This window comes from Atractosteus spatula, chromosome 9, assembly GCF_055471065.1.
Source record: "Atractosteus spatula isolate fAtrSpa1 chromosome 9, fAtrSpa1.hap1, whole genome shotgun sequence".
NCBI classification, from domain to species: domain Eukaryota; kingdom Metazoa; phylum Chordata; class Actinopteri; order Semionotiformes; family Lepisosteidae; genus Atractosteus; species Atractosteus spatula.
The window spans coordinates 8,812,484-9,083,065 of NC_142714.1; the positions used below are offsets into that span (position 1 = coordinate 8,812,484).

At 39.4% G+C, this 270,582-nt stretch overlaps 7 protein-coding genes and 1 pseudogene across 10 annotated transcripts; 6 read left to right on the top strand and 2 right to left on the bottom strand.

Annotated features, from left to right (window-relative positions):
- Nucleotides 1-987: 987 nt before the first annotated feature.
- On the top strand, nt 988-10,892 carry batf (basic leucine zipper ATF-like transcription factor). The gene is made up of 3 exons (XM_088925920.1): nt 988-1,209; nt 4,120-4,224; nt 8,556-10,892. The coding sequence occupies exons 1-3, from the start codon at nt 1,144-1,146 to the stop codon at nt 8,757-8,759; spliced, it is 375 nt and encodes a 124-aa protein (XP_088782046.1). The 5' UTR covers nt 988-1,143; the 3' UTR covers nt 8,760-10,892.
- Nucleotides 10,893-12,402: 1,510 nt separating this feature from the next.
- On the top strand, nt 12,403-49,135 carry LOC148828094 (choline/ethanolamine transporter flvcr2a-like). Its single transcript, XM_088925917.1, is given in 12 exon segments — nt 12,403-13,308; nt 13,311-13,702; nt 25,133-25,274; nt 30,042-30,182; nt 33,809-33,876; nt 34,498-34,601; nt 38,257-38,367; nt 38,850-38,955; nt 40,813-40,924; nt 41,447-41,502; nt 43,665-43,782; nt 46,135-49,135. Coding segments are annotated over 11 exon segments (1,497 nt in total). The 5' UTR covers nt 12,403-13,118; the 3' UTR covers nt 43,740-43,782; nt 46,135-49,135.
- Nucleotides 16,721-20,467, top strand: LOC148828095 (choline/ethanolamine transporter flvcr2a pseudogene; annotated as a pseudogene). Its single transcript, XR_016091687.1, has one exon. The product of XR_016091687.1 is annotated as a choline/ethanolamine transporter flvcr2a pseudogene (transcript).
- Nucleotides 49,136-49,266: 131 nt separating the features above from the next.
- erg28 (ergosterol biosynthesis 28 homolog) lies at nt 49,267-55,612 on the bottom strand. Of its 2 annotated transcripts, XM_088925919.1 has the most exons (5): nt 55,522-55,612; nt 52,435-52,585; nt 51,545-51,635; nt 50,969-51,087; nt 49,267-49,903 (listed from the first exon to the last, which is right to left on the bottom strand). In XM_088925919.1, the coding sequence occupies exons 2-5, from the start codon at nt 52,565-52,567 to the stop codon at nt 49,815-49,817; spliced, it is 432 nt and encodes a 143-aa protein (XP_088782045.1). In that variant the 5' UTR covers nt 52,568-52,585; nt 55,522-55,612; the 3' UTR covers nt 49,267-49,814. The 2 variants fall into 2 exon arrangements, with proteins under 2 accessions (XP_088782045.1, XP_088782044.1); XM_088925918.1 differs by lacking the exon at nt 50,969-51,087.
- A 395-nt stretch (nt 55,613-56,007) lies between these two features.
- ttll5 (tubulin tyrosine ligase-like family, member 5) lies at nt 56,008-121,340 on the top strand. Its single transcript, XM_088925216.1, has 33 exons — nt 56,008-56,139; nt 58,344-58,509; nt 60,629-60,735; nt 61,020-61,102; nt 62,091-62,197; nt 62,779-62,909; nt 63,220-63,302; nt 64,388-64,457; nt 64,664-64,748; nt 66,526-66,627; nt 66,844-66,935; nt 67,255-67,362; nt 73,308-73,389; nt 74,401-74,462; nt 77,591-77,682; nt 78,397-78,438; nt 79,687-79,788; nt 80,084-80,175; nt 81,050-81,112; nt 81,966-81,998; nt 82,138-82,295; nt 82,748-83,066; nt 84,181-84,298; nt 84,939-85,085; nt 85,439-85,533; nt 85,804-85,946; nt 88,127-88,567; nt 89,163-89,335; nt 92,880-93,016; nt 103,711-103,903; nt 107,632-107,843; nt 113,764-113,846; nt 118,665-121,340. The coding sequence occupies exons 2-33, from the start codon at nt 58,451-58,453 to the stop codon at nt 118,715-118,717; spliced, it is 3,867 nt and encodes a 1,288-aa protein (XP_088781342.1). The 5' UTR covers nt 56,008-56,139; nt 58,344-58,450; the 3' UTR covers nt 118,718-121,340.
- Nucleotides 121,341-121,955: 615 nt separating this feature from the next.
- On the bottom strand, nt 121,956-137,429 carry tgfb3 (transforming growth factor, beta 3). Its single transcript, XM_088925217.1, has 7 exons — nt 136,528-137,429; nt 127,808-127,971; nt 126,232-126,361; nt 125,866-125,973; nt 124,275-124,446; nt 123,613-123,766; nt 121,956-123,024 (listed from the first exon to the last, which is right to left on the bottom strand). The coding sequence occupies exons 1-7, from the start codon at nt 136,871-136,873 to the stop codon at nt 122,866-122,868; spliced, it is 1,233 nt and encodes a 410-aa protein (XP_088781343.1). The 5' UTR covers nt 136,874-137,429; the 3' UTR covers nt 121,956-122,865.
- Nucleotides 137,430-141,535: 4,106 nt separating this feature from the next.
- Nucleotides 141,536-160,881, top strand: ift43 (intraflagellar transport 43 homolog (Chlamydomonas)). Of its 2 annotated transcripts, XM_088925769.1 has the most exons (10): nt 141,536-141,668; nt 142,554-142,652; nt 143,672-143,686; nt 146,308-146,372; nt 151,508-151,543; nt 152,319-152,365; nt 157,641-157,713; nt 159,154-159,229; nt 159,692-159,754; nt 159,973-160,881. In XM_088925769.1, exons 1-10 carry the CDS (start codon nt 141,624-141,626, stop codon nt 160,084-160,086), a joined length of 633 nt encoding a protein of 210 aa, XP_088781895.1. In that variant the 5' UTR covers nt 141,536-141,623; the 3' UTR covers nt 160,087-160,881. The 2 variants fall into 2 exon arrangements, with proteins under 2 accessions (XP_088781895.1, XP_088781896.1); XM_088925770.1 differs by lacking the exon at nt 143,672-143,686.
- Nucleotides 160,882-192,631: 31,750 nt separating this feature from the next.
- LOC148828100 (G patch domain-containing protein 2-like) lies at nt 192,632-221,824 on the top strand. The gene is made up of 10 exons (XM_088925531.1): nt 192,632-192,681; nt 193,921-194,604; nt 200,581-200,642; nt 201,885-202,061; nt 202,414-202,493; nt 203,152-203,219; nt 204,222-204,261; nt 204,911-204,996; nt 212,219-212,304; nt 216,417-221,824. Exons 2-10 carry the CDS (start codon nt 193,940-193,942, stop codon nt 216,590-216,592), a joined length of 1,440 nt encoding a protein of 479 aa, XP_088781657.1. The 5' UTR covers nt 192,632-192,681; nt 193,921-193,939; the 3' UTR covers nt 216,593-221,824.
- Nucleotides 221,825-270,582: the final 48,758 nt, after the last annotated feature.

The following is a 270,582-nucleotide window of genomic DNA, read 5'->3' on the forward strand; positions in this document are numbered from 1 at the left end:
CACTGTGTTAGTAAGTATTTTCTTAATGTAGCCCAAGCAGTCTTCCTCCTTAGCAGTTTGTTAAAAGCTCCGTGTCATTTCTTGTAACTGACATGAGGCTTGACTAATGAACTGTAGTCATTTTATTTGATTAAGCGTTATGTAAAAATACCGTAAGTAAAAAGCAAGGACTTTTGGTAGTGGAGAGCCCCTCGAGTTTTCCCTCCCCCACATCTTCGCATCTGGGATAAGAAACTGCACCTCAAGCCTTGCCCATTGCTTGCAGGTGTTAACACGACATGTTAGCAATGTGTTACACAAGACAAATCCCTGAAGTCTTCATAAAAACCTTCAGATGCAAAAAAAGAGACTTCATCTGATAACGATGAATTTACAGTAGTCTGTAAGGCTAGAGTCGTGTAAAACTCATCATCTTAAGGCGCACCTGTTGCTGTAAAAAGCACATTTACACCATTTGTGAAGTCAGATTATTGATATCTAGACATACAGTTGTGACCATGAACATTGTCATAAAATATCTGAGGCAAAGTCATTTATTAAGTTAGTACAGTAATTCTTTGTCAGTCATACATCCTGCAGTCTTGGAGGTATCTGAGATTTCACAGATCATCTAATTCTAACATTAGGGTCCCAAACTTACATCTGCAACTCTGTTCACATCTAACTGAATTACCTGAGAATCAGCTCTAATATCATTAGTGTTCATCATAATAATAGTGTTGTTTTTTAATTGGTTTATTGGTATGCTTTGTCTGTGTAAACAACTTCTTACATTGTGAAAACGCTCTTCATACTTTCACCTAGGCAGAGAGAGTAAGTGGGCTTTTTCTGGGGTTTTGAGGCAACTTTGTATTCCTGAATGTTTTTGTTAAAAGTTTCCACGTCATGTGACTTCCAGTTGCGAGTCACTTACATCGATCTTACCAGAAACCACATCAGACGCAGTGAAGACAACTGAGATAAAGTCTCACAGAGGCACAGAAGTGTAACAGAGGGAGAGGGAGAGAGAGCGAGAGAGAGCGAGAGAATTATTCATTAAGTGCAGCAGGCGAAGTGAGGCGGACGGGAGCAGTTCAGCACACACACAGACACAGAGAAAGCAGAAGTGGAGAGTTCTGTGAGCTTACAGAGACATAGTCTGCTATGGCACAGGGTTCTGACAGTAATGACACAAGTTTCACCAGATCACCGTCACCAGGCAGCAAGCAGGTAAAGAACACTCTTTTATTTCTATTATTGCTAGCAAACATATCGTAGCCAGAGCTTTCACCAGCATAGATGAAGGAAAACAGCTGTGCAAGTGGCTACAGGAGAACAGTTCCCTCAAGATACTAACGGAGAATTTAAGATGGTCTCTGTTATGCAGATGCTCTGTGTGTATCCATGCACAATAAACTTGTGTTGGAACAATTTTGAAAGTCTGAAAGAAACATTCTTTCTGTATCTTCCTTGTGAATGACGTATTTCAGCCACACTTAAGGTTTTCTTAATCCCGGTAGTGTTTCTGTTTTCAGAGACAGGTTCAACACAATGCTGTAGCAAAGACAGCCAGACATCCCCCTCTAAGTTTTATAGTCCTTTCAACACGTGTGGTGATCAGGCACTGGCAGGCTGTGTTATGTGTGCCAGTCAACTGTGTGCAGGATGTCCGCTCTCAAGGTTGAACACCCAGAGACTTTAACCCTTTTAAGGAAGAGAATGGTTCTCTGTCGTAGCGTCAACTCCAATGTCTGCAACTGACTGATAAGTTATTAATGGTGCTGAGTAAACGTTACAGTCAAATTTTATAGATGCAACAGTGATATGTCACTTTAAGTGTGTTGCACTTGCAAAAAGTGGTGTTCAGAGGTATGAAAAAGGATGCTTGTGTGTTTGTGATTGGTGAAGAGTTAATCCAGTGTATGGGAAGAGATGAGCGAACAAAGTTATAGAGGCCTCTTGGACATGATATTAGACATGGAGTTAATTAGAATGTAACTTCCTTGGGTATCGCCACATTGCACTTCAAGATGCAACATAGTTCGTACAGATTTTCCCTTTGCCTGGACTTTCCCCTGTCTTAAGGGGGCTGTTATGTTAACGTGAATGCAATACGTTCAACAGCCACTGTAAAAACACCGCATTACTTAATTCATTCCTGTCACTGTGTGTGTGGAGGGCATGTCTTGCATTTACATTTTTTTTAAGTTGCAGTCGGTGATCGAGTTATGTGGATCACATCTGGATGGAGTAAATGTTTCTCACTAATCTATGAAAGAAGACAAAATGCCACAGAGCAAGCACCTTTTGTGAGAAGAAACTCAAGTTTATTCATTTTGATACCTTTAAAACTGTAGCTTTCAGGACATGAAACAGGGTGTGTTCTGAGGAAATACTGATGAACTGGTAAAATCCCCTCATCATTAGCTGCTACCACAGAGCTGCGCAAGACACATGTGCACAAGCTCTCAGTGAATAACCGATCACTGACATAGAAAGTTGAACTCTGGATTGGTACTGGAAACAGAATTCACCCCCTTTAGTTTGAGAAAACTGCAAAACTGTGACCTCAGTACAAACCACCTTCAGCCCGTTTTTAATTGATGTAGTCAAAGCAGCTGAGACCTAATAACAAACTTGACTTAATGGGGATTATTTAAAATTTTTACATGTGGAGGAAGTGGAAATGTGCAGACAAAGGAACCAGTGAAACATTTTTATGTCTTCTGTCAAGCCTGAAAAGACTTTGTTAAAGTACTCCATGGGTAGCAGTGTCAAAACATGATTATTCTAAAAAACAGTAACAATAATATATAGAAATAGGTGTTACTCCCATGCTGAAAAGTAAAAAGAAACTTTACAGCTACAGGGATGGGGTATCCTTTTTCATTTTTAAGTGTCCTGTATCTGCATCTTTTTAAGTTGCATGCTATCACATCTCTTCTGTTCAGCCTCTTCATGATAAAAAAGACTGTTTGAATTTTACAGTTAGCAAATCTGAACAGTATGTATTATCATGAAGAGGTTGTGAAAAAGCATCTTAGCAACAGTATGTTAGTGAACTAAGCATCAGTAGAGATAACAATATCAACTGGGTGCACACATCCTATATTATAAATTATTAATGCTTTCATTTTCTTTTAGTGAATTAAACTTACCCATCTTTACATTTCTTAACCCAGTCCTTCCTACAGTTCTCCACTCTGCAGATTTTTTATCTTAGCACCACTTGACCCTTTCTGTGTTGTTCCTTTATTTCTGGTGGCTTTTTTCTGGAAGGATGGAGCTTGTTCTGGAAGTCTAGAGGGCTCCTACAATCACTGGTCCTGTCCTAGCAGTGGGTGATGAGCAGTACATTCTACATTGCCTGGAAGACTTCTGGGGTTCTTCAGATAGCCTGTTAGTAGAGGGGAATCATTTTAACAACCCCAAGTGCCTCACTTTGCATGAGGCTTGAGCTATTCTAATCTTCCCCATATTTATATATGAGTGTCTAAAAAAGCTCACACAAGGCTTTAGTTAAATTTCTCTTTGTCTTTCTTTCACTCAGCCTCATTCCAACGACTGGTGTATTACTCATTAACTGCTTTCAGGCACTCAACATAATCTGATAAGTGTTTTCTCTTTCATACAGTTGACTCAGTGTTATACAGAAATCCAATTTTCTTCTCTCAGCATGTATGGTAGAAATACAGCACTGTATTTTCTTTCTAAGAAACACAGTCTGTCCAGATCAGATCTTTTGAGGTGGCTAGATGCCTTTTTCAGTGTAAGGTTGCACAAGACAGGTTATGAAAATAGCCTTCTGCACTTTCCCTCCTATGCATAGTCACCATGTTTTGTGGCATGTACTGTATAGCCAAAAGTTTTAAATATCTTTTTAAGATTAATACAGAAATGATAAAAAAGTAGGGTTCTGATCATAGAAATAAGTGTTGTAGGATCTATTTTAGCTTGGGTATGTTTAAGTTGCTATTGACTTTAAACAATTTTGTCAAAGATAATGCAGGGCGTCCACATGTCAGCTTTCAACAGCAACACATCACAGATCAGCGACAAGATGCACTTGATTTCATTCCGTTCTTCACTTTAAGATTCAGCTCTCTCAGGGGATCTTTCATCTTTGACTCTGTCCTGCAGGACTCCTCCGACGATGTGAAGAAGGTGATCAGGAGGGAGAAGAATCGCATTGCAGCTCAAAAGAGCAGGATGAGACAGACACAGAAAGCAGACAGTTTGCATCTGGTGAGGAATTTAAGTGAATAGCTCCTTAACTGCAGCCCACATCTGGTCAGTCTTCTCAGCACCTCAGAGTGATAACATGCTAGGGTGGGTGAAACAATCCACACAGCCTTCGGGTCCCGAGGGATGTACGAAACACCACAGCGACTTGGTCATAATATTCCGAACTTACTGTGTGAATGCATAATCTATGAGTACATGTATCTTCTGAAACCACTGCATGTACACATGTGAATAGGCATGCAGATCACCCGCATGTGTAGTCTGTGGCACACCCCGCTAGGCATCTTTTAAATAGGTCGCAGTAAAGAGGTGGGGTCCATCCTGGTATACACACTCGGGAACCACAATGGGGTTTGTGCACATTGTGGGGAGATGGTACAGAAGATCATCACTCATTGGCAGAAGTCGTTACTTCAGGGTTGGAAGAAGATTAGGTCTGCTGAGCTTCACACTGGATTTCTGACTACGTCATGTAACTATTCCCCAAAATACTAAAGAGAAAATTAACCTTGATCAGACAGACTGCCCAGCGAAACAAAGTGGGCAAATCAGAAAGGACCTATGGGAAAATCTCAGCAAAAGCTAGGAGTGCAAGACATCATGCTGCGATGCATCATTCTGACAGCTCCTGTTGTGTTCTTAACTGGGAACAGATATTCTGTACTTACAGTATTCAACAGACTTTTGCATTAATTAATCAAGTGCGGGTGAGCTCATCACGAAGCACAAGCCGGAGGTAGAAGACATCAATTCTGAGAAGGCGTATGAAAAATAAGGGCGGCTCCGAAATAAGCAAAAATATATTTTTGTTTGTGATCATTTAAAATTGTAGATTTTGGCTGACTATGTAAATGTGACTGACCTGTGGACGTTAGTGAACAGGAAGCTGATGAATGATATGTGAATTCAGAAAAGAGAAATCAGTGCAGTGAAGAGCTGCAGCTGCAGTTAGCTATATGTGGATGAGCTCTGTAACTTCCTTGAGAGGATGGGAAAATTGTAATGTACTGTGTTTCTGGTAAGAATAGTGCACGCAGCAATAATATTGCCTAGCCAGGCCAGTGACAATGGTTGTGCTCAGTTTTAATTGCCGCCTGTTGACTTTCATTTAAAACTGTTGTGGCTGTTCATTGACGAGGTGCACAATTTAGCGGCTGTATAGTTCTGAGTCATCAACTTTCACAAGGAAGAAAATGAATTACGCAGAAAGAACTATTTCTGGTGTAGGCCTGATTAGAATTAATACTAACTGTACTGAAGGGAAATGAGCGTCTCCGCTCTTTAATTGACACGAAACTCTTGGAAGGGAAACCAGTAACCCAATGTGAGTTATTGCCTTAATTGACTTAAAAACAGATATCAGCAGTTAAGAAATCAGCTCAGGGAAATAATCTTATACTTGAACAATGCACTGCTACCTTAATGTAAAGACTGAAAGGTGTTCCATTTGTTTCTGTTACTGCAGTTTAGCATTGCCTAAAAATGTCAGAGTTTTCATATTGTTAAATTACTTGTGTTAAACATAGAAGCTGTATTCAAATAACTTCTTCCTATGAGCTTTTCCCTCGAGCCTGCAATACCTTCTTTAAGTCTCCAGTCAGAGATGAGGGAAGCATCATGCACATACTGTAGCTGTGTCCCTCCTAATTTACAATTTAAGGAGTATTACAGCAAGATGACGCTCACAATGTGTCCTTTCTGCAGTCTGCTTCAGTGAACAGAAATACTACATGAGTGTATAAAACAGTGGGTCTTTTTGACCATCTGATCTAAACCTTAAGCATCTCTTCAAGCCTCCTGCAGGCTGTCAGACACAGCAGATGACATTCCTGGGAGGGCCGAGAAAAGTTTATCTTCATTGCCAGTTTACCAGGTACACACCATCCCCACCAGTGAAAGAGATCACTGGTGATTTCAACAAAAATGTTGCAACAAGAATGTTAAAGCTATGCGAAAGGCTTAGCCTATTGCTTAAAGACCCAGAAAGCAACAGATGGGCTATTTAGTTCTAGCTATTTTCAGTTATGGTTACCACTGCCTACGAACCTGTTATGCTAGCATGGATGCAAGCAACCTTGCACTTTCATAAGCTGCTAAAAAATGTAAAAGTTCTGTTTTACTGTTTCTAGCTAAAAAGCCTTCATGCTTACTGAGACCATATGGCCTTCGACCATCGAATAACATCAGCAGGCCTTCTGTGAGGTCTGCTTTCTGCTCTATCCTCATGTGCCAGGCAAAGGGACAGCTCCACAGTCATGCTACTCTAAAGGAAAAACTTCTAACTGTACTGTGCTGTACTGATAGATACTGTGTGCTGAAATCCACACAACCAATTTTACATTTCCCGGTTGCAGAGAAGGGACATACAAATCCTCCAAATTATTTCAGTAGCTTTCAGTCCACATTAAGATCAGATCAGAAATTGACTTTAGAACAAACACGAAATGTATCAGTATTTTACATGAATTTTGGAAAGACTAATGGAGTGCATATAGGACTGATCTGAACAAAATTGATGTTAGTCAATGGACACATAAAATGAATAACAAAAGTGAGCTTTGCCAGTTATTTTAGCCATGGAATATTATAGTTTTTCTGTAGTGATATATCATACCTATTCCCTATAATGTAAAATACCATATCTGATATACCCGATATTCCACTAGTTCTTCTTTAAGAGTTATTCCTTGCCCGAGCACCACTGATAAATCTCATCTTTTACCCAAATAAATAGGCCTGCTTTTACACGTTAACGTCAATGTTCTCTTTTTAAACCCCTTTTCAGATTTCTCCTTGCCTGTGCCATTCAGCTTCAGAACATAAGAAAGGTAACAAACCAGAGGAGCCCAGTTAGCAGATAATTGCTCAGGGGATCTCATCTAGCAGCTTTTTGAAAGAAGCCAGGGCATCGGCTTCAACAACATGGCTGCATAGCCTTTTGCATACTACCACAATCCTTTTACGTCAAGAAGCGTCTTGTCTTCTCAAGCGTAAAAGCACTTCTGTGTAGTTTCCACGTATGACCTCTAGTTCTTGTTTCACTGAAGTATCTTGTAGATACCGAAGATGTCCGTTGGGTTGACTTCATCAGTGCCTGTGAGGATTCTGAACACTTGGATCACAGACCCTTGAGTTCTTCGCTGTTGGAGACCAAAAGGGTTCAGCGCTTCTGACCTGCCACTTAGCACTCTCTTCCATTCTGAAGGACTCCCCTGAATTTACGCTATCGTATCGTTGTCGAATGATCTCTGAACAGGCCACTCTAGAGCCAGTCTAATCTTTTGCTGGAAACGGCACTGCATATCGTCCCTAACCGTGTAGAAAAGTGGATGCAGGTCTTCCGTTAAGAAGCTGGGAAAGTAGTGCCTTTTCATATTATGAAACGGAGTGGACCAGCATTTGTCTGTTCACTCTAGTCTGTGGTTTCGGTTTCACCGCTGCACATGATAAACAGGAAGAACCCAGTCTGTTTTTTCCCTATCGGTGACACGTTTCCTGTCAGAACTGTGGTTTTTCTGCTTATTTTTTCTTCAATGAAAATACTCTTAATCTAGTAGTGGGCAGATCAGAATGTGAAGCTATCATTTCTGGTAACAAGCAAGCGACAGCTGCCTATTTAAACGAGTGACGTGTATGCAGTCTGTCAGCGGGGCTTGCCCTGGGCCTTGTTTACAGTAAGTCAGTGGTGTGGTACAGCCTTCCTGAGCTGTACTAGGCTACTGGCAGAGTACACTGGAACCTTTTTGTTTTTCCTACAGTTCAGGAGGAAAAATAACCACCAACATCCTCTGCATTGGCTGTGGTTGTGTGCAACAACTGATATTTGCCCCTAGAAATCTTCCATTCAGAGAGCATCATGCTGACCTATGGTGTAGAAGAGGCATTGCATCACCAATGAGAATACAGTTCTGCAAAAGTACTGCTGTTTTTATGACATTTTATTATTGTTGTTTCTATTTTAAGGAATCCCTTTTTATGATAATAAATAAAACAAACAAAAAAACATCCTGGTGAAAATTCATCTGATTACTAATACCTAAGCATTCTTGATGCACTGTCATCACCCAGATCCTGGATTTATGAAACACACAACAATGTAGCACAGGTGGACAGCAACACACACAGAATTACCTTGCAGTGCTTTAGTTCACCTCTCCAGTCTTTAATTGTAGGACAGGAAGTGATAGAAGATTTAGTCAGTAATGATAAACTCTTTATCCTCCTTTGTTCATCTCTCGGGGGCTTGTAACTGTAAATGAACTTCTGGAGGTCTTAAGGAGGCTTCAGCCATCTTTGATGGGGCCCCGCCATTGCTGTTTTTGTCTTTCCAGGAGAGCGAGAATCTGGAGAAGGAGAACGCGGCTCTGCGCAAGGAAGTGCAGAGGCTGACCGAAGAGGCCAAACATCTGTCCACGGTGCTGAGCAACCACGAGCCCTTCTGCTCCGCCCTGAGCTCCCAGCCCTCCGAAATACTCTACTCGCCCCACGGCGCCTTTCACCAACCCCACATCACCTCGCCGCGCTTTCAGCACTGACGGCGACTGAGGCGTGGGGGGTGGGGCTGTCGACCTGCTGTCCTGTTAAGGGTCGTTGTGAATGAAGATGTGTTGAGTATGTAGTTTGTGCCGACTATGCCGAGTCAATCCCCACCTGCCCCGTCCTCTTTCGTCTTAAATAGCCCGCGCCTCTTAATGGAGCTGAGCGCACCTCCGGAGCGCGTCCCTCAGGTTAGAAAAGGTGATCCCTAGCCTCGTCGTTTACAGCACGTTTTCGTGTAAATCTGTGCTAACGAGCCATGACTTTGTGCTTGAGGAAAAAAACAACCACAGGAAAGATGCTTATTGTCGTAATCCTTGACTTTAAAGGGCGATTATGAAACCGACTTTCCTAGGTACGGGTAAAAATGACAATATGAACCTACCTATATCTAGTATTTTGGTGTTGTTTTGTGTTCGTTTTTAAGTTAACACTTTATTCCAATCAAACGAGCAATAGCGACTTGACTGCTTAACATGTTACGGATTTTTAAATGTAACTGATCTTTCCTTGAAAATGAATGTATACAACGTTTTAACTGAGAGACCAACATGCGCTGTGCGTACTTCTTTCAAGATGTCACTGTTAGTAGTGTATTTGGATGTCGCCCGCTGTTGTTTATTTTTTTTGTACTCTGCCCCCTAGTGGTAGCATGTTTTCCGTTCTGGACTTTGAATCCGTTTAGTTTTGTAGTGAGGTAAACAAAGGTATTCAGTACCTTGAGAACAGTGAGCTATGGTACAGACCGGGGAAAATTCTCTTTGCGAGGGTGCACACATCCACACAGCTGACTGCCACGGTAATTCATTATGCCATAGATACTCCATACATGTAAGCTTTTTGTGTGTAAAATTTAAAAACGTAAACTGTGTCAGTGGACAGTTTGGACAGAGATCGTTTTTTTCTGAATGTTGCATTCATCATAAAAGAATGTTTGATAGAGAAACGTAATTTAAAATAATGTCGACTCATTCTATTTTTGAATACGCGACAGTAAATTTTAAGCTCTGCTAGTAAAGAAAATACTGTATTTTGTATTAAAGCCTACCTCTCCTCCATCCGTTGTAGGACAGAAAAGGTAAATATTGAGCTGCAGTTGTTACCTCTGAACGTAGAAAACTGCGGAAAGATTTTTGCGATACCTGGAATATTTTACGAGATGCGCGTTTTGATTTTGCAAAACTAACGTGAATAGCAGTATCCAGTTGGACATACAAGTCCTTGACATTTATATTACTTTTGTAGACCTCTATTTTTTTAGAAAAAACTTTTGTCACATGTTGTGTTTTATTCCTAGGGCTTGTGTCCATTAAGGACATGATGTCTGAGGTCTTGATATCATCGTGATACAGATGAAAACTAGACTGCTATCTTATCTACCAAATCGCCAGTACTTGGTCTTCACATTTTCCCCCATCAATAAGCGACTTACATTTGTTCAAAATCCAGAAAACTCGAAGTTTTCTTTAGCTAAGTATCGTAAGACCTGGAAAACATCACATCCTAAGGAGTAATATTCTGCTCACTTTTACAAACAAGGTCATTTTAAGATTTAAGTGTCATATTTATTTCGATGTCTGTATCCGCTCAAATGAATGTGGGAGTTGTAGTTTTACAGCCTTTTGTATATACACGCTTTTATTATTTTGTCCAGAAGATAATTGATTTTTATTTTTGTTAAAAGCAAACAAAAAAAAAGACTTTGGAATTTATTTTTTTTGTTTTGTTCTTTCTGTACAAAGCAGCATGTTTAAATATACTGCCACCACGACACAGTGGAGAAAATCCTTAATTTTTCTCTGAAAAATTTAAAATGCTGCTGCTTAGACATGGTTGCAAAAGTAGTTAAGAGGTTTATGTATACTGTATACTGAAAATGTATTTATAGAAAGCCCGTGATTGTTCGTCAGATGTCGCTCTATACCGTCAGGTGAACTCAGTGCCAGTATTCCGTTTTGATTGTCTAACAAATATGAATGTATTTTTATAGTGTTTATGAGCATAAAAATCTTTTATTTTGCTGAGGTAACATTTACGTTTAAATATTTCAAAACATTGTGATAAATGAAAACTAAATGACATTTTGTATTTGCGGCTTGTGGTTTTCAAAATAAAGCTGAAATAAAGGAAAACAGCTCCACCTGGAGGTTGATTTCAGTAGACCAAAACACGATTTCGTCGCAAGAGGAAAATTAGCTTAGCATTGATTAGCAAGGATTGAAAGACACTGTTTAAGCATTCTCTATTGATGAAACATTTTTCATCGGTTTTCTTTGAAAGCAGCGCTTTTCAGCATTGTCCTAGTCTTTTATTTTCACAACACCTGTCACTATCACGTGTGTCTCCCCTACATAGACACCTCAGGAGAAGAGAACAGCAATAGCACATTGATAAGGAAATGATCCACGTCGCTTTGGAAAATATTAAAATGTTTTTTACAATGATTAAAATGTATTTTGCTAGTAAGTCACCGATCTGACTGGTTATTGCTTGCTTGTCATAGGACCACCAGCCGCCACAGATGACTTAAAATCCCATTCGTTTGCTATGATAAGGTAAACCACGTGTTTCGATGACAATCTACTACTAAAAATGCAACTAAAGCGAGTTCTCTCACGTGTGCAGTGGCTATTAAAGTTCTTGCCACAGGAGAACTGTAGAAGGATTTAGAGGATAACAGCTATGGATGCCGCATGTGTTGATCATTTCTGTCTGGCGAACTGAATGCAGCGTTTCTCTAAATGGGCAAAGGCTGAACACAAATGGAAAAAAAAAGGGACAAAACAAACTTGACTTAATTGAATAAAATAGCAGGCCTGCCCTTTACCGGAACTGGGAAACAAAAAAACAACACAATTTTTCTGTGAAAATACCTCTTTAAATCTTTTTTTTTTACTTAAAAAAACACGTTTGCACATTTTGTTTTACACAATGTGTACTAGTCACCAGAGGAGTGTGACAAAGGACATTTTCAGATCATCGCCGCTTAATCTTCAGTTTCATAAGATAAAGTCTACCAAAGTACAGCAGCGGGATAGGCGCTGTAAGCAAATTCACCTCGAGGCAGTGAGCATGCCGACGAGGCAGCGCTTAACTTCATCATCTGAAAGAATGAAGTGAACTGACAGTGTGGTACAAACTGATGCGCAGGGTCTTATTTTAGCTTGATTTCCGAGATCCAGAATTTCAGTGCATTGGCGCGTTGGTTGGAGCTGTCGCGGTCTTCCTTCTGCAAATCGTCCCGAGTACTTAACTGCAAATGGGACCGAGCCCCCTGTAATTTGACGAAATTGACGAAAGTCTACGAGCTAACAAGTCAATGCATTCCATTAGTTCGGAGGGAATCATTTGAACGGACTACGAAAAGGAAAACAAGGCAATCTAATCTCCATTCGTTGAGATCTCTACAATTATTATTGAAATATATTTTCGATACACTGTGGATTTTTAGGATTTTGCAACTGCTCTCAGTGTAACCTATCTGTTGTACACAGTCTATTTTCCCTGTCTTGTATATTTGCCTAATGAAAAATCTATTCATTTCTAAGTATATTACAGATAAGGATAACTCCAGCTTCTGAGCTCAGAGCGACGTCTTTTAACAACTATTGGTTAAAGTTCGCAGGGTGGAGTCTGCACACCACGTGGTTGTAGGAAGCCGGCGTTTACATTGGAGGCCGGAGCAGGACCGCTCTGAAGTTTGAAGATTTATTTTTTTTTTTCTGACGGGATTTGGATTAGTAAGGCTGTGTCTTTTTGTTACTTTCAGTCCCTAAAAGGATCAGCATGGCGCAACACAACTGTAATGATGACTTACCATCATCATGTGGCTCCGATTTCTGCATTATAAGGAAGTCCTGAAAAGTTTCACCTTTGTCATAAAGTTGCCAAGCTGGTCCTTTTTTTAAGATTAGGTTTGCGTTTTTGGTAACAAAGTACGTACTGTTCTTCAAACAAACCGAACGTATTGTTTTTAAGCCGCAATATCGGGTAGCTAATATGTAAAAAAAACTCGTTATTTAGCCACAGAAGAAACTGAAGTGCACACGCACGTGACTTTTTTCCCCAAAAGGAGAACTGCTGGTTTTACTGAAGATCAAAGGATCTGACGGGTAACAAAACAACGAGTTTATCTTCGGGTTTATGTCGGACCTTGATTCTCACGACCGATATCTTCTTTCCCGTTTGCTCAACCGGTGTGCAGTAAAACGTCTAGCATGAGATAAATGTGTATCTCCTAACGGCCGTGGTGTTCTTTCTCAGAGAGACATTCATAGAAAATACTACGGGGCTCTTCCTGAAAAGGTTTCCGGGTCCCAGAAATCAAGGGAAAAAAAAAATCGAACTGACCGAGAAACATGAACGAGACGCCTGCCTTTAAGAGTGTCGAGATTAACGACGAGAAAGATGCTTCGGATCTGGAAAAAGCTAAAATCATGCATGACCCCAAACCTCCGGCTGAGATCCAGAAACTCCCCAATGGGAACGAGGACGGCTCCCTAGCTACCCACCTGTACCGAAGGCGATGGTTCATCGTCTGTCTGTTCATTCTTACTCTCTCTGCAATGCGTTCCAGTGGATCCAGTACGGCATCATCAACAACATCTTCATGAAGTTCTACAACGTGGACTCCTTCACCATCGACTGGATGTCCATGATCTACATGCTGACCTACATCCCTTTCATATTCCCCGTTACGTGGCTCTTGGATAAGAAGGGGCTGCGGGTCATAGCTCTGGCCGGGTCCGCCCTGAACTGCGTGGGGACGTGGATCAAGGTGGCGAGCGTCAGACCCGACCTGTTTGGGGTGACGATGTTGGGACAGTTCACCTGCTCGCTGGCCCAGGTCTTCATTCTCGGGATGCCGTCCCGGATTGCCTCGGTGTGGTTCGGCTCGCGTGAAGTCTCCACGGCGTGCTCCATCGGAGTCTTTGGAAACCAGGCAAGTACCCCCGAGAGACGACATAGGCAATTAAGTACCCTTGTATATCCTCCAGAATTGATTCTAAAAGTCGCAACCAACTTCATCTGAATACATCGTCAGAACCTCATTCTTAATTCTCGGTGTTCCTTCTTCACCGTAGGATAGCAGGTTGACGCTTAATGTGCATTAACAAGTTTCAGTATTGCAGTTTCAAAACACGCTTTCTCTGCCACTGCAAGTTGTGTTATTGATTTTCTTTGAAAAACAACAACTCATTGCTTCTTATTTGTGCTACACGTAACATAACCGAAATCGAGGGTTCGTGGGGGTGTAGTCACAGTGAAGAAATGTATGATTAACATTGGACGGTTTATTAAATGTGGACTGTGAAGGCGATTTAAACTGCTCGATTTTCAAAAGCAGAGACAGGTAATATGTTTTTTTCTGTTTAGTGCAGATACGCAAAGGAGTTATCTAAGAGCACGGTGACTTGATATTCATTGTTAATATTAACACGAATCTCCAGAAGGTTTGGAGTGCCAATGTTTCAAATTAATTTAGGGAATGGGCTGATGCAGGGTACTGGTGTTAAGAACTCTACTGAATTTCTGTAAAGTAATGTTTTGCTTTTGAAGGAAATTTAAGGCTTTAATGAAAGACTGTGATGGATTTCATTCAGACCTGGTTTAGGGTTAGGGTTAGGATTTCTTGGAGATGAGGTTTTGTTATGGTTATGTTTCAAATGGTTTAAATGACTGAGTGTTTGAGGCCTATTGGCCACTGTTTGGCTTGATTCAGCATTCTGGTGATTGTTAGGCCTTTTACTAACTTACAGTATATAAAACATAAGGCCACAAGTAGGCATAGGGCAGCACAAAACTGTAACTCCATCTGAATTTTTAATCTATCTTAAAATGTAGCCATGATGTTAGCTGAAGTTAAATTTAAGGGGCACTCTAACCCAAAACTAAACAGTAGCCCAACGCTGTGTCAGCTGCCTGGAACCTACCTTACCCCCAGCCTCGAAATGGACCTGGAACTACTGTAGATGCCACAGTTTAGCTGAAAATGTCTGACCTGTTAGCCCCCAGGAGCTGAAAAGTCATCTCCACTTCATCCCCACGTCTACAGTCGTCTCTAATTGACTTTAAGTCAGAATTAAGTTTTGGTCCGACTCTTTATACCCTCCCTGACAGCGACAGGGCTGCAAGTATTGGCTACTGACACCTTTGTACTGAAAGCTCCTTTGAAACTTAAAAATATATCGCACTCAATTAACTGTCCTGTGATTCTCTAACGGTAATGTACTTTCTTCCTCTCGCCGTCTTTTTGTCTAGCCAGAATTCCTAATTACATGTGCCTTGTCTTAAGGAAGCCTGTTAGTCCTGCTTGTGTATGGTTTATGTCGAATGTGTTTGCAGCACCAAGTATACCGGAGTATATTCCTTGTGCATGACATGTACGTGGTGAGTGCAGATGACTCTGATTCTGGTTTCCAAATCGCACTCACACACTGTCAAAATCAAACTATACTCGGAGTGTAGGGCTGCACTGGGAGTAAAGCTTGGGTACATGCGTTACGAGCATCTATGTAAATCATTTAATTTATTTTGCCTCCGTGAAGGACAGCGGCAACAAAGTACAGTTAGTGCAGGGAGTCAGGTTCCCGCCAGCTCCTCTTAAATTAGCAGCTCTGTGCTCCGGGGGCTGTCCACTTCCGCATGGCTGCCGTCTCTCATTGGCTGCCTCTCTCCGGACGCCGCTGTCAGGATTTTACGTCGGCTCTCTTAAAGGGGAAAGCGGTCCTCAGCTTCACCACGTTGACAATCGTGGCAGTGAAACTCGCGGAAATCCATCAATTTTGTAAAAGCAAAATCCAAGTTACTGGCAGGCCCGTGGCACGATGTGCTTAGTGTCGTTTGTGGGATTTCTGCACACCGCTGCGAACCCAAAGCGGCAAAACAAGCTACAAAGTCCTTATTCATTGTAGTGAGATTTAAGTCTTTGAGGAATGTTTTTCTAGTTTTAATCTGTTTTGGCAGTTTAAATCCTACCCAGCCATACGTGCTGTATTGCGTCCGGGAGGATCTTCTATTTGAATCTTTCCCCAAAGGTATTAGGGTTGGCACTGGAGAAGTATATATTATAGTGACAACAATTTTCTCGAAAAGAGTAGGGATGTTAATCCTGATGTCCTGGTCAAATTGCCCCCTGGCCTCTTAATAATCCCCATCTCTGAACTGGCTTCATTACTCTGTTCTCCTCCTCACTGAGAGCTGGTGTGTGGGGAGAGTACTGGTGCACTTTGGCTCCTATCGCATCATCCAGGTGGGGCTGCACACTGGTGGGGGTGGAGGGGAGTCCCCATGACCTGTAAAGTGCTTTGAGTGGAGTGTCCAGAAAAGTGCTGTATAAGAATAAGGATTTATTATTAGACAACGGTCTGTGATTGACTTATGTTGTACTGTAGTTTGTCAGAGAGCCTGACAGAAAGTAGATCACCACAAAAACCAGCAAGCAAATTATTGACTCTCAGAAGAGCATGGACCCAGAATTGACCAGGAAGGGTCATTCCGTAAATATCTTGTCATAAAATGGTCTCTTTTCCTGATGTGAGTCTGGATTGTTTTTATATAACAATAATTGAAGAATGGATTAATTATTGGACAGGTTTCCTAATGAGAACTAAAGAAACCAAATAATTGGGTAAAAGCAGGTAAAAATATGGACTTGCATGGCCTCTCAGTCCCTGGAATGTCTGTGCCTGTGTTCTCCTGTGCTGCTCCTGCTGTAGCAGAGAAGTGCTTCTTTTAAAGCAAGCAGGGTTGGAAAGGAAGATATCAAAACTGCTTTTCTTTCGATAACACGCTTTATAGCATAACAGGAAAATTGTCACGGCAACCTGCATAGAGAACTTCAATATAGGTTTGCAACGTAATTGATTTTCATCTTTGATTTTGTTGTTTGGTTATTGTAAGGACTTAGATCAATATTACGTACTGTATATCCCACTCACTGGTCTGCCTTGGGCCAGATAGTCATTTTCCCCATGGATATTTGCACTTGCGCTGGATTTAAAGGAGCAATCTATGCCACCTGTATTTTCTTTTATTCCGTTGCTTTCTTGCTCCACGTTCTGATAGGTGATTTTATTTTTTAGGCTGAGTCAGAAACCTTGAAAGGAACGGAAGCTGTACATCTACAGTAGCCATGAGGCACTATCTCCAACTCCTAAACCCTTGAGTCCTGGTGTCGCCTGGCCACAGGCTGAAGGGTGAAAATGGAGATGCAGAAGGTCTTCTGTGGTGTCAGATTCTGAAGAGAGCTGTTGTAATGTGATCTTGTACTCAGTCCCTCCATTCATACTCCGTAACTGTGTGCTTCACTTGTGTGGTGCCTGTTTCTACATACTTCAGACATGCTGAAAAAGCTTATTTAGGTAGTTAATAATGGACTTTGATTAAAAAAAAAGCTCTTTAACGAAGGTTTCTTGAACTTAATTATATTACGTAAAATAGCTGCAAAGTGGTGTAACTGCAGAATAAATGAAAGGAAAGGCGTCGTGCGTAGTTCTGCTGTGCAGGTACTGTATTTAGCTGATTGGGCACTCAAAGCCCTTAATCCTCATATTTTTGGGCTTTTTTTTTTAGTTTCTTTGAGCCAGCATTTTTGTTGATCATTAGTTGTGTGACTTGGTAAATGCAATGTTGAGATTAGCATGTGGTATTAAAGAAGGAATTTATGGTGGAACATTATATTGTACGGTATAACAATGAAACGTCATCAGCAGCTACAGAAAGGTACGGGTTATTTGCCTTATGATAAGGGTTGCAGTTCTCACGCCTTAGGTAAAAGACTGACTGCTAACTGTACACATGCCCACCCCATAGCCAGTACAATTCCAATGTTTTGTTAGACACAGAAATACTAATGTGTCCAACAATAGGAAGGGAGTTATTTCTGCTCTGTATTTCAGGATCAGTAAGAATTGTACATCTCATCTTCAAGCATTTTTCAGGTTTTGCACTTTGTGTTCTTTGCTCTGACTGCTCTTTGGCCTGACTGATTAGATCCCTTGGCACTGGCTGATTTCCCCTGTGGGGTTGTACATGTCCGTTTTCTCTGAAGTTCCCCCATAATTCAATGGGTGAAGCAACCTCTCACTGCTCACCCTGATCTCCAGTGCACTAGGGCCTCTGGTGCAGAATGGCTGCTGTATATTTAGGGTGACCAGACGTCCTCTTTTTCCCAGACATGTCCTCTATTTGAAACCTAAAATATTGGTCTGATCGGGATTTATAAAATTCCAAGAATTGTCAGGATTTTGTTTTGCTCGTTATTCAGACTGTGTAAACAAACAAAGGCCTACATATTTTCGTTCATTCTATGCATTACCGGTAGATGTTTTGAACTTGTATGCAGTGTACGCAGCGTAGCTTGAAAAGGGTTTTTGTGTGTGTGTGTGGCTGTTTTTAAGGCTATGAGAAATAACAATGTTTAACTTGTTTCATTATATTTTAAAATGTTTAGTTAAAATTGATAATTTTTGCAACCAATGAGGACGTCTCCTAAGTTATGATGTCTTCATTTTTTCCTCCGATGTAAAGACTTTTGTTGTGTTAAAATGAAAAAATAACTAAGTTTAAAATTTTTTATTTTTCCTTGTTTGCCAGTATGGAAGAGAAATAGCAACCCTGCAACTTTTTAAAAGCTTGCTAAGAAGTTAAATAAAAACTAGAGAGTTTAAGCTGATTTTTGGTTTAGAAAAAGTAATAAAGATTCATTACTTTGGAGGCGTGTGTCGAGTGTCGATTATCCCCTCCACCCCCCTGTCCTCTTTTTTGAAAACCAAACTATGGTCACCCTAGTACATCACCTGGAGGGCTGCACTTCACAGCTCCATAAAATCAGCCCTCCTATGTTTAAAGTGCTTTGGGGATTCTTCTGGTTGAAAAGCTCTTCATAAGTAAGAGAAATTATTATTATTTTCTCTGAGATAAACCTCCAGCTCTGTTACTTTTGAGTGAGCTGAATTTCTGTTGCTCTTCCTGTAAAACGCACTGAAAAAGTCCAATAAAAATAATGTCAAATTGCACCGATATTGTACCCTTGAGCAAGGTGCTTCACTCAAATTGCATCTGTAGAATGCCCAGCTATATAAATGTAAGCCATTATGGATAAAAGCAACAGCCAAGTAAATCAATTATTATTAATGCTAATTATCCATTCATGTTTAATTATCATTAACAGCATTTTCCTTGGGGAAGAACGCTTGCATTGTTTGCAAGTGACAAAAAGAAACATTGCAGCACTACAGACGAAATCCTCAGGCAGCCATCATTTCAGTGTCTCTCACACTTTCAGAGTCAGATTTGAATGGTGGAGGTGTTTATTGCTAATGCGTAAAGACTTTCTCAAGTACACCACAGCACTGCCTTTTAACTGAAATTTTGAATTATTACAGAATTGGAGCATCACTGAAATGTTGTATATGTAGATGCCTACCCCCACGAAGCATAAAAGCTTTTATATGTCAGGGTTTTAATATGGTTTTGCGAAATGCCGTGTGCTCGCTAGGAGGTAACTGAACCTGGAAGGAGGGTCAAAAGAGGAAAATCCTGAAACATCACATGACTTTGGAGGGCCGGTGCTAATAAATAGTGGAATACACACAAAGGGTTTGGGAAAAGGGGAACAGATCTGGAACTTTCAGCTAACTTATGAATCAGGTATTTTTCAGAGGTGTGTTTACTGTACCAGGGCAGCATGGCAGGGAGAATTAGGGTGAGAGTGCACTCTGTTTGTTTTACTTAGTATGGTTTTGAATTTTACGGAGAAAGGAATTTAAGAAGCTTGAAGAGAAGCTTGAAGAAAATAAAGAGCATCAAAGTTTCATACAGACCCCACTCCTAAGGTGCTGCAGGTTTTCCCTCCAGTTTCAACATGCAGCAGGAAGCGCAGGTGAATGGTGACATCAGTCTGGAGATGAGCAGGACTGGGCATGCAACCACAGAGGACACAGTGACAGCTGCAGGAAACACTGGCCCTGGCGCGGCTGGTCATGCAGGGCAGTCTTCTCCAGGCGATGGGAACCCAACGGAGGGAGGAACCCCCACTCCTGCTGATCCAGCAATTCATCCAGAAGCCCCAAGTTTGGCTGCAGCCCCTCCTGCAACCACTCATGTTTACAAGAGGCGGTGGGTGATACTTGTCCTCTTCAGCACGTACTCCATGTCCAACGCCTTCATGTGGCTTCAGTACGGCATCATCAGTAACATCTTCATGAGGTTTTACAGCGTAGACTCCTTCGCTATCAACTGGCTCTCCATGATCTACATGCTGACCTATATCCCCCTGATCTTCCCTGTCATGTGGCTCCTGGACAATCGGGGGCTCCGGGAAGTCCTCGTGGCCAGATCGGCTTTCAACTGCGCCGGCGCCTGGGTCAAAACGGGCAGCGTCGGCCCGCACCTCTTCGGGGTCGCCTTATTCGGCCAGTTGGTTTCCTCCGTGGCCACCGTGTTCATCCTGGGCATCCCTGCCCGCCTGGCCTCGCTCTGGTTCACTGAGAAGGAGGTCTCCACCGCCTGCGCCATCGGCGTCTTGGGAAACCAGGTCCGTGATCTGCCCGAAACAGGAGCTAGTTTTGTCGGCCAGGAGGTGTTTGTCTTTGGGGCCCGGGCATGGTTGTGTTTTCAGCTAGGTAATGGTGGGCGCAGGCGGAATTCACGTGCTCCTCTGGAGGTAATCTACTTGGCCTGCTCTCAACCTTAAATGGGAAAAAAAAAATTGCCATGTTTGTTTTGTTACCTGTGTAACTTGAATGGGGGTTCCCGAACGCATTCAGGCACAGGCAATCCAATTGTTTGCTTGGTGGTGAAAAGCAGCATCCCTCTGAAGTGTGACTTGTTTTTTGAGTGCACGCAATGTCTTCTGTTCCTGACGTTAAAGAAGCCAAAACCTAAAAAGTTTCTCTGTATTTACAATCCTTATCCTTTCCAATTCCTAATTTTTCCCAGCTCACAAGGATAGTGCAGCTCTGTCATTTGCTCTCCACACCATGTTTTGGATTTATTCGCTTTTCGTTTTCTTGAACGCTTTGAGTATGATTGAATGTTTTCTTTTTTTTTTCTACAAGCCAGTGTTTTTCCTAACTGTGAGGCAAACTCAAAAGGGTGGGACTGCCACGCCTACCCTGACCTCTGCAAAACTGTGGTTCATTTGAAAGGCAGTACAAACCGTGGCAGCTGTAGCAGAAGGCAGGTCTGTGCTGAAGCTCAGTGTGATGATGTGGGCGAAAGAGTACAAGACACTTTTTTGTTCTAAATAGTCTTGTGCAATGTGAGGCTGATGTTTTGTAAAAGGGCTGTTCAGATGGAAGTCTGGCTATTGGCTCCTGTGAGGAAGCTGTAGATTTCTGTGGGAATATGGTGAGCATGTTTGAGGGGTATAAGCCTGACAAATAAGAAGAAAAAGATTCAAAGCCTTACCTAGCACTTCCCTAAAAATGTTGATGAGCCTGATTGTAAAAACGTTGTATCCACGCAGACACAATTCTTGGGTGCCTGAAAGGACTGGTTTCCTGTATGTGCTTGTTTCTGTCTTGCTCTGTGGGGGAAAAAAAAAGACTCAAGTCACGCATACGGGATGTTAGATAGGGAGTTCCCCCAGAAATCGGACACACAAATATAGAAATGCCTTAGCAGGTGCACCGTTGCCAAGCTGAAGTGAAAGCTTGTCTGCGTCTCGGTGAGATATCAGAAGACCCAGGAAGAAACGACAAAACGAGTTTTGCTGAAACTTGAAAACAAAAGTTTTTTTTAACTAGCGTAACGTAGAAAGAGCTTCTAAGGTGACTTTTGTATCCAAGCAGTTTGCGTAGTCAAGTGCTTGATTGACAGGAGCAGTAGAAAGGCAGAACACTATTGCAGAGCCCTGCCCTGCCTGCAGTTCTAATTGCTTGTATACGGAGCAATAAATTAAATGCATCTGCTTTAAAGGTTCCAATACTTCTGGTTTCAATGCCTCTCAGTGTATTTGTATAGCGCTTTTCATCCTGAAGGATCCCAGAGTTTTTCACACAGAGGAGGCACCCCACCTGAGCCTCTGCTAAAGCTGCACACTTCCCTGGGGGACACACAGCAGGTCAGGGGGAGGAGTGGGAAATTACTCTAATTGAATTGAAGGGGAAATTTAAGCCAGACTTTGACATTTAGCTCAACTGTAACCCAAAGGGGAATTTAGCCAGGACATTGGGGTTTAACATCCCTATTCTTAAGAACAGTGCAGTGGGATCTTAGACAGCTCTGTAAGGACATACGCTGAGGACCAATGTCCTTCCTCTCTCTCGGCAGAGTGGTACCCTAGTTTGACTAAGAAAGACACAAAGATCTTATTTTTCCCGTGGGTCAAATAGTGAATCTTGACTGCAGTCCACTTTAAGTCAATAAGACAGATCTTTAGCTTACTGTTCCTTTAAAAATTGCATCGACAACGAGAATTTCTTCCACATGTGACACCTTGGAGTTTTGAACTGGCAAGTGATTGAATTAGTGTAGCTTTGGGGGGAAAAACAAACTTAAAGTTCAAAGTTTAGCTTTGAATTAGGCAAGCTGTACCTTTGCTGTTATTCCTTTATTCCACTGGGATATTATGAATATTTATAATCACCCAGGCAACGTTTGCTTCTCCTTAACAGTCCTGAACTTTTTGGGATAATCTGCACTGATGCTTGGCTGGAGAGGGAAACACAAATTTGAACATTTTAAATGGCCACATGTGTGTACTTGGTTCCCAAAGAACATGTTTGGAAAATTTAAAAAATAACCAGCCAGTCATAATTCAAATAAATTTGACTATCGCCTTGTGAAAAGGAAGGATTCGTACTTGAAAATGTTGAAGTCCTGTGATGGACTGGCGTCCCACCCAGGGTGTATCCCCCCTTGTGCCCGTTGCTTGCTGGGATGGACTCTGGTTCCCCCCGTGGCCCTGAAATGGATAAAGTGGTTTGAAAATGGATGGAAATGTTGGAGTCTGTATAATCTGAGAGCTTGATCTGCAAGTTGCTTAGCAGGAAATATCAGTTGTAGCATGAGAAGATTTTAAGAGATGGTTTATTTTTACTTTCTCTGCATTTACTACTTACAGAGATTTCAGTCGTAAAATACTCGACCAAGCAGTATTTTATTGCTAATTGGTGGGCAATTGCGCCGGTAGGGGAAATTTTTTCCCTCTGATGTTCCTCTGAGACCTCTTGCACGTTGACAGAAAATGGGTTACGGAAATTTGCAGATTCTTGTCTGGAGTTAGTTTCTTAGCGGGGGATTTTTTATTCTGCTGTTTTGCGATGCTCGTTTGTATGAGCATCGCAGTGAGACCCAGCCGTGCTCTGTGGGGAGTCTGAGGCTGGAGAGCGTGCCGGGTTATGCGTTTCCCAGAGCTGAAGCTTCATCTCGAAAGATTGAGCGCTGTCAAGAAAAGTCCCACCGTCAGTTCGTTGCGCCTGTGCATCTGTGTGGAGAGAAATCTAGGATTTTCCATGATGCCCACATGAAAGATATTGAATTCGTCTATTATCCTGACGATCAGGCATAACCTTCCCTTGCTGATCATAAACACCTTTGTTTCACCATAGAGTTCATAAGACAGTTTCGGTACCTCGTGTCTGAACAAACGAACACCGGTGTGATTTGGAAACCTTAGTTTCTTTCAAAAGGCTGTTGAACTGCCTGTGATTAAGTGTTCATATAAAATTAACGGTTTCTATAACCACAATGAAAAAGCTTAGGTTTCTTGGTGTATAAAATGCAAATCAAATTACAAAACTTGAGATGTTACTTATATCATAAACATTGCATAGATCTGACAGCAAGCACTTTTATCCCTCTTTCCTGTTGCATGCAAATCAAACTTTTCAGCTTTCCATTTACTTCGACAAAAGAATAAATAGGGGGTAGAATGGAATCTCTCCCTTTTCCTCATCCCTCTGGAAGCACAGCTGCAGCCCTGCAGTGCTGGGGGGGTCTGGCTGGATGTCTGCTGTCCAGCTCTACGGGCAGTGGCAGGAGGCAGAAGAGACGAGGGCTCTCTCCCTGGCTCGTGCGCCTGCGGGCACGTCCCTCTGGACCTGCGGCAGCAGCTTGCACAGGGTTCCAGGTGCTCCTTCTTTCCAGCGTGCGGCTGCCTCCGGCTCCGTGGGCAGTCCCAGGGTCCCAGGGCCCCCCCTAAGGGAGCTGAGCGATTGCACACCTTCTCGTCTCTCATTAAAATAAGCAACCCAGAGGCCTCCAGAGGCCATGCTGTTTATTTCATTTAGGTTTTCAAAGTGGGCTCCTAGAGCTGACTTGCTGAACAGTCTTCAGGGAACTAGGCTACATCCTGACGAATTGGGGAGCTCTTGAAAATGACTTGACCTTTCAACTCGCACACAGCAGCAGTTACTCAGTTAAATGGCGTTGCGGTTATTTTATAACAAAAGAGGTTTTAAACCCTTAAAATGGCTGTCACCCCACAGTTAAATAATTCTTGCTTTAAGGAAATATAGAAAATAAGTTCAGTGCTAACAAGTTTGTTTAGTGTCCGATGTTCCCCTCACCCTTTCCTTTTGTTTTTCAGGGATGTTTTTGGAGATTATGAGCAGATTTTCACACTTGGCACTAGACTGGACTGAGAATGTACGGAAGCAGTAGGATTCCTGGGCAAACGTACATGAAAATGCCAGTGATTTAAGCTACTGACGTTTTTAATTTCTTTGGGATTTAAGAGATTATTTCTTCATGGGAGCTGTAATCATTGTGTACTTTATGGTCAGTCTTTTGTCTGCTCAGAAAAGGCTCACAGTCCCAGTGCTGAAGACAGCCCCAGCCTGTGTTGGGCTGCCCTGCCAAGTCCCTGAGGCATTCTCTCCTATACTCCATTTCTGTGGGTTCTGTCCTCTTCTTTAACATCCTCTATTTCCTCGGCCCTTCAAGGTGTATTGTACTGAAACCCAACTGACTTTCGGACTTACTTGATAGGATGGTTAGGACAGTTGTTAGAACTACTGTAACCCTGCCAGTTAATTTTATTTTCCATATTCAAATACCCATGTATAAGCACAGATCTTAGCCCCTCTGCAGGCAGTTGAGTGAGGCGGCCTTGTCGCGCTTGAGCCTCGGACTGTGTTCCTGAATTTCAGTACGGTGTCAAATTGCTGCTATATATGCTGCCAACGATACACTTGACCGAAGATTGTATCCCCTACCCCTGTTGGGAATCATGGGAGCTCCTTTTCTTAGCATAAACAGCTGCTTGTGTAGGAATCGTTTGCGTTGTGCGCTAATGGTGGAAGATCCCAGCTGTGATGCTGTAGTCAGTCTTTCCAGGTGTCGAGAAGATTGCGCTTGAGGAGGTCAAGCGTGAGCTGCTCTCGGTGACTAATGCTGCCCTGTTCTCTGTGTGCTCTCTCAGCTTGGCATCGCTGTCGGGTTCCTGATTCCTCCTGTCGTGGTGCCCAACCTAGATGACCTGGACCAGTTGGCCCATCACATCAGCATCATGTTCTACGGGACGGCTGCTGTAGCGACACTTCTCTTCATCCTAGTGATCATTGGTAAGATAATAACAGCCCACTGGTTGGTTGGTTTTCAGCTCGGGGGGGAGCTGGGAATTAAGCAGCCTTGAGAATTTAAAACATCTTTCCATGTCTCTCTGCTGTCAGTGGCACGAACCGGCAGCCCCATATAGAAAAGATCCCCAAAATAGCTTTGTCTCTTAATGGGCCACTGCCATCCTTTCTTCAGATTTCACTTCTCCTGTCTCCCAGGGCTGTGAATTCTGCCTACACAGGGAAAGAAAAATGGTTGGAACGAAAAAGCGTGCTAGTAGTTAAGTGTGTGACCAAAGGTGAAATCCTGCGTCAAAATGGAACTCCATTTCAAATGTGGAGGCTCTCTTCAGCAAATAAATAGGATAATTGGTATGAGTGAAGAGTTACTGATGAATAAAAAGGAGCCTGGGAGGTTGATTTTGACAGCAAAATGGAGAGAGACGTTTGCTCAGTCTTTGTAATGTGGTGCAATGTCTGAAAATCTGTAATTAAAATCTCACTAACAATTTTTTTTATACAACATAATCGGCAAAGACTTCCTAATCGTGTTAAGCATTCTAAACAAAATTGTAGTTTTGATTCTTTATTTTCCCCCAACGGTTTGATGCGTCTTTAATTGAATGGAAAATCCAGAGCTCGTATTGGAAAAGAGCCTTGCTGCTAATTCGCTAATCTCAGAGGCAGAGGGCTGTTACAGTGCGAGGTCAGCCTGCTGCTTGTGCAGTTCATTCTTTGATTTCGGGATAAGTACAGTCCTCCCGAGTGTAGTCACAGGATGTGGGCAGATGTGAAGCTCACCACGACTGATGAGTCCTCCTCCTGCTCTGACTTTGCCATTTGTGAACTCCTGCTTGCCAGAACTTTGAAAACAGCTGCTGAACAAACACACAGTCCTATTTACAGTTCAGAACATCTGCACCCGGAGAGAAAGATTCACACAGCGCTTTCACAGAGGCGGCTTTGCAGAGCTCTTCCTGTGACTGTCCTTAAACTCCCAAGCTCTTCGGCTCCTACGTTTAGAAACTGACGAGGTATCGGTTACAGCCGCCTCTGTCTGCCAAGGTAGTGGCTGCCGGCTTTCACTCTCAAGTGAGTGGAGAGGACTTGGAAAGGGCGGAGCTGGGAATGTCTTGGTGCTCTTCAGCCCTCACTGCTCCATGCCTGTGAAACTAGAGCCCTGTACATGTGTGAGTGATGTAAATGCAGATACTGCCACAGCTCAGTTTTACTCTGTTTGCATTAGGGTTATGGTACTCCTGGGATGCTTGTGATCAAACCAAAAAGCTGTTATAAACACAATTGATTTGTACAGTTTGTACGGTATGCAATTTCCTGATTGATTGATCTTTGTGTTAGTGGTGTGTAAAAATAATCTAATTAAAGCAATAAGACACTTTGCTTTTCACAACTGAATCAGTGGCTGGAACAGGAAATGATCTGAGTGTTTCTCCTTGTTTTAGAGTTTTCCCACACATACACCAGGTGTTGTTTGACTGGTGATCATATATAAAGAATACCCTTACATTTGGAGTTTGTACATTATTTGCTTTCCTTAGATTCCTCTGTATTAAAACACTGCTACTGTTGGTTTCTGTGAAGATTTGATAGTATTTTTTAAAAAGTTTTGTTCACTATTAAAAGTTAGACATAGAGTCAATCTCAGCAATTGATAATCTGTAACTTTTATAATCAATTCTGATAAACTATAAGCCATATTAAGGAAGTGTTTCAACTGACAGTGTCTCTGTGGAGCCCTGTACGTGAGATGTTTAATTGTAAAGCTAGGTAATAGTGACACATTCAGTGGAGTGTGACAAAAATTATTACTGCACTCAGATTTTAGAATAAAGAGAAAGATAACAGGAAATAAGATATAATCCACAAATTGCAAACAGTTACCTTTTTTTCTTAATTTTTAAATATTATTATTGTATTTATTTAGAGGGGAACAGACACAATTTCTTAAACTGGCCATTAAATCTCGTAACAAAATAAGTTTATTGACGGTATTGCAAAATGTTACAATTTCCGAATTAGGCACAAAATTGTGAACTTTGTGAATGTCATGTATAGTTGTCATCTTGTCTCAAACCCCTGGTCTCACCACGGGTGATAGCAAAAGTCTGCGAGAATTGTGACATGAATTGGCCCTTCCTGCTCACTAGTCACTGTACTGACTAATGTAATGTGATGTATGAGCGAGTAAGTACAGGTTGTAAAGCAGACATTTCCCCACAGAAATGTTCCAACATGATCTGAATGCAGAGTTATCTAGTAAGTAGTATTTGTAAGCAAAACTGTGGTGAAGTCAAGAACAATATTTCTTTGGATGTATTCACAAGCCTGCTTGTTTACAATATAACAGGCCTGGTTCACCTCATTAGAAGTTTGGTTGTCTAGGTCTGAATCATAGAATATGGTGCTGCCTATACCTGGAAAGTTTGTCTAATTTGTGATGTAAATTGGTTGTTTTACAAATTACTATGTATATTTTACTTTCATTGTAGTTTGAAATGCCTATTCTTTCTAACCCCAAAATATAAAAATAGCATTGCATTTCCCCTTTATGGTAAGCAGAAAAAAGATCAGTTTAAATCTGTGAGTTATAAACCACTGAGGTAGTATTGTTCATTGCTTTATATTAAGGACATCTTCAATGAATACATGATTTCTGTATTGAGCAGTTTATGGCTGTGAAGGATGACTCATGCTGTGCGAATCTTAATCTGTTTATTAATGTTTATAAGTGGGGTTTTCCAGTTCTTGCCATGTAGTGATAATGCCTATGAAATGAGGCAAAGCCAAGCAGTTGACAGGGGTGTGTACAGTATGAGCGAATTCTGCCAGCGTGTCACTGAATCAGTGTTTGAAACGTTGTGCAGGTCTGTCTGAACTGTAGCCCTGTGAGGTGACTGCTCAACAGCGGTTGGACTTTGTCATTGCAGAGCAGAGCAGACACATGAATCACCGAATGTAGCACCGCAGCCACGTGGCTGTGTTTGCCCAGTGATCTGGATGCCCAGCTACTATACTACTATACACAGCGTACTGACGTTGACTCACAGCACACTAAGATAAATATATCTGCACCTTAAATGTCAGTCCTTCTGAGTCTTATCTCCTTTCTATATTTCCTTGACAAGTTACAGATGGCAATGTCTGGTCCAGTTGGAACTATGCAGGGGTCACACATACAGTAGGTCCATGTACTGTACAGTATAAATATCAGTGATAAATGATTTAGTAACAAATGGAAACAAATTGGAGAAAGTAAATACCTTTTGGATTCACAGACCACAGAGGCTAAACGAGAACTTTGGCTTAGAGAGACTCACTATTTAAATGTATGACAGAGTTTCCAACTGTACAGTGGGCTTGTCAACATCAGAAACAAATCTAATGTTTGTGACAGCCAGCTGTTTGTCCCAGCATGCTCACTGGCCAACAGCCAGGCTTTCTGACCTGTCCTGGACTGCCATGAACACCTACTGCGGCAGCTGTGCCTAAGTGTTCTTTGTACTTTGCAGGCAGTGGGCATTTCAAAAACTCTGTTACTCAGATGCAAGAGTGGTGAAAGAGAAATAAAAGCACTAACTGCAGAGATGAAAGCTCCATGGCAAATGTGAAAGACTGATCTATTTGGAAAGCTTGTCATAGGTCCTGATGTGTAAACAACCCCAGGGAGAAGTCTGGTGATTTGCAACTGCACATACTGACATCTGCCCTTATTTCACATCTGCTTGGATGTAGAGGCATTTAGGCATTTTGTGACACAAGTGCTTTTCTGTGAGGTCTGCTGTTCCTGCTGCTGTTTTATTGTATGAATGGGCATCTGTGTGCAAATGAGTGACAGGAGACAGCTGGCTTGTTTGTGTCCTCTATTTCATTGCTTGGAAAACGAAAGCAATGCTAGACCAGCTATTAGGAGAGTCTCACAGTCTATCGGGCCTAACTGAGCTTCCAGATCCGACAGCCCGTTGGCCACAAAACTGGGAGGTGGTGATCCTTTAATCGCTGAAATTCCCATTAGCCCTTACAGCATGATGCAAGTGGCCATTTCACATTAGAATGCATAGCACACCGATGAGCTTCCAAACTGTATTGTTTAGGCAGCTCACATGGTGATATGGAGTACAATAAAACTAGGCAAACATTCCGCTGATGCCTTGCAGAGAACAGGACCCATGTTGTATCAGAAGGTTCACCAGTCTTCAGACTAACTGCAGTATAAATCACCCTGGACAGTGATTTTATTGTCACTAATGACAGTTTGCCTCTGTCATTAGTGTGCATTCAGTGTAGACTGATAAAATTGATGGAAATAATAAGAATCCCGATGAAAAGAGAATGTTTTTTTTTCAATTATTTTGCAGCTTAATGAACAAACGTTAAAGGTATGTGCAAGTGACCATTAAAGGTTTGGTTCTTATTTCCATTTCTGTATTTACGTACAGAAACAGGCCATTTGGATTTGTTTAAGAATGTGATTGTCCTGTGTTTCCCTGCCTTCTCCTTTACATGGTCTTTAAAGCTCTAACACAAAGTGGCCATGTTTTTGTAGCATACCTGCAACCAATAATTGCAAGTGCAAGGAGTGTTTTTGAGCTAAAGCACAGTTACCCACAGTGTGATCTAGGTTGGCAAAATGGTGGGGAGGAGAACAGAATGAACAGAGAACATTTATGGATTCAAGAGACCTTTCTAGCCTGTTGAGCACCTGTGGTTCAGAGGGGTCTCTCTTGGGGCTGACACTGTCCTGCTGTCCTCAAGTGTTTCAGGAGAAGCCGGAGATTCCTCCTACGCAGGCTCAGGCTACCATCAGGAGCTGCCCCCCGGAGAACTATTCTTACATTCAGTCCATCCTGCGTCTCCTCAGCAACCGACCCTTCATCCTCCTCATCATCACCTACGGTATGTTTGCTCTCCTCCTGGGGTGGGTGGGGGAGCTGGGGGGTGTTTAGTACCCTAATAATCTGCAGCTCAAGAGAAATTGGTAAGAGAATCCCTTTGAGACTGAGGAGGCCTCAACCAGGTACAGAGGTTACAGTTAGAGGGGGTTATAACTGCCCACATAAACTGCTCAGATGCTGGATTTCTTCAGGTTTGCTTTGCAACTGATTGGAACAGGATCTTGGGTCCTGAATTTCATGGTTGGCTGTCGCTCAAAGCAGGCAGTTTCCCCTTGCCTCTGCGGCCTTTCCTTCCTCCTCTCGTGCTTTTTGGAGATGACATAGCTCCTGATGCAAATCGAGCATTTCCACTGCTGAAGGCAGTTAGCGCAGGGTAATAGGAGGGGGCTTCACAAACACGGCCTCGTGCTTCACTGTGCAGCCAAACATCTGGAGCCAGGCAGGAGCAAAACCAACAAGAACGTCATGAAAGATCTTTTAACTCCCAAGGAGAGAGTCCTGAAGGTAAACTCCCTCACCATGGTACATTAGCCATGTCCCTTTTATCCTTGAAGGAACCTTTGAGACAATATTAACCATTGTAAGACCCTCACTGTTATATAATTATGACTTTTTGAGGGAGCAATGCCAGCCATTGACATTGTTGCAAGACGTTAGGTAACTTGTTGGGGAAGATGAACAAAATCTGGTAGTGAAGTCCGCTGTCCCAGAGCTACAGCAGGGGATGGTCTGGCCTACGATGGATTCGTCACGTAGTCCAAGCAGTTTATTTTCAGGCTGTTTTGTTATGAGCCCACGCAATTCTGAATCACCAGCTGTCTCGGTGCAGGGTCCTCCTCTGTAGGCCAAGGTAGCTGCGCTGAGAGAGAAGGAAGAAGTGCAGGCAGACTCCCCCGACCTGTCCTTGGGAAAATAATATCATTTGCTCCAAATGTCATAGGCTTCATTGTTCGCTTTTTGTAACAGGCTGTTTCCAATATAGCAGGCAGGTCTTATCTTACTTTGGACCTCTGGGTATCAATGAGCCTGCTGTCATATTTTATGGAAGGAGAAGTCTGTAATCCAACTGGATTGAGTTTGTTCTCAATTCTCTGTGAATTGCCACCTGTGGGGGGGCAACGAAATCTCTAGTCTGTAATGTAGGTCGGTCCCACACATGAGCATCCTCCCCAACAGTGTAGAACAAACAGTGCAGGGCATTCCACTGATACCCCAGCCTGCAGCTTTCACTCTTCTTGAGATGTCCCTGTTCAGTCTCAAAATTCTTGTTCTCCTCAATCAAGACCCTTCTCTACTGTGGTTAGATGCTGTGGTTCTTAGAATACAGGACACAAAGACCATCAGGATTTAAAAAATGAAGGAAGACTCTGAAACACACATTGATCCCTTCATCAGTACAAAACAGGAGTAGAGGCCAGCTGGTAAATCATGGTTTTGCCAGAAACCAGGCTCTTCCACTGTGTTATACTGGCAAAGTGCATCACGTCAGGTGATTCAGCCACCATTAGGCCACAGTAAAGAATGTTGCTAAACTCCACGTAGGAGCCTTTAGCTGCTGAAACCAGAAGAGCACGGAATTCTTGGTTTATTTCTCAATGGCTCATGAAATTGCGGATGTGATCTCGGGTCTGTGGGAGAGTGTAGGAGCCAGCCATGCTCTGGAGCCCTACTCATGCACTAGAAAGATTTCAATCTAACTAGCCTGTTGTACTGTTGCAAAGCAGAGGTGGTCAAATCTTATTGGCCTGCCTTATTCATCAGTTTAAGACTTGTAACAGATGGATGTTTTTGACCAATTTAGCAGGTTGTTTGCTCAGGAGCTGACCTCTCTAGTCTTCCAGTGTTATCTCTCTAAAGGATCCCTAAATAACAGCACTAAACAGAAGATCTGCTTAAGTGGCAAATTACACCTTGTCTTCAAAAACTGATATATATATATACACAACACCCTGCTCTACCTGTCTGGGACAAGGATCAACAAACCCTGTAAAAACAACACCCTGAATACCGCAGCAGAGCTTAATCTTATCAATGCTATCAAGCAGTTATGCAAAATAGTTATGCAAAATCTACCGTGTCAGAGGAATTGAGATATTGTGCCAGAATTACCTAGTGCACAGCTGCTAGTAGTGACAGCACTGTTTTTTTTCTGCAAATAATTTATTAACCTGAACCCTGAGTGGAATTCTGTTGTGTTGTTGCTCAGAGGACCTGTGTATCGATTGAATTGTGCTATACCATGAGTCATTTTAAGACAAAATGTAGACAGTACAGAAGTCACTATTCCCATTAAGTCTTATTGGTACAAAGCTGTTACCTGTAGGTGTAATAAAGTGAAACTTTGTGCCAACATTTCATTTTACACTAGTGACAGTGTTATGCTAGTTTTTCATGCTTGTAAGTATGTTCATGACCAGAGAGTTCAAGGGTAAAGGGTTATTTAGCTGATGTTTGACAAAAATGAATTTCTAGTTAAATTAAACCTACAAAAACTTGAACATATGCCTAGTATCTTTTTTTTTTTTAGTTTGTTGTGGGATTAGACAAAGTCTAAAAACGATATTTTCCAAGCATGCCTTTCTTGGCCAAATAAATGCCTGTTTTGATCAGGTGTTTTACATTAAAGTTGCAGAGGAGGTCAAATGATGTCTGTCCTCTGTACACCTCTTGCTGAGTTTTGAAATGCAGTGCAGATGGATTTGGTGGTGTTGTCATGAGCTGCAAATCCCACAGTAATATTTGGATCCACACTATGAAGGCTGTTGTTATTTGAAAGGTGCAGTTTCCCAGACCTCTCAGCCATAATCCCCTGCGGTCTGCTTCTTGGCCTGGCTCAGAGTATGTTTTTATTGTGTTCTGAAGGCTGAATGCACTGTTCTTTTGCCATATACATCAAACAACTGTTTCAGAACAAATATCTATGTCAAGGTCAGTAGTGTGGCTGTATGACCCTTTACCCAGACACAGGGAAGGGAACAGTGTAAATCTGGATTAATGTCACTGGGAGAAGAGTCCTCGCATTTGTTGGACCCTTTTCTCCGCAAACCACAGGACTAAATCAAGCTAGAGATCTCTTTATTGCAATAAAGACAGGAGGACAGATGAAGTTAACAGGTTGACCTCATCTCTCGCTCACTTTCATTAGGACAGCAGCAGGCTTTTAATCTTGAGCAAAATTTCCATACAAAAACATACATTCTTTATGATGAGTCTGTCATGGGATGTTACCGTACCAGGTGTAAACAAGGTCAGAAAGTTAGGCAGTTAAGTCAGCCTTGGGCAATTAGCCAAGGACTCTGTTCTCTTTCATGTTGCTGAATTAAATATAGGGTACATGAGTTACACCTCCAAAAGTTAGGCCAGCTGGGAATGCACAAAATAGTAAAACAGTTCTTGAGGGCCTAATTGTTAACTCCTAACAGGCATAGGTTCCTTCACTATATAATTCTGCAGTTTATCTGGACAGCACCATATTAAAGTGCCTGGAAGCCGATGAAAGAAATACAGTAGCAAGGTTGTAGGGTTACTCAGTTGTATACAGTATATATGTGCATCTGTATGTGTATATTGTGCTAACTTGTAAAAGGAATACTTGCATCTAATCTTGCACATCTTTCATTCATACAGGATTAAACGTTGGCTGCTTTTATGCTGTATCCACGCTGCTGAACAGGATGATTATTGAGCACTACCCTGTAAGTCCGTGGATTCAAGTTTGTCTCACCTCTGCCTTCTGTGTTTTCCACACAGGGCAGTCAGAAAAGCCTCTTCTGGTGAGGAGTGAAGGGATTTAACCAGTGGGACTCAAATCAATCTCTGCCTATAGAGGGATTTTTATCCCAATAACGTCACATTGGTCCCATTGAATTCCAGTTCACACAAGCTCATAATTCTTTGAATTGTCTTGAATTGACTTTTTGTAGGCTTTTATAATATTTTTTTGTTCTTTGTTCACTTGGTTTTTCAGTGTTCATTTTCCTCTTTCAAGCATTCTACTGCCTGGATTTACACAAAGAACTCTTTGTGCAGGAAGCAAAGTTTTATTTATATGTTTTTCTTGCCGATTTTGTTTAGAATTTACCGATTAATTTCAGAGCTTCGGAGTTCCTGAAACCTGCACTACAAGATACCATAAGCTTTATTCGTGAACGTGTGCTATAAAAACCGGGTTTGTTTACAGCTTTACTTGTTTCATATCAATGAAAATGAGAAATTATGTAACTAGTAACCTGGAGTGTTAAGTTTTGCTTAAACATGTTTGCGAAAAAGCAGGTACTGAACTCTGGCTAAACATGAGCCTTGTGTTTGCTCCCCAGGGTGAGGAGGTGAATGCTGGGAGGATTGGCCTCACTTTAGTCATTGCTGGCATGGTGGGTTCTCTCATCTGTGGCATTTGGCTCGACAAAACCAAAACCTACAAGTAAGACTGCTTTTCCGATTGCCGCTCGAAACATCCGTTGCCTCTTGCAGAGAAATTCAATAACACTTCAGACTCCCGGAGAAAGGCAGTCAAAAGAAGTATGCTCAAATTATGATTTAACCAATATTACAAAATACAATCAATTATGAAGAAAAATGTAGCTTATCGCCAAATCATTAACAGATAGATAGACTGTAGGGGGCAAACACCGAAAGTAAAGGAAATGTAATATTTTATTTTAGCTCCAATAATTGGATAGTCTCAGACAGTATCCCACACTTCACTGTAATGGTCTAGTAACCAGGTGATGCAGGACAATTTAGCCTGAACAATCCCCAAGTCTTTGCTCTGTTTTTGCCTACGTCTGATAAAGAGTTACAGTTGCTTTGCCTGTTAAGCTGAAGCATTTGTCTTGTGTTGTGATTAAACGTGGAAAACTAATCTAGTTTTTGCAGTTTAAAGGAATGGGCTGATAAAATCTAGTTTATTAGTTAAGTCCCCTTTCTTCTGACAACCACCTTTACAAACTCCATCAAGTTGGTACCTGTTACCATGAGCAATGAGAATTTCTTACCTTATTTCTGATGATTTCTCTATAATACACTGCTAACACAGCAATGCAAATACATCAGAAAAAAACGACATATCAGTCATACGGAAATGGAATACATTTTCCCCATTGTCAGACCTTCACTGTTCTCACCAGCAACTGATATGTTTCATGCTGTTAAAATACACATCCCCATTATCAAGTTTTCTTGTGATGTCTACTCTACATCAGTGTACAGTATGCAAATAAGGAAAAAGGATTTATTAGAATGGGACTCACACTACCATAACAGATAGCAGCACCTTAAAAATGCTCCTTATTCATGAATTGGAAAAGGACAGCCTTTACCATTATTACAACCACACTTGTAGGATCGTACAGTAGATTGCGTGAATAGGTACAGCCACGTATACAAACGCTATTAAATTATGTAAACTCTATTAAAACAATCCGATATCCTGTTCTTATTTATTACTTTGATGTTCTTAATAGCCCAACCCTACCATAATAGTCATAATATGCAAATATTACCCAATATGTGCTACTGAGGTTCGTGCAATGGTGTTTGTATTCATTTGCCTTCTAATTCTCATTAAAGACTTGTTTCCACCATGGACTGAGGACTGTCGCTTCCCTCCAGTCAATAAGGCTCGTTGCCCTTGAATTGTCTTTAAAATCGCCTTTCCAAAGGCTCCCGGCTGGATGGATTGGAGAGGTTTTTTTTCCTAGTGCAAGCTTCTCGGAAGATCCCGAAAAACCGAGTGCCACATCCGATAGATTTTCATTCCAATAGAGGTTGACAGCTTTGATTCAAACAGCCTTCCGGCTAAATCCTTGGGTTACGAAGCGGGGAAAACTCATGGAGAAGTACAGAATTTTTTTCCATTGTGGATTTAGCTAGGGATTATAGGAAGTTTTATTTGGCTTGGATTTCGTAAATGCCGGATGGTCACCTTCTTAATTAGGTGGTTGCTTATCCTCCGTGAGCGAGCCGATATTGAATTCTTACCAAGATTTGTTTTTTTTTTTTGCTTTCTGTGTGTTGTTTTTGTGACATACTTTATATTCCTCCAGCAAGCCAATTAATACCGCTTTGTTACACAGAGCAGTGACCTAACAGGCTGTTAAAAATAGCAGCCTAATATTCAGTTCATTCAAATTCATTAGAAATATAAAGCAATAATGAGCTACTATTTTCCTATATAGTTAAATTAATTATACACTTAATATCTGATAAAAGGATTTGCTAATACTGGTACGGTGTTAATAATCATACCTAAGGCTTATTTAATAGTAAATCAATAGTAGATAAAGGACAAATTCTGTTTTTAGACTGGTACATTAGATATAAGCATTAGCAAGCAATATTTTCCTGGAATTCACATACTTGTTCTTGTAACACTTCTCTATACTGTATGATGAGTTTGGAAAAGGGTATTTGCTGATGTCCTGATCTGTATTTCACTTAAGATTATAGGACCTTCGAGATGTTTTTCTGAAATGTCCTTTACACCCACGAAAGCAAACACACTGAAAAAAACATCTGCAGGTGAAGCTCAGCCACTGGAAATGTGAAACAGAGTTGCTCTTGGACGTTTCTTTTTGCATATCTTCAAGAATTTTAGTGTTACGTGTTCAAGATGTTTTTAGACACCTTTTGGATTGCTGGTGTTAACAATTCCTTTTCATTAAAGGCAGGGATTTAATTTTTGGCATATCTTACATTGCCGTGCACTTCGCACAAACTATAGCCTTGACACAAATATGTTGGGAAAAACAATTAAATTGAACTGTTTTATTATCCACCTACTGTCGCACTCCTCCCCAACAGTCCATACAATAGGTCCACATTTAATTAGTCCGCAGCTGAAGAAATAAACAGAGTGTCACCTGTTAGGCAAGGGAAAGAACACAGAACCTTGATCTGGGGTTTCTGCTCATTGAGTCATTTGAAGGACTAATGGGGGGAAAAAAATCATTTTCACTAATTAGAACTAAAATAACCTGACAGCTATTACAGGAGAGAATCAATACATAAACTCTCCCCAGTGATTCATCTTTACCTCTTACAAACAATGGTTTCATGTAGCTCTGTAGTGTTTTACTCTGAAGACTTGTTGTCTTAGTAGTTTGCTTTTAGGGCTCCAAATGACTTCTTTTCAGTAGTTCTTGAGGGTTGGGGTTGATTATCCAGCTGCTTCATGCTGTCCTCAGGGTTCAGCTGTCTTTTTCCCCAGCATCTGTTCATTTGTGTGCTTGGGGAAAGCTTTATCCCAGACCATAAGTACATTCAAGTACGTTCTTGAGATTCTTTCTTTCTCGTTGGTACACATTCGTACATACAGGCCCGTAAAATACCCTTCCACAAAAAAAGAGCCACTTCTAGTTTTCATGTCTTTCATTTCCTGTTGAACAGCTATCAATGCAATACTGTTCTCCTGTATCCTCGTGGACAGCACTGTCAGTTTCTGTATAGTCTGACAAGGGTCTGTAGTTAAGAATTACCAGATGGCCGAGACTTTTTCGATTCCTATTTTACAGGTGTCTTCAGTAAAACGAATAAATTGCTGACCCTAGCAGTGATTAAGTTTGAAATGTCCACAGAGAAAGGTGTACATTTGACATTAACAAAATATCACTTCATATAGAAAATGTTCTCGTTCTCAAATAATAATAAAAATCATTGGAATGACCCCTATACTCCAGACAATACGGTAACAGGGCTGTTTACAACAGACCAGTGATAAGAATAGTTTAGGGTTTATAGAACTCGGCTAAGTCCTGTTTTCCTCTTCATGTGTGACTGTGTTGGCAGTGCTGATGAGGCCTGAAGTCTGTTTTCTTTGGGATTATCATCATTGTCACAGTTAGGCCTGCTCAAACTTTCAGAAGCTCTCCCCTGGCACTTTATTTCAATCCAGGGATCTAGTACTTTTCTGAAATTCTTCGCTTGTGCAATTTTATTGCTATTTATTTTGGGTTTGTTACAAACATACATCCATGAGGTTTTGACCTCTTGTGACGTGTACATAAACTGTACATAGACAGACTTGAATGGAAAAAATGCAACCACTCTTTTCTTTTTTTGGGGGGTTCCTTCTCCAGACAGACGACGCTGGCTGTATACCTGATGTCCTTCGTTGGGATGATCGTGTACGCTTTCACCCTTGGCCTGGGACACCTGTGGGTGGTGTTCATCACAGCCGCCTTGCTGGGGTAAGACCTGAGCCTTCCCTGAGGGGCAGATACTGTAATCCACCCTGCTTCCCTGCTCTACGGCAAAAGCCTTTCCAGTATCCCGAATGGAAAAGAAGGTCTGCTATAAGGTGGTGGCAGGATAATCCTGATCTCCCACAGTTCCTGTCACCATGTCACCTGCCTGTAGCAGAGGGGGATGTAGCCACCTCTTCCTCTGAATCCTCACTTAGACCAGCCATGCCCCACTGCTGTTCTAGTGGGCCTCACGATCGATCCTCTTTCTTTTCATTCTGTTTGTGATGGAATCATTTGGATTAGAAGGCAAATTCCCTCTTACTCTTGGGTCTTAATCGGTGTCTAACAGCAAAAAGCTGAAAGAATGCAAATGCCCGTCCCTTTTCCTGGTTGTAGCTGTCATTGAAAGAAAAACAGAACCGCAGTGGTTATTGCCCAGTGAAAGTGATGTGTGGGAGCTCAACCTGCTGCTGTTCTCCTTGTAGGTTCTTTATGACGGGGTACCTGCCGCTCGGTTTTGAGTTTGCGGTGGAGCTGACGTACCCGGAGTCTGAGGGCACATCCTCGGGCCTTCTCAATTGCTCAGCTCAGGTAACACACACACGTGAGGGGTGTGCCTCTCCCGGGCCCTGCTGGGGTTCGATCCCAGTCGCTCCGGTGCCCTTGCCTTGCCTTGCCAAGAGACCAGTCCTCTGCCGCAGGAGGACTGTACATACCGCCAGAGTGCTGTTCTGCTCTGATCCTGGCCAGGTTTTGCTCACGGTGACATATTCCACTGTGCCATAAAACTGCAAGCTCTGCCAGGGCTAGATTACAAAGGGCGATGATGTCACTTCTGTAACTGGCCCCAAGGACTGACCTCCACATAGAGTACCCTGTTACACACGTACTTAAGGTAGCCTGATTGTTTTGATCGCAGGATTTGCCGGTGTCGGTAAAAAATGGAGTGACTGAATTGTGCAATTGAAAACAAAATTGACATTCACAAAGCTTATTTTCCTTAAATTCATTTTACGCCAGCAGCAGACTGCCCTATGCATATAATTGTAATGTAATTCCTTGCCATACACAAATTTACATGGCGTGGTTTTGAATATTCATGTGGACCTTACGCGCCCCTCAGTTGTGAAGCACCCGTAAACTGCGATGTGTGAGAGGAAAAAGAGCGACTATATCGTCTGATCTCGTTCTTTCTCGGCCACCTCTGCGAGTGATAGTGTCCGCATTTCCTCTCGCATTGTGTTTTGCGCATATTAGTGTACAGTGTTGCACTGGGCTTTGATGGTTATTAGTATCTGATTTTACAAATAAGTGTCTGTGATAGTGATTTCCTAAATAAAAGAGGTTGATATTAGTTAATAATAAATTAATTCATGAATGATTAAATTAAAATGGCTCCTTAAGCGTATGAGAAAGGACGAAGAGTCCAGTGTTGCTGAGCAATATAGATCCATGATGAGCTTCATAGTGCTTAGTAAAGAACTACAGTAAGTAATAGTGCATGCCATCTGACCCAATCTACATGTGTCATCACAGCAATATAGGTAAAAAAACTATACGATATTATTTCTGTAATGTATGATGCTTTTCTTTACTCTGATATTATTGTCTTACTTTATTATAGATGGAAAAAATGTTTAAAGGATTTTAATAGGGTGAATAGTGCCTTCAGTTCCCTAACCCTATTTTGCAAATTTTGAAAATTTACCTTCCGTGAGAGAGTTTTCAGGAATGTAACCCTCTCGGGTTGACAAAGGATTACTGTATATCTCTATAAAGAACAGCCTATTCCAGAATCTCCGGCTTGGGCTATTTTTACCAGAGAACTTGAGAGTCTGATAAATATCTGACTACACTTTTCTGCCATAAGAATGTGCAGACTCGCGCAGAAATGTAAATGTTGCCTTTTTATTTTCTGTAGTGCACATACAGTATACACTCACTGAAAGCAAATACCTCTGTAAAGCTAAGGAGATAGTTGCCAACAAAAAAAAAATGGAATGAAAGCTACTCTTGAAGTAAAATTTTCCTTCTGCTGACTGGGTATCATTAACAGTTCTAGAATAGCTTTTTGATGTGCAGTGTCTGTTTGGACATGCTCTTGGTTCTGATAACAGTCACAAAGCAAACAGTGAGCTCTGTTTTTACTCCCTGTTTTTGCTCTTGTTGAGTCTGGTGACTTATCTGAATTCAGAGCTAGTTTTACATTTTTTTTTTATCTTTAACACTCTCTCTCACATTGTACCATTAATCAACCACTCATATCTAAGCACTAGATCTAAAATCAGGTGCCGGGGTTGAGAGAATAAGGCAGTACGTACCAGGCAGGAGAAGCTCGCCTGAAGGCCAGGATCGGGCTCAGGCTTTGGTGTCAGTGGGGTGATGGAATTGATGTAACTCATTGGCTCGCATGCAGCTTGGGCTCTCACTACGGCCCTCTCTTCCCAGGTGTTTGGCATCATCTTTACAATCGCCCAGGGGAAGATCATTGACCATTTCGGGACGTTAAAGGGAAACATTTTCCTTTGTGTGTTTCTGCTGATCGGGACCATTATTACAGGTGAGGGGGCTCCGTCTTAAGAACACGGAAAACACACGTTCACAACGTCTTCCTGGTAGTCTCGGCCATTTCCTCTCTCCTTACAGCAGTGCTGTAATGACGCTGACAGTTCATCCACTCTCAGAAATAAATTGTCAGAACAATAACTTCAAAGAATGCTTTTATATGCTGTATATTGAAGTATTGCTGAATGTATTGGATTCTTTCCACCAGACTCGATAGTGCCACAAAGCAATTGATTACAAGTCTCTCTGGCTTTCCTAGCGTAGTTTTCTTCACAGCAGTTTGTGCTCAGTGACAGCACTAGCTGTTGTGTAAAGTGTATCGCTGCACAACAGTGCCCTCTAGAGGAAGAAGCCCAGAACAGTTTTGTCAGTCTTCAGATGCTGTTTAGGCTTCTTAATAGAAACTTGGAATTAATCAGTTATTGTTAACACAGCTCCTCTGTTCATGGCTGTTTGAAAATATCTTGTTTTCCACCCACCTGCTGAACCCATACCTGCATTCTCTTCCTTTTTACAGGTTTGATAAAATCCGATCTTCGGAGACAGAAGGCAAATATGTCAGCCGCATCCCGTGTGAGTGAGCCCTGGCCCAGTACTGTATGTGTATGGTGAATGGGACGTGTGCTGGGGGTGTGTTGAGCATGTGGTGGCAGCTGTACTCTCTCCTGGATACCCTTGCACAGACAGGCCTTCACTGTAGGGATCTCTGGGTCTACACCAAATCTGCTCATCTTCAAGGACAAAACGAGCTGTTTTGTATTCAGTTGGTTCACTGAAAACTTTTTCCCCCTCCTTGAAGTCATGCTTGTCTCTGTGGGTTAACATTTTGTATCTTCACGGCTTTGTTTGCTTGATAGTCTTTTCTGTAATTTCAGCTTTCAGTAGTTTTTCAGCTCCAACATAGCATAAACTTTAATCTGTGAGATTTTAAAACTTGCTATTTATTCAATAGAAATTTCACCTCTCTGTGTTCTGGTCCTAGTTGTGAAAATACATTGTTTAACATTACTAATTAAAACAGGTGATTCTAAAATGCAGGTTAGGCATAAAATGGAACAGCATAGGAGTACAATAGCATATTCATGGAAAGTCAGAAACACTAACACTGATTGGTTTTACTGGTGTTAGGTGTGATTTTCAGCAAAGTTGTTCATCACTACATAGACATACCTTCAGTGGGGAGCTCATCAGTTTTATTTGACAGAATACAGATCCCTTGCTGGGTGTTTCTTCTTAGGGTCAGAGTGGTTAATCTGTCTAAACAGTGTTAATGCACTAATCTTTCAGATCTAGGCTCACAGAGATTTAAATCTGGTACCACATACAGTATAAGGAAAACTCCACCCATTCTTTAAAAACAATGATTAACGCGTCACCTTTTTCTTATTAGTTGCTTGTTAATGTTCTGAAAAGCTCACAGTAAAGTGGTACAGTGACTGCTTTAGTCAATCAAGTGAACGTAATTGAAATAATTGAATCCTGCAAACTCCCCATCTCCTCGGGAGACTGGCTGGTATGAAACGCAAGTAAAGTAACGTGGCCTGAGTAATCACTGAAATGGGCTGAGGCAGAGATTCTGTCTGTTCACTGATGAAAGCCTGCAGGGTGTTTCTTGCAGAGAAAAATCAAAGAAACAGATCAGCTATTCCTCGGGAACTGCTTGAAACTTGTTCTTCAACATTTCCATCAATAATCTTCATGTTCACTGCCGCTTAATTTCATTTTTCTGTTTCTTTAATGCTCTTGGTGGTGGAGGTGAAGCCGCAGTAGCAATTTTTATCTTTCATGGTAATCCCTGTGATTAATTCATGCCTCCGGGACTATTTCAGGTAGTACACTTTTCTGTTCCAAACACTGACTTTCAGGACTGCTGTCTGTGTCTCCTATAACATTCTGTGCCACCGCATTATGATCTATCAAAATGCAATTTAAATATCTGAAATTTAGAGAGGCAGTATCTGGGATATAAATGTCTAGAATCTTACCTCAACAGCACATGGTTTATATAACAAAAACATAATTATTCTCCCTTCCCAGAGAAATATTGAAAAGCACAACCCCAATTACAGGATGAACATTAAATGGACAAAAGTTAGTTTTCTGATGTAGGATTTGACTTTAACATAACTTTAGCATTTGAAAGCAAATTTCTAACAAGACGATTCACAAATGTCAAATGCCCTGCTCCATGGGCCTCATAATCACTCCAAAGGCCAGTACCTGGTCCGTCACCACTGAACAACACATAGTCTGTGAAGTATTTAAATCTTGAATCCTCCAGATTTAACACCATTCACTATGGCTCTTTACCAGTCGTGTTGTAGTTGACCTTAACAAAGAGCATTAATGCGAGGTTTCATCCATTCCTGTGCACTCTGTAGAAACTGGTATAGTGGGATGAGGAGCTTCTTTTGGCGTAGTCTTCAGTGCTGGTGGATTCAGATCCCTGTCAGGCTTGTGATAAAACCCAGTCACATGCTGAGGGATCAAGAGCTTCCGACTGAGGCGATCCTGCTTGCAAAATGCAAGTACAGCTGACATCTGAGAAAGTTTGGAAAAAGGGATCCCTCCTGAAGACAGCCTATCTATCGTCTTTAATACTGTGTCTTCTCTCGATTGGATTGACCTGGAGTTTTTAGCAGCACAGAATGTTACTGGAGACACGGGTGTCAGCGCGCAGGTGAAGACAGTCAGTGCCTTGTTGCTCCCGATCGTGACCCAGGCTGTCGTTCCAGGCGGCAGACTCGCACTCCCCACCTCTGGATTATGGTGCTGTCACTCCCATCAACCCCTTGCACCTCCAGCCCTGATCAGTAGCCCCACCACACTAAACACAAACGCAGGCTTGTCAAGGTAGGGTGATCAACTGCCACCTGCACCCAATCAGACACTTTTGTTTGATCTGATTTGTTTTTCTGTGATTTTTATAGTATTTCTAGATGCATCAGGCTTCTGGTTTTCCCTCTTTTTCCTGCTATGTGAGCTGAAATGGAGCACAGCTGATGGGAAAAGTTCAGATCAAGGACGGTTGCAAGCTTAGAGTCTAGTTATTAATTTACCTGCAAGTTACATGTGAGCCTTTAGTATTTTAGGTCTTAAAACACATCAGCCCTTCTAATTATGCAGTAATACAGCCAAATATGCAGATTTACACTCCTGAACATTTTTGGATAGTAATGTAACCTCTGGAGTGTTCATTTGACAAGTTAATGGATAATCCGAAGGACTGTAGGGCATGCTCAGCTGAGCCCAGCGATTAGCATAAAGCTGTTTATTATGATTGCTGAGGATCTGGCTTACACTAGGAGGTCTTCTTTTAAATTGGCTGCATCTGGAGTGTGCTGTTCACAAATCTTTTGGCAAAATCACCCTGTTAACTTGTCTCTTCTTACCACTAATTAGGCCCAGGCAGCTTTCTAACATTAACTTACTTGAGCTGAGACCACCTTTTAGGATGCTAAAGCGTCTGGATTCCAGACTGTGGAGGATCTTCTGGCACATCAGCACATTGCACTGTCTTTATTGTAGTATTGTAGTACCAGCACCGCAGTGAGGTGTTCCTACAGCAGTGCCCCAGGAGGAGCTGTCATCGCATGCTTGAGTGCGGCCTTGTCTCAGGGTGACAAGACTGCCTTTAAAGAGAAATGAACAACTTTATTTTATAGGTCCGATTGCATAACATTTTTTTAGTACTTCAGATAGAGCTCTGAAAAGTTTTTTTTATTTATGTCTGTTTGGAGTTAAAGACCAGGTATTATCACTTATAATTTTTAAGTAATAGCTTTGTGGTCTATACAAAAGGAGGTAGCATTTTTGTTTTTACAAACTTTGCTTCGTGGGTGCGGATAGTGAAATGTATCTGCCTGGTCTTGGTAAATAAAAATGACTGCATGGAAAAGTGGCTTTTTATGTTGACAGATGCAGGTTCTGATACATATGTACACGCACACAAACACTCCCATAAGTACATCATAAAGATTAGAGACATTGTGTAGACACGTCGCTAGAAACTGGGCTGTTGTAGGACCAAAAAAATACTCTACGTGTTTCAGGACTTGAAAATCAACAGACAGGCCTCTACAATTTTAAAGAAGTGTTGCAGGAGCCAGTTGAACTTGACTAACTATTGTTCATATGTATGTAGTGTATGTGTCTATCAACATTTTTAATGTTCTGTATATGTACAAAGATGTGCATTTGTCCTGGTTACTATATATGTATGTTATGAGCATCATCAGTTTACTCAAAGCTTCCACTGGTTTCCACTAGATCGATTCTGAGTGTTATTAAAGGTGCTCTCTGACTAACATGAAGCTTATGTTCCGTACAATCTTAGTAAGCTGAATTTTATGTCGGAACACACTCTTCTATGTAGACGTTTGTACTTACAGCTATTATCATTATTGTTATTATTACAGTAATACAAATTATACTCTTACAATGTAATTATTGTACAGTACTAATTTTAAAACTGTACTCTTGTAGAGTAATTGTACAGGTATGTCACCTTTGCACAGAGACGAGCACCTTTCACATCAATTTGAATGCTTTTCAGTTACGTCTAACAGGGTAGCAGTGCAAACACACAGCTGAAAGCATTCCAGAAAATGCACAGATAAGAGAAGAACAAGTGTGTGAGGCACGGGCAGAGCAAGTCTGAACGTCTGAGGCCGTGCACAACTTTATACCTAAAGTGGGATTTTTGTCACTTGGATTTGCTCAAGACGGGAGTACCTGTACTGCAGCTTGGATGAGAACAGAGTCATTATAAAACATGATTAAAATGAGTCAAGAGAAACTATGCATGAGATACCGTTCTGTCAAAATAGACTTGAAAAACATTTAACTTTCCATTTGTGTACAGTGTGTAGTTACTGTGCTTAAAAAACAAATACATTTTTCTCCTGTAGTAAGATAGATAGTGAGATATAAGTCACATCATGCAACTGTTTCAAATAGAATGTTAGTTTTTGTTTTTAAATGGGCCATTATTAATTACATTCAGCTTCATCAACTGCTTAAGTCACTTTAAATGGACTGCTTTAGCTTGCTTCTGTAGTACCTTCAGGGTTGTGCCTAAATTTTTTTTATTTTGGTATTAAGACAACACAATCTGCAAAATAAAGTGTTCTAAGTCACCTGTGGGCGCCTGTTGTTGCCCACTGAGGCAAGTGCTTATTGTTTCTTCTTTTCTTTAATAAACAGAATTTAGTAGATGATGCGGAAAGATCCATCTCTTGTCCGGTAATTGTGGAAGAGTCCAAGCTGTAGAGCACCGGAGGAGGGACAGCCCGGCACTCAGTCACTGTCCTCAGCACAAGGACGGAGATGGGGAAGTACTATACATCCTTCCTCCTTCCCCTGGCCAGGCCTGTTGGAGGAAGGGGAGAGATAACTAGGTCTATGGGCTTCCAAACTGACTCGTCACGAGATGCACGGAAAAGAACTTGACAACAGGGTTTTTCTCTTTAATTTTGTTTACTGGACTGATCTGACATGTTTTTCTAACAGTATTTGATTTTTTTTAATTGACAGTTTTTATACAGCAGGCCCTCGTGCCGGCCACTCCTCAGCATGAAGAGACCTTAATTATCATTGAAGAAATGTGTGAAATACAGGCCTTGAGACTGGAATCATGCTTTGGCTGATAGGTGTTCACATGTTTTAATAAATTCTACCCTATGTGAATGGGGGAAAAAAAATCTGATTTGTTTTTAAGGCGGGATAATTAAAGGTAGGAAGCTTTTGGGATGTTATGCACAAACCGTATTAAAGGCTGCACACTCAGCAATTACCTCAGACAATAGCTTTTGTTAAGATTTGGACATTCTCTGCTGTTTCATTGGCTACATACTTTGAAAACCAATGTGCTTGGGATAAGTGTTTTTGGGAATCTGCTTAACCCAATTCCCCCCAGAATAGCTGAACTTTGCTGCTCATCTGTTGCTCAATGGAAAAGCTCCTGTTGCTTCCAGTGGTTAGCATCACTAGTCCTAAAGTGCATCAGTTACAGATTAATTGACTCCATTATGTATGCATTTTTATACACTGACACTCTTAAAAATATATATGTTATAATAGATTAAAAACAGTAACTGTAACTACTGTATAAGAGCAGATAAGGCCCGTAAGTTCCTGAAATATGCATTACAGTATATGATATTGTATATTTTAAATTAAAATGTGCGGATTAGGGTAAGATAGAAAGTTCAAATAAAAGGATTTGTGCAAAATCACTTTGTTTAAAGAAAAATATGTAAGGAGTTAAAGAATATTGTGTTATCATGTTTGTAAATTTGTAGTCTATTGTAGTTATTTTGCAAACCTTAGCCTCTGTAATGCTGGAAGCCTTGATTACTACTACAAAGTTATGTGCTTTGTATCTAGTGAAGTCTCAAAATATCATTGTGTCATAAAACTGCAAAATGCAAAACACTCATTTTTTTCTGTATTTTGAAAACATGACACTTTAAAGGCATATTTTGTGCTATAGTATTTGTTTTCTTCATAAAAATACTGTTGGTAGCATTCTGCATCCATAAATACATGATCACTGGGGCAAAGAACTAACTTGGGGATTAATACCTACTGTATAGGGACCATATACTGTATACGGCAGGGATCTCAAATTCGATTCCTGGAGTGCTTAGTATCTTCTGAGTTTTGTTCAACTAAAGCTATTAAACAGGGCCAAATGACTACCTGTTTGTAATTCTTCTTATGTTCTTTCAGTTACAGAGCTGATCTAGTTATTTTGTTAAATTCAAAACTGTAATACAGTACAACCAGGAGTAGGTAGGTAACTATATCTATGATTATTTGAATGTTTTGGGTCATGAGTTTCAAAATGCCTAAAGAAGAATCACGAATATGTGTAACTAAGAAAATAATTAGGTTCATTGACTACTCAGGTTAAGACAAAAACCATCAGGTACTCCAGGAATTGGATTTTGAGACTTACACAGTCTTATCTGTGGGAATTTGAGCTAAACTGAGAATAATGACTTTGTTGTTGAAAACTAAACATACTGTATCTACTTGTCTCTGTGAAACTAACTAAATGTATTACATCTACAGTTTTTTTCTGGAAACCTAATCTGTAATAAATGTGGTAAAATTTGTCACATTTGTAAAATGGTACAGAAATTTTTGAATTTTTCTGAAGTGCATAACTGAATTGAAGACTATAACTGATTTTTATTACTTAAAATGCTGTTTTAAAACATAATTGGAGATTTTTTAAACGTACAATATACAATATGCAAAGGAACAAGTAATAGGTTTATTCCATGTTGGAAAAAAAAGAAGAAAGCGAAGGAAGCAAAGATTAAAGATCTCTCCAAGCCCAGTTTCTCATTTCACCTCTGACGGCCATGACCACTCTAATCTCTCCGTCTGTGTTCTCCAAGACGGTTTTCCGAACTCATACATCAGAAAGACTACAGAAACCAAAATTATCCTGCAGCTATGATCACACCTCCCCCCTTCTCTTAACGACAGACTACTTTTCTTCTAAATTCTCTCTACACTTATCCTGACTTCACACCTCCTGATTGGCCTCTCTTTCTGTCCCCTGCTCCCGCCTCTCACTCCTCCTCTCTCCCAGCCTTTGTTCTCCCACTACTTTACCTGTGCCTACTGCTCTGTCTCTCTCACACCTGAAGAAGGCTCCACAGCCAAAACGTTGTGTTTTCTTTCTTCTTTTTTTTCAGCATGGAATAAACCTATGACTTGTTCCTTTGCAGCCTACGCATGCTAATGCAGTTACCCACCTGAACTATATACAATATGCTCTTGGTTACTGAATAAAGCTACATTAATAGCTTGTTTTCTACATCTTTGTAGATCAGGGGACCAGACAGGGAATCCATCTTGGAGTATTGTTTTGAAATGTCTAGTTTTTTTTAAGTCCATATTTAATTGTTTTATATTGTACTGTAATTATCACATAATTCTATGAGAAATATTTTATTACAGTGTTGACCCAAGCTGAGCTGTCTTTTTTATATCCTAAATTAAAAGATATAAATACCCAGTTCTATTTAACAATGGATATTATTGATGGAGATTGTTATAGTTTTGTAAAATTATTAGATACTTTATTGTCTGGTATTCAGTTGAGTACAATGTTAACTGATCTATCGGTGAAATAAAAGATTTCTTCTTTATGGTTTGGCTAATTCTGTTATCAGCAGCTTAGCAGTGCTCTTGCGTACTGGTAAAAATGAGCGTCTGGTACAAGTACAGTTTTTTTTCAGGATCTCAGGATTTAAAAAAAAACTTTTTTACATTTCAAAATTCTTTAAAGGCAAACTACTTTGGAATACCATATTTACTGCCACTAAATTCATCTTGCCTTTATTTAAATTTATTAAACCATAATCATTTTCTTCTTGTAGACCATAGTTCCATTTTCAGCAGCTGTCTTTCAGATGGTATGGATACAAGGCTTCACCAAAATTTACCAAGATCTTTTAAAGAGATTATGCAATGGTCATATATGGCACAAATTCAGGGGACAAAACACCAGTTGTTCAGTTTAAAACAAAACTCCTTTATAAAATGTAGGAGTGAAGAAAGACGTTTCTTTCTTCGCTGTATTAATGCTGCATTTCAATAACTACTGTATAATCCTGTCACCTGTACAAAGTAGGGGTGGCGTTTCTTTTCACCTTTTTTTAAAAAAAAAAACAGGCCTTCTGTAACAATAAATGCAGAAAAAGACTTGGCTATTAAACATTCTTATTTTAAAAAGGAAGCAGGTTTTAAACTTCTAAAAACATCAGCCGTGGTTGACAAATTCATGGACGTGTTTGCGTTCAGTTCCACGGCAGTCGCCCGGGGCCGCGCGGGCCCTCTGGCGCCGAGCGGGGCGGGCTGGTGGTTCAGTTGCGTTTCTTCGGGCGCGTCGCCATCACTTCCTGGGGCTCCGCCATGCACTGGAAACCGATCAACATCCCCGCGATGGAGAAGCCTGCCAAGAGAGGGGCAGAGCAGCGTGAGGCCATCAGGGCATTAGGAAACTGGCGCCCCACTCTGGCCAACCATTGGCTATGGACTCGGCCGTAGCATTATTTCGCTGTAACTGGCATTTTCTTCCTTTGCGATAGTGTTGTGGGCATACACGGGAGCCGTGAGCGCCCCGCACAATAAGCGCCCACAGAAACATCGCTAAACGGCCGTACTTCTTTCTAAAATAATGTTATATTTTATAATGATAATTAGATACTATAAAGCATTTGGGATCGCCACCCATGTTTCGCGTAACGAGAGACGAGTTTCCAACCACGAAGAAGAATTTCGAAACCTCTTCCAAATGGCGAGAGTGAAGCGGAAAGAAGTCATAGCACTTGTTTTCATAGTTGAGTGTTTGCATCACCTTCAACCAACTAACTCGTCTGGGTGAGAGTTGGCAGGAGACACGCGTGACATGGTTCACTATGTCTTCCTGTGTTGTTCGCTATTGCGGGCGCTCTCACTTTCATAAGAATATTTGGGTTTAAGATTTTACCATGGACCCAAAAGGTACTAAGAAAAAAATGAAAATTGTGTGTCATTACACAAAAAGCAAATGAACTGGTTACTGTATAGTACTGTACTTGGGTATGATTAAAGATGTCTAACTACAGCAGGTAATAAGCTGTGTTTTTATGACTAAACTACAGTATAAAGGATGAAATAATAATAAAGTTATTATTGTTTCTTTTGACATTTTTGGTGGGGGGGGAGTAAAAGCAGGAGCGACATTTTTTGGGGTCCAGAACGGATCGTAATTTTCCCCCAAAAGAAATAATTTTAATAGGTTTTTTTTTTAAAACAGTTCTGTACAAAATTGTATGTACAATATTACATTGGTGCGCCTGCTACAAAAAGGATATGGTAGCTTTGTGACTGTGCTGTACTTAGAAATGATAGGCTTCCTTTGACGCACAGTATATAAGAAAACCTCAGCGAAAGAAGTTTCAAAGATGAATGTGAAAATCAAATTTAAAAGTGTGATATTATACGCGGTGTCCATTCCGAACACTGCAATACTTACTTGCCACAATTAGTGGGGCCATGATGCCAATCGTCAGAAGGGCAGTTTTGTACACGAACACCTCGGACAGGAAGTGACCCAGAGCCACAACAAATGTCCAGAGTGTGATATGATAGAGCCTGCAAGACACGTCGTAGAGCTGCCGTTACATCGCAGTGGCAGCACGTACAGACCCAGGAGCAATGCGAAGCAGTGGCTTTGAAATGGTCAGGCGGCTGCAGAGATTGCGATCATGTCCATGAGCACTTTGTTTTAATTTGAAAAACAAAACGAATGATCGAACAAACGAACAAACAAACGGGTCAGACTGATGTACAGTACTGTATGTACAGCATATGACACGGATACACCCCTGCGTATAACAGGGATCTCAGCCGCCAGGCCTGAGGGAGTTCTCCTTTAGCTCAGCTGGCGAGTTCCCTGATGCGTGACGCCGGAGACCCGGGTTCACGCCCAGGCGGTGAGGGACGAACTGGCAGGGTAGGAGCGGCAAGGGCGGAGACCCCAAGAACCGGTACATATAACAGGTCCCAACTGAGAAACATCACTAAAAACCAAAAAGGTTTTTTTTCTTACGTTTTGTTCTGTATGTCGACGGCACAGGCACAGCGAATGATAGAAGACAGCAGGGTCCAGATTCCAAAGGTTCGAGCTTGAAGGCCATTTACTGAAAAGATCAATTTTAGGCAGCATAAAGGCACTTTGCTCTGATCTGTAATTGGTATGAACCCTCTGCTAATTAGTAGGCTTCAGTACTGCCCTCATTCAGGGGTGCTAGCTGAAATATTGCCAATTATTATGGAAAAACCCTGACTCATTGTGAGCGATCTTTATTCACCTATGTCTGTTACTCATCAGTGGATTACATATTAAGATCAATTTAGTCAGTTTTTAAGGAGTTAATTCTTAATTTGCAAGTTGAGGAGAGACTGCATAAAATTATTAACTGAAGATGTTGAAAATAATTTACTTTTGGTTATTTTTTAAACCAAGGACAGAGAGCAAAGGTCAGATGAGTGCCTGTTCTGATCTGCTTTGCTGGATCTGGTCTTCATTACAGTCTATAATGTGGTATAACCAGGGTGTGTCAGCATTGCTTCATCACAGAGCAAAGTGAGGAAAATCACCCACTGCTCTCCAGAAGAAAATGGAGTTTCGGTAAACAGCTTATTCCAGACTTGGCTGTTCCGAGAACTCAAGTGATTTAACCCACTTTTCCTTATCTAGTTTGTAAAAACACCTGAGAATCAAGAGCATGGGTCAAGTCCCTGCAATCATCTCAATAAGAAATCTAGAAAGCTTGAGATCTTCACATACTGTACTGTATGTGCAATGCTGTGATTCACCTAGTTACTCAGGATCCTGTGGTATTCACATTTTGTCAACTTGCTATGATGGATGCGCCCGTCTTTTCCTTCTCAATCATTCCATTTGAAACCTTAAGAGCAAGAAAGGTGAAGGCTCACCAAACTCTGGGGATCCAGTGTACAATTTCTCGGACAGAAAGCTGTGATCCCGAAAACTCTGCACGGTATTCCCCACGGCAATGACAGATACCATTACCAGCCAGCTCCGAAGCACATTGAGGAATCGACTCATTGCGGCACACCTCTGGTACTGAAAATAAAGGAGGAGGAAAGCGAGGCACAAATAAAAACAAAATAGCTTATTCAAATGAAACAGAACCCTACGTTTCCGAATAAAACACAAAGTCTGCTGCATCGCTTAGCAATTATACAGCACAACGCCTGTTCATCACCAGTTGACCTAATACAGTCTACATATTCAGATGTAACTGTCATGAACCATACTCCCGCGCGCACCTCCCGGCGTACACACCTGCGCCGCCGTTAGCTATAAGCACGGCACTCCCTGCTTTAACATATAAACCCCTTCACTCCTCGTTCACTGTTGAGATAGTCATAGCTTTTCTCTTGTGCGCATTTCTTCATTTATTGTTTACTGGATACCGACCTCGACTCCGTCTCTGTCTCGCGTCTCTTGAATTTGGATACCTCGCTGGCTCGACCTCTGGACTCCCGGCCCTGCTCTGTCTCCAACCTCGACTCCATCTCTGCCTCGCGTCTCTTGGTTTTGTTCACCTCGCTGGCTCGACCTCTGGACTCCCGGCCCTGCTCTGTCTCCGACCTCGACTCCGTCTCTGCCTCGCGTCTCTTGGTTTTGTTCACCTCGCTGGCTCGACCTCTGGACTCCCGGCCCTGCTCTGTCTCCGACCTCGACTCCGTCTCTGCCTCGCGTCTCTTGGTTTTGTTCACCTCGCTGGCTCGACCTCTGGACTCCCGGCCCTGCTCTGTCTCCGACCTCGACTCCGTCTCTGCCTCGCGTCTCTTGGTTTTGTTCACCTCGCTGGCTCGACCTCTGGACTCCCGGCCCTGCTCTGTCTCCGACCTCGACTCCGTCTCTGCCTCGCGTCTCTTGGTTTTGTTCACCTCGCTGGCTCGACCTCTGGACTCCCGGCCCTGCTCTGTCTCCGACCTCGACTCCGTCTCTGCCTCGCGTCTCTTGGTTTTGTTCACCTCGCTGGCTCGACCTCTGGACTCCCGGCCCTGCTCTGTCTCCGACCTCGACTCTGTCTCTGCCTCGCGTCTCTTGGTTTTGTTCACCTCGCTGGCTCGACCTCTGGACTCCCGGCCCTGCTCTGTCTCCGACCTCGACTCCGTCTCTGCCTCGCGTCTCTTGGTTTTGTTCACCTCGCTGGCTCGACCTCTGGACTCCTGGCCCTGCTCTGTCTCCGACCTCGACTCCGTCTCTGCCTCGCGTCTCTTGGTTTTGTTCACCTCGCTGGCTCGACCTCTGGACTCCCGGCCCTGCTCTGTCTCCGACCTCGACTCCGTCTCTGCCTCGTGTCTCTTGGATTTGGATACCTCGCTGTTTAGATCACTGGATTCCCGACCTAGCCTGGCTACCCCAACCTCGTCCCTTGGAAGTCTGACCTGTTTTCTTTTAGCACCGCATAGGGTCCGATCATCTATATCACTAGTCCACATTAATTACAATGTGACTGTGACAGTAACAGAAACACATTATGAAGTATTAAATGAGAAATGCTGCAGCCTTACGTTGGAATTGCCCACAAATCCGATCTACAGCTCGTTACAAACTGTACGAAGCCCTCGTGGAAGAGGATTGTGTATTAAAACATACTGTATACTGAATATCAGAATGAAGTGTCACTTATACCTTCAACAAATTCCAAACTTATTATCAGGAGCATAATAAGGTGCTCTGACATTTCACCAAACATACCTGGCATACGTAAGATTTCCCCATCAGCGCATTTGAAGAATAAGGGGCGTACTGTAAATGTCAAAGGTCATAGTAGCAGGCACGACCACCATTAGGAGCAATACAAGGTGTGCGTCTGCAGGGCATGCTTTGTGTCACAGTGCTGATGTGGTCTTGTGGCATTCTATCCCATTCGCCTCGCAAAGCCTCAAAGAACAGTTGTTGGTTCACCGGTCTCTACGCCCCTAGGTGCCACGTGTTGCCCCAGCTCATACTACAGAAGTTCAGCTGCACTTCGATCTGATGACTCGGCCATCCACAGCGTTGACTGTCTCATCCTCAGCTCTCCCCGCTGTTGTTACACAAGCGTGCAATGTGGTGCGGTGAGGGTGAGCCCACAGGAACAGCAGCAAGTGAGACCCTTGGACATGATCAGCGCTGGGCCGTGCAGTCGGATTCCGGTCAATTACTGTGGACTGGAATACAATGGACCTCTATAGTGACCTGACCTGGAAATTCCCATTGAGTGGTTTGTAATGCACAACAGCACATTGTTTCGCAGCACACGCTGATGTCTGTTGGGACGATCTACCCCAAGCCTTGATTCCTCACTGGAGCAGACTCCTGATACCCATGGCACTAAGGTGCTGTTTTCTTGCTAAACTGCGGACAATGCTTTCCAACTGTGGGTTTCTCGATTTTTACCAGACCTGACAATGAGCACGTTAAATCGCCTCTGCCCATCTCTCTCACTGATTTAATATTATAACAATGTCATATATTAGTTATCCAATTATATAGATTCTTCTTGAAGCCAGATCGTGCAACATTGACATATAGTAGATTTGTAAACTCTAAAACAAACCTCCCTTATATTAAACCGATGAGCTAGCCAACTGGAGAAATATGACCAACGTATATACTGTATAGACTCCATCATCTAACAATCAAATGTAAACCTCATATATATATGGATTTAATTAACGAATTCCTTCAGTCACTGATTGCAGCTACAAATTGCGCTTTGCTTTACACATCGTGCACTGTTCGTTAGTCCACTGAACAGACCATTTACTGTGAATACTTGAATAACAGATTACAAAGTCATACGTAGCTAGAACTGGTTTAAAACATACGACGAAGACTATCAGATATTAATTACGTGAATTAGGCTAAAATACTGTCATCATTACTGTCACCGATATCAGAATTTCCTTCTGTAATCAGGTAGCTAGATATAAGGCTGTAATGCAGTGTATCAATATGGATCATAATTCGTATTTACATACAAGGGTTTCTCTTCTTACCTCAGCACCGCAGCATTGTTAACATAGCATTATACACAGAAACCACCACCATTTTAATCTTTTTAGATATTTAATTGGTTGGATGTACAGGACCTCTCACACAAATAAGAGTCTTTTGGATGAGGGGGCTGTCACTCTGTCGTGATTGGGCTGACGGACATTTAACGTGGCCAATCAGAGGCCCCACGACCTGGTACCATCGAGTCGTGCGTTGATCTAGTGTGATCAAAAACCCCGCCCTCTTTCACTCACTCCACCAATCATAGCCTTGCTGGCTGCATTTTTTTTGTTCTTTAAGATTCCGCCTCACGCCTCCGGGTTGAAAACTCTGGAGCCATGCGATAGCTGCTGTGCTGTAGTCTGTACAAGGGTCGGTGGGAGGGGTCTTCGGTCGGCGCATGCTCAGATGCATTCTCGCGTGTTCAAACTGTGCGTCCTGAGGTAGGACGTCACGTCCATTCAGGTCTCGGCGGAAGCGCATGCTCCGTTCATTGGTTGCCGGTTAGTTGTTGTAGTTACGCCTGGAAACGAAACTGGAGCTGTGGATTAGATAATGGGATAATAACAATAATGAAATGACCCCGAACGTATTAATACAAAAATAATCACATAACAGAGGTAAGTAATACTGCAGTGCATAAATGTGATTTCCAGTGAGTTGTACTGAAATTGCAAACAAAAGTCTCCTTTGCAGATTAATTGGTAGTGATTAGAAAAGGTGAAGTAACAGCACCTGGTTACCTTGAATTACCCCCGAAAGAGAGAGTGTGAGGTGCAAGGACTGCTAGCTACCGGAACAGTGTGTTCTGAGATTACAAATGCATTTCTTTGCTTGCTTTCAGGGTGATTTCTGTGTCATAGCTCGACTGCTTTAAAAGGAGGAAGTGCGCATTCAGTTTGTTTCTTTGACACGCGTCAAAGGTGGAATGTATCGTTTTAATAAACCAAAATGAAAAACAAAAGTGCACCTTCCTAACTGTTTTGTCTACGTAACCGACTAACTGCGGAGAAAAACGGTAGAGACTAATCGATTTCCTGCGACCCTGTGATGATTTCAGTTTGTCTTTGCAACTTGTATTCAACTTTGTCATTAGCGTAAGATGACGAAAGCGACGATCGTTTCCTGGCGTCAGCGAAGTTGTGGAATATTGTATGTTTCTAAAAACAGGCACAAAACCAACTGTATTAACGTCATGTTTGCACTTACAAATGAGTAATGTACCAAGCTGGCCACAGACTTTTTTTTTTAACATTGCCACAGTGTTGACTGCAGTGTAGGGCTAGCCTACTGTCTGAGTAGCATCTTAACCAAAACAGATTTGGTGGTCATCTAAAGTTTCACTGTTGAAATGTGGTGCGTGGAGATTGTTGGCTCTGGGTGCTGCTCATTCTGAAAGCAAGGATTTCAGAATCCTTGAAAGCTGGCTTTGAAATTGTGTTGATAGTGTTTTCCTTGGTTTTTTCCAGAAAGGAACATAGCAAAGGGTTTAATTTAAACCCCAGTTACATACTATTTATTAAGAAGACTTGTTCAACAGCAGAAAAGAGACCTTAAGGAATGGTAGATCCTTTATTGTCAGGGGCTTGTGGAAACAGAAGAATCACAGTATGTGGTAAAAGGTCTGAATTTGACTCAAGTCGAGAAACACAGCCAAAGGGTTAAAGTGGAGGGCCGTGCACCCTTGGGTGAGGTGAGGCCGAGGGCAAATGGCCCTGCTGACCCCCCGTCTCATAGGGCCTGTTTGCAGGTGATTGGGTAAGAAACCTAATTAAGAGTACACATAAAGACATGGAGCGGTGGCACTGTGGCTGGAAGGTTGCCGGTTGAATCCCGCAGCCGGCAGAGGAATCCTACTCCGTTGGGCCCCTGAGCAAGACCCTTCACCCCAACTGCTCCAGGGGTGCCGTATAAATGGCTGACCCTGCACTCTGACCCCAGGCTTCTCTCTCCCTGTCTGTGTCTCATGGAGAGCAAGCTGGGGTATGCGAAAAGAAAAATTCCTAATGCAAGAAATTGTATATGGCTAATTAAGGGATCATATCATAAAAAAAAATCATAAAGACATGGGTCTGGAGGAGAGGATACTTGCGGACCTCAGAAGGAGGATGAAGCTAAATGGGGTTTCTCCACGGCAAGTGGGCGCTGGAAAGGACTGTGGGCCCTGGACAGGGACTGGTCTGATGGACAAAAGCAAGTGGTGGGGCTTGGAGGGACTCTTTCATTACGCAAATCCGGCCCCATCATCCAATTGCACAGATTGATAATGGACAGTCGCCCCCGTTCGGAAAGATTTTATTGCACGTGAAGTTCAGGAGAGAATGTTTACTGATTGTGAGGATGTTTCTATTGTGAGATGTTGCTTTTAGAAATAAAGTATATTTTGATAGATAAAGACATGTGTGGCATGGCAGCACAGTGCTTAGCATTGTTACCCTGGCCTCAGTCTTTGGGGTGCTGGCTATGTTGAGTGTGTGTGTCTTCCCTGTGTTTACTTGGGTTTCCTCTAGGTTCTCCGCTTTCCTCCCACAGTCTAAAGGGAAAATTGGCCCTGGTGTGAGCGTGTCTCTGTCTGCGAAGCAGGGCTGTCCCATTCAGGGTGCATCCTGCCTTGTGCCCATTGCTTGCCGAAATAAGCTCTGGCTTTGTATTGGATGAAATGTTGAGAAAATGAATTCATTAGCATTAACTTTCTCTTTACAGGGGAAAGAAAATGAGTGTAAGAGCTGAAATTCCAAAGGGATGTAGTGTCCGTAAGAGACATGTATTTGGATATGCTTTCTGTCTGACCTTTTGGTTTTCATGTTTTATTTTTTCTTTGCAGAAGAACGAAGACTTACCTGAGCTGGTGAGAGATGCCTGCACCCGTAACCTCTAAAAGCTGACACAAAGCAGATTGTATCAGGGGGCTGTGGCCTCTACATAGTGGAAATGCCAACCCTGATCCGGGATAAAGAGGATTCAGAATCATCCTCTGAAGATGAGCAAGAGTGAGTAGACGCAGTTATACAGTACTATGAAGTGTGTGCACTGCAGTAGGAGACAGGTGTTAGTTTGGATTAGTTTGACACTAAAAAAGCAGTTTGCAAATCCTGTGCCAATGTGTAAAACTACGGTTGTTGCTGCAGACATGATTAGAAGCTTCAAAAAAATCAAATAAAACGTATACAAAAACATGTTGTGTTGAAGTGCCTTGTTTTCATATGTGCTCTACAATACCCATGGGCCCAATTACTGTGTTTCTCTATTTTTGTAATCACCTGTGAACAGGTATTTGCATTATACAACATAATGTATTAGAGGCCCCGAACGCCAGAGCTGATCTACATCAGGAGATGGAGGAATTATTTATGAAGTGTTTTCTTAAGAACGGTTTCAAACACGTGGAAGTTCATCTGACTGATTGATGAAAGGCCTATCCAACTATTTCTTGAAAGGAGCCAGGATATCAGTTTCTGCAACATGGCTGGACAGCCTGCTACATGGTTCCTCTGCCCTTTTTGAAATGTGCCTCATGTTCTCTCCTTCACTTCAAGTGTAGTTTCCACACGAGTCTTCTGATTTGTATTTTACTGTAGATTGTGACTAAATCCATGAGACTGACAGATTTTGAATACTTAAATCATGTCTCCTCAATCTTCTCTTTTTAATGTTAAAAAGGTTCAGTTTTTGTAGCCTGTTAGTGCTTCAAGTTTTAAATAATCAAATTATAAATTTTAAAAGATCATTTTCAGTTTTCCACTATTAAGGATTCCACTATTATTTTATGCTGTGCAGGCTGATATATTGTATGTTTATTGTAGGCTTCGGTTATCAAAAGGCATTGTGTGAATTATTTCTCTCGGATGTTTTATCTAACTAGTAGATGACATGCTTTAAATACAATTATAGATAGATAGATAAAACTTTATTAATCCCGTAGGAAAATTGATAATTATGATATGAAATTGATAATTATGATAGAGATACAAATTATTAATCAGTTTAAAAATAATTTGAATAAATCACTAAAACAATTTGTAAATGACTGCAGTCTTTCAGAGCAGGACAGATGCATGGTATACTGAGCACTGATGTATAGCTCTAAACTCTGTGAGTAGCACTCCAGCATGTTCAGTACCTTTGCAAAGGACAGCCTGCTGCTTAAGAATAGTTAAGATGCTAATGTGATTCAGCAGGGCAGTTAGTTTAATTGAAATGCAGGAGAATTTACAGAGTTCTAGCCTGTGTTTATTACTATTTGACTTAACATTTATAGTGCATAAGCTGTAGTGCATAATATATTTACATTGAAATGTACTTTTAACCTGTGTTATTTCCCACACTCCAAACTTTTTTTGTTTATTTTTTAACGAAGACTGACTGGTACTGAAGGTTTAATCTTTCAGCAGTTTTCTGCTACACTTTGTTTCTGCACCCGAGGTGTGTGGTATATCCAGCTTGTGTTGATTAATCAAAGTGTAAATTGCCTAGCACTTTCGTACTGATTCTTCGTCTCCGCAGTCTGTTTTGGCTCTCCTGATTTAGCAAAGCAGTTTAAAACTGTAGTAATGTTAATGTCCCCCAGTTGACCTCGGAGGCTTTATAAAGTATAGTTAATGGTATTAAGCGAGACCTAGTGCATCATAGCAATGGATCACTTAGAAGCTTTCCATTTTGGATCTTACAGGTACGAATATCTTCCATATGAATAGAGAGTGCAAAGTTTTTTTTTTAGTCTGTTGCTTTTTGTGAACTGCTGTTAAAGATTATAGTGTGAACGATGTTCATAATTTAAATTTTCTTATAACATCCTAAGATAAAACAAATTAGCAAAAATGAGGCCTGCATTGAAAAATATTTGACAAAATTTGTGTTTAAGACCCTTAAAAGCAATAATAAAAAGAAAATAATTGCAGTCAAGTGACGTGCAACATGTAATAAATCTCGAATGTACATTCCTTGATTCTTTTTTCTTTTTTTTTAATTTGTTGGATTGATGTGATGAAATGTTTCTTGTGTCTTCCTATAGTGGAACATTCTCCCGGTTTGCAGTCCGTGCTGTGGGTTAGTTGGTTGGTTTGAGGTGTTGAGGTGACATTTCAAAACTCCAGTTTTGTGTGCCTATAGGGATCACCCTTGCATAGCTTGGAGTGGGAGCAGTAGGAAAATCCCAATCCTGGTTTTCCATGCAGAAGCAATAGTGACCAAAGATGGCAATATCCGATCTGTTGGAGGTAATGGAAAATAGACTAAATCATGCGTTTTTTACTCGTAAACCTTAAGGAAAAGTGTGTTTTAAAACTGTGTGTTTATGTAGTTTTTTCCCCTTAACTAATAAATAGCACTGAATCACAATGGAAAAAGCATGTCTTATTAGGGAAAAATAGGTTGATGAGTTTTTTTCTTCCATTGTTATAGTTGATTGTTATAGATTAGTATGTATCAGTTTAAAACGTCACTTTTGTGAAAGATCTAAACATACCTTTTCATGTTTACTCTGTTCTTTTTCTGTCTGAAGAACGGTATAATTTGGCTTACAAGATAGTCCGAACAGAGAGCCGCCTGGTTCGCAGCATTCTTACTGTTCATGGATTCCATGAGGTAATGTGGCTTCTATATATATATAACATATAAATGGATTAAGTAGCTATTTGTGTAATGGGTAAATTTATTCAAACATTTTTTGTATGTGTGCTTGTGTCATTCGTCTGACACGGTGTACCTCAGACTAGGAAAAGGAGAGGCAACTTAAGAAAATCTAAACTAAATTGGTCAGAAATAATAATACTCATGCAGATTTATATAGTGTCAATGACCAAATAATGTGTTTGTTAAAAAAACAAATAAGAATGGTTTCTGCCCCTTGATTGTGGGTTTGTGGGTTGATGACTGCTGTTTTTTTACACAGACTGTCGCTGTCAAAGCCAGTGATGTGTACACATTTTGGAAAAAGTAGGTTTTTAATGGGTTTATTGTGCCTCTGAAAAGAGACTCCAAACAAGCACTTACTATTAATTCCTTTTTATTTCATTTCAATGGTTCTTAACTCCTAATAAAATAATCATCAAAGAAAGGATAGTGTCTCCCACAGCATCCCGAAAGCCAAAGTTTAATAAGTCTCTATTGCAAACATCTGGCTTTTTCATAGTCACATACTCATGGTGCCAAATCAGCCTCTTCAGAAAGGGCATAACAGGGCGGGAATAAAACAAAACAGATTAAAGTAATATGATTGCGTTAAAAATAGCTGGTGAGTTGGCTTACCCACTGAAACAGTATGAAAAGGACTAGCTTTTACCAAATAAACAGCAGGGTATCAGATTTGAGCTGCAGTTATTCTTGCTGGAGCCAGGTTGTTAAAAATGATGTTCATTAACATAAGTTTTTTAAAGTTTCTTAAAGTGTGCGGCCATATAAATGAGGTTTCTGTTTTTAATAGTAATTTACATCTTGCTCAATAAGGTTTCTCTTTCCGTTGTTACGGTATGGTGTTTAGCCTTGTGGCAAGCCCGTGACGGTGGAGTTTTTTCAAGGCCTATCCAAGGGGTTATCTGTATCCTGCAAGTTGTATAAAAAGATCTTCTTGCAGGTCCATCCCAACAGCAATGATTTTAACCTGATGTGGACAGGATCTCACCTCAAGCCTTACCTCCTTCGCAACCTCCAGGACTTTCAGAAGGTCAACCACTTTCCCAGGTGTGAGGGTCTTCTAAGCTTAACTCCTGGGTGCTATAATGTACCACAAGAACGATTTCAGACCAACCAAGGAATATGCGACTTAATGGATAGGGCTTCTTCCCAATTTATATGACTGTCTTCTCCAGGTGTAACAGGCCTCCTCTAGTGCATGACTTGTTTGCTTCTATAAAACCATTACTTACGATTACAATGGGAATGTAAAGAAAATGGACTGTTTTGCCAATTGTTTTTTTAGTATAAAGATCCTCATGCTTGTGTTGCCTACTATGAAACATGTAAGGACCAAGAAATGATTTTCAGGGCATAAGGAAGCTTCACTGGTGGTGTAAGACACGATTAAGTTATTGCCACACTAAAATATTTTTTTCATCTGTAATGTTGTTACTATTATAAATCCTTTATACTGTTAATATTTTTAGTAGTACTCTTTACATGGGCTTATAGTTTAATTTATTGACGTTAAAATGTGTTTCTTTCTTGCTGTGAAATATCGGGAATATTCATATACATAACTTTTTCTGAACAAAGGTTTAGGCCAATGCCAACTAATATCTTGGGATCTTGCTTGTTTGTCCCAGGTCGTATGAACTGACACGAAAAGACAGGCTTTATAAAAACATACAACGCATGCAGCAAACCCATGGGTTTAAACATTTTCACATTGTCCCACAAACGTTTCTACTTCCATCTGAATACCAGGAGTTCTGTAGTAAGTACTTCTTGAAATCAAGTTATTATTAAAACATTTTTTAAAATTGTATGTAGCTTTTATTTTGTAGGGTTTTCCACCTTGGCTATGTCACAGTGATTCCTAGGACATGACATTTAGCTCCTAATTTTTTTAGTGATCTCTTGTGGCCATTGTCTGCAGGAAGATTGATCAATAATTTGCACATTTGCCTTTTATTGATTTGACAATAAATTATTTGTGTTGCACATTCCTCATTTGCTATTTTTACTTTACCTAAATTGCGTACTAGTAAGATACAAAAATGTTTATCACTGAACTATTTTTTTAGGTGCATATTCTAAAGATAAGGGACCATGGATTATAAAGCCTGTGGCGTCATCAAGAGGTCGTGGGATTTATCTTGTCAGCAATGTAAGTGAAGTAATGTGAAATTGAAAGATGTGGATTACCTGTAGCTGAAACGCCTTTTACAGTATATCGAGCTCTAAGATCTATCTGATCTATAATTCAAGACCTACGGGACTGGACTCCTTTTTTGCAGTAATGGGTGTGGTTGGAGTGGATATGATTCTACTGTGCAGTCAAGCAAGTATCCTCCTTTATCTGGTTACTGTTAATAAGTGGGTGAACAAAGGAAAGAGAACTCTGTTCATAAAATGAAACAATATGCTGGAGCCATGTTTCCCATTAAGTATTGCAGAGTAAATCATGTTCTTCAAGGCTTTCTGGAAGAACCTAGTAAGGTTTTCTGACTTGGAGATCATATAGAGGTTTTGAAGTTTTTATGAAACAGTGGAAAGAATGTTTGAGTGATATTTTGAAGCTGGGATTTTTCTTTAGTTTTTTTCTGTGAACTCCAGCCAGGTCTTAGAGTGCTGTCTCATCAGCACCACACCTGGAACCCATTTCTGCTGAATAAGAAACCTTTAGTTTGAAGCCAGAGGATTTTTCAGAAGCAGTTGTTCTAAACAAGGTTTATAGAGTGTTTTAAGCAGAAATTGCTGCGTTGTTTGAAGGAAACACTGACTAAGCACAATTTAAACAAGGGACTAAGGACTCATGCTCAAGTGCCTCTTTGTGTCATGGGCAAGGAGGATAAAATTTCCTGACTCGTGATCCTCAATCAAAATATATTAGTTCTTTGTCATGATTCATGTGTTGTTGACTTTACTGTAGTCAGCTTTGTGTTCTTTACAGTATATGGTTGCATCATGCATGTCCCCTTCTAATGCAATTGTGAAGGTAGTTCTATAAAAAATATATATATTGCACATGGTTAAAGAGGATGGTATATCTCTTGTCTGTCTTATACTGTATACTGAGTCTTTTTGACATCTTTGTGTGTGTCTGTCTCTTCAGATATGTAATCAGTTTTAGGATTTTATCATAATTTTGCAAGAAAAAGCCAATACATTTCTCAAGATGACCACACCAGGCACATTTAGTGCCCCATTTGTTACTTAGGTGTGTACCATAACTTTTTTTTCTTTTTGTAGCCAAACCAGATTCCTCTGGATGAAAACATTCTTGTTTCCCGTTACATCAGCAATCCATTACTGATTGATGGTATGTTTAATAAGAGCTAATCAAATGTTGGTCGATACAGCATTGTAGTATTGTAGTAAGCATTGTAGTAACATAACTTCCATTACTGTGATTGTTTTACTAGACAGATCTGTCCCCTTTTTCTGCAGCTGATTAAAGAAATATATATTTTTGGCAACCTTGACATCTAAATTGTAAACCTGACACTAAATCTCTCTTTCGTTTAGATTTCAAGTTTGATGTCCGGTTATATGTACTTGTAACTTCCTATGAACCACTGGTCATCTATCTGTATGAAGAAGGGCTTGCAAGGTAAACAGAAACGCTCCTTGGTTCGTTTCAGTCACAGGCAATGTTATATTTAGTTTTTGTAATTAAAGGCCTTATGTAGGTAAAAATCCCTTCCTACTATTATAACCTGCTTGATTAATTAAAATCCGATATCAGTATGAATTGTGCAATTTCTGCAGTACCAGTAATAAAAATGAATATATGCAAATAGTATATTATGTGTTAGAATAATGTATTCTGGCATTGATTTGTGGAATTACTACTGGAACACTAGATGGCAGCAAGAACTGTTCTGTGGGAGCTGTGAACATCAGTCGAAAGTTAAGCTAAACAAATTTAACAGTAGTACCTTTTTCTTTTGACATTTGAACCAAACCTTTTCCTTCTATTACTATGATATTGATGAAACTGATTGGAGTAATGTCATTTTGTTTTGTTGTTTATGTGTTGGTCTTTTCTTTTTCTTTTACTGTAGTGTCTTATGATAACACTTGCGCAATAGTTTGGAAGTGGTCAAAAGCTATTTGAGGTTGTGCAAAGCAGCCTGAATTTTCACTAAAATGAGCTCAAATGTTGCGTGCCTTTTTTTAGTGTGCCTTGGTTCCACGCTCTCCTTTTTACGGAAATCTGTTTTAAAGCTGTTTAATGTGTTAAATATGTATAGAAAATAAATCATTAAGGCAGTTCACACGGCTTGCAGAACGTTTCATTTTTAATTTCCCAAAAACATTTTGAAAAAAATGTCACTGCCTTTTATAAAGGAAATGTGAGTATATGAAAGTGCATACATCACCAAGACCCTACCCCGACTTCTCCAATTATTTAGCAATAAGGATTTTTAAAAAAAAATAACTTCTATTCTGTTTTTATTTTGCTTTGTGGAATATCAGCTGTGAGTAATAACTCTTGGCTCCACTCTGTTTTCCTCCTTTTATCTCTGACATTCCTGTGGCTTTGAAGGTATTCAGGTAGTCAGGCCATGCCAAGGAATTCTCATTACTTCACACACGGTGTCCATTCCAGTGAAATGCACAGTAGGGGGAAGATTGTTCCATGCCCAAGCCACCTCCCCAAGACTTTAATGCTATCATAGTTCGCTCTGGCATACTTTAAGTTTTTGACGCATTTCATCATTTCAGTGCACATTTTTTTTTGGGGTGGGGGATATTTTTCATTTGTGGCTTTAAAATGCAGCTGTATATTCAAACAGAACTTGTCTCTGAATCCTTGTTATTTTTATGAAAAAAAGCCTTCAGGCTGACAGGAAATGGCATAATTGGAACAAAATATCTATGCCAGGGTTGCTCACACAGTATAGTGGCAAGTGGCCTCAGTGGACTTGGTCATTTCACATTGTTTCCTCCAGCTCTGTTCTTGTTGCAAGCTTCTGTTCTGTTCTTGTTCTGTTTTGGAAGATTATTTTTAAATTTTAAAACTCACTTGTTATTAGTAAAACCTTTAACATTTGATGATGTATAAACTTATATTTCTTTCCAAAACGAAATATCAAAACCTACTGTTTTCACTGCTTGGGTGGGAGTGTTTTATTTGGGTGGGAGTTCATAAATGTATAAAAAACATTTTTCCGAAACATCAAATTATACAAAATAACATCAAAATACTCAACTATACATTTTATTGTGCTTTCATTCAATGTCCTGAATGACGCCATATAGAAACTGCCTACTGTATAGTGACACGGTGCACAACCTCTGCATGAATTGGGCGGGATCCTTTCTACAGTATATTTGAGTGAAAATGACCTGGGTTCTGCTTTAACAATGCTTGTGATCCACAGGTTTGCTACAGTTAAGTATGACCGAGCTACAAAGAACATCAAGAACCAATTCATGCACCTAACAAACTACAGTGTTAACAAAAAGAGCAGCGACTACGTCAGGTAATTCGTGAGTTTCTATGAAAATCGTGAATCTTGAAGCTGCTGAGATGTTTCAGAGATTTTCAAGACGAATAACATTTCCCTGTTACATTCTAGATTTAATTTAGAAAGTATATGTGTCTAGTGTTCTAGTCAAATTTTATGCTTAATACTACTGACCCCCTCCACTGCTCTGTGTTGGAACTGGTGCGTTTTTGATGCAGTGTTCATTTTTAGCTGTGATGATCCTGAAGTGGAGGACTATGGGAACAAATGGAGCATGAGTGCCATGCTGAGGTACTTGAAGCAAGAAGGCAAAGACACAACATGTGAGTAACTCTAAACACTGCGTTACGACACTAATATCATAAAAGTATGTGTTGAACACATTTTTAAAGGGTTGCAGTGAAAGAAAATTCTCAAGCGCTGGGGGAAAAGCCTTCTTCTACTGAAGCTTATAAAAGGTGCATATGTTACCCATGTGTTACCCTTTTCTTTAACTGGGGAGATGAGTACTTCTTTGTGGTTGTCGTATATGTTTCTCTGACAGATTGCTGCACTGTATATTTAATGTGATGCGTTTAATGTGTCCTTATGAAATCTAAATGTGGTGATCATGGAATTTACTCTGCTTTTTATATATTACAGCACTGATGAGCCAGATTGAAGACCTTGTCATTAAGGCATTATTGAGTGCTGAAATGCAGATCGCTACAGCCTGTAAAATGTTTGTTCCATACCGGAACAACTGCTTTGGTAAGAGTTTTGAGATGCACTGGAATCAACATCCCCACTATCTCTGAAAAATGTTTTATTTGATAAACTGCTGAGTGATATTTCTTTATCTCACTCTTTTTATCATGTGACGTTAAGTAAATATGTATGTATGGTTAAAAAATGAAGCGATAATAATCTTTAATTTTTTTTTTACCCTACTATCTTTTTATCAGTTTTTATCTAACTCCATACTGGTTTCTGTCTTCTTTCATTTCATACCTCAGTTCTAAAGGTGGATTTCCATTGCCTGCATTTCCCTTTATTATTGTCCCAATAATTTTCGTCTGAATGCTTTTGAAACAAATGCCTTTGAATTTAAATGCTTTCCTGTTAGCTGTAGCAAAAAGTCTGTTTTTTTAATATATAGGAGTCTCTGGGGTATATGCAGGTTTTGCCGCTTGGTAACAGTTTCTGTTATGGCCCAAGTCTCACTGATTAAAGCAATTACACTGGGAGGGATTTTGAGATGAGTTACACTGGTCTCTTATGAACTCCTTTCAAAGCCATTATTGCTGTTAGTGTTGGCACTAACTGCCACCTTTTTGGCAGTCTCTCAGAGACCTGGGTCTGTTTTATGAGGAAGGTAGATTTGAACCCCCTAGAGGGTGATCCTTAACATTGAAAAGGAGATGCACCATCTTTGAAGCTGTGAATGTTTAAAAGGTCTAGACAAAATAGGCCTGGGAATAATACATGTTTAGGCTGAATGAGCTGTATACCAGGGGTCTTGTGATATCTGAGAATCACCAGCATAAAGATTTAATCAGTCAGGGCATCACTTTTGAGTTTTATGATCTAGTACCCCACAGGAAGAAATACCAAACAAGGTATTCCACTGGTGTTTGAGACAAATCCATACTGTGTTATATGTACACATCAGTTTTATAATACAAGAGCATATCCATACTGTGCGCAGTACGTGTACAGTAAGTCTGACAGGATTGCAAAGGTCTTTTACCAAGGGTAAAAAGGGTTATAATTACTGAGTATCTTTGCCTCGAAAGGGTCTTTTTAAAGATTTCCCTGTGAAACACAGTGATTATTGGAGAATACAAGGAAGTGGAGTCTGTTTGATTTTTCAGAACAGTACAACAATACAGACAGATCAAAAGGAGTCATCCAGAATCCATAGTATGCTGTTTTTCTTAACCAGAACATGATTGTGATTGACAGCAAGGCTGACTTTTTTTGTTTCACGGCAGCCTAGTGCGTTTGAGTTTATCTCTCAATTGGCAGGTGGATTTTTATGTGAAAACAGAGCCTGTCTTTACAAAAGACCAGTAGCCGAGGGCTAGCAGAAAGAGCTCTGCAGATGAGCCTGTTGAACTTGTATGGCGGAGAACCCCCTGTTTATGTTGCCTACTTAATCAAGCAAAGATTGATGACGCTTCATCTCTTGGTGTGTGGACATAACTGCACACAGTAGTAAAGCCAGGTGTTTACTCTGGGACAGTATGTATAGACCTGAACTAAACAGACATAAACTGGATGAGTAAGGCAGCAGCCAGATGTAGGGATACACAGAAACACTACAGGTCAGCCAAAGAAAACACACTGTTTTGGTCAAGCAAGCAGGGACAGTTTATAAGAAGTTCACTCACAGTTTATCTTTTGTGCAGTTGCTTTCTGTATTGGTTTCGTCAGCCAGTGACATAAAACTCTTTCAGCTGCACAATGCTTTTCATTTAACGGGTGGAGCAGAAAACCTCATCTGGTTATAGCATGTGTTTACAGGCATATGGCAGCATTGTTAGTTTGTGTGATACTGCCATGAGTTTGTCAGATTTAATACCAGTGTTTCTGCATAATTCATGTGACACCTGGACGAAATGGTTTAAAAAATAAGTTATGACTTATATTGCAGCAGCTGGAATGTAAAAAGATCTATATATTAATATTACATTACTTAGCTTTTTACAGCTCAGTGTAACAAAAAGACACAAGCATTTCAAAAATGAATAATGCAGATACATTTTTGTTTGATGTGATGTTAAAATGAGAACTCCAACTCTAACGTCATTTCATGCATCCACCTGCCAGTAGTTTGGAATTAAGATGCAACCGACAAAAAATGTAGTCTTTAAAAAGCACAAAGGGTACGCTTTTCTGTATTTTACTTTTCATGTATTTTTTTTAAACTACATTTTTGGGAGTATATTCTGTACTGTAAACTTTATAGCATTTCAGTTTGCCACCAGTAGTTATAGTATGCCAGTTGGATCTGTAGTTTGTCCATTGTGTCATGCGGATAAAATTACACTTTAAAGAATGACAAATTAATGCTACAGAACTGTGAAAGAGTCATTCTTCAGACCACCTCCCCTGCAGACCCGTTCACGGCAGGCTGCCCTGAAATCTTATTCATTCCTAAATAACCCTGTGTGTCAGGAGGCATTTAGGAGCTAACTGTAAAACGTGATTGCTGGGAGGTTTGGCTGCTTTCCAAGGTGCTCTGGCTGGTACCATTACGTGCTTTATCCTCACTCACCAATAAAATAACCCAAGCGGCTGCAGCCCTCTGCTCTCCAGTCTCCTGTCCTGTCTGCTGCTCAATTCTTTTTACGTGCACAAGAAAAATTTAACCCTGGCGTTTCTAAAATGGTCCCTGTCTGCATTTCCGTGCACTACTTAAAGGCAAAAGCAGATGTACAAGGCAGTGTAATACAATAAATAAGGCATGCTGAGCTCCAAGTTATATGACTGGAAGTGCTGGAGGGTGTTAAAGACTATACCAGTGATAGCTTTGGAATTTGTATGGTGTAATTATAAAGTTATTAAATCTCTTTTAAAAAATCAGAAGCCTACTAATTGTTACAGTAGCAAAATGTTTTACTGTAATTTATTTTTATGTGGTTATGTTTGACGGAAAGAAAGCCGACATGAGCTACAGTACATCCAGGTTTTGACTTTTTCTGGAGAAACAATTGTACAGATTTGAAATGTAAAAGCGGAAAACTCCAGCCATGTTTTTTTTCCCCCATGTTTGTTCCACAATTAAAAGGTATCTTCTTTGTTAAGGTGCTGAAAATGATTGTTATTATTCTGAGATCACATGTACAAAGCCTCAAGCCAATTTTTGAAACACGTTATCGTGCATATTCAATCCACTATGCTCACGAAGTGTTACAATAATATGAAAAAATTGCTTTTTTAAGTTTGCCTGCATTAAATTGAAAACAAAGGAAAGGACTTCTGTTAAAATAACATCCTATACTTATTTATGTTTAGTTTGGACAGCTACTTTAGGTGAATTTTTTTCCCCTGAATTGTTTCTATCTGTAGTAATATGTTCTCAATATATTTAAGTATGGTTTGGCTTTATATTCGATACACTGTGCAAAACTGTTCAACTCCCTCGACATCAAGTCTGAACTGTAGAGTTTAACTTTATAGTTTGCGTGCCTTTTTTAAAAAAAAAAGATACTTACAATTCAATAACTTTGTTCTTAAGGGACATTTTAAAGCAACTAAATAGCAAACAAAACAAAAACAATTAGTCTTGCAAGTGCTGATTGTAGAGATCTGCTGTACTGGAAAAATAATTTTCAAATCTAAAGCTTAGAATCCAGACATTTTGTCTCTTTTAGCTGAGAAAAGATTGCCAGCGCCATCTAAATTAAGTTTTTCGGCTTATTTTCCTCTGGTTCTGATTTCTTAGTTTAAGGGTGTTGTGAATGCTTTGTGGCTGCATTAACAATGTTCTGCATTAAGTCGTTAAGCCACAGAACAAATGTGTCTATGAATGTCTCCACAGGCTCAGTGAAAACACTGCATCAACACTGTCTGTGAATAATAAGGAGTAAATGCAGAGCACATGGACTCCTGGCCTTAGGAAGTTGACTAGGTGTTCTTTATTTTGTTTGTTGTACTCTGTGGTTCAGTAAGACTTCAGTTGTTTATGATCATCTTTAGTAAAAGGGGAAAATAATACTGGAGATGGAAATTTTTTACTTTCTGCTTAACAACTACTGTTTTGGCTGTTGGTGTAGTAATCCTACCCACAGACAGATCAGACCTCTTTTCAGTGTTTGTGCATTGTCCAAGAATTGCATAAACATATCTCAGTTATGCAATATGAGTTCTCGATGAGCACTGTGACTCCAGCAAGTGGGTTTTCATACCTCCGTGCTTGGTAGGTATAAAGTAATTTCACCACTCACGGTCATTAATGGATAAAACATTTTAAAGATCTAAGATCTAAGATTAAAAATGACTGAAAATTAATATAGTTATTTGAAGTTAATTAACGACAAAGCACTTTTGTTTGTAAATCTTGTAAGTGAAATCCAATTACATGCTCTGATTTCCTTAAAAACTGAAAATATTCTATTAAAGGGCCTTTTTGTTCTCTGAGGCCTATGTAAATTCAGTGATAGCTATATCTATGTATATTATTTAGGTTTATTTTTTATATGCATTGTGTTTATTTCAAATAGTTGTTTAAATATTTTCTTTAAAATGTTTAAAAGAATATATATAACTTTTTCCTTTTATCATGTATTTTACCCTTGTTGACAATTAATATTGATTTTTTTTTCCCCAATAAACTATTTACTTGGTGCCAGTGAAGTGCTGAAAATGTTAACGTTGGGTACATTTTCTGTCTTCATTAAATTTTCAAATTGCATCGGGTCCAATTTTCTTTTTAATGTGCAAAGCCATTGTGTTTCCTGCATCCCCGTAAAGCTGTGGTTTACACAAGGCTGATATTATCAGCTCAGATTGGATGTGCTGTAGCTGTGAAGAAAACTGCTGTGAGCATGAGGCAAGCCCCCAAGGCGACAGGCCTGTTTAATGATAGGGAGGAGGGAGAGAGTGGCTGTGTTTGTACACAGGGAACTCCAGACTTTCAGTAAAAGGGGTTTATTGTTGAGCCTCCTGCCAAGCTTGGCTTTGGGGTGGAATATACAGGGGCTTGAAGGCGCCAAGTCTTCCTTACTCGGAAAATCCTCCCAAAACTTTCCAAACGTAGCTCTAGGAGCAAAGCTTGGCTGGATCAATGTTTGTGCTCTTTCTTGAGAAAAGCTGGATTTTTCCCTGAGTGTGGGTTGTAACTGTGAAAATGACCCCAGCTGGGGACTGAAATTATCTATAAAACAGAACATGCAAAAAGAACATCTTTTTTTGTGAATAGTTGCAATTTTAAAATACTTAGTGGGGGGGGGAATCTTGCAAACTCTCTTTTCTTGATCTTGCAAAATGTTGAATTTCTGTTTTGGTGTATAAATGGCTTTAATGCTGAGTAATATATGTGGGCCTCACACATGCTATTGCATTTCTGAAATGGATTGTGATGACTTTAAACATTCTCCGAGTAGCACAAGCTTGAAGGAGAGGAGTTGATGTTATGTGTATTCATTCAGTTGTTTGTTGTCTGTGACATTCATCAGTATCATCCACCAAATTTGTTTCTACTGAAGTTAGGTGTTTTTGGGCACTTTCTCAAAACTCTGACTGCAAGGTCTAATTACTCTCCTAGCTTCTAGCTGCTTGGAGTGTCATTTCTGACCAGAAGTGCTGCTGTTACAAAAAAATTGGCAGCTTGACAGATGTGTTCAGCTATTGAGTCACTGAGGGCAGGGTTGTGACTTAAGGTTTCACTTCTAAGTTAGGCTGCCAGTGGCTTTCTGATACTATAACATTTCTTAAAGGCACCTTGCAGGCCTTTGGAAAACACCTGGATAACATTTATACTGGCAGCTCTGATTTAGTGCACAAAATTAATACATTTGTGATAAAGAGAGTACACAGCAGAACAACTGTACAGTCTTCCAATTTACAACCAAACAGTTACATACCACAGAAATGCACAGAATGGTGACCTTTCAATGTCAGGTACTGAGAATATTAGACTCTCCTCGTATCACATAGTGAAGGTTTTGGGGTGTTCAATTTAAAATGTTATTTTTTCTTTCTCTCCGCAGAGCTGTATGGCTTTGATGTCCTTATTGATTCCAATCTCAAACCTTGGCTTTTGGAAGTGAACCTTTCTCCTTCTTTGGCATGGTAAGTGATAGGAGCATAAGACGTAAATACCCCAATGAGTGAATGTTATGCATTAGCACAGTATTATTTAATGGTTAAAAAATAATGGAAAGTGGGTGACATTGTAAGTTCTTGCAGGGATAGGGAACATTCAGGTCAGCTCTCAATTATGGAACAATGACAATGCAAATGGCAAAGGGGCAGGCTGAAAATATCAATAATGGTAATTAGGTAAACACTGTGAATGAAGAGGTATTCTACCCATATATCCATCATCTGTTTTAAGCTGAAGGACACTACTGGAATAATTCAAAATGTCAGTTAGTTGTTTGGAAAAAAAGGAATCATATCATAGTAGCAAGGATTTCAAACAGTGTGTAACAATAACATTTACATGTTCTCGCCAAGATGAACATGATTAATTCATTTGTATTTATTTTGATAGCAAAACTAGTAATGGTTGTAAACTAGTACATCAGAAAGAAAGCAGCAGAACAGAAATTCCAGTCTTGGTTGGTACGCCTTAGAAATCTGTTGGCCACACTTGTGGCAGCTCAGAATATGAAGTGGGATACTACAAAAAAGGCCCTTACAGAAAGTGTCAGCAATGTTATGCTGCATGTGAAGGTGGCGTGGCAGGGTTGGGACTACAGCAAAAACAGCTTGCGCTGTCATAACTGCATTTTTTGTACTTAAGCATATTGTTTTGTTTTAAAAATATGAACATCTTCTTGTTAGGTTCCTGCTTGTAATTGTCAAAATTACATGTAAGGAAATGGGCAGTCTCAGCATTTGTACTTCATTATGTTAATAGATACCACTCGGCCACACTTAACAGTATTTAGGTCATCATCCTTTGAAAAACAGCACGGTTTTTTTCTCATTGTTATAAATTCTTTGAATGAATCGTGACAGTAGCATTCATTTTAGTTCCCCAACCGAACATGGCAATAGTTCAGGAATCTAATAAAACATATTTTGGTTTGTTTTTTTTAAAATAACTTTGTAAAATGTTTTTTTTTTCCCCCCCAGTGATGCTCCTTTGGATCTGAAGATAAAAGCCAGTATGATTTCAGACATGTTTACTTTAGTGGGTGAGCATTGCCTTTTGTATTAGGCAACTGTTGATAACTTTAAATGGTTTTATGGGAACTGGAGAAATTCAGGGGTTAAACCTACTTTCATCAAGGTTGGCCAAAGAATATAAGAAAAACTACGACTGAGAGGAGGACATTCAGTGCACTGAGCCCAATTGGTAGTTATTATTTTATTGATTCCAGGATCTCTTCCTGCTTTTTCTTGAAGGAAGCCAAGGTACAGTTCCACACTCCTGTAACCCTTTAGGTAAAGAAGTGGCTCCTGTTCCTGGGATAGGATGCACTTCACTTAGTTTCCCCTTGGGTCCTCTGGTTTGTGTTTTACTTTTCATTCTGAAGACGTCCACTGACTACCTTTGTCGATGCTTTTGAGGATTTTGAATACTTGTGATGGGTACCCTCATAATCTTCTCCGTTCAAAACTAAAAAGAATCCATTCTTTCAGCCTGTCAGTGTAGGACATTCCCTTAATCCCCAGAATGCATCTGATTACTCTTCTCCAGACTGATTCCAGAGTATATAATACTATCTCCCAAATCACTTATGTATTCAGGATGCTGAATTGGAATAAAGTCCCAAACAGAAACTAGCTAAACATGGAGAGGTTTCATACTTTTGTATCTTCTGACAATTTACCAAGCTGCTAATGTATGTGGGCAAAGCAACTTACACAAATGCACACATTATATAACTGGCTATTTTAGCTGAGTACTCAAGGGTACAGCAGCAATGTCTCACTTGGTATTTGAAACCACAACCTTCCAGTTACAGGTTCAGAATCTTAACCACTGCTCCATGCTGCTCCCTACTGCAAACCAAAGCAAACAATACCTTCCCATAACTTACATGTGGCAAATGCCACAAGAGTAGGAACTTTCACTTCATGGTGAAACCCTGAAGTCTTGCATTTCTAAATACAGTATATGGTGATCATCTCAAGAATAGGAAGTCTCACTTCATAGTCGAGCTCTGGATTCTTGCATCTGAAGATCCAGTAGTGCAAATGCGCCCTTTAGAAGAACTAGAGCAGTATAATGAAATACAGATTTAATAAAGCTGCACATACAGTATGTTTTATGATGTAAAACCAGCATTTGTGTCTTCTTGCTTTGGTTAACTCACTTAGTGGCGTTCATTTAATACGTGATGATTTTAGTTTGCCTTTTGACCTAGAATAAATGAATGATGTCCCTTGGAAAACTAGGTTGATCCTTTAATCTGAGGTTCTCTTATTTACCTAGTTGGGCAATTTTGGAATTTAAACATATGTACAGTATATATTTTCTACTGTAAAAAAAATGAATAGATTCACTGTGTATCTTACACCCCATATTAAAGAATTATAATTTGAAGCTACTGTGGTGTATTTAGGGAAAAGTCATTACTTTGTTTCAGGACCTTTACATTTTTGTGACAATCTGTTACTCTTTCTTACATATTACTTACATAAGTGATAGACAGGAAACACAATACAGAATCCTTATCTTTTTCCTATGTTTTATGCAGATTATAATACAATGCTACCTGAAAATCTAAAGTTATTAAATTAACAGTGTTAAATTTGGAACTACTTGGCCCATATACCTTCAGACCTAACAGTTTTGCCTGAAGCAGGTTCCACTGTTTATTTTTAAATAGGGTGTTTCCCATTTATTAAAACTTGTCTGTAAATCAGAAAAAAAATCCTTTCTCTGAACTAAAGCCACTAATTGGCTATTCTGTTGCCTAGTGGTTTATGCCATGGAGACAGTCAGGCATTGTTTAACTTTTTAACTCGCACAGTACTTATTAAAAAACGTCTCTTGAGGTTAGTTTAAAAATAATGCAATAGGATAATAACATTTGAGAAACCACAAGCATTATTAATAATGTTTTCGAGACAACTCAACAAATAAAATAGACAACAGGAGACGTTCTTCTGAATATTTGTTTCCCAGATACTGTCAAAATCAGACATAATAGACCTAATTTAAATCAGTGAAATGGTATTACACAAAAACATACTCAAAACAAGTAGGTTGATTAATAGGGTTTAGAATTTGTACATCTTTACATGGAAAGCTGCTCATTTAATCCTTTTCAAATCAGATGGATGTTTCTTTGCACAGAGTTGATGTGTGAGTATTTGCGTTAGCTGAGGGTGTATACTGTAGTAATTTATGAAATAATCCTGTATCAGTGAGGCTAGATGTGCGCTGTCCCTTATACATGTATCCAGTTACTTTGGTGTTGTCTAGTGAGAATAAGTGTTTAAGCAGCAGTTTGCAAAATGTGTTGCAAGAGAGATTGTTCCTCTACATCAAAATCTGTACTTTTATTAAGCATGTCTACATTACTGTAGTGTAATATTTTTTTTAATTCTTCCCGTGTTCTCTAAAATATAATTATCATAAATTCAGTGTTCAAAAGTACTGCATTTGTGGCGTGTACAAGCTTTGTATGAGCTTACATTCTGAGTTGTTTTTGGCAGTTTCTTGAGAAAGTTTTTATTATGTTTAATTTTTTCAACATAACAAATAAAATGCACCCCTTTCCTCACCTGGCCAGTCGTTTCTTTGCATTACATCTAAACTGCCACATTACAGTCCGAAGGATCTTAAACAAAAAACATTTTGTGTGAATTGATTATTGCATGTTGTGTTTTATTAAACTAATATTACATTATTATGAGCAGTATTTTTCAAACATACTGCTTGAATTCAAATTCAATTGGTCATTTGATGAAATAAGGGAACTCTGAAGTGCTGGTTGCAGGATACATTAGTGTCATTTTGGATAACATGAGTAGTGACATATAGAACATACTCAATCTATTATTCACCCAACACATGGAGCATAGTTGGCTGATAATACTTAGTCCAGATCCCAGCTTTGTAAATAATGACAATATCCTGTTAGCATTAGTTTTTTATGCATAACTGTCATGAGCTAATCATGCTTGTTTGTAATAATTGCAGCACTTATACTTATCACCTGCTTCATGTGTACCTCATCTGATAGCTTCAATGAATACATACGAAGCACAGTAAATCCCTAGAATTTCAATTTTGCTAAGCAGTGATTTTTTTTCTCTGCAGATACCGTCTGAAGCGTGTATGATTACAAATTTTGTTATTTTCCTCCAGGCTTTGTTTGTCAAGATCCTTTGCAAAAACATCTTAGAACTGGTAGAGTCGCCCTTGAACCCAACTCACGATACCAGGCCCAGAAAGCCCAGGTAAATGGTATCACCTGCTTTCTCATTTGTCCACAGCGTCGTGTGCACAGCATACCATACTTAAGCTAATAAAGCTAATACTAGTAGCATTATTTGGTAAGTATTATAGGTTTAGAATTAATGGACCCTTTGAGAATGCACATTGTTTAAGTTATGCCAAAATTAAAATTCCCTTGCGACTACTTTCTCTGATGGTTATTACATCTGACAGACCTATTTTAATCCAGTACCCCAGTCAGCCTCGGGAACACTGCTTTTTTTAATAATGGCATTAATTTTGATTACTGTACACCATATGTGCTTGTTTTAGTTCTTTGTAGTGTTGGTCGTTTTATGGAAAATGGTTCTCATGAAAAACAACTACTAATGTAATTATACTGCTAAGTGACATCATCCTTAAAGCAGGGTTCTCTGTAAATTATTATTTTATCATTTTTAATCAAGTGACTAATGCTTTCACAAGGAACATTGCTTAATGATACCACAGCAGCTAATACATTTGGCTTATGTAAGTCTACTACTGAACTCAACTCTGCTTGGATCTATTGTGAAAGATGATCAAATAAGACATTTTCCTGCTCCGCCTTTATGTTCTAACATCTTAGATATTGTTACAGTAACCAGCTATGTACGTTGTTCATCCCTTCTGTCAAGTGAATAGTTAGTGCATGAACAGCTGATACACATCTGTTTGTGTCTTTCATGCTCCTTTAGCGACCTTTTTCTGCACAGCAGAGTACATCAAACACCAAATTGGTAAGTTGTAAACCCTTTAATATAAAATAATCATTTCATATGTTTTTTTCTCCTTTTTTTTCTTTTCTTATGCTTTGCAATCCTGGTATTTTTTTGGTTGGCATGGGTAAGAGATTATTTTTGTTCCTCTCATACCAGATTCATTGGCTGGAATGAATATGTGCTGGATAACAGGGCACAGAAGTCATTGTCTTCCAATATAATGGATCTGCTCCCATTCCCCTTTGCTTAGATTTTAACTGAGAGTAATGTAATTTGAAAACTACTACATATCACTAAGCTTTGCATTAAATAAAGTTTATTTTTTGACCTGGGTAAGCTTCTTTAGCATGCCTGCTTTTGAATTGATGTAAACTGCCCCTGTTAAGAACCTCCATGACAGTCTGGAGACCCCTGTGGGCAATCTTGCATTATTCCTCTCTTTTTGACTATATGGTAGCTTTGCTTGTGTTATGAGCACTGTTCTGTATTATCAGGGTGGATTAAGGCCTGCCAGTCTGGTTTAATATCTGCAAACCTTTTAGACAAAGATTTATCTCTTTAAAGATAATGGAATTATTCTGTTAAATATATAGAAAAATAGTTATCCAATGTCAATGGGCAACTCATTAAATTCTGGCTGTTTCTCAAACCCACTTGCCAGAATTGTCATCTATGGTATTATGTGTTATGGGAGAAAACTCAAGTGCCAGTAATGATATAAAATGTAACATTAATTTAGCTTTTTTTTAGGCAGTAGATATAAAATGCTTCTCTAGGGGAAAATGGAGATTATAAGCCCCTGGTAAAGCATCTACTAGTGTTGTTTCAAAGTTGGTAATATTTAAACAGCCCGATGGAATTGTCAAATTTTACTCATATAATTGTGCTTGTCTGAAAAACGTAAATAGACAAATTCAAAACGACCATTTTAAGTGAGGCTTTGTTCAAAAAAAGCTTTGGTAAGTAGGCTAAGTAAAAAAAAGGTTGGTTTGAGTCTAATTCAGAGGTGGATAGCTGTCCTTCAGGTTCTGTAGGTATTTTTTAATCAACCATGTAGCCTTGCTTAAATCGTTCATTTTAGCCACTAATGGTGCAATCAAGCAACCATGATGTTGGTAATTGGGAAGAAAACGGAAAACCTTCTGATCCTTAGGACCCACAATTTCCCACTCCAGAGCGCTTAAAGTGTTCCCTTCCTGTGCACATATTCTATGCTGACATTTTAATCTTGAAGTTGAATTCTGTTCTCTAAACCTATACCAACAGCAACAGCGACCCTCCTCAGCTAGTGAGGCTGACACCAATGGGCCGAAGGAGCCGCGGGCTGGAAAACACAATGGAAGCACTCTTGGGCTCACGACAGATGAGGTAACCAAAAACGAGCAGTGACTCACTGCAATATGGAGGTAAAACATCTTCCCAAATCACTTTTCTCATTTCTTTCTGGACGTTAAACAATGATGTCCTCAACTGGAATCAATGGAAAAGAGCCACACTCCAGTTTTCTTCCAGCCTGACATTTCCTGAAAGCTTTTGTACAAAAATAAAAATGTCCTTTTCCACATAATCGCATATAAATTTCAATTCGGGACTTTCTTCAGCGTCCCAGTCATTTTGTTTAATTTAAACGTTTCATTTCTGTCTGCATATGTGATTTTATCAGCTGAAAGTCCTTCGTCGCATAAAGGAGGAGCATGAAAGAAGAGGAGGATTTATTCGGATTTTCCCATCCGCAGAGACCTGGGAGCTGTATGGGTAAGAGGGGCAGTGTGACTTAAATTTGGGAAAAAGAAACACCCCTTGTTTTTTTTTTCCAGGACATACAGGGCACCACCCCACAAAGTAGTTTTGAAGTGATCATAAGGGTTTTGGGTGAGGGATTGAGTTAAAACAGCCTGCCCATGAAGATCGGGTGGTCAGGACTCCCATGTGAGATGAAGCCTGGCTGGTGGGCTTCTGCAAGGCAGTGAGGTTTGGCTTGGAGATAGGAGGGATGCTGGGAAGGAAAGTCTGATGTTCCATATTTCTACCTGTTTGAGAACGGATGATGGATAGGAGTTTGGGATTCTCTTCATCCTGAATTGGATTAAAAAATCTGAAATGCATAGAAGTTACTAGAATTCCTCTTCAGTGACTGAGCAATTTCTCTGTTTATAGGGTAGTTTGTCAGCCTGTAATAGCCCATTTTGGAGACTTTCAAAAGTGTTTTGAAATCTTTGTTTATGGTTTCATGGAGAGAAGGTTCCCAGTCTTCAGAATGAAGAGTTTTTAAAATTATTGTGATTTATTTATTTTTTGTTGTCTTGGCTTTCATCATTATGCGGAATTTGCTGAAAGAGTCTGTGGCGAAATCGGTTGTAATGTTAACATCCTGAAGAAGTTGTGATGGATTTGCTGCCTGATTAGTTTTGGATTTTTATTTGTGCTTATGATTTAGTCCTGCAGCATTCTTGGCAACTGCTGCAGTGCACGGCTGCTGCCACCACTGGAATATGACTGTAAAGAAGTGAAAGCAAATAACTTTTTTGAAATACATATTTTCTATTCTTGACGCAGCAGCTTCCAGTAGATTTTAAAAAAAAGGCTCAAAGACAAAGATTTCTGTTTAATTTATGTCTTAATTCCGTAGTGGCTATCTGGAGTACAAGACCTCAATGAATTACATGCTGGCAACAAGACTCTTCTCAGACAAGTAAGTATCTGTGTATTTGCCCTGATATGCTGGTTTTCTTAATTGTTGGATCTCCCCTTCATGTTCAAGCAAAGGCACAATCCACAGCATTGAAATAAATCACTCCTTTCAGGCGAATTTAGTTCTACTCCGAGTTAATGGCTTTTACAAACATAACATAACTTTGAATGAAATATTTTATGTTTTGCTTTGATGGAAGACAGCATTCAGTTATACTCTTTTGGTCACAATGTGGTGTTCAGGGGTTTTCACTAGCCTTGAAAAGAAACGAAAACAAGACATTATTTCAGAATTCACATTTATGTAATATTTTAAGTTATTAAAGTATTTTAAAAAGTAATTTAATATTTAACAGAAGAAAATTAAGTGTGGCTTTTATTTCTCAACTTTTTATACTTTTTAACTTTGATATTTTCACACTTCTTAATAAATACTAGAAATACTTTGAATAATATTACTACTTAAGTACAATTGTTACCTACAATTGTTTCAAGACAAAACATTTGGTTTGGTTACATCAAAAGAAAAGTAGTTTATACTTTCCGTTAGATTTCTATAGAAAGAGTTACCCATGGCACAAGTACAGTAGGTGTAGTTTGGAAGGGGATAAACTTGGACTGCTTTTGCAGATTCCAGTTACAGCAAAAAAAATTAAAATGTTCTCTACTTTCCAGAGAAATGTGAGCCTTGCCTCTCCAATTACGTTAGATTCAGACAGCAACCATATACATGTATGTTTTTGAGGCAACGTTATGTATTTCTTACACCTTATGTCAGTGTTGCACAATCTACCGTAGGGAGTATATTTCCAGTCTGCAACTTTATGATTTTTCCATTTCATTTCATTCTCCAGATCAAGTAAAGCAGCAGTCGCTTCAAGATCACGGTTGGTGTTCTGGCTCTGGCCTGTTCTCTTCTTTCTGTATCAAGAAGAACTTTGTTGAATTCTTATTTTTTTTTCCACCTCAAAACTTCCTTATCTGCTGAAAGTGTGAAAGAGGTTTTGGTGTTTGTTTCTTTTGAAGGAGTGGTTTGAACGGACATGTCGTAGTGAGAGCGGCCATGTTTCACGCGGAAGCTCAGCAGCACGTGATTCAGTACGAACGGAAACTTCTCTCACTGGAGGCGCGGAAACGGAGAAGACGCCACTTTGCCCTGCGGTCAACACTCGGAAAGAAAAAAAGTACGACTGTGATATTAATTTAGCCCGCTGATGGAGTGGAACTCAACATCCAGATCTTGTTTGGCTCGGGAAGATAGTGGAATTTTCCAAAAATATTTTATTTGTTCATTTTTTATTAGAAACTAGAAAATTCTGGCACTGCTGAGTATTTTAACCACTACAACGTACGTAGGTGCAAAACATCCTAAATAACAATGACTACTGAATTATTCTCAGCAGTATTTGCTCATACAGAGAATAGCACTGTTTTATCTTTTTTAGCTGCTCTGCACCCATCTTCTGTAGTTCTTCTGTGTCCATTTCCTTTAAAAATAGCCTCTCTGCTTTTGTGAAGTTAGCACTGATTGTTCAACATGCAGTGGGCCCAGGTGCTATATTAGGTAACCACCATCAGTAGCTGATGTTTTCAAGACTTTTCACAGGTGGAAATTGACACTTGGAATGTCTTCCAGGGTCTGTTAAGGGACACAAAGCCACGTCTCCCGAGAGTACAGACACTGAAGAAGAAGATTCTGGAGAAGAGCAAGACGAGGAGGATGAAGAAGAGCAGGAAAAGGAAGTAGGAGCAGCTCAGGGTTCTCTACAGAAACTCACCGTGCACATGGAAAAACCTGTCCAGTCTCAGCTGGCTGGTGCATCCTCCCCTTCTGCTGCACCTGAGAATCCTCTCAAGGGCTCCCAGCACAAAACCGCAGACAAGACGGCCAGACCAGCACAGCCAAAGCCCAGAATTAACCTCCTGCACATCCTGCAGCAGGGGTGGGACCTCAGGTTAGTAGGAGACGTGGTTTGCCGACTCTGAGACCAGACCAGACTGAACTTCATTTTGCACAGCAGAACAGTTTCTTGGCACCACTACTCCAGACAGAAGTCGAGATCAAAAAGTTAAGGTCAAGATTAATGTGGGGTCATTTTTATTTCAGCTGTAGTCCTTCTCATAGATGAGTATATTTTAATTGCTTAGAAGTCATGAGCGTAATGGAAAATGGAGCACTTCCTCAGAATGAATGTGTTTTGCAAATGTGATGAAATTCAGTGGGGAAAAAAAAAATCAAGCCAGAAGGATCAAACCAATGATTACCTTAATTCATTTCAGAGCAGTGGTGTGCTGATGTATTTTTAATTATGGGTTAATTGTATTTTCTTTTTTTTGTTTGACGTTTCTGGAAAGGCTTAAAACTGTACTGATGCCCTTTATTTAATAACAAACCTGCAAAAATATCTCTTTTTTTTTGCAGTGACATTAATGAATATTTCATACTGCTGTCAGACCTGTAACAAAGAATGTAGTCTACTATTGATTTTTAAAACACGTCTGAAATTCTGATTTGAGAGGAATTATAATAACATGTCTGAGTTTGTAGAAATTCCTTACAACATGCCAGGATTATTCAGGAGCGTGGGGCAATTATGTTACAGTATATCATTGTTTGCTTCTGACAGCTTTTCTCAAAACAATTCTTTTATATTTAATTGGCAGCATCTGTTACAGGCTTTTTCATGTGTGCACCCTGCTGAGAAATGGACATTCTGTGCTGGTATACAGCTGATGCAACAGATACATACTTGTCTTTTTGTTTAGTCCATTATATAAAGTAACAAGTAAGAAGATGCATCACAGATCGGGTTCACAATATTTGTTATCTTAGTCGTTATATTTTTTGTATTACCTGGTTTGAACAAAAGATGTCACATTTTCATAACTAATCTTTATCCTCTCCCATGTTTGGTTAGGCAGTCCAAGATTAATATTCCAGGGTGTGTTAAACCGTTCTCTCGTCTCTACAAATGGAGTATTTTTTTTCTATTTAATGCAATACAGAAGTCATTCTTTCTCAAATGAATTTGGCAGAATAACTTACACAGTATGTCTTCTCCTCTGCAGCAAAGTCCAGGCCCGGATCGCTTTTTCCTCCTACCTTCACAGAGTTCAGATGAGACTTCTGGCAGAGAGCAAAGGAAATGACAGCTCAGCCTGGCCAGAGAGGGATGATGAGCAAATGGTAACTGTTCAAATCAACATATACTGTGGAAATAAGGTTACAGAAAAAAAGCCTCAGCTTTTCTGCTGCTTTGCTAAGAGAATGTTTAAAACCAGTGTTAAAATACAGATGCGATCAGTCTTGTACTGACATTGAAGGAGGCATTAAGGGTAGCAGTGATATAATTGATTGATTGAAACTATTGTTGAATTAAAATGAATAAAATAGGCCCTAGTCTTTTATGCTGTCTGTCATATTCATACTTAACCAACACTGACTCTTTGAATTCACACTACTACATTTGGCAAATGTTTTATGTGGAAGTCTGTCAAGGTACTGTATGTTTTGTGATTAAACTCTGTTGAAACATGTCTTATCTGCAAAAGTGATGTACCGATTTAATAAGCAAGGCTATAATTTTAAAAGAACATAAGTTTTGAAGGGGGATATATTTATGTGCAAGAGAATGTAATTTAACCTGTATGAGTTTGTTTTACAGTCACCGTTGGCGATGTGGGGGGTACCTTTTCCTCTCCTCGTTTTCAATCTAAAAGCACACCGGCTGAAAAATAGGAATGAAGGGTATTTTGAGTCCTTCAAGGTAGTAAACCTTGTGAACATTGAGGAGGTCTTTGACAGTCCAGTGTTTTTTCGCCCCTAGGAGCTGGTGGGTCGATTCCTGAAGCGAGCTGCCAGCAACCTCCAGCAGGGCTTGAAGATGATGTTGCCAAGTCGGAGACTCCCCCTCGCTGATCGGCGCTGCATCCTCTCTCAGCAGCTCGGGGAGTTTATCCACTCCTACAACAAGGTGCTCAGCGGCACTGCTGAACTCATCAGCTCAGTGCTTTGCCTTAAACAGAGGCTGCAAAGGGATGTTTTCATCCTTTTCCTGAACATTTACACGATCAGTCTTTTGCACCCTGATATAAAATGTGTAACCATCACTTCTAGCGTTAATCTGTGCCTGCCATACTGACACATTTATGAAAGATTCATTCAGTTTTTCAGTGAAAACATGAAACACAAGATCAAATGATTGTAACATTTTGTGCACATCTTTAGCTCCCAATTTATTAGTTATTGGAGTTTCCAGCTGGACAAGGCTTTTTGTAAGAATGAAGCTATGGCCCCACTCAATTCTTTTTTTTTTTTCATTCTCAGGAGACAGAGCAGATGGTAAAAAAAATGGAGAAGCTAAAAGATGAGGAACACTGCATAAACCCTGATGTATTCCAGGAGTTTGTCACTGGCGCCAGGTCAGTAAAGCTGTACTGTCTTCTTTCATCTTAGTCACATACCATAAAAAATACAGAAGAAACCTGTGCTACCTACTTGTCTCTCAGGGGAAAGCAAAAAACCCCCTCATTAATCACATTTCATTTTATATGGGCATATTTTTTTTTCTCAGTGTTAATAACCGTCCTGCATGTAATTTATGTGAAGTATACTGAAGATTTAATTTCATTCTCTTAGTCAGGGGAATGAAAATGTTACTCAGTGGGTTTTATGTTTCGCTCCTATTTTAGTGAAAGTGATCTGGAAGAAGTCCTCACATATTACACGCACAAAAACAAATCCGCAAGTGTTTTTCTGGGGACAGGATGCAAGAGTGCCAAACCTGGCAGCAGCAAGACCTCTGTTGAAGAGGCTGAAAATAAGAGTCAGAAGGGTGAGTTCCTTTTTTCTTCAGAAACTCTTGTATTTTGAGATCCTTGAAAAACCAATACTTTGTGACTTCAAGGTGAGCCCCAGCAGCATGGGAACTGTACTTCAGAAATGTGCATTTCCTAAACTCCATTAAAGAGCTCATTTTGATGACGGGGGTTTTTATAAATGAAATGCTTTAAGTGATTTAGAAACCCTTGTTTGTTTTCGTTTACTTTGTTGATAGTCAGAATATGAGCAGTGGGCTTCTGTAAGTATTTTTTTATTCACCTGTGTAGTTGGACATGACGCTAGATTGCTAACTCTGTAGAACCGAAGCAACTGATTAGTCTCTTTCAGTATCTGCCACCAGCTTACAGGTCAACTTCACTGGCAGCATCCCACCCACTCTTTGTTTCCATAGCAGGGCTGTATAATTATCTTATAGAAAGTCTTATGACCCTGCCCCTAGTATTAAACCAAAGAATGGTGCCATACTGCATCCATCTGACTTTTGTTAGTTCCACAAGATTTCATGTTCGTTAGAAAACTACTCTATGATTCTGATTTGTATACTTGAAAAACATCCAGTTGGAGGTTTTTCCTGACTGTACTTGTTCTAGGCTTTGCCTTACACACATGATTTGGGACTTACAGTGGGATATGAACAGTTGTAACACTGGTAACATCCAATTATCCTGCTCTTCACACGGACATAAGCTCCCGGTGTTTGAAACTTTTATGTGCCGATGCTTCTCGTTTCAGCCTACAGGAAACCTACCAAAAAGTCCCTGGTTTGTAATTTGAGGTTGGCAGATGGTGGGAAATTTTGGCTTAATCTAGGCTCAGTTATGTTTATCCCAGGTTTTGTATGCCTGTTCTGTCTGGTTTAACTAGCAAGCATCGGCTCACATAAAATCACAAGGCAGAAAAGAGTTTTTATCCCATTACAGCTTTAAATTGCTGACATTCATATTGCGCTCCTGATGAACTAAGGGGTATGCTTTGTTTTTGTTCACGATAACACTAATGTCTAGTTAATGGAATGTTTAATGAAAGAAGCAGCGTTCCTTTCATGCTCTACTGAGTTTTTTTGTAATCCTTTTAAAGTCCACTGCACAGACTCTCTGCAATTTAAGTGCTGAAGACAAAGAGTGAAGTCTTCATCTTTCAGTTAAATAAATGAGACGAAAACCATTTTTATTCTTTTGTTTTTCTTTTCCGTATCTTATTGACTCTTCCCAAAAAGATGAGGAAAGAGTGGTCTGAACTAAACTGACTGTTTTACATTCCCCCTCTAGTGAACTTTCATGTGTGGGTGCAGGGAAGTGGGAAGAAACATGATCTCCAATAAATCCATTTAAATTGTTTATTACCAGATCTGAATAGCATTTTTTAGGTTAATTGCATCACAAATGATATAAAATTGTGATGTTACGAAGTTGATCAAACTCTCCCTGGTTTTCTGGAAGACCTGTAACGTGGTTTAATTTATAGGCAGAGTTTAGACTATCTTAATATTTATTTTAAGATCCCAGGTTTTGTACCAGCATGACCTGCAGCAAAATGGTAGGAAGACAGACTTACTGCAATTGGCTGATGACATTTAAAATAGTTCTTAAAGAGGAAGATTCTTGGCAGTCTGCATCTCTACTGACCATGGAGAGACAGAGAGGCAACCTCAGACTTTCTTTCCTTCAGTGCATTTGGATCATAAAGATCTCTCTGCAGCATCATTTCAAAAGCACGCCCACGCTCCTGCCCCAGTGTGTGTGGACAAGGTTACTCCCAGTCAGCCTTCAAACAAATGGCAGCTTGGCTTGGAGACTAGTGCTGCGCGCTGTGAGCCAGCAACATCTGTTATTATTACTGATGCTATTAAACTGAATGACCTAAAGTTGTTTTTAAATTTTCCTTTAGTGGGAGCTAGTGTAGGAACAGATGAAAAGAGATTTTTTGAAAAGGTATGTTTGCCTCCTGTTCACGTTTATTGAAGAGGTTGAAAAGTCTTTTTTTTCTTTTGCTGCACCTGTGAATGTTATTAATTCTGAATGAGGGATCTGGAGTGGAACGCAGTCTGAATGAGCATTTACTTCACACGCATTCCGGATCAATTCAATGGGAAATTGTGTTGCTTTGCACATAATTACTTTGGAATTACTGACACTTACTGTAAAGTGATACCATGTTTTCTTCACTGAACAGCGGTCAATGTGTCAAAGGAGGAGGAGTCGAGTGCCTCAGGGTCTTCGGGATCTGCTGTTAACCCAAGTGCTTCACAGCTGAAGAGCGCCGAGTCTCAGCTGTCCAGATCTCCCCCAGCAGCGTTGGACTGTAACCACATACACATCCAGCCCTGCGCTCCCTGTTCAGTGCCTCCCTCTAGCCAGCCCCCACTGCTAGCACCCTCTTCCTCTCAGAACATGGGTGCCTCTTCCCCCTCAGCCACCTTGCCCACTGCGTCCTGGCTGGCTAACAGGGCCAGATCTGCTACAGTGTCCACACAGCACAGTTCCACCTCTCAACCTTTGCAGAATAGCATGTCCAGCAGCTACAGCAATCAGGGCCACATCTCCGTGTCCTCTGTGCCCAGCGCAGTCCAGATTTACAGCCAGAAACTTTCCCGACCGATCTCGGCCCGGAATGGTAAGAGCATGTGTAGCCATGGAATTGTCTCTTTCTTCTTTCACTTTTGAAAAAGTAAGAATAGGAAATGCACACAAGGCCATGTCTTTTTTTTCCCCAAGAATGCTGGTGTCGGAGCCAGGATTGCACATGGACTTGCATGGTCTCACTGACTTTTTCACCCGCAGAAATTCTTTTGGCTGTAGTGTAATGATGCAATTCTTTTTTTCCCCCTGTAACGCATGAGAGCTCTGCTGCCACTCTGCCACCCCATCTCATCCTCAGAGTCATATCTTCCAGACGCATGATACTCCTTGCAGTTCACTGTAGCAGTGAGACCCATGTTTTGTCTTTATTTTGCTATTTACAGTATCTTTTAAGCCTTCCTAGGATGATGTATGTATCCATCTATCTCCATCTTTCACTATGGCCTGTGTTGGTTAGTAATTTAAAAAAAAAACAGACTTGATTATCTCTAAAGGTTTATGGCAAAATGCTTTGCAAAAACTAAACATAACATCATTGCCATTTAGAATTATATATAGGCGAACAGTAACCTCTGGACTATCCCAGTCATGCTGCTCAGGTTCACCTTGCGTCTTTGTCTGTTTTCCAGCTTCTCATCAGAGCAATCCTAATAGGCCTCGTCCGGGGTCTGCTGTGATTTCCAAAGAGCCCGACGCTCCCTCCAATCAGAAGGCTATTGCCACAGCACTGCAGAGACTGGCTGAGAAGCAGGCAGAGCGACAGTACTCTGCCTCGAGCCACATCAGCCTTCTCACTCAGCATGTAAGGAGAGTCACATGTTTTATTGTCAAACAAACTGAATCGGCTGTCACTTAATATCTGTCACTTAATAGCTCAACCATCACTAATATAAGAGATGTCCTGGAAATGGATGAATGTTCCTGATTTGAATTTCATTAATGGAGAGGTTACCTGTCCAATAGAATTTTAAGGCATGCTACCAGCTTCCTATGCACTCAGTTCAGATATTGCAGATTTAGATTTACGCAGTGGTTTATAAAGATTCGTTGCTGTTTTCAGTAGGCACTGTGCGAAGCAATCTTGCCATTATTGGCAATTTGGCTATGATCAGCTTTGGATTGTCATCCGCTGTTATTTACGTCTTAGAAGGTAAAATAATATTAATTAAAAGTGTTTTGTTTCAGTGTTTGAACAGCTAGAAGGTGATACTTGTCGCTGTGACATTGTTAGTGTACTGCACAGATGTGGAGAGCGCATTCTGAACAATTGTTTAAGCAGTCTCTAAGCTGCTTTTCGGCACCTAAGGGGACGCTGCATCTTTGAAAGGTGAAGCACTGTGTGAGGTCTCATTATTAGTTTCCCTGTGGGGGTGTTCTTTGTGTTGATATTTAACAGGCAGTAAGGTTTTTGTGGTAATTGATGCTTATAAATGGAAGAATGTAGTGAATTGGCACAGAATCTGAGTGACTCTGAGAGCCTGTTTGCACTGCCTCCGTCTCTGTGTGTGAAAAAGGTTTCTGTCATTCGCTATCGCTGGGAAGCCCATTCCTCCTCCCACCCCCACTCCTCCTGGGTTTTTAGTTATTGGATGGCACCAGACCACACAGACTGCCGTTTTATGATTTCCTCTCTTGCTGTTGAGTATTAAATTACGCTTGAAGGTGTTTTCATCACTTCCCAGGGAAGGTTAATCCTAACTGTGTAGTTTTTTTTTCTTCATTTTTTAGTTTTATGTTATATATTCTCTGTATAAATATGAAGTGAAATTTATGTGGTTGGCCTTCTTGTTTGTATTGGAAAGGATTTAAAGTCCTCTGACTGTTTAGTGGGTACTGTAGAATATTCTGTATCAAACATCTCATAAATTACTCTTGACCGTGAATTGAAAATGAAAACTTTTTAAACATATAAGAATTGTATTACTCCCTCATTAATGCTTGCATCAAAATGTGCGTGAGCCATAATGACAGATTTGGGGATGTTTTTGGCATTTACCAAACGTCTGTTGGCAAACTAACATTATTACAATGGACAGGTAAAATAAGCATTCCCTTAAGTTTAGTATATTTTGCATTTTAAAGTAATTTTATTTTGGTAGTAGAGAGTAGCTTTGAAAAAATGTGTATTAGAACTTAATCTTGCGTACGAGAAGAAGACCTATCTTTTGCCTTTGTATACAGTAAAAACAGTACGCCATGCTGTTGTCTTAGATTTCTATTTGTGGTACCCCAGTATCATTCCAGATCATCACAAAGCACATGTATTTCTTATAAGGGGGGATAAAACCTTAGACAAAACTGGGAATTCCTCCTTGTTGTTATCTTTGTCAATCAAGCAGTGCAATTTAAGAAGGATTATTATGTTTTGTTTCGATTCAGGCCATTTATTTCACCAGCACCTGAAATCATGCAGAAAATTAAGTCCTGAGATTTTTTTTTTCCATGCAGTACAATAGGCAGTGCATGGAGTCTAATCCCTTAATGATAGCTGTTTCCTTACACTTGCTTTAGAAATGTGGGCATGCTACGCAACTAAGAGCAGAATGTTATTTAAACTGTTCAGCGTAATCCAAGTTTTTGCAGATATGTATGGAATGCAGATAATAATAATACTTGTACATACTGATCTATTTAGATGTGCCAACATCGCCACAGTGAATGAGAGAAACAGACATCAGCACAAGGTTTTAGTCACTGTATTGGATGGCCACTTAAATGAAAGAAGAAATAAAACACCCCTTTTTTGTATTTCTATGAAACACAAAATACTTGGCCCTGTTTAAGTAGACATTTTTGTATGGATTTTCCATAATACCTATTATCGTGGATACCATGATATTTACTATGAAATGAGAGTTATTAGACATAGGTGGTGTATAGGTCATCAGATCTGTATTTATTCAGTAGAACTAATGGTAGGAAAAGTGAAAATTGTTTTCAAGTAATAACAGCATTTGATAATATGCCTTTGGTTAATAAAATGACCCAGTAAATTCATTTTTATTTAAATAACTTTTTTTGACCAGTTTCGCAATAGTCACTGCAAATCTGCAGCTAGACAATAACTGATTTTGATATTACTTTTCATGCCCTTTTAAGAATAAAATTCCTTAGAGTAAAATATAGAAAATATATTAAAATAGAGCACTAATTAGTCTTCTACTTCTGCTGTATTGTGGCAGTTCTTTCATTAATTTAAACACCTGTCCTGAAGGAATGTGTAACATTCTCCTTTCCCCTGCATTAGAGCCACCTAGATAATTCACTCACCTGCCCAGAAATATGAAATAGTGAACAGCATTCTGTAATTTAAAAATGTACAAAAATAAATTGATATTTGTTTTCTTAAATGTCTGAAAAATTAAATGTCATTAAAATGGATTACGTCTGATGTAAATGTAGAAAAATGTCTCTAGTATTGTTTTCTTTTATTTTAGAAACAGTTTAATTTTGTCCTGCACCCCAGGCACCCCAGGCATTTCATTATTAAAAAAAATACATTTGGAATCTAAAAATAGCATTTGAATAGACATCAGATAAAATGCTCTAATTGCTCTCTTTGTGGATAACAATAATGTGTATAATTATTTTTAATTTCCACTAAATTCCAGTTTAATAATTGCCTTCTGTATGTAACAGCACTGTTAAACCACAGCCAGAGAGGCTGTTTTTTCACTGTCTCACCAGCAGATGAGACAGTACATCAGTGCTAATTGGTCTGTTCCGGTTGTAAACAAATTTGACTGGTGAAAAATGATCATCATCCTCCTGGAGGTAGAGACCACCTGCCTTTAGAGGCAAGCGGAGCCTAGCTCCAAGTTGTTCTGTGTACATTTTACTGGATGATGGATAAATCAGTTGTACCACACAAGATATTACCAAATATGTCAGAACTAAAATATTAGCTGTGGCTTGTTCCAAGTTCATGAGTGTAAGCATCAAGAGATTTCATACAGTTTAAGGTTCAAATATGTATTAGTTCAACAGGTAATATAAAGATAATATAAAGTCTCCTACCAATAATTGGTATTCATGAATTGCTTTAGTGAAAGATATTTTCAAATCCAAATTCTCAAAATTCAGATTGGCATTTCAGATTCAGTTCAAGTAGGGAGCTGCATCCGCATGCGTAGGCTGCAAAGGAAGGAGTAAAGGTTTATTCCGGGCTGAAAAGAGAAGAAAAGCAACGCAACGTTTCGGCTGTGGAGTCTTCACACACCCGAAGAAGGCTCCACAGCCAAAATGTTGTGTTTCTTTTCTTCTCTTTTCAGCCCGGAATAAACCTTCAATTGTTCCACTTCAGATTCAGGTTCGTTTTTAAGAGTTTGTGTGTCTTTGGTTCACAGTTAAGCAACCTTAACCTCGCAAGTGGTGCTTCAGGCCGAGGAAGCTTTGCCTTGAATCCTGCAGTCCGTCCAGGTGTGGTCGCACCAGGGCCTCTGAGAGCTGTCCGTTCGGACACCACTCTCACCAGCGGGTTGAGGTAGGTTTCAACTACAAATCCAACCTGCACATCACTCGGCAGATGCATTCCCAACGTCTTAGAAGGTAGATGTTGGCTCTTTAAAACTCTGATTTTTTATTTTTGGCTCTTTGATTTTTGTGCGGCTGCAATTTTTTGTAGGGCTTTGTGCGGTGTTTCAGTGGCTCTGAATAACTTCTTCAATGGCAGTTGATCACTCGTCCAGGATGTCTAAAATGAACTGCTGTGGTCACATCTCACGATGCTGAAGCATGGATCCACAGGGCTGAGTTTATAAAGAGAAATGCTGTGCTTAAAACTTTGGATTACTGCCAGGGTAGTCATTATTAAGTGTAAGTAAAATAGGGGTCATGAAGCAGGTGCGCTGCTTCAGACATCTTTTGCAGAGAAAAGAGGGCCACCCTTGTGAAGGAATGGCGTTTTACTGATTGCGGGAAAGTTTTCTGTCATTCAATAAAATAACATAAAGGGCTTTCTGGAAGTTAGTAGTAAGAGAATGGGTGTGAGTGTGGTGGAGGTACTCTGTGTTTGAGAGAGCTATCATGAATTGCCCAGCAGGGCCTTGTATTGTACAGTCATGCCACCTCTTAGACTAATCTTTTCAGATATCAAAGTCTAGCTGCTTACCTCCTGGAATGCTTTTCAAGTACAATCAAGGGGTACTTTTGGTAGTTTTCTGCTTTTGCTCTACCACTGGGCCAAAATATTTAAACAGCAGTACATACAGCACACGTGATCCACAATTGAAATGAACAATGGTTCTGTTTTTCAGTCTTTTTCAGTGGAAAAGTGTTGCTAACTGCAGTGTTATAGCCCGTGCCGTTGCAAAACGACAGGAAAAAAACAAAGCAGTAAGTGCTTGATGGTACAACAGCCTCTTTCAGACAACGTTGCCCAGGGAATGGTTCATCCACATGTTTTCCACTCCAGTAGAAGCACCACAGCTGTTGCGTATATGAAGCAATAATGAATATACTTAACCACATTTCATTTGTCATTTGTTTAACGAAACTCCATTTATTGTATTCACGATTCAGTTATAAAAAAACTGGTCATGCCAATCTATGATAAAGTACACGAGAAAGGAAGCCTGTTCATTTTTTGTTTGAATCATTGGCATTCATCCAGGTTTGCACAGCTGTATTGCTGTGGCATTCGCATGGGCATGTCCTCCTGCTTCCTTGCTAAATGTGCTTTTGTCAACAAACAGACAAAATGCCAAGATGTCTCTTCTTTACAGAAAAGATGAGAAGCTGCAGTCATGTGGGAGTTTCACAAGTTAGCCGTCTGCAGAATCTGGAAGCAAAAAGATGCTTTTCAGCTAACAGGCAGCCAACTGAAACTATCTCAGTTTTTGGAAAAGTGTACTGTAGAATACATTGTTAATGTTAAATTCAAACATGTTAAATTCAAAGTTTGTGGTACTACAACAACTAATATTAACAAAAAAAGTTTGCTGTAATAACAATACTTTGTGTTGAGTATAACAATTTCCTGGTAAGGGACTCAGCAACCTGCAGTCTATAGCAGAAGAGAAAGGCACCAGATGGGACACCAGTCCATCACAGGGCACACACTCAGTCAAATTTATAGACACCAGCTGTCACATCTCACAAAAAAGCTGCTGATACAATAACATCATGAGAACATGCATTGGCCTGCTGGAATTTTGTCATGTCAGGATGGGCTCAGAGGCAAGTGAGGTGTCGGGACTTGATCAATGTAGCACCATGCTTTCAGGTTTGCCCTCATTTGAAGAGTTCTGTAATGACTGGACAATGCTCAGACTATGGTATTTGGATTTCAAATGGTTTGTTCTGCACAACAGTAAGTGCATCATGCTGAATGTCATGCTTGAATATCCATCAGTGGGCACTAAAAATTTGTGTAAACTTTTATTAACCTCTAAAGGGATTTTGGCTTCACTGCACGCAAGTCTATACTAAAAGATACAGATACTGTAGCCTCCAATGCACTGTTGGGACAAAGGCATTATGCATGGAATAATTGGTGCTTACTGGCTCATTTCTTGATTTTTACCAGAGCTGACCTTTAGCAGTTTAAATTGCCTCATCACCTGTGCCCAGGAGGTGATTTAGTGCTTATGCAACAGTCAAAATCACTGGAGTATATCACTGTCAAGAATGCTAAATTAATCAAAATAACACCAAAACATTTAAAGAATATCTACAACTATATTTTGTGCTTCAAACAATGATGCAGGAATAAAGCAAGAAGTTTCTTTTGACATTCAGTATATTTAAATTATCTTGTCAACTTTTCATGTTTTAAATTGTGCTTTAAGTAGTTTTTTTTTTTAATATGGTACCAAAATGCTGATGTTTAAAGTATGTTTTTCACAGGAAAAGACAGAAAGTAAAGAATGAGTATCCAACAAGTGTAAATTGTTGCTGGCCAATATCTGGTAACCTATTCGTGATGAATGTTCAAAATGAACAACCACCCTTATTAAACAGGCACAGAAAATGACGGCGTGATCCTGTGCTTTCAATGTCATGGGAGAAATCCGGGTTTAAAATGAAACAGCTGTCTCTCTCGTTTTTGAGCCTTTGCACAGTTACAGCAACTGTGTCCAGTAGTGCTCACTGGCTGCTACTGTCTACTGTGATAGGATCAGAAACCTTGGCTTTGCTGAGGAAGACATGTCCACTGTTTGAGACACTGAGTTCTGAATTGCCATGACGAGGCCCCAGCAGTTATGCAGTTATACATCAGTAAAACTATCCACAGATGAACATTTTACATTGAAGATTGTCCTTATCTATGGTGAAACTAATGGATGAGCTTCTTATGAATAAATGTTTTTCAGCATATAATCTGCCTAGTTATGGTCATCAAGACAGTGAATGAAAAGCCAGGGTTGTGATTGTAGCTTCAGGGATCTTTCAGCCTCCATTCCAGCTAGCTAGAAAAACAGTGTGACTAAATATATACCGATGCTTACAAAGATCATGAAGTTCTATGTTTGATTTTGATGTATCAGGAACTCAATTATGACAGTTGTCAGTCTCCTAATTTTGAAAGGGGAACCCCATCTGTACAGACAGCTATAAAAAGCAGAAGTATATTTCTGTTTGATTAATGCCAATCTGTTTATTTTAATGAAATATAACTTTGAACATAACAATCAAAGGAGGCTTCAAAGAACAGAAGTCTTTGGATGCCTACTGCTGCAACAATGCATTCTGTCTCCCACATAAAAAAAAAATCATATCAATCAGCTACATGTACATTCCCTTAAAAGACCTCTGTTTTTGTTTTCCTTTTTAATACAGTTCTTCATGTACAGTGTGGTATTTGCCCTCCAGAGTGCTCTAAGAGAATGGTGCATTGCTGTCTCCCCAGGGTTCACTTCCAAAGCAAACAGCCATTCTTCACCAAGAGAGACTGGAATCTGTGAAATGTAGGGCTGCTGCATATAATTGGGAAGAGCAAATTTGGTATAATACCAATATGCAAAGGATCACAGTGAACGCACAATGTTTTTCTCACAAAGGTTCTGTGTGGCATATTAACTGATGTACTAGACAGGCTTATCTCGGGATTAATTTCCGAATTTGGTCCATCCTTGTTTTTTAACAAAAAATTGTTGTGTTCCGCACCTGTAGAAACAAGTCTCTGCAGTACCTCACAACCTTGTAATTCCATCTTTTATAACATGCTGTAATTTACTGATCGATTATTTACAGTAGTTGATTTTGGAAAACGCCTTCATATAATTCTGAAAGATGATGGCTGAGTCTAATTGTAAAATTAGCCATCAGTTAACTGCATCATTAAGCTACCATGTAGTAAAGAGACGATTCTTCTACGTTATCTCAAAATAGCACTACATGCTGTCCAACAGATTAATTGCAGCACAATAATTGAAAGAGCACTGCTATACTAATGTATAGAAGTCAGATCTGCTGACTGGTATTATTATAAAATGCTTTATGTACAGATATTGCATTCTAGATGTTTCTCTGAGTTCTGTAAGCTATTATCGTTGGCAGAAAAATATATTGTTGCCTATTTGTGAAATTATATGATGTTTTCTGAATTTTGCTTCTTGTGCAGGCTTTTTCCAGCTATATAGAGTAAGTAAATTTAATTAAGTGCTTGCCACATGTTTCCTAGTACTGCTGGCATCTGCACTTCAGACATGTTTGGAGAAATTGGATTTTTGAAGTGTGCTTTATAAAAATACATGAAGTAGTCATTCTTTTACTTAGAGAGACAATGAAACAAAAGATCTTTGCTTTGCAGGAAACAAAAAAGCTTAACCTTGAATAGTTCACATGGGCCTAATTTGCTCTTGACAAGGATTAGTAATCCCAGTTTGCACAGGAATTGCTTTCTAAAGGCAAATTAACAATGAGAAGATTTTGTGTGTAATCAACTTTGTGCAATTTTATTGGTGCTTAGTTTGGGGTATTAGGTCACAGTCAATAAAAGTTAAGGGAGAGTTTAATAGTCTCTAAAGGATGTTTAAAGTAAAAATGAAAGTTTATATGGTCCTAGGAAAGGAGTATCCTAAATTGTAGAACTGTTGGATTTAGCAAGTACTTTTATTGTGTACTTTAAACATGTTTTTTTTCTTGAAGCGAGCAATCAAATGACTTATTTGATTGTTAATTTATAAAAAGGATATTTGGAAGAATAGGAAGGGAGTTGCCTGCAGATGCATTAGCACAGCTCACTGCTTTGTCTTCTGAAAAAAGTGCACACTTCAGTTCCAAATTTTTGCGTGGATATTTTGTCACATATTGTGTTTTCAATCATTTTGAGGAAGATGTGGTAAAACAAGCGTGCCAAAATCTTGGAAATGTACCTGTATAAGAGGATGGAAATACAAGTATATTTGTTTTGTTTTACTGTTTGACATTTACAAATATGACAGGTTGAGGGCAGTTTTCATTTGAAGTGGTCTATTAATGATCAAATGGACAGGGCTGGAAGGGTTAACTGCGTGCGGGTGCTCTCTATTTTTTCAGTGATACGTGAGTGACAGTGTCTCAGACAGTTTGGCCCAGATCTCCAATTTTATGTTTTTCCAGTCCAGCCCTTCCTTATGTATGGAACTGTCAGGGAATTCCTGGAATGTCTGGCTTTTTCCCTTTTTAGAATGTTTTTATTTCCAGAAAAGAGGGGAAAAAAGTTTTTTTTTATTAAAAGTATTTTTTTTTTTCAAAATGTATATTACAGGCAGGAAAAATGAACTGAATTTGCTGCAGGTATTATCAGATTTGTATAGACATAAGTGCACCTTCGTTTTGAAAGGAGAAGCAGAGTGACTTCCCGGAGGCCTAAATAGCCATTCTTGAAGAAGTGCCTGCTCTGTTCATTTTCCCTTCCCAAAATGCCGCATACATTTTAGTGTTTGTATTGTATTTCTTGATTCCAGTACTGTGTCAGGAAATGTCCAATTTATAACGCATATTGATTTTGCAAATGATTCCTAACCTCCACAGAGACACCAGCTTTAGTTTTTGACGTTTATTGCAGTTGTTAGTATAAGACTAAAATACTTAAGTGGATAGTAATAATCCATTCCATTTACTAAACACTTATTCCAGCCCTTTATTATTTTTAAAGGTAGAGGAACATCTTGAAAAGCAAGAGAGGAAATGTTGGCATTTCAAAAAGTGTCATTTTAGCAAATAACTGTGTCTACCAATATTCAGTCATTTGAAAAATTAAACTTGTACAAGGCCATTTTTATCTTTTTGGTAAGGAAATTGTGAAAGTAACAAAGGTAGCTGAAGATTATTCATCGGCTTTAATATGAACCATGCTTGTTAAATCTTACCACACACTGCAGATTTGTAGAAGTCTCTTTTGTTCATGTTAAGCTTACTCTTAATGTTAAGATAAACAAATTTAACAAATAAACCAGTGTTTCTGGATCCTTGTGTTGCCACACAGTGATCCCTTTTTGGACAAGAGTAGCCGCTGACTCCTTTTTTTCCCCCCACTCTCTGATAATAATCAGTAACAGTGACATAGCTTTCTGGATTTAACTCTGCATAGTTGCCTTTTTTCTGTGTCAAACAGTTTAACTGTTTCTGATGTAAATCTACCAGCTTATTATTATTATTATTGCTGTAATTGTAATTGTTATTGTACGAGATTTAAAATAATACTACATCTTTAATGAGATATAAGGTGCAGATGCTTTGATTTAGAAATGATACTGTTTCTTTAATGTATAATTTCCTGAGTCCCTGCGCTGGGGCCGGTGGTCTTTGCCAAACATACTGAAACCGTTAAGCGTACCGGCTCTTTAAGCAAACCACGGGGGTGTAGCGTGATGGGTTTCAAAGAGAAATGATCCCTTTGAAGTGTGTTTCCAGTATCTGCCAGGTATGCTGCCTCAGCGGTTTGAAAATGGTTCCTATGCTCAGTTTTTCATATAATCCTGTGAGAGTACAGTGGAATTTATAAAAACAGTCTATATTTATGACATTAACTCTTTGTGCGCTGTTTAGTGAACTGGAAATACTCTAGAAAGATCTGTTTCAATCCTGGCTGAGAAGTAAAAACAAAATGGCAGAATTACCCATGCCTAAAATACTGTGATTGCTGTAAACTAGATGCTTAAATCTATACTTCATTAGTTTGTGTGGCACTTTCTTTAGTGAGTTATTTGTCTGTAACACACGTATGCAATTGATTGAGCAAATAGAAATAAAATGACTTCGGACTACATTATTCTAGTCCGCTTGAGGCCAGAAGTAACTTGTTGCACATCTTCTAGGATGAATCCCTGTTTCTGTGTTGTACGCAGTGTGCCTCAAATCAGTCTATTACTTGTACATTTTCAGTGAGAATTCCATCGCTTTTCTGTTTACATCAGCTCTGTTTCCCAGCTGATCTCCTTGTTTTCCCCACTTTTCATACAGTAGATCACTGTCCAGGTACATAAATTAGCTGAGAAGCATTTGACTTCCTTGAATAGGCTGCCACATCAACCACACCAAGAGTATGGTATGTAAGAGTTGAGCTGAAAATAGTGGTAGACTGTTTTTGTTCACTGTAATATTTCTGCGTTTTCAAGACTCGCACTTAAATGGTAGATAAACTGATCAAAGCTGTTGGAATACTACATCAGCTGCTTTGCAGATCCAAGTAAGCCCATCTGAAAAGTAAAGAAAGGAAAATCTTAAGGCTGAATGGAAAAAGCAAGGAAAAGATTTTTTGTTTGATGTCCTCCTTTAATAAAAAGGTTTTTATTCACCTTAATTGGAACCAGATGTGATACTTTGCACCAGGCGTTCCCTGGGGTATGCACTAAAGAAATTCCACTACCAGATAATAAGAATGTGTTAATGAATGGACTGAGACATTGTAGTGGCAGCACTTACAGTTCTGATGGAGTTAACCTCTCGTTTTCCAGGGCTTGTCAGTCAGGCACATCCAAAATGGGCAGTCAAGCTGTCTCTCTCTGCCCAGTGATTCCACCATGGCTCTGAAGTATTCCTGCTGGCATTAAGTGTGTTAACAATACATTCTGTGTTGCATATCATTCACGGATATGCTTTTCAGTGCAGACACCAAGAAAGAAAATAAATCGATGATGGAAATTATGAAATGGTGACTTGGAGCTTTCCATATTGTTCCATATTGTATGTACTTTGAGGTATGGCGTAAGTTGAGTGTACTGATACCATTTTAAAATTATATTTTTGTAAATGCCCACGCCTTACATTGAAGTAAAGGATATCGATATGTGTTTCAGAATATACTGTATGCAAGAAGCAGGTCTTTTAAACAATTCACGTTAAAAGCTAATAGTAATGCATAGAATAATAATTTTATTGCGGGGCTTTAAACATACTGCACAGAAGGCTGCAAAGGCTAAGCAAATCTCACACACATTACTATTTATTAAGTATTGTAGTGTTGTTGTGTTTGTCCATGCAAGGCTTAACACATGAATGTTGAAGTGTTCTGGTCCATAAGAACATTTAATGAAATGGTCTTGTGAAATAGTTTACAGACATATTCTAATCACTATAGTTCTGCATTTACATGGGAAAGCTCAGCTGTACACGTATAGTTAGTTTGGAACAGGAATTCTTATAACAGTCTGGTACACGTATGTGCTGTATTTGTGGTCAGTCTTTCAATGCCTAAGAAGTAAAGCATAAGAAAGAGGTAAGCCATAACGCTTTTCAAGACCTTATCTATAATTTAGATGTAAAGGGAATATAAAGGCAGATCGAGTGTTGTGAAACTCTGCTTAATTAATTTAATGTTTTTGTAAATGCAATAAATAAGATGGAAACATTACTGTGCAAGCGACATAAAAATATAAAAAGACGCAGCAAAGATACAGGAAGAAGCAATAAAATGAGAAAGGAGTACCAGAGGTAAACAAAAGGTACAGGTATGCTGTGCACCCAGAAACTCAATTGACAGAGGGAAACCTCAACTATACCAGGCTCTATAGGTACTGAATCGTATGCTGTTGGAAGGAAGCTGCCCCTCTCCTATAGGCCTGTTGGATTCGGATCTTTAAATGGAAATAGCATTTGGATAATCTAATGACCAATTTTGCTTTGCCTGGCAGCCCTTCTTACCCAGTTTTTTGCAGTTTGGTTTGATTTATTTGTTTCTTTAAAAAATTGCCACTGTTTTCATAGTGTCTTTGGTTTGAAAAGAGACCGCTTTGTGTTTACATAATGACAAGCAAGTCAGTTCAGATGAAATTCTCACCATCCTCACTTGTAATTCTCTCTATAGTTATGACTAGCTATTGGTTAGCTGCTTGTTTTTTTCCAGTTAATCTGTTTATGGTTATGACGTTCCCAATTTAACCAAGTTAATTTAAATGTTTCCTTATTTCACAATAGTCTTAAACTTATTATTGCAGTTTTTTGTAGCTTTCATCTCAGTTTACATGTAGTGAAATTATGTCGCTTTTGCTATTAAATATTTTTGGAATATAATTTGATAGTTTTTATCTAAAATTACACCTGTACTGTTTTCCATTGCTAGCACCATCTGCAGTGTTACAAATGGTCAGAATTTTATTTTCCAACTGTTATTCATTTATTCATTTTTGTCTAATTTATAGCAAAATTTCATGAACACCTTCTACAGTAATAAAGGGCTTTATCAGCTCCCTGACCTCTTTTTTGAACAAGATAGTAGTTTGGCTGCTGGAGCTGTAAGATGTATTCATAAACCCGTGCAGGTGCCATCAACTCCATCTTCTAGTGGATAAAAACAGGGGGGTTAAAAAGAAATAGTCCCTTTGCTAATGGGAGATAAACTAGTCATAAACAATTAGAGCGGCTCAATTCTTTTTCCAGGTTGAGAATTTCTGACACAACATTCTCTTCGAACTGAAAAGTCTGGAGTTGGAGTTTTCAGGTGTGTTTTACTATCATGGGACAGACTGACTTTTCATTGGCAGGTGTGTTAAAATATTCTGACAGCCCAGCTCCACAGGTGATGGCCTCAGTATGGTTAGTTATTATGAGCCCTTACCATGATCTTGTTTTGCTGTGAATCACTGCAGGACATTGAGTTGGTAAATGGAGTATTAAATCTGCATAATGTCATATTTCACACTGAGTTACATGTTGAAAAAATCAAGACAGGGTGATTGTTAATACCCTTAAACTTCAGGTTAACACTGACAGTTTAAATTTCAGTCTAGATTATGGTATTAACTTTGTCTTAATACCCTTCTGCCTTACTTGCTGTTTTATTGCTGCCATTCAGATAAAGAAGCTAAAACGTCTGCCTTAATTGCTTTAGAATGCAATGTGACCTGGTGTACAGAGAAGCCAGGGCAAATCTCTAGAAATAGCTGAAACCTATTTGCTCTCTTACCCACTGTGGGCGAGATTTTGAAGTATCCTGACCAGGTGTCTGACTCGGTTATAGGAGGCAGACCTCTGCTGTCCTTTAACATGTAGTAATGTGACTACATTTATGTGGGCTAAGGGCAAATTAGTCTTAGTTTTAATTTATCTTGTTATTTTGATTCAAAAGACATTGCAGTGTTTGGATGACGATGATGTGAAATCCTCTTTTGTTTCCTGCTGTTGTGGTGTGTTATCTATCCTGACTGCTAAGATGGAGTGAGGCCTGAAAGCACCAAGTTCAAGGTTTCTTAGAGAAAAAGGAGAATCTATTCAGCCTGGAGCAGTGTGCCAATACAAACGGGCTGTGATGTGTGAGGGCCAGAGCCCAGGCTGTGGGCGCTGTGGGCTGTTGCTCTTCACAGAGAGATTATTTGGTGTGTTAACTGCTTCTGCCACGCGGTGCCTAGTTGGACGGAACTACTGAGCATTTCTGTTTGCTCTCTTATTTTTTTTTATTTGTTTATCATTCCAAAGAAAACTTTGTAGGATTCCTTTGCTGGTTAAAACCATTTTCACATGTCGTTCTTGCAGCTCCCCCCCCCCCCACTATATTAATGAGAAGCCTTTCCATGCATATGTTTCTGAGACAATCAAGGCAATTCCAACCAGATGAAAAATGAAGAAGGTACAGAAAAAATGAGAGATGAAAAAAGTGGGAGATTAGCCTTCATTAAATTTTGGAGGAGATTCACTGTGCAAAATCTCGTTTCGTGTAGATTGGGCCTTCGTGCTTCAGCAGCCTGTGTGTTTGTGGATCCTTTTGTGTTGAGTGCGGTTATATCTTGGCCAGCTATCATTAATACCTTCCTACAGCTCCTTAAAAGATGATGACAGCACATGGCAAGGAGAAACAGAGCATGCATACAGCATGGTCACGGGGGTCTCGCCACAGCAACGATACCAGCCTACCACTGGCAGCTACCAACTCCAGTTTGCAATCCAGCAACTCCAGCAGCAGAAGCTACAATCCCGCCAATTGCTGGACCACAGCCGAGCGCGGCACCAGGTACGACAACATGGTACTTTCTTCCTTTTCATGCGGAGGCGTTTCTGTACACCAAATGAAAATCTGAAAGAAAAGTGGTGTGAAGGGTGAGTAGAAAAATGCTCAATTTTACAGAGCTGGAGGAGGCTGAAGACAGCTGCATGTTCCAAACCCTGGGACTTCAATTGTGTTTCTGTGTCAAAAACATTTTAATACCAATCTTGATTTTCTTTGATTTAGGTTCAAAGAAATGCAAGAAGCTGTAATTTTTTTTCCCCCTGATGTTTAAACCTTATTCAAATAAAGCTTAGATGTAAACACTTAAGACTTCTAAGCACTATTAAATTATAAGACAGGAAAATTTGATTCTGCTGAGAAAAGTCAGGAAGCCTCTGGATTGAGGTCTTTTGTCTGCGGAATATCAATGTGTTGTTTTTTTAAACAATGATATTGTCCAAATCCCTGTTAAAAGCTTGCACACTGTCTAGCACTTTTAGGAAAATCTTCTGTTAACATTAGCAAAAAAAAATTCCGGGAATTTTTGCACAAACCACCAGCACAATGGAATCCAGCGGGAACATGGTTATAAGGCAAGGGATCTCATTCCTTGAAAGCAACTGTAATTTTTCAGAACCAGAATTTTCTTTCTACCTTTGCTCTCCTTTGTACAGCTTTAATGAGAGCGTAGTTTTGACATTTTGTCAGTCTGTTATTTCCCTTTGGCAAATATTGAACCTTGGGCCTGAAGGATGATGCACAGCCTAGGGGGTCTGTACATGACCTCACTAAAGGCCATCGTTTCAGGAGACAGAACGGAATGACAACGTTAATTTTCAAGATAATTTCTTCAAACAGATTTATTTGCTGAGCAAAAACCTTACATTATTAACACAAGTTGGGTCTGCCTTGTGGGTAGGACAAGGACATTTGTTTTTCTCACTGGTAAAAAATCAAAGCTAACAATACATTATTTTCTCCTGTTGGTTGCTGCTAGTGATTTTATTAGGGTTGTTTTTTGGTTAAAAAAACTTTGAATTTGGTCTTCTCTTCAGCAAATGTGCAAAGATAGTGTTTATTTGTTTCCTGTAGTAGCTCTGCACATGGCTGACAGTTGATATGGGATCATATGTCAAGTCTGTAATGGCCAAAAGACAAAAAAAACCTTTGGATCTAACTGTTAAATACAGTTATTTTAAAAAAATGCAGTTGTTTATGACGTCAGTATTTCTGCTGAGGTTTGGTCTAATTAATGTGAGTGAGGTGATGTTTTCTTTGGCAAAAGACTGAGTGGTTACGCAATAGTTTCTGTGAAAATGATCCTTGTAACCGCTATCCCCTCCCTCAGACTCTAATTGAAGAGAGTTCAGTGGTTCACAGAGCTCCACAAATCATCAGGGATTCCAAACCGTAAGTGGGTAGCAGGATTATTGACATTTGTCATTTTTCAAAGAATTAAAAGAAAAAAGAAGATTAAAGAAATTCTAAATGCATAATTTATTTTTTGTAATTTCAGTGTTTTTTTTTACTTCCTTACTTATTACAGGGCTTTCATCATACGGATCTTTTCAGTTTATTTTTTCTGTATCACCTTAAGATTGAAAGATGAAAGCTGACAAGTGTTAATTTTTTACATCATGCAGTGCCCTTCCAGTTCTGCGGGCAAAAAAGATCTCAAGTTTAAAATACACAATATTTAACATCAGTGTGTTTTTATTTGCACATTACACATTAATTTTAAAAAAGGACAGAGAAACAGGTCCATAGGAGAAAAAAACTTAAATTTCTCTATCACAATCAAACTATCAGTTATCTTTTATTTTAAGAATGTGGTATGAAAATTAATTTTATGGTTCCAGCGAGAATTTTTAAATACTGGCAGGCCTTTCCGACTCCCTGAAACTAGCCCAACATCCCAGACCTCCCTGGATTAAAGCTTTCTCCTCCTCAGTCTCCTGTTTATCTCTTTCCTCTCATTCCTCTTTTCCTTCTGTTCTTTTTTTCTGTTGATAAATGTTTTCTTTTCATTCACAGTTGCTTTATATTTCTTAAAATATTGTTTTTATCCTCTTTTATGTGGTCCTCTTTAAAGTCTACTTTCTGAATGCAGAAAATTCTACTTAGGGGTGGAAAAGAGCAGAGATTGTATAGTCTAGAGGAGCTGTGTACTATATTGTATTAACTAGAGCTTAATTTTATTCACCTTTTTAGGCTAGATATCATGAAAGAATAATTTAAATTCTTGAAAGAGCTGCTGTGAAATACCTCACCATGGGAATATTATACAGAGATATTGACACAATCTCTTGTGATTTTTGTACATTTTATGCTGTTTTATAATCATAAAGGCCATGTACAATTAAGCATTTTTCAAAATATGGTAATTAAATTACAATTTTCTTTTTGGCACTATGGAAGAGAGACATACAAATATATATTAAATGAAGTATTGAAGGTCAGCATTCAACACTAGTGGTGAAGTTTAAGAAATGCTTTTAAAGTGAACTAGAGGGTCATTCTATGCACTGTATTTAGTGGTTTTCATGGGAGATTAGAAAATAAGGATCTTATCCTGATTGCTTTCTGCCAGATGCACAGTTGGCTCCTAAATTTGAGGATTAATTGGCTTGTACTAACCTCAGTGGAGCATGTGTCATCTCCAGCCCCACCTCTTTACAGTTGAGAATGGCTGTAGAAAGAAAAAAACAATTGCCTCAGTGGGGTCAATTAAAAGGCTAATTTCTAAAGTCATTGGTTCATTAAGTCACTAAAAAATGCGGATGCACAGAAGAGTTCCGATTTGGACACAGATGTTTACAGATGTTTCTCGGAAAGCCGTTGCTGGAAGTGCACCACAATCCTAGATAAGACATGAAACAGCGGTTTCAGCAGTTTGAATCTTAGTCTTTGTGCATTGTTTTGAGAGCTGCAAGAAAACAGACACAGCATAAATCGTGTGCAAAGGTTTCTATGATGACAGCAGAGATTTTTTTTGAACTAACTGGATTTTAGCATTGCAATAAACACTGGGAGTCTGTGCCAGGGTGTTTCATTTTAAAATGTTGCATATACAAATGTGCTCAGATACCATTACAAGAAGCAAATGTGCAGTTCAGAACTCCTCTGCTGTTTTGTTTGTGCTGCGCTGGTGCTCTGGTCCTTGTTCCAGTTACTGGGTGCAGACTGTAAGGCTCCTTGCTAGTGCTGGCGTCTAGCCACCTGGCAGGCAAAGAAAGGTGCCCTTCCTGGCCCTGTTAAACTACTACATAGTTACGAACCTTCTGACTTAGAAATTTAGCATTTCATTTATCAACACATTAATAGTTTTAAAATATCTCATGTCATGCTGCAGTGCTTTCAAAATTCATTCTGGGAAAGAGGACAATGATTGGACTATAGATGTGTGAGTGTGTGCATGTATATTTTACTTCTGTTTTAAATTGAAAGCATATTGGTTCATAATCTTTACATGAAAGATTAGTTTACATTGTAAGTTTTTATTTGAGTTGCCTTTCCCCTATAAATATTATTCTTTAGTGCTGATGTGCTGAATTACAGAGATTAGCCGGAGTTTAAATAACTGCAGCCAATCTCTGAAACTTTTGTGTGAAAAGAGCTTAGCGGTGTGGGTCAGTGTCTGAAAGGACCACTGTATAAATTTATTTTTTTATGCACGTATGGAAAGAAAAAAAAAAGTGACGTTATATTCCAGAAACGTAATCACAAGGCATTCGTCTCTCCTGAACATCCAGGCAATCCTGGCAACACAGCCAGCACCCCCTAGTCCTGCAGCACCAACGTCACTGTCGACCAGGGCATCAAGTCAGTGGCAAGGGGGGCTCCGCAGCAGCTCTGCCTGGGCTGCCCACCCACCGAGGCTGAACCCGCCTCCTGTCCTGGCCCCGAAACCACCCATCAACAGGGAGGGCATCACCAGGAAAACAGCCACTCAGCGCCTCGTCAAGTAAGAGCCATTTCAGTTTTGAGCAGCCTGCTTGAAAGTCTGCTTTTCTTTTCTTACTGCTTTAAAAAGTACTGTTTGACCTTCTGCCATGTGGTCATTGAGTTTAGATCTCAGTAGATTTTATCACGGTGAAGCAAGACAATCCTGTCTTAGGAGTAAAATTTTAAATTTAACTAATGAGATGAGGGTTATGGCACCTGCTTGTACCTGTAATCTCACCGCACTCGCAAAATTAATTCTTGCGTGAGAGCAGGGTAAGAGCTAGGTGAGTTCCTTGGCTTTTATCTAAATTTTGCTGCAGGAAGGTTACGTTCTCTGCTTTAGACTTTGAGATTTGTGGAGGATCAGTAAACACCATACTGTTCAGCTGCAGGGGTCTGCTGGTAACCTTGTGGAGCTCTTATTTTGCTTGGAGATTAAAAAAAGAGAAAAAGTTAGCACAAACTGCCATCTGTTTCCCACGCTGCAGTATGACTTTATTACAGAACATCTGGCCAAATTACACAACAATCACACAAAATTCTGTGATAGCAACAGTTGTTTGTTTAAAGCACATGTCTTAAATGGAGGGCTGCTTTACCCAGTAAGTGAAAAGGCAGTTCATCCTGTGTGAGGCAAATCCATTCTGATCACTGTCAGTCCAGAGGATTTGAACTCACTGCCAAGTCCCGGTTCAGTGAAATTTTTGTGGTATGTATTAGCGTGTAGTAGGAAATGAAGTAGGACCGCCCATATTTATAAGACATTTTAAAGCTAGCACTGCAATGTTGCATAGCATTTAATAGTCATACACTTGTTTTTGTTTCATCATGTTATCAGCAGATTGTGGATTTATAACTATAACACAAACATGAAGTTATTGTGACTCTTCTGAGATCCTGACATTTTGAGAAAATACCCAGCCTGGTTCTCTCTCCCAGGCAGTGGATTATAGCTTTAATCACAGGTTGGCTTTTCAGGGGTTGTGCAGTTGGTGAAGAGTTAAGGAGGCTGGTAGGTGAAGTGTTTGCTCCTCTGTGTGCTTTCCTGGCAGTCAGAATGTTTACCCTCCTCATGCGGAATTCCAGGCCCCCTCACACACTCAACTGTCCTACATTTTTGTGGTTAGCCCTGTGTGACAGGGGAGAGTGTGGGAAAAATGGAAACCTTAAGACCAAAAATGCACCGAGAGAAATAAAAGGCTAGGATCTCTTCAGAAATAAAGAATTATTATCCAAAGGACACAGAAAAAGGAATGATGGGGAAGTTGTTTCCATGAAATAGAAACATATTCTTCTGGGAGTATTTTTTCCTATGATTTTATTCCAATTAATGTGGCATTATTCATTTCTCCACTACACCTTTAGTTTCTCCCCATGCAGCAGTTTTTCCTGAGTGCCTTAATTTAGGACCGTATATTAAAAGCTGTTTACAATTCCATTTTGTCCTCATAACAACCCTTTAAGCGTGTTCTCTTTGAAACAAAAACTACAATTGCAATTTTATGAGGTCTGCAAATGATAAACATATGCTTGTTCGCCTTATTCACACAAGAAAATCCCCTTACAAAAAATGTTGCTGCTGTTATAAGATATATGTTCTGTATTTGGTCATTGTGATTGCTGTTACTTTCTTTACAATATTGAATGGTTAAGTAAAGTAACAGCACTTGATTTGAGATTGCTATTGCATTTTATTTTAATTAACAGGACCTACAATGTCTTATTCAAATTTCATTGAGCTGGTCAGTGTAGGACACTAAAAAATACAGTGGGAAAAGTTACTTTCTTCTTCATATCAGAGTATGAGTTAACATTGCAGAACTTGACTTTTATCAGGTCAGTAAAATGGATCATCTGTGTTTCTGAGATATGTGGAACGTATTTTCTGCCTTGACTTTTACGTGCCCAGTTTTCACTGAGGACTTCTTGGCTTGCAAGGGGGTTAAAGAAAAGAGGTAAGAAGAGAAACTGGCTCATTGCACCGGCCGACAGGACGAGCTCATCAGTTTTTGTTTAGATAACATGTTCTGTATCATTACAATGAAGGCTAAAAAATAATAGACTTTGCATGCTTTTGGAGCTTGTCTGAAATTTCTAAACCTAAAAATTTTAAAATATATCCATCCATTATCGGAGCCTACCCAGCAGCATGGGGATCAAGTGAGCAAATGAGCCAGCACTGACAACCATCATGCCACTGTGCCAAACAGTGTGTATGTTTTAATATATATATGTATGCCATTCTTTGGCTAGCTTTTTTTTAAAAAGAGAAACATGAACAAAACATGGCCGGTTTGAAGGTAGTGAGGGATGCTGTTTCTTCGCAAAGGTTAGCCATCCATTTTTTCCTGTCACTTCTTTTCAGCCCCACTGTTGCCTACACATCCTGTGCCATCAAGCATCACTAGCCAGCCTTTTCTGTCAGAGGTTTCTTTCATCAAGCAGGGGACGTTCTTCTTTCATTGTCCTCTCCTTCAGATTGTTTCACTGCCACCTTTAGTGACCTTTCTTTTACAATCACCCTTTCCGAGAAAGTCTGCCTCTGTGTGTGTTGTGCAGTTTCAGAAACCTAAAGTTTTATATTAATGAGTGTATGTAACTGTGGTTGGATTGTTGTGTAATAGTGTATCAAATAATCTCAGGGAGGAACAGAGCAGTACCACTCTGCTTTTTTAAACTGGATATTTCGCTCTCTGAACTAAAAACGGCTATTTAAGCTCTCAACAGTGTACTCGTGTCCTGCTTCGTTGTTTTTGACTTAAGCAATCACTTACTCTCGACAGGACCTACAGCAGTCAATGGCCTTACAGAGCTGCCAACTGAAGGAGTCGTGAGGTCTCGCATTTAAGATGACTTAAGTTACAGATTTAGAAGAAGCACTTTGTAAAACAAATAAATGTGCGTGTTTTTCATTGCATTTGTGGAAGTCTGGCGAGTTCTGCTTACACTTGTTCCTTGGGCAACTGGGGTTTAAGTATCACATTACTAATAGCGTGACAATTACAGCAACACTGTAAACCTCTGAATGGTTTCTCTTTTTTTTTTAAAAGAAAAAATGCCAGTTTCAAGTCCTGCACTCAGTTCAGTGCAGGATTAAACAAATATGTTCTAAATCTGACCACTGTTATTTTAAGTAAAAATATATGCTACTACTTTGCATTACAGCATAATCACTAAATTTTAAGTGTGTTTTGCTCAGAGGTGTTTTTTCTGTGTTGTTGAAAAGCGTGAATTCAATTTTTTGGGTTAGTGAGATTATTTTTCTGAACTGAAAGCTGAACACAAGTATTGCTGTGATATACAGTGTAGTAGAGCAAGTTGCGTGATTTGGAGCATGTGAATGATCCAGAATTCCACGTATTTAATTTGCATGACTCTGTTACTATTAGGTTGCTGTCCTGGTAATTTCCAAATATAATGTGGGTATTTTTTTAGACTTCAAGGTAGATGCATGTGAAGTAAGGATTAAGTCTCTCTCTGGAAAATTGCAAACACTCGTTTAACTCCTTAGATGATTCTAAGCATTGAGTAATTGACCTATTTTCTTCATTACAACCTTTTTTGTTGTAAATGATTTAAATGAGGGGGCTGTGCAGCTTATACAAGGAAGCCCTGTCTGCCCTCATTAGCTCATTAGCACAGCTTTGGCAGGCTCTGGGGTTGTAGGTTAATGCCAGCTAAGCTTTATTTATTGTTTAAAAACTGGTTAGCACACTTAATATACAGCTTTGACTAAGACTTGCCACTACACTTTTTTTTGAGCATTCTGGAGCAATTTGTTTAGAGATAAAGGAGTGTTGTCCAAGTTCATTCACGGCCAGTGGCTTGATGAGTAATGAATACCTGCTGTGTGGGATCACTCTGAAAAGGCGGCCCCCTCATCCATCGGCCAGGTGATACATCAGCACGGGGCTCATGCTGGGAAGAACCTCCTCAAGCCCTTTACCCAGCTCCTCTTTGTCTCTGCCAGGAGGAATTAATGGGCCTGGATTTCAGCACCTTCCGACTGATTTTTCCAATTAAGTGTTTTATACATGTAATTTGGTTGAAAAAAGACAAAGAAATTAACCTTAAATTGCCAACGTTGCCCAGCCTCTATGGGAAAAGTGTAGTGCTCCTTCCTGAAAGTGTGATTTTCTCCCTGCTGTTATTAATCATGATTATCAGTGTGTCTTTTCATCCTTTTAAAGGAGTTCTTTTTATATCTTGTTGTGTAACATTAAAATCATAAAGAAAGTATCCACAGTAAAATGCTTATAATTTTCACACTGATAATGACACTGGTGATGATTTTTAAGCAATCAGCAGACGTATTGCACGGTCTGTTATAAGAAAGAATCATAACAATAATTAGAAATCATTTGCTGAAGAGCTGGATTTATCTAAATTAGTATTTGTGTTACACCCTGCCATTTCTATTTCATGCATTTCCATTTGTTGTGAATCTGTTTGTGCTCAATTGGTAATAATTTAGTTTGCCCTAAACCTAACTCCAAGCCTCACGTTTTAGGAATGAGTTTCAAACAATGACCGGTGAAGTCCTAAAGACTGAATGACTGAATGTGTGTGGCTGAGTCCCACCGGCATAAAAATAAGGATCCCTTTAAATCTGTGGTTTCAGAGAAAGAATCTTTGTTGCGTCTTTCCTACTTGAACGAAGAGCCACGTTGACATCCCCGAACCACAGGAGTCGAGACAGGGATGAAGACAGATGTGTCACTTTCAGACACCCTGTCAGCTCAGTCGTGCTGCTTCTGGCAGACGTGTTTGCAGAACAGTTCTCTCCAAAGCATGGTTAACCCGGTATAAATTGCTGCAAAGTTGGAATATTTCAAGAAAGTTACAGATGAGTCTAAAAAAGTTTTTACATCATCATACTCCTAGGAACCAAAACATATGAATAGGGTTTCTTGCTTCTGTGAATGCTCGGCCTTTATCTTGTTCTACTATTTGACGAGCTATTTTTCTATAAGCATGGAACTAACGACATCCTTAAGCAAAAAACAACAGAATAGCTAATTTTTCTTTAGATTTCTTCTCTTAGAATTTTGTACTGCCATGACCTTGCACAGATAAAAAAAAAAATACAGATATAGAACAAATATTCAAATACACACTGTTTGCACAGATATTGAGGTACGGCTATAGAAGAATGCGCCTCTGTCTCCTGCGAGGATGGTGAAGGAGAATGAAAGTCCTGCCAGCCCACGGGAAGAGTAGTGTGTAGGGAGCCCAGTGCCACAGTGACCCATACGCATTCTGTCTCCTGCAGGCTTCTCTGAAGCAACAAAAGCGCTGAGTAAACATTTTACTGAGGGAGCTCTGCTTTCCAGAGCCTGAAAATAGCGCCACAACCCCCACCCCCCTCTGCCGCCAGACCCTCCATTTAGAGGGGTGCATCTAAAATTACTCTGCCACACGCCACCTCATGGGCTGTCCCAGCTGCTTGGTCCAGGGGCCACCTTAGTACACTGTAGATGTGGCAGAGAAGAAGAAAAAAAACACCATTCATAGAAGTGTTGTGCACCCACAAACGTATCTTCATGTGCCCTTAAACTTTCATTATCACTTCGTGACTTTACCAGTCACCTCTGTGACCTTCCACGGTTAGCGGTTTAATTGTGTCCCTCTGCCACCATTAACATTGCTCATCTTATTAGGTTTGAAAAACCACGGCCTGATTTGCTTGTTTACATGGCTGGGATTTAGCGTTACAGCTCGTGATTGAACAAGGTGGATATTGTAGCATTTCAGACCTTTTGCCACTATGATCTGTTCTAACCAGGGGATGAACCAATAGAACAGAAAGTGAATATCCAAGGTACTGTCAAGGATTATTTCTAAGAATAATTAAAATGCGTCTTCTACTTTTATAAATATGTTGTGATTATTCCCCCTGTGTATTTGAATTACTGCAGTGTATTTTCTTCTTCTTACAGACTGACGTCTGCAGAGGGCCAAGCCAATGGAACTGCAGCCAGTGCTCACCATGTTGTCTATGAGCAAGTCTCTGGGAACTCAGGTAAGGGAGCTGAATTTCTGTCTTCCAAAACCAGTAAAAAGGAGATAAAGCCAAAATAAGTCAAGTTTTTTTTTAAACTTTTTCCAAAGTAGTTCTTGTAGAAGCTATTATATCCCACCAGAAAATGATATCTTTCTGAATTCAATATACAGTCCGTGGCAGAACTGTTCTTCAAAAGAGAGCAGATAATGTCTCATACTGTTTATCTATTGATGTTACTGTTGGAAAGGCAATTATATTAAAATTGCTGGTCATTTTCTCTGAAAGCCGAGGCCTGGATTTGAATCCCTGTGATAGCAGCCATGTCTTTGTTGTAGTTAAATATGGAGCATCGGGTATAATTGTAATTTTGTCTGTAGTTTTTTGTTACAATACGTCTCCTAAAATTGTAATATGGATCCTGTCATACAATGTCAGTTTGGAGAAGGAAAACACTGTGGATTTTTGTTAGACGTTACGCATGTTGTTAAAGAGGTACTGCCAGTTTTCAGAGTGAGATACTGAATACAGTCAGCTTGATATCTGATACTGAGAGTTGATCTATCTAAAGCTGCTTGTATTTTTCCAGTGCAGGTATCTATGGCACTTGTTCAAGCCATGCCCCCTCTATAGAGTGGGATCATGAGGTATTAGAGTGATAGCCATCTGCATTATAATCAGATATTGAGCTGTGACACAGAAAGATTCTGGAATTCCCAGCTGTCACAGTGCTGTAAGTTGTTTGCTGACAGTTACATTGTATACCAAGACATCCTTTGGGACTGGATTAAGACATTCTGACCATCTTGTGTCAAAATATATGGAACTTTTCAGTAGCAGCACCTTTAATAACAGCAAACAATTTCACTTTAAAGTGATATATATATATTTAAGTTTTGATCAAATGAAGCACAAATTCTATTTCAACAGCTGATAAATAAGCTTATTAATAATATACCATACTTCAGCAGTTTAGCACCTTAGTTACAAATAACTCATTCATTCATAGAAAATATTGGACTTCCATTTCTGAACACGATTTTCTCCATGGCGGTGTATTCTATAAATTTCCCTCCTTCATGCTTCTGAAATGTCACATCTATTGGATTTTACTGTTTTTTTTGGAAGAATTACACAGTGCTTCATGTCAACCCTGTTGTTTTCTCAGTTCAGAAGTCAGAAATGTCATCAGACAGTTTCTTTGAAACAACTCAAGATTATAAGATCACACTGTGATACTTTATTGGTATCACCGCAGGATCATAGCTCCATAGATTATGTAATATCATTCATTTACTTGAAAATATTGACTCTGTTTAGATAGAGACAGGGAAATATTAGGTCTGTTTGCTATTTTTTCCAGTGAATATGCTGGCCTCTTTCATTTAAGTATTCTTCCCAACATGAAGTTACACAACTCTTTCCATTCTGGAGGTGCAGGGCTAGAAGACCTGTTGATTTTATTGATGTAACAGTGATATTAAGCAGTTTACTACACATCTGTTAGGCTGATCAGGGAATCGGTCCAGTGGTACCTTTCCAAAGTTCTATACATTTATGTGTCACACCATTTATCATTCCTGTGTCTCAGAAGAGAAACACTATCTTAAATCTTGTGTTGATCTGTAAAAGCTAAACTCATAGAAGAATAAAACTTGGTGATTGTGAAGTTAATACTGAACAGACTGTTATTATTATGCCACTAAAGTAAGATTGTCCCTGCGCTTAAAAGTTAAATCGCATTGTAGCAAACAACTCACTATTGAGTTATGTCCATGAGAAGCTTACCATGTGAGCAATAATACATGTTTTGACATTTAACAACTTTTGCATTTTAGAGTTATATTTGCTGGAGGTTTTCTAGGCTACTAGCTTATGCTTTATTGAAGATGTTCATTGATGCATTATGAGGACTTGCAAGCTACTGCTCTTGCTGGTGTATTTAATGGGGCTGTTTTTAAAGTCTGCACAGCTTCTGAAGAGATTATACTTTGCTCATTTTGTTCTTGAAATGCTTCTGTCTTTTGTACTCAGATCAGTTTATTGAGATTCTTTGATTGATTTTGACAGGGAGTCACAGCAGATCCTTATAGACAACATTCTTTCTGATCAATTGTCAGACTACATCAATCACTATAATTCTCCTTTACATAGTAGCTGTCACTCTGCTGTCATAAACGTGGTGAAATGTGAGGGACTGTCAGCTTTTATAAAAATACTTTTAACACTTAATGCACAAGAGGGAGTACAGAGGCTGTTCTGGAAAATCTCTCTAAACCCTTAAGAAAGCAGCTGAGGGTAGATTTATTGCATGCTATTTAAAACTAAAGGAATGTTTGACTTGTAGTTTTTGTGAAAAATAATGTTAAGGTTACCACTCCAGGCTTATTCATCGGCTGTGCTGTGTGTTGCTTATTGTGGCAGAAACTTGAAGATGTGGCTGTTTTGAATTTGGACCATGTTTGTCTCGATGAGCGTCTTGCCTGGAAAAGGAAGGTAGAAGGCACACAGCTTAATGGGCAGGATTGCATAGGAATGCCAAAATGGGAGAATGTGAGATGCCAGTTTTTTTTTTTCTTTTCCTTTGTTTTTTTTTTAAGGCAACTTCTAAAAAAAAGTTGGCAGGATGATATGTGAATTTGCACTTTCTAGACTTAAAAATGCAAAATTAAACAAAGAACCGCCAAATTAGTCTTCCCTTTCGACTATTATTTCCATTTTGGCGATCAGAGATAGTAGCTTTTTCCAAACCAGAAAACCTCTCAGGACCCCATTTTATAAAGAACGTTGTTTATTTTTTGGGGTTTTGTTTCTCACCTATTTTTGAAATATTTTAATCCAACATGCTTTTCTTTTATAGGGCGATATTGATTTTTAAAATTCAATCGGAGCCGGGGGTGGGGGGGTGGATTGGGGTTGGGGGGGGGGAGATTAGTCTTTATTTCTTTTGCTGAGCTAGAAAAAAAGCTTCCAGCAGTCATGTCACCAGATTGGAAGTCAGGGAGATGTTTTCATTTTCCAGCTCTGTCAGCCCTCACACTGTAAAAGAGCACCAAAATAAACAGTGTCTGTGGAGAGGGAATGAAAGAGAATACTGTTTGGGAGTACAAACACTGCAGCCCCACTGCACTCGGAATTCCTTTTCTACAAGAGAGATGTGAGAGTGAGAGGACAGAGGGACAGGGCTGCTGACCAGCTGTTCGTTCCTGCTGATACCTGCGCAATTATAAATAACGCTTATTAGTTAATAACCCCTCGACTGCCTCTCTGAGGTATCAACATCTTTTACTTTACAGCTTTTGTCATTTGGGTTTTAAAAAATCCAGAATCCACTTAGAAGCGCAGAGAGGGAATGTGGTGCTGTTACTTTTGCCAGTTTGGTATTGTTGGTACCTGTAAAGATTGCTTTAGAAAGTGTTTCTTGGAGGGCAGCTGTTTCAGAACCGCGGCGTGTTGCTGCCGTTTGTCAGTTATTTTAAGCACAAAGTTACTGATGTGATGAATCCCCTGGCATGGGCAGTGCTATGTTTGTCCTGTAGCGTCATAAACCTTCAAGGTCTCGGGACTAGCTGCCTGTGCACCCTGCATACACCCCCCCCCCCCCATCCTGTTTTATCTGCTGTGAGCCGAAATGATCGAGACATCTCTGAGCTACTTCAAAACATTCCTCGATCCCGAATGTGTCTAAATTCTTCAAAACGATCTGCAGAATATGGACACAAGTGCACAAACTACACGGGGGACAAAGACAAGAGGAAACGGAGGAGGAAGCAATGGTGTTGATTATGTGGGGTGTGCGCTTTTAAGAACGTCGACTAGAAGTGATTAAGTTTGGATCTCTAACCAAAGGTGTGCGTCCAGTAACTTACCTGCTTGTTACCAATTGCATAGAAAACATTTACAAAAATGGTACTGAACATTTTGTTGTTTTTTATATTTTAAAATTAATATACCATTCCATGTTCTTTAATCTAATTTGAGGCTTGTTAGTCTATTATTTACTCTTAAATATTAAAACGGAACGCCTCTATGAAGGGAAGATGTAGGATCCCAGTGCTGGTTGTATTTCAAGGTGAATGCAATTTAAAAATACCTCCACACCACCATCTCTGCTGTCTAATCTGAGATATTCTGACTGCCTGGCTTTGCTAAAGTGAAATTTATTGTTAGCTTTAGCTCTGTCTGCTCCAACTGGAGAATCATGAAAATGGACATGTTAACACCCCAGATTAAGCACCACATTCATGTTTTTCTTGGAAATAGATGGTTTTCATGTTACTAAATGTCTACTGCTGTATTATTGTCTAAACATATGATGGAATTGATGTTATTGTTAAGATTCCTTTAAATCATATCATGAAAAAACCTCTGGGTTAATTAAATTAGTCTAAGAGCCATAGGAAAGAATAAGCCAGGAAGAGTTTTTCAAATAATGTGTGTCTCTTTTGTTTGTGAAGTTTGATAGGGGCATTAAGCTGTTTCAGAAAACATTCCCCCCCATTTTCCATTTTTACTAGCTACTGTCTCAGAGCTCTCCAGCTGTTTTATTGTTAAGGCCCTGCTACTTTGCAGTTGTGAGTATACCCCCTACTCTTTTTGCCACATTTGAGAAATTTGATGTACGTACAAAAGTAATTTAAAGGGTTATCTGTAAACCAGAAAAAAGAGATTCTTTGTTTTGCACGATAAAAGATGCTCATCTTTTTATTACATTTCTCGATTTCAGTATGCCTCATCTGGTTTACATTCTGAGAATCTAAATTCTGTACAATTGTCTCCCATATTCATGTTGTGCCTTGCCATCAGTTTTGTTTTAATTTGATCCTTGTATTTCTTTAGGTCATCCTGTTTTTAACAGGCTGTTTCAGAATCAAGCCTTGAACAACAGATGAAAGGATCTGTCTGTGCAGCTTGGCTGAGAGGCTCATGCTCATTGGAGAACTGAAGCTTGGAGGTCCACTGACTATTGCATCTGTCAGAGGAGGCAGAAGCCAACCTAAACAACCAGGATCATGACCGTACCTCTTGTACTGTGGAAACCAGGAGAAGTCCTGGAAATGAAGACATTACTTTCTTACTCACTTGCACTACTAGCACTGCAGGAAGTAATGGCACAAGACATCACCATATCTTACCAAAACCATTTCAGAATATTTTCTGAGTTTCCTATAAGATACAACTGAGGTTCACTACACAGATAGAAAATCTATAATTGAAAACTGAGAATCTTACATCTATTATTTCTTGTGTCAAGTGACCACCTACTTTATTGTAGCCCCTTGCTGATATTGTGTTGAATTGCCTTGTGCTATGATGCAGTGTGGTTAGATAGTCTGAGTTTGACAGCTGAGTAAGGAATCTTTCAGCTGGATAGAAGCTGATATCTGATGTGCTTTCCATGCCTTTCCAATTGCCTTTTCCCAATGCCCCTAGCAGTTGTCTGACAGAGTTCATAGATGTGATTGGCAGTGTAGAAAGACTCGGCTGACGGACATCTTTGAACAGCCGGTCCAAGGACCTTTATGGATACCAACGGTCCTGCAGAATGTGCAGTAATTATCCTGCCCACATGACAGTCATAGAGATCTGTCTTCAGTGTCCTGAAAGCTAACAATGGCTGTCTCTCCGAGCTGTTAGGACTGTGAGTCACATGATAAGACTGTGACATTCTGTATATTTAAGAAAGGATGTTTGTTGAAAACCATGGTTTCCCAGGTTACAGGAAAGAATCCAGGTAGTTCAGACATACAAGTACTCGTTGATCATTAGACCATTTATCACTTGGGGAACTCGGGATCAATGAGAGGCTTTGCTTTTAATTCTGCAATTCTTAGTTTAAATCTAAAGAAAAAATGCTCAATGCCTTTAATGATGGCAACAGTTATGACTCCTACATCACCTTCTATGTCATTGAATACTTTCATAGTTTTCTAAAAGATGTGATAGCTGTATATTTTATTTTTAAATTTTAATATTCAATGAATAAGGCTTAATTTAAAAAGGTTGAGAGCCTTTTTGAAACTCCACAAAATAAGAAAACCAAAGCAATATCTTAATAGTCCTCATTGAAATTTCTGAATGTCCTAAACACAAGAGTACATTGAGTAAGCAGACTGTTGTGATCCTGGTACAAGCTAACATCTTCCTAATCCATTTAATGGATGGGCTATTTTTGATAATGCCAAGAATCGCAGGCTGGCAAGATATTATTGTTTTTTATTTATGTTTTTATATAATAGAGAATATTTTATATTGCTTGAAAAATCATAACAAATTTAAGGCTGCTATTTTTAAGATTATAATACTTTAGAGACAAAAGAAAATACTCTTCCCTTTCAAGGGCAAAGCAAAGCAAGACATTCTCATTAAAATTCTTTGTTCTGAATTTAAATGTAATGAAATGGTTTTGTTGTTGGTTTCAAGAGGAGCCTGTTCCTCGTGGCTCCCCCTACTCTTTAAATATTTTGGGTCCATAAATTGATTTTTTAGTATTTGTTTGTCATACTAAACAAAATGCTTGAAAATTGCACTTTATATCTTTTACGTTTAACCCTAGCAATACATTGTGGTCTGAACTAGTCAACTACTTTTTCTATGTATGAATATAAAGTAAAAATATTGAAAGACTACATTTCCGATTTTCACCTGAAAAGATGAGCAGACCACTGGCACACTCTACCACCTAATCATTGTTATTATGTTGACGTTTTAATTGGCAAAATGTTTCGGCAATACCTTTTTTATTAAATGTTGCAAGTAAAGTGAAAGGCAAGCCAACATCCATTAATAAAGAAGAGTTGCAGATCCATCTCCTAAAATGTGGAAGAACATTAAGAAAATAAAGCTATGATCTCCTCTTGATATTATTTCTTACAACGATAGTTCCTAAACATGATTAAGAATTATTAAGAATAGCAAACATGAGGTTGCCTAATCCAGTTCCAGTTTATGCCTTAAAAGTATTGTGCACCCAGGTTTCCATATTCTTTCCCTATAAAGCTCCAGTCACTGGCCTTGCTCATGTATTATTGTGTTATACAGCTTCATGACTTTACAAACTTGTTGTACACACATTGAAATGAAGTGTTTGTCTAGTAGTTTGAAGAATGTCCTCCTTAGACATATTGTAGATTTTCATGTGCAGAGTCACTTAGACACTCAGGACACACCATTGTCCTCGAGTCTACTGAGCTGCAGAGTACAGACCATAATATTGGCAATTGCACTCCTTCATCCACCTGTGTAAATATTAATATTTTAATGTTTTAAGGCTCATTCCTGATCTCCTCTGTTGCTCTTCTTCAGTTGGTTTGACGTGGGTCTATCCAGAAATGAATGATTTCCCCCAGAGCAAGAATTGCCATTTTTAACCCAGGCTAAAGAAATTATTTTACAAACTGTTGTGAACCTGTTTTACAACAAATGTAAATTGTGTACATCCATGCATTTACAGTACATACAAGTGGATTTTGTGACGACAACTATTTTTCATAATAAAGTTCTTTTAAAGAAATCTATGCAAAGGCTTTGTTGAAATATGTGTTTACAGAATTTTACTGGGAGTCTTACATGTAATACCAACATGTCTTTTTAATATTTTTGTTTGCTTAGAATTTGCACTTACAGAGTGCAAACTTAAAATGCAAAAGTTCTGTGCTGTAGATTGTGTTTATTACAGTGGCTGACAAACTTTTTGTTTACTGACTGGATACAGATATTTCAACTGTCCTATGAGAATAAAATTCTTGCTTCTGTTACTCTTATTGCTTTAGTATTAAGCCCATAATCTGATCTTTATTAAATTGTCTATGTGAATGTCTTGTGTGTCTAGACCGTACGAGAACACTGTGAAATTTGAAATAATATTTTCAGGCACATTAAGTCTTTTTTACTTTTTACTTTTAAATATGTTAAACAATATGACTACAGTCTAGTCCCCCCCCCCCCCTTATTACTAAAACAGAACTAGATTTTACAGTCTTGTTTGCCAGTGTATTAGGCCTTTAGGAATGATGTTTAGCGGTTTTCCGATAGCTCTGATCTACTGTATATTTTAATTTTCAAGGAAGGAATTTTCACCCAATGAAAAATGCTGAATAACCACTCCCTTCAAATAAAAAAATCCATGTGTCCAAGACCGTTTTTTTTAATACAAAAAGTGTTTTCAGGAGTAATATTATGAACACATTAACAGTTTGTGATTTAGTGAAATTTTCACTAAGTGACATACATTGTACAATGGAAAATATTCACTTCCATTTATGAACAAAATGTCCCTAAATAAGTTCTTCTATTGCTGAAAAGAGGTAAACGTAACGATGGCGATTATTCTGGTTCTGACATAGTTCTTTTCCAGCGTGTGATTTTTCCTAAGTCTCTTTGAAATCCATCAGTATCTCTCCTAGCTCAACAGTGTAGGGCACTGAGATGCGCACAGCGCAGATTTCCAGCATGAATATCCTTATGTACTCATTTAAGTACATCAAGGTTTTAAGTTGGCATTCCCAAAAATACAGGTCGCTGCAGCTTCAGCCAAACAGTGCTTTGTTTTATTTTTATACCTTTGTGATTTTTCTCAAAATCCGACAGGCATTTTCAGAGTCTTCTGTTTCAACTGCAGCTACGTTCTCAAGTTGTTGTACCAAGCAGCTCTCCTTACAGGTCACGCAATAAGAAAGCTTTTGTCTGTCATTTTTATAAAAAGGAAATAGGTCTGAAATGCCCAGCTGTCAGAGGGGGGAAAAAGCCAGTTCAGTATGCTGAAAAAAAAAAAGTTTAAAGCTGAAAAACTGTCACTTCTAGGTCCATGGGTCTGACGTTCATCCTAACACAATGACATTACATGTTTAAGGGTGAGTTTTCTAGGCACGTTATGTCTTTAAGCAGAGTGACCAGTCATTCTTCTCCTTCTGCCAGATCCTCTGGTATGTAGCCAAGTTGGCGTTCTGTACAGAGGTATTTTTTAGGAAAAGGGTTGGGGGTTGGCAGGCAACTCAACTGGACACTCCTGCTGAATTGCACTTTGGACGTGCTGGTGGTCTCAGCTGCACTTGCAGGATTTTACAATCATGTTGGAGAGCTGCTCCACCTTGGGAGTCCGTCCGACATAATAGAGGATAGTCAGGGGCTCCAGATCCTGAGGGACGCAGCAGGGAGAGGGAGAGGCTTCAGGATTCAAAGTGCTGTACAGGCTTATTATCTGTGGGAGGACAGAAAGAGACCAGTGATACACTGGCAGCGGCTGTTGTAAAAAGTAAAATTCAACTCTGGCTTCACACTGCCTTTCCTTTGTAATCAAAATGCTTGTGTGCCTCAATGTATTTGGAACTGGATGTGATATATTTAATAATTTAATTCACTCGCTGATTCCGCATATTCATCGGACTGGCTGTTGTTCATGAAGTAAAAAGGTTCTGTCTTGTACTATTGTATTTCTGTCTGTGTAGTTCTGCGAGCAGGGTGTAGCGGAGGGAGACCCCCCCCAAAATTCCCCCAAATGTTTGGACAAAGAGGTGGGGAGACAGCTGCCACAGTTATGTAGACGAACTGCCTGGAGGCAATTAACACCTGACCAGCCATCTCTGGGAGGTGGAAACAAACCACCACAGTGCCTGACGAAGCCCACATGAGCACAGGGCAAACATGCAAACTCCACACAGACAGGAACCCAGGGCAGGAGTCTTAGCCAGTACTCTGGAGTTGTGAAATAGCTGTGCTCACCACAGTGCCCCTCCTGTGGCCTGTAAAGGCTGATAGCTGCGCATTTGCGAAGGTGTTTGTCTCTCACCTGGGCATGTGTAGTGTCCCCACTCCTGAGGTAAGGACAGGGGCCTGAGCAGAAGTTGGCGTAGTAGCCCTTGGGCTCATGGATCCACCTCCAGCCCAGGTCTTCGCGGAAGTCAATGTAGAGGGGGCGCACACAGCAGTTTTCTTCATAATTGCTACAGTTGCAAGAGAAGCAAAAGTGTCGGTAAGCGCCAGCTTATTTTTTTGTCCGTGATCACTCATTTAAGCTAGGTGTCTCTCTTCATTCGAACCCGTCGTTGCACGGGTGGCCAGTTTTCTGTTTTACTTTTGGGAATGTCCCTTAAGCATTGGCATTGCTGCAAACTTTGAAGGTGCTTTCCTAGTGGTCTTAATGCACACGGGACAGCAGGTATGCTGGAAATAGCCAAACTCTGGTCTATATCACCCAGATAGCTCACTTAGTGGAGTGGTGCAGTAGTAACCCAAGGGCGTGGTATTCAATACCTGCTGGAAGCAAGAATGGGGGGACTTTAGTCTTAGGACTGATTAGAGAAACTCTCTTATGTAAGTTACAGGGGATATTAAGGTTGCACCTCCATTGACACTGACTTTTTCTGTGCCTGGCTGATCTTCCGCGCTCTTGACGTTGCAGGTGTGTGTGTGTGTGTGTGGTGGGGGGTGGGGTGGGGCGGTAGCTCAAACCTGAAGCAGTAGTTGGTGTCCAGGGCCCGCTTGCGGCGGGCAGACGTGGAGTAGCTGTCCAGGCGGTGAGGGGGCAGCATCATGAGGATGAGATGAGGGAACAGCTGCTCCTTCTGCCTCCGGAGGCGGCCCAGATCCCAGCGGCCCTGCTCGTCAAACTCGTTCTCCACCCCTGCGGGAAGCGGGCGAGTCAGTCTCTGTCGGCGCGCTTCTCGGGACGGCTACGCTACCCATCACAGCCACAGCGAGCTGGCAGCAGCCCCTGCTCTTCGCCGGGGCGTTTCGTTTGCCTGCGCTGTCTGCTCCTATAATCTACACATGATAGCAGAAGCAGCGGGAATCCTTGGAGAGCCGACACACTGAATATCCACGATCCTCTTTTATTCCTTTCCAAGTGTCTTTGAGTCGCCAGCAGCACATTCCTTCTGGCTCAGACTCCAGCCATTCAAACGTCTTCCCTCCTCAAATCCCTGGGCCCACCTCTAAGTGAGATACCATTTGGAAACTCTTCTGATGTAGTACTTAAGCATTTCAAAAAGTAAAAAAATATATTTTATATGCAAGCCTTTCACACACGGTTATGGACCTGCAGTTGTGCCATTGAAAGAAAATTTATACCAAGCCTAATTTACTCATTTAAAGTATTCATTTAATGCTGTAATGAAATTTCCATTTACTGATAGACTTCAAGATTTATTCTGGGCCATGTGCTTTGCAAGTAAAAAATGAGCTGAGCAGGTACAAAAAAAAAGATCTGTTTTTTCACTCACACCAATCTTTCATTTCACTGTTTAGTAGTCCAGGATAAATTGTTGCACAAAAGTAAAAGGAACAAAATAGTTTATTAAAAAATAAACTTAAGTCAACACTGGGTTGTAAATGAGAAGCTCAATGGTTTTGGTCTTACTTGAATATAATTTTTTTGAAAAAAAAATACAGGGTTTTAGGTTTAGAGAAGCAAAATGCTTTGAATCTTTGCCTGTTATTGGTTGATGCAAAAAAATCCAGCAGTGGAACAGATAAGTGAAGGACTTGGCTTCACAGATTACTGGTTCAGATATGAGCTGTGTCATTAGCTGACTTTGACTTTGACCCACATTTTTCAAATCGCAACTGGCTGCCAGGCTGGGTGAGTTCATGGTTGGACTAGGGAGTCCTGATCTTGCTGCACAACTGTGACCCCTTTGACCTGCTGGGCACCTCTGAGCTTGCACTGGTGACAGGGAGGACTGCACTAAGTTTCCACTTGTTGCCTAACCCATAATGCACAGGGGCGTGCCCAGCGATAAGGAGCACCTGGTCTGACGGCAAACATACTTCGGAATACACAAGTAACTAAATCTGCCGTTCTTCAGACATAGGGGTAAAATGGGCAGGTCCACAGCTGTCATTTCCAAAAATAATTGAGAGGAATAATAAAAAAGAAAGCAATTCCATACTGAAGGATAAAAAGTGAGGACAGACACTAGAACAGGATTAAAAAATGCTAAGCAAACAACTCGGTTTCTTGAGACTGGTAGAAATATGCTATCCATGCATGAATTAATTTGATTATTTTCTTTCTTGTTTATTATCCGGAAGGTTTGCTTACCTTTGAACTTGACTTCCAGCAGCTCATTTCTGTTCTCCAGGATGTCGCCGTTGGTGTTAAAGGTGTGGCAGGGACAGTGCACGCTGATCTCCAGGCCCAGATTGGTCTCTGCGAAAACACCAGGACTCGGATTCAGGAATGGAAGAATCCTGGTAGTTCAGCTATTCGTTTCACTGTCCCTTGTTTTAGTTTTCGGCAGTGTAATTGGAACGAGGGCTGTTTGAATCGGAATCATGGCCTATCCTTCCAAGCACTGGAAACATTGGAGAGGCATGTCACAAGGCCCATTCCAGCATGCTTTTCAGAATTCAGCGGATAGGGTAGTTTAACCTTCAACTCCTTCAATTATGAAAGTCCGCAACTAACCTCTGTACATGAGCCACTCTCTGACCGTCTCCGTGACGTCAAAGGATATCCACTCGGGTAACCCCTTTGTCAAGACGTTTTTTCCCGCGATGTAGCGCTGCTTGGCTATATGTTCATCTGGCCTCAGAATCTGTGGCGGTGACACAAATCGGTGACTTTAGCCTTCAGAATTCACTTCAGACTGTCATGGTCATCGTGACACTCCTCCAAAAAGGAAAGCAGCCCTTTGGAGAGCAGGTTTTGCTTAAAATCAACTGGCCACCAAGTTTTCAGTGACAACGTTGTGGGAATGTGCTTTTAATATTAGTGCAGTACTGATGTGCCAAGAGAAACCAGCATGTCCATGGGGCACTTTGTGAATTTCAAGGAACACAAACTGAAGGGAAGTTACACCTGTCTGGGCTCACCTGGGACACAGGAGTTTTCATTCGTTGTGACTGAATGAGGCCAACCATTAAACGTTGCTGGGTTCAGAAATGAAATGAGTTGGAAGGTCTTGGTTTAGCTTTCAGTATTCCATATTTCGCTTTTTTGTTCTAAAAAAGGGTCTTTAAGCCCAGGCTCCTTTGATGAGGGTCAGGACTACACTGGGGACAGACTCCAGAGTACTGGGGCTGACCGAGTAACTGGACAGCGTTCACATTTCAGCACATCTCCTCTGACTGAGGCGGGCATTTATATGATACACCGCGGACCCCCAGCCCATTCAAACTCGTGGAGGCGAGTCCATTTGTGGGTTTGGTAGGTCACTTTTCTGGTGACCTCTCATGTCTTTTTTGAGCTCATGGTAGCAATCTACAGTCCTGACAGAATTATTTTAGTCTGGCTGTCGGTGCTGAAAATGGTATGCAGCTGAGAGTCTGTCGTCTCCAAAGCAGGAAATGATGGAACCTGATCACAGCTCCTTCTCTCATGGGGGATTATGGTAGAAAATAAGAGAAAATTTCCCCCAAAAGACAGGTGCAGACACTTCCGACTTAATATTACCAACATATTTTCTTTCACTTCATTTCACAATTAGGCCTGTATGTCTATGCATGGAAATGTTATATATGTTGCATGGAAAGCAACTGATATTTTACAATTCTTCCTTTGCTTTCAAGAATAAGCAGAACCATACAGCTGCACTTCATTTATATTTTTTAAAGTAGTGACATTAAAATGATATACTCATAGTGGCAGGGTTATGAAACCTACTGTATTTCTGGTCTTTCTTCAAACCTCTGATGTGCTGCACTGAAGAATTTTGTGATCCATTTAAACTGCTTTTTTAAGATCCTGCGTTTCGTAAAGTTATGGGAAGATTGTTCGCCATGTGAAATGTGGATACACCAACAACGGGTATGTCTTTTTTTTTTACAGAGGAGCATATCAATTCAGAACCGTGCATTCATTGCCTGAAGGAAAATACATTTTGCCCCTTTAAAAATTTTCAGTCTCTCTGAGCTGATTATGATCTGCTCTTTGAAAAGTTGAAAAACATCCCAAGCACAGAGTCTATGCCAAATTTCTGCTGAGTGCATTCCAGGCCATTTCTATTGTGGTAAAGAGACAAGGAAACGGTACCTTTACACACCTGGTAGAGTTCGATTCGCTGCTCGTTCTTCTTTGCGCTGGAGTTGGGCACTCGCAGGGCCCGGAACTCCGCCCTGAACAGGTGGGTAGCGTTCTTCTCCATGGCCGAGACGTTGAAACGGAACACCTTCGAGGTGACGCTCTTGAGGCAGTGCTGGAGGTCATCTGCCAGGCCACAGAGAGAGAACGAGGGCGACAGACCCTGGTTAAGGAGTGCTTTATTTTCTGGGCAGGCGTCTTCCGACGTGAGTCTCAGGTCAAAAGAGGAATAAAGACTTTTGTAGAGGATTGGAAAGTCAATGCAGACTTCACAAAATGAGGAATTCCTTTGCCCCACATTCAATCCTCCTACTCAGTCAATAAATGGGTATTGGTTAGGGGCAAAATGAAGGGGTGTTGTGCATTTATAAGGGCTCAGGGGGATTGTGGAAGGTGTAAACTCGCAGGTTCTGGTAAGCTGCGTGAGGTCCTGTAGGAGTGGTGTGTAATGACAATGTAGGGGTTAATGTCTTTTATGTAATGTTATATTTATGTTTAGTGTAATGTTTATTTGGACTGTTTCTCCATTTTGTGGAAGCCTCTGTGTGTGTAAAACACGGCTGCTGGAAAGCAAAACAAATTGCTGAGAAATCGGACAATAAAGTATTATTGTATCGTAAAAAGAAAACGCTAATGTGAAAGTAAGTTCAGAGTCTTCACGGAATGTATTTCCTCGACTTTGGAAGAGAACTCTTTTTTTTTTCAGCAGGGAAAAAAAAGTCACAAACTTTTGCCCATCTGTAAATGCTTCATGGATATGACTCCTAGTTAGCAACAAGTTGAAGTCATAAAATTAAAACCAAATGTCCCAAATCATGGAAGAAACCAGGCCGAGGAAATGAGTGTGTTACTCCCCTCCTCTTCCTTCTCATCAGCAGGTGCCTGAAGAGCCAGGACAGTTTTAATGATGCCCGGGGCCTGGAGCTGGGCCTCCCCGTCAGAGGAGAAACTTCACCGGTGATTGTGCACAATACATCAAGAATCTAGTTAACATTTATATTCGAGATGGCGGATATTCAGCCATGAATGCATTGGCTAGTGGAACTGCCGACATTTTCGTAATGTATAGATAGCCAAAAGAGAATGGAAAAAAAAAACTGATGCACTGAGTATACAGTTGCTTAAACTGAGAAAGTGAGTCTTACAGAACAACCCAGGAAGAGCCCCCAGGTCTCTTTCTTTCACCAAAAAACACAATTTATTCATTTATTATTTTAACCAGGAGTGCGCACGGCAAATGTCACAGAGGACCAGGAACACAGTTCCGCAAACTCAGCTCGCTGTATTCTGGCTGTTCATTTAGTAGGATCCCGGTTCTGCATTTATCCATGCCCACCTGTCACGTTTTGGGACCAGTTCGTTAAGAGAATGTTGCGGAAAAGTTGGTTCGTCTTGGAAGAAAAAAAGCGGAAGACAAAAAAAGAGCTTTTATCCCTAGACTTTTTTTTTTCGTGAGAGGACCTGAGGTTAATTTAAACTCCATAAGTTCAGCTGCTCACTCCTACCTTAGACATTATCTGATTGTTCCAAGGATTCCTGCCTATTTTTAGGTGACCTTTTCTAGCTTTATCCTTGGCCAAATAACTGAGGCCTGCTCTTTCCAGAGGTCTCAGACAGGCTGATAGGCCCTCTGTCTGTATGTGGAAGGTGGAAAGCCCCACATTTAGAGATTTGAAATTCTAATCAAGTCTTTAGTTTCCTTTTGGATGACCTCATTTTTCCTATTACGGTGGTTTTAGGTGGATTTCACATTATAGTTATTTTTGCCAGGGATCTGAAGGTAATTTGTTCCATGGCTGCGAGTGCTATGGATTGTTGGGATAATTGGAGTAAAATATAGCGGCTAATTTACTATCTTCTGTTATCAGATCTTTGTTATTGTGAGGCAATCCAGAAAGTTGAGATCAGCAGTTATCTTAACCTGGACACTCCAAAAAAAAAGCAGAACACGAAATTTTATTTTATGCTGATTTCATTAGTCATACGAGACCCACAATTTGCTTCTAAAAAATGTCCCCGTTTTCCGATGCGTCACGATTTTGTCGTTGAAATAGTTTTCTTCCGTGAGTCTTAGTGTTCAGAAAAAAAGATAGTTGTAAAAGAGCGGGTCTTGTTTGACGATTTGTATTTGTAAATTCCTTAATTATATTTCTGTTTTGCGGATACAGCTTAACCTGTCCATTGTCTCCACCGTGTAACAGAATAAATGTTTATAAGGGGAGTTTTCGAATCTGCCTGATAAAGAGAAGTACAGTATCTTAGGCATGAGACACAACTACTTTGAAAAATGTTGGATTTTTCGATATTGTTAAAATCTGAAATATTCCTGCTCATAAATGAACAGATGGGTGTAATCTGGAGCAGGTGGTCCCCAATCGTGGACCTGCGGAGCCCCACATCTGCTGTTTTGTGTTCCACCTGAGAGCTCAATTTAATAATTGAACCCTTAATGGTCAAAATAATAGGTTTAATTTGAAGTCTTTCATTGTTTTCAGTTCTTAAACATGTAACAGATTGCCTTTTAACTATTGTGTTTCTTCAGTAACTTAAGATCTCCAACCAACGAGCATAAAACAAAAACCTGGAAGGGTTCCAACCAAGCAGCCTGTTGGTTCCATTAAGATTTCATTGGAGTTAAGAGCTCAGCTGCAATGAAGACCAGCAGGTGTGGACGACCAGGACTGGGAACCCCTGTTCCAGCGCTCTAAAGAGTTTCCTAAACAAAAACACATTTCACACAGATTCTCCTGCAGTCCCGAACTGTAGCACTATAACGCCACCATAATATTCCTAGAAGTAAAATGACCTTTTTTCCACATTGCCACATTGTTCAACAGGCTGAGTTGCAGAGTGAAACAAGACACTGTGGCAGCAGCACAGGCACTGATCACTCCCTTAGCAGGTTATCCAGGCTGCAGGCCAAAAGATTGAAGCAATGGCATGAGGTATGCACTTCAAGAATAAGTGTAATCTCGGTTTTGAGAGACTGAAAATAGTAAGTATTCTTAGTAGTTCCCCTAAAATGATCAACACTACCTGAAGTTTGGAACTGACAGTATGCTATTCTGCTCAGCACTCTTTACTGTTGACTGTCTTCTACACTGAAACTCTTTACTTTTCCTTACTCTTTTTTATGTCCCATGTTTGACTGTGATGCACAGTGCAGCAGTCTCCAAACAGCTTTAGAAAGAATAGATTATGTGTGGGCTGCTGTAAGGACTTGTCCACTGAAGTGGACATGAAGTTGGCCACTTTTAAACTCAAAAGTACCGGAGCCATGGATGATCTCAGTCCTCAAAGCCAAAGGAAAAAAAAATTCTTTGGGGATTTTCCCAGTCGTTCTACAAGCCTCTCTGAGCACAGAGGTCTGAGCTCCAACACTAGCGGAGCTCAGCATTCAGAAGTGACTGCCTGGCAGTGCTGGATCTGTTCTTCAGAGCTTGAGGCTTTACACAGTGCATGACGTTACACCAGTGCTCCAAGAACAAAGACTACTTGGCTGTATAAGTTACTGCAGAGGTAAATTTTAACATCATCTGTTCCTTAAAAATTAAATTGGAAGGGACGTTTTCAAAGTTCTTTTCAATGACTTTATCAGTCTTGCACGTAAGTCATCTGACATCTCTCTGGGTACTTGTTATCCAAAGAAAACACAGCTCATGTTCCGTTTTGTTTTTATGACTCAGTAATGACAAAGAAAAGTGAAAATTACAGTTCACTAACAGATTTCTTATTCTCTCTACTACATACACAACTGTCAGCTGTAACCCCCATATCTTATGACAAAGGACTGTGAAACAATCAAAAAATTTACTTTACTTATGCTTTCTATCCAGACTCAAGCAGTTGTTCTTTTCTTAGAGTGCTACTTCCATCTCTAAATGAGGGGGAAATATCAGCTCAAAGGAGAAGGCCCAGTGAGATACTAGTCTCCTCATAGCTCAATGACTTCCCCTTACATCTCTGAATCTCACATATAAATCACTGCCTAAAGAACTCAGTGCATGAGATAATGTGATGAAGTTATCTGTTGAAGTAAGACAGCTTTTTTCCACTTGATTGAAGGAGAAAAAAAGCTGCTGGAGTAGGCCGGAGAGCTCTGTCTCTGTTTGGCTCTGGATGACATCACCTTTATACTGTTTCATATATCAGAAGAGTGAATGTCTTCTGATCTAATCCACACCAACCCCCTGCTGAATCCATGATTGCTGTATGCTAGATGCATTAAATGATTCTATAGATCAGCAATAAAAAGTAACTACTATATACTACTGTATATACTATATACTATAGACTGCTGTCTTCTAACTTTACACCTGTCCTAACAAGTACTAGAATACTAGAAAGACCAAGAAAGGCCTAAAAGTTGAGTGGTCTCTGATTTTTTTATCTTTTAATAGGGAAATCCTAGAGTATCTGTGGGTTTTGTGTTTTAATGTTAACCAAGATACATGCTGTTCCTTCTGCAGTTCTGCTCTTTTTGCCCAGAGAAGTGGGTTACACAGTCTTTTTACACTTTGACTGGATCACCACCATCAGTAGTTGACAGTATCTGAATGCCACAGATCTATGGGAGGACATGCTCACACTAATGTCATTCAGGCCTGAAATGCTGGAAAACGAAACTTCAGAAGGAGGGAGTCCTCTTTCAGGTTGGCATCTTTCTTTTTGACTTTTTCTCCTACTCTATTATGTACGTAACTCTGAATACAATCTGATTGGTGGGTTTCCTGAAAGCTATAGGCAGTAACGACTGTCAGTCAAGCACTTCTATCCTCTGTCTGCTAAGAGGTTCCGTTGTTGCTCAATTGGTTGGTTTGGATCAATTTCATTCTGAAATATTAGGCTGAGTCACCAGCCTACAATCACAAGGCACCACCTGCTATGCTATCTTGGGCGTTTATCTAGGTATGTTATTGCATTTAAGTTTCCTTCAACCATGCAAAGGATTTCAGTCCTTAAAGAAGCAGAGCAGAGTCACATCATGATGGAACTGGAGCTTTGCTTGGCTTTTTATCATGATTCTCCTTTCTGCTTCTTTAAGAGGTCTAATCCTAAATTATAAAGCCATCAACAGAACTTGACCAAAAAAACTATTTGTGTGCATTTTGATATACTATATGCAATCACATCCAACTACATTATATCCTGTGTGCTTTCTTGAAAAGAGGTTTGCGTTTTTGTCCTCAGCCATTGATGACTTGTTTGTTCAGATATTATTATACTGTTCTTTTATCACCTCAGGTTCCAGATTTTGTCAGATAGTCTGAAGGTCCTCGTCTGTTAGTCTAGGTTGACCTCTTCAAGATCTCTGTTAACACAACCTTTCTTCTCTTGTACTTCTCAATAACAGATCTTGCTGTGTTTTTGTGCCTTTATCCCTTGATTTGTGCCTTTTTGTCAGGTAAATATTAATTAACACTTCAACTTTTCAGTCACAACTTTCCAGGAGACTGGATTGTCTTATTACACTTCCTGTCAGGCTAGCAGTTAGCACTGTGGATAGCCATTTCCCCCTTTTTAGTAATAATCAGCATGCCATAAATAACTCTGACCAATGAAATGAATTAAATGATAAATTGTAGAATAAACACATTTTAGACATTGATTCTTGGTCTTGTGATTGGATAAAGAACTGGTTCATATTAATACTTATGCAACTGCTCTCCTGTAATCCCACCCAAAACTGGAAGGGTGATCATTGTAAAATGGGAGAGAGAGAACAATATGTAATTTTTAAGAGTTCGTTGGGAAGTGTGCTGTACCTTCATATTTAGAAAAAACGATATTTAGTAATGAGCCAGCAGTGGAGCCATTTCTAAAGTGTTTACAGTCCAGTATGATGTTGGAAGGTGAAGCAGTTCTTGTTGAAAAGGTTAGGTTGTCAAATTAGAGAAATATTTTCAAGAAAAAGTCAAAACATTGGAGCAATATGTCATTTAAAAAAAAAAAGACAGTAAGTAGTTCTGGGAGGACAGCCATTCTTACCCTGAGCTTCCTGTTGGGGCTAGTAATAGTGGAGGCTTTTTCTCTTTATATGTGCTAGTCAAATAAGTGTTTGGCACAAGAGCAAAGAATCAGAGAATTACAGCATTGAGGCCGCCATTCAGACTTCTGCTAGGTGCAGTGCTAGAATGTGGAAAAACAAACAGAAACCTGTCAGAGGATGAGCCCTCAAAGCAAGCAAGGGGAAAGGCTGAGCCTTAGTCAGCTGGAGGTCTTCCACAGTTGCAAAACAGCCACACTAAAAAAAATCATCAGTGCAAATCTGAAAATATTCCAGCTTGCTCTCTGCTTCCAAAAGAAATGTATGCAAAACTCATTAGTCCATCTCAATGGAATGAAAATATGCATTACAGTATTAACACAGTGTCAGACGTAATGCTTTTTACTAATGAAACAAGCAGTGCTGGATATGAAATTACATAATGTGGATTCAAGAAACGAAAAAGATGAAGTTTCGACAACAGTGATGGCTACTGGAGAACAAAATTCACCTTTGTTAATTTAAAGTGTGCAGTTATGCAATGAGGTTTTCAGATATTAGAACAGACAATAGATTTAGGAATTGTTCATGAAAGTCTTCAGACCATAGGGACTGAAATCTCAAAGCACATTTCCTGTTACCTTTAGCAACATTTTCCAGTTTTTTTGTTCTCTTCTGAATATGAGCATGAAGACATTGATTTGAGCTGCAGAATCTATGCCCCCTCTTCTCCCTGCTCAGATATAGTCTCACAACTCTCCTCCGTAGTGAAGCCCATGATTTTGATTGGATTTTTCAGAAGTTGAAACGGAGATAGCGTGAAGAAAAAGGAATTTTGTGCCAGTGCCAAATGAGCACTGCTTCATTTCTGCTTTGAATCAAACACCTGTTGATTTCAAAGGCTAGTATGATGCAATGACGCTGATGCAATGACTCTGACTTCAGCACTGTCTGCATCCAATTGTTTAACACAAGTTTTTCTTGTCTTTTTTCAGAAAATATGACTCAAATTTTGCACCTCAGCAGAAAGCTTTGATAATCATCACTGGGGAGCAGGTTATTCACATTGTGAGCTGCTGTTGCTGCAGTACCACCAATATGATGCTGTGGCAGTGTTCACTATTGTAGTGCCAAAGATTTAATCTAATAAGAAGTGGAAAAGTACTATGTCCCCTTGCTATTTTGTAAGTAAACACAATTAACCTTTAAAAGTGGTACTACATATTTCTTAGAATAAATGTACAAGCTGAACCTGCAAACATACCCTTTCATTATATACTGTGTATATTTAACTACTTACATTCGTTAAAAACAAAAGACTCGTGTTTGTAATTATTAAGATGACTCCAAATCCAAATCCAAGAAACATTCCAATGAAATGTGTCAGCTTGTCTGCTTTTGGCGGTAGCAGTAATCTTGTATCCTGAGTTCACTGAGAATCCTACTTTCAGTGTAATTAATCTCCTGTTTGCTTTTTCTATCAAAGCTCTCTTCAATGGCATGTGAGACACTGCCACGCTCAACTCTGCACACAAGCTCTCCAGTTTTGAACTTGCAGCCAATACTCTTGTCACATGAACTGAGGAAACGTTTTTTTCAGCCAAGCTAAAAGGAGGTCCTCACATTAGCCTAATTTGTTAACATTTCCTCTCTCTTTTTACAGCATCCCTGAGATGTATGCATACCCCTAATTCTTGATGTGCCAACAGTGAAATATGAGACTGAAGAGTTGATGAGTTAATGGAAAACTGAGAGTGTATGCAGCCACAAACATGTCTGCTACACTACACCTCAGTTCAGTTCAGGTGAGGATTAAGAGGGAAATATTATACCCAGTAACACAAGGCCTTGACGTCTGTCTTCATTCATGATCCTATTGAGATAAACATGGATTTTCTTGACACTTCAGACAGATAACCTTCACAACCTGCCTCTCTGTTCATTAGAAAAAGCCTACAATGTGGCTTTGGTAGATATGAAAGAATATTGGTTAAAGGCAACACAGTCAAACCAGCAGATCCAGTTGATAGCACAGTAGGTCAAAAGGTCAAGAGAACTAGTGAGGGATTAGTGTGAAATATCAAGGCAGATTATTTGTCTATAGAAAGCCTTTTCAACAAAAACTGCCATATCAACTATACAATATGTGTGACAGCGGGCAATATTAATGTATAATGCACTGTGTTTTTGTAGTTAAGTAACTTTCCACATATCATCAAAAGAAAAAAAAAGTTTTAGTTTGCCAACGAAATACATAGTACTTAGTGGAACGACCACAGAGGAATAGTTGCTGAAAGCTTTAGCATTGTCTTAATACAATTTGCAGAGGTTTCGTGCTTTCATCTGGAACAGCATTCTATTTTGATTGTAATAACAGAAGCACCGGCGGTAAGTGTTTAGGAGGGAACGGAACAGAGCCGCTCTGCTATTGCAATAAGGTACTTGACCCCCTCAAATTTTATTTGCAGGGCATCCTCATTCACTAATTTCCACGGCCAGCAAACAAAAGCAGCACAATATTAACTCTGTGCGCCCGCCAAGAAGTGTTGCTTGTCTAACACAGGAAAGTGCGGTATTTATCCTTCAGCCACTAGCAAAGGGGAAAAGGTCACTTAAAAACATAGTTATACGAAGATAACAACTTCCTAAAGTGTACGCAGTTGCTGATAAGCTTAAAATACAAACGGAGCGCTTACTGTTTTCCGGCGTCCCCTGAATCATGTTGAATTTGTATATTTCTTTGGCGTAGTACTCTGTCTCCGTATTGTCTTGAGCGCAGCTCTGATGCCTGTCTCTGCCCACCTCTTCCAGCAACTCCTTCGTGCTGTTGTACAGCGCCAGCACTTGGAAAGGGACCTGAGTCGGACCTACATCCTTGGGCACGCTCGTCAGTCTTAGCTTACTGAGGATCTGTCCCCGAATCGCCTCGACCCTCTTCTTCTTGATGTTGTGGATATCCACAGTGGTGCAAGTGGACAGTGTCAAAGTCATGGTCACAAAGTTCAAAAGCAGGAAAAACAAAAGTGCTTTACCCAGATACATCTTGGTTGGCTTTTCTTTTTTTTCCCCCCCAAATAGCGGTTATTCAATCAAAGGACCCAATTCCTCCCGAAAATGACTCCTAACAGGTACATACGTTTCACTGAGGGGTAAAAAAAAGAGATCTGGAATCTTCCTTTAAACTTTTGACACTTTTGTTTACAGATTTGTTTCTCTTGAGTTGATCTCTTTCTTCTCATTCAGTTGTTCATTGAGTCATTTGCCCCCATTGTGTGAAACGACGATTTACAAAGAAGTGGCCTTTCAGCGGAATCCGATTCTGTATTCCAAAAACACCGACTATCATAATTCAGCATTAATCTTACTGTTGGTAATACTTTATCAAACGTCCCCTTTCGTCTTCCTTCATTACTTTTATTAAAAGTACTGGCATCCTATTCGCTCCTCTCCTTGCGCAATCTATTTTTAACAAGTGTTAGATCCAGTTTCCCTGATAAGTTTATTTTTTCATCTCTGGCTGGTACGGACTTCTTATTTCTCCTTTGCCATTCGAACCCCTCTCTCCCTCTGCGTTTGCGACGAGTCTCGGACTCTGAACGGGCTTTTAGGCTCAGAGGATATTTTATATCGAGTTTTTTTCATGACGTTTTGCGGAGGAGGGACCGCAGGTTAAACGCATCTCTCGTGCGCTCCCTCGCTGTCTTTACTGCTTTATCCTGCTCTTTATTTTTTTTGTCATTTCTGTTGTGAAATAATGAGGATGTGTAGCTATGGTATTTTTCTAAAATTTCGGCTCCTTGTTTTTGTCAGGTTAAGGAAATGTCGGTTAATTGGCAGTTGGGGCAGATCCTTCTTTTCAGTCTTACTGACGCGAGATTCAAGATTTTGGGATGAAAGCAGGCTTGAACTAGGTGAAACTGCCGGGGGGTGTTGAATGGCGATTTTCTGAATCTTTAATATCTCTAGAATCGACTTATATGTGACACCGTCTTTTAATGTTTCCAGAGTCAATAGTCAATAGTCAATTTTTTTTTTGTATTAAAGTTGACTTTATAACCCGGTAACATCTATCCCAGATTGTACAAATCATTAAGCGATTGAACCTCTCTGCTATACGCAATCCAGCAAAATCCAAACTTTGGATATAGTGTAAATGCCTTATAATAAATCTAACTTGTAACCTTTTTAAGGACGTCATTAGCAATACGTTCCATTAACACTCCTTACATTTTGCAGAAATGAAAGCGCTCCCTCTGGTGGCGACTAGCAATCCTCTCACTCTTATTTTTCTCATTGACATAAACCAGAACTGCGAGCGCCGACGAGTTTCCTGTTTTCTTTAGTTCTTGCCAGTTACCATTTTTTTTGTTTAAATAATAATGTCGTTAGAACTGACTTAGTATTTTTTTTACAAAGTATCTTAATACCCGTGAGATATTTTATAGCATATTTCCTTTTTGTTTCAATCTGGTTTTTAATTCTAGAAAACGGTTGAAAAAGCAAAAGCAAAGTAGTTTCACTTAAAGCAATATTGTTAATAGTTCTATGGGCGGCAAAGCGGCGCTGTGCTGTCTCACAGGGCTCGTTCCCGGTGTTCAGGTCCGGACCTGGGGTGCTGTCTGCATGGAGTTTGTATGTTCTCTCCATGTTCATGTGGGTTTTCCCACAGTCCAAGAACACTCTTGGGTTCTGGGAAAACTGGCTTTGGTTTGTGTCTGTCTGCCCTGTGATAGACTGGCGTCTCAACTAGGGAGTACCCTGCCTTGCTCCCATTGCTTGCTGGGATAGGTTCTGTCTCCCTCTTGACCATGATTTGGAAGAAGCAGTTGGAAATGGATGGCTGGACATAGTTTGTAAACTTCATCATCTAGGGTTTTGTTCTGTTTTGCTTAATGAAAAACGAAACAGGTACTGTACATTAAGAAGTGAATTTGATATTTTTCCTCATGCTTATATAATTTATTAATGTAAGATTAAGAACCTATGTGCCTCTACATTGTTTTTATTGTCATCTGTTGCTTGTTATATATTAGGACGAGCTACTGACTTCAAGGTAAAATGTATGAACATAAGAATAGAAAGTCTGTTAGTATCTTCTCTGATCCCTTGCATGTTCTGTATGAAGAATATCAACTAATGCCTTCAAAGAGACAATTTAGAGTCCCTTAATACAGACTTAAGAAAATTAGGAATTCACTTACCCCACATTGAATCCGGCTATTCAATCAATAAAGGAGTATTGGTTTATGGGCAAGAGCAATTAGTAGTTATATGCAAAATGAAGGGGTATTGTGCAGTTATACGGGCTCAGGGGGATTGTGGAGGGAGTAAACATACAGGTTCTGGTAAGCTGTGTGAGTTCCTGTAGCAAGGATGTATAATGACAATGTATGGGTTAATGTCTTTTATGTAATGTAATATTTATTTTTAATGTACTGGATATTAGTACCATTTATACTGTTTTGTGTGTCTCTCTGTGTGTAAAACATAGCTGCAAAACAATTTGCTGAGAAATCTGACAATAAAGTACTAATGTATCGTATCATATCTTAAAAGTCACAAATGAGAGGAGGCCATACAGTCCATCTAAATGGTAGTATCTTATCTAATTGGTCTAAATCAATCGGTCCAGATATCTCATCCAGCTGTTTCTTGAAAGAAACCAGGAAATCTTCTTGTTTGGTAGATTATTCCACACTCCCACAACCCTTTGGGTGAAGAAAAGCTGGTGACTGTGCAACACCATTTGCTACTTTCATAGTGTGGAAGTTACAGTGGGTTTTGCCCTGAGATTCCAGCAGATTCCATTTTTAAATTATTATTTTTAAAATGGTGCCGAACAGCAGAAAGAGGCACAGTGGGTGGTGTTGAGATTGGATGGTTAAAGATATCCACACATGGGTTCCTGAAGTATGAAGGTGGAGGGTTAATTCAATTACTGTCTGCCTTTAAATCACTATCATGTTCATTGCACTGTACTGTAATCTGATGCTATTGCTTTTATCATAGGCCACTCAGATCTGTTCTTCATTTGATGGGAGACTTAGATCTTCTGTTGTCCACAATTAACTTACAACACTTTGGGGTTCTTAACCCTAGAAATCATACCACAGGACACTTCACTATGTTATCCTCAGCGCTTGTTCACTTTAGCTCAAGACATTCACTCGTGTCTTGGTGAATTAAGTTCCGCTGCCTCTCCTTTTCAGTTTGCGGGCGCTCCCAAAAACTATCTTGCTCTCCTCTACGGTCAGGCGTGACGCTCAAACCTGGACCAAACCATTTCTAGGAGGACAGGGAGGAGTCGGGGGTGACAGGATAACTGATCATAACTTTCATCGACTGAAAGGTTTCTCTTGTTGTAAGAGATGTACTGTATGTGATTGGCTGTGTCATTAGGTACTGTACCATGGAAACTACTCTTAATTCTTGAACTGCAGTGATGAATCTGTGGGGTTCTGTGCTAAAGTTTCTAATATTCCCTCTTAAAAGACACGATTGTGACTCTTCTGAACCGATCGCTATTGAAGCAAACCCACCTGGGAGATAAAAGAATGACAAGAGACTGCTGGCGTGCAAAGCCCTTCTGTAATTTTGCTGATCTGTGAGGGTGGGAATTGAAGATCTCTATATATGGCTTAAACTTTCATTGGCAGTAAAACAATACTAGGACCCTAAACTGCTGCAACACAATTGACTTAGAAAAATAAACCCCATGTTCCTATTAGATGCCATGAATTTCAAGTCACCACACTGTCAAGCCATATTTATATATTTTAATGGAAAACGTGCAGCATTCACTCACTTTGATCACAGGGGCTTACTGTGTGAATTCAATTTATGGCTGGGCTTGGCCTAATTATGTTTTTTTTTACGCTTTTTACAAATATAATTAAAGAATTTAGAAAGTTAATAATAAAACAGTAGCAGTAGTTCAACTTTTTGCTATTAATAATTTTTTGTCTTGGTATTTCGATTGGTTTGAATTTCTGATTGATTTAAAAAGGCAGCTGAGTGCAAAAAAAAAATGACTGGGGAGGAAACTGTCCCAGGAAATAATGACGATTATTTTTCTGCTCATCTCAATCCAGGCACTGAAAATGCGCCGTTACTGAACCGCAGGGATGCTGTCATTACTTGAGCCAGTCTTACCATAGTTGTGTAGATGACGTCATTGTATCACCCAGGCTGCCAAAGGAAAGACTTTTCCTAACAATTGTGGCAAAACATTTTCCCAAAACAAGTACTGTTGACGAAAATAATTGCATATATGATTTTGTGATTCAGGATCTCCTGTAACAGATATCACATGCTATATAATTAGGTGCGCACGTCTGTTTCAGTCAATTTGAAAGTGCGTTAAATGACGATGAATGTAATACATGTACTTAGACTTTTAAAAATACCCAGCTTGTGACCATAGGTAATGCAATGTACTTCTGTATGATTTTCACCAAATTCCTCTTCAAAGCAGTATCAAATAAACTTGGCGCAGAACTCACGATCGTGCAAAACTGGTAACTTCTGTTGGGAATATAGTATAACTCTGTGTGTTTTAATACGTGTTGTCTCTTTTCTATAAATATAGTTTGTGGTTGCGTTCCGCTAGACCCAATTTCTTTCGGAGTCTGTGGCATATTTTCTGCTATTTCAATATTTAGATCATGCATTAACAGTCCCTGGGCATGGAGTCAGAAAGGATATTAAGGGGTGTCTCCATGGAAACTGTTGCCACGGGACGCTGGCATTGGTCTCCAGGAAGTTGTTGAGATTGTCAACACGGAGATTAAAGATGGAGGATAGTCTGGAACTGGCGGAAAACGGTGCTAAAAAGAATGTAAGTAGGTTTTATTTCACTTTTTCACGTATAATTCAAGAAGTATTCTATCTGTTTAACAATATAAATACCGTAACGAAATGCGTAAATAACGTGAATAATTGCTTTTTTGTAATAATCCCGATTTGAATGCTGTGCGACAGTTAGCATCAGAACAGTAGAATAAGAATGAAATTCGAGATGAAACAAAATTTACACAAAGAAAATGACATGTGCTTCAGTTGCGTACATTTTCAGCAGTCTGAATAATTTGTATGCATTGCAGAAAAACGCTTAAGCAGAACTGGGTAAGCAGATAAATACTGGAACGTAAGACGTTAATTGCGAAACAACGTTATTGTTATCTGGCTTCACAAAATAGCTTATTGTAGTTACTCATGATCTTCGTGGGGTGTGAAAATATCACAGACTTAATATGTGATATTGATGTTTTGAGCCTTAATATTTGACGACTAGCAAGGTATACTGTAGTAATAAAATGCAGAACTTTTTAATTAAGTAAAAACGATTAGGTGTGCTGTTCTGAATAAAGGTATGATTGCTGTAGACACTTTATTTCTTTAAGGCTTTATTTGTTTCTGATTGGCTTGGATTGTGAATATAGCACATTAAGAGAGATGGTAATGTATTTGATGTACATTAGCAGCTTTTAATATTTTTTCACACCTTACAATCTTTGCTTTGAGATGAGTTACTGTACAAACCTATCTTAAGGCCCACTGACATTTTTGGTTTCTTCTCCCTTCGCTGCTATTTTACTGGTCACTGATACATTAAAGAACATTAATATAATGTAACTAATAGCACACAATGCCAAAGCAGATACTCATTCAATAACAGCAAGATACATAAATTAGCTTCTTGTGCTTGTGAACTTTTTCCTAGGCTGCTAAATCAGGGCGAAGAGCAAGGCAGTCAGTGGAGCAGATGTCAGACGAATCTCGACGCCTGAAGAAAAACTCTTCTTCAACCTCAGTGGGCGAGGTGAGGAATCAGCCATAGTAGACAGCTGTTCTCAGTCCAGAAAGACATGTTTTTGTTAAAAAAATGAACTACTGTTGTAATTCTTATAATTTGTTTTTGTTTTATCTGTTTTTCCCCTTTTTGTCTCTTGCATTACTGGATATCTTTATTGTTCAGGATGAAGAAGGGGAGAAGGAGGTGGGATATATAGTATGATTTGCATATACATAGGGATTTAAGACTTCATGATTTTAGTAAAACCTCAATCCAGTAAAAACAAACAAAACATTGGTTGGTCATTTATTTATCAGCTCTACAGGCTTATATTTGATGTGGTATTTAGCCCTGCCTCATAATGGGTCAGATTGGGTTAGATTCCAGGCTTGAGAGCCTTCTGTACAGAGATGACTTGTTCTTGTCCAAATTCATGTGAGTTTTCTCCAGGTCCTCTGGCTTCTTCCCCCCTCTCATGGCATGCTAGTTAAGTTAATTGGTGACTAGTTATTGGTTTGTGTGTGTTTCCTGTAATGGACTGCCCGCCTAGGGTAGTTCTGTCTTGCACCTTATGCTACCCAGATAGACTCCAGATTGCCACAACCCTTACTAGGAATAATCAGCTGTCTGATACTAAATGCATATTTTCATATAGTTCTGCGGTTTACCAGAGTGCAGTGTACTAGTGCAGTGCAGTGTACGAACATCCTTTGAGTTTTAAGGTTGATCAGATATTAAAAGGCCTGATCTTAAGCTTATCCCTAAAGCTCATGCGCACAATCAACATCATAATGAATGAGCATATGAGGTATTCTAGTTGTAGTCTGAGTTGGGATTTGACCTGTAGAATGCGTAACTACCAGTTTCTTCTAGGACAGTTAGTTTTTCTCTTATGAAAAGAAACACGGAGATGTAAACATCAAAACAAATGTATTGCACTGATGCACTTTACAGTAGCTAAACACATTTTAAACAAAAATCTTGTTACTCCAGTAATTTATGTAATGTGCAAAACTCTTTAACATATCTTTTGTGTTTGTTTGCAGCAGGATTCTGATCAGGTACTTGTGTTCACATTCTTGCTGTGCTAGTAGAGAATTGTAAAAACCTTTAGCTGTCTTTACAGTAGGGGGTGATTTTCTTTGGTTCTATGCCTATTTTGCTGTGTTTGATCTGATGCTCTGTGCATGATTGGCTTTTTCAAGGAAGTTTTACCTTTATTTTCACTAGCTGAACCATGGATCTGTAATCTTAATTATTTTACTCTATGCGCTGTGTACATTGTACTTACTGTACATATGATTTGTAAATTACATAAAAATGGTTCTTTTTATTTCAGTGATGGATTCAGTTGAAAATCCAGTCCCTTTTCTTTTTGCACTGTAGGCTTTCAATGGCTTTCATGAACAACGTACACTTAGTTCTTTTGATCTTGCAAATAGTCTCAAACCTGTAGAGCTATTACACAGGAAAGTGTGGGGCCAAATGTCTGCATCTTTGTTGTGTCAAACGTTTTTGTCTTTATTTATATTTGACATTGCTCATGGAGCTGTCTCTTATTGACTCTAAGAAAATAATTACACGCTTAATTGCTTTTAAGTAAAATTGGAAATGACATATGACAAAGTCATTTGTGTTTTTTTTTCTGAACATTGGCATTTGTGGAGTTGTCCCCAAGAGTGGTGAGCTATAAGCAAGCCAAATTCCCCAACAAGGAATTCCAGCAATGTTTTTGCAGTAATCTTCCCAAATTAGGCCAACTTCCCTAGTGTAACATCGGGATTCTCGCGCCCTCTGCGACCCAGCTTCCACATGAAATACATTTTTCCGAGGTGTCGTGCGACCGGTCGGTTTATTTTCAGTCTAGATATTTTATCGGTCAGTGAATTTTTTTTCTCCTTCTTCCTCCTTAAAATGTTTCCACTGATTGGTCACATTTTTCAGCCTTTTTTGTAGTTTTTAGATCAATTTGAACTGTGTGTGAACTCTGATAATGGGTGGTTTGTATTTAGCTATAAAATATTTTATTTATTAAGATACATAGCTTTCTAAATTTATGTTCATATATGGCTATACACTTTTCTAGATATCACATTGTTTTAAATTAATGGTTTAATACCTAACCGATAAAGTCATTGCTGAGGCAACCTTGATAAGTCTTTTAATTCTGACTCCATAATGAAATTGAGAAATATATAGAAGTATACAGTATATCAGTCAGAAACAAGGCTTTTTTCAAGGTAAAATCTGAAGTACTTATTCTACTTTCTAACATTGTATTAACATTCTAATCCTATGGGTACTTACCCCCCTCTTAGTCATCTATTGACAATCTTTAGATGAGAGACCATGATGAGGACTTCTGACAACAGAGTGATCAATACACAATTATTACTTCTGACCCTATGCAAAAGAGCTTTTCAGACATGACTTTTGAATGTATGCTGTCTTTTCGCAAATATACCATTCTTAAAGGAATGTCTTATGGGGTAATGTTTTTAATTCTGTACCGCTGAGATCTTTTTAAAGGAATACCAATAGATTTTCCTATCAAAGTGTAAAGCAGTATTTACCCAGAGGAGTCTTTCTGTATTGATAAACCACCACTTTTATCATTAATTTAGCCTATCTTGTCCTTGTCAAAATCCCACTTTTCACTTATTGCATGAAAGTACTTGGTACATCTTGAATATTCTATCTTTATGAAAACAAGAAACATCTTAAAACGAATCTGAAGCTGTATTATTTTGTTTGGTGACAGTGAGCAGGGTGATAAAGGGTATTTATCACTGAGTGATGGAAATCCTTTAAAGATCCTATGTCCCTTGCAGTCCCAATTTGGTAATGAGAATTTTTTCGATGTTATTATTTTTTCTTGTTTCTTCAAGTGTGTTCTGGAATTCTTTCATTCATGTTTGTCTCGGTGGTATGGTCACAATGCCGTGATCTCAGCTCATTTGTGCCCTGTGCTATTTTCAGCCCTAAAGAATGAGAGAGAGAGTAATTTTTCCCTTAGCTTAGCCTCTGGCAGCCCTCTATGCAGTTCCCACACTCAATTTTACACTCGTTTTAGTAAGTGTGTATCTTTTTAGGGAGATATTGGCTTGGGAAGAGGGTGAAAGCAATTGATGAGCAGTTAGTGATGTGCATAGTTTTGCCTTTATTTAGAGTTTACTTAATTTTTTTGGCAATGTTTTCTTGACATATATGGTAGGTATTCATGTAGAATTTCCTTAAGAGTAAATATGCTCACACGTCATATCATTTCTTCCATAGCCCTACAATACCAACCCTTGTGGTTCCCCTAAAGGCAATGGAAATTCTTGCCTGCCAGTGGGAGACGGCTTTGGATGAGGTGTTTCATATTTACAGGATCGTTGTGGGTCTCTGTTGATTTCTGCTTTTACGTCTTACCTTTAACATCGCAGCGCTGCTTTACATTTTAAATTTGGGTTTTTCCACATAAATCTGAATGGCATCTACGTGTTGTTTTTTTTCCACTCAGTCTGTGGTGAATTTGTTGTGTGTAAGTTTCCAAGACGTGAATGACATAGTCAAGGCTGCCACACCCAGTCGTGTAAGGGTATTATATAGATGTGTAATATTTTGACACTTATCCCATGATACTTTATCCCGAATTCTTATCGTTCTGCTCGTTTTGTTCTCACTTGTGCCCCTGCAGGGACCACCACCGAAACCCCCCCGGCGACAAGGAGGATGGGCAGACGAAACACCTGGCTCTGCCAAGTGAGTACCACCCCTTTCTGGCGGTAAACCATGTGTCTGCCCGTGGCGTCAGCTGAGATGCTCCAAGATATTTTACATCTGGTGCAGAGTCCACTGCGCCCGGGGGTGTGGTCCGGCCTCAGATTATAGTAGTTATAATCTGATTCAAAAACCAAAGCCTTGATTTGGTTAACATTTTTTTTACAAAGATGTGTTTGGGGGGGGCTGGGGGGGGGGGTTGTAATGGTACCGTGTTTGTTGGGAAGCTCTGGAAAAGAAGAAGTCAAATATTTTCTGTGTTATTTCTTTTGGTAAATATGGTGTTGCTCACCGTGCACATTTTTTTCCAGTGTCCCCTTTTTTGTGACATTCTTGATCTTTAGAAATTCTCATCTTTTTTTTCTCTGCCCCTTGAATCTTCCAAGTGTTTTAAGAAAAGTGCAGCTGGCCCATACTTTTGATAGTGTACCATTAACATGCGTTAAAAGTGTAGCCTTTTATATACACATTTAATTTTCAATAAAAATAACTGCCTCGTGCCTAAACAAACTCTTCCTTTTTCCAAGGCAGCAGTGTGGACTAGTGTTTAGGGCTGTGGACTCCGGCCCGGCAGGTTGTGGGTTCAGATCTCATGTGGGCGGTTGCAGTTGTACTGTACCCTTGAGCAAGGTACAGTACTTCACTCAGATTGCCCCGATAAATGTCCTTCTCAATCGACTTGTCTAGATAAAAAGTTGACATATTTAAAAAAGATATTAAATCAGTTAAGTTTGGTTAACTTCCTTCTCATTTTAATGTATTTTTGTTTCGTTCTTGTATTTAAGTACAAGTAGAATGGGAGCTTGTTATACAAAGGCTAAGATAACCTATGATTTTTAAAATTCTTGCTCTCTATTTAAGTGTTGTCTAGCTCCTTGTATCATCTTATTGATGCAAGCTGTGTTTTATTTATCATTTTACGTTTGCATACATTTCTTTAAAGGGCGGGAGCCTCGATGATGCTCAAACTAAGACATCAAAACCTATGCTGACTCAACAGGGTTTATTTGCAAGGTTTTCTGCGCCACTGGTGTAGGTAAAGAGGCTAGCAAACTCAATCTATCTCATGTAAAAAGGTCGAGGTGTCACTCTTTCGAGCTATTCTAACTCATGGCTTCTTGGCTGCGAAAGAAAAAAAGGTGTTAAGGCCTGTTCAGGCATTGATCCTTTTTGAAACAAGGTAAGTAATGGTCCCTGTGGAACCCCCAAGGACTTTTCCGCTCAATGTCACACATCACTCTCAATCATCGCCGCCCTCCTCCTGTTAATCCCAGTGAAGAAACGCCAGGATTTACCAATCTATCACTCCTAATTGACACTAAATGATCTGTCAGTTTATTGATGAACCTTTGGAGCTGGGTTGTCACAATATATTTTATCCCTAACAACTTTTTCTAGACAGTTTTACCATGTCCATCTTTTCTTGTTACATGAGTCTTAATCAAGAGCTCATAATGTGTGTTTAAACGTCCTCTTGTCTCGAAGAGTGACGCGTGTCAAGGGCAACAAGATGGCAGACGTTCTCCTCTGGCCGTTTTTTAAATCTTAGAATTTTAGGGAGACCAGGAGGCAAGGGAAAATGATGACAAAAAAAAAAGTTAGTTTTGTTTCCTTTGGTTTGGAGGACAGGAAGGAACGATACTAGAGCTGGAAGACAATCTGGCTTAAATAAATAAATCTTCCTGAATGCTTATCTCTGTGAAACCACATTCTTTTATTTCCATAATGACGATAATATTGTCATCTGGAAGTGGCTCAGTGAAAAGTTGCTGGTCGATTTCTTGAGCTGACACTCGACAGCGGACTGTGTTCCAGGGTCACCTCAGGAACGAGTGGCATGCTGAAGCGGAGTCGACAAGATCTGCCGCCTCTCTCCCCCTGGAGTGCTGCTGCCTGCGCTGTTGCCAGACTTAGCCGTCTGCTCATGCCAGTGGCTCATGCAGAGTTCTGAGAATTCAACAAAAATGGCTCAGGAAGCCATGACCTCCTGGAAAGAATGGTCAGGACAAATGCAGCAGTGCTTCCCAGCTACTGTATATTGTTGAGGCAGATACCCTGTCATTCAGAGAAACGGCTAGATGAGGTGCTCAGATCAATTAGCTGTTATAAACCGTATGAGCTATGACCTCTCTTCTGATGTTCTTATGCATCCTGGACAGCTAGAAACTAGAATACAGTAGGTGAAGAAATAGCCAATAGGTGAGACAGGCGATTATCTGAAATTCATCTGTCTGTAAGCCCTTTTATACATTTTGGGCAGTTGTACTTTTTCTTCTGTTGACAAACTTTTGTTTTTCAAGTTGTATGAAATGTATGCATTCATTATTATTATTATTAACTTAAAAAATCTGAATTAATATCACACAGTCGGCCAGATTTGGTGCTAACATATTTCTTAACCACAGCTTGTAAGGCTAATGTTTTAATACCTTCCAGAGAATAGTGCTCATGGATTCACGATGGCTCCATGGATTTTGGGAACTGACTAAAGAGCTTGGATACCTTAGTAAAATCTGTGCATTTCCGTAGCCTGAAGTAGAAATCTGACCTACATGTAGAAAGAGGGTTCTTTGGGATTGCTGTACCTTGGAAGGAAAATGAGAGGAAGAGAATGTTGGAGAGCGGAGAAAAAGGAGAAATTAATTAACAAGCTGAAAAACTGGCATCTCATTAGACTGCTACATTTTAGACCATTGCAATGAAAAAAAAACGATTCTGAGGAGTTAAATTTGAAATGGGAATAGATTTATTTATTACAGATGCCTTAGTTGTGACAAGAAAAATGCAGGGTCTTAACCAACTCAAAGTCATTATCTTGATGTGCATTTACTTTCTGTTCACAAGCATTTTAATTTTGTATGTCACAATGCAAATAACGTTGTAAAAATAATTATAACAGTGAGATATAGCTATTTAAAATATAAAGTGATGTGATTAAATTTCAGGATGTTGTTTGTTAGTGTTTCAAGTGATGTCATTTAAGGAGTTGTCATTCAGGAGCACAGATGACTAAAACACTTTCATGTGCTATACTTACATGACAAACAGTGTATTGTGCATTTAGTTTCCTAATTTTCTTCAAGAGGCTAACAAGTTGATTTGATCACTCATCTCAAATGGTAATATATGTACTGTATATACTATATATTCAAAGTCCTGCAGATTTTTGATAATTTACTATTTAAAATCCAGTCTATGTTAATTTTTTATTTTCACTGATAGAGGTTGACCATTTTTTAACTTTTTCAGCTTAATCAATATTTTTATTTGTTATTAAAAGACTATTAAAAAAATTCAAGTAGAACCTGATTCTACTATAATTGTACATTATTCGTGCTATAATTCTGGGAATTTTTTTAATTCCTGAGTTTAAAAAAAATAGCCAGTCCTAAATACAAGCCAATACTAAGCCAAATACTAGCCAATACTAAATACAAAATGGTACTGTAATGCTGTTATTTCTGAATAGGGCAGAATTTACATTTTCTCTGCATGATCAGCAGGTGGCACTACATAATAAGCAGAGAGACCAGCATAAAGGGAATGAATGATTGAGCTATTCTGTTGGAGAGACCAGTTTTATAACTAACAACCGAAAACAAATACAAATTGACTTTGGTTATGATAAACGCTGGTAGCCACTGTAATATTTGTAAATTTCTTTTCATGTTTAAGAGTACTCTGTTTTAATGAGAAATATCCAAAAACCCATGACATGCAGTGTAAATGTCTTAAGTCTGTAAACCTAACCAACTAACCTTTTTTGTTTGGATTTAGTTTGGAAATTGAAATAAGACATCAGTGCTGTTTATAGATTCTATGCATTGAGCCATTGTAAAATATTATGCAACACATTTGTGCTTAGTTTTTCCCCAATTATGATGGCATTCCACTGTTCTGAACAGTACAGTCATTGTATTTTGAAGGTGGCAAGAGCTTTGATATATTCAGTGAAGGTTTCAAGGCACTACAGTCCTCATTTTAATTTTTTTACACAGTAGTGTATGTGCACATTAATAAAGAATTAAAAAAAAAGTAAGACCTGTTCCTTGATCACTGATCACTATCCCAATGTTTTCACCTCTTAGGGTCATTTATATTTGATCTGTCAGTCCACTCTGTAGGGATGTATTTACCACAGTCAGAAACTAAAATGTTAGAACATCCCTATTTTTAAGACTTAGGGTAGGGAAAACAAAAGACACAATTATTTTCAAGTTGTGAAGAACTTCTGTTATGTTCATTCTACTTCAGTTCACAAGAAAAGATACAGTAGTGAGCTTAAGCTTGTTTCTTTAAATGAATGTATTAAGATACAAAATGCAATGATGCAGTGTTCAAGGTGTAATGGTCAGGCTGAGCTATGCTAATGGAATTGGTTCCTAAAATAGATCAGGAGACTGCTGATAGACCAGAGGAGGAAACGTAGCAATTGGCAGTAATATCAAGAGGGACTTGAAGTCTGTGGTCTTTAAAATGATTTGAAATAGTACTCAGAATAATTTGCTGGCACTATATTATGCACAAAAAGTATAAAATCAAGCCTGGCAAGATCCATGGAAAAACCTGCATTAATTCATACACGCACTGCTGTGGACTGTAAAAATAATAATAATGTATATGGAATTTACAGTAGTTGAGAAAGCAATCCTGTCAACATAATCAATCAATGTGTGTTGTTACTGATATTCTCCCTTTTAGCTTTTCAAGTGAGTGTTTAATTTAATTCTACATTTACAATGAGACCACTGTTTTTCACAGCCAGTTAGATGGATCTTACTTTGTATTACAAAGTACAGTCCACTTCAGGGAAGTAATTAAATAAAGCAGGTTGAAAGAGATGTGGTATTCAGAGTTTTTTTAAATATTAAAAAGACATTCTTTGCTTGTATATTTCTTTGTGTTGATCACAAATGATAAGGGTGTTATAAAGGTAACAGTAATTACATTAGCCTTTCAAACTGCTGTTTCAGCAACCTTCTGTTTTACATCAGTAATATTTCTGGGGTGATGCAGAATTAGCCCAGTGGGGCTTTTTTATTAAGGGACTGAAAAGGCTTAATCAAGCTGATTCTAAAGGTGATGTTAATTTCACTTGCCATATCCCCTATTTTTAGGTCTGGGAGAAGACCAGCAGCAGAGGAGGTGGAAGAGTGAGTTTTCATACTATATGTTTCTTTTCTAAGAAGTGATGCATCTGATGTAATTTTTGCTAGGTTCAGAATGTGAATAACGGGTAAAAAAGACTAAACGTTCCATACATTTAATTAGAATTAAAATATTTTTGTGGAAAAATGAGTGTTGCCCAAGTTCTGGTTATTTTGTTCTGTATGAATGGAGTTGTTTCCAATTACAATTTCATACTGAAGAGTTTACGTCTTAAGTACTGATATTGTTGTAATTATGAATTAGTAACTAGAAATTAAAATTTAAGGGAAAAAGATGAAAGGGAACATCATAACATGTTTTGTTCATCTGTAATTCGTCTGCTTTTTAGACTGTAATGTAAAATGGGAATGTTCTTCATTACAATTACGCTTATTTATTTTGCAAACTGTTCCTAGAGCCATTTAGGCATGTTGTTGAGACTACTCCTACTGATTAAATTATTAGTTCTTAAAAATATAATTATACAACTTGCAGAGTAAACAGAAATTGCCCTCTGTACAGTGAGCCTTGCATGAAAGAGCCAATGATACTATCGAATGCCAGGGAGTTTGGCAGCCATGATCCTCTGAGCCTGTAGAAAAAGAGAATGCCTGCAAATATTAAGTGAGCTTAATATCAAACCATCTGCAGCTTCACTTAGCTGGAAAAGGACCCAACATCAAAGTAATCCTCATCAGAAATACTCCCAATGATGACCTCACCGTTAGGCCAGATTGAAAGTATTAAATAATTCATTTTCTGTACTTCCTGTTTCTGCAGTAGACGCTTGAGACCACAAACCCCCGAGGGCTCGGATGATGAAGGAGGTGAGAGAGACTTGGAAACGTTCTTTTGCACTTCCCATGAGGCAGACGGGATACCTGCAGTCACAGACATTGTGGTAGCATGGAATGTATTTAATAGCGTCAAAAGCATTTATAGCAACTTAAAGGCAACTGATGATGTTAAGTAACTAGTTAGTAGGTCGAATCTAAAATCAGGTTTTAGAAAATCTCATTTAAGTAAAATGTTTTTGAAAAATAATCCAGTCTTTCAAATGTTACTGTAAAAACCTGTGTAAAAATGCCAAATGTTTTAAAATCGTGTGGCCTAATTCCCTTTCTTAGGAATATTATACAGTACTAGAATGTTTATCAAGAATTGTACGTTTACGTTTCTGGTAGCACTCAGACTTTGATAAGCTTGATCGTAGGTTTTTTAAGAAAAACAGATCTGTATGAAAACTTTAGAATTTAATTAAATTTTCACTATCTTTTGGTACTGTTCACATAAGAAGGAATTTGAAATATGAAAAATGAAAGATTGTCAGAAAAAATGCTTTGAACGCTGTCCTGTCTTTTGAGTCTCATTATACAAATAGTTCTTCTTTCAACATCTGAATACTCAGTCTTCAGTTGTATGACTAAGTTTTTTATAGTACTTCTCTGCTAAATGCCCCCCTTTGGTATTTTGAATTTTCTAATAGACGCATGTGGATTAATTTTTCTTTAAGTGACATTTTACTCTTACCTTTTTAACATTTTTACTTCCGTTATGAGTAAGGGTTCAAATGGGCAAGGTCTTTGCATATTGTCTAAATTCAATTAGCTGTTCAGACATTAATACATTTAAATAACTTCTAGGCAGCAGTTGTGGATGAGGCAGCAAGAGTGATTTATTCTTTTTTTTTAAATGTTTAATATATTAGGATTTACCAAATTCAGTGACCAAATCCACTCTGTTTTCCAAGAGGCTGCATGGTGACTAAGTCTGTCATGTAACAGAGTTCTATACCTCAGGGCTTGGTGGTCCTCATCAAAAACATTGTGAGGACAGAAGAAATTTGAACAAACCAGAGCCAGAGATAATTGTTCCATTTTTCAGCCCACAGTAGCTGGGGAAATACTGTTGAAATTGTTAGAGCATTCTCTTTAAAACTTCACCCACAGAGCGTACGTTCTGTTTGCACACACTGTTCTTTTGTTTTTATTACGATGTCATATACATATCAATGCTGTTTTTCTCAGGCAAGTGTTGTGGAAAAAGGAGTCACATTGTAAAAGATATTTAGCTGAGACTGGAGTATTGAAGCGAAATAAAACAGAAACAGCACAGTTAAGATCACTTTTTTGGCCATATACGATTTCTTGTATTAGGAATTTGTCTTTTCGCATACCCCAACTTGCTCTCCATGAGACACACAGCCACACAGACAGGGAGAGAAGCTTGGGGTCAGAGCACAGGTCAGCCTTTTATACGACGCCCCTGGAGCAGTTGGGGTTAAGGGCCTTGCTCAGGGGCCCAACGGAGTAGGATTCCTCTGCCGCCCGCGGGATATGAACCGACAACCTTCCAGCCACAGGCGCAGATCCATAGCCACAGAGCCACTGCACTTATTATATTATTATGTAAAAACACAACCCATTAATATAAGTATACATTAAGGAAAGTAAAACCAGTGTTTTCACAGCATCATTAACTTAATTTCACAGGTGGTTTTACTGTTTTATCAGTGTTAAAAAGATACCACAGATATTTGTCACCCAGTGCTACATTGTTTGACTTTGTAATTTTAGAAAATATTTAGTACAGGTTATAAACAGGCCACACTAAGCGGATAGACTTGGCAAAGCCCCAGATCGTACATAGAGTTTATCTGGAAGTCTGTCCACTAAGAATCATATTTCAAAACAGAGGCAGTAATGGCTTATTTTGTAAAATCTACTGGTTTGTTTTTTAATTGGTTTAGAAGGTAGCAAAGCTTTTATGTGAGTGAAACTTAAAAGATGATTACAGCGCAGAGGAGCCCTCTTTATACAGTGCCAGAGGCATGGACTTTGGAAATTGCAGCAGTCGAGGGTTAGTGAGATAGCTATACAGATCTTGATTATTTTATCGTCCCCCAGGACCTCTGGCTGACACAAGAGAAAGTGGCAGCTGGGCGCCCTCATCCATCATGTGCCAATCAGATTTCAAAAGACCGCGATCAAAACGGACGGCTGACAAAACTGTTTGTCTCGCCAAGCATCTCTCCCTTTTCCCCTTTTTCTAGAACATGTTCCCAACTTCAATTTAGCATGTGGCACTCTTATGAATTGCGTTTTTTACTTGAAGACTTCTAAAGGTTATGCAATATACAGTATATTATAATAAAATTCTGTGGTAAGAAAATATTGTGAAATAAGCTTCACAGCACGCAAAATTCCTTAATATCTCTTTTTATAAAGGCTAGCCCACTTTCCATGATCAGTAGCGTGAAAATTTTGAAAAGTGTTTTGAAGACTTTCCGATATTTGTAGATTAAGTGGGATATGCAGTACACATTCTGAACAAATTATTGTATTTCATGTTTTGTGTGGGTTAAGTTTTGAATTGGCCGCTATTGCATAATTATTATTGTTGTGGTTATTGTGGTTGCAACTAGACAAAGCAACCTTGACAGTTACACAAGTGGAAAATAAATGTTTAATGCTGGCTGTGAATGATATGAGGCGATTGCTTTTGAAAACTGATGAAGTTGCGCTTTCCTTCACAGGGAGGGGGTTGTGTGCACTTTCTATTAATCCTCTTGACCTCATCTAATAGGATGAATTCAAAGCACATTTTACTTGAAGCGTTTTTCCTCTTTACTTAGTAACAACGTATGCTTATATGGAACTTACCTAATGTTGGGTTACCCTTAGCACCAAGAAAAATTCTGTTGATTGTGCATTATTGTCAAGATCATAATGCTAAACCTCCAAGTCGTTTCTCTTCAGATGGAAAAAGCAGCCTATTAAAGTATTTGATAAGATCTAGATGCTTTAGCTTTTTGATGTCATTGTGCTAAGACCATTAAATTTGATTGGGGGTCCAGGGGGGCTCGAATTTGCTGAATGCTGTGCTTTCTAAATGAGAGGACAAAGTGTCAGAGGAATTCATGAATATGAAATAGCAGTGCCCGCATTTATTTTGATTTCGGAAACACAGATGAATCTTGTCATTTACTAACCAAGCTCAGTTTCTTTATTTTTTTAATGAAGAAAGTTGTATTTTTTGTTTTAAGACAGCCTCTTGTAATTACCTGCCGTAGCCTGACAGTTTCGTCTTGATTTTAAGTACAACTCAGTGTGCAAGTTAATTCCTTGAAAGTTCCTATGCTTACATTCAGAGAATAAACATTTTCTCAGGCAGACTGTTATTTGGCAGAACACATAAGGAGGAAGGTAGCTGGTGTTGATTTTATGTGGGCCTGCGATCACCATATACAGTATTCTAGTATTATCACAACTGCCTCCATATTGACTCAAATCAATGTACCGCACTGGCAGATTGCCACCCTTAATTGACTGAATTACTCTACAATGAGACTACAGTACCATTCATTAGATGCTTTTTTATGATTCTGTAACCAGGCTTAGTAACAATGTGGCTCAATAAGTTGTTTTCATCTGATGTCTTATTCGTAAGTAATAAAATAGTCTTGCGCAATAGCTGAGAACAAAACTTTTTTTACAAGAAAAGTTGATACATGTTCCATTACTTTTGGGTTATTCTAGTCATTTTCTGAGAGGGTGTGCCATTGTGGTAGGAAGCTAAAATTACAAATGTTCATGCCTCTCGTTCCATTTTCCAGGTCATGGAAGATTTTGAACTGGGATGTTAGGGAAATATGGCATCATTTCTAGCTGTCATTTACCAAAAAAGCATTTGTTTTAGGCAGATCTAAAGTGCTTGAATTTAAACAAAGATTAAATGCAGACCATGATCAGTCAGCTGAGATGTCTCCATACTGGGTGATCACATGTGTCCCCCAAGAATTTGGATCACTACAGCTGGAGTGCTTTTAGCCCCCTCATTCAGTCTAGACAGGAAGCCCGATCTTGCCAAACTGGGGATTTCAGCCTCACACCCTTCAGATATATAATATAACCCTCAGTCCACTGAGCCAACCACTTTCTTTTGTGACCAAAATCTCTTTCCAAAAATAGCATTAATTTAGTGTCGGAGTACATCACTTTTCTTTCTCCACTTTAAAAGAATTACCCCGTCCAATAAAAAGTACTGTCTTTGATTTTTTTTAAAGTAATCCTTGCAACTTCTTTGTTTATTATGTCTTTTCTTCTTCCCTTCTTTTGTTTTGTTTTGTTTTTTCCGCGTGCACGAAGTCCTTTTGAAAATGTGTTGAAAAACTCTCGAGTTCTCGCTGCCCTTCTTGGGAGTGGAGCCATATTCTGTCCTGTTGCTTTTTGCCAATTAAAGAGAATTCCTACTGTTTGACCAGTGTGCTCACGACTCCTGGCACAGCCGCCCCTGCCAAGGCACACAGTGACTTCCGACCTCACACAGATGGGCTCGTATAAAAATACTCTTGCACATCGCTGGATGCTGCCCTGGCCGCGTGCAGAGGAGGGATGTGGGGAGATGCGGAGTGGCAGAGTGGACATCAGGTTGAAGTGCTGCCCACTCTAGGTCCTCCGGGTGGGCGGCAGTGACAGGGTCCAAATGCTGGTGTAGCGGGAGTTCTTTCCGGGGAGCCCCTGGCCTGAGCCCCACTCTCAGCAGGAAGAACTGTGGCCCTGCTTCTTGAATATTCATAGCAGCCTGGCTAATGTGACAGGGCAGCTCCAAGGAGGATATTGGAAAGATAAAGTACAAAAATTGGATGCAAATTTACACACAAAAAAAAGTAAAGAGGCAGAGTCTTTTAATTCTGCAGAGTAAATGATCTCTTTCATAGGGACGCTCTGGTTTATTTGACATCTTGTTGAAAAAGTTCATGTGCATGCCTTCAGGCAACAGTCATAAGAATATTTGATTAGTAATATTTATGTTGTTTTAACATAGTTTAAGGCTGAGATTCTTAAGGCAAGCCAATATTTCAGTGATCATCGCAAATTTAGTAGCCTGTGAGTAGCAGTGATGGATATCTTGGTCTAAACCATGTGTACATGACTTGAATGTTTGAATGATCCTCACTTCTGCAGGAAGTTCTGCGGAAGGATTGTTACACCACAGTCATGACATTTTATATAGTGTGTTTCCGTTTCTTTCAAAATCATCTTCAATGAAGAAAGGGAGAACAGCTCAGGAGCTTTAACAACAATACTTTCATGTTTGCAGATATTCCCGTAATCCCTGACCTTGAAGAAGTACAGGAGGAAGACCTCACAATGCAGGTGGCAGCTCCACCCAGGTAATAATACCACTGATGTTCTGAAAGAAAATGGAGCATGTATGTGTCACATCGTACTTTTTAACTCATACTCGTTTTTTGTTTAGGTTTAATTTTTAAACTAGGTAAGTTATTTTTATCCCCATTTCAGATGGGCATTTTCAGATGTTTTCAATATCCATTCATCACTTCCCTATGCCAATTCAGTATTTTCTGTGTTATGGAAGAATGACAGTGACTTTGAGCTTTACATTACATATTTAAGTGATGGGAGCCTTTGCATTATTGTTCTGTTATGCAGAAATAACAGTAATAAATGATTTACACCCTGCATCCACTTTTTAGATTCACATGCTATATAATTTGATTTACAAGCCTGTGAGAGACACCTCGACACGTGTCGGCTATGTGGCAAAGCTATGACAATGGTATATGTTATTAAGCAGTCCCCGTCTCCATGTGAGATAATATCCACATTGAACTCATTGCAGGAGCAATGTAGCGTGTAATGTGCTGTAAGTAGGACTGGCATGCACTGCTAGGCCGACCGCTTCACAGACTTCTAATTCAAAATACAGATAAGCAGCTGGATTTCAGTTTGAACATCTGTAAACAGACTAATATCATGGTATTTGTGCTTTTTAGTGAAACCTTTAGGGCTAGACATATAAAGAATTTTGAAAGTCTCATTTGTGTTCTGAATTTTGTAATTCTGGGAAAATGTTATGAAGCAACATAAGTGGTGTTATTAGATATTGGAACAGAAACTGTGATGATTGTAGTTTTAGGTTTATTTATATTTATACATTATATATACATTTATATTACAGACACAGTATTCACTCCCTGACTTCAGAATGTATTCTGTGTTTCCTTTTGGTTTCCCCTTGGGTGTAGATTTCAGTCACACCTCAAGCAAAACTCTTAATAGGTCTGGTATTTAGTTTTATTTGGTAAACACGCAGCACACACTACTGGCAAGCATATTCAAATAGAAGACTTTCATGCCTGTCTTTGCAAACATTTTTTGACATGTCAGATTTTTACTTGTAATAAACCATGCTATACAATGATATAATGTCCTGTTCACAAATATAAACTCTGAATGTCGGGAAATCAAATTGATTTGGATTAAAACTGTCTGCTTCAGATTAATTTATTGTGCAAGTCCCAATTCCAATATCTAAACAGCCATAGGAGTAAAAACTACAGGAGAGGAAAACTGTATCCAGATGTTGTGTCAGTTGTGATGGGGTTTGCTTTTTTATTCTGTGTAATGTAACTCTAGTCATAGGTACAAATGCAGAAACATATTGTTTAACGTAAAAAGATAGAAACCTTAGTCCTCACCTCGACACATTTAACCTAATGCTTACCATTACATTAACACAAACCTTAATGTGTAATTGCATCTTTATCTACAGTTTCTGTTCATACCTATAGATTGAATTCTTCTTTCAGCATTCAGGTAAACAGAGTGATGACCTACAGAGACTTAGATAATGATCTTATGAAATACTCTGCATTTCAGACCCTGGTAAGTAATCGGTCCTACAGAAACATTTCAGTCCTTATGAAACTGAGGCAGTGTGTTCCCCTTATGTATGGTGGAGCTTCTACAAAAGTGGAATACCTTGTAAAAAGATGATGATAAAAATGCTAATGGACCGATTGCAAATTGGTCCCAAGACGCAGTTTAATTTTTTTCCATGTTATCTAGTATTGCTGATCTCTGAAAATATGTTCATTGACTTTTGGTCAGTAACATTTAGTCGTTTTTTAATGAAATACAAACTTTAATCAGAAAACAAATTGGCACTGAACTGTCTATGGCCATGTGATGGTGTTGCTGCTTTTTATTGTAAAACACACTTTAGTTTACTTAATAATCCACCTATACGCTTACTTTCTTATAATACTGCTTTCAAAAATAGTGTGTGTTATAATACGGGAAGTAAAATGAAGTGGTTTTATGTATTTTGATTCCTTGTTTTCACAGGACGGGGAGATTGACTTAAAATTACTTACGAAGGTGTTAGCTCCAGAGCAGGAAGTTAGAGAGGTGAGTGCTATTCTTCGAATATTGTAGAGGTCTTTCTGTTGCTACAAAGCTTATTTTTGGCTAAGTGTGTAGTGAGATTTCTCTACTGGAATTCTACAAGGGTCTAAAGGTGTGTCCATTTGTTTCATAAGGGGGAAAAAAGTTCATTATAATGTCTCTCTCTAGTAATTAAGATTTATTGAGTGCAGATTAACCATGACTGTTTTTGCTCTGTCCAGGAGGATGTTGGCTGGGACTGGGATCATTTATTCACTGAGGTTTCCTCTGAGCTGCTGACTGAATGGGATCAAGGAGATAAAGAGGACCAAAAGCAACTGCCATTAGTTACTTGAGTGGAGTTCTAAAACGGTTTATTTCGGCAAGAGTGCCACTAGTACTTTTTAGAGGTGCTGCAGCGAATGGATAGTTATCTGCACATTATGAGAAAGCCAGATATTTCTGGTTGGGGTTACATCAAGCCAGAGCCTACAGTTGTATGTCTTTTCAGTTTTAGACAAGCTCTGCAACTGCAAATATGTACATTTTAAATACAATGTGTGACACTTTACAATTAATGTCAGTATACAGTAGTCAGTGTACTTGCATATAAACTGACAGATGGTTATCTTACCTTTGTTCCTTTCTAAGTCATTATACCTACATCAAGCAATATTAATGTGTCAATACCCAAAAAGATACCTGTTTTGTTATATTATTGTTTTTTATAACATATTTTGTAGGATTGTTATATTAAATATTTATCAAATTATTTTTTAAATCATCAAAGTGTAAATGTCTTCTATGCTGATTTAGGGTAAAAACCTTACATATGAATATTCAACAAATGGGTTGAAATTAATTTTCCCACAAGAATGCAGATGCTCAGGATAACACAAACTTAACATGGCAAATACTGTTTTTGCAACTTGTCCTTTCATAATGTATTCACAGAAAAAGATGTTTGACAGTTTTGAGTATCTGAAGCACTATAATCAGTTAAGTTGAAATCCAGTTAATTGTTGTGCCATTATCTTTGCATCAAAGTGCAACCTTATTGTTTCTGACGGTGACTTTTATCTTCTTGTCTTTTGTAGATGCTCTTTTCTGCAACACTATTCAATTAATTAAACTGTCTTACTTTCTCCATACTGAGATTTGACATAATCTGTTTATTCTAGAACCCTATATGACACTGAAAAAAGATGTATGGAGTTTATATTTTTAGGGCAACCATTTATCTTATTAAAGGTAGCAATATGCTGATGCATTGTATGGACAAGATCAACAGTCCTCATTAGGGGGTTTGCAGCCCATTCTTTATGCAGAATTCCAGTAATTCTTTATTTGAATTTAAGGATCTGATTCTACGGGACCATTTCATAGGGATTGTTTAAGGATAAAGACTCATCCGTGTTGATTTGTTGCCATACTGTGGTCCCCGCCAAACTATTTGAAACTATTACTGAATTTAAACTTCGTTTCAGGATATTATGGTATATTATCCTTACTGCATTATAATAATAACACAGAATGGCATAAACAATGGTAATTAATGAATTATAATTACAACACAAAATATATCACTTATCGTTGTTGAATTGCAGGTACAGTACATAGTTCTACACCACTGTCATTACTGAATAATAAGCACAATGCAGCACATTTTGTGTATTGCATATTTCATTTGCAATATATATACCCAGAGAGTTATCATTCCATAAAATACTCTTCTATTTTAGTCCAGTCCATATTATCTGAATATCACGCAATGTCAATGCACAGAATATATTGCTCTTGTCTTGTATGACCTACTACTAGTCCTGATGTAAACAGCAACAACAAAATGAATGATGTGATGCTGTAGGATTATGAGTTTATTCACAATGAGAAAGTTGTAGAAGTTTAGAACTGTATCATTTTGTTGTCCATCTTTCTTTCTGCAATTGGCTTATTTCCAAACACTTAATTAATTCCACCCATATGTTGTGAGCAGCTGCTACTGCGCCCCTTCCTTCCTCACCCGCCGAGCTGCGAAGTCACCATCCATGTAGAGACAACCTCTAGCTGTCTCTCTTGAGGTAGCAGTGTTAGCAACTTTAATGCTGGCGTTTTACTAGGATTTTGTTCACTTTGAGGAAGATGATAGAGCTGTAGCGATTTAGATTATGCAATGAATGAAACCTTGTGATCAGAGTAATGGTGTGCCTTTGATGAACAGTCCCTGCTCCAGCCCTTTTTAACAGGGATTAAACTGAGCCACAATTTGGCATGTCCCCGATTCCAGCTCCTCTAACTGACCTCTCTTTCTGCTGCCTCTTGGTTGCTTCAGCACGGGGCTGTACAACTGCTATCCATGCAAGATTTGCAGTCCAAATTAACTTACCTGCCACTAGATATGGAAATCTTAATGACATCACATGAGCTAAATAGATTATTTCTCCTGAGATCGCAAAAAAAAATTAAACATCTAGTTCAATATCATGAGCTGCAATAAACACTTCTAATATTCAAACTGCAATTTAGCCTTACAAAAGCAAGCCTAGTTTCAAGATAAGCCATAAATCTGATGCATTTGTATTCCATACCTTTTGACAGTGACATCATTTCAGCACAATTTTTTTGTAAGTCACATGAATGAAGTCTTTAAATGAATTCCCCTATTTACATGATTATGCAGTTTAGACCAAGGAATTGAAAGAGGCTGCTCTTTCCCAACATCAGCTGCTTGTCCCCAGTATCTTCAGCATTTGCAGTTGATTGGAAGATCTCATCCAGATGTTTCTTGAAAGAAACCAGAGTATTGGATATGTAGTCAGCCTGGATGTCCTTATCTTAGTGCACATCAGTGTGTCCCCATTTGTTGCTGGGTGCCTGCAAACTTATTCAGGTACCATTTAGAGCAAGAGAGTCTGCATCAGTCCTCCTTCTGATGCTGAGTCTGCTGTTGGTGTTGTGGGCCTTATTAAGTATATTAAATATGTGGAAAAATCATGCAGGTCCACTAAGGTAAAAAAAAATAGAAAATTAGGCTAGGGTGGGATGGTAGTTAGTGTTGCCACATCACTGCTCCTGGGTCCTGGGTTTGATTTCAGATTGGGGTGCCTGCTGTGTCGTATAAGATTTTGTTCCCCAGTACTCACTGGTTTTCAGTCCGAGTGCTGTGTAAACTTAAGTGAACTGGAACAAAAGCAGTACACATATAGCGTGGATATAGAACAAAAACACCCTTGAGGAGTGTATTCCATGTTCTCAGTGAATAAATGTATTTGACAAGTTACACGGCCAGTTTGAGAACAGAAAACTGACAACATGGGTGCGGTGTGGAGGTACAAGGAGGTTTGCATCTGCAAGCTCAGTTAACAACCATTCCAGACTGCGTGTTAAAAAAACAATGGGCAATTCCACATTTTTACAATAAATAAAAATGGATCCAAGGTTTTAAATAAATTATATCACAAGCTTTATAACACCAGAGTAAAAAGAAACAGCCTTATTTCATTTGCTACTATTGGACGTTTAGGCAGAAATTATTTTTACTAACTACAGTAGTTTTACTAATTACTAACTTCTAGTGAAAAAATACCACCATGTATGACAAATATGTATTTTTTTATAAAAAATGTACACTGGCCTCTCACTTAACATTTTTCTTTGGAGGTTGGCAGACATGTTTTAATGTATTTTGATATGGAAAACTAATTAGGGTTAGGAAAAGGGATAATTTGTTTCTAGCTATTTTAATATGCTAAAGTGCTGACAGACATTATATATCTTATCTGGTCTTAATATCAAGCTTCCTTGTGGCCCTAAAGCAATACTTTGTGTTTAATTAAAAAAAATAAATCTTGAGATCTTTAGATATCCTGTGCTGATACAGGTCTCCACTAATAGACAGAGTGAGGTGTGTGGAAAGATGTGCAATGAACTCATGTTAAAGAGCTATTGTGCTCGACTGTCAGTTGTTGGGGAAAAGTAATGTCAGTTGCCTTGTTTTAAATTCTTGACCAAGAGTTACATAACCTAGAAGGTGCCACTACCTCTGCTGAAGCTTGCAACTAGAACTGTTTGAGTTTTTTAAGCATCCTCAGGGTGAAGGGTAAAGGGGCTGCCATTTTTTAAGATTCCTGATAAATACACAGTAAAAGGCTCCTCAGAAAAGAAGGTTATTTTAAAGGCCGGCAATTTACAGGACTGACTTTCAAGGATGATCATTTTACTACAGGTTTCTGTTTTACTTTTATTTACCCATTTCCATCTGGCTAAACTATGACAGCAAAGTTTTTCAATGGCGATGGCACTGTCTTTATTAAACAAGCAGTATGCAAATAATAATAGTATGCAAATAAGCAAATGTATGCCATACAATTTTTCAGTAATCTATTTTCTGTTTTTCATTGATGTTGATTACTAAAACCACTGCAAAATAAACAACATTTATAAAACAGCTATTTGCTACACAATTAAATATTCTTAAGGACATAACTTTAAATTAAAATGTCCTTAAATGTAACAAAAAAAATACAGTTTTTGTAGTAGCATTTAGTTTCAGTAAAATATGTGCACAGCAGGGAGTTTATCAGATTCCAGGCTTCAGTTTGCTGGGGAGCCATCTGTGTGAAGTATGCATGTTCCATGTCCAGTATATTTTCACCAGGTGCTGTTTCCTCTTGCCTCTCAAGGACAAGCTAGCTGGCTCCATCAGAGCCTCTGAACTTGGTGTGTAAGCAAGACTCTCTAATGTTTTTTTTTAATATTTAATCCAATATTAAAACTATATATATTTTGAAATACCATAGTTGGTGGCACTTAACAACAGCAGCTAAAATGAGCAAAGAAAATGATAAATTGCCAAAACAAGCTTCAAAACTCTTCAAATATCTCTTTAATTTCATGTTTTATTTGATATTTTATTTATAAAAGTTTGAGATTGAAACTAGTTCTTTCACCTTTTCTAATTTCAAAATAAAGCCCCAGCTGTAGCCCCAAGGTACAGAGATCAATATGATTCATCGATCAAAAAGGGAAATTGGTTTTGAAAGGTTCAGATCAAACAGAGAGATTTTGTGACTCTTGATTATGGAGAAAAAAACAACTATTGTGAACTGCTGTGGCCGCAACAATTCTTGGAAAAGGTCTTGGAAAAACAGGGGCCACTCCTGAGCTGAGCAGCTCCTGTTAAGAAGAGTGCAGGGAGACTTGCAAGTTGCTTCAGTTCAGTGAGGGTCTGCATGTTTTTTTTATTCCATTGCTTTTTTTTCCTTCCCCAGGTGGGCTGGGACATAAAATGACTGGGAAACTGGCAGACTGGAATGCCCCAGGGCATCTCAGTTTTTTCAGGTTGTCAAAGGGCTGGGGGATGGTGAGGTGCTGTTTTAGAGTACAAATTAACTGAAAAAAACTCATTATGTTTGTAACGCCAGCATTGCATAAATTCTTTTTTTTTTTGGTTAACATGAAATACTGGCGGTGGTGACATTTGTCATGTATTTTATTATTTTCTCTCTTCTCCCCTCAATCCCGCACAGGGCCCTTCATTTTTCACATGAGTGGTTTTCTTATCATTTCAGACCCTCTCTTGGCCTATGAGTGACTTAAAGGCAATAAAACACAAACATTCTGTAAAACATGCACTGGGCCTGTGGTGGAAGACCCTGCCCTGCCTGCTTGGAAAATGACGATAATAACTCAGCCATCCGCGGGCCTGGCCTGGTTGAAAGAGGGGAGTCATCGGGACAGGTCAAGGTGGCGGTGACAGTGGCTCATACCTCTGTTCATAAACGCCTCTGATCATGAAAATCTGTCCCACCGGTGCGAGGAAGCTTATACGTTGATGCCTGCGTTCCTTTTACAGCACGCAGTACCGCTTATTCAGGCTGTGAGCGGTACAGCTCTCAACACAATGGTTAAGTGAGGTTCACTCCAGTCTAGCTGCTGGTCAAATGGTCAAGGTTACAAACAATCTGTGTTTAGATGAAGGCATTGGCCTTTTACTGACTCCAATCAGTGCTTTACAGGTCATGGGGACTCCCCTCCACCACCACCAGTGTGCAGCCCCACCTGGATGATGTGACGGCAGCCATAGTGCGCCAGCAGACACACCACACATCAGCTCTCAGTGGGGAGTAGAGCAGAGTGGTGAAGCCAGTTCATAGATGGGGATTTTTAGGAGGTCATGATTGGCCAATGGGAAATTTGGCCAGGATGCCTGCTCTTCTCTAGAAACATCCTGGGATTTTTAATGACCACACAGAGTTAGGACCTTGGTTTTAGGTCTCATTCGAAAGAGGGTTGTCTTTTCACAGTATAGTGTCCCGTCATTAGGGGTGGAGTGGTGACACTGTGGCTAAGGATTTGTGCCGGTTGCTGGTTCAAATCCTGTGGCTGGCAGAGGAATCCTACTCTGGTGGGCCCCTGAGCAAGGCTCTTAACTCCAATTGCTCCAGGGGCGCTGTACAATGGCTGACCCTGCGCTCTGACCCCAAGCTTCTCTCCCTGTCTGTGTGTCTCATGGAGAGCAAGCTGGGGTGTGCAAAAAGATGAATTTCTAATGCAGGAAATTGTATATGACCAATAAAGTGATCTATTATACTGGGGCATTAGGACCCACACAGACCACAGGGTGAGCACCCCCTGCTGGGCCCATTAACACCTCTCTCAGCAGCAACCTTAGTTTTTCCCAGGAGGTCTCCCACCAAAGTACTGGCCAGGCTCACTCCTGCTGAGCTTCAGTGGGCTGCCAGTTGCAAGTCGCAGGGTGATAGAGCTGCTGGCTTCTGGAGACAGTGACCCATAAGGGGATGACAGTCTGATGCATCCGTCATATGATTTTTTTTTATCATATCTTTTACCTCATTTGCTTTAATTTGCTTCATTGAGTTTTGTTGTTTTTAATTCCCCCGAGGTCTGACGTTCCTGGTGCGAATGCGAGCCGATCCAAACTGCGGACTATCCAGTTCCCCCGGAGTCCCGCTTTCACAGGGGGCATGCAGCAGCTGTGTCCTAAACTGATGGTCCTCATGAGTGCGGAGTGTCAGCCTGATGCTCCTGCTTGAGCCCAGCAATGAGACGGTCATTCTTCTGGGGGCTGGAGGGGGGGGCAGGAGCTGGGCTTTTGGCTAAGTATCCTGGCCTTCCAGGTGCAGGAGGCAGTTGAACTGGGCCCGGACAGGGAGAGGAGGCATTTTGGCTCACAGCTGCTGTGGTCCAGCATCTCCCAGCAGGACTTCGCCAGACGCTTTTGCATCTTCTGGGCAAGAGGTTGCGTTCGTTCTCCTTATTTTATTTGGTATTTTTTTCCTGTGGGCCGCTCCTCCGCTCTCTTTCTCTTGACTCACTTTAAATGAAAACCTTCCATCTGCTGGGCAGTGGCGGTGGTTCCTCTCGCTGAGTAAGAAGGAAGGGCCCTCGAGCTTCGGAAGGGGTGCCACGGGGTCTCGCAGCAGAGTGCCAGCCCACAGATCGTGAGCCAGCTGTCTCCGGTCATTTGCATATATCTGTGCAAACGAATGAAGTTCATTCGGAGTGGCCGTGGACGTCTTGGAGAACTCGGGGCTAGTGAGGGATCATGGGATAGCTGGCAGGCAAAAGCTGTGGGGCGCAGAATGGGTGATTGGAGGCACAGCTGGTGTGGGTGCGTACACTGTAAAATGGAACAGACCTGATGCTTTGTATGCAGTGGGAAGCCCGATACATCTTAATGTGCAAACGAAGAGATGTTACCTTTGTGCAGCGTGAGGTTCCTTCTTAACAGCGCGATTCTTCATTTGCAGTGTTTTCACACTGACAAAATCCGATTTCGTGTTTCTAGTTCAGCAAGTACACTATTGCTAGAACTGCAGTCCGCTGTGAATTAGAAGTCCAAGGCTGCCAGGAACGCAGAGCGCAAGACCCTCTCGCTCTTTCCAAAGGATCCATCTTCTTGCTTTTCTAAATTCTTTTGTGTGCTACTAACTCTTGTTGCGTGGAGGATAATGTTCATGGTGACACACCTCCTTCCAAGGGCGGCTTTTGTTCCCTTTTACACCCGCTTTCAAGATCTGATCTCACTGCCTTTGCTTCTTCCTGGGGGGGCAACTAACCCAAAGTTATTTTGAGGCAAAATTGTGCAAGTGCTACTGTGTGCAGGAAAACATGAGACCTGAACTGTCTGTAATTTCCCTGTTGAAGTGTGTGTTTGTGGATAGTTAAGTTAAGAACATTCTTAAATACCTCATAGTCCCTTTGCTACACAAGTCTCAAAGGAAAAGAAAGCACAGGCAGCATAAAACTCGTGGTCCTTTTCCCCTTTCTGCCTGCTCGACTTGTTTTTAATTCCTGTTGCACACAGCTTGTGATCATAATACATGCAAATACATCAAATGGCTCTCCGCCACGGCTCTGTGAAAGGCTTTGGGTTCTTTTATTCTTTAAGTTTTGCATAATTGGCTGTATCAATCCACTTTAATCGGTTTCCTATTTGTGGTATTTACAGATATAAGAGGTAATTATCTAAATGGTAATGTCTTTGTGAAGCACTGAATGGCAAAGGTTTCATTATCTGTAGCAATCAAGGTGCAGAATGAATAGTTAGAATGTCTTTGAAGACTTGCACGCTGCTCATTTGATGGCCAATAAGACGAGAACAAAATGCAGTGGTTTGTGTATTGTTACAGCCTCTCTAAATGCTCATAATGGCGGGATCCCACTTAGGCAGCTACACAGTGAAGAAGGAATCAGAAAATGAAATAACCCCTGCAGGACCTGAGAGTTTAATACTACACTTTTGTCCGTTTAATAGCCTCTGGATCAGCTTACCACTTCCTTTAGTGTAGTTATTAAAAGGTAAAATATTATTGAAAGGAGGATGGATTGATATAGGAGAACACCCACTGAGACAGAGACAGGCTGGATCAAGGGTCACATTGCTCCTCGGGGGCACCAGAGCTCACTGAGATCAGTGCGATTAAGATAACTTTGTTGCAGAACTCGGGCAGAAACAGAGCTCAGGCACTCAAGACAGCAAGGCTGGTTCTTTCTTCGTAGCTTCTGTGTTCTTATTTGTTAAGGGTACTTGATTTCAATGTACAGAGCTGTTTTTAATCTCAAACAGAGCGAGATATACATGACCTCAGTACAGTATGTCATGGATGGACTTTCAAATATTTTGTAAGATTATTGTCAGAACATTATGAAATATAAGGTTTGTAAAGCCCAGCTGTGATATACAGTACTCTTGTTTATGCAGGCAGTCAAGCATGTAGGTAAATTTATGGTATTTTGTAAAGTTTTTAGATCATTTACTGAATTTAAAGGCATGTGCCACTATGATCATTTGATTAAAACTGCTTGACAGGAAGCTCTTAGAGATGAGATTTGTTTTAACATTAGGTTGGGTTTTTTTTTTCTAAAAGTGTAGCAATCACGTTTTCTCTGTCCTCCGGGGTGAGGATACTGCTCTCCAGTCGTTCTCCTGCTTCCAGTCTTCAGTCCGCCGGGCTGTGAAGAGCCTTCCCGCCCTGAGCCTGTCCTGTGTCACAGCTGTTGATTTCATCTTCCTGTGTTTAATGTTCCAGCTCGAGCTCAGTGAATTCAAAGGCAGACTTCAAAACACCGTCACCACATCTGACTATCTGGTTATCAGCACTCTGAAGCAAGCTGTTGCATTTTTATTTCAGTTTTAGTGTTCCTCAGGCACAAAGTAAAATAATAGACTAATGCGAAAGCTTTTGATTCTGACTGAAATGCGGTAGTCCATGACAGTAGTTGTTCTCTGCACCTTGCTGAAGTGAAACCCGAAGAGTAAGATCAGAATAAGTGCATTCTATGGCCAGAAAAGAGAAGATATCTTCTACCTGATGTGTGTGATAGCCTGATTTCTAAATGGATGGAATTGGATGGATGGAACCCCAAGAGTTATAAAAAGTGGTTGGCCAGTATAAGACGCTGTCTCTTAGTCGTGAACTATTGTGTTTACAATCAGGATAAAAACTATAGGGCTGCAGAATAACTGCTCTTTGTTATCTCCCTGGTATTAAATAGTGTTATCACATAGAATATTTCACAGATTCAGTATTAACTTACTGAATGGCCTGTCCAGTGGCAAACCAGGATATTTTCATAGTTTTAAACTTTTGTTAGCTTGGCCTTGTGATTTCTGGTGGTTAAGAGTTGGCTTTCAGGAGTACTAGTGGAGGCGTTGCGTGTTTGGCCAAGTGCATTTTCACAACAACGTTTACTGTATGCATACGTCTTCATGTTTGTTTTGTTCCGGAAGGTCAGAGAACCTGAACTGTGGTGCAGTGAACTTGGCCAGATTCCAGAACAGATTTCCTGTATTCAGGTTGCGTGTATATTCCACTGGCCTTGCTGCTGACACATTATCGAGCAGAACCATAATTAAGGCATACAGTGGCAGACTTCTCCAGAATTAATGGCTATCAATTGATGTTTTATTACAAACAATGGGGATTAAGCACATTAGCTGCTCAATCTCCGAAAAGCGCGTAGCAGTATTAAGTGAGATAATTGTCTCTTACATACAAAGCCTTGTTCTGGAGTTTTTAAAGCTTTTTTTCAGAATCAGAAAGAAGATGAATAGCTTCTCCTTTCTTTATTCGTACTTTAGAATTCCTACTACATACGGTTTTCTGAAACAAAATGTTTGACCCTACGCCATTTTTGTTTCTCTGAGTAACTGAGAAACACAAGGAGAAACACTCAAAAAGAACTTTTAACATTCTTTGGCAGAGAGAAGTTAAACCTCTCGGTTTTTGTGAACAATTCAGATAGATTTCCATTTTTTTTTAATTTTATGAGGTAAAATTGTATCTATATGTACTTGGCAAGAAGTTTTCCAGTGTAGTGCTGAGGCCCCTACACATTTATACCTGTTATAAGTCCTAGGAAAGGACATTATTTTTAACAGTTCAATCTGACATTGAACATCATTTTCTTAAACCACATGGAGTACATAAACCCAACAGGTCATTTGCTGGAGCTGAGACACTGGCAGAGGGGACTCCTGCCCCAGTCGAGTGACTTAGCTTCATCTACAAACTCGCAATAAATATCTGGCCATCATTTATTTTAATTCACTCCTTTCTCGCTCAGACGGAATGGATTCTTAACCTTGTAGGACAAGGACACCCGCGTGCTGCCTGCAATGCTGCTAAATTATTCTTCATTCTTCTGAGGGAATAAAAAAAAGTCCAGCATGAATATCGCAAACTGTCAGCCCCAATGAAAAGCTCAGTTGAAAACATTGTCACTGAAACTCTGGACATGGTGGTTGGAAAGGGAGGGGAAAAAAACTCCAGTGTGATTTATTTGCCAAATCAGAGCACAATGAGTCGATTATGAGTCCTCTAATAAGAGTGAGTGTTTGGGGACTCGCTAATTGGGAATGATTGAGTTGCAGGCTGGGAGAGAGTGAAAAGGGAGCCAGTCCACGGCTGTCATGCAATCATCAGCTAATCAGAGCTTTGAAATTAAAACTGCGTGTTCAGGTTGAAGAGGGGAGAGGCAGCGGAAGGCTATGCACAGTTCGTCCAGCCCTGGGATGGGGGGTGAGGAAAGGGAGGCGGCGGTGGGGAGGGGAGGGGGGGTTCACAGTGCTCAGGAGCAGCAAACAAGGAAAACAGGCCTTTTAGTTCAGCTTTTATCAGGATTGTCACATTGTCATCAGTCGTTGCTTTGCACTCACTTTGTCCTTATGTGAAAGAAAGACCCTACAGTCTTACCCTTTCATCTTTCGATGCCATGTAACCCACGAAGCATGGTTCCCTAGCTCTGGCACGAGACGGCCAGTCACACCTGATCTTTGGCATAGAGGGGACTGTTTTAGTTTTGGGTCTTTTTTTAACCTGCAGCCTGCATCGCTCTGCAATCAATGCCAAATCCGTGGTAAACTTGAAACGATTCTTAGAAATTGTAACTGTTTGGTTGTCACTGCTGACAATGTCAAACTCAGCAGTGTGAGTCTCACACCCCCGTTTTAAGAAAAGTCCATTAAACATTACGTAACTCAAAAATAAAGCAGCTGACCTGCCTCAAGACTCCCAGACCTTCACAGAGGCTCCCTGAATCTGCTTGGTAACAATGGGTGGAGGACATATTTGGTGGCTTACTCATTCATTGATGTCTCCCCATCAGGGTGGTGTTTCTCATCAAGAAAATACCTCGCTAGATCTTGATAGCTCTTAGAAAGGGGTTAAGATAATACTACAGTTCGGAAAAAAGGTTTTGTGACTGTTATATTTAAGCTGAGAGAGATGATTAACATCATGTAGTCTTCACTGAAGGAACTAGTTAGAACAAGCAAGTTAGAACAGCCAAATTATTTTTGGATCAATTCAAATTTCAGTTCTTTTGAGAATATCTTGCACAGGATGATGGGGACTGACAATGGGGCAACATCCTCATATCAGACATGTACATGTCACGTGTCTTGTTTCTTTTTGAGTGCCAGACCAGCAGGTAGATAAGATAAGTTCACTTTATTGGCCATATACAATTTCTTGCATTAGGAATTTGTGTTTTCGCATACCCCGACTTGCTCTCCATGAGACACACAGACAGGGAGAGAAGCTGGGGGTCAGAGCGCAGGGTCAGCCATTGTACAGCGCCCCTGGAGCAGTTGGAGGGGGCCAACAGAGTAGGATTCCTCTGCCGGCTGCAGGAAATGAACCGGCAACCTTCAAGCCAGAGGCGCTGATCCTTAGCCACAAAGCCATTGTACCACCCCAAGCTTGATGCATTGGTACTCTTCAAATATTTGGACAGGACCAAGTCTCTGTCAGGGCCTCAGCAATTAGCCCTGCCCAGATTGTGCTACTGTCTCCCAGTATCAGTACTGGGACTCTCCCTGAACCCCCTAGTGCAGAGTAACAGCCGGCTGTACCCAGAATTCACAACTGGAATGTGGACACATGACATCCCTACATGTCTTGCCTGGCTGCCAGCCGATGACTTCTGCCTCCAATCATTTCCATTTTAATTAGAACTTCTTCTTAAAGGTATTATGAGTCTCCACATAAGTGATGGTTATTTGCATATTTCAAACCCAGTAGATTAATTTAGCAAAAAAAAAAGAGTGGTGGCAGTTTTGGTAAAAGCTGAATGCTTCAACACTTTAGTCATAAATTAAAATATATTTATCTCGTGTAGCTGGGTTTTACTTCTGATACAGTAACTGCTTTTTAAGGCTAATGGCACTAAACAATCTCTTTCATATTATATGCCAGAAAAATAGACAGGAGATGAAATAATCTGGAAAAATATTGAATTTCCCCAAAGAAAATGCTATCCACCTTTCAAACACAGGAGAAAAGAAATGTATGAATTTAAACAATCCTGTTAGAAAGCAAATCCCCCCCCCCCGTGTGCCGACCTCTGTGAAAAAGCTATTTGTGTACTCATGATCTTCGTGTACAGTACACCTGCTGTTGCTTGTAGTATCACTAGGGGGCAGTGTTTCACTGCAATGCTGAAAGGTAAAGCACGGGGTTGCTGAATTTTTCGTAAGCTTGTTCCGGACAGACCTTGAGTTTTCGCAAATGTTAGCAGCACAAGCGTTTTGGTGTATCCCAAAACATATTTATAGTTAACCATAATTATGGCTGTAAAATACTTTTGCTTTAATACTCTGTGAAGAATGTGCGCAACAGTACAGCCGTTTGTGTATATATATATTAAATCGAAAACATAAATTATACATTTTTATGAATGTAAGAGGATTTCAGATACAAGGAATTGTCAAAATCATATTCTAAAATGAAGTGTGTCACGATTAGATGGGGGGTAAAAATGATTACAGTTTGATAACGGCTTTCAAAAGATGACAATTGTTCAAATGCTGTACCTCAACGATTAATATACTCCGAGTTTTTTTAAGTTCCACAATTTCTGTATTGATTTTAATTCTTTCAAACTCTTATTTCTTATCTCTTAATGCTTTCCTGACACCATCCTGTCATACAACTATAATAATCCGTTTCGAAAGTGTTAGAAACGTAAATTAACAATCAATAATCCAGTGTAAAATAGGGAGATAAAAGACTTGAGGCAAACCGTTTTGTGTATTTGGGTAAGATATTCATTCTGTAAAGGAATGGGTTATTGGAAAGAAAAACCTTTTAAATCATACTGTATATGTTACTAACATACAGAAAAAAAAACTTAACGACATTTCATTTTACTTTTAGAAAGACGGATTCAATACTTTTGAAAAAAGATGGGGTTACGTTTGTATAAAATTTCAAAGTAGAAACGTACGTAATTTAAATTTCCTTTGCGTTGAGCAGAAACTTCAGGTGAACTCCACTTGATAGAAGAAACGAACATTCACTTAACACCGGGCCAGGAGATCGCTTTAGACCTCGTAGGGAAAGTGTGTAGAGTTTACCTGTTTTCGCAAAATGTATACTTAATACTTTAACAAGAGGGGAATATATTGTATTAAGTTATGTTTGCCTTGCGGGTCTCGCGTTTTATTATTTTTATAGCTGTATTTAGCTTTTTCTTACAAGTTTTATTTTTTTCCACGTACGCAGTGTGCAAGAACATCTTGAATGCTTTGTATTTCTAATCCGAAATGCATCTAACATTGCATGAGCGCACCAGTTTAAAAATTCCAGGTAGGTTTAGGTCTAAATGCGATTAATTCCCAAAGACTGTCCTTTGCTCTTCCTTCTATAATTTCATTTGCAGGGAGTACAAAATGAATAGTAAAGCAGACTAGTGCAGCGTATGAGACTGCAGTGCAGGACATACAGTCAAGCCTTCAGGTTATGTTACCTTGATAATGTCATGAAGCTAAGAGGAGCGCGGTATATAGTACAGGACACAGAAAATCTAATTACGACCTCTTCTAATGTGTAGGAATTTTATTTTTGGGTGTGTGTGTGGTTTTATAGTTTGGAAAATTGTGCATCCTTCCCAAAAAAAAAAACCCGGTTCATTCAGTAGTCAGACCCGGTTATATGAAATGTCTTTATTCATCCAGCTACTCAAACGGCATCGATAAGGGACATTTGCGAATAAAACAAAGCAAAATGAGACTATTACTGTAACTGGCATTCTGGTAAAGCTTTTAATGATCAGATTAGACAACGAGAAAAATAGTTGTTGATCTACGGAAGAAATATATCCATCTGGCATGACCAATGAGTGATTTGCAAGTAGCCCATTTTAATATACAGAGGATCGGTGTTATGCAGAAGCTGTGTGAGTGATCAGGGCACAATTGTTGTTTGATTAATGGGTTGCCAGAGGCTGTCATTTCAGTAAATACCAGTGAATGTCCAAAGAGGCCTCAAGGAATGAACAACTTAAACCACAGCAAAACACCAATGCAGTTATCTTTGATAAAAAAATAATGAAAAATAAAAATATAAAATTAATAAAATCCAAATAAAATATATTATTAAGACATTTACATAACATATTTTGAAAATTAAGGTCTATATTGTAGTTGGAAACAAGGGCATCTTTACGTAAAATAACAGCACATCCAAAATATCAAGGAAATGTAGGTGATTTGAGCAAAATAGCCACATAAAATGTTGCTCAGTCTTCCTGGGGGTTCTGGTTATTTTGTTAAACCAGTTAGAAAAAAAAAAGAAAAAAGAAATGCACATAAAAATAAAACAAATCTTACAAACAAAGGCAAAGAGGCTGTGGTGAGAGTTCGGGGTTTCCCGTCTTCGAAGTGCTTGATTTTTGTAACGATCAGATCCGCTCTGGTCCCACCTGCTAACCCCTGACTGTTTTTGATTTAATTAAAAGGAAGACGGTGCATCAATTTCTCCGGCGTTGTGCGGAGATGACAGTACACAAATTGAAAGTGAGCCGAGCAGCAGGACTGGGAAGGAGCCAGTCCATCATTAACATGGAATACAATCCCGTGTGCCATGTAACAAGATTAGAAACATTATTATCATTCCACCCCCAGCCACAAAGAAGCGTGTCATTGGAAACTGGAAAACGGGGCGATGTAACCCACACCTCTAAGAGCTTGACCTCTGACCCCTGAGCTCAGAGCCATACAGCACTCTTCAAAGGATTTGGAACAGCAGAGATCTGTTTTTATTTGTGATCACGAAATTAATATGCCTGACAGTTACACTATAATGTAGATTTTATTTTTGCAGAGTTTCTTGTGTGTCGTTGCAGAGGTTGCTATACACTTCCAGGCTTTGACATTACCTTCAACATTAACTCACTTGGATGCACAAAGATGAGCAGGGAGAGTTTTCAAACAAAATTGTATGGATAGAGGAGACCATGTGAAACCTGCACTAAAGTAATGGAAAGGTTAAAGGGGAACTGCAGCACTATTTTTATGTTTCAGGTTTTAAAGAAGCATTGAGCATTGATGAGTGCATTTCAGACCACAATGAAAACAAAATGTACACAGCAGCATGTAAAATCTCCAATTTACATAACAAAACAGACAGTTTCCAGCTATGTGCAGCACCATATTCTGTGATTTTGAACAAGATAAAACTTCCTGTGACGTGAAGAGGCCCTATTACATTGTAAAGTAGCAGGCTTTTGAATTCATCTCTTTTAATCTGATAGAAATACTGCTCTCAACTTTGAGATGGTTTTCCAAACAGATACTACTTACTTGTTAACTCTGCATGCAGATCATGTTGGAACATTTATGCAGTGAAATATCAGGTGCACAACCTGTGCTTATTCACTCATACTCACATTACACTAGTCAGTATAGTGACTAGTGAGCAGGAAGGGCTGCTTCATGTTACCATTCCTAGGAACTCTCGCCCGTGACGAGACCAGGGGTTTGGGACAACATGGCGATTTACAGTACTTTCACAAAGTTCACGATTTTGCTCTTAATTCAAAAATTGGAATTTTTTTATGTCAATGAATTTATTTTGTTACCGAGATTTAATAACCAGTCTGTGAAACTGGAACTGTAGTTCCCCTTTAATGTGTGGAGAAAGAAAGGAACTGCAGACACACCTCCTCTGAAGCATGCCAGCCTCTGGGATGGACTCATCTGCCTTTTATCAGCAATGAAACTGACATTTTCAGAAACATTTGGTCTGCTGAAGTAGAGGCACATACTGTACTGTCCTGTTTCTTGGGCAGCATGACAATGAACCGAAACATACAGCCAATGCAACCAAGGAGTACATCAGGAGAAAAAAGAAGTGAAAAATCTCAGACTGAACTGCTGAGCTTGCTTTTTACACGCTGAGGAAAAACACCCCGTGTCAAGAAAAGGAAAGAAGTTAATAGTGGCTACAGAAAAGCATTTTAAACAATTACTCTACCACCTCTACCACCAAATGCTGACTTTTACACACTGAAATGTACTGTACTGTGAATGTGTATCATCAGTGGAAATCACTGGGAACACAAAGTAAGAACGTTATAGATAGAAAGTACTGATACATATACTGAAAGGCCTCAAAATTCAACATATGAGGAATTAGCATTTGTTGTGTTTTCAATGTGTCCGAGTACTATATATACAGTATACACTGTTTATATATCACAGGTTTGTACAGTATATAAAGACAGGCACACGTGGCAGTATTGAGCGACATGTTTGAAAGATCCAAGAAACCGACAAGAAGAAAACTAAACTAAAGCAAAAGTAACAACTAAGCAAAAAAAGAGGGTATGGTAAAAAATGCTTCAAACTGTGGTGAAGTCAAGTAAAATTCTGAAACCACAAAATTATGCAAGTGTACGTGATGAAGCACTGGTACAGATTTCTTTTAGTGCTGTAAATGCATATGATCCTGAAACATTTGGGAACATTTTCAATACTATTGCTATAGTTCCAGGACCCCCAAAACACTCTTATTCACTTAATCAAGTAAGGACATTTCAAATACAATAGTCACACGTTTCACAATGATACCCATGATTTCTCATTCTAGGTAGCTCAGTCTGCCATAGTGTCCTAACAAGCAGTGGTGGGGTAGAGGACCATATCACGGAGACCCTCTCACCTTCATGCTAAATTACAGCAAAAACATGAAGCAGAAGAATGTACAGTAGAAGCAGCCCAGAAATTCAAACATACTCAGACAAAACTCACGACTGGCTAGACATCTGATACAGACAAGTGAAGAGTATTACTTGCAGGTACCATTTTCATCTTCTTGAAAGGTTATGCTAAAATAGGACAATATACAGTATGACTGTCCTTAAGTAAAATGTTTTACAAACTTTTGGTGCTCTGGAATCAGTCCAAAGGAGAGTGATCGAGTGCAATCCTGAGTTCAAAGCACAGGATAGGATAAGCACAGCCAGGATAAAGGAACTGAACATTTCAGTCAAAAACAGAGACCTCACTGATTCTATTATCACTTAACTACTAAAAAACAAACTATGGGCCCAAATGACCTCTTTTGTTTTGCAAGAGTTCTCATAGTCTTAGTCAAGTATTCAAAATCTTCAAAAGCACTGGACAAAGTCAACCCCTGGAACTTCAGAATTAATAGCTTAACGCAAATCAGTGCACATTACAAAGCAGCACAATTAAAACTGTGAATAGAGGGCACTTCTTTACACAAACCTACCTACAGTATGGGTGTCACAACCTACCCAGCCACTTGTTGTCAAAGCCGAAGTCCAGGATTCTTTCAAGAAATGGCAGAATGAGATCCTCGGATCCTCAGATTAGTAACTAACTACCAAATAAACAAGCTTGTAACGTTTCTTATGTTCTTACACTCTTATTGCAGAGAGCCATTCATTGATCTGTAAGCCCTTGAACTGAAACAAATGAACACATAGCTCAAGATTTGTGATTGTGTTTAACTGCATTGTTTTAGATAGAATTGTTGGTTCAGATCCACCTTTGATTATCTGAATTTCCCCCTTTTACAGACAGGTTCATATCTTTGGCACTAGAAACAGCTGAACTCCCTAAGCTAGCGATCGGAGTCCTGGATTATCTGAACTCCTCCATTCTGGATGTGATTAAATCGCTTCACACACATTTAAACATGGCACTCAGTTATAACTAAACTGATATACTTGTCACTTTCAGGCTGAGTGAAATATTTCTTTTCAGTGAGGGATTCAGAAGGATTTTGAGGACTGAATTTTTCATGGTTCATCCACGCATAGCAAGAATGTGCAAAACCTTAAATCCTAAGGAACACGTTCTTTAGGGAAATTATGTCTCCTTACACAGAAAGTGTAAACCACAAACTACGGATAATTATTTACTTTTTGTTTGTTACTAATTTTTGTATGTTCTAAGCATTTTGAAACATATGTATAATTCAGAATTATTTGATTGAATAATGACTGAGGTAACAAATGCAGTACCAGAAAGGAATTTTGCCAGACCTCCATATCCTTACTGCCGTGATTTGTAATGTTTCTGCATCTTCAAAATCCATCAATCTCTGATGCTCTTCTGTTAGATTTATTTGGAATTGTTAAATTTTAATGAAACATAAGGAAGTTGCGTGTCCTGCTGAAAGATTGCTTTTTTTATTTATTGTCTGGAAAATTATTATTTATGATATGAAACATTGACACATTTTGTATTCAGGGCAGATTTTATGAAGGTACAGTTTAGCAGCTGAAAACGAAGTAAGTTCATTAACTAGGGCCGAGCAGTCTGATCGGGAGCAGTGTTAGATTAGTGGCCTAGACTGCTCTTGGATCTCTGTTTCTACAACAAAAAAAAAGCTGCTTTACTACTGTCTACAGACAACAATCACTTGCTTGTGTTTGATTCTCTTACCTTGACTTTCCTGTTTACTAGGTCATTTTGTAAGGTAGCAGGATCTGAAACAGTTAAAAGCCACTGGGATGCTTACTCTAGTGTGGTCAGATCATTTCCTTAGGATTTAAATGCAGCCTGTATATTTAACAGGGGGACATCATGTTTTACAGCAGGCCAGTGGGGACCATGTGGGTTCTGGCTGTATCCCATTCCACAAATTGACAGACGTGCAAACTCTTTCTGGGATATTATTAATCAAACATCTAACCCTGCAAGAGGTTTGGATAAAAGAAGGTGAGTGATGGATATAAAAGGCTGTGATGTATTAGAGAAGATGAGAATTGTCTTCAGCTGACAGATGACAGACACCCCATTTGACAGCTCTAGGAAAGTGTGCTTGTAACTTTCAATCTCATTTAATACAAAAAATGTGATTGACTTGCAGGATTTTTTTCCCTTTATTCTCTTTTTGGAAAAAGCCATAAAATGCCTTGGGCATGATGTCTGAAATGTGTGATGTGTATATGGTTTTTTAACCACACACACACAGTATATGTCTGTGTATACAGTATTTGCCTCTACTGTATGTATGCATATAGGCAATGTAATGCTAGAAAAGACGACTCATCATGAACAAAAACAAAATAAAGTGAAAGCATACAGTACATGTGTACAATAAAAAAGAAAAAAGTTTTTAGTTTTTTGTATATGAATACATTTACAATTTCAAGCGTAAATGTATTGCAAGAATTCAGCTCTACAAAGGCTACCTGTGCTTCTGCATGAATATAAAGGCTGCTTGAAATAAAACTCCTCCGCAAACCAACATAGATATTGAAGAAAGGGATCAGTGTCCCCATATTGTAGGTTTGTTTTCTCCATCACTCTCGGATATCTAGGCTATAGACTCTGTTTATGTTTGTCTGCATAACTGTCTGTCTTGCCATTTGTAAACAATTACTTCTGGCAGAATTTGCACCCTTTGTGTAGAAATATATGTAGTGCAATTTGCTCTTAGCACAGAAAATGACACACAACATACTGTAACGGCTACTTGTTGAAAGAAAGGAAGTGCTCTGGCACAGCTCTCAAAGACGGTCATCTTTTTCTTAGAAACATGTATCTGGGAAAGGTTTTTTTTTTCATTTTCATTTTCAGATGATTCATCCTAAACCCCACTGCACACTGTTTTAGAACTAATTTGAGAAAGTGGCTTCTTCGGTCCAATGGGAATTCAGTCGCTCTTGACAGCTGAAAGTAGAATCTACCTGAATCTACCTGTTGCTCAGGTGAGCTGTGCTTCCTTTTTATTCAGTACAACGTTATTGATGAAGTCATAGCTTTGCTTTAACAGATATCCTACAACAGAATGAATAAAAGCTGTTGCTTTTTGGAAAGACTGAAACAGCTGAAGGGGGTGGTGAATGTGTTATGTTCTTAAATGGAGAATGTTTTCCTCTCTTCCCTCTATAGAAAGGATTCCCGTTCCTATAGTTTTTCTTAACGCAACAGTAGCATTAAAGAATGTTCTTACAGTCTAAGTGATCATTAAAATTTATAGCAAGCTGATTTCATCCAGCTTGCTAAGCTTAGGTGACATAAGTCATCATTCTGCTGTGGCAGACTGTTACAGCTCTGTTGCTGGCCTGTCTACCAGGCCAGTTAAATGATGTAATTAGCCCGGTAAGAGGTGAACACTCTCGATTGGATAAGTTATTAAATGTTTGGATGAACCTTATTTCCATTTTCCTAACCACCTCTCTTCTCTCTGTAGGTCCATTAACAGAGTCATGTGATGCCATCTGCTTGGAACAAGGAAATGTGGGAACCTAAACTTGCTTTGACCTTGTCTTGCAAAAAGACCTGTGCTTGGGAAACAAGACAAAATGCTTGCCTGTACCATTGTTGGAAAGTAGAATGATGTTGAATGGCCTCTGCTGTAGAACAGACCTTTAATTCATTAAATGAGGCTCACACACATCGAAAGAGAGAGATTCTATGGCACAGGAATAACTAACTGTACATTAAGCTATGAATGTTAGGCCCATTAAATATATATTTTTAATATATCATTTACTACAGTCAAAAGGGGGAAATTTATACCAACAGTATGCTATTAAGTGCACAGTTTAAGACCTCAGTTAGAATATTGTGTACTACATAGATTCCAGGCTTATAGCGTTGATCTTCAGTGACAGGCTGAGAGAACTGAACCAAGAAGACTACAAGGGGAGCAGCTCAGAGTATAGAAAATCCTCAAAGGCATTGAGAAAGTCTGCCCAGTGGAAGTCTTCAGAATAAATAGTGAAACATGAACCAGAGGACTATGTGGAAACTATGCAGAAGTGCATTTAGAAATAGGAATGGGAGGCGTTTCTTTATGCGATGGTTTACAGGAGAGTGGAGCCAGCTAGCCAGTGAGCTGTTGAATCGGATACCCTGGCTTCTTTCAAGACGTGGCTGGATAAGATCCGTGGATCGATTATTTACTGACTATCAAACAAGCTAGATGGCCTGAATGACCTCCTCTTGCTCGAAACCTTTCTTATGCTCTTAAGAAGAGAGTCAGATCTTAAGTATGTTGATCTTTTTGCTAGTATGTTTCTCTTTTGGCTAGTTCATTCCAAAGGGACAATCTGCCCTTTTTGAATGCCTTTGGCAGTCCAGCATCAACAGAGGACCATGTAGTATCCTGCATTATCAGCATTGCCACTCACTGCTCCAGCTGTTCTGATTTGCACTCAACACCATATGACTTAGTGGTTATGGGACAGGCCAAAGTTTTTTTTTAAAGGGACCTACAAACAGAACCAGACATTTATTATTAAATGACATTATTACATTTATTTGCCAGCAGCCATATCACCCTGCAACTCACAATGGGCAGCCCACTGAAGCTCAGCAGGTGTGAGCCTGGCCAGTACCTGGATGGGAGACCTCCTGGGAAAAACTAAGGTTGCTGCTGGAAGAGGTGTTAGTGGGGCCAGCAGGGGGTGCTCACCCTGCGGTCCATGTGGGTCCTAATGCCCCAGTGTAGTGATGGGGACACTATACTGTAAACAGGTGCTGTCCTTCGGATGAGATGTAAAACTGAGGTCCTGACTCTCTGTGGTCACTTAAAATCCCACAGAGATTTTAAACATCAGCAGTGTGCTGATGCTTGTGTTGTCCGATTGTTCAAACATTTCATTTTCTTGCAAATGGCAATAGATGAAATTGTATGCAGTAGATCCTATGCAAAATTATATGGAAATTTTTGTGTAGAAAAAACGTTTCTTTTGCCCTGCAAAGTTCGCCAAAGGTTTGAACGCTAACGACGTAAGCACCACCTTTGGGATGCTATCGTTTGAGAGGTTGCTTTTGTTTGAAAGATTTTAGCCTTCTCAAATAAGGACACTCATGTTCCAATTGTACCTTCTCTGGTTCCGCCAGCATGGCTCAATTTGTCCCTAGTTATGTTCTAATAAAAGCAGCAGGGGGCTGCTATAGTGTGGCTGACACACTTTGTTCTGCCAGCCGTTGGCTCTGTCAGTTTGTGACACAGTCGCTCAGCGTGGGGAGATAGAGGGAGAACGTGGAGCGTGACTGTGTCTTATTCACATTGACGAGTACCGCTGTTAACTGTCACCTCTCATTTCTAAAGTAAATAAGCCCTAGAAAGGAGTGTGTTAGGACGGTTGGAGTCAACAAAGAGCATAGAGCTTAGTCAGTGTATGGATTGCTTAGGACTGGCCCACTGAGGATTAACGAATGGGCAGTCCCTTTGACTCCCAGGCCATGGGTTCGACTGAGGGAGAGAGTACGTTGCAGGAGTCTATCAAGACGCAACAGCAGACATAGACAGTAGATGCTGGATGTAAAGAACTATTTGTAAAAAATCAAAATCTCCTTTTTAAATCAACACTTAAATAATCACGCTTCATCTTCCAATTATTATTAAGATCCAAATGTTATTGCTATTAAGATTATTAAGACCTACGATATCATAACAAATAAAAATATTTACTGTAAATGTTCCTATTATTCTACCACCCAGTGTTCAGTGTTTTTCAGTCTTCAGCTATAGATTTGAGAGTAGTTCTAAAACAAGTCAGGATTTTTTTAGGCATATGGATCTAGTAACATTCAACTGTTAGTTAACAGTATCTGCTATTTGATCACTCATCAGATACTGTACAACACAAGGGTTAAACGTGCTACTTTAATACTCTACAGGACAGCTGTGTATCTGATTTAGTGAAGACTGACTGATAGAAAAGTTTCTGTGGTTTCCCCAAGGAACTTACTTGGCTCACCAGGGTTCCAGCAATTCCAAAAACTGATATCTTTCCAAACATTTCCGAAAAAGTATTGGTCGGGACAGTGCAAATTCCAAGTACCACCTCTGCTTATGAATGGTGCTTGAGATCGTGAAAATTGAAAAGATCAAAGTCTGTTCATTGCTCTATATCTTTGCCATGACAATAAGCACCAGACCTCTACAGAGCCTTAAGCTCAGAAGTCACTTCATCATCTCATTACAAGACATGAAATCCACATTTAAATCAAACTAATGTAAAGAACAGATTTGGTTTTGGTTGGAGTCTTGTGCTTAAAGAATCGCAGTGCTTCTATACCAGCACCGTTGGCTTCAGCTAGCTTTAAAACACGCAAATGCGAAGCCTCGTTGTGCTTCATCTTTCCAGTCTGTGAGATAGCAGTTATAGGCACATGCAACATTTACTAACTAATTGCTTGCATGTGTTCCACGCAAAAATGGGTGACAATTAATTTCAGGCAAGTTTTCCGCTGGCTACTTTTCATTCTTTGAAAGCTCACTTTTATATAATGAGCCATTCAGAGGCAATTTGAGCACTGACAATTTGCTGCTACTGGGTATTACTCGCAATTATTGCCAAGCAGCCGTAATAGGTTTCAGCACCACTTTACTGGTGGACAGCTCCCTACACAAACAGAGCGTAAGCAAGCTGTCAAGTCAAGCTTGCTGTTTCAGAAGTACTTTATTACATTCTAACTTGATACTATTCTTTGTAATGCTTTGTAGAAATGTACCCAACCGACGCAGAACACATTTGGTTCAACGGGATCAAATCTTGTGCACCTGGTAAAAAGTTGATCCCACAAATTACATTCGGTTATTAATGATTTTATTTTGTTTGTCTTAACACATGTTCAGAATTACATATAAGCTTCATATAACATAAGGCTGTTTAGATATAACAGTATGAAAGAATGTTTTAAGAGAATATCCTTTCCATCCCCATGATAATAATTATAACGCCACTTTTTTGCCCCATTGTTTTCCATGTGATTAAGGCTGGGAGTAAAGCTCACTGAGGCAGGTGCGTTGTCAGTAGCAGCCCTTGAGCAGGTTTGAAGTCAATTACTGCCTGATTGCTTGTCTGCTGGTTTCAGCTGTGTGGAGCCGCACAGCCATCATCATAGCTGTGATCACAGGCAGCAGCTCCCTCCCTCCTCTCCGCGTCTGCCTCCTGTGTGCTCCGTCCTCTCCCTCCCTTCCTCCCAGAGCCGGTCTCGCTGCCTGGCCCTCTGCCTGCTCTTCTGCTCAACCCCATGTTCGCAAATCACTTCTTCCCGTGTCAGCAGGTAAATTGTTTTGTCCTCCCATTCCCTGCTTTCATTACCTTGTGTAAATTAAGCGATATGTCGTCGCTGGTGCAAGCTGAGGCAACTACCGCAGCAACGCCAAAATCACGAGATTTGGCATAATAAATGAAGACAAAGTGGCGGCAGAAGTGCTCCTTCTCTGCGCCGACTTGCCTTCATTATTCGCTTAACTTGCCGGAGAAAATGACTTAACCCTGACCCGTGTATTAAGTCCCATATTCGCTCCAGACAAAAGCCTTTTTATAGCGAAGAACAATTTATATTCCGGCAAAGAGGCTGCTTTTCTCTGTCAGTTTTCCAATCTCAGCTCTTGAACACACATCATTAAACTTGTCGTGCCTTCCTGTATTTGTCCATCAGTCCTGCTTTTTACATAAAATCTGGCAGCATTACTCGGAGATTTGATGGCTCCCACTCATTTTTTCCCCTTGGAATGTTTGATTGGAAGAAATATTGCTGGCAATGCTATCTCCTTTCCCCTGGAATCAGGTGCTTGATGAAATAGTGTTCCTTCTGTAAGAATAATAAAAACAGACTTGTGCATTAGAGGGGACTCTCCATCTACCATCCATGGTGAGGAAAATCTCAGTCCTTTGACAGATTTTCGTAGTTATTCCTCCATATTAATGGTAAATGACAACTAGCCTGTTGGAGGCTTTATTGCTGTGATGCCAATACATGGAATCCTTTTTAGCCCCGATTGAAGGAGATGGCCTCACTTGCAAGATGTAAAGTCTGGGAGGGTGAGCTGCACATTTCGTTTGTCCTTCTGTAAGTTTGGTGGTGGTCTCTCAGATGAAGAGGAAAGTGAAATAGCCTACACAAAATATACATATATACATTTATAATGCAAGGGTACCAGTGACACTAAAACTCCAAGGAATACAGACATGCGAAATGGGCTAAAACATCTCATACTGTAGATGTGCCTTTCACTGTTTTTTTTATTTTAGACTTGCAAATTATGTACACGACAAGTCTTGCTATGTTCTGTTGCCTTTAAAAAGCTTGTTCATCGGGGTCTGTATTTTTTATACAAGAGCATCTGGTGTCAAATGCTGGGTTGTGTTCCCTGGAGTCTCAGAAGAAAAACGCTAGATCACGTTATTTTGCCTGCCTTTCCTTTGTCTTAGAGCTAAAATAGGAATAGTGGGAGAACAGGAGACAAAATACTGTACGTTTTGTTATATTGGTACTTGTTTCCCTAAATTAAATGATGTGGGAAGATTTTTCTAACCACAATCTTGGGACCTTCCTAACAGAATCATGAGGAATTCTAAAACCTTTTGAGACAGAGGAATTATATTAGGGAAAGAACAATATCAAGGAAAGGTTCAAATCAGGAAAAAAGCGGAGTTTCTGAGGCTGGAAAAAAGCGGAGCGGTGGCACTCTTGCTAAGGATCTGGGCCTGTGGCTGGGAGGTTGCCAGTTCAAATCCCACAGCTGGCAGAGGAATCCTATTCTGTTGGGCCCCTGAGCAAGGCCCTTACCCCCACCTGCACCAGGGGTGCTGTACAATGGCTGACCTTGTGCTCTGACCCCAAGCTTCTCTCTCTGTCTGTGTCTCAAGTAGCCCAAGCTGGGGTCTGTGAAAAGATGAATTCCTAATGCAAGAAATTGTATATGGCTAATAAAGTGATCTTATCTTATATTGATATTAGGGAAGGGGCTTTTCCTTGACAGAAATTGTCACTGGATGAGCATACTGTAAGTGTGCTGAGGCCTGTGAGCAGTTTGTTCTTGTGTCCAGCCTGGGCTAGTTGAACCAGTCTTGACAAAGCTGATTTGCAAAAGAGGTGACTCCCTGTGGCCAAAGATCTCCTCAAACTTTGCTCATGTCTGCTATGCACTGTATATCATCCACCTACAGTAAGTTAGATGACATTTTGAGCAAATATAAAAACCGAGCTCGGGGTTTCTGAAGGAAGGATAATTCAATCTGCTGTGATTACCCTGTTGAGGTTTTGCTCATTTTATTTTTATTTAATTTCCCTTGTTTTACTGAGTGTCTCATGTCTCCACAAAAGCCTCTCCACCGCTGCCCTCTGAAGAGCCCAAACCCGAAGCGAACAATTAATGCACATCAAAATAGAAGATCATAAAAAGTGTATGAAAAGACGCCAGTGGCTCTCTGTCTGCTCTGAATATACATGTTAACCTGCAGTCTTTAGGCAAGCTGACATCAGTTAACAATGCCTCAAAACAATGAATTTGGAATCTCAAGGTACCAGCCTAGAACAAACAGAGTTATTATTATTTCAGACACAAAGAAAACAATGCCGCCACTGTTTACAGGCTTGCTCGTTTGCAAATGATTGTGTTGTTATTAGCTTCTGTCGGCTGGGAGCCAGTAAACAACCCTTACTGAATCCTAATGAGAAAACGGAGTTTAGATTTTATGTTTGTTATTTCCCCTATCTTCGCAGGCTCCTCTATCCCCAGCTATTCCTAGCACTGGGGAAGCAGCTACAGCCATAGACCAAAGGATAAACAAATACTGCAAACAATCGCCAGACAACCTATTGTTCCACTTTTTTTTATTTTATTTGTTAGTAGTATTCAATCCAAATGAAAAGAAAATTATTTTATTGTAAGAGTATGGAAAACTAGGGATGCTCAGTAGCCCTTGTCAGTTTTGAAGGTTACAGATTGCATCCCTTTTTTAAGCCCATGTTGGGGGTTTCAAACTCAAAATGAAGGGTTAATATATATGGTATAAAGCATTGATTTCCAGTCCACTGAGTTTAATAAAGCTATTCTTTACCAGTGAGGTAATGTGAGGAAAAGCTTTAAGGTTAGTATGAACACTACTGTGTATCTATAGATCCTTTATTAGCATTATAGAGAAGCTCAGTTTACGGTTAATAGTTCTATGAAATTCTTATTTTTACAATTTTATTCTAAAATGATATCCAAGCGTGTAGTGTCGTGATAAGCAGGCTGAGTGGAACAGTGGTTAAGGTAAAAGGTGTATTACTAGTAGGTTTGTGCTGAACTACTGACTCACTTTGTGTTAAATAAGTCTTGAGCAACTTATTTAACCTATTTCAGCTCCATCTTTTAGATAGGATGTAAAACCTAGAAGAACTCGCATTGAATGTCTCTGCAGCAATAGCTGTTGAAAAATATCTCACCCCCTGGACTCTGTAAATCTCTTTTGATAAAAGTGTGAGTTAGATAACATTATTATTATTATTTACAGCTATTATTATAACTTCTTTATTCCATAAAGTGGGATTGCTGTATATCTAAAGAACTTCAGGTATCTTGCAGTGCTTGTGCCAGGGTTGTCAGATTTCCCCGTATTGCTACAGATGAGCTTTCAAGACGCAACTGAAAATCACCAGATGGAAAAAAAAGACTAGCTTATTAAACCAGCAACAAGCCTGGCACATTTATTACTGTATAAAAGTTATGCAAGGTCATTCAAGGAGTCATGTTAAACAATGCACAATTGCAGGTTTCTGTTGGATTCTGTAACCAAGTCTTTAGCGATCATTATTACCATACAAATAGACAGATCTATTTAACAACCCTTTCTTTATCACAGAACACTTATTCTTTAGCAATGCACTGGCATTGAAATGTGCCTTTTTTGTGTGTCAGAGGGTTGATAAAGGCAGGGAGCAATAGAAGGAGCAGAACTGACATCTTCTTAAAAGATGATAGCAGAGCCAAATCAAATAGGATGGAGCAGTCATTCTCGTTCTGCAGATAGGTAGCTCATTTCTGGTGTCTGTGAGTTTGCATCCCCTGTGACTCTCTGCCTAGGAAAGATAGCTCTTGGACTTCATTAATTATTTTCTCTTCTTCGTCTTAATGTTAATGTTATTTTTAATGAGACTCTTATTTTTCCTTTTCGATGAAAATCTTTATATTTTGGTTCTCAAAGCATAATGCGTAATGACATTTTTTTTTCATTAGCCTGTAAGAATTGAAAATCAATTATTTTCGTTGTAAGACAAAACGTTGGATTGCAAATGAACTGCAGGTACTGTATTCTGATACAGTGGCAGGTTGGTTGGTTAAGATAAAGGAGGTTTGTTATTTTCTATTTTGTAAGATAAGAGCCAACATGTGGTTTGGGTGATATTGCCATTTTTAACTTTCCTTAAAATATTCCTTTCTTCTTTAATTCCTACTTTATGCCTTTAAGCAATTTGCTTTCTGGTCAGCAGGAAGGCTTTTATAAAATTAGGACAACTCAAACAGATATCGCATTGATGAAATCTAACTGGTCAACACTTTTTTTCATCTGTATGTTTGTCTTTTCATTTATGAAAATCTGTTTGTTCTGCCCTGCCAAGAAATAGCGTGGCTTTCTTGCACAGAAATCACCCAGTTACACTTGAACGACGCTTCTCATGTCTGTAAGACTTGGATTTACTTACATTACAGAGAATGTCATTGCCCTTTCCAATTGTAAGTTAAAGCCAGGAGGAAATCCTCTTGATTTTAATGCAAAGCTTTGGCCAAAGAGATCCTACAGTAGTTATCTCTAAAGTGCCGAAAGTTGGACAGCTCTTGAACTGGAGATTTCTTTCACATCAGAAGTGTACTCATTAAAGGAGGAGGAATCAGAATTATACAAGTGGCTTTTATCACTGAAGGATCGCATTGGCCTCTGACACACCAACATGTCTGCATCCTAGCTGGCTTGCATTATGCTAATTAATATAGCTGGAGGTGAAAATTTTGCAAGAGAAGTCTTGATAACTGTCATTAACGGAGGATTAGACAGATGTTGATGCATTGTTCCTCTTTGAAGGGATTATTTACACTTCTCAATTACTAAGGCCCAGATGTCTGACGGAAAATAACCTCCATCAAAATTTAAAAACGCGGACTCCAATTTTCTAATTCCTAGAGATTTTCTAATTAATCTTTCTTCATAATTAGGAACATGAACTAATTGCCTGGCACTGTCATAGAGGGTGGTTTAGATCCAATGACTAGTAACATTGCTTACATTGCAATTTCTCATTTTGCTTAATGTCCTATTAATGTGACATGGTGCTGGCTTTAGGCTGCTGCGTTAGTTTTACAGGTGTTCTACCTTTTCATATCAGATCTTGCAGCGTTATTTCCACTTTACAGCATTTTACAACACACAGTATATACTGGAAACATCCTCCTCAGTTACATGTGCCCTGGAAATAACCTTACAGAGCATTTTTTACATTTCCGTGTTATTGTCAGAATCATGCTGCATTTCATACTAAAGCTCCATTCTTATTTTTTTGCAGGAGAAGAAAGTATCTCTTGATTTTGCAAACTTGAACCTCTTAACTTCAATATCCTTCAGGACCAGACTTTATATTTGAACGTTCGGGTAACTATGGGGCTCCTGATTAAGGACTGACACGCCTGACTTTAAAATCCCATTCTCACTGGTTCCAGAAACTTATTGCAAATGCAGGAAACGAGAGCCCACGTGACGTCTTTGATATTAGACTTCCAACTTAAAAACGACTTGAAGAGCACTTTGCTCTCGTGTCCTGTGCATCCTTAACAAATCCCTCGGAAAAGTATTTATAAAAATTAACTTCTCTTGCTGAGGACTCATTGAAAGGAAGAATTACACGAAAGATAAAACACTTTATCGTCAGTGAAAGACCGGACAATGCAAATCAAGAACTAGGGGAGATGGGAGAAACAATGAATATTAAGTGCTTTGGAATCTAAAGCTATCCTGCCAGCAAATTGAAACTGTATATCCTGGGGGGAAAAGGCTCCAAATTGCTAATTATTGCCTCTGAAAAGGGCTGTTTCTGATATGTTTGCTTCTGAAAGGCCAGCGCTTAATGAAGCAGTGCTGCCTTTTTTCTCTCTGCTGCCTTTCAATTCCCTCTCTGGACTCCCTCCCATGCCTTGAACAATGAGGGACTGGGAGCAGCCCGCTCCCACAGGCCTTGGCAGGAGTAGGCCAGGGGCAGCGTTCTGAGGGAGCCACAGAGCGCCGCGAAATATGGAGGGGAAAGATAAGGTGGTGGCAGCAGAGAGAGCCCCTTTCCCAGGGGCCGAGGGGGAATTTTGCAGTTATTAAGAGGAAGATGAGAGAGATTAAAAGCCTTTGTGCTCATTTCGCTGGCCTTTTATTGTGCGGCTTCATCTCTAAGATGAAAGGAGTTATAAATGACTTTTTCTCAATTCTGCTAGAAGCTGGTTCATGGCAAAGTTTCATTTATATGTTTCAATATAAATTCTGTATATTGCGCGCGCTGACTGCTATACGTACACTCACATAGTTTAATTTGTGTTGGCGGGCGTGGACTTCATGATGGCGAGTTATTGAGAAGTTTAGGATTTTAGAGCTAGAACATTGTTTCAACAGACAACAGCTGAGCAGCAGTGTGTGAACTTAGATTGTTCCAGAGACAAGAAAAGAAAGTGCCTCTTTAGAAAAACCCAACGGTATTAAATAGCGGGCTGATAAATGCTAGGGGACAATCCGAGACCACCGATTGCAGGCGTCTTCTAAGTAATGTCAGCATTGGCAACAACATGGTCACATGTTTTTATTCATTTGATACGCACTTGATTGCCAGTCAGGAGCAGTAACTGTATCGTCCGTGCCCGAGTGTTAAATTGTTTTTTTTAAATATACATTTTTGTCACTGTTTCTGTTCTGTTCCCGCAGCGGAAATTAAACTGTATCAAAATGCCAACATAATTCAGCAAATAAAAGAGCGCGACATGTCTCACTGCATTACTCTGTCGGCATCTCCTGCAGGTCTGGAAGAGGAATCCCGGAGCAACTCAATGAGTCTGAAGTATTATTTACAGTCAGGGAAAAAAATGGGTTAATCTTTTTTGTACCTAGTCAGAATTTGAGCCAATCAAGATGATATCGCTTGGTGTGGAAAGCTGAGAAGGAGTGCGTATTTTTCAGCATCACCAACATTGTTTTGTTCCAGGAACTGTCACTTCTGTTAATGAGGTCCGTATAAAAGGAACCGTAATTTTTTAAATAATAATAATGTACACTTTCTAACCATATTCTTCCTACTTACCCAATATCTGTATATTTCAAAGGAAATGAAAATAAATATTTGGCTCTACAATGCACAATGGATAACTTTGTGCTTTTAATTCCCAAATCCGAAATGAAATCTTTAATGAGTGTAATAGCTTTATCATTAAATACAGCGTTAGAAATAGGAGTTTAAGATTAGAACAATACATAACCTAACCACCTATGCGTTGATTAATTCTATATATTTATGAGCGCCGGCGCAGAGCGGTGATAATAGATTTTTCTTAATGAGAGCTTACTAAAACGTTCAGGTGAACCTCACGTTTTTACCTAGACTTCGCTCTGCGGTAGTTTTAAGTTTCGTGACGAGGCACGTAAGTCTTTTTTTGCTTTAGGTTATTATGTGTAAATGCAGTCAGTCATCAATCTAAGCGTATTTTAAAAATACATAAAACAGGATCCGATTTCAGTGCTCTTTCATCACGCTGGATTTGAAGAAAAGTTGGTTAGATATCGGATTTCTGCACGGCGAAACTGCCTGCCTTCTTCGGGGCGGAAATGCGTAGTCAGCTTCTCCTGCGGGGCGGAAGTACGTTCGAGGTATTTAGCTGCGAAAACAAAACAGGCAGGAACTGCGGCTGGTGAGTTTTGTATAACAACAGTACCATACCGAGGAAGAAAGATTTAATGCTGATTTCCGAAATGGCACATATGGCTTTAAGCGTTAATAAGTGGTTTGTAATATGCGACTTATCCTGTCGAAGCTCTGACACTATGTTTGTAACGAAAGGTAGTATACATGCCTGCTAAGGTCTGGACTAATAGGCAACCAGAAACCTGAACAAAAAAACCTGATATTACCAAAAAGAACAATTAATAAAACGGAGGAGACGAATCTCAATATGTTGTGCTTTTACTTAGACAGACCTGCAACGTTGAAGCCCCGTTTTCCAAGCGTGCCTGTTCTATCCGAATGCTCAATTCTTCAATACTCAAATTTTGCTACCTTTTGCGACGTAAAAATGGAGTAGAATTGAGTGCATGAAAGGCACGTGTACTTGTAAATGAAGAACCTCCGCGTTTTGCCACCGACCATCTGACATATGTGTCGAAATTGGCAGCGGACTCCGCATTGTCCTCGGTTTGACTCTTGTAAACACTGAAGGTATTTTCGAGGATGCGCGATGACGTCAGTGAAGTCGCAGCCAGCAGCACTATTAAAACTGCAGGTTTTGCGCTTTGCAGTGAACGCTGCCCTGACTGCGAGGAATCCAACAAGTGAAATTAAACGCTTGCAAGCTGCATTCAGAAGGGTTTTAAATGACTCACTTAATCAGTATTGACTTAGTACAGTATTGAGCGGTATGTCATTGCAGACAGTTTTGCACACAAGTGATTTGATTTGGGTTTGGACCCAAATTCACAAAGAAGCATACGTGTCTTTCCTTTCACCGTACGGCATATTACACTAAATGATTGCAGTGAATTGCGTTGTGCTGTTTAGAAGCGAACACAAGGCATTTCTGAGCATACATGAAAAGTGGATAGATTGTAGAATTGGATTTTAAGATGTACAGGCTGTAAATGCATAGTACCCAGGTGTCCAGAGCACAGATATAATATCAATTCACTCTCTCTGTAGAAATATTACAAAAACTCTCCTAGTTTCCCATTTTGCTTAATTAACCAGCATAACCTATTGCTACCTGCCTGATTGAATTTAATTAAGGTGGTCTCTTGGCGTTCCTTTGGTGATGCAGTTTCAGAGCAAACCTAGATTAGACCGCAGCATGTGTGATGTAAGTCACTCTTGATACTAGAGACCCCGCTCTCCTCTTTCCGTCTTTTTGTGATGCGCGCTGTTTTGTTTCCGTTGCCAGAGGGGGCGGCCGCGCTGTGATGGACGAGCTGGTGCACGACCTGGCGTCTGCGCTGGAGCAGACCTCGGAGCAGACCAAGCTGGAGGAGCTGTGGGAGGAGATGGTGCTGAGCCCCCTGCAGCAGAGGCGGCAGATCCGCCGGCGGCGCGGCCGGAAACGGCGCTGCGACTCCTCCCACTCCCTGGAGCACGCGCGCTGCTTCAGCGAGGCCTCCGAGTCCAGCCTGGACGAGGCCGCCAAGGACTGCCGCGAGAGCGCCAACGCCAACGCCAACGCCGCCAACTTCAGCGACTCCGACGACATGATCGTGGCCAAGAGGCGGCCCTCCTTCTCCTCCTCCCTGAAGAGCAAGCAGCACTCCTGGCCCGAGTCGGACTCCTTCACCGAGAACACGCCAGGGCGGCCCCTGAGGAGGCGGCGCAAGGTCAAGCGCATGACCTCGGACGTGACGGTCAGCCTCCAGGAGAAGCTCAAGGTGTCTGAGCTGGACAGCGAGAGGGCGGGCAGCCACAAGCTGGCCAAAAAGCAGCGCCTCTCGAAGGTGAAGAAGAGCGCCTGCCCCTGGGCCGGGGGTCCCGAGCCGGTGGGCAGCAGTGGGCTCGCCCACCAGGAAGGCTGGAAGGAGAAGATGATGTTTGAGTCTGAGGAGCAGAAGGAAGCCTCTGATGAAAACATGTCCGAATGGTAATATTCCCTTCAGGACCCTCTGTGGTTCAGCCCAGCCATAATGTCGGTGAAAACGAATCTCACGCCTAAAACTTAGTTGAGTGTAGGGTAACGAGACCAGCAGTTGAATAAGGACTAGGTCATTAATCTAATTTTTCTCTACAAACTATCAACAAGCTGTTATCTTTTTCTGACTACTTACATACTCTGGAGCCCCAAAACAGATTCTGATACTTGTGTTTTTCTCTCTCCAGTCTGTCACACTTAATCAACAGACAGAGTTGTGGTGCATGCCTGCCTCAAATATGTGGCCCAACAGTGACATGCCATGCATCATCAGTATATGAAATACATTCATTCCTCTGTCAATTAATTTGTAACTGTACGCTCCGGAAATGAACTGCATTGTGCATTCACAAGGAATTGATTTCTTGCATGGTATGATATAAAAGGAACACACATTATGACAGTTGGGCAGGCAGTAACAGGGAGCTTTTTGAAACCATGTTGAGAGATAATTTCTCAGGTTTTCCTTTAATATATAATATGCACAATTTAAAACAGGGCTAATCATGATACATAGCAGTACCAATGTTAGAATAGTGCAACAATCAAAAGAATTATATATTGTTTCACACAGGTTTTCTGTTTCAGAGAATGTGATATAGTAGAGTATAACTTTGGAGCACTTTGTTTAGGCTCCAGTTAAACCTAATAACTTTTTTTGTAAGTTCATATAATGGATATTTTTTCATTTAATGTGTATAATATATGTGTCAAAATGTTCCATAAAATAAGTTATATTGACTAGTCTGAATTCAAACTCAATTTTCGTACAGCCTAGATAATTAACAATTTCCGCTCTATTCCCTGAATGCTTCAGCTGCCCATCTGTTCCTGACATACTTCCTAGCCAGTGCAGGGTAGTTCCCATATGTTCCACGTAGACGTGGTGTAGAAATACACTTGTCCTTGCACCCAGCACTTTTTTTTTTACATCTAGCTTCCTCGTTTCTTTTGTGACATGTTCAGATGCCAGTGGTGTGCACTGACGTGCATCTGCCTAGAAGTAGTAGGGTTTTCCCTCTGGGGAGGTTTCCAGAGCAAAATAACCACCAGAAAACCCACAAAGATATCCTCACATTCAGCCTGGGCTTCTGAGGAAAATAATGCAGGTGTAGTCTGTTGTGGTTCTAAAGAGAAATGAGCTACGTAATTGACTCCAGCTTTTGTAATAATGTAGTAAGTTACAAAATCATGAGTGGTTCTGAGAGAACATTTTAGCATTTATTGGGGGGGCTCCTTGGGACTGTGGGACAACATTGTGCATCTTCAGACACCAAGGAAATGAAAGGGGTGTCATTTACCTCTGTAATAACAAAGCAATGTTCTCCCAAGAAACGCCCGAGAAATTCAAATCAGGACGTCTTCTGTTCTCTCTGCCTTACGGCTTCTTGGGCCGTTTTCTTTGAGGGTCTCGTTAACTGACGGGCTTTTTTCTTTAATAAAAAAAAAGAAACGTCTGGAGTAACCAACGGTATGGAGACGGAAAGCTGTACATCTTCTAGTTTAATTTGTGCTGACCTCTCTGGCCTCTCAATGGCGCTTGTTTTCTTATTTTATGGAAAAATCAATAGTCTTTCTGACAGAAAACTGCTCCAGAGAAGAAATAAATGGAAACAGCACAGCGTGCTGTCAATCATTTTTCACTTACAAAACGCTACATTTTAAACTGAGTTCAGCCAAAGTATTAAAGGCAACAGAATCATTGGATGTGATCTGTTTACACAAAAAAAACAGTAGAAGAAAAAAAAGTCTTGACAGGGCTAACGTGGTCGTACTTACGAGTTCAGGAATGCAGTAAATTTTTGGAGTAATCAATGCGCTGTAGTGAGTGTTGCATTTGCAACAGATTTCGGGCAGTTATTGTTAACAGTTTTTACTCATTGTACTTAAATGCTCTTGATTCTTTCCATTAGCCCCTGCCTATCACCTACCTAACCTTTTAGACATCTTTAGCCTCAAGGTCAAGGCTAGACGAGAACAGACTTCCCTTATGTTAAGTGAAGTGCATTCTAAGCAGATGTTCACAGCTACAGTTGGACTTCCCATCCTTGAGTAAGCCCACATTGGCCTAATGGCAAGGTTGCCACCCGGCAGCTGCAGTGGCACTGGAAGAGTTATTCACCTGTAGTAAACCAGAGAGCAGGTCTTTGTCATGGAACGTTTCAATAGATGCCTAACGAACTACTGTCTTCAGTCAGCAGCTGTGATAAAAAGTCATTTGAACATGGCTGACTTAGAAAGGTAGCTTATTTCACTTTTCGTATTTTCCCTTGCTTTGAAATTTGGAAACCATGAAGGGAGGCTTGGGAAATGCAGAATGCTGAAGTTCATTTAATAAATCTCTGCGACTAATCCAATTTGCCAAGTACTGGGAGGGTGGAATAACTTTTTAATCAGGCACCAGTAGAAAAGAGTTGGATTTAGGTTAGGCAGATTGATTGAAGACTGCTGGGTTCCCATTATCAGTATGCCTTTCTGCAGTCTTCCATTCTTTCTTCTCTTTTATTTTACTACTGGAATGAGGAGAAGCTCAATAAATCAGAAAATAATTCTGCAGCTTCATAATCTTTCTGCAAGCCAAACATCAGGTCTCTGGGGCAGGGGATTATTTCCTAATGATTGTTACTCATCTGGCTCTTGTGTCAGTTTCACCTCTCCAGCTTGTATAAATAAAAAGAAACCACATGGGAGCAGCTCACTATGAGAAAATAAGATCGGTTTGGGGGCGGTTTCCCTTTGCTTGAATTTTTAGGGCATTTGCAGTTAAAGTTCTTGGAATTGGGTCTCATAATTGTTTGAATAGATGTTGAACAGTCTGTTTCCAAAATTCCACAATGAAAAACGCCTTAGCAAAACTGGTTCTTATAGCTCCAACACAGAATGTTTAGAAATATTATCTGGTGTCAAGTATCCGAGCTTTCCTTGTGTATTCAACTATTTTGAATTTGTAGATGTTTTTAGTACACTGATTGTGAAATAGTTATAGGAGCAATGTTTTAATACATTATGCTACTATAGTTTAATTTCTCATTAAGTAAAACATTATTTTTTTAATTAACAGCAGAACAGTTTTTCAGGAGTATACATGCAAAATTATTTTTTTCAAAAAGTGAATGGGAAAGTAACAATGAAGGGAAAACAGACCACAGTCCACAGTACTGTAGTCCATAATAGTGATTTTAAAATATGAACTGGCCTAAATGCATAATCACTGTTTTTCATTTATAAAATGTTGCCTGTAATTATTATGTTTGCTGTTCTTCAAAACCTGACATAATAAGAAGCAGTGCAATACAGTGTCTAAATATGAACATTTCACACTTTGAGAACTGATGTAAGAGGGGAGAAAAATTATTTCATCAGCTGATTAGATTAGATATGTTTAAATTAGATAAGACTTTATTGATCCTGAAGGGAAATTGGTGAAAAAATAAAAATTAATTTTTAAAAAATTAAAAAATATATTTTAAGCTTTACTTGTAAAATATAGTTTAATATAATTTTAATAGCACTGGCACAAAACTTTGGATGGGCAATAGGTTGTGCTATATTACCCCTTAAAGACAAATTAATACTTAAGGCACATATCTGATTAATCGTTTAAACTTATTGTTTTTAACAGAAAGCTGAATTTCTCAGCTGTTCAGGGAGAGCTGTAGGGATTTTTCAGGTAAATAAAAGAGGGAAGAATGAGAATTGATGTGAATGGGATTGGAAAAAATGCATTCTTTGTCTTGCAACAAGTCACAGCAATGAGCATTGCACAGAAAGATAGATGTGAAAGGCTGAGATATAAACACTGCAGCCTCACAGTGGAGATTAATATTCATTAAAGAGGACAAGTGGGTGCCTGAATGTGCTAGGACATGTAGCACTGACAGTGGTGACTTGCCTCCTGCCCGTTTAATATTGAATCATTTGCTCTGTGGCAAAATCAAGAGGCAAGCCCTGCTTACAGAGGTGGGTAGACAGCTGAGAGCTGTGGTGGTGGCACGACTCCAGTCTTGCAGCAAATCCCCCAGGGAGCTCCCAGGCTGTACTGTATCCTCTCCACATCTGCTTCTCGCAGGGGTGTACGGGCCACGTTGGAGGCCATATGGCAAAAAAGAGGCAGCGAACAGGCTGGCAGTCTGGGATGCACGTCAGAGGGATGTGTAGGCAATATGGCAAACATTAAAGGCAAAATAAACCTGACCTCTCATTTCCAATGGAGTGGAAGCTCAGGGGTTTGAACTGTGGGATGGGCAGTGATGTCCTTGTATCCCCAAGAACGGGAGCCTATTGAACTCATAGAAATGAGAAGTTGTGCTTTTCGTGCTGCTGCTTCTTTCCTTTCCCCTTTATTGTGGGTTTAAAGCAATTGTTTTTTTTAAATGGTAAAAGTATTTACAGTAAAGTCATTAAATCATACTAAATGGAGTCTTTTAGAATTGTACCAGGAACTCACTGCTGCTCTGGTGTTTTTTTTGTGTTATGCACAGCTAGTAAAGAAATCCATCCATTGAGAACTGATGTACAAGTTGTACAAACATCAGCAGACAATAAAACCAACCACGAGCAACCCAAAAAGTCTTTGTATATCCCTGAACCAAAACCGCGGCATCCTTTTTGACGAAACAGCACTGGCAGAGTGACAGAGTGGCCTTTTCCACACATCCATCTTTTTCCACATTCAGAATGTTTCTGTTTTTCTTCTCTGAGACTTTCTCCATGTGGCTTCCTGTGCTGATTACTGTGTTAAAAGTTTGATGTTGCCGAATTTCTCAAATGCCCTTTAGGATTTGAAAGATCTCAGTCTAATCTTCCAGAAGCCACCTTTGTTGCGATCTGAGACGAGAAAGAAGCCCTTGGTTCTCGTAATCTTTTTTTTTTGCCCCAGATCATACCGATTGTCCCAAAGTGTATTGTCTAGTGGCATGGCAGAACTTGTTTTTTTTTCTCAGTTCAATGCAAATAACCTTAACTTTTGCACTCGCCTTGGATTTTGTGTTTGGCTAAATTTACTGTACCAAGTAGTCATTATCCAAAGTCTAACGTCTCTAGCACACAGGAGTGATCGGGCCTGTGGGGATGCGACCTCAGAGGAATAGAGCTCCCAGTGTTACTGCTCCCCCCTTTCCCCCCATGCCCGGGGGGGCTCCTCCAGCTTTAAATACGTGTCTGTGAACAGATGCCGGACAGTTGCCATATGCTGGAGTAGTAATCGGGGCCAGGCGAGGGCTTTTGCCAGCGTTATTTAAATTAACAGAAGGAGTGAACCAAGTAAATCTGGCGTGCTCGTGTTCAATGATGAAACATGACATAGAGGAGATTAGGTTTGACAGCACCGCTGATTTAAATTAAGTTTTGTGAATGTTACTTAGAAGATTCAATCACAGTTATTGTGGTGTCGTATTTATGGTCCTGCTGCTCTACAATCATGGAAACACAGTAGATATTTTGGAAAAGTCACTTTCAACGAGTCTTGGGTTAAATTTTCTCTAAACGGCATGTTTCTGTGTGATATCATTGTACTTAATACTTAAACTTAGAGCATGCAAAAGAAGCCTCATAAATATCACTCGCCTACATGACAAGCATTTAATTTTGATAACCAGCAAGCCTGAGCCATTTTTTTATTTCTTCATCGGTTAGCCGAAACTTGACTGTAATGAGGTGGAGATCTATGTAGAAAAGCTATGCAATGTAAGAATTAACTTGAGTAGTTTACTAACCAAGTATGCATAGAGGACTTCTGCCAATGCAAAGTCTGTCCCTTCATTATTACACTCCCTATAGAAAATATCACAGAATGTATATGATACAGCCTTCCTTTGTCTTAGTTTTGTGCATTGTATTTTTTGGCTTTTTGTGAAAAAAGGTCTGATATGTCATTAGTAAATGTACAATTAAATTATATACAATTATTTTTCTTTTCTCTCCTTCCAGTGAAACCAGCAGTGTATGTAGCAGTGACCCTGGCCTTTTTACTAATGATGAAGGGAGACAAGGTAAATTAAACTCCAGATGAAAGAGTTTAAAGACTTGCCTGTAGATGTGACAGCTTATGTGGCATATTTATTTCTGTTTCGTTTCAGATATTATGCATTTATGTTTTGATGTCTGGTAAAGCAAAGTTTGATGAGATCTAATGAATGTGATTACTGTCAAAATGTGTTCCTTTACGGGAGAGAAAACTTCCCACAAAACCTGTTATGTTCCCTAATTTACAAAACAGTGTTAAATTATCTGTTCAGTGAAACCATTGAAAATGCAAGAAATGCAAATGAATACATTTCAATTATTGTGGTTTACAGTGTGATCCCAGATGTTTTAAATGCTTTTTGTTACAGAAAAAGAGAGAGCAAAACAGGTTAAAACTTAGCCATTCTTAAATGGTGACATTTTCCAATCTTTGCAGCTGATAAGTGCTAATTAACGGGGTGTGTCTGTTTAGGTGCAATTATAGCTTAAATGCGTGCTTGCTTATCTTTCAAAAAGACCTGCGCTGAGCTGCATCTACAATGAAATGGCGCACAGCTTCAGACGGTGCTAATGAGAGGTTGTCAGGTTGTGTTAATGAGCGCTGAAAGCTTTGCTAATCACATTAGATCTGGCACTTTGAAGGCGCGCTCTGATTTAACAGTTGTCACTACACCTTGTCTGTGAGAGGCATGGCCTGCTGGTGTGGGTGACTGACAGGTCTGAGGAGAGGTCGTCTGTGGGGAACCAAGGGGGGACCGCTTCCTTTTGGCTGCTGTTAACCCTTCCATCACAGGGGAGGGGGGGGGCGGGTTTCTGAGAGCATGCCTCTCGATCAGGTGTTGGGGAAATCAGCTGCAGATCATTTCTGTTTAAAAATGTGTCCGCGCAGTGTACCTTCAGTGAGCTGCCCGTTCTCCTGCACAGCAAACACGTTCTCCTTCCGCAGCAATGTTACTGGAGAGAGTCCTGGTTCTGCTGGAGGAGGGAAAAGGTGTGCTGGGTTTTGCTCATTGTCATTGACACGAAAGTCAGTTAATAACACCGCTGTTTGTGAAGTTCTTCTTGGAAAGTGAAGTTTTAAGTATTCAGACCAAGAGCAAAGTAAAGAATCTTTGCTTGTTCATTTCTGTCTATTTGACATTCACAAGACCTTTTTTTTCCTTTCTAGAAAGGCTTAACTCCCTTTCAAAACCTGTAATTTGCCAGTTGTGTCTTTGCTTCATGTGGCGGCGGATTGTGTTTTTTTATGTTGTTCTGATTGGCCATAGGAGATGATGAACAGAGTGACTGGTTTTTCGAAGGCGAGTGTGGCCCTGGGATCGGAGTGCCTGGTTTCCTTCCCGGCTGGGAGACTGACTCTCAGCCAGAGCTCGAGACCCTGGAATGTGGCCTGGAGAAGCTCTCCTCCCCAACGTTTCTGCAGCCTGCCCGGCCTGCACAGAGAGGTGGGGAGTAGCAGCTTTAGGATCAGTAGACGTAGGAGTGGTCAATAGCATAAGAGTTCCTGTGGGTGTGTAGCATGCTTGCTGGCAGTAGTAAAGATGTTTTCTTCAAATCAATGTTAGTGCATAAGCATGTATGCATCGTGCATGATTATTTCCCATCATTAGATAGACATTCTTTATTTTTATCTGGGAAGGTTAAAAGTGTAACATAACAGTCACAACTAAATTCCAAATAAACTGGAACAAACCATGCAAGTCATTTTCTTATTATGCTTTAATAAAGGGTTAAACCCTTTCTCGTCAAAGCTGTTCATTATTATCCCAAACCTTCGACTTTTATGTGGTCCTACAGGTTATCACGCCCGTTTAAACCGTCTGCCGGGAGTGGCTGCTCGCTGCATCCGAAAGGGAAGGAGGAGACTCCCGGGAAAGGTGAGGGATGTCCTTTGCCCAGGGGTTATATTGCTGGATGTAATATAAGGATCACATTAGGACTTGTAGCACTTTACAAATGGCGCCTGGATGCTGATGTAGCTTTTCTTGGTCCTTTTCCCACCATGTGATTTCTACTTCCCATGGTATAATTATGTCCTATATTTTTTTTACCTATATATATTATTTACTAGTGTTGAATTTACCTTTTATCTACACAATCCTGAATTCTATCCAATTCTTCTTTTGTTGACCGAACAGTGTCTTGATTATTTGGATTCTCCCAAGCTTTTTTTCTTCGGCAATGATAACTCTTTTGTTACACACACCTTGATCAGTACAATGAATCTTCATACAAGGCACAGCAGGAGCCCCACTGTAGGGCCCTGTGGGACTCCTCTCGCACCTTGTCCATCCGATACACTGCCCTCCTTACTTTCCTCCACTGGAACCGGGCCCAGGTCCGGATCCATCTGCATGGTGCACCATGAATTTCCACATGTTTAAGTTGAAGAATAAGCTGCTCGTGCTTTCTTGGGTCTTTGCTCCTTCCTGACGTGTTTTGCTGCTTATCTTGGCTAAGGGGTAGAGTATCTGCATTTTTAAATAAAAGGAATAAATAAATTCTCTTTGCTTCTATTATTTTTTTGTATTGCAGGATAGCAGTGTGGCTTCCATGACCATGGAGAGAATGAGCCATTTTTCGCAAGATCCTTACCAGAAAGAGTAAGCTTCAGCCAGTTCAGCTGCCCATGCATTACAGATGATTGTCCTCAGTCTGCCCACATTTCTCATACCACTTTGAGTTTCTGTGAAACAGGATGGCTGATTGCTTTGGAATTTCTGTGAGAAAAAGACACCAGTTTGAAAAAAAAAACCAAACGTCAGGAGTCCCAATAGGAAAATGCAATTTAGTTCAGTAGAAAAAACACTGGTATAATGTAACTGAAACAAATTGATTTTCTGTGACTACGCTGTCTCATTTGCCAAAAAGTATAGTCTTTAAAGAGTCACAGTAACCCTTTTAACTCAACTGGGGTCAGTAGTTTAACTCTTGTATAATATATTTTTTAAATGTTGTCTTATATGTACCATAATTCTTGTTGTTCCTCAAAATTAAAATGCAAGGTGACTTGTTTTGTTTATTTGGACCGTTTTGACACATGCGTAGGTGTTTAAGAAAACATATAACTCAGTAAAAGAACATTTTGTCACTTTGACTCTTATTTTCTTTAATGAACTTTAAAAACAACCTGTACAGTATCTGATTAAATGTTCAACAGTTATATAATTATTAAACTGATCTCTATTTAAGTGCATACCATTTCTGGTAAAAGACAGTTACCAATGTCTTTTAAAAATCAGTGTCCTCTTAGGAGTTGATGGTGGTATTAATTTCATATAGTTTCCAGAGAGTGACATAGAAAATATCAAATGTCAATATCAAATTAATATCAAATGTTACATGTGCATCTCAATAAACCTGCTTCTGAACATGTTTTGCACAGTAGGGAGCAGTTGTCTTTTGAATCCCTTCTGTTCCACAGTGCGAGTTGTTCAATGAAACAAATGTGAAAGAGTCTCAGAAGCAGAACTGGAGTGATCTAAGAATGCCACACATGGTTTCAATATGAAAACATAAATTGTAGACTTCAAAATAACATATGCTTCTTATGTTGATATTGCAGCCTAATGCAAACTAAAGTTTAATCTTTCTTTTTTCTGAAGTTTTTGGTTGCCATCTATTGGAAAAAGAGACTGGCATCAGGTAAGATATAGCTTTTATCAGTGCTTTTAAAAATGGTTCCATAAGCTGTTCCTGTTATTAATTTGGATTGAAATTCATTTGGAAGTCCAGTAAAAAGGGCCATACCTTAAGTGAACTATTAATTTTAAGCAGAAAGATAGCAAGTAATGCTAATCTGGTTAAAATTAATACATTTTCCAGTATACAATGTGATATGTAATGTAAATTATAAGTGTATGAAAAACAGCTGTTTGGATTGCAGTTTCCTGGATCAGTATTGTGCTTTCCTGAACTGGTGCTACATTTGCGATGCTCCAATCTTTGGGTACCATTCCCATTCTGCCAGTTAAAATATCCTATCTAGCGGTCCCTCACATTCCTCATTTCCTTAAGCATGACTGGGAAAATCATCATAATATATACATACAATTTATTGGTGCATTGGGTAAGTATCCTCTCCGCGTGCCCTCCCCGGAGAAAGTCCATATTTAGATATTATTGTAACACTCTTGCTTTCCTGTACTGTAAAGCACAGTTAATAGTGAATTAAACTGTGCAGGTGGTACACAGTAAAAAGTTTTACTCCTAAAATACTGGCATCCTTAGGATTTTTGTTTTGGCTCGTTCTTGCAGCTGTCTGTAAGGCCAGACATGTTTCTGTATGTTTCAGTTCAACCCCTTGTCTCCACTCTATCCGGTGGATGTGGTTTCTGAAGGTTCACACAGGAGATGCTCTTCTTCACTGTGTAAAAACAGGTAAGAGCTCGCTTGTGCTTTTCCTTTGTAGAGCAGTTTTTTCCGATGTTCGGACTTGCTTTCCTGTACAGTCGTGGTCTGCTTTTGTAACGGAGATCAGCGCAGGAGGGCCGTCACCCCCTTGAAAATGAGTGCAGGACTCTACAGCGGCAGGGTACCTGGTCTTGAGGTTCAGAGGAGTTTGCCATGGTCTAGGAAATGGCACTGTGTAGCTCTGAGAACCTCGAGCGCAATCTGGTGATCAAGTCCCAGCAGAGGCAGAGCAGAGGTACACAGTGCCATTTCCTAGACCATGGCAAACTCCTCTGAACCTCAAGACCAGGTATCCTGCCGCTGCAGAGTCCTGCACTCAGTGCATTAGTGCCTTCGCTTGAATGTCACAGGCTAATGTCTATCAGTCACTGGGGAAACGGCGGTCGAGAGAGAGTGTGGCAGCGCTGGGTGCGCTGGGCATGTGCCAAGTGACTGAGCCCCGGCCCACTCGCTTGGAGGGCTGCACTCGTTCCACTTGCGCCGCTGCCGTCTCTTGCTGAAGGTAGTATCCCGCTGGCCTGAAAACAGTGGGCAGTGCTTATGCCTTAGTTACGCATGCCGGTATCTGATGAACAAATATGTGATTCATCTCCATTACTTTGAAAGGTTTGTTTGAAAAAAAATACCGATCCCCAGATCTTACTATAGTGAAATGGATGTTAACATGTTTTCTGATGTGAGGCTGTGTATTCAAAAGTAAGAGATAAATATGGCTTTAAATAGTAAAGACAATGCTTATTATAATGGTTTGTGAATTTTAATAATAATGAGTAAATTAAAATTACTGTCTTAAAAATGAATAAAATCTTTACTTTAAATTTGCCAGTTAACTCTTCAGGTTAGTTTCCTTGTATTTTGTTTAGGTTGCTCAGTAAGCTGTCATTCATTGTTGCTGTGTACTCTATACACTGTACACTACAGGAGTCTGATGTTTCCTTTTCCTTAGATTAATCTGTTTTTATTGGATTGTTTTTAATCAAAGATTTATTTGAAGTACAAAAAAGTGAACATGTATTGTGTTTGATACTCTCACCACCTGGTCTAGCCTTTCTACAAAAAGCAAGAGGGCTTCATAACTATGGAAGCAAATTTCTTTCAGGTGTTTTATATTAAGCAGATGTAAAGTAGACATGGCTTTTGCCCAATAATACCCAATAATACTGCAGTATTATTGCCCAATAATACTGCAACATTGCTTTGAAATACCATTATGTCATCCATTCTTTTAACCTTTGGCTAGACTCGAAAATTTCAGGAGGGAGATACAGTATTTCCAAGTAAGATGATTATTTTCCTGCTAGTTTCTGTCAGACTTTTAAAAGAAATTAAACAGCAAAGATAATAATGAAACAAATTTAACTGAGGCTTCCTGACCTTAGTGATCACGAACAAGAGTTAATGAAATCAATGTTGTGTTTGAAGAGCCGACTGTAAAGCTAAACCACACTGCTTTCCAAGACTGGATACCTTCATCAAGCCTGCCTCATGAGGGTCTTTGAAAACATGAGAAGATGATGGCACTCACCAGTCCATCAAGGACAAAGGATCTAAGGAATGAGTCTATCTCTTTGCAGTCCCGCTTCTGTCTCACTTCCGAAGGTGCTCTCAGTCAAGCTTTCCAATTCTTCAAGCAAAGGAAAATTTCCCATCTGTGATTTTGTCAACCTAACTGCAGCCACATACAGGGGTACTGGAAAAACTCAAGTAAAACTTACAATACATCACTTATTCCACTGGCTTCATCACTTCAGGAAACTCACTGATATTAGGGTAGGCTAGCTTACCTTGATCTAGTATTTTATTGATTATCTTATTTTGGGAAATATAGAGCACTATATTATTAAGCAGTAAACTAATCCGCTGCACTTATTTAAGAGAGTGTGGCCCTTTTTACGAATCTGTGTATCATCAATTGCACAAGCTCTGGGTAGCCATTTGAATTTAAATTGCATCACATTGGGTAAACATCCCATTATAATGTGCTCTTGAAATAGATTTTATTGTACATCCTTAATTTTATTTGAATACTTTACTCCTGGGATAACTCACAAAAAACTGCTTCAGGGAGGAGTGAAAAAAAAACAGTAAAGAAGAGACATTGTCTAGAAACAGGCATTTAAAAGTATCCCTTTCTTCTGCACCTGAAAGGTTTCTTCAGATTAAGTTTTAAGTATTCTGAATGCTAATTTTTATCTATTAACAGGTTCTCAAATCCTTACTATGCTTTCATTTAACAGAGGGTCTTAGGGGAATATTCTTAATTCCTTTATAGAGGAATTCAGTGCTCTTTACAGTTCTTCAAAAAGTATAAATCATACTCCCAAATGAAGAGGAAGGTTTCAATGGTCTTCATGTCTGATGTGTCCCACTGGAAGTACCCGCAGAATTTATCTCATGGAGCTTAGGTATGCACAGCACCTAGCATGCTGTCGCTGTGCCCTTTCTGCTTCATACCTTTAACGCGTCTGTTCATAGAACAAGCCTGAGTGATTGAGTAATTCTGCTTTGTCCTAGCAGCCTCTTTGATTAAAATCTTAAAGCTAAATTCAGCTTAGAACGTGTTTTGGAGTGCTGCTGTGAGCTAATATTCAGGTCCAAAATGATATACACATAAAAATATCATATCATCATGTGGTTTGCACATTTGTAAAAACCCTTCTATCCTGATAGCTTATGCATATTTATCTGAGAATCCAAAGAATTCTTTCAGAATTAATACGAATAAAACTAATTGGCGAACGCTTCCTGTAAGACTTTCTACTTTCATTCTGAATAATACTTTTTGTCAGCGGTGTTCAATGTGGTTTCTGTGCCTGGAGCTCTTTTTTAATTGTGACATTTGAACTAAAATATTCTCATTACATGAATTTCTAGACTGAATACATACAACATCATAGAAATAAAGTACCAAACTTACAATACACATAAATATTTTTTCTTTGCTAATATGCATTAGCAAAGTGGGAATATGAAGTGTGTGCGATTCATGTCTAGTACAAGGGGATAGTTGAGGTGTTAAAATGCATAACTTGTTCCCATCTGTCTCTAGTACACTCAAGTTTTTATATTGACTTATTTATTTCTAAATGACATTTGTGCAGCTAGATAAATCATAGTCTGATGCCACTCCTTTCTCAGTTTCATTTTAATTGTGAGATCTATGTGTCAGCAGTTAGTATATTGGTGTGAGTGGCCTATTGATTATTGATTTGCAAGCATTGATTGAACTCTCTGGGGACTCTAATCCTTTCTGATTCATTTGAATACCTCTATTCATCTTCAAATCCCTTTCATACCCCAAGTTATGTGTACCTAATGAAAATAGATTGAGATCTGGTGTCTTGTACATTTCTCTCTTTCTTGATTTATTTGTTTTAATTGATATATCTGCTTTTGGGTTTCAGTGCCAGAATTACAACTGACCCCTGTGTCAATGCAGTTTCATTGTTTTCATCTCTGGGACTTAGTGTGAAAGATTTCAAAGATTTTACTGTGAAACCAAGATGCCTTCTGCACTATGTAGAGCAGGTCACTCATTTGATTAGATATAAACCGGCAGGATCCGTCAACACCAGAGTTCAAAATCATCTTGATTGTTGTTTTTGGCAGATTTTGCAGTGCCTCATGCATGGCATGCACTATAAATTATTGCAGAACAAAATGCAAAATGTAGCATATAACCTGGTTTATTTTGCCACATTAGCTAGCAGCACAATTATGCCAGCTTCTTCCGTTTCTGCTATTTCATAAGCACAATGTTGTGCCGGAAAAAGGGGTTTGAACATCAGTGTAATCCTCTCATGAGACAAACCTTCAATCTGCGAACGCACTCTTATACAATGTTTTAAGTCAGTAATTGGAGTAAGATTGTTCGCTTATGTTCTCTCTCAAACAAAACATGTTTCATAGAGCTGGCCCCTTACAGTTACATCCAGGCACACGAGGGGGCCCTTTTCTTGTGATTAACTGTCCTATGAAAACAATCACTTTTCCTGTCACCAGCTGAACTTTGTAAAAGCTGACACCAGTGATTGGTGAAGGGTTTTACAGCACCTTGCCCAGTGATACTGAGGGATTTGCATGCATTTGAAGAAAGCACCGTGGACTCCTGCTAAACCAAGTGACACGGTGCTTGGATTAAGCCCGGTTGAATTCAACCATCCATGTGATCGCTACATGGGACTTTGTCAGCTCGACGCAAATTTAAAATGACTCCTCCAGGGCAAGTTCTCTTTGTTCCTAAGGGAGGAGTGAGCCCTACCTGCTTATCAATAAATGGGCATCAGAAACAGTGTTAGTTTCCCAGTCCAGGAGCTTCGCAAGCAGGAGAAATCTGGTGTTTGCTAGAGAAGGAAACAGCTGGGATTCACTGCTCACAGTTTAACAGTATGTAGGGAATAAACATAAGGATGGACTAAAACATTAAAAAATACATCTGTGTATTTATTTTAATCCTGCAGGCATGCTTTGTGGAATAATGCGGTGTTTAAATGCTGATCGATTTTGGAATTAAAAAGTTAGTTTGTTAAGATTTACAGTGGGGAGTTCAATGCTTGAGCTCTTTATCAGCCGTGCAAATGGCTGGTTATGTGCTGTCCAACAGAGGTACGATTGAGGGATCGATAGCCGCGTGATTTACTAACTGGAGTACAGGTAATCAATAAGTATAAAAGTAAATGAAATATGCATTACTGGGATTTTATTATAGAGAGGGATAGCAGGGAGAGAATAACGGTCAAGCCATTTATTTTTATAACTATTGATTATACAACATAGAGACTCTACTCCCCCCCCCCCCTCCCCCTTCACCCTCATCCTCTGATTTACGGGTTTTGAGGTCGCAGAAAACGTAGCTTGTTAAAAGCACAGCATGTCACAAGCCACATCTTTCTGTGTTTGGGAAGGGGCTTTGTATTACTGTTCAGACTGACCCACTTACAGGCCTCTGAGGCAGGCTTCACCTTAATTTATTTTTGTAAATATGTCATTTTTTTAAAAATATATTTTGTGCCTTATTTGAACATTTATATTGGCTGAGGAGCTAGGATAGAAAAGGCTTGTGACAGATCCATATTTCAAGACAGATCACACTGTACAGTAAGATATAAGTAAGAAAGGGGCTAAATTTCAGCTAAATTTAGGTAGATAAATTTTGAAGGACCAGACATTATAAAGTTTCAAATCTTTTAATATACAAAGCAAGAGAAAATCACTAATAATCACTCATAACTGCAACAGATTCACTAATGTACTATCAGGAAATTAATATTTTTTGTAGCAGCCGCACTGACATTTTATTGAACAGACATGACGTAGGTAAATTTATTATGCTGATTAACATTTGTCAACAACAGGGGAGCTGTGACAGTTGCAGCCTAGTAGCGCGTGTGACCACTGTTGGGAGCAGTACTGCTGCACATCCATGTTGCATGTTTTGCATCAGGTTGCAAATGCTATCTTGGTTGAATGTCTTACATTCCTCTCTTCTCATAGAGCCTGGACAAGCATGTGCTCGTTCACTGCTCTGTGGGCACTGGACACTACCTTGTCCCAGTCCGTCCCACAAATGTTCAGTCATCCCAAGTCTCACAGGCAGGGTATTCTAAGCATAAATGTCACATTCCCGTCTCTCCAGAGAACCGTCGCTATTCAAACAACATGAGGTCATGCAATGTCTTCCTCTTGACAAGATTCCAGCATGAGTCCACAGGAAGAGCAGCAAGTGTTGTCCCAGGATTGGATAAATGTAGCATCATACAATTAGGTTGCCTTCAATCACTGCCAGTGGAGTTCTGTAGTGACTTCACTCTCCAGCCCAAACCAAGCCTCTTGGACCTCTCCAACAATTGGTCTCTTGTACACTGGAATTAGTGTGCCATTCTGGTCATTTGCCCCATGCTCACTGGCACCTGTGGGCTACAGATAAACGTGATTCCTCACTAAAGTCTTGAAGTGTACCCGTGGCTCTTGTTGAGCAGGGCATTCTGTGTTATTTTCTTCTTCTGATTTTCCCTTTGCTTGACATTCAGCACGTTCAATCCCCTCATCACATGCACTAAATCAGCTCACACTAATGTGGCGATTTACTGGATGCTTGTAGTGTTTATACAGCAGCCAAAGTCCCTTGATTGTGTCACTGTAAGTCATGAGTGATAATATTAAAATAAAATAATACCATAAATATTTAATCAATATTCATGTACACTTTTTTGCTTAAAAATAAAGGTGGGATGCTCAGTTTCTTTAGGGACTTAAGATATAATTAGCCATTTAAGATATTTTAACTACATTATTTTTAGACTGTTTATGGTCCACTTCCTGAAATTATTTTCTTCCAAGATCATTACGTTCTTCCCAGAAAAAGTAGAGGAAATGTCTATTGTTACACAGAGGTAACAGAAATATTTTTTTATTTTGCAATCAATTTTTTGTTCCTTTTTCTTTTCCAGTTGTGCAGTGTATAATAAAGGTCTCATGAATGGCATGCATAATGCCCATTTTGTTCTTCCAAATTCGGGTTACAGTACTGCATTGCTAATGAACGGATCAGAGGATGAGCTCGGTGTGCTCTGTTGGAGAGAGCAGCCCTTGTGAGTGTGAGTGTGCGCCCACAGTCAATTCATCAGTCACACCATGTGCATGTAGCCGGTAGTCAATCCCTCTGCTTCACTGGCAGTCATAGTCAAAGAAAACCTTGACCTTAAGTTTACAACATAGTAATCAAGGGTCTGAGACAACTTCCCTCCACACCGACTTACGGCATGTAACCTGCAGGTCAAAGGAAAAGGTAATTTGTCCACCTGTGCCTGGAGGTGACAGAGACACATGACTTCCACACCTCCTTTTGCTGTGTGATATTTCTGTTAATATGAGGAAGCTAAATCATCAGCACTTACTGTTTCCTATTTCCCTCAGCCCCCTCAGCCTTTCCATGTCAGACTAAGGGCCTGTTTTGAGTTGATCGTGCTTATGGGTTATTTCATGCCATATGCAAATCAACAGCTTGGAATGAGAGAATGCAATATTTTTCCCTCTTTTGAGCCAGCCGTAGGCCTACCATAACTGCTGGCTGCTGAGAACTCACTAATTTCGCTAAAAAAAAAGAGACATGTGGGCCTTCTGTGATTTAAATGTCTACTCGTTTTCGATTCAGGAATTAAATATTCTTTAATGTTTTTTTTTTTAACAGACAGACAAGTGTGCACTTGGGATTACTTTGTACTGGAGACATCAAGAGAAGGAGAAAGACTACTGCTGTGCCCAGTTCAGCAGCAGGTACAGGATCACTTCCCAGACGGACACCAGTTGTGCCTAGAAGCAAAACTCAGATTAAGAAAGAAGCTTTGCTATTTGTTCTATTAAGTCACAACAGGTGTCTTTAGTGTCATTAGTCGAAAACCAAAAAAAAAAATGTAAATATGAGGGGTGACATTTTTCTAAAGCTGCAAGTTTCATTTTGAATGTAATATATTTGTGAGAAATAAAGCTCCCTAGGCTGTCTACTTGCAGTTTTTCTATCCTGGCAGAATAACTAAATTAGAAGTAATTGTCCTGTGGTTTGTGTTATTTTTTTTTCTGAAGTTTTTTTTTTTAAATGCCTTTTCTTTCTTAAATCACTTCAGTTTGGTCTGTTGATTTATTGGCCAGTGCTGTCCACGGACCAAAGGTGGTGAGAATAAAAGCCAACTACAGTTTCAGCACAATTGTGAGGCGTTTCAAGGAAGCATAAAGAAAAACAACTTTTATTGAAGATGCCACATAACTGCAGTCCTTTTGTCTGTTTGGGATGACACTGCTGTTGTTTTTCATTAGGCTGATGGTTCCTCTCGACGTCTTTGCAGGATTGAAATTTGAATTGGTTTGTCCAGCTCATTGCTAAAAGTCTCTGTGTCTTTGCTGTTTCTCCACTGTTGTTTGTCATTTAAATAACAAATGCTTGCAGTTACCTGATTTAGTGCAGGGTGCTGGCCTCTGATGTATATTAATACCACAGCGCAGTGCACTGTACGGAGGTTCATCATTCATTTGGATAAAAGAGGTGGAATTTAAAAACAGCCTATGTTTTACTGGGATACAGATCGCATTCATTTATTGTACTGAGTGATGGAACAGCCCATAACTCCGTCCTTCACCTCTGCATGCCACACAGGTTCTAATAAAACTAAAAAAAGAACCGTTAGTGGTCCCTTAAAATCATGATTCTTGGTGGCGAAAATACTGAACAGATGACAGAGTTCCAGCCTTCCAGAATGTAAACAAGCCTTGCCTTCATGTGTGTATTGTTCAAGGCATAAAAATACAATACAGAAGCGCGTAGGTCTCTACCAGTAGTGCTTGCTTTGTCCTCTTTTTGTTTAAATTACATTTTTTTCCCACTTTTGGTTGTTTTGTTTTTTGGTTTGTCAAGCTTGGCTGTAGATTTGTCACGTGTGAGACGTTAGTAAATGTCCCTGTTGTACAACTTGCAACTGCTTTGGATGAATCTCAGGCCTGTTCAGTTAGATTATCTTTGCCTTCTGAAGGCTTTGCCTTCTGATTTAATGCTTCAGTGACTTCAAGGTAATTTGCATTGCACAAAAAATATGCCACATGATGGTTAACATGTAATATTAAGTCCTGTATATTACTTGTTTGTGAGAAGAATTACTCGTATATTGCTATGGTTTTCAGTAATCGTCACATTCATTCTTCTGCGATTGAAAGGAGCAAATTGTGCCTTTGACTGTTGTGAATTCTACTATTTCAAGTGCTTGAGCTGCTTTATGTTTTTCGTTGTTTTTCTCCCTCGGCCATCATGAGAGCTGTAATAAAACGTGAAAATCCCTTGGTTATTCTCAAGTGGGCATTGTGTGAGGCAGACAGGTAGTGTCCCTGAGGAGCGCTCTTGGCTACCCTAGAACTGTACCCAGCTGTTGTTTAGTCTTGTTCCTTTACCCCATTAGCACTTGCCAGCCAGAAGTGAACTATTGGTGTTGAAGTGGGCTGTGAAGAACTTATCAATTCCTCCGTCTGTTTATATTAGCAGCCTTCTCAGCTGTGCCGGATTAAATTGGCCACACAGCGCGAGTTTGACTGGAATTTCCTACTATTAACCCCCCTCACTGCAGTTCCTCTGTATCTTTCTCTTTTCTGATTTCTAAACTGGGAAGAAAGTAAACTCTGACATACTTCTTAATTTGAGCTTCCACCTTTAAACAACTGAAGCTGTGGTTTATTGCACAATGGCTTTGCATGAAGCATTTAGTCACTGGTAATCAATCTGGCATACAATTTTGCTGGCATTAGGCAGTATTTCCATTATTTTTCTGCGTGATTAATCGATAGATTTCTTTTTTAAATGAACAAAATCTGATATCTGAGTCTCATACTTTTATTGGTGCTTGTGAAAACCAGATCTAACTTGGGGATGGGCCATCTGCCATGACATCAACATGTCATGGTGCATACCCTGAGTATAAAAGTGACAACACTTATGACAAGGGTATCAATTTTTGGACATTTTGATGTTGATGCCTGAACGGGTTTATAGGACCATTACAGTTAATCATTTTGTTAGTACAACTAATTTAGGATAAGGCATTTCTTTCTCCGGTATTATTGTGATTATATAGCATCCTGTATGTAAACCCCGTTGGTGTATTGTTTTCCTAATTTTTCTCATTAGAAGAGCCTGTGCTGTGAAAATTCAGGGGTAAATGCTTCGAGGAAGATTTCCATTTGTTATTTTCAAGCGTATTTCTTGTTCTTCTTCAGAAGCTCCTCCTCCAGCAGGAGATTTTGGTAGATTCGTTTTAAGAAACGCTCTACCTTTGCTTTGCTACGGTGGCCAGGTTGCTGACAGATCGCCCATGTCTGGTCCTCTTGGTTTTCCCCCAGTGGGCCAGCCCTCTCTCATTATCCCAGGCGCCAACTTGAGGGCCACATGGCAGCACAAGACGAATAACGGCACATTTCAGCAATCAGTTCTGCTGACAGAACTGCAGCCCACCGCAGAATTTCACCCTCTCTGGCTCCCTCTGATTGTCCTTCAAAATCCACAGCCTCTGCAAACGGAACTCCGGAAAAGTTTTAGGAAAGGGGCGTGGGGACACGTGCAGCTTGTTAATAAAGCCCAGGGAACTTTGGGGTTTTTCACATTCCATTTCCAAGAGCCACAGTGAAGAGGGCTGTACCTTATCATGGTAGTAGTTGCTTTGTCGGGTTGATCTTTCCTGGCATCTAAACTAGAAAGAAAATAAATTCTTCTGTCCTTCTTAATTTGAGCTTCCTCCTTCAAACAATTGCAACTCCCTCATCAGGTTTTTAAATTCTGGTTCCCCTCCTTATAATGGTAATTGACCCCAAAACGAAGACTAGGACAGAAGTCAAACAGACCAAGGCCTGCCACCTCTTAATCATTATTGAATAAAGCAAAAAGTATGCGACTACTAATTGAAATTATTCTGTAATACTTTTGTGTTTAGTCGTATTGTAGTATTGTATACTTATAAATGTTTAATGATTCTATTAATTTAAATATGTTGTCTTACTGTATCAAAACGTAAGGCTTAAGAACACTAAGAATATTGTATATTGCTTGTGGGGAGGGCAGGAAGACAGAGCTTTCTTTCAGGATGTGATTAGTAATTTTTTAAAAAATAATTTGCTTGAAAACCTTAGGAATCTAATTATCTATAGATAGTGGTGTACAGGTCATGAGGGGATGGGGTAGCATTCCTAACATGGACGTGTTTAACCTGATATAATTAAGTTTATGTTTAAAATGACCATCACACATCAGTCCCTCAAGAAATATTACTCAGTTATTCCCCCTCCTTAAACAGTTTATAAGGTAGCTCATCTGGTAGCTCATCTGGAAAGAAGAACATGTAGATATAATGGAGAATGCAAGAGGGACCAGTATTAGGTATTCATGGCTTTGTAAGCTGCCTGAAACACAACATTGCAGTGTTTAAGTTTTTAATGGAAATACATTAGGAAGAAAAAGACATATTAGGAGACATGTTTGATGATTATTTGTATTGCTATTAAAATTATGAAAAAACCTTTAACAAGTAGATTTGGAGTAACTTTGTCGTTACGTAGTTTTGTAGATCTTACAAGGAGCACCTTTTTGGTTTGGTGACTTTTTAAGAGCAAGCAGTTGCTATGAATTATTGGAGTGAATATTAATGATCTGTAACGCAGCATGTCTTTTTCACTTGTCAGCTATGCCATGCCGATGTTCCCTAATAAGGGCAAACAGCTGTGTTTGGCTTCTGACTTGACTTAATACCATATCTAAAAAGTGGAATAAGTTTTGTTGCACAGTTTTGCCCCCTAGCTATGGAGTGCTGAGTGCTAATGTTGTTTTCTGCAATATAAATATATTTCTCCCTCCTTTGTAGCTTGCATACCATTCCATGAGGATACTCTGGGAGAGGTGATAGAGGGCTCTCGGAGTGACACCCGTTCCTTAGGCAAGGGGTCGACAGGGGGAGGAGGACCTGTGGTACCCGAGAAGCAGGATTTCATCAAGCCAGAGAGCTTCTTTGACTCGCAGAAGGAGCAGGAAGAAGACTGAAACTAATACTCCAGTTCTCGGACATTTTCTGAAGGCACGCTGGAACAGGTGCACCAACTCTAACTTCAGTTGCCAGTAAATGAGGAAAAAAAGAGGCTGGAAATGTTTTACTGGGCTTTAAATTAAGTATGGGAAAAACGGAAGAGTAAAATTAAGAAACCCAGGGAATTAAATTGCAACTGTTCATAGACGGTGCTGAAACAGATTTTCTGTGCAGTGCTTAGAAAAAAATGTTAATGCAATCAGGCCTAATCACTTCACAGTCATTCTTTTAAACAGGACGTTTTAGAGGGCTGCTAAGCAAGTCTGTCTTTTGTTTTTGTGACTCAGGATTCAAAATGTTTGAGCCTTGAAGTCTCCCTAATAATCCTTCTTTGAACATTACACATCTGTCAGCAGGGATATTTGAATCATTTTTAAGAGCTGTATATTAAATAAACAGGAATCCAACACAATGGCAAACGTAACTGATAGCATCAGAAACCTTCAATGCTTCATGCCCTTTTAACTAATAGTCGCAGCCTCAAAAAATGAGCCATCCCAAAGAAGATATTTATCTGGGGGGGGGGGGTTCAGTATTAGCATTGATTTGAAAATGAATACATTGTAAAACTACTCGTTAGCACAATAAAAGCACTTTGTGTTTTTGGACCCTTAGGGGTATTCCTTTTGCTCAGTATACCTATTTAAATTTCAAACACTAAGGCAAATTAGAGTAAATACTTAAAATATATTTCCAGCATTAGAGATGGCATCGCTGTTTGGTGTCTTCAGATGTGTTACACACAAAGCTTTTGCTGTCTTTACCATTTAATTTTCATTTTGTCCCTTTGGGTGTAATTCTGTAGAGTGGTGACAATGTACCACTGTACTGCAGTAAGAAACTGTATTCTAAAGTCACTGGATTCTACACTGACATCGCAGTCAGCCCTAGCACCCACCTGGACCTTATATGGATGTCTCTTGTTTAAATAAAGAAGGGAGATTTTTATGTTACTGACCATTCAGAAAAATAACATTGCGCGTATCACAGAGATTTTTTGCTTCCACTTCTGTCACTTATCCCATGACCGCTATACCTGCAGAAGAAGAGGAGCAGGCAATTGTTCCAGAGACGCAGGGAGGAAAGTGTAGACAATCGCAGCAAGCAGGGAGATGCATGGAAAGGTTGAAAAACAGTGGCGAGACTGTTTTTGTTTAACATGCACGCATAAAATATTGGCAAAACCATATTAATAGGCAATTCAGAAACACGTTATTTATGCAGATATGTCTTGTCCAAACGTTTCTTTCAACATTGATACAATTGAATGGTAATCATGTTCTAGTCAGTTGGTAGTTTTTTGGTTTGCCTGACCTAAGGATGCTACTACTTGTTATGCATGACAATGCCAAGCGTTGTGACAAGAATTTTGGAACAAGATTTATTCAGTGATTTAGGGATTGTCGTGCTGTTTCCAGGACCAAAAGATTCTGGATCGTTTGTCCTTCTGTTGTTAACTTGATCACAATTTCCAATCTTGGTTCAACCAGAACAACTCCTGGATTACAATTCCAGAGGAGACACTGGACCACATGATACTGTATCCATATCTTTTTTGACAGTTATTGCAAAAATGAGGAAATGGGGATTCATCAATCTACTAAGGCAGTTACTAAACAAATATGTCCAAGTTATGACTTTATTTTAGAAGAACTTTCAATGGAGATAATTGCCATTGTAAATGTTTACCATCTTATTTCCTTTTCAAGAGATGAACATCTGGACGTCTTTTGATTTCACAGTTCCTTGCATTAATTCCCAAATCCACCCCACCAATCTGGTTAAAATGTAAGTTTCCCATTTTACGAGCTAAGAGGAAGCAGAGTTTCCTGCCAAGTTTAGTATGCAGGAATCTTGCCTTGTTAATTAACAGTCACGGTTGTGTGATGACTCTATTGGCTCAGCACCACCTGCATATTCAGAGGATGGATTTCCAATTGCCAGAATTGTGCAGGAAGTTGGAGAGTGTCACATGGGTGCAGTCAATTGCCCTGTTACAGTTAAGAAATCCAGCAGCCTGATAAAGCTCATATTTTATCCCGTGTAAGGATTACCTGTCAGGGGCAGAAGAGATGTATTGATCTGTTTTCCTTTTTAGAGCAGCAATCACCTGACAAAGGCACCTAGAAGTGCGTGACTGAGTGATGCCCACACCATAACCCACAGCGTAGGTGCTTCAAATGACCCAGAGACAATGAAAGATAATGTAGTCATAAACTCAGCATGAACTTGTGTGAGCCTTGCCTCCACCATTTTTTGAATAGTATTGGTTTGTTCGGTCAGAGGTCACGGAAAAGAGTGTTTTTTTATTTTAATTGAACAGTGTACTTGGAAAACAATAGAACAAAGTGCTCGAAACACTTTTCCTGTGATCAACTTTTCTGTTCTTGTGCAGCTGTGCAGAAAAAATAATTTATCTGTGAAAAAGACCTATTGAATGCCGTCCTTTTTAAAAACAGATTTTTTTCAGGAAGATGGTTTTACCTTTTGATCTATGATAAAATAACATGTCATAATAAAATATTATTGTACAATATAAGTAAAAGCAAAGCAAAATGTCAATGTCCTATTTCAGTGCTAATATTTGTTATCATAATTAACTTTTTATATATGTATCCTTGCTGACAAATGCTAAAAAATCCACTGCAAACAAATCATGTGTTACTCACTATAAGCAGCTATATCAACCATCTATGTACTAGTGACCAAAGTCTTTACAGTATGTTTATCTCAGCGATAACATATTGATTGTAGTTTGAAACAGTGTACGACTTTCCTTTTGCTTTTAATTGAACTTGGCAGTTTCTGTAAACAAAACCCTTATTGTGTGTCATTTAAAAAAGAACAATGAAGTTAGTGTCTGCCCTTGCTGGTCATTCGGTACTTATGAATTTTAAAATGGAGGTGCTAATATAACAATATGAACTTATTAAACTTCTAGACAAATTGAACCACCTTACACTTGTTCTACAGAGAAAACACAGTTGTGTGTGATGAAATGGAGGAAGGTGTGGTGCTCCACAGTCTTTTCAACTATAAAACAGAGTCCATTCAGTATTAAATGTAAGTCTTAAGTATTTCATCCCCATTATAATTCATCAGTAATAAATTATTAAGTATTAAACTGGAATCCTGGCTGTATTATTCTGTAGTAAAATCAAAAACAGATTGTGCTACACAGACTACCAAGTACTTAGTCAAGGGTGGTGAATACTTCTGCTGTTTAATACTTCATGTTAGAGCCAGAGCTGATATCAGGGTTCAAGGGCAGCTATTCTATGCAGTACAAAATTAGCAAAATCATATCTTGTTAGTTATCTTTTTAACTTTAGTAAAGAAAGCATGCATAATAACTATGGTGACTTAAGCTATTAAAAGAATGTCTCCTGCCTGGAATGCTTGCAGTTCATAGTAATCAGTGTTAAATATACAGTAGTACAGTGTTAGCTTGAGTAGAGAACCTGTTAATGTTTTCTAGGTATATGCTAGAATACAGTCACTTACAGACTTGATATCAATGTACAGTAAATTATCTTATAACCCTGATATAGGCTAAATAAAAAACAAACAATTATGATAGAATCCATCTTTTTACTTTGGTTGAGTTTAAAAGAGATTACAAAGACAAAAAAAATAGACAAAAAAAGATTTTTTTAAAAAGAATACAGAAAAGGAAAAGGTCTAGATTCAATTATCTTATTGTACTGGAACTTTTAATTGACTATTTTCTTACCAAATTAGCATATCTTCAGAGTTACTAGTTTAACAGTACTTCATAGTACCCAGAGTGTTGTGCCTGTAGGAATTGTAACAAAAAAACTCCCATTTGTATCTCTAGAATATTTATGGAATTGTATTACTTTTGTTTTTGAATGTTAATGTGTGTCCTTGATTAGCTGAAATGGATTGTTGCATAAAAAGCATTCCATCATCCCTGACACGTGGGTATACCTGTTGTATAGTAATAAATGTACAGTAGGTATGAAATATGAGTCTTTGTACAATATTTATCAAGGATATTTTCCATAATATTTAATTTGGAAACAGATCAATAAAAAATAGTAAAATAAAAAAATAAAAAATCGGTAAGCATGAACAACCCAATAGATGTTTATAGTTAGAACCTGTGGTCTTCATTTAAAAAAATCATGAATTAACCCCATTTTTAAAACAGTGTACATCTCGGAAATACCTTGATAAATATGTCCCCTTCCCTTTAAAGTGGCCACATGAAATCTTAGGTTATAAAAAAGCTTTTATGAACGATGATTTTAAAAATAAAAGTTTACGTATGTTCTGCAAGACTGCTATTATTGCAAGTTATTTGCTGGTCTGCAAATGTCCCCTGAATCATTGTATAAAAAAAGTTTCATCAATTTTTTGACTCCTCAGCTAAAACTGACTACAGTAGGCAGTGAATTTTAAATATATATTTTTTAAAGTTGAATTCTTTTAAAAAAATTCTGACTGGAAGGACACTATTTTGTAGAAACCTTGCAGTTAATATATTGTATAATGGATTAAATGTAGAAAATCTGTAATCTTTCCTTTAATTATTATACAAAAAAGGAAGCTGATGAAACCACTTACAAAATACCAGAGGGAACACATTCCATCCACACTGCTGAAAACTCAATAACATAATGCCTGACTGATGTTTTGGTAAATATCCTGGTATTGTACAGGTTTTTTTAATTGGATCTCATGCTTTTGAAATACTACAGTGAACTGGTTTCACAGATCCAAAATTTCTTGGCTCAAAGGGCATACATAATACTTATATGTACTGTACATTTACTGTTAGTATTTTGTCAGCTGAGAATAGAAAAGGGCCACCTGTTCCTGTTCCCTGCAGATTGAAGTTTTCTGTGGCCTTGTTCACTCACAGCGTGCTGATACTGTGCAAGTTGGATTTCAACAAAACACTTAGATGGGAGAAGTATAGGATCATAGGATAGCAAATTCCTTTTACTATCTTCATAAACATATCCACTCCAACTGTGGAAAACAAATAATTTTTAAAGAGTTTTGTTTTTCACATTTTTTAAATACTGTATGCTTGATATTTGCTCTTAATCTGTGGGTTTTAAAAGTTGTATTTTACTTATGAAGTCATGACTTCCCTATCTGGGGAAAAAAGTAAAAACAGTGCAAAGATGTATGATGTCAATAAACATTTTGATCCATAATCTGAGTTCTCTTTTTTCTTAAACTGAAGTACAAAGGAAAGAATACTGTATGTGCTGATGGTGTTAAAATGACAAGTAATTCAGTTTTCTAATTTTCTAATTATAGTTGGAATCAACTATAGAAGACGAGAGATTTGGTTGATATAGTAAAATAGTAAAACAGTAAAACTGGTATAAAAATGGTTTTGAGCACAGTCACATCTTCTTTTTAAAGTTCCTTATTTTTATACAATTGAGATACTATATTGTGTGATGTTTCAATCAGTAATTCAGTAAGTATTACAATAGTCATTCTTCTTTATTTTGTCTACTCCTTACTAATAAAATGAGGTTTGTGTTCTGTGCTGTACTTTGGCTGTAAACTGGTAGAAAAATATATTTTTTGCTTGACCAAATATCCCAATGGCGCACTATAGTATTACTTTCAGTGTAAAAATTATACGAATTGTTTGAAACGGCAACATGGCTGAAGAAGTTCATTCTGCATATGTGTGAAATACTGTATATCTGCAAAGGAATATCCTTAAAGATGGTCTCTTTCTGATGTGCGTATGTTTAACATATAGACCATTATATGGAACTTGAAGGAATAAACCACAGTTAAGGTCAGTAGCAAGGTGCACAGACTGGCAATGTGCAAGTAACAGTGGATGATCGCACCATTTTTTCCATATAAAACTGTTCAAATTACTGTTCATATGTTGGAGGTGACAATATGGGAAAAATCCTCTCCCCCAAGCATTAAACTTTGTAGGTGTGTATTCCAGCTGTTCAGCTGGGCCTCAGAATTGTCTTACTTGCATTGTCCAAAGCAGAAAATGACTCAGTGGAGACTTAAGCTTTAAGTGCTCAGCAGGGACTGAATTTACACTAACTTTCACCCTTGGGCAGTATTTGTACTAGTAAAGATCCAGGTCAAAGCGAAGGAATCTTTCCTGTGTTGTACATAACGTGAAGTGCACCAGCCTCCTTTTACTTCTTGTCTTGGAGGAGACTATAATACTGTACTGTACATCCCAGCATCACACAGGTAGTTCCCTTTTGAAGCACCACCTCCTACTACCAAGCTCATGTGAATTCACGCTTTCTGTATGTGTAGATGTACACCCTGTATGTGTGTATCACTTTTTCAGGAAAAAAAAAATAATAATAAAAGCTCATAAAACAAATGAAGCTAGGCAAATTCAAGGGAAAAAAAACGTTAATGTAACCAGCCTTATAAATTATAACCAGTCTTACAAATTATTGTGCTGATAACTAATTAATTACATATGGGGAGTTTAGTCAATAGATCCTCTGCAGTTAATCTTGTGGTCCGTGGGTGGGAGAACGGAACCCCCTCTGTAAGTGTTGAGAGCTGAGCAAATCACTCTTTGCGCCAGCAGTCAAGAGCTACAAATCGCATCTCTGGCTGTCTGTCTTTTTTTCCCCCGAACAGATTGATGGAGAAATGGAAGAAAAATCAATGGCTTCCTCTAGTCAGAAGGAGCGAGCTTTGTCATGTTTAAGAGTTTGATGTGCAGTCAGGGACTCGGTCACAAGGCCGGATTCTGCTACAAATCAGTCACTTTTCAGCCACTGTTTCACTAGTGATTCAGAGCAGGGAAATTAGGTTTTAGCCTGATTTACATCTGTGTTTTCTTTTCCCATTTATTCTGATCCATTCAGAGGCTGCCGCCTACTGCTTCAGGATGGAGGAATGGGCGCTGATAAGTGGCCCCCCTTTGATTTCAACCAAGTTGCAGAAACTTTTCTTTCTCGTCTTTCTTTTCATTTGCAGTTTCCTTGACTGGATTCGCCAGCTCGGCTTGGGCACACTGAGGAGCGTGTGCCAGTGTGCTGGGTGGCAGAAAGCATGTGGACCTTGCCCAGTAGGAATCTGGAGACTAGCCTGCAGAAGAGGGGACTCGGCTCAACAGTCTTTCACTCTCTTTCCTAGGGAAGGCAGGGATCTGTCCATGAGCTAACTGTATAACAGGCTACAATGCCACCCATCCCGACATCTTTATGGGCAGATGCTACATCCACTTACTATAAAGGAAAATGGGTGGGGGGAAAAATCAGTTCCCCAAACCCTGCTCTCTCACACCTGCCCACACACACACCTTCTGGGGAGATGGGACTCGAACTCCAGTGCTCCTCTTAAAGACCATCATTTTAGAACTTTGTCAGTCAGCCTCAGTTTTCTTGTTCAGTCTTCATTCGTTGTGAGATAAGCTTTTCTGACATTTTGGTGTTCAGTAAATTCAGTTTGATAAAAAGTAATACAAACGTTGTGATAGCAAACACATCCTTTATCCTTATAAAGCTGTCTTATAATCATATACTGGTGATGTACTTGTTTATTTTAATATAAACCTCCAAATAATTCAATCCTATATCCTCTGATGTGTAATATTTAGTGTGAATGATTTGTGGTGTGTATGACTCATTCATGCTATTTTATATAAGCTTTTAATGAAGATCTTTCTCACTGCCTGTAAGCATCAGTGTCTGCTCCATTGTTTTCCCTTGCATTAGAACAACAGCATCCCTTTTCATTTTTGTGGCATTTTTAATCAGTGCATTACGAGCCTCCCTGAATGAGGTACGTCCAAAGTTGGGTTTCCTGACAGCCAATAAAAACCTTATAATCTCTGTGATTCAAGCTGCCCATTTTAAAAATACTAACTAGTGCTATCACTCAGCCTTCTTCCTTTTAATGCCATTTTTTTTATTTAATATATAGCCCATGAAAAATGAGAGACTCACGGCTTGGCGTGTAGATATTTTGTTGCTGATGATGCGAGACGAATTTCCATCACAGCTTTGTTTCCACTTCGTGAGCGGATAATCTTTTACAGCGCACGGGAGAGAGCCGAACCCATCAATCTCTATGGCTTATGGCTCCCGTTCAGTCACATTACCCAACCAGAACACACTCCAAATAGAGAACCCAGGGAATTTGGGAGTCTTCATGCTGTGTATGTCATGGGAAGGCATTTCTGCAGTTCCTGAATAGGAATCCTCGCTTGTTCCAGAACTGCTGACATTGTCCCACGGGCAACATCACAGCCCGTGTCTCTTGAAGTTTAGCCATGGCTCTTAGTAGGAAATTGAAGTGCTGAGCTTTTGGTTCACCAGTTAAGTTTTTTTTTTTATACCATCATTTTTATACCTCTTTTTATGTTTTGCCAAATACAAGCACAAGCACTTGGATCGGGTGTGTACGTCAAATGTCTTCTCAGCAGATCTTAGTTTCTGAAGCATGACAGCCCAAAGTGCTCCGCTTACATGTAAGTTTACATTGTTTTATTTGCCGATTTAAAACATGCTGTACGCAGAGGAGAAAGATAAGATGTGGTAATGCCATCGTTGTTTCAAATAATTGTCAACCATCTGTGAAAACGACAAGTTACGTGAAAAACAAGCCATTAGCTTAGGCAGAATTAAAGATGATCACCAGCGTACAATTCCAAAGGTGTGTCTAAATTAAAACGAACCATCAGTTAGATTAGTAAAATCTGTGTCAAATGTTTGCTGGTCAGAACAAATACATTCTATTAGACTAAATTTGGTTTTAAGATCAGGCTCAGGTGTAAAACAACAATATATACTGACTCTTTGCTAAGTTCTTCAGGTAAAGCACAGAACTACTTTAAAATGGGTTTAATTATCAACGTATTTATAAAACCCCAGACAATTGTGTCTCTTCACCACAAGGGGCTGTCTGTGGCTCCCACATCATGACTATTGTTGGGAGATCACAGTGATTGACAGTAATGAGAACTGGCAGCATCAATCGAAGGTAAGTAAGGGGCACAATATCAGCTTCTGCTGGAATTCTGACCAACAAACCACGAGTTTTATGTCTCATGTCTTCGTGATGTCTTCCAACCCACTCTGTCACCTGTGAAACTGTACATGTCAAATGCAGGTGTAGGATTGAATTTTGGGGTGCACAAGCTGAGGCTCCAAGCAATAGGAGGGATATAACTTTGGGGCCCAAGAGCTGACAGAAGGAAAACTGTTGTACTCATAATCTGAGCGGAAAAAAACTCTTTCCTTTCAGAAAGTATAGACAAGTAGAGGTTAGAGCTCTGGACCTGTAACTAGAAGGTTGTGATTTTATATCCTGTTTGGGGCAGTGCTGTTGTACCCTTGAGAAATATTCTTCATGTAGAGTGTTTCAGTAAGGTGTCTAGCAGTATCAATGGGTGCAAAGGTACATCACTGTAAATAAAAGCGTAAATCAGATTTAATATTAAAACAGTCCCTGTTTTAAATGATAGATATCCTATTTCATTTTGAAGGAGAGCTGTTTTCTACATTGTCATTTCCAAGCCATTTGTGATAGTGTTGTTTTGTTTGTTTGTTTGTTTTTTTCCTGATTAAGTGATTGATATATGGTGGTGGATATATCACGATCCCAGCTGAGCCGTGTCTATCAATAATTCTCTGACATATTGGAGACAAAAGCAAAGGGAAGCCCATCCCTGACCTTGGGGTGCAGGAGGGGCTTTTCACTTCTAATTGATCCACAAAAATGCACATGAAGAAGATGTTAGAGCGAAATGAAGTCATAACAGTGAATTGAGACATTTATTAGGTCAGAAGAAAGGCTTTCAGAAACGTTGAAATTGTTTATTGATTTTTTGTTTTGGCTGGCTGCTCAGGAGTAATCGCCAGTGTTGCTGCTCAAAAAGGCTTGTTTAGTTAGTCTCTGCCAGCCAGGTGAGCATTGCTCCGCATTCCAAACTCTAATCGTTTAATTGCTTAATAAATGACAACTCGACCATTGTGATTAAGTCCTGCAGAGTGGGGTCTCAAGCAGTTGTCTTATAGTGCTCATCTTGTTGACAATGATGTACTGTATAAATACTGAAACAGCTGTGTGTGGCTTCATAGAATAAAATGAGCAAATAGGTACTTTCTCCTCTCTTTTTGATACCTTGAATTCTTGTTCTAAAACCTTTTCTGTGAGGCTCCTCAACAATAGCTCATTCATACTGCGATGCAGATTGAGTCTGATAGTCATCTGTGACAGGGGTTCCTCAAATCTGCAGCCTACAGCTGGCAAAAGGCACTGTGATTGGGAGTTTTTGGAAAGGCAGGAATATCCTTTCCTTGCAATGCTGATCTCCCCACCTTGCCTGTCAGCTGCGAACTTGCCAGTCTCTCATTTAGCTTATCACTCTTTTTCCGCAGCTTCCTGCGACGGCTGACTAAGAGATTTCCTCAGGGAAGTGCCTCGCATTGGCCCATCAGGAGTTTGGTACCTGTGAAATGTGTTGGTTGTAGATTTCGGTGTTAAAGTCAAGTTGATTGACAGTTGATTGTCTGTGGGTACATAAGGGAGTATAACTGATGATTCCAAAGACAGAAAGACACAGAAGAAAAGATGGGGAGAGACCGGGCTCCTGCCATAGTGTTGTAAGTCTTAGTCTGACAAAACAGTTTGCTGTATCACCCAAAGCCTTCTCTTAAAAAGAGCCAATGAACACTCAGGTGGTTTCCACCTTTTTTCAAACTTTTTGCATCCTGCCACATACAAGACAGTAGGAGATACTTTTCCATTGTAAACTAATATCTTGTGCGAATCAAAGAGCGTTATAAGCCCTTTCTCCATGACTACATGTTCATCACAGGCAGTTGGTTTCCAGTCAGTTACTAGGCATGCCAGCAGCTTCAAGACAGTTTCTCAAATAAATATCTACTGATACTTGTAACACTGCGATGATCTCTCTTCTTCATTAATCAGCTATCCGCTCAGTGCGTGGTTCTTGTCAGATAGATGATATGGTTTTCCGTATTTGATTCCTCTTTTATCCTGCAGGATCTGGACCTGCTGCAAGGTTTGTGACTGCCTTAAAATAAAGCTGAATTGTCTGCTGGTGGTGATCTGGATAAATAAAACAGTAAGCAATGTAGATGGGGAATTGTCATAGTAAACGACAAACACTTCACCAGACCCTCTGTCATGGGTTCACTGATACCCCAGCTGGGATGTTGTTTCAAATAATAAGCTATCTTTTAACAAAATTAGAGGGCAGTCTGAATACAAGGGGAGTGATATAAAGCAGAGGAAGTCTGAATGCAGTGCTCACAAGTTTGACAGCCTCTAGTCCACGGGACACTGATGAATGTGCTGAAATCTGTTGGGTAGCCTCGGCCAGAGTTCATGCGCATGTGATATTAATCTCAGTATAGTTTATTAGATGGAGCAGTGAGCTGTAACTGACTGCATTGTCCACTGATGGACTGAACCCAATGCAGGCTCCGGTCAGCCACCTGACAATACAATCAATAACCACACACTCATTATTGGAGGGAGAGTGACAGTCCCCATTCTGCAAAAAGCTCTGGTTACAGGAATTTTTTAATATAGATGTGGTACTGGTAGGTTTTTAGTTTACAGTATTCAGAAAAAAGCGTGGTCATGCTTACAATGAGCTGATCTGTGCTGAAAGCATATAAATGGTAGTGCCCTTTGCCTTGCCCATAAAATATAATAAAAGGGAATTATAAATCCTTCCAATTAGCTGTGTCCATCAGTTTCTTTAATTGGATTGTCTGCGGTTCATTTATAGATGACCTTGCTTGTCAAAGTAGGGAAAAATGCTAAGGTTGAGATTTGGGTAAGGCGATCACAAGACTGCATATACAGTACAGTGTCTCATTTGCTTGACTGTTCTGCGGAGAGCTGACCACTGTACCTTTTGTCTTATAGGCTTACCTCTTGCCATATGAGGTAACCTTAGAGGTTCAATTTTTGTCATTTATGAATGAAACTTTGAATCTTAATTGATTTTTGGCTGTTTCATTAGACTTTTTCTGATAACTCCGATTACATTGTTGTGTCAATGTATTATCCTTATATTTAATTTGAAGTATAAGTAAAATAGGATTTCACGCAGCATTTTGAATGCTTGAATCTTTTCAGTGCAAAACATATTTCTGATTAACTCTGTTCTACACAGTTAATTTTAGCAGAGGAAGGAGAAAGTCACAGAGAACAGAGAGAGAACTGGAATTTGTATTTTAGAATAATTCTTCTAAAAATGTGACAGCATGACTATTTTTGCTTATGTCAGCTGTTTTTTTTTTACTGCAAGTGAAGACAGATTTTAAGAAAGTACAAATTGCATTTCAAATTTATAATGACAATTTTACACTGGTACTGCAGGTTAAACGAGTTGATTACCATGCTTTTTTAACACTCTCCATGATCTTAAATTAACTGTTCTTCATTCACCTCAATCTCCACCTTTCTTCGTATGCACAGTTTCTTATTGCTTGTTAGTGGCACACCTCTTCCTGACACTTTACACCAATTTTCTGTTAGCCAATAAACTGTGTGCATCTTGTCCTTACAGCCCATGGACCAAATAAAACATTCCTTGTCTGCTTTTAAATGAAATATCAGGTTATGTTGTGAATAGAGAGCATTATTTTCTGTTTCAGACTAGCCTAGAGAGTAAAAGCGAGCCTGTTTAATTTGTTCCACAGAGCCTGCACTCCCTCTCATCTATCTTCATCAGGATTAAGAGAGAGTCACATTTAACTGGGCAATTGTAAGAGGAGTTAAGACTTTCCCTGGTATGTTGAGAGCTGCCACTACTTATTTCCTTCCCACAAGCTTCTCCAGAGATAATTCCATCGTCAGCCTTTGAACGCAGATAAGGAAGTAAAAAGAGGATCCCTGAGATGGTCTCTCCTTTTGTTCCTTGTCTGAGGAGAGGAAGAGAGAGGGAGGGAGTAGAGAATGGAGGAGTTACACAAACTGTGCACCTGCAATCAACCAGGAAGCCCTGAAAGCTCATGCGAGGGTCCTTCTGGGAATTCAGAAATTTTTGTGTCATGTCATGTGTGTCATGCTTCATAGCTCAGACACAGAAAGCTTTTTCCCAGAATGAATCCAACACTCTAGTTCCGAAAACAGAGTGGAATCCATTCAGACAAAGAGGATGTAGGATTTTACTGAGTTCTTGAGCACAGACTGAGTGTCTCAAATGTAATCATGACCCGACTGCACAGTGCGGTATAGGGACCAGTGGAGCAGCACTGTTAATTACTACTTAAATGTGTGTTTAACAAACCTGAAATGTATTTTGTTATGTTTTAAAGATACAGCCATTTGTTACTCTTCATGTAATAAAAAGTCCAATTTGAAGTACAAGGACTGGGGAAAAAAATGGTAAATTTTACTTTAAAATAGAGATGTGCTGCTTTCAGTGTGCTCTCTTACTACTCAAAGTAAAGCAGGCAGCTCAGGAAACAAGTGACGGGTACAGATTAGGGCTTGTTTTTTCATTGATATGTTTAACATGAAATTGCTGTATATTAAATCCACTAATAGTAATTGCTACAGTAAAACTGATATTTTATATAACAGAGGCAATATTTCTTAGATTATTTTAATGTGGGTTTATTGTGCTACTACACAAACTAACACTTGACGCGTGCATTTAAAAATGAAATTCAGTAAATGGCCCTATATGTTATTATCTCTCTAAGCTTTGAATATTGCTAGCTTTTTTCTCGTGGCAAATGGTGGAGAGGGGGGATTAATTTGTGCTAAATGTCTCACAAAGTTTTCTTTGTTTAGGAACAGCACGTGTTTCCCCGTACCTGCCAGGTGTTTCAGCCATAAAAATACCCCTCGCTATGGCAGGCTGTGTGATGACAGGCTCAGGTCTCCTATCAAAGGCTTCATTCAGGCTGGGCCTCGGCGAGGACAGAGGCCTACAGTGTCAGGCCTCGAAATGTGACACCCTTTCACACTCAGCCACATGGCCTGCTCGGGGGCTGCTGACAGCACCACGAAAGCAAATCCGTCACGGCGCTCATAGGCCTGCTTTCCATCCCTGCCATTGGAACAGAAGGAAGAGAACGGAACGCAGCGGGCCCGTGACCTCAGAGAAGCAGCAGATAAGGAACGGAGATAGCTGAACTTCAAACACCCAGCGGATACAAGAAGGAGCAGGTGTGGAGGGAACGAGGGGGACATACAGAGTGAAAACCCGAATGAAAACAGAGACCTGGGGCTGAGCGGGCCCAAACCGCTTCACTGGGTTGACTTTCTAGACTGCGAGTAAAAAGTCCAGCGCCGATTTTCCTTTGAGAGGCAGACTGGCCTCTCTAGGAATAAGTGCATTATTTAAGATCTGAAAAGTTGTCTGTGTAAGACCTGCTGCATTTTGACGTAGAGGCAGATGAAATTGAACTGAGCTGTATGATGCCAAGCAGAACACAAAGGACACATTTTCTTTTAATTCTACTACTTTTTTTTGGAAAAAGAACAGACATTTTGTTAATGTGGCTAAACGGTGTTAATGTGAAGTCACATTAGCCAAATCTGTTTACCTTTGATACTTTATGCAGCATATGTAGTATTGAATCCTTTTGAGAATTTATTTTTGTGTTAGTTATGTAATGCAAATTAATAGGGTAACATGTAACCTAAACTAATTGAATGGATTATTGATGTACTGCACAGAGGGCAGTAGAAACAGCCAGCACTTCTAACGTCTTTGTTCTTTGTGATATATTTCACAAGAGCTCACCTGTCTCAATCACTTGTTCAATTACAACCTGCTCTCTCCTCCAAATGTATTATCTTGCATGCTTTAGTATACAGTATAAGAACATAACACATTTTAAGAATCAGTGGAAGGCATATAGTATATTTCATATTAAAGTCATATAGTTTATAGTAGCTAATAGATCGGAGAATCTTATCCAGCTGTTTCTTGAATGAAGGTTTGATATCATTGGACAATATGGCTGAGTAGCTTTCTCCAGACTCCCACACCCCTTTGTGTGCATCTGGGGTCTTAAACACAGTTCCTGCAGGGCCTTGTGTCTCCTGAGTCACATGCTCTCTGGTCCAGTTAGCACTACAGAAACCAAGCTGAGCTCTGGTCCAGTGAGCTGCTGGGCGCTGGGGTGCATTTTATCATTTGTTTAACCTACTGGATAGGAAAAAAATCAGAGCGCTGTTTGCTTTGTGGAAATCCTCAGCCCTCCAGCCTCTAACTGCTTCTTCCAATTCAGGGTTGCAGGGGAGCCGGAGCCTATCCCAGCAGGCAACAGCCACAAGGCAGGGTCTACCCTGGACGGGACACCAGTCGAAAGCAGGTCAGACAGACACAAATACAGTCACATGCACACCAGGGCCAAATTTTCCAGACGCCAATTAACATATCAGTATGTTTTGGACTGATCCTCGGCACTCATTTATTTTAAAGTGATGCTGTGCATAAACATGAGAATATTATAATTTGCGTCATAAACTAATCACTCGAATGGGTCTGATATGGGCTGAGCTAGGATAGCGGAAGAAATGCAGACAGTATAAAGAAGAGCATATTACATTTCATTTGCTTCAAAGCAGATTTATGAACTCAGTGGCCCATATATCCAAATCATTTCCCTCTTGCTGCTAACTGATAAGAAACTTTAGCTATTTCTATGAATCCTATTTCATTGGAAAAAATGAAAACACTATAAAAAGGTGCCGAAATTAGCATAAACTAGGTCTCTTCTTGGATACAGTAGTCATCAAAGAACTCAAATAAGCATCACCTGTCTAGCAATAAAGAACGCACCTCATTAATCACTTCTTGTAAACACCGGACAGGCTATTCCATTGCCTGCCATTGGGCCTCAGCTGGTGTGTTTATAGAGAGAAGATGCACTATGGTTGCAAATCAGATAAAACTAATTTCTTTTAAAACATGTATACTACTCTTCATCTGCTTTGCAGGGCAATGTTTCAGAGGATATAATTCAGGAGCTACAGTATGTCAGATCTTCAGCCTGTTGTTCTCACTCCTCAGATTAGAAGGATTTTAATTTCCACAACTATTCACATCTTTGCTTTCAAATAAAGGATTCTTACAAACAGTATCATTTTGTTTACAGTTTTAAGTAAGAGAGAACCAACACAATGCTTTTTTAGGTGTTTCCTCAGATTGTTCACTTTGGCTACACTTTCAGTGAGGATTGCAGAATTTTCAAAGAAACAGGCAAAATCAATTAAAATCGCAAACCTTTCTTTAAAGGTCTGCAATACAGACACAATCTAATCTAAAAGAAATCAAAGGACTTTGAAAATGCAAGTATTCCTTGGAATGTTTTTTTACAACATTTGTTTAGCTCTGTTTGGGCTTAAAACATTTTATTTTTTAAATTTCCTCCCAGTCCTGCCTTGCATATTCATTGCGATAAATTTAAAATTAGAACCACAAAAACATTTTATAATGCATATCACAAATGACTTCCGTCTGTGGCTCTGCTCGTCCAGCGCTCTGTGGTACAAGCTGGGTGGCCATGCAGAACAACAGAATATTTATTGTACACTGGATAAAAACCTTTACACGGCTGTGCACGTATTTTAGCAACACAGCAAAAGATATTTTTGACTACTGCCCGTTGCTTTATAACAAGCTCTTGGAAGTGTGTAGAATTTATCTATTTCATTACCACGATGCAAAAAAAATAGAAGATGCTAGAACACGTTGCTGTTTTCACCCTCGTAAATTCTCTTACATTTAAGAGCGTAGTCCTGAGTTTCCATTCGCAAGCACGCGCATATGCCACCGACTGTGCCTGTACAGCACGTGACATTTACACACCTGCATGACCCACTTTTGGGGTGTCAAGCAGGCCCCGTTCGATCACATCCTTGATCATTTTGGTGGGCTGTTGTGTCACTCATTCTTGCGGTAAATTTCAAGACTCTGTGCTTTGAAGAGCAATCGGTCTTCACCTCCTTGCTGTATCTTTGGGGCTTGACCAAGTCGGGCACTTGTGGCGTTGCATGTACATTGATGTCAGCCATCGCAAATATCTTCCATGACCTGGCAGCTGCTTTTCTCATGGGGAGAACAGCCTAGTGCCACATGTTCAGTACCTCTGCCGTGTCCTCGGCATGCTAGTGTTCAAGATGATGAGGGACAGCCTGCCATAGGCATTGATGACTTCCACAGGATTACTGCACTCAGACGCACTGCGTGACCCATATTAAATCTGACTTTGGCACTCTGTTGTCAAATGCATATTTACAGTGAAATGATATCACAGCCCATATTTACAAAATCGAACATCACTTTCCTACCCATTCGTCATCTAAGGTAGAATTAGCAAAATGTTTGAGCCTGGTTTCTGTAAGCTTGGGTGAACATTTCTGTATATAGAAATCCCTGAAAAAAAAGTCTCAAGCAAATAAACACTAATGAGTTCAACACTTAAAGGCAGAATATTTAATGTATCAGGGGACCCTAGACAGTAGTTCAAATGCCTTTAAACTGGCAGCAGCAGAAACAACTTGTTTATTAAGAAAGAGAGGACAATCCCTACCATTTGTAAGAAATAAATCTGGAGCTTCTTCTTGGACAATTGTCTTCTGTAAAGTACACCTGAGCATGCTAATGTGATGCTGACTAGTAATGACGTGGAAAGGTGAATGTGATTTACAGTAGGAGCACTCTTGGGTTTGTTTTCCTTGCAAACACCTGATAGTTTAATTAATTAATAGGAGGTAATTAGTGTCTTCCAAAATGAAAGGTCTGCTACTTAAAGAGAATTATGAGATATTAAAATAGGAGGTGGAACTCCATTAGAGTTGACCTTTTCTTTTAAATTACTGATATTTGAGAGTTAATTCAGAATTCAATGAAAACTTCATTTTTATTCTTATGGCTGAGTCTTTTGTCTTTGACTCTGAAATGGGGTCTCCAGCAGGCTTTAGGTCATTAATTATGATCTTTATAAATTAAATTAAGAAGATGTCAGCAGGTGATTCTTTTAATTTTTTTTTTCCTCTGGGATTATCAGACTACCTGGCACACAGAGAGTTTTGGATGAAGTGGTCTCTCTAGTTCTTGGTTGAAAGTAAGTCTCATAAGGGTTTATAAATCTACGTGTTACTGTCATACAGCAGAACCTTTCTTTTATGAAAAATCAGACCTTCTGGTACAACTGAGAAGGAACGTAAGCTTGAAAATTGCAATATACATATACGTATAGTGTGTTAAGCTTTTTGTTTGTCTCATCTGACTAGCTCATTTTGTTTTCCTTGTTAGACTTTTATTTTCTAAACATGGTTTAACTTTGCCCTTTTAATTTAGTACACAAGGTGCAACGATTTTGAATAATAGAAGTTTTGACATAGCTAGTTCCTAAAGAAATGACATGCCCGTATGAGAGTCCTTTAATAATTTCTTCACCCTTTCAGGATTAAATTATGACTTTATACAACTTGGCAAGAGACACACAAGGAAATAAACAACAGTGGATAAACATTTAAATTCAGATAAGGAAACTAAATGAACAAACACCAAAATAGCCCCACGTTTGTGGCGAGTGTGACCAATTCTGCTTCATTTGCTTTGCTAAATGCTGATTACTCAGGGTATATGCTATCAGCTGTTTGGATACGAACCGCGGACCCCCACAACACCCCCCAAGCATTTATTTATTCTTTATATTTCCTAATTCTGTTTGATGAATGAGTGACAGGTTTGACACCTCATTCGGAGAGATTAATAGAACGACACAATATTTACGTCGCACGGACAGCCAATTACCCAACCATCTATCATTGAGATTATCTTTCTGATTGAAAACTACTCGTCCATGTAATCGGAATTATTTGGAATTAGAAGGGAATTTATGGCTCCTCGTGTCGCTTTTTTTCTGGAAGAAGGTAAATTAGAAATATTAGATACAGAAAGGGAGAGGAGAGAGGAGAGAGGAAAATAACCACATGAATGCCTTTCCTTTTTGTTTGTGTTTTTATTGGTGTTTGGGAGGGGGGGGTGGAAGAGTCGTGAGAGGATCATGCTGCAAATAACCTATCGCATGTTCTTTTCCTACCAAAGTTTTTCAGCAGCTTGGAATTCCTAGGAATATGGAATTGGAAATGGAAAGCCTTTCAAAGACCGGTTTGGGAATGAAGACCATGGTAAAGTATTACTGCATCCAGAAACCGAAGAATGTGGAGAGCTTCTGCGTTCTCCAAAACAAAGTGCAGAATGTACACTAGTGCCTAGACTACATAATCCTGTTTCATTTGCTGATTTAAAACAGCTGTTAAATGTTTTATTTTTATTTTTTACCAGTTGCTTTATTGTGGATGCTATATCTCGGGCCCCCCGGCACTCTCTCCCTCCCACTCCGGATATAAGCAGCTGCTGATGTTCTTCATGCAGCCGGAGGACAGGACAGCAGGCAGGCCCTGCTCACAGGGACATACAGTACTGCCGCATGGGCAGAAACACAGGACTCAGGGGATACAGCTAGGGCTCCTCGTGATCCCTTTATTAGCTCTAGAACTGAGCTGTAGGTTGCATGTTTTGCGGTAATCACATCACAAAACTGGCATCCCAGGATGGCTGTGCTCTTATTTTCAGTGTGCATTGCATGTTAATCATGTAACAGGAATTGTAGAGAACCTGGAGAGAGACTGAGATACCTTTTCTCCTGTTTGTTGAGATTCACAGAGTTGCACTGGAACACCTGCTGTTTTTTTTGAGTGGTTGACTGTGAAGTTTACACCACCCATCTAATACCATGGGTTTTCACATATTACACTGTACAGGGCCCTAATTTCCCCAGTGTGAATACTGTAGGCAAACAGCCCATCCATTGTTACCACTGAAAATGCAAACATTAATGATAATGTGATTTACTTGAAGTGAAGGGCCTTATTGGAAACAAAACGGCAGGAGAAAAGGTAAGACCAAGAACTCAGATACAAATTCAGGTTATAAGGACAAAAAATAGTTTTAAAAATAATTGGAGCCTGAGAAAAATATGCAAAAATGGCTAGCCAAGCATTGTAATCTTTCAACTGTGTGGAGTAGAAGGTGAAAGGTTCCGTGAGTTGCTCAGTCTAAGAGCAGTTTACTTCAGTCTCATTTATTATCTGCTTCGAAGATAAACTTCAGTATAAGCTTTCTTCTTGACTGTCTGGCTTCAGACTGAACCCCTTCAAATTCTAAATAAAACAAGGCAACTATTCCACAGACCCACTAAACCTTAACTCAGCCAGAACCCCGTGACAGTATTTACGACCTGTCAGTGTGACAGAGTTGAAACGTAGCTGAGCACATGTCATTAATAGCCCTGATTCGTGCTGTACTCATGCAAAAATTCAAGCCACATGTGAAGCAAAATCTCAGTAATATAGTATAGCATGTACAAAAACGTGCATTACATATTCCCATATCACTTCAGAAAACCTGGAAGTCACATTAGCTACATGTTAATGACTGTAGTTCTCAGAACAGTTTCTTGTTGTGTAAAAGACGTAAGAAAAAAATTTGAATTTTGTTGTAAAACAGCCTTTTCAGATGTGTTAAAGAGACATCCAAAAACACTCAGCAATGAAAAGGATGAACCCATTCTTATACTCATTATCTCCCTTGCTTTTCTACAGTTTTGTGAGATTTTGTGTCTATATCCATGTACTGTATGTACTCAAAATTGTGAATGTACATGTTCCAGATCCACAGATAGAGCATTCTGGGCTTGACTTTTTCCACAAACTGCACAGCAGCTTACTGAGACTTTTTTTTACATAAATAGTACAAAGCCATTTTTAGATTTCCTTTAATAATACAATTTGAAACATTACATGCTATCCATTTAACCATCTTGGCTTTCTAACACTCTGGGCTGAACATTTTTTTTGGTTTTAAAAATAGCACATATAATAGTATATAACTATATTGGCGTTGCTTAATGTCATTACACATCAACCCTTCTCAGGCGTTTGGTCATATATATAGGATTATACCATCCCCAATATAGTGCTTCAACAACTACCTGGTTTATTTTTATCCTCATATTAAGGGAGTTATATCCTTAAAGGGTGCCAAAATTATCCAGCAAAATGCTGACAATGAAAAATGAAAGGTCTCTGACGGTTATTATAAGCAATCTGCCTGCATTGTGTGCGGTGGGATTGCTGTGCTTGCTAGAGGAACAGGGTGACCTTAGGGACATGGAAAGGAGAGACATGCTGAATGTCACGGGTGGATGTGGAGAGAGAAACATCGGTGAAGAACTGCGAGTGTGAGCACCATTTGGCGATCATGCCTCAAGAAGAAACGAAAAACACGTTAGCAATTATCCATCCATGCTACAACTGCCTCATCCAATGCAGGGTCGCGGGGGAGCCAGAGCCTATCCTGGCAAGCAACGGGCACAAGGCAGGATACACCCTGGATGGGATGCCAGTCTATCACAGGGCTCACACAGAGTCAAACACACTCAAACCAGGGCCAGTTTTCCCAGAAGCTAATTAACCTACCGCTACGTTTTTGGACTGTGAGAGGAAACCGGAGCACCTAGAGGAAACCCACATAAGCACAGGGAGAACATCCAAACTCCACACAGACAGCACTCCAGGCCCAGCATTGAACCCAGGACACCAGTGCCATGAGGCAGCAATGCTAACTACTGCACCATCGTGCCACCCTTGTCTGTTAGCAATGATAAAATGTCTTACAGTACTGTATATGCTAACTGTATACAATGCAGGTCAAGAAGCCAGGGGCTTGTGTATGCACATGCAGAGGCAGTTCTCCGTACCTCCTTAGAGACTTAAAACTGTAATGGAAAGTTCTGTGCCTGTCTGTCCAATTCAATTTTAAAGTAAAAAGCAAATATGCCATCCTCTCATCTGGCTTGGAAAGGAATGAGAAGCGTTGAACTCTGCCATCAACTTTGCTCTTGTTATCACTTATCTGTTTAAAGAGAAGAGGATGGTTTACACAGACTAAAGGGAGTCGCAAGATTCCTGGATTGTGAGACATTTTACGCTTGTGCCATATGTCTAGTTTGAAGCTGACGTATTTCAATATTTATTTTTTAAGGGGACGAATAACAAGACTAATTCTGTGTTTCTGTCATGAACTGGGATTGTTGCAGTCGTGTATTCTAGGGATTTTAACACCGGGTGAGCTGAAGTACTGTACATGGAAATCAGTGAACACAAACTAGTTTAAAAAATTTAAAGAGAACCCTTGGGACGAAAGTAAACTGGAAACTTTTTGTTTACGGGATTAAAAAAACTCATGAATTCTTATCCATTCTACAAACTGAAGATGATCCGCATAGTTTTAAATCAGTTTTAGCCAACATAGGTGATTTTGTGTAGTGGTTTTTTTTGGCAGTGAAAACAACAGGTTCCTAAAATTCAGGAGTATGTAGTCTCACCTTTCTCCACATTACAGTTCTCAATGTTAATCACATTTCATTCTCACACCTCTTGGGAACAAATTAAGCAAGTCTGGGGCTTGATATTCTTGTAACCTTTTTGAATATAAATATATATTTTTTTTCTACTGGACCTTATTTTAAAAAGTGAAGGAAATTCAAATCTGCTAGACAGCAAATAGAGAATGTTTAAGGGGAAATGTCATAAGGCAATTCTCCAGCTTGCTGCTAGAAGTCTCCAGTGCAACTGAAACTTGGCTGTAGCTACAAGGCCATGACCTGCACATGCTGGATGTATTCAAAAGCTGGTTCAATTGACAGTGAAAGTCTGATGCTGAAACTAAATTTATGAGGTGGCAAAAGCAAGTTTATTAGGAAATTGTATGTCAGTAACACACACACACCTTCCTCTCCCTACCAATAAAGAAAAGCATATGGATATACTCTGTAGGCTACAATGAGCTTCTAAGGTAAATTGCAGTACCTGTGGAGCAGACAGTTGAGCAGAGAAGCTCTCTGGGGAGAACTCAGAAGATAGGAAGGCTGAGGCGATGGTCACAGATTGGTTAGTAAAGTTGCATTCGTCCCCCTTTTACTTGCTGTCTATGCAAGCAGGGACTTGATGGCTTGGAAAAGAAACTACCTGGCATGGTCATTAACTTCTTCCACAACTGTGACTTCTTTTCTCTGCAATCCAAAGAAAAAAAAGCACTAAAACCAAACAAAAAAAAAAAGCAAGAGTTTCCCATTTATAGGATGCTTTACTTTTAAAATTGCGGAGACACCTCTGCCTTTAATACATATGGCAGGGCTGCCTCAGTCTTCATGTGGTGGATATTACGAGCCTGGACACAGAAGTGTTAGTTCTAGATAAATAACTCTTTTAAGACATAAATCACATACAGTTGGAAATGTAAGTATTGTTACACTTTAGACTAAGTTAGAATATTCCCAAGAAGTTCTGAACTACATTTAACATGACTCAGTATTAAGGGCTCTGCAATCATTTTTTACAGTGCCTTGCAAAAGTATCTGGACCCTTCTTATAGTGTCCCATTTTGTGACATTACAAAATAATACATACACATTTTTTAAACCTAATATTTTATTTCAAACCCGAATGCTCAAACCAAAGACTTCTAAGTGCAACTTAAGCTTAAGTAAATATCAGCAAAAAATAGCAAAAACCTTGGCTATGTATTAAGATCCCTGAACTCAGTATTTGGTTGAAGCATCTTTGGCAGCAATTACAGCCCCAAGTCTTTTAGGGTACATCTCTACCAACTTTGCACACCAGCTGGGTGCGATTTGTGCCCATTATTTTTGGCACATTTGCTCACGCTCTCTCAAGTTGCTTGGAAATCACCTATGAACAGCAGTTTTCAAGTCTTTCCAAAGACCCTCAATAGGATTCAAGTCATGACTTTGACAGGGCGGCTCAAGAACATTCACTTTCTTCTCTGGGCCTGCTGAAAGGTTAAAGTTGAGTCCCAGTTTTAGGCCTGAAGCAGGGTTTCCTCTGCCATATACCAGTACCTTTATTTCCCTGCTGATAAGAAGCAGAACTATAACATAATACTACTACTACCATACCGGACAGCAGGAATGATGCTGACTGGGTGATGCACTATGTTGGGTTTGCCTTAGACGTACAGTAACGCTTTGCATTTTAAGCATTAAGTTCAATTTGTTTCTTGTCTGACCACAAAACCTTTTGCCATATGTTTGCTGTATCAATGAAATGCTTTGTCACAAACCCCATGTGGGATTTGAGATGGGTTTTCCACTCTGCCATTCAGGCCAGCTTTGAGGAAGGGCTGAGATATCGTTCACTCGTTCACATTTTCTCCCATCTCAGCCATTGAACTCGGCAGCTCTTTCAGTCATCGCTGCCCTCACTGTGGCATTCCTAAAGAATGTAACCTTTTTCCCAGCAACTAAGTTTGGAGAAACAGCTTAATCAAGGCGGTGACTGGGTGCTTTTCCCTTCTTAATGACCAATTTACATTGCTCAAAGAGTTATTAAGGGTTATTGAAATGTTTTTATACCCTTCTCCTGATCTGTGCCTTTATGCAATTCAGTTTTGGAAGCTCTGCTTCATGGTTTTTCATGGTTGAATCTTTGATTGAAATTCATTACCTGACTGAGGGACCTTACAGAGACAGACATATTTATCCTGAAATCATCTGAAACTCTATTATTGCACATGGCCTCAACTAATTGTTTGGTTCATTAAGGTAATTTTGTGCACTGAAATTAATTTAGATTTGCCACAGCGAAACCGTCGAATACTTATGCAATCATGACTTGTCCTTTTTTTCTTTCATATTAATTATTTATGTACTTCTTATTTGTTTTTTTACTATTGATGTGTTGATTAGGTTGTGTATATAACAAATATTCATTGCTATTTAAAACTGACATGACTGCGAGCTTTAAAGAGGCTGAATACTTTTGCAAGGCACTGTGTTTCCCTTGGGTGGCATGGTGGCACAATGGTTAAGCATTGCTGCCTCGCCACACTGGCGCTCTGGGATCTCTTTCTCCTTCTGGAGCACCATCCGCATGCATCCCAGTGCTTCTGGGAAAATTGTCCCTGGTGTGAGTGGGTGTGTGCATGCGTGTTTGTGTGCGTCTGCCCTGTGATTGACTGGAATCCTGTCCAGGGTGTACCCTGATTTGCACCTGTTGCTTGTCAGGATAGGCTCAGGCTCCCCTGCAACCCTGAACTGGATGAAGCAATTAGAACATGGATGGATGTAATTCACTTACAAAATTAGTCAATTTTTAGTAGTATCATCCAGGTGAGGGCTACACATTGGTGGGAGTGTCCAGAAAAGTGCTATAGAAATGTAAGGAATTATTATTAGTTATTGTTATTGATATTGCTATTATTATATGCTATTAGTAGGTGATTTATTTCATTTATGAGTTATTTAAAAATATAATTGCCGGGATGAAGACAATTTGGAAAACTGTTAAAGAGTATTTCTCCTCTAACATTTTCCCAGTGGGAAGATTTCCTAGTGCTTCCATTGCCTTTGAAATTGGATTTCTTGTCCAAAAGCTCCGCTTACGTAAACTCTGAATGAACACGTCTTTTGAGCTGTCGCTACATCCAGGCAAGACAGGCTGCTTTCAGGGGAGCAGAGAGAGTCACACCAAGGGTCATGGTCAGTGAGCAGATGGGGGACCAAAGTTGCGCTGAAGATTAATGACTACAGGAACGAAGTGGCTTGGAATGTGAACTTCACCACCTGAGACAGCCTTTGAACAATGAACCCTTGGAAGCCGTCCAACACTTAACCTACCGAGCTCTAGTGGGAGAAAGGTACAGTAGATGACTTAATGTATAATGGGCTGAAGCAGTGACTGAAAGGAATTGAATTACACTCAGTCACCTAACCCAGGCGACAAATACAAAATAAATACTATTCAAATCAAATGTAAGTAATCGCAGTAAATGCACTCTGGATTCTTAAAAAATGCCCCCCTTGAGAACATAAACAACAAGATATGCTTTTTAATATATTTTTCCTTTTTTTATATTTTGCTCAAAGGGACATTTTGAAATCAAAAATATATACCAACTAGTTGTGGATGCTAGGGCTGTTGTTAATAATAAGAAGGACGCAATGTTGTAGTGTCTTAGACAGGCTCTTGTATTAGACACAGACACACAGTTTCAGCTGCTGTGTTTATAGACTGGTAAGCTGTGACAGTGATCACACACTTAACACAATATGATGAAACGTTTGGCTAGTACTCAGAGAACTGAGGACTGTTTCTCTCCAGTTTCACTCAGATAAAACCAAACCCAAGGAAGAGGCCCCAGTAGATCAGTCACTCAGAACACGCCTTCATTAAATAACGTGTCAGTAGAAAATGGACAAGTGATTTGTTTAACCATCTCAATTGCTGTTTCTCAAAGCTGTTTGTAAATTGGTAAACGTGTGTTTTGGAACATGCATTCTTATAAACATTCAAAGAGACAAAAAGCAGCAGAGTGGAAGAGTGGCTTGGGCTCTGGACTCTGAGCTGGCAGGTTGGTGCTCTGCTTGACCCAGTGACAAGCCCAGCTGTATTAATGGGTGTACATGTAAGATTCGTTTCTCATCTTGATAAATAATAGTAACGTAATTATGAACTAAAATGTTGTTGTCTCATAATTCAATGCAGTTGTGATGATACCAGGTACTGAGAAAGCAGACAAATCTTCTGTTTTGACACCCAGCTTTCACAGAGTGCATTTTGCAAAGGCCTTGATTTAGTCCCTATACAAAACACATGAAACCACTTTCAAAAATAAGTTCAGATGTAACCCTGGTGATGCACTGCATCAAACAACAAAAAGGCGCACAGATTGTTTTACCATGGGCAAAAAGTAGACTAAGCTAGGGATGCAATTTGCGAATTCTTTTTTTTTAATTTATGATTTGCTTCTAAACTTTCCGATAGAGCTTTGTGACACTCCCAGGGCTGAGAATATGTTTTGTTACAAAAGCAATTGAAATGCTTAATGGACACATGCTTTTTAATGGCAAAACAGGTGTTTTCCTAACATTTGTTAAATATCCTTATCTTTCATCTGAATCAAGGTCCCATGAAAATGTACTTGTTCAAATGAAAATGAAAACTAAGCGGTACAAAAATGTGCTTCAGGCATTTATTTGTACCAGGTAATATTTTTTGCACTAGTTGTGGATGTTGTGTATTGACTGAACACGTACAATTGTTTCTGTTTAAATATTTCGTGTTAATACACAGTGCTAAAGATACAGCAATAGCGTTCATATAATAATAAAAATAATAATAAGAAAAGTTTGCCTTTCACCACAAAAAGCGGTTCTCTAAGGACTGCTAAATGTGAGCAGTCCATGTGTTGTACAGGTTCAGTTCCGCGAGTTAAGTTGCAGAGATTTTTTTTTCTTTTAGCCTGGGGATTCGCACTGGGTAAAAGGCTCATTTCCTCATCAAACACGAAGCGAGTGATTTGGAATATTTATGAGGATAAGAATTTAAGTTAAACATTTAACAAAAAGCATCCGATTAAAATTAAACAGCACAAAGAGTTAAATTCCCTGCGGGTAACCCAGGATAAAAATTAAACCGAGAACTCTGAGGTTGAGTTCAACAGCTAATTCAACGAAAGAATTCTGAAATTGTAAATGCAAAATAACCTTAACGTCTGTACACCGAAATTCCAAGCGCTTTTTAATGTATTGGTTACCGGGAAAGGGCAGCTCTACTTAGCTATGCAAGAATAAAAAGTGTAATGCATTTATTGTAAATAACTTATACTACTTTTTTAAAGAAATGTTGGGGGTTTTCTATCATTTCGCCGATTTTTTTTTATTTACGTATTTTAGAATACCCTAACATAAATATTCTTAATAATGTACGAAGACAGCGACTCTCAGTTGTTGGCGTTTTTGTTAGAAAAAGAAACTGAAAATTAAAAGGGAAGGCAATTACACCAGCTTTATTTGTGCTGTGCCTTTTGCTTTTGATATTTTAGTTGCTCCTGGACTGTAGTCCAGTTTTAAACAGCGCTGCTCTTGGAGGTTAATGCTATAAAGTCTGTGGAGTTTTTTGTGATGTCTGAAAAATAATTAATGTTAACCAGAACATTATGACAGATATTCACTGTGTCCGCCATCTCCCGTTTCGTCTGTTCACTGCACATTTTGCTTCACGTTCTCCCTTGTATCCCTTGTTATCTATGGAACAAGTAATAGGTTTATTCCATGCTGAAAAGACAAGAAAGAAAACACAACGTTTCGGCTGTGGAGTCTTCTTCGGGTGTAATTTTAGAAAAAAGTTAGGGACCAATTACAGTATCTATTACTACCAAAGGGCTCGATGGGCCCAATGGCCTCCACTTGTTTGACATCTCTTACGCTCTCATGTTTCAGAAGGTTTGTCAGTTCCTGTGTAAAATAAGTACTGTATTCCTCTTGTTCAGATGTGGAAACTGCATCAAGCTCCACCTGACATTTAATCATACACCCTGAGGGACCGAGAGAATTCATCAAGCAGGGAGGAAAAAGTTCAGCAGCTTTATATCATTTGAAGACAAAGAAATTCTGCAGTGGCGAGGTTCCTAATTTATTACTGATCACTGAGGCTCTGTTATGACAGGGGAGTGCTTGATGGAGGCTAACAGACATCCGTGGAGAGTTTTCAATGTATTTCAGTGGTTCTGGATTTATTGATCGAATTCCTTTATGGACTCCGAGTGAGTGTTCGCGGGTCCTGCAATCTGCGACATTACGGGATGCTTTGCCCTGACAGTTACCCTTGGGGCTGGACCTGTTCACGTTGTCTTCTCGTCTTTTAAACTGGCCCTCACAGACATGTGTGGCCAGTTAAGTTAAACACCCTGAGTTAAATATCCCCTTCTCTCTATCTGGAAGTTCGTCTTTGTTAGGGCGTAACACAAAACAGCAGAACAAGCTGACGTCATGCAGCCGAGTTAAGGGGAAAAGAATCTGATATAGGTACTTCAAGCATTTAATACGTTTTTAATGCAATAAATACCCGAGACTCGAAGTCTTCTTTCAGTCAGCAACTTTGGAAGTACATTGAATTGATTTAACTATTTACAGACATGATTTATTCATTGCTTTTTTTCCCGTTTCAAATAATTTTCTGCAGTACACAGATAAAACACTTCTCCTGGTAGATCTTTATTCATTTAATCAAAAATTAGCTTAAAACTTCCAGATATGTGTAGTTCTGTTGTGCCCAGGAGACACGAAAAAGGAGATTTTCAGACATAACCAATGGTACTTACAATTTTCCGAAGTAATTTATGATTTAGTATCCAAAGTGGTTTGTGACATAGTCTTTCACGCTAGGTGTTGGGCCCTTAGTATGTTCACTTCTGTGCTGAAAGTCTTGCCCCTGCTATATTGATTTTCTGTATCAATGAAAGAAAAGCACACCTCTGGGAACTACACATGGCCTTTTTTTAATTTATCACTACAGTATTTCCTTGCCTTGTGTACAGTGCCATAGCCTGTGGGCATCATCTGTAACCCTCTCTTGCCTCAAATACAATCTATATCTGCTTGTTTGGCTGTCGTTGACAAAATATACCAAAGAAGAGTACAGTATGGTGGCTATCTCCGAAAACTACACTATCTCTGCAAGGTACTGTATAAAGCATTAGGCATATCTGCACTGCGTAAGCTTAAAAGACAAGTGACACTTTGGCCAATGTTAATGAGTGTTTGTGTCAGCTCTATAGACAGAGGGGAGAATTTCCTTAAGGGCTTTCTGCAGTTATTTAATCATTTTTTAAGCTTTATGGCAGTGTTTCAATTTAAATTTGGGAAATAAAAGCAATCACCCAAGATGTTACAAGTATACTGATTGAACCACACTAAATAAGTGTTTTGCATCCTTTCTTCTGGTATCTGCCCATCTGACGTAGTAACAGAATTAAAGGTAATTATTGTTCATACTGCAACTTATTGTTTATACTTATTTAGTTATAAAATATTGAGCTTTAATGTGTCAATTATGAATTATGATTTGTTCCTTCATTTTTGAAGATGTATCTGTTTTGCTGTTGAAAAGCATATGACAGACAGAACTTTAAACAGAAAGTTAAACGGATACCCATTTTTAAGCCACTCCGGGTCTGAGTTTAGTGAGTTAAATTGATGTTATTCTATTAAACGCGATGCATTTTTAAACAGCTGCAATTATTTTAAATTGTCAAGTTTATCACAAGATTTGCATTAGATAACTCTGGTTAGCTCAAAATAGCTCTACTTCAGTATGCTTCAAAAATACATTGACGTCAATTAGGGGCAACAGCATTTTCAAGCCCCACTGTAGGGGCTGAATGACAATAATTGAGAACCAGTTGTTAGCGCCTGTTACTCATAGGCATTAATGTAATTTATTACGGGATTTGATTTATTATAATGTTCCCAGAGTTGATGCAAATGGTTCTTACTAATATCTGGTGGCCTAGCATGAAGGTCCTCTGCAGCTCTTACAGTTCTATTTCAATCTGTGAATTGCTAGGGCAAGCTAGTGTATGCTTTCTACTTGAGATTGTAAGGGTGATATGGAAATCATTATGACCTAGAGGTAAAATGGCATGAAAGAGGCTTTAAAGTATTGCCTTCTAAATGCAATTCTCATATATTTAACACAGGAGCTAGCAGGCCCAGTATTTTGTTCACTACAGCAGCCTGCTGTGGAGGACAAAAAGAAAAAAAGACTCTTTTTCAGCAGGTGTGTACAGGGGTGCAGGACCGATCTGAGCATTAAAGACAAAAATCACCCTTGAATAAATGGTGCGTCACACTTAGTAAGTGACTCACTCACGTTTGTATTGTCCCACTGTTTATTAGTCTAAGTTTACTGTCCAGTGAAGTAATGTCCTACATTGACAGGCTGAGGAGACCTGATCAGAGTGTCCAAATTCCTCAAAATCCTCATCCTTCAGAATGAAGGTAAAAGACAAACCAGAGGACACAAGTGAAAACTGTGCAGAGGTGCATTTAAAATACACTCCTTTACCCAAAGAGTGGGAGAGGTGTGGAACAAGTTACCCAGCTGTGTTGTTGAAGCAGTTACCCAGGCTTCTTTCAAGAAATGGCTGGTTGAGAAAGAGATCCTTGGATCAGTTATCTACTAGCTACCAGATGGGTCAGATTGTCTCTTCTCTTTTGTAATTCCAGATTAACATGCTGTTTCTCTAATATTTAACCTCCAAAATCATTAGTTAGAACTATAAATTAAATATCACACAACCAGAAGCCTAATGGAATGCATCTCCTAGCAAATTAATGCATACAGACAAAATTTACTAGCTATTACTGTATGACTGCTGTCTACGTACCAGGCTTAATGCATCAGTATGCTGATCTTTTCCATTTCAAAAGCATACATTACCTTAGTTGCATTGTATTCATGTTGTAACATTGCTAGTGATTTAATGTAAAAGTAATTTAAAGTTGTGCTTTAAAGTGTATGTTTCCTAAATAATTCCAGACAGTCATTGTAGGGCATAGAAAAGTCTCTTTGTTCTGATGTTTTGCACAGTTAAATGTTGATTAATATTTGTTCATGATAGCCTGGTATTTGCTGGCTTCCTTGAAAAGTGTGAATGCAAAGGTGCTTTAAAATCCCTATCTGAAAAAATCAATACAATGATTTAACATTGCGGCACTTAATTGAAACCTCAAACCCCATCCACACTTTGGTAAATGCATTTTTTTTTAATCAGAATCTACTTAATTCTTTTCCCTGGCTCCTAAATCACAGGAACAGCAGTTGGACCAAAACAAACTGCATCCACCTGTCCACAGGAAACACACATGGGCTTGCATACATATGCTGGTATACATATGTATGTGTATTGCTAGTGACAACTGCATTGGGCCGAATGTGACACTCCATTTAGCCCTTTGGTAATACCTCTTTAATCACAGATGACGTTCTTGGTTTTTAAAAATCCATGGCCTTTAACAAGGCCTCAAGCCTAATTCTGAGCCTAGAATAGGCATCTATTATACAACTGGCTAGTCAGAACACACATAAAGTAGTTAATAATGTACTAGATAATTAAAATCACATGGGGGGTTTATGGACTGGATCTGCCCCCATCAAATACAGAGCATGTGCCCAATATTTGTTGAGGTCTAACTTTAGAATGTAGCACAGTGCCAACAAAAACGTTAACAAATTTCTCTTTAAAAAGTGCTATGATAATTCTGTTGTTCTGTTACGTTTCATACAGTGCCTTGCAAAAGTATTCCCAGTTTTCACATTTTGTGGCTTTAACACTTGCAGTCATGACTATTTCAAGCACAAATTAATATGTTAAACACACAACCTACTACACCCATTTAGAGCAAAAAAAAAACCAAAAGAAGTAAATAATTAATATGAAACACAAATTGAAAGGTTATGATGCCATGACAAACTTTAAAAAAGCGACACAATTATTTGAGTGGTCACAGTCTGTGTGCAGCAACAGTGGTTCACATGATTTCAGAATCAGAATCCCTCGCCCTTAGTCAGGTAAGGAGTTTAAAATAAGGTTTCGACAATAAAGACCGAGGAGCTTTCAAAACAACCCAGAGAAAAGTTGTATAAAGGTTCAGATCAAGAGAAGGATATAAAAAACATTTCAAAACCCTTTATTATGAACTAAATGGCACAGAGACACTGAGTAGGAGGCTACTGGATAAGGATGCTACCATAAAGCCAATGGCAACTTTTCGAAGAGTAATCGAAATGGGAGAAAATGTCAATATTCCAGTCACTCCACAAAGAGTGTATAGAGCTTGTATAGAACTGAAACAAAAATAGCTCAAATACTGTATCTTACTGATACTGCACACATACACCACATGTTTCTGTGGTCTGATAAGACAAAATTGGAACTTTGTGGTTACAATGCAAAGCATTACACCTGAAACAAAACCAATATAATATTGTTACTCAGTTAGCACTATTGTCAAGCATGGTGATGGCAGCATCACTGTTCTGCTTCATATCAGTTTGTCAATACTGATAGGAATATAGATGAAGCAAAGTATTGGCAAAACCTGGAGGAAAACCTTTTTTTGACCTAAAACTGGGACAAAAATTCACCTTTCAGCAGGACACTGGCCCACAGCACAAATCCAAAGCTACACTGGAATGGTTTAAGAAAGTGAATGTCTCTGAGTGGTCTGTCAAAGTCCTGACCTAAATCCTACTGAGAATCTATCGACTTGAAAACTGCTGTTCATAAGCGATCTCCAGGCAACTTGAGAGAGATGGAACAAACCTGCCAAACATTGGCACAAATTGCACCGATCTGGTGTGCAAAGTTGGTAAAGACATGTTGAGAAAGACACAAGGCTCTAATTCCTGCCAAAGATGCTTCTATAGAATATTGAGAATTAGAAGGCTTCATTCCGAGTATTCAGGATTTGAATAAAATATTAAGGTTAAAAAATCATTTTATAATTTGTTAGTTTTAAATGTAATTTAAAAAATGTCACATGTAGCACCTCTCATTTATTTAGAAGTGGTTCGGTGGCATTTTTTGTACAAATATTGAATTCCAATTAACTCTGCAGCTTTCAGTCAGGATCTTAGCCAGTTTCCTATTAATAAATATCAGTTTAGCTAAATATACTGTATTTAATTACTAATATAGAACACATGTAGTTTCATGACTGTAGTTGTTTTTTTAATGTATTTTGTATACTGTAGATGTTCTCTTCTTTATAGTATAAAACCTACTATATGTTTGGTTTGAATAATGTTAAATGGGTAAGTTATCAATTTTCTGTACTGCACACCTAGTGTCTCACATTGAAATGAAAATAGACCCAGCGATAGTTGTGTAGAGATATTAGGATAAAAACTACAGGCCAGTACAAGGCCCAGCAGAAGAGGCAAACTGATGAGCATAGCGCTGTTGCTGTGTAGTACATAAAACCACGCATTTATATCAGAAACAATCACGGATTTTTAGTGCGTTGGCACACCTGAAAAATATTACACTACTTGACATTGACTTGGCTTCATAGTCATTGTTAGAAAATTCATGCTTACAGGGTAATGACATCTGTAAAAAAGAATCTTTGGTGCTTCATGATCAAAATGAATGTGCAGCTGTAGCAGGAATGGCAGTCTTATTAAATTGTCCAATAGCAAAGCTCTATAGCAGTAAAATTGCTGAAGGGGTCCTTTCATTTAGATTAGAGCCAGGCTTTTAATCCTTTGTCTCTTGTATTTTTATTCTGCTGTTTGTACCTCTTAGCAAATGAGTGAGGGGGGCTCTTGGTTTGCCGAATAGCTGTGCATCATAGGATCTGGAGAAAAGCTGTCTTTCATTAGATTATTTCTAGTGGTGAGATTGGTTATATATACTGGACTGAGGTTTCATTACAATTTACAGATTCTTACTGCAAGGGAAAATCAAACTCACATTAGATCACATTACATTACATGTAATTAAAAATAAAGAGATATGCAAATAAAATGTGTAATAATTCACACACTGTCTCCTTATTCCCTCACTGTAGCCCAAAAAGTGAAATTCCTAGAATGAAGGCTGTCAGCGAGCTATGCACTGAAAGTCACTTGCACCTTTTGTATTAATAAGGTGGGAATCAGTTGAAGTGGCAAAACTTGATGATATTTCCTCTAGCATATTCTCATGCTGATTGTTTCTGTTTTTCTTTAAAGAAACTTGAGTTTCAGGCAGCAACAAAGATGCTGCGATTCAGACACTTATATTTTCAAAGGGGTGTGATTGAATCTCGTCACTGCTGAACCCAAATCTCAGCGTCCTTTGTTTTGCTTTTTTGTTATGCAATACAGTTTTAGTTCAAGTCATTCAGGTTAACTACATCAGAAATGTAAATCCAGGCAAAAAGGATGTATCAGGAACACTTCATAAAAAAAACCCTGCTTTAAAGAGGGCTTTGTATGCTAATGGTCTCTCTGACTGGCATGAAAAATATTATTGAAAAGCTCATGAGAACTTGTAGTCAGGTACTCTGTGGTGATCTCACAGCAGCGAGTCCTGCGTGACTTTTACAAAATAGCGTGGGATGGGGGATGGGTAGTACATTGTGGATTCACAGTGATGAGATACAAAAGAGAGCCAACCCTCTTTAGAGAAAAAAAAACAGGACATTTCCACCAGCCTACTAAGTTTGGATTTTTTTTCTGTCTGACATCAAAATAATGCTTACTTACATCTTGCAAAATCAGAGAAAAATCATGCATTGGATTTCAATTATAATCTAATTAGATGCACACCCAACACTTTAATAGCTCATATGTGGCAATCTGTGATATTGGATTTTGACATTGCTTCATCCACGAGGGGTTGAAAAACTGGCTGGTGGAATCTAGACTTCTATTTTAAAAGCAGAGGGAAGAAAATGATTGCGTGAAAAAGTTGTAAGACTCTTGTCCGATAGAGATAAAGCATAAATCAAACCCAGTGGTTATCATGCTGGCTGTTTGTTTTGTTCTCTTCTGACATACCCCATGTGCCCTGCTGAAGTCTAGTTTTCACCCTTCTGTTCAGTGCTATGGGCTACATCATAAATTTAGCACATTTGGTAAAGCGGTCCAAAAATAATGATATTAATAAAAGACAGACGCTTTTATGATTACATTTATGTTTTTGAGGTTTCTCATTTTTCATTGTGAAACTGCTTCAGCTGCTTCACTTATGTATTAAGTTCTTCAAAGGGATTACCCTGGTATCTGAGAGGTTGATTATTAACTGCTTGCAAGGTTTCGTTTGAATTGCCCCCGTTAAACGAGAAATTATAGGCTGGAGAGAGAGGCTAATAATGGTTATTAACCTCGCTCAGGCGTCGCCATAAAAGTCTGCCTTAATAACGAGGCCCACCATCAAGCTTGCCGTTGTGTAGTCACGGGACCCCTAAGGAGCGGCTAACTTATTAAAATAATGAATTAGCCGACCAGATTACTGCAGCCTGCGGCAAAGGCAATTATCGTACTCCAAATCCCCGGACATCGCTCCACGGCATGATAAAACAAGCTTTTGGAAACCGGAGCTCTTATTGCAAATGAATAGATTGTTAATTAGGATCCCTCCCGCTGTGGGTTCACTTATAGAAAACAATTGTGCGACGAGAAGAGCAACAGTTTTTAGATAGGAGCTAATCAGGATCTGTTTCCAAGCCTCCTGGAAACAAATATTATAATATTCATATGTGGACAGCGCTGAGAGGATGCGCTGCCCTTTCTTTCCCTCGGAATAAAGCGCAATAGAGCAAACATGTCAGAAGAGGCCCTTCCAGAGCGCAAACTTAGCAGCAAACAAAGGCAAGCAATTAAACCCTTCTCCTCCGAGGGTTCACACAAACCGCATTATCCCGAGGCCAACACAGAAAATTTAGGATGGAAGAGATTACTAGTGCAAATCAAACAGCCAAACCCCGCATGGTGCAGGGATGCTGAGGAGTTTTCAGTGTGGGTCTGTTCTGTAAATATTTATTCTTAATTTTCCTGTCAAGGTGATGAGAATTTACTGTCAGCTTACAAAGAGCTCTCAAGCGGTCAGGTACTCTGACGAAGAGGCACATTAGGCATCTTTGCAAAAAAAAAAGGGGGGGGGGGAGGGGTTACAACATAATTGAAATATTAACTTTAATAAGCCAAAAAGGAGTCTAAAACTTTTTCGGCACATCCGCTTACACAGAGCAAAATTCCAAATCCAATTCATGAGGGACAACGACCAAGACCAAGAAACTAATCGCAACCTTCTCTCTTCTAATTCTGCTCTCCTTACTGTCCTCCAAGCCCATGTACATTGTAGGGGTGACAGGGCCTTCTCCTGTTATGCCCCCAAGCTCTGGAACTCTCTGCCCAAGGATATCAGAGAGTCACCTTCTCTAAACTCCTTCAAATCCAGACTCCAAACCCTCTTCTTCAGAAGAGCCTTTACTGAACTGGTTCCATTTTTCACCCCACTGCTTTTCTTAGTACCACCATCCACGGTCTCCTCTGTATATTGTAATTGTGTTTTATCTTGTGTATTCTTTTTATTTATTGTTGTTGTCATTCTGTAAAGCGCTTTGAGAAGCCACCTTTAAAAGCGCTATATAAAATAAAGTTTATTATTATTATTATTATTATTTGTGAATGTCTTGAGTATGTTAGGTAGGACAGTTTTAGCTTAACCTGCTTGGTGAAAGGGCAGCCCCTTGGCCATAGAACAAGGAGGATATAACATGGGAGACTCGAACCCCATTCAGAGTGAGGAGTTAACCAAAGAGAAGGATCAAGGGTGAAGATGGGGTGGAGGAGGGCTGCATGAGACAAATGCACAAGGAGGTGTCTGTGTTAGATATTGTAGCGCTCTCAGGTTCACGTGGGTATGCGCCCTCACCACTGCTGCCTCAGGTCAGCCCCCCACCGCTGTGGACTCAAACCCAGGCCTCCGGCATCACTGAACAGGGAACCAGCCAGCTGAGCTAAAGTGAGAATAGCAGGTCCCTGCTATTCAAAGGGAAGGGCGGTGACGTCACCACCCTGGTAAGCCGGCTCGCACAACCTGTAATGTCGGCCGTATGCGTCACAATATAAAGAGCACATTTTAGTAAGGGTTAAGAATGGGAACAGCTGGGCGAGATTGACTTGTTGTCACTATCTGTCCTGAACTTCAATCAATAACTTCCATACAGTGTGGACTTGTTTTATTGGAATCTTTTGTCATAGAATCCTGATAATCCAAGTACATGATATTTACATTAGAATTTTGGGATTTGTATGAAATGTTAAATCAGTGAGAGGAATAACTGAGATGCTTGTGTACTCTCCACCTCCAGGCATCTAATATCATGTGTTTTTTAACTTTTTCCAAACCCATTCTTTAGTTTTCCTTTCACCTGAGATAAATCAAAGATTCTCAGCTGTTTAGACTTAAAAATTAAATAACAATGAAGATGATGCCCACATCCGTGGCTTACTGCTAATTTAACAAGCCTGCTTAGATTCCCATCATCTACGAGGAACAGAGGATTTCTGATATTACCAAATTCAATGGAACTACTCAATAACATATTGAACTGGAATGATACACAACTGTCGCTTGTTTATAACTTTAGGTTTTAATGTTTTTAAAGGAGAGACATGTTACTGCTAAGCATGATTCCGTTTTCAGATAGAATACTTTTTGTTCTACCCACCTGATATGGAGCAGCCAACTGTGTGTTTTCTACATGTCATCTCGCCACTGTGAACCCCTCAACTGCACACAGGGGAGGGAATGAGGACGTGCATGCAGACTCCTCCAACCTGCCCACCTTCAAGCCACACGTCTGTTTACACCTCAAAGGCGCCACAGCCCCCTATTGGCTGGCGGAGAGGCCTGTCCTCACCAACAGCACTGCCAACCTGCAAGTGCTCAGCAGGCTGCCGGTTTGGCAGAGTCATTGAAAACCAAGAAAGCCCTGGCTGGGCAGTTCAACTGCTTGGGGAATCCCAGTCATGGGCAGCCAATGATATGATCTGGGGTCGAACCTGTGGTCAAGGAGCAACCGCCTTTACCATGAGTCACTGGGGAGTTACTGAGTTTGAAGTCTGACCAGGTCAAAAGTAAACTTCCCTTGCCCAAAAACTGACCTTCATGCATTGACTGGGTAGAAGGAGTCTCCTGGGTGATATACAAAGCTGGTGGACAGTGATTGTGCAGGAAATTATTTGAACTGTTTCAGTAATTTAGACATTTGCACTGTAGCTGCTGGTTTTAGCAGGTGCTTCAGGCTTAATGTGTTTTTGTTCTTCTAGAAAACTCACAGGTGTTTTCTAACAACAGGAAACAACGGGAAGCCATTTGGGTGGCTGGTCTGTTTGGTAGTAGCTAACTGATCCAAGAATCCAATCCAGCTGTTCCTGGAAAGAAGCCAGGGTCCCACAACCTGGGACTGAAGTATTCTCTTTTCTTGATTTTAAATGCTCTTACACATTGACTGCTATGGTAGTAACAATCTGCTATTTATCCATCAAATGTTCAAAATCACAACATACAGTACATTAAGTTTAAACTTCCCAAAGAGCAATCCTATGCTTCTTTGTTTTTAAAGTTGATATCTATGTACACAGATTTATGTATAGAGAAGTGCCTCCTGTCTTTAATCAATCAGATATTGTAGATGTGGTTAAGTCTTACCCATTGTTAGTTTGTTGACAAATGCACGCTTCATTTAAAATACATCCTTCATTTAAACTTTCCTTAATAATGCTTATGCTTCCCAGTGGAACATTTTTCTAATTTGCCCCTAGGATATAAAATCCTACGCTACACTAAGCAAAATATGGCTTTGATAAAAATGTTCATTTTTCTATAGAAAAAAAATAATACTGGCAGAAGTGTTTTTTTCTCCCTCTGTTTAAACTGTGTAAATCAGACATAGGCTGATGCTACTAAAGATCATCTGCATTTGGCAAAAATCAATTTATCTCTGTTGTAAATGATCCTTTAAATAATTTAATGTGCATTTGGGGGTTCACACACCTGCTGTAATGGCAAGGGCCTGCTGGGAATACTAGATGAGTATTTTTGGTGGTAATTTGTAGGTACATTGAATAGTGTTTATGTTGTTTTCTGACTTGATACCATAATATTGAAGTAAGAATTAATCAACTCTAAAAACCCATTACAATTTAAATCCATTCAAAAACAAAGCCAATACACACTTTTTAAACGCAGAATGTTTTCCAGAAGTACTACAAAAAACAGTGACTGCTAAATAAGTTTCCCATTTTGTTTGAAAGATTGAGAGTAAATTTCAGTCTAGGTATATTGGTGGTGCACTGGAAATATAGAGAGACAATATATATAGTATCTGAAGCGATGATAAAGGAGCCTTACAGTATGTGTCTGATCAGAACAGTGGCTTGAACAGTCCAGTCCACTGACACTGTATTTTATATTGAGTGCTCGTCAGGACAAATTACACAGTGGATATTTTACATTATATTGCTATAAGAAAGCATCATGGAGAAGGAGAATGAGATCAAAATATTAGGAATAATGCCCATTGCACAAATAACTCTACTTTTAAATTCACACTACGGTTCAAACTCTGTGTGAAGAACAATCAAATACAAATGCTTCTATTGTTCACTCCCTCCTGCTATCTATCACTTAAAGACTTAACAGAGACAAGGAGGTGAATATTAATGAGATCATTTTCAGTGGAGTTCCACATGAAAGCCTCTCATGGCAACATACATTTTTAATCAGTGGGAAAAACAGACCAAAAAAGGCATCAATTTGCAGTGATATAGCACTGTGTACTTAGCACTGCTCGGAGCCCTGCCACACAATGTGTGACACAAACTAATAGATTTATTATTTATTAATTACTGATATGCATGAAATACATACAATTTTTTTCTGAATACCTTAAGGTCTCCAAACTCAAGATTGTATTTGAAGCATAACAACTGCTGTGTTCTGTAGTATGCTATTTTATTGGAAAGTTTTCCCGATTATAACTTTTATTGAAAAAAAGATCAAATTTACTTCAGCTACAAGCAATGCAAAAAAAAAAACAATGTTTGCAGGAAGCTTTTTTGCATCATTAACATGATTTTGAAATTTTAGCTGAATGTCATCCTGTTTGCCAAAACAGCAGTGCAGATTTTGAGCTAGAAAAAAAAAAAAATTTTTCTAATAAATTAAACAGGTCATTGTGTACTTCAGATAGAACACTCTGTGCCCTGGCAGCTAAAGTTAAAATAAAATCAGAGTGAAAAATAAAAATTCTCGCAGGCCAAATTGCGAGATTAGGAGTGGAATTCTCTCCATATGGAACTGAACACAGGCCACAAGAACCAATTTCTGTTTGGCCCTCCACAGCTAAGCAGCACACTTTCAAATGACTTTCCATCAGTGCGTGTTGAGAGAAAGCTGGACTCAGGTTCCAGGAGTTAATGGAATGCACAACCTGTCACAGCCTCCAGCCTCTGTCAGTTTCAGCTTCGCTCCCCTAATTCAGACAGACTGGTCACTGGGTAGCCAGCAAGCAGCAACAATCATTTTGTGTAACCTGCAATTCACAATTATGATTTCCAATGGCTCCATGCAGCACTCTGGGCTATCCGTGACACTTCACTGTTATCCAGCTGTAAAGAGCTGTTGTTTCATCAGAGAAACCTCCTAACTGCTAACTGCTGACGCCTTGCGAGGTTAAAAACAGTTAGGAAGTCAATTTTTGTTCACCTTCGCATTTTTATTCTTTTTTGTACATAGAGGAAGAAAACTTCAAGTCGGGCGATTTACTGTTTAGAAAACATTACAAAAAAAAACTGTAAAAAAGGTTAATTGTAATTGTAATTTGTAAGTGCTGCTGTGTTAAAGAAAGTACTGTAGTAATGTTACTGCAGTTATTTGAGGCTGGCTGGCTGGACCTGACTATCAAGGTTTTAATAGTATTTAGGAATGGCAGTTAGATTTCTTCTATCCCTCTAACAGTGCCTGGTTCAGATCTGAAACATTTGTTAAAGCAAACATCTCCCTACAGTGAAGCATTTACCCTGTGTAGTCTCATTGTTGCCAGGAGTCAGAATTATGGAACATTGCTTGGAGCACAATGTTTGACATGAGAAAGAGGTTTATTTGATATAGAGATGTAAAACTATCCCAAAGTCTAGAAATCATTTGCGTTTGCAGTTTCCAGGGCAATATGTACACATTAAGAACCAATATACAAAACTTTAACTTTAATAAAACTGTTTTTTTAATAAATAAATTGACAGATTACTTTTTTTGGCCTGAGGATATTGTGCATCCAGGGAAAAACAATGGAGTAAAAAATACAGAAGCTGCTTTTTGCTGTGTTTATCAGACTCAACCACTTCAATGGCCTCAGCAATGAAAAAAAAGGAGATCAGATTATTGCCTGATGGACGTTTACCTTCTGAAAGTCTGTCTTCCATTTGGAGGTGAATAAATTATAGGAACATTCATTCTGAAAAGCTTTTTCCCTTTCAACTTGTGATTTATTAAGCTCTTGTGTGGGTAGCCAGGCTAGGGCTTCTGATGAGTGAAGTTTTGTTTTCTGCCAGGTGAATCCAGGAAGTCTGTAGTCTTAAAACGAGTCTGAATTTCTTGCTGTGCAGTATAACCCATTTCAGCATGAAGCCATCACTTCACATTTTAATACCACCTTGCATGTTAACAACCACCACATAACAGAACAAAAAGCACTTTAACATATTGAAAAAATATCTTTTACTATTGCATATGTTTTCTGATAATCTTTTTTCATGTTTTTGTTTCATGTTTCATGTTCCTACACACCCTTCCCAATCCTGTTCTCAGGACTTCTGGACATCCATCTTGGATGTCTGTATCTTCTAAGCATAGGGAGATTGTACAACAAGCAATTCACAGTATTGCTGTAATGCACAATATTTCCGGGCTTAAGAAGTTAGAAGACCTAGGCCATGAGTTATCCTACTCCTAAAAACCAAATCACTTGTCTCATTAACTAGTTTGGAGGTCTCATAGTTTACAGGAAAGTTAGATACAATCCCACATCAGGCTATATTTATAGTATGAGCTTTACAGTATGTTCAGTTAAGGAGTTTGAGATGCTAGTGACTGTGAAAAGGTTATACATAAAAATAACTGGCAGGCTATGTGATGATATGGCATTTTGGCTGTGTGATTATGAAAAACAAGTATTCTTCCTCCCCACTGATAGCTGATGTGTGGTGAGTGTTCTGGCGCACTATGGCTGCCGTCGCATCATCCAGGTGGGGCTGCACACTGGTGGTGGTAGAGGGGAGTCCCCATTTCCTGTAAAGCGCTTTGAGTGGAGTGTCCAGAAAAGTGCTATATAAGTGTAAGCAATTATTATTATTATTATTATTATTTGTGTGGCTCAACACAAATAATGAAGAAGTCAAAACTTCAAATGCAGCTTTTCTCTTCTGTACTCTGATTGTCATGCACCTAATAATCTTTTACCCCTGATACCGATATCCAAACCCTCTGCAAAACAGGTAAATGTTCACTTTAATCAACTCTTTAATCAAAAAGTGATGTGTCTGGTGTATTTTGAAGGTAGGTTATCTTAGTGTTTTTTAAAGCCTGATTAGTTTCATCAGTCCTCGTTTTTCCTGTGTGAGAGAATCTTCTTACCTTGTTGAAGCATCAGTACCCCAGCTGATGACAGTAAAGTCTGGGGGCTGTTTTTTTAATAATTCTGAGGCCAAACTTCCAGGCTTGGTTCCTGTGGGATATGCAGAGCAAGTTAAAGCTATCAGTGTTATTTATCTAGTGTATTATGCAGAGAGCTTTTTGTCTTTGTGTGTGTGTGTATTTCCATTCTCTGTATGTTCAGAAACCATCAGTTGCAAGATAAAGGTGTTTTTTTTTCATAGATAGCCTCAGGGGTGTCTTCTCACTGATTGCATTAAACTCACAGTCATTCTCCCCTCATTAGTGACTGCCATGTTTCAACTCCTTCTGGAAAGGGTTTGATCTGAGACCCAGCAACCCCCACAGTCCCCTGCCATCCCTGCCTTCACCCCAGTGAGACAGTTTCTCAAAACTAAATACTCCTTCCTTTTTTACATTTTTAGTGAGGTGACAAATCTATTGCAGAACTGTAGAAAACCTGGGGTTGGACTGTTACCCATCTCTATTTACAACACTGTTACGGTGAAAAATGCTCTGGATATCCTGCTTTTCAGATCTGTTATTCATAAAGTGCAATAGTGAGTTCTTTTTTTGGTTACATTAATTAATTTGCTAGAGTGCTGGGAAAGTGGGACTATGAGGGAGAGAACCAATATTAACTGTGTGTGATTATACTACTGTGATTTCAGGATAGCACATTGAAACCGTGCAATAATGGAACTGACAGAACATCCAAATCAAACTCTTTTGAGACGCAAGATATTGTAGCTGTTAGCTTTCAGAACTCCAAGCACACCTGCGTGGTGTTGGGTGCACTATAGTGTTATTGTTAACATCACACCTCATTACAGATCATTGTTATCTCAGTGATTGCGAAGTACTTTCTCACCCCTGTCTTCATAGTGTTAAGCAGACTGAGAATGTGTGACTCCTCCATAGTCCACAACATGGTCATCCCCAGCTACACTGGTACACATTTAATGAGAACTGGAAGAGCCAGCACTAAAGTGTCTTGGTCAAGGATACAACAGCAGAGTTTGCACTGCAGACTTGAACCCTAGTTACAAGCCCGAGGCCCTAACCACCTTTCTTTTCTTAAGAGACAGCAAACTAAAATTGACACATCTACAGGTATGTACAGTAGGACATGTAGTCAGACTCTGGGTTGAACATGCATCCTGCACATATCAAATTTCTGATCTGCACGTTGGTTAACCGTGTGTGACCCAAGTGCAGTTCTCTGTCTCTGTCTCTGTCACCACAGCTGTCTTAGCATACACTATGAGGGCGATTTAATATACATTATATAAGGACACAACAAAGGTTACAGATGGGAGGAGGCCATTTGGCCCAGTTAGCCTATTTGGCAGCTAGTTGCTAATTGATCCAAGAATCTCACCAAGCCATTTCTTGAAGAGGAGCCAGGGTATTAGCTTCAGCAGCATGTCTGGGTAGTTTTGTCCCATATATGCCCTGTGCATAAATACGTGTTATCTTGATCTCCGTTTTCAATGGACTTCAACATAGTTTCCTCTTGTATCCTCTGGCTCATGTTTTTATTCTGTTGAACCTGAATAACTCCTCTGGGGGGAATTTGTCTGTGCCTTTGAGCATTTTGAGAGCTGTATGACGTCCCCTCATAGTATTCTCTGTTCAAGACTAAAGAGGTTGAGTTCTTTCAGCCTAGGACATTCCCATAATGGGTAGTCTGCAAAGCAACAAGTAATAGGTTTATTCCATGCTGAAGAGAGAAGAGAGAAAACACTCTGTGAAGCCTTGTTTCTTATAATTTGGGTATGTTTTCATATGAATCTTTATCAAACGTCTTCTGAAAATTGAAATATACCATAATGTATACCCTATACAGTTCATGACCGCTGTTGTTTGTTCAAAGAACTCTAACAATTAGTTAAGCGAAAGATGACCCAGAGACCCACCTACGTGCCACAGCATTTATTGGAGCAATCTGAGTGAAGTGCTACGTTGCAAGAATACAAAAGCAACAGAACAGAATTTGAACCCATAACCCTACAGTCAGGAACCCAAACCCCTCTTGCCCTGGTATGTAATATGCAAACTCAGCAATCTAGTGAATTACATCATCATAACTGCCTTAATTTGCACTCTAATACTATGAGACCTTTATATATGTTATATATGTGCACTCTTCTAATATGTTCATCTCCTCCATTTAAACATAATGAGTGGACTCAAAAAAATAATAGGTTGAAGACACATTTCACTTTGCACATGATCAAGTCAGTAGTGCCTCATAAACTCTTTGGAATTTGGAGCAGGGTTCATACATCTCCCAGAATTCCCCACAGAAATATGAAGTGCTCTGCTTGAAAAATGCAAATGAAATAGAAACCTCCTTTATGAACGCAGCATTATAAGAAAACAGCCTTGATGGAAGCATTGATAATACTGATCAATAAGAAGTGCAGCTTTTCCTTAGGCTTTTTTTATATCTTTTTTGTTGTTTGTTTTATAAAGGGGTCAGTGGAAGGGTCAGGTAGGTAGTGGTGTGGGCAGGATTCTTCTGCTTTATCAATCAGGATTTTAATTACACACGTCTCGGGCGACAGCTAGATTAGAAACCAATTGACGCTATCGGCACCAAAATCTAATTACTGTTTATTGACAGATAAGGACAGGGCCTCTTCACTTTTCAGAAACAAGATAAACCTTTTCTGAAACAGAAAGAAGAACAACAGGTACAATGCACATATGGCTTTTAGTTGTAGGAGTTTGTCAGAAGCAGACAAATTTACACATTGATAATACATATGATTTCAGGATTACTGTGTACGTGATTCATTATAATTTATTATACAGTTGCCCTATAAATTGTTAAAGACAACTGTAATTTTTAAAGAAAGCTGTGTACTACAGTACAGTACCTGTGCTGGTTTTACTTTATTCCTGTTGCTTATCGTTGTCCAGGGAAACTCAGTTAAATACTCTGTTCAGTCCAGTTTGAAGACTGAGTCATGGCCATTCATTTCTAATCTCTGGTCCTGTATACACAGCATTTCCTTCACATAAGCAATTGCAATAACAATTATGTGTGAATTGACATGCGCTGTGTAGGTGAAATGGGAAATGTTGCATTAACTTGTTTTCTGTTGTACTAAACTCCAATATTAACAGCACCAGCTGACACTGGGAGGGAAAGGCAAACTCAGAGCTCTCTGGCTGCACAAAGACTGGCTGTGTGCTCCATACAGTACATGCATGGGAAGGAAAACCAACCAGACCGTGTTTTGAAACTGCAAAAATTGTACAAATGTTTTGTGCGTATTGGTAAATATTTTCAAAGCTACTGTATTATCATTTCTTTCTGTCTTTGACAGAAAACACAAAAACACAAAAAAGTCAGAACTGCAAAACTGAAAATAAGTGTTCCAGCTGCTGATGTTGCATCTACTATATTGAGGCAGGAAAGCTTGGAGACCCTTTGCTCATCAACAGCCCTGTACAGTTTACACTGCAGTCCATTAGTGTAAGTCAGTGAGTCAGAGTCATTGGGGCCATCACATTAGTGCATGTTAGCCCACCACATTAGTTTTACAGCCAATATATATCTGTACTTCACCTTTAAAGCTGAAAATCTGCCTCAGGTAAATATGAAGTAAATTATTGGATTATTGTTCTTTCATTTGGCTGTGTAGTAATGGCTGGATTATAAACATTGCAGCATATAGATTTCCTGTCAGTTCCCATGAATCAGACATCCTTATCTTATTTACCACTTGCATCCTCACCAGTGCTGCAAGCTGCAAGGCAGAGCGAGGTAGACAAAAACAGACGCTGCAAAGTCCACTCAGAGATTTCAAAAACCACTTAGTTCTCCTGTCCGTATTTGTTAGGAAAGTAAATAGATGAAACGAGGAGCGCTGAATTCAGAGACGGGGGAAGTGGCTTCTGGACGAAAGCTGGGTGAAATAGAAATCGGACCGCGCACGGACTGGAAACAACTGGTCCCTCTCCGTGCACACGTACAGCCGCCCATTCCTGATTCTGCCACAGAACAATTCCCGTGAATATTGATGTTAGACTGAAGGAGCAACATGAATGGCCAAATACAAACACGGGTCTTCAGAAACAGAGTGCAGAAGGGTAAATCTTGTGGCCGAGTCTTTGGAAATGGCAGTGGGACGATTGTGACAGAAGTGTTGCTGTTATTTGCCCTGCCTTTCAAAATATGGGCTTCCTGTGCAGGGGCAGATTAACATCTCTATGACTGAGCCTTCTTTTCTCATACTGTATATACTGTGGGCATGCTAACCGCCTCTGTTTCATGTAATAAAGTGTACTACAGTACAGAGGAATCTGGATTGTTAGGGGTATCCACTGCAGGCAGCATTTTCTTTGGTTGTATGGTCTTCGTCTATTTCATCATATTGCACCAGCTCCTCTCCAGAAGAGCTTTTCCCCCCCCACAAATATCCATGCAATTGAAATGTTTTAAATGCAAATCATTGGTTCAGGTATCTATCTTTGTGTGCACGTGTGTGTTTACCTTCACACCTTCTGTGAAACCCTAAAGACTGACATGATATATTTGTTCAGTTTAGGTCTGGAATTTGGAATTAACCCAGCCTTTATCTTTCATTGTACCTTTTGTGTGAAAGTCCTCAGAAAATCAGCAGTTTGATAAACCCGGTTAATAACTTCTTGCAGAGTCTAGCAGCTCTCTTCTTTACGGGAATCAGCCTGAAATATAATCTCCACTTCAGTCAGGCTCTTTTGATTTAGAACTTAACACAGAGACTGCTGTAATGCGCCTGGTCACAGGGATTTTGCACCTTTAACAAATTGCATTTATAGATTTTCCCTTTGTAGGGATAATCTGATCTCTTAATTTATACCACAAATGAATATCAGCAGGGGGAACGTGATCTACCCTTTTTATATGTGCTTTCCTGGAGTCAACCATGGTGAACAAATATCACTAATGGAAAATATGGTAAACCTTATGGAATCTGATTCGGTTTAATAAGGCACATTTTTATTATAATTTTCACTTTCAAGCAAATGCGTTATAATATGCTTTTCTGAAGGGAAAAAAGCAGATTATAATTACCGGCTTTCAATCTCTGATTTGTTATTTTGCTAATGCTGATACTTTGCAAATTTGTTTTTTGTTGCTAGTTTTTCCGGTGATTTGATTTAGTTTAATTTGGGCGGACGCGTGCACACAAACATTACAGAACATGAGAGCTGACTTTGTTAGCTTACAGCTCACTTTACGCTTTCTTTTTTTTTCTGTCCATCGACACTTAGTGTGCGCTAGAATGATCGTTCGCGACAGTATTGCTGTGTTTGACTGTTAACAGAGAATGCGAACTAGCGCTCTTACCTGTCTGTGATATTCTAGCAATGAGGGGATGCTCCCTCTAGCGGTGATCCAGGAATCAACAAGCGCGGGGACTCGGAAATGGCATGTGAAGTTGAAGAGCTAAGAACATAGCAAGAAAAAAGAATCAATATATTGTGTGCGTAAGGTAGATTTAAGTGACTGTAAATTAATAAAATGAAGGGCTTACTGTCCAGTTTCCCAAAAAATAATTTCCCCACGTTGTTGTGCAGCTAGGATATTCGGTAGGCCTACTTTAAACGGCAAGCAGATAACTGGGACAAACATTTAATAATCTTCGATTTAATTAAAAACAGTTCGGATAGTAAAGCACTGTCTCTTATGTACATAAGTATAAGTAAAAAAAAAATCTCTTTCCAAAGCACTTATAATTACCTATAATTTGAACTTTGTAGTTTTGTTGTGGTTTTCCCGAGCTAACAAACGCCGAGCGCTCCTTCGTCATATAATTTGTTTAGTGACAACAGACAGATGATACCTGAACGGCCCACTCTCTGTTCTCTACAGGCACGGCACCTTATTTATTCTTAATTATAGTCTTATCATTTATTCATCAAGGCGCTGGAATCCAGCAAAAGTAGAACCGTATTCAAGGTTTTCAGTGTCTCCGATGTCAAGTCACGTACTGTATTGTGGGTTTAGGGAGATTTACAGAAGTCCTGACACGTTAATGGTCCTCAACAGCAAGCAATCATACAAAAAAAAAACCACTTTCGAAGGAAAAAACAGTTCAATGACCAATATATACTTTTTTGCATTTTTGCATGATTAGCAACACTAAAGTTCAGAAATCGGCTCCAGCAGCTGAGACGATCTAGGTGGGTTTTTACTGTGATCAGGGGCTGTAGGCTGGACAGTGTACTGTGCTGGAGGAGGAGTTGATAGAGCCGTACGAACACCACATTTACCGACAGTCTGATTGTTGCTGCCACTGTATCTCCAAGACCTCCTTCTCCTGAGCAGCACCACTTGGGAATTCAGTATGACCTACCTGTGCGCTAAGGTAGAGTAACACTCTCCGCGTTACTTTTCTGCTATGTCTTGTCTGGGGGGTCGATTTAATCAAATTGCAGTCGCCAGTCCTTACGCTTGTTAACTACTGTAGATTTTAAACGTATTTTGCGTGAGGACAAATTAGCCATTTAATAAAAAACAAATCTACCCAAGCTCTTTCATTTGTATCATCTCAGACTATCGCTACTGTGTTCTCAATGTGTATTTTCAAGTTGTCTGCAATTTCACCGAGTCTCAGAAGTCTCTTTTGTTGACTACCTGTAGCGTAGTCGGTACTGAACTATTTATACAGAACAGGGTTTGTTAAGTGTTTTTGAAATGCGATACTTGCAAGAAACAAATTCGTACTTGTATATTTCAACTTAGAAAGCAGGAAGTGATTTAGGAGATTATTGGTTCAGATTTGCGAAATAACGATTTAATTATTTAGAAACTGTAAATGTTTCTTAAATATCGTTACGGGCCTTAATTCGCCTCCCAATTTTTTTTGGTGTCAAACTACTGTACAGGGCTCACTTATTCGTAGTGGATGGCTGTCCTCAAGGCTGTTAATCAATTTTGTTAAATTTTAAATTAGCATGAAGTGTGTTATTTCTGCTTTGTAAGCATAATGAAAAAACAGCAACAAGATGAGAGAGCATTAGGACATCCCCTGAAGCAAAACGGTGGAGGTAACAATGAATCAATGCCTCTCTTTAGTTCAGTGACCTGATCCTAGTGATCATTGTTTTGGAACTCTCGCAAAAGCACCAACATTCCCACTAGTCTGTCAGAACAATACAGAACTGTCTGATGTTTCTTGACATCACTGAGCTTTACAAACACAGAGATTCAGTGTGCGAAATTATTGTTTTAAGGAGTTGATACACTGTTCTCCCCCATGAAGGGATTTAGTTCACTTTAATGTGGATAGCCCCATTTTGAGTCCAGAGTGAAACACTGGAATAAGAAGAGATTTTCTTTTTAGATTTCAAAAGACTTTTGCTTTTTAGGAACGATTCTGCCTTGCTGTGGATACTATAGAGAATTTATAGAAAATAAATTCTAATGATATTTGCTTAAATGTATTTTTCTTTAAAATGAAGAAACCTTTAAATTATTGATACAGTTATCAATTCCTTTTTAAAATCCCTCATTTAAAGAAGAGTTAACAGCAGTGTTTAAAACCCATAACGAGTTTTTTTTTAAATATCCATAAAGGTCAAATTATGTAAACACGTCAAAGGTTATATCCTTAAGTTTTACTAATCAATACACTGTGTTAAATAAAAAAAAATTAAGTACTTATTTAAAGTAAAATCAAGTAAAGTTTTAGTAGTTTTTCTTTTAAATTGAATGGAGAATATTTGACCATCACTAGAACTTTACCAATTTAATATTAATGTAATCTCTCTAACATACCTTGACACATACTGCATATTATACTGCATATACTGTATACTATATATAATCCAATTGCAACTAACTAGTTTAGTTTATTTACTTAGTGTTTGAAGTGTATTTTTCATACTGAAAATACGTACTGTAGCTGAAATTGAGTACGGATTTCATATTCTGTTTTGGCTCAGATTGGTTCAGTTGAGAACACACATTTACAGTATTTTAATAAAATGCAATGAATATACTAGTGTCCTTTCAGGGTGTTGTACATATAATTGACATATAATGTATAAAATATCAAAAAATATTTCCACACTTTTACTTAAAAAACATCATTTTAAAATTCTGCTTAAATGTAGAAAGTGGAATAATTTTTCAAAATCGAATTATTAAAACTAATTTTGCCATTCAATCTTGTCCAATGAAGAAAAACCTTTTCCTTGGTCAAATGATGCATTTTGGCAGTCCCTAACATCCCTGCACTGAAGAAACCGAAAAAGGTTTTCTTTAGTTATTATGAATGGGCCCGTATTATATGCTAAAAGTAGCATATTATTCTGAAAACCCATCTTTGTGCCTCTGGTGAATTCTGTGGAGAATGTTGCTAACTCAACTGTTCTCTTCTCCATCTTTAAAGTAGAGGCTTCTTGACTCTACAACCTTTGTATTTTAAAAATGCACTTTTTAGCATTTAGCATTGTGTTGTATTAGATTAGAGCTTAAAGAGAAACAATATCTTAGTTAAAAATACATTGATTTCAATATGTATCATAACAATTAATTTGAGCGTGTACAAAATATAATATTATCGTGATTGAACAAGACGGAAAATGTTTTGAATTAATGCATCATACATTTTCAGCAGAAAAAAATAATAATTCCACCAAGAATGTACAAAAGTCGGCAGAGCCATATACTGTAGTTGAATGAAGAATTTCAACACACTCTCCTGCTCTTTCTCCCTAATAAGCATTCCAAAGGGATTGTTCTCTTGTTTCCTTAACCAGATAAAATACATTCGGATTTAGAAAGAATGACATTTTATTCCTGTCTTTTGCAATTAAATTAGGAGTTGCTGTACTTCTGCGATATCAATCATCACTTTCATGTATTGCAGAAGGCTGATCTGCTCCAAAATAGTCTAGCACACACAGTAAACAGTATTTCCTTTCCTAGGTAAACTGGTATCGAGGTCCGGATGCTACCTTATAGTTTTTAAAAATACACTAGCCTGGTAACACGCTCACACAGTGCAATAACCCTGAACTTTTCCTAATTCTCTGTCCATGGTTGACCACGTATCTAAAATAGGAGTCATGATAGTAATGAGAAAGGATATAACGGTGAAAGAGAACTTGGTTATTTTATTTTTGGTGAAAGATATAAAAGCTGATAAAACACTGTATGTGACTTTATATGCCAAGGAACGTACCTTAAATGCTAGAAATGATGCGCCTTGAGTAGACTGGGAATGAAAAACAATTGAGCAGATGATGGACAGATAGGTACCGTACAAGGTAAGGAAGAAGCTACTCAGAGGGAATTTCCTGTGCGTTCTTCAATTCTTGCATTTTGGAGAGGAAGAAACTTGTTATCCAAATCCTTTAAGACAGGTGCAGTTGGATGAAGTGAGTAGCAAAATATTAATCATAAAGATTAACATATAACATCTTTTCTGGCCGTATCTCAGAAAATAAGATGCAAAGTTTTCTTCTTCCCATCCTAGTCCTTACGTTATGATTTATAAGCTCTCTGTTAAAGATGTCATCGTTTGCTTTCAGAAATGCTGTAAGAATCATGGATGTAAAGATCCCCGTTAAATGTGAAATGTTATCTGCATTCTTTGCATTCTTTCAGAACATGATCAACAGTAAAATGGGATCTTTTGAAAGAATCGCGCAAAGGAGGCAGAAAAATGTTATGCTCCTTTTAGATTTGAAGGACTAGGTGTGTGGTTTGTGACACAGAATCATCTTTGTGAATTACATGAGAAAAAAGCAATCAATGAGAAATTCTAAACTGAGCGCTGTGGTCGTAAAATGTTTGTCGTGCGGATTATACGTACTCACCTTTAAAAAATGAGTTTCTGACCCATTCAATGAATGTCCAATTCTTGTTACAAATTTCTTGCCTGTTATCACACTTTTAAATCTTCTTTATGTGTATTTGGACATGTTTCCTGTGTGCCTTGTCAATAATAATAATGGTGCCAATCAAAATTATTATATTCAATAAACATTATGTGACTGCAATGCGTGTTATGGAAATATATTGAACATATTGAACACAAGAAAATTGTTCCATTGACAAAATGGGGGTTGTGAAAAATATTTGTAATAGCACAACAAAAACTGTATTCATTTAAAGCACAGCAAGCAAAACATTAACACATGCCAAAGATTAATATATGCAGAGACAAATTTTGTTTTGTGTTCCATAGCTCATGGACCGATAATCTCACAGCAATTTTTTCTCTTTGGAGTGATAGTCATTTCTGTTTCCAAATATGTACTTTGGTCACATACTGTAACCTCAAAGTGCTTATATTTCACATTTCAGTCATAGCTAGATTATAACTTGCCTAGATTATACACCGTCTTCTAGAGTGTTGGTAGGAAGATTTACCATGCTTTAAGAAAGAACCCAAATGTTAGGAGACTAGAAAAAAAAAAATAAATTAGGAAAATGAAATAAAATGAACTGTCCAAATTAGATTAAATTCATCGCTATAAAAATAAGGAATAAATGTTCCTTTCAACACTTTTTAATTGATCTTTGCTTGTTTATGTTTGAGGTACTTCTAAGAACCACTTGGCAGTGCAGTTATCACAACAGGTCTGAATTGCTGATACCTGGTATTAAAATATACTTAAGGATAATTAGAGCATGTCACAATCCTAACGCAGTCTCTCTACATTTTATTCCATTTTTTTTTAGCATGATGAGTAATATGTGTGTGTGGTACAGGGAGAGTAGCAGTGGAGTGTGTGATGTCCTGGGCGAGTATTTCGATTCTGACTGGCTGCCCTGTACACCTCCTCCTCCCTTCGCAGTCCCGGCCCTGCCAGCCTCTCTGTTGCTTTAAGTCCTGCCCCTAAGAGCCA

Excerpts from the sequence above, each read along its gene's own strand:
- tgfb3 (XM_088925217.1), bottom strand. The coding sequence starts at position 136,873 with ATGTATCTGGGTAAAGCACTTTTGTTTTTCCTGCTTTTGAACTTTGTG. Across the intron at positions 124,447-125,865 it reads GCTGGAAGTCAAGTTCAAAG|GGGTGGAGAACGAGTTTGAC; the intron begins GTAAGCAAACCT and ends CGCTTCCCGCAG. Across the intron at positions 123,767-124,274 it reads GACACCAACTACTGCTTCAG|CAATTATGAAGAAAACTGCT; the intron begins GTTTGAGCTACC and ends TTGCAACTGTAG.
- LOC148828100 (XM_088925531.1), top strand. The coding sequence starts at position 193,940 with ATGGACGAGCTGGTGCACGACCTGGCGTCTGCGCTGGAGCAGACCTCG. Across the intron at positions 202,062-202,413 it reads TGCCCGGCCTGCACAGAGAG|GTTATCACGCCCGTTTAAAC; the intron begins GTGGGGAGTAGC and ends GTGGTCCTACAG. Across the intron at positions 203,220-204,221 it reads CAAGATCCTTACCAGAAAGA|TTTTTGGTTGCCATCTATTG; the intron begins GTAAGCTTCAGC and ends TTTTTTCTGAAG.
- ttll5 (XM_088925216.1), top strand. The coding sequence starts at position 58,451 with ATGCCAACCCTGATCCGGGATAAAGAGGATTCAGAATCATCCTCTGAA. Across the intron at positions 84,299-84,938 it reads AGAGGGATGATGAGCAAATG|GAGCTGGTGGGTCGATTCCT; the intron begins GTAACTGTTCAA and ends TTTCGCCCCTAG. Across the intron at positions 85,086-85,438 it reads TTATCCACTCCTACAACAAG|GAGACAGAGCAGATGGTAAA; the intron begins GTGCTCAGCGGC and ends TTTCATTCTCAG.
- batf (XM_088925920.1), top strand. The coding sequence starts at position 1,144 with ATGGCACAGGGTTCTGACAGTAATGACACAAGTTTCACCAGATCACCG. Across the intron at positions 1,210-4,119 it reads CGTCACCAGGCAGCAAGCAG|GACTCCTCCGACGATGTGAA; the intron begins GTAAAGAACACT and ends TCTGTCCTGCAG. Across the intron at positions 4,225-8,555 it reads AAGCAGACAGTTTGCATCTG|GAGAGCGAGAATCTGGAGAA; the intron begins GTGAGGAATTTA and ends TTGTCTTTCCAG.
- erg28 (XM_088925918.1), bottom strand. The coding sequence starts at position 52,567 with ATGAGTCGATTCCTCAATGTGCTTCGGAGCTGGCTGGTAATGGTATCT. Across the intron at positions 51,636-52,434 it reads CACTGGATCCCCAGAGTTTG|TAAATGGCCTTCAAGCTCGA; the intron begins GTGAGCCTTCAC and ends TGATCTTTTCAG. Across the intron at positions 49,904-51,544 it reads GTCGACATACAGAACAAAAC|GCTTCTCCATCGCGGGGATG; the intron begins GTAAGAAAAAAA and ends CTCTCTTGGCAG.
- ift43 (XM_088925769.1), top strand. The coding sequence starts at position 141,624 with ATGGAGGATAGTCTGGAACTGGCGGAAAACGGTGCTAAAAAGAAT. Across the intron at positions 151,544-152,318 it reads GCAGCAGAGGAGGTGGAAGA|TAGACGCTTGAGACCACAAA; the intron begins GTGAGTTTTCAT and ends CTGTTTCTGCAG. Across the intron at positions 157,714-159,153 it reads CAGGTGGCAGCTCCACCCAG|CATTCAGGTAAACAGAGTGA; the intron begins GTAATAATACCA and ends TTCTTCTTTCAG.